General features: G+C 41.1%; 2 protein-coding genes across 9 annotated transcripts; both read left to right on the top strand.

The window, feature by feature from the left end:
- The first annotated feature begins 39,031 nt into the window (after window positions 1-39,031).
- uap1 (UDP-N-acetylglucosamine pyrophosphorylase 1) lies at window positions 39,032-85,043 on the top strand. Of its 4 annotated transcripts, XR_009446052.1 has the most exons (11): window positions 39,032-40,008; window positions 50,641-50,845; window positions 53,065-53,240; window positions 57,805-57,977; window positions 59,986-60,179; window positions 60,292-60,432; window positions 66,083-66,271; window positions 68,533-68,568; window positions 70,291-70,357; window positions 75,312-75,486; window positions 83,770-83,879. XR_009446052.1 is itself a non-coding variant. In XM_048539363.2 (10 exons), the coding sequence occupies exons 1-10, from the start codon at window positions 39,711-39,713 to the stop codon at window positions 83,860-83,862; spliced, it is 1,572 nt and encodes a 523-aa protein (XP_048395320.2). In that variant the 5' UTR covers window positions 39,038-39,710; the 3' UTR covers window positions 83,863-85,043. The 4 variants fall into 4 exon arrangements, 2 of the variants coding, with proteins under 2 accessions (XP_048395320.2, XP_048395321.2); XR_009446053.1 differs by lacking the exon at window positions 68,533-68,568 and having other exon boundaries at window positions 39,035-40,008; XM_048539363.2 differs by lacking the exon at window positions 75,312-75,486 and having other exon boundaries at window positions 39,038-40,008; window positions 83,770-85,043.
- Window positions 85,044-110,605: 25,562 nt separating this feature from the next.
- ddr2a (discoidin domain receptor tyrosine kinase 2a) lies at window positions 110,606-261,199 on the top strand. 5 transcript variants are annotated; one of them, XM_048539734.2, is made up of 19 exons: window positions 110,606-110,792; window positions 172,031-172,214; window positions 189,671-189,793; window positions 198,170-198,277; window positions 220,215-220,317; window positions 223,037-223,265; window positions 224,647-224,794; window positions 228,767-228,872; window positions 231,918-232,104; window positions 237,385-237,628; window positions 241,516-241,587; window positions 243,201-243,337; window positions 246,792-246,999; window positions 248,605-248,828; window positions 249,260-249,387; window positions 254,615-254,812; window positions 255,841-256,075; window positions 257,725-257,874; window positions 260,123-261,199. In XM_048539734.2, the coding sequence occupies exons 4-19, from the start codon at window positions 198,193-198,195 to the stop codon at window positions 260,270-260,272; spliced, it is 2,604 nt and encodes an 867-aa protein (XP_048395691.1). In that variant the 5' UTR covers window positions 110,606-110,792; window positions 172,031-172,214; window positions 189,671-189,793; window positions 198,170-198,192; the 3' UTR covers window positions 260,273-261,199. The 5 variants fall into 5 exon arrangements, with proteins under 5 accessions (XP_048395691.1, XP_048395687.1, XP_059503763.1 ...); XM_048539730.2 differs by lacking the exon at window positions 189,671-189,793; XM_048539732.2 differs by lacking the exons at window positions 110,606-110,792; window positions 189,671-189,793 and adding an exon at window positions 163,871-164,044.
- Window positions 261,200-288,358: the final 27,159 nt, after the last annotated feature.

The raw sequence follows: 288,358 nt of genomic DNA, 5'->3' as shown, positions 1-288,358 counted from the left end.
ATAAGTAATTAAACAAAATTAGACAACATCAAACATAGAAAGAGTCCAAATATTAACATTGCCCTGATTAAAGGCTTGCCATGGCCAGCGACTTTTATTCAGCTCAAATGTGCTGCCATCAGTACTCTCACATTACCCCAGTAGAATATTCAGCTCTATGCAGTTTTCTCGTATATCGTTATTTTATGATTATTAATAATTCCAACAATTATTTAGTCAAAGTCAAGCTCCAGAGAAGCCAAATTCTCCCATGCTCCAATTTCGCAAAGCTGAAAATGTAATTCTTGTCTCTACTTTATATCTACATGTTTTTAACTTCAAATCCACACAATTTCCTGACAATGCACTTAGACTGACTCTGGGAGGGCGCAGCCTTAGCTTTCTAGGTGGTAGGCAATGATGTGGAGATGCTGGTGTTGTACAGGGTTGGGCAAAGTCGAAAGTCACACAACGCCAGATTATAGTCCAATAGGTTTATTTAAAATCACAAGCTTTTTGATCGCTCCTCCTTTGTCAGGGGAAATCCCGGCAAAGGAGCAGCGCTCCAAAAGCATGTGATTTTAAATAAATCCATTGCACTACAACCTGGTGTTGTGTGACCTGTAGCTTTCAGGATGATATCCTTCTACCATGAATCCTTGCCTAACATTCAGCTTTTTGTCAGCAAAACTTTATACCAATCAATTATGATTTATTTTTCTAAAATGTTTTCCTCAATGACGTTCAGCTCACACAACATTAAACCAAGTTAAAACTTTTCTGCACAGATTTTGCTGGTACAAAATTCACAAACCTTTAAACCTCTAGCCTGCTGAATTGATTCCGAGCCAATTGATTTCAGGACCTCATCAATGTTTTCAAAATCACCCTCCCGAACCGATTACAATGTAACTTTAATCAGTTCAAATTTTATGTTCTTCTGATTTTCCGGCTTCATGTTAGTCACTGCTTATGCTATCTAGATTTCTTCCGCTAAACCAATGGGCCTTCCAATCTCTTTCCCTAGCTTGAAATGTTTCACCAGTATCATGTCTACAACCATTTTAATCTAATTCCTCACAAATTCCTCCTTTCCTCTTCTGCTCCCTCCTCTTATCTTGTGCCTTGTGTAGTGTGGTTAAATGTAATTTTGCCTGGGAAGCACCAGATAAATGCAAGTTATTCCTGTCTAATTGAATCCAACAAAACATACAGTACAACAAACATCAAATCTTGTACTTTATCTTCAAACGTAGGAGAAATTATAGCTTGTTGTGATTGCTTAAACGTGACTAAAACTTGAAATTTGTTTGAGTAATCAAGATTGTAAAAGTGATCCTTAATTGCTTTCATGTTGTTGTGTAGTCTGCTATTTCCTGCTACATGCACAGTGAACCTTCTAACACTGCAATCTCTTGTCTTACATCTAACTTACAGTAGACAGTTAAAATACTCAAAACATCATTTTTATAGATTGTTCATTTATGAGAAATGGTCTTCAATACAAAAGAAAGAATTATAAAGAGGTAGCACTCAGAGCAGTTTGTACATTATTATTTAAGACAATTTTATTGAGGAGAGTATGATGACATGAAATAAATTGTTTTGCAGATTTTCTTACCAGTGAAGATGGCAGAGAAAGGGTCCCTCAGGCACACAGGAAGGTCTTTTCAAACAATTGCTATGTCATGAGACAGTGATTTGAAGCCACGTTTGGAATGGAACAGAAGTGAGAAGACTAAAAATAAATTAGATGATTTGTTTCAAGTTTTAAAATTGCCGTAAGGGATTTTTAACTTCTGTACTGTTAAAAATGGAGGGATGCTAGTTTGACGGTTTTGAAGGGTACTTATTGTACATTTGAATGAACTACAAGTACATTGTTCAGTTACTGATTCCATCAGCTGAATTAGAAGCAGAAGTTTCATAGCTGGTCATAAACAGTAGTACATACAGTGAAAATATATCAATCTAGGACAAGTGCATTTCTGCAAATGTTCACCATTATAATGAAAATTGTACTACATTACGGTTAGTGGCATCTGTTTGAGCCCTTTTGCTTGATATGTAAAATAATGAATGTCTTATGTTTTAAAAAGTACACTTTTTTCTCAATTTTGAAATGAATGTGATTTCAACTCAAATCTTGTTATAATCGCGAACAATCATGAGGGCAATTGGCTATTTTAATGGAAAAGATTAAAACACTGGGGGTGTGAGGGATGAATTGATGATAAATAACAACCAAAACAGAATCCCCCTCGTCCTCACACACTACCCCACCAACCTCCGGATCGAACGCATCATCCTCCGACACTTGGGCCATCTGCAATCCGACCCCACCACCAAAGACATTTTTCCCTCCCCACCCTTATCTGCTTTCCGCAGGGACCACACTCTCTATGACTCTTTTGTCCCCTCCAGACTCCCCTCCAGCCCCAGCACACCCGGTGCTTTTCCCTGCAACTGCAGGACGTGCTATACCTGCCCTTACACCTCCTCCCTCACCCCCCATCCCAGGCCCCAAGAAGAATTTCCACATCAAACAGATGTTCGCCTGCAAATCTGCTAATGTGGTATACTGCATCCGCTGTTCCTGTTGTGGCTTCCTCTACATTGGGGAAAACAAGTGGAGGTTTGGGGGCCGTTTTGCAGAACACCTACACTCGGTTTGCACTAAGTAACTGCAACTCCCAGTCATGAACCATCTCAACTCCCCCTCCCATTCCTCAGACGACATGTCCATCCTGGGCCTCCTGCAGTGCCAGAACGATGGCACCCACAGGTTTCAGGAACAGCAACTCATATTCCGCTTGGGAACCCTGCAGCCCAATAATATCAATGCGGTCTTCTCTGGGCCATGAAGTAAGGATCTAAAGTGCTGATGGGTGTTACTGAAAAATGTATTGGTCCCTTAGTTCTTTTAAGTAGAAGCTCTTTATTTGACAGAATAGATGGGTTATTCATGTGTCATTATTTAGGATGTTTGATTGTTCCAATATTTCCTGGAATTCCATGTTTGAATCCCACTCTTCAACTCCTTCCACAGTATTGAAATGTGAATAACAAAGATAAATTTTCTTTGCTTAGCCTTTTTACGCTATATGGTGTGGCTAATTACACCATACTCCTCCTCTTCCAACGCCTTTCCATTGTTGTCCAAACAGCTTGGGTTGCTCTCATCCCATATAATTGGACCAGGAAACCATTAGAACTGGGTTCTCCTCCTGCTGCCAAACTATTAGTTCCGATATGCACCAACGATGTATCCTTCATCTGTTTCTATTTCTGATCTCCATGCACCTCCTTAGTAACATCATCTGAAGACTCAATGTTAGTTTTCAAATGTACACTGATAACTGGCAGCTCAAACTCACCACAACTTCTCCCAACACCACTACTATTGTTATCAGACTGCTTATCCCACATATACTGAACAAGACTGCTTATCCCACATATACTGAACAAGCATAAATTTCCATGAATCAAGTAGTGGGACCAATGAAGTTATTGCTTTAAGTGCCCAGTACAAACTCCATTCCACAGCTAGCAATGCCTGAATATTGCCTTTTGTTCTGGCAAAGTTTTTTCTTAGCAAAATTCACAGCAGCCAGTCCACCTTAGCTCACGTCAACTTTTCTCATGCAGTTCTATGCTCCTCATCTCATTGATTATATAACTGTTCACTTAGGTGAATGTACTTGTGAAATTTTCTGGCAAGGGAAGCAGAAATGATCATAAGGGTAATTACATGGGTATGAAGCTAGAGTTGCCTGGAATGGATTGAGAAAGGAGTTTAAACAAAAAGTTCACTGATGAAAAATGGCAGACATTTTAAAAGAAAGTTTAGAATTCTCATCAAAGGCATATCTCAGTGAGAAAGAAGGAATCTAGGAATGTGATAAACTGACCATGGAAGACCAAGGAATTTAAAGAGAGGGTCACATTGAAAGAAAAAAATACAATGCACCAAGGTTAGTGGTAAGTCAAAGGGTTTAAGAATATTTTTAAAAGTTAACAAAAGATTACCAAAAAATAAAGACGGATGTAAAATGTTTCATGCAGCAAGACTACCAAATGGAAAATTGTGTCTCATGGGAAAGGATGTCATCTTGCTTTGCCTTTTCAAAGCAGATGATGAGTTACATGCTCCTGCTGTTCTTTAAAATTATTTATACATGGATTAGGAGTAAATGAAAGGCTTTGTCCAGTCATTTTTTTTTAATGGCTGTGAATTTGTTCAAATAATGCTTGTGCCAAATGGGATTATGCAGTTGACAATATTAATTTAAGAATAGTTTATGATACTGCTGCTGCAAATAATCTTCATTTTTCAAACAAGGCATGCAGAATCCTTTATAGATTTGTGACATATTTTGATTATATAATGCTTTACATTCATGAAAGTATCCAAATGTCTTTTAAACCTTGCAACACAGTTGCAATGTGCTTCCGCCACTTCCTCTGGCAGTTCGTTTCGCACACAAACCATTCTCTATGTAAAACTGTTCTGTCTCATGTCCTGTTTAAATCTTTCTGCTTACACCTGAAAAATACGCCCTCTCATTTGGAATTCCCCCGTTCAAGAAAAAAGACCCATGTCATTCACCTTATCTACGCCCTTCATGATTTTATAAACCTCTATAAGATCACTCCTCAAACTCCTACACTCCAGTGAAAAAAGTCCCAGCCTTTCCAGTCCATTTTTATATTGCAAACCCTCCATTCCCAGAAACAGCCTGGTAATTCTTTTCTGAGCCTGTTCCAGTTTAATAATATCCTTCCTATAACATGGCAACCAGAACTGGCAACCAGAACTGCACACATTACTCCAGAAGAGGCCTCACCAACATCTTGTACAACTTCAACATACTATCCCAACTCCTATACTCAAAAGGTCTGAGCAAGGAAGGTTAGCAATGCTAAGCAACTTGTTAAACACCCCGTATACCTCTGCCGCAAATTTTATAGAACTATGTGCTTCAAATCCTAGGTGTCTGAGGTTAGAAAATTTTGAAATGGGCAACATGGTGGTTAGCACTGCAACCTCACAGCAGCGCAACCTCATGGCACCAGGGGCCTGGGTTCAATCCCACCCTTGGGTGATGGTCTGTGTGGAGTTTGCACATTCTCCCTGTGTCTGGCAAGAAAAGCAGAAGTGATAATAAGGGTAAATACGTGGGAATGAGGCTAGAGTTGGCTGGAATGGATTGAGAAAGGAGTTTAAACAAAAAGTTTGCTGGTGAAAAATGGCAGACATTTTAAAAGAAAGTTCATGATTCTCAGCAAAGTCATATCCCACTGAGAAAGAAGAAATCTAGGAATGGGATAAATTGGCCATGGAAGACTAAGGAATTTAAAGACAGTGTCAAATTGGATGAAAAAAAATCATACAATTGCAAAGTTTAGTGCTAATTCAAAAGATTTAGAGCATTTTTAAAAGCCATCAAATGATTACCAAAAAATAAAGACAGACATAAAATGTTTTGTGCAGCAGGACTACTGAATGGAAAATTATGTTCCATGGGAAGACCACTTGCACCTGGGTTTCCTCCAGATGCTCTAGTTTCCTGCCACTCTCGTAAAATGTGCAGGTTAGGTGAATTAGCCATGTTAAATTGCCCATAGTTTCCAGGGATGTGCAGACTGGATGGATCAGCCTGGGAATTACATTGATAAGGATAGGGTAGGGGGTGAGTCTGGGTGAGATGTTCTTCAGAAGATCGGTGTGGACTTGTTGGGCCAAAGGGCCTGCTTCCACACTGTAGAAATTCAAAGGAAGAAAGTCTTTCTTTCATACTAAATTATCTCATTTTCAGGAATAATGCTCTTGGGAAAAATAACCTAACATATTTTATCTTAAACATGAGCTTTGAGCTGTGTGACACTTTTGAAGTTTTTGGGGGGATTGACATGATCATTTAAACTGACAATATTTCAAGTGCTCAACCTCATGAAATTCTGAAATATTACGTTCAGAAATCTCATCTGTCTTAACCTCCATGCTTCTGCACATACAGATGGAATTATACAAAACTACATTTTAGTTGAGAAGTGGCTGGACCTCCTCAAGAAAAGTTAGGTATAAAACTCTAATATTCAAAATTTGTACAATTTTGAAGGCTTTCCCCGTAACTTCTAATGTGAAAAGTGACTGACAACTGGGCAGAGTGGAAAGTTTTGGTTGAAATCCTTTCCCTGTCCCAGATTGTTTATTGGAAACCAAGCATTCCATTTGCTGTGATGCTAATTCTGAAGTTCATTTGTGTATTATTTAGCTGTTTTAGAAATAATTTTAGTGAGAGGTCATTGAATTGTTCCTGTTTTATGTGGACTTTGGTTAGAGAATGTTGCACGGATGTGGAAATTTACTACATGCAGTGAGGGAGGCCAGTGTTATAAGTTTTAAATTCTGTGCATGCTTCAGAATCCTTTGGCCATCCAGCTTATGAAGTAAGCAGCTCATACATTATGATGGTGACACCAACCCAATGCTATACCTTTGAAGCGATTCAAACTATGAGGTAAAATTGGACATTTACAACACCAAATCTAAGTATACAAATACTCACTTACAAAATCCATTTAAAAGCTTTTAATTACTTATCCTGTTTTCTCTTTTCCCATATTCTCACCATCCTTTTTTTATTCTCTTCATTTCTAATTAACACTACCAGCTCTTACATTTGTTTTTATACATGTTTTTTAAAGTTATAAAATCTTTTTGCCTAGACCACTGGGGTTCTAGCTTACATTCTGAAAGTGGAACTTGTATTATTCCCAATACAAAATGAGCTCCGAGAGCCTAATGAACAGTCAGTTGGGGTTGAATATTTTCACAGATATTTACTTAGAAAATGTAATGCCAACATTTATTTCTTGCACTAGCCACTTTCTAGCTCCCTTCCTCTAACCGTATCAGCATGTCCTCCTGTCCTTTTATCCTTCATCTTCTTATATAACTTTCCCTAAAACACGTCTGTGCTATTGTCTGTAAGAGTTCCTTTGGTAAGAAATTCTACATTCTAACGATTCCTAGTGGAAAGGGACTTTTCCCCATGTATTTACTCTGGATTTATAACTGGCTATCATGCCGAGTTATAATATGACCAGAACCAAAATGGTACTTATTCACACTTGATGGCCAACGCAGACACACATGCACACACACTTAGAGTTGTAACAAAGATTCAATGGATGCAATACCTCTCACCGTCTTCTGATGCATGGATCTAAATTTTTAAAAACTTGCTTGAAAGGATAGTTGTCAAGTTGCATTGTAGCTATGAAGAGTGTAATGGTAATGGTGTTTTATGCACAGAAGTCGTTTATTGATCCAATCCAGTGATTCCTCAGTCTGATGTCATTTTGGAACCCTTAGTGGAACACATGGTACCCTGACTCATGTGGCCAGATCCTTAACATACATGTGACAATGAAAATGAATGGTTGCCTGATAAAAGGATGTGGGAAGAGAACAATCGTCAATTTTGTTTGACTCAATGCTCTAAATAAACTTTATTAAAATAACATCCACTGTACTCTTGTAAAATGCTGCACAGCTTTTAATTAAATGCTTCACACTAAAGACAATGCTGTTTATGTCTGAATCACACTGTTATGGGCATTACTAAAAACAGTAATGCACAAAGCAGAGAACATGTTGTTCTAGTTGAAGTGCATTGACAATTCTACCACCACGGTGAAGCTGATGAAAATACTAATGCATTCTAATTTGATATTTCCAATTTCTGCAGTACAAAACAAACATTTTGGAGTTGTTTGATTTGAGTTCAAAAGCATTTACTTGATTTAAATTCAACAAAAGGTCACAATTATACAAATAAAAACACATTGTAAAATGAGCAACATATGAGGATGCTGGGGAAGAAAATTTATTCCACTGAGAAACTGTCAAATTGCCTTTTCATGTGGATTATTCCAGAGAAATTCCCTTGAGCTGTGACAAGTGAATGTAACCTAGGTTAAATGTTTAGTGATTGATCAGCAGAACACCTTCTTTGATTCTGCAGATGCTAGCAATTGTTCCATTACATCTCAGAAATACTATAGCCATGGGAATATCGACTGACTGCAATACAGGCAGGTCCTTGGGAAGGGGAAAGAGAGAAGGGGAAATAAAGCAAAGGCCCAGTGAACCCAGAGCAGCAGCAGCCTGCAGTGTTTCTACCAGACAAAGAACAGCACTCCTGTTTCTCCTGGCACCATGACCTTTAGCCCAAACTTACTAGTGAGATCTTCTTTGACTGGATTGTGAGCAGAAATTGGACAGTAGTGTGTCAAAAATAGCATAACACCACTTACAAACAATGACACCTCTCAGACTGGCTACAGAAAGAAAAGGCTGAAAGATCTGTGGATCAAATCTCTAGAAAGTCCCATGTTGCTTTGAAGGTCCTAGTCCAAGCAATGGAAATCCTATGTACCCAGAGATAGAAAGTCCTGCAGAAAATGAAGTTTTAGGCACATTTCGAAGGGTTTGTTGAGAGGGTCAGATGGCAGAGGATATAATGTCACAAATGCCTTCCCACTGCAGTTAAATTGGCTGCGGAGGGCGTAAAGATTGACTTTGACAGCCCAGATAACCAATATAGGCTAACCTATCCCCTCCCTACCGCCCCACCTATACTCTCCTCCCCACCTATCTTCTTTTCTCTCCATCTTCGGTCCGCCTCCCCCTCTCTCCCTATTTATTCCAGAACCCTCACCCCATCCCCCTCTCTGATGAAGGGTCTAGGCCCGAAACGTCAGCTTTTGTGCTCCTGAGATGCTGCTGGGCCTGCTGTGTTCATCCAGCCTCACATTTTATTATCTTGGATTCTCCAGCATCTGCAGTTCCCATTATCACTAGGCTAAAGAGTCATACTTCCAGAAGTCCTGAGTATACTGAGCAGCTTGATAGCAAGCTTGCACACAATACCAGAGAGATTTGAAAGGTCCAGCATTAGTAGGTCAAGCCTGTATGTACAGCAGAGAGATCATCCCAGCTATTATGGGCTAAGGTTTCAGGTTCATAATTACAGTGATTAGGATTCTATGACCAAAACTGAGCAGTAGTAGGGAGGCTTACATGCCTGCCATCATGGCTTTAAGGACCGTTGTTGACAGGTGTTTCCATAGTGTCACAAAACCTCACCGCTCCATCTCACATCGAGTAATAAGATGTTGTCCCAAAGGTGCATTATTAACTCAATCAAACAGACATCTACTAATCCGCTCTGCAGTGCCCAGCATATCTTTTTTTCCAATACCTGTACCATCAGTGTCCTTAGTTTGACCAGACTGAAGCAGCTTGCTGCTAAAAGCAAGTCATGATTTCTGTGCTTGTTTAACTTTTATTGTGCTCCACAGCATTTCTTAATCTATCTTAAATAAGTTTTAACATGGATCTTTTATGATTTTTAAAACCTCATTCAAATCTCTTTCACATATGATTGGGTCACCTCAATGGTTGATTAATTTACAAATAAAGAGAAAATGTTTTCAATGGTTGAAGTATTTATAATGAGCACAAGGTAACTGGCTAAAGAAAAGGGGCAGTGAGGAAAAACTTTTTTAACTCAAACAGTAGTTAGTACATATCAAATACTGCCTTATAAGCTGGTACATTATAAATACTTGAAGGAAAAAGAGTTATTTGGAAAGAGTGGGGAGTGCAACAGCTCTTTGAAAGAGCTAGCGCAGACTAAATGAGCTGAGTGATCCCCTCCTGCCTTGTATTATTTTATGAATCTGATTTGTTGCGAATAAAGGTTGGTGTGGGGATCTTAAACTGGCATTATATTTCTTATAGTTTTACAGCGCATAAGGTCTGCTACAGGTATGGATAGGGGAAACTTTTTGCTTGTCCTTTCTCAGAATGGGCATTTAGCAAGTTCTTCATGCCCACTATTCTGGGGACTAAGTTGCTTGCTTAGTGCTTGAAAGCTGTATCACCATTCATTACAGCTAAATTTGATAAGGTGTGACGTGAAGAATTGCAGGTGTATGCCAACATCTCCATCTGCTTTCACTGTCGAAAATATTCTGAACTATATTGATTCAAATCATTAAAATCAAAGTTAAAAGAGTTTAAAAATGTTGTCTGGTATGTTAGGAAGTTTGGCTGAGAAATGTTTAGTTTTTTTTATTCATTCACAGGAAAGGGGCATTGTTTGTAAGATTAACATTTCATACCCATTTCTGATTGCCTGTGAAAAGATGGTGTTGAACCAGTTCTGTGAGCCACTATAGTTAAGAAATGATAATGCACCCAGAAATCTATTGGGGAGCATTATCCTGCCTGTTGATCCAGTAAGAATGAAGGAACAGTAATATAATTCTAAGTCAGGCTTGTGTGCAACTTGTTTGAATCTTAGGATGTGGAAGCATTGGAAAGGGTGCAGAGGAGATTTACCAGGATGTTACCTGGTATGGAGGGAAGGTCTTTTGAGGAAAGGCTGAGGAACTTGAGGCTGTTTTCGTTAGAGGGAAGAAGGTTAAGAGGTGACTCAATAGAGACATACAAAATAATCAGAGGATTAGACAGTGGGAGCCTTTTCCCTCAGACGGTGATGACTAGCACCAGGGGACATAGCTTTAAATTGAGGGGTGATAGATATCGGACAGATGTCAGAGGTAGGTTCTTTACCCAGAGAGTAGTAACGGTGTGGAATGCCCTGCCTGCAACAGTAGTAGACTTGCCAATTTTAAGGGCATTTAAATGGTCATTGGATAAACAAATGGATGAAGATGGAATAGTGTAGGTTAGATGGGCTTCAGATTGGTTTCACAGGTCGGTGCAACATCGAGGGCCGAAGGGCCTGTACTGCGCTGTAATGTTCTATGTTCTATGTTCTATGGACTAAATGGTGCTCCCATCTCTTTCCTTGGGGAGATATTGTCGAAGACATTTTGGCAAGCTGCAGTGCATCTTGAATTGGTTTACGTTCAATCACGCTGCACTAATGATTGAGTGAGTACATTATTAAGGAACAATTCTGAGTGCCAATCAAATAAGCTGCTTTTTCTTGGATAGCGTAGAATTTCTTCATTGTTCTTGGAGCTATACTCATTCAGAGAAGTGGAGAGTATTCAATCACACTACTGAATTGTGCCTTGTGTTATGTGAAATACATTTTTGATAGAATTACTTTAGTACGATGAAAATTTTATTATCCATTCAGTGACTCCAGATGACTTTACAGCGTATCCTGGGAACATTGGTAAAGGTTACAGGAGATTATAGATTTAATGAGTTTTTCAGTTGATACGCTGTCCCAAAGAGCATGCATTCCCTCCAGTTGTCGTGCACATTTTGTAAACATTATATCCTAAAGAAACATCATACATATGGGTCAATTACTTTTGACCTGATCAACTTGGACTGTTCCTGAGAACATCTGCTTCTACTGACTATGAAATTTTAAAAATATTATGGATAATTGGCCGAAATGCAATTTTTTGGACCATAGGACAGATTACAACTATGACAACTGAATACATTAAGACATTCCCTCTAAGTTTGGAACTTATGTTTGAGTCATTAAATTTCTTTTAGAATATAATGCTAGATAATTTCATTTACGCACGAACATATTCTTTTATTTTCTCAGAGAACTAACTATGACTCAGTGAGTAGCACTCAACTCCGAGTCATAAGATTGTGTGTTCAAGTCCCACAGCTTCAGGACAAAGCTCCACAGCAGTGCTATCAGAGCCAACTGTTGGACAAAATGTCAGACAACAGTCTCTAGTGCCTGATCAGATAAATGTAAAAGATTTCATGGTGCTATCTCAAAGAAGAGTAGTGGAGTTATTCCTGGTCTCACTAACTTGATTGAGTTTTTGAAGAGGTAATGAAGAGGATTGATGAGGGCAGAGTGATGGATGAGATCTATATGGATGTCAGTAAGGCGTTTGACAAGATTCCCCATGGTAGACTGGTCAGCGAGGTTTGATCACACGGATTACAGGGAGAGCTAGCTACTTAGATACAGAACTGGCTCGAAGGTAGAGTGGTAGCAGAAGGTTGCTTTACAGATTGGAGGCCAGTGACCAGCTGTGTGCCACAAGAATCAGTGCTGGGTCCGCTGCCTTTCATCATTTATATGAATGATTTGGATGTGAACATAGATGGTATGATTAATAAGGTTGCAGATGACACCAAAATTGTATGTGTAGTGGACAGCAAAGAAGGTTACCTCAGAGTACAATGGGATCTTGATTAGATAGGCCAATGGTCCAAGATGTGACAGATGGAGTTTAATTTAGATAAATGTGAGGTGCTGCATTTTGGAACGGCAAATCAGCATAGGGCTATACACTTAATGGTAAGGTCCTGGGGAGTGTTGCTGAACAAAGATACCTGGGAGGGCAGGTTCATAGCTCCATGAAACTTGAATACCAGGTAGATAGGATAATGTTATTTTCAGTTAAAATGGATAACTTTGAACAGTTTGAAGATTTTCCAGCACCCGATGGTCCTGCACTAAACAATGGAAAAATGTTATGTGAGATAACAAGGTGTAGAGCTGGATGAACACAGCAGGCCAAGCGCTTGAGATAACTTGCTAGAGCTTCCAGAAAAAAAACCTTCCATGAAACTTCCCAAATTTGGCATTTAGATTTTTGTCAAAACAAACCCTGCATTTCCAAAAGTGCTTTATTGGTCATATTGTACTTTGATTTGTGTAATGCCTATGAAAAGTGCTACATAATTGTAGGCCTTTCTTTTTCATCTTGTTCTAATCAGTCTAATTTGCTTGATCCTTACTCCCTCTATATGCAGAATTAGAGAATTGTCAATCCAAGAACTATGCGTTAAAAACATGGCAATTGCTTGTCCATTATAATTTATTTTGTCCTGAATATCTGAGTCATTGAGCAGATTCAGATTATTCTTGCATTTAATGATTAACTGTTACATTTACTTAGCAATAACAGTTACCTGTAATTCTCAGACTGATGTATCTGCTTACCTGATTTACGGCATGACTTCTATATGAACACCGCAGCATGCTAAACATCCCAACCTGTAATACATAGAACCTCCACAGTGTGGAACAGGCCATTCAGCCCATCGAGTCTAAACCAACCCTTCAAAGAGCATCCCGTTCAGACCCGGCCCCTACCCTCTCCCTGTAACCCTGCACTTCCCATGTCCAATCCACCTAACCTGCATAACTTTGAACAGCGGCAGGAAACTGGAGCACTCAGGGGAAACCCACGCAGACACAGGTAGAATGTGCAAACCACACACAGACAGTTGCCCAAGGCTGGAATTGAATCCAAGTCCCTGACACTGTGAGGCAGCAATGCTAACTTCTGAGCTCTTTCTTCTCAGGCATTTTTCATTAACTGAAGACCAGGCCAAATAGCCCCAATAGCTCATTAACTGAAGACCAGGCCAAATAGCCCCAACATGAGGTCTCGCAGTTATCCCAATTCATGGGATTTCTTCGAAACATTAGTAAAGAAAATGTTCTGATGTCCAGTGACCATTCAGTAACCTCTTTTGAAGAAATCAGGTAGATCCACTAAACTTGAAATGGATTAAGTTTTGAAGGATTATGGAAAAGCTATGTCCTCAAATAAAATATTAAGTATGAAGGGTTTTCCATGATAACATTTTGAAAGAGAGAAATACTAAGTTACAGAAAATCTAACTTATTCATGCACTTTGCGCTTAATTTGTTCTTATTTATGCTTTTCTTTGTCAATCTTTAATGGGAACACACAAAACAAAATGTATTTCTAACAAAATTTGCGTATTAACATGTGGGATGTCTTTTTACACCACTGCTGTCAATTAACGACTAATATAAAATGATTTTACAGTTACATGACTTCTTAGTCCTTTTCGCTCCTTTTCGTACAGTTTACATACCAAGACACTCTCTCCCCACCCTGGTCTTTGTCTTCTTACGGTACTGATTCTGATTAAAATTAAGCTCCGCCTGGGCTAAGGCAATCCTTTCGTAGCTTAGTTGAGCGGGCAATCTTAATGAATGAGCGTCGATGATAGGCGACACTGAGTATGCATCATTACCAGCATCACAGTTGCACCCAATAAATGCTAGCCTTATTAAAACAAATATATTTCAAGAAATTGCAGAACAGACATGCATTCCTAATGTCTATTCCCCATACATCATACAATTTTCTGATATGCTAAATTTTGAATGCTTTGGATCTTATCTCCAGGCATATTTTGGCTCAGGACTTGACTGAGGACTGCTCTTTACTTCCCATATAGATGGAAGCAAGGAAATTTCCATAGATATAAGAACACATGAAGTTCCATAATTATCTCTGCTTTAGATAATTTTCATGATTCTAAATAATTTAATATTGAAAACAATAACAAAAAGTTTAGGTCTCTATTTCAAATTTTAGGGTCAATTTTATTTTTAAAGTTCCTTAAATGCTACGGCTTCATGTTTCCTCAAATTTGCCGACCGATTCAAAAATTAGAGTGTTCAATGATTGTGTCTAACATGCAGTTACACGGATTTCCTGGGTTTGCTTATTTGTCTGCCCATGATTGATGTAAATCCCATGCAAAAATGGGTGAAAGCAGTTGAATTACCCGGAAACTTCTGTGAAAAGAAATAACATAAACATGTTTCTCCCTCTTTAGGTCTCTTACTGTTTCTCACAGTTTCATTTCTTTCTTCAGCCTAGATATACAGTACACTTTCTCATGACTATCTCTGCTGTTCTTCAGCCAACAAAAACGTTCATTCATTAGGTCAGGAAAATCCTAACAGACTCTTCTTCTCTCAGAGAAGAAGCACTTAGCTGTTCCAATGTTTCACATCCTGCAGACCAGTTGAAACTTAACAAAGATCAATTGTTGAAGCCAAGTTCAAGCAGGAGTTAAGGTTAGATAAAACATGAGAATCAAATCTGAGTTCGGCATCCAACTATATCTACAATATTTTCAACATAAAATTAAAGAAAAGGTCACTTTTCATCTTTGACTCAGTTAGAAGTGCACTTACACTGAGCCTAAAGGGAATCAGTTAAAGCTGCATTCCAAGGACGAAATACAAACTAATCTGGAAATGTGAATACTACATTAATTAAAAGTGTACAGGTAAAGACCATTGTTTATTTAAGTACCTGAAGCATTTATAAATAGAGACACAATTCATGAGCTTCCCAGATTATTAGAAAGGTTAACCACAGAAGCTGGAGTTTATAACCATTCACCAAAATCAAATATTAATTTAAACGTTATAGGATTTCCATTGCTACTGAGCCCAATAAAGGGGTGAGGGTTGTCATATGTTTTTGTATGTGGACTTAGTTTAATTGGTTTATTCAAAGTAGCATAAAGATAAACTGATCTGGGTTAATTCATTCATAAAATTCATGTTAGTTTAATTGATTACTTTCAAAATAATACAAAGATAGCGTAATTGCCTTTGGGACTGTCACTTTTTAATTTGGTTTAATTAACTTAATCAGTAATTGAAATGGTATAAAGATAAGTGGAGGGTTTTTGTACTATAGTGCCAGGATGCCTGAGTTTAAGTCCCATATGCCTCAGAGCTGCGTCATTATATGTCTGAACAGGTTATTTAAAAGTACTCCTATAAGAGAGATGGATGCCCTTCTCTTGACAGGGTGAACGTGGAGATATTGTCTCCCATTTTGGGAGAGCCTAGGATTGCAGAGCGTAATCTCAGAGTAAGGGGCCACCCATTTAAGACAGTGATGGGGAGGAATTTCTTCTTTCAAAGTAGTGAATCGAATAAATTCTATACCGCAGAAGGCTATTGAAGCTGGATTGTTGTGTATTTAAGACTGCAATAGGCATATCTTTAATAAGTTGATGAGTTAGGGGTTATGGGGAAAAGGTAGGAAAATAGATTTGATGATCATCAGATCAGCTGTGATCTCATGGAATGGTATAGTAGACTTGTTGGGCTGAATAGCTGACATCTATTCTTATTTCTTATGGTCTTAAGGGGCTGTCAACTTGTTAATTTGCTTTATTAGCTTTTAAAAGAGTGCAAAGAGACTATAAAGTGTGGAGCTGGATATACACAGCAGGCCAAGCAGTATCTTAGGAGCACAAAAGATGATGTTTCGGGCCTAGACCCTTCATCAGAAAAGGTGGATGGGGAGAGGATTCTGAAATAAATAGTGAGAGAGGGGGAGGCAGACCACACTTTTAACCTCACTGCAAAGCCTCTTCCAGGATGTCTAATTTGAAGAAGTTACCCTCCTCCCTCCAGACCAACCCCGGCGGAACTCTCTCCCACTGCAATCCATCTTCGGTCTGCTTCCCCCTCTCTCCCTATTTATTTCAGGATCCTTTCCCCATCCCCGTTTTCTGATGAAGGGTCTAGGCTCGAAACGTCAGCTTTTGTGCTCCTAAGATGCTGCTTGGCCTGCTGTGTTCATCCAGCTCCATACTTTGTCATCTTGGATTCTCTAGCATCTGCAGTTCCCATCATCTCTAAAGAGACTATAGGCTCTTTAATGTCGAGTTCTTAAGTTAATTTAACATTTATCAGCATTTCAAGACAGTAGAAACAGAGGCTATACTCTTTTATTCAAGGCTGGGACAGATATATTTTTAATCAGTAAGGGAATTGAGCGTTATAGGAAAACACAAGAGTATGAGGAGAATCAGATCAGCTGTGGTCTCATTGAATGGCATAGCAGGTTCGGTGGGATGAATGGCCAACTTCCTCCCCTATGTACATGTTTACATTGTTTACATTGTGGCTTGATTTGACTGATGGGTTTCTAATAGAGTGGACATGGAGAAGATATTTCCACTCGTAGGGGAGACCGAGACCAGGGACACAACTTCAAGATGAAGGGACGACCCTTTAACTCTGCTTATTTATTCTTATGGTCTAGATACAAACTTAGGATTTCTGTGAGCAGTGGGCAATATGGAAGTTGGGAGTGCACTATTTCCACCCAAAATTATGTTTTGCTTTATGGAAGTTTCCTTTTACTATTATGATCATTAGAGTGGTCGGTAAATATTGAGGTGTTCTAAAATGAATCTTCCCCTTTTTAGTTGGGGATTTGATATGGAGTGTTTTCCATGTGGTTTGTGAACTTCCAGGCCATTTCCCTTGTTTTTTTTTCTGCAGTCTGCATTCCATGCTTACAAGAGGCTAGAGCCCCTTTCTCACACCTGATGGTGCTGCTCTTCAAATTTATCTTGTACTTTTCTCCCATGCTGTTGACTTTTGAACAACTGGTGTGGGGAGGGGCAGGCAGGTCTGCTCCAGGGTCTGACCAAGATGGCTATTAACAATTCTAGGTAGTGGGCCATTATACCCAACTGACTTCCTCTTTTCTGTGGTTATGTTCACATATGAGTGTCCTTGGCAAGGGAGCATACAGTATCCTCTGGTACAGTGTGGACATTGCACAAATAGTGGGCACTGCGGAGGTTGAACGTATAATCACACCCCAAAAGTTCAGATGACTGGTTTGCAAAGCAGAGTGACACCACCAGCAAGGATCCAATTCCTGCATCAGTGGAGGTTATCATGAAATGTTCTCCTTCTCTACCTGTCCCCTTGCCTGAGATATGTGGTGACCCTAAGATTCAACTATGACCAGCCATCTCACGTTTCATTTCTGAGTTCCTCAGATTCATATTTGCACTTCTGCACCATGCTCCTGCTCAACAGTCACTTGTGCAGAAGAGCTTGGGCAGATTGGAAGACTTCCTCATGGGTCCGCTCCTGGGACTGGCCAACATGTCCATTAACTTGTCTAGGAGTCAAGTTGTGGATGGCATCATTGCACCTGATTGGCTGCCACTCTTAAATGGCTACACCCATGCCCAGATAAACCTGGAGTGGGAGCATGTGGTATTTGAGGCCTCCTGCAACTGGTGGGTTATGCACAGGCTGAAGTGCATTCTCACCCGTGGGAATGCTTCTTCAAATTAAAAGAAACAACTTTTTAAATTTACATTTTGTATGTTTCTTTTGACGATTTGATTTTTGTTACAGCCCTTTAAGGGGCTGTCTCATGTCTAGTTAATTTGAGTGACTGATTTTCAGGAGAGTTTAAAAATAGGCTGAGGTGTCCTATGTTAGAATCCTCCCAAATTCTATCCAGGACTGACTTGGGTGGAGTAGCATGCCAGAGTCAAATGTGACAAAAGATTAGGATGCTTTACAGTTTCCAGGACCACTTGTCTTTTCTGTGAATTTTGTCTGACTTTCTTTTATTCACTTATGGGATGAGGGCATCACCGGCTAGCTCCAGCATTTACTGTCCATCCCTAATTGCAAGAGAGCAGTTAAGAGTCAACCATATTGCTGTGGGTCTGGAGTCACATATAGGCCAGACCAAGTGGAGATGGCAATTTCTTTCCCTAAAGGGCATTCGTGAACCAGATGGGGTTTTCCAATAAGTAACAATGGATTCATGGTCATCACTAGATTCTTAATTTCAGATTTTTGTTGAATTCAAATTCCGCCACCTGCTGTGATGGGATTCGAGCCCAGATCCCCAGAACATTACCTGGTTCTCTGGATTAACAATCCAGCAATAATACCACTCGGCGATCGCCTCCCATAGGCCCATGTGTATATAGCTTGAGTTTGCAGCCCTGTTCCACTATTTGAAGGGACTGATTTTTCAATTTTGGTTGTGCTTTCAGCCCCACTCTCCCGATCTTTAGTCACCTGGTGGAAGGGGGTGGGAAAATTGAAGGATCTCTTCATTAGCCTGCTGCTGGTTCTGGCCAAATCGTTCATCAACAGGTTTAGGCAATGGAATGTTGATATATCATTTATCACTGATAATGTGTGTTATCAGCCCTGGAAACATTTCTTTAGTTTGGTTTCTTCAGATTACTTACAATACACCGTTAGGGACTAATTGATTTTGTTTATATTTGGTGTATCAATAGATGTTGACTGTTGAGGTACCGGGGATGGTTGGTAGAAGTTAGACATTTATAAGGCTGCATTCAGTTAATAAAAATAAACATCATCAAGCTGAGGATTTGTCTCTTTTCTTCCCCATCTGGCTTGGAATTCACTTCAAAAAGCTGTGCAGTACTGAGAGAATGCTGTACTTTTGAAAGTTCTGTCTTTCAGATGAGTTGTTAAACAACAAGCCCGTATTTTTAAAAGTCTCTCATTCGTACGTGATGCTCTTTGTTTTGCCAGAAACCATTGTTAATCTCATTATGTCAGACTATATGTGAAATAATATCAGAGGCATGGAAAGAGACAAGAGGTCTTGCAATTCAGATTTTCAATTAGCTGAACTAGCACTGCACTCAATTCTGATCATGATAAATTTTCTACTAAACTATGCTAGCCAACCAAACAGAAAACAATGGGAAGAGAAAATGCTACTTTGCTGTGATGAATTCAACAAAGTTTGCAATTTAAAGGAGCAGTACTATTACAAACAAGACAAACATGATATGTTACTCCTTGAAATTTTCTTTGACCATCAAAGTAAGAAGACAAAAACTTTAGTGAAGAAGTATTTTGTTTAGTGGTCATATCTTTGAATTGAGATTAAATATCCTGGCAGGGGTCTAGGCCTGAAATGTTAGCTTTCCTGCTCCTATGATGCTACTTGGCCGGCTGTGTTCATCCAGCTCTACACCTTGTTATCTGGCAGGTATTGTGCTTGCTTAGATTCCTGCAATTCCGTACGCAGTAATATTATGCAGCAATGGTCAATTAGTGCAATAACTCTGAAATACATGCAAAAAGCTCATGTAGAAGAGCAATGCAAAAATAATTACAATTTTGGATCCACAATTTTGAATTTGCAACATCAAATGTAATTATGAGTTTAGGGATTACATTGTAAGAGTACAGCCTGATTCCAAGAAAATTTGAATTACTAAAATGCATCTTAACGCACTTCCATTGCCCAACAGCTGAAATGGTAACAAAAATCAATTAAGCTATATAAAATCTCTATATAGTGAGTTCTTTATATTAAATATGTGAAAAGTTTTTACTTAACGTAACTCAATCATTTAAGACTAATTACTGTAAGGAATAAATGTGGCACTAAGTAGCTCAAGCAAAACAAGAACAGCTTCAAGATTCAAAACAGGATTCAAAAACAGCTTCTTCCCTACTGTTATTAGGCTTCTGAATTGACCTCCCAAATTTAAAACTTAATGTTGATCTCACTCTATGTGCACCTTCCCTGCAGCCATATCATTGTATTCCTCACTCTCTATCATTACCCTTATTCACTTTGTATGGCGTGATCTGCCTGTACTGCACACAAAGCAAAACTTTTCACTGTACCTAGGTACATGTGACAATAATAAACAAAATCAAACTGGAGTCGGGGAAAACTCTCCACTGATTGAAGTCAAACCTGGCACAAAGAATGATGATGGTAGTTGTTAGAGGTTAGATATTTCAGCTCCAGAACATCTCTGCTGGAGTTCCTCAGGGTAGGTATTTTCAAAACAATCTATTCAGAGATGTCATACATACCTCTGGAGTTGGTGAGACTTGAACTCAGGCCTCCTGACTGAGAGGTAGAGATGTAACCACTGCACCACAAGAGCCTTGTTCCTCAGGGTAGTGTCCTTGGCACAACCATCTTCAGCTGCTTCATCAATAGCCTTCCTTCCCACATAAGGTCAGAAGTGGGGATGTTCGCTGATGATTGTACAATGTTCAGCATCATTCACGACTCCTCAGATACTAAAGTAGTCCATGCTCATGTGCAGCAAGACCTGGACAATATCTGCAGCAAGACCTGGGCCTGGGCTGAAAAGTAGCCAGTAACATTCACACTGCACAAATAGCAGGCTATAACCATCATCAATAAAAGACAATCTACCCAGCATCCCGTGACATTCAATGGAATATTATCGTCGAATCTCTTGCTAGCAGCATCCTTGGGGCAGTATTCTCTTGAATTTTTTTACACATGGCACAGGCCTCTGATGCCCATGCACTGCAGTGATTCCCAGAACCAGAGGCCAATGTTGCGATTGATGTGCTGATCCTCGAATATTGGAACAGTTGCACACACAACCACACAACTTGGATGAGTGCAGCCCCAACAACACTCAAGAAATTTGACATCATCGAGGACGAAGCATCTCGCTTGACTGCCACCACATCCATAAAACATCAACTCCTTCCACTACTGAAGGTCTGTTGCAGCAGTGTGTACTGTTTACAAGGTGCACTGCAGAAATTCAACAAAGACCTAACACAGTACCTTCCAAATTCATTATCACTGTCATCTAGAAGGACAAGGGCAGCAGATACATGGGAATACCACTCCAAGCCACAAGGTCCCCTCCAAGCCACTCAGCATCCTGACTTGGAAATATATTGCTGCTTCTTCACTGTTGCTGGGTCAACATCCTGGAATTCTCTCTCGAATGCCATTGTGAGTCCACCCACAACACGTGGACCGCAGAGGATCAAGAAGGTACCTCACTACCTCCTTCTCAACGGGAAAGTAATGATTGCCAATAAATGGTGGCCCACCCAGGGACACCCATGCCCCACAGTTGGATAAAGGGTCATGTGGTGTTGGTGTAGTGTCCCTACTTCTGAATTAGGAGGCCCAGGTTCCAGTTCCACTTGCTCCAGCAGGGAGTCATGGTAACATCTCTGAACTGGTTGGTTAAAAACACTCTAGTCTTATGGTAATAATAACACTACTGCCATCAAGTGGTGAGTTTTATATTTTGCCTTCTCATCAATATGTAAATTTAATTGCACAATATTAAGCCACTTCTTAAAATTACCCGTCCAGCAATTGGTGGAATCAAAAAAAAATTACAGTTCATTATTCCAACTAGATTGTTTGGATTCTTTTGTTATACCTTACAACAGAAGATTCAAAAGGTGCATAATGTGAAACAACTTTCAAAATTATTTAGAGAGAATTCTTTCAAAAATTTTCTTTGTGTCAAAAGTTTTTGTTATATGTAGGATAGAAGAGATATTAGTTATCTTAAATATGGGGAGGATGTAAGTTGGGGCCTAGTAAACTCGAGCATGTAAACCATGTAGGATGGAGAATTGGCAGTAGTTGTTTTCCTTATTACATGAAATGTCTTTTTCTTTGCGGTGCATTTTTCTTTAATGTATTACAGTCATGCATTGTCAATTAAAATATTGATTCTTAAATCAGTGATACAATTGGTAGTATTAGATATGCTTTCTGCCTCACAAACCCCAAACAAACAGGCTTTTCATACCACTCTGGGAAAACATAGAGAATCTGCCAAGGAAGTAACTGCAATATAACATCAGAGATAACACACTTTCTGCTACAGATTCGTATCATAATAACTGGTGCCAGCACCCCTGTCACTGCTGTGATGACCAGTGCTATTGGTGCTAGTACTAAAATACTACAGTTTACTAGTCCTGTGCTGATGCAGTGTTCTATCAGGGTGGAAAGGCTATGGAACAATTTATGATATTCCAAATGACTCTTCTCATTAACATAGATAAGAGATAATGGGAACTGCAGATGCTGGAGAATCCAAGATAACAAAATGTGAGGCTGGATGAACACAGCAGGCCAAGCAGCATCTCAGGAGCACCAAAGCTGACGTTTCGGGCCTAGACCCTTCATCAGAGAGGGGGATGGGGTGAGGGTTCTGGAATAAATAGGGAGAGAGGGGGAGGTGGACCGAAGATGGAGAAAAAAGAAGGTTACAAGAGAGTTGCAATGGGAGAGAGATTCCCTGAGGTTGGTCCGGAGGGAGGAGGGTAACTTCTTCAGGTTAGGCATCCCTGGAAGAGGCTTCGCAGTGAGGTTAAAATAGTATCAGAGATAATGGGAACTGCAGATGCTGGAGAATCCAAGATAACAAAATGTGAGGCTGGATGTACACAGCAGGCCAAGCAACATCTCAGGGGCACAAAAGCTGACGTTTCGGGCCTAGACCCTTCATCAGAGAGGGGGATGGGGTGAGGGTTCTGGAATAAATAGGGAGAGAGGGCGAGGCGGACCAAAGATGGAGAGAAAAGAAGATTACAAGAGAGTTGCAATGGGAGAGAGATTCCCTGAGGTTGGTCTGGAGGGAGGAGGGTAACTTCTTCAGGTTAGGCATCCCTGGAAGAGGCTTCGCAGTGAGGTTAAAATAGTATCAGAGATAATGGGAACTGCAGATGCTGGAGAATCCAAGATAACAAAATGTGAGGCTGGATGAACACAGCAGGCCAAGCAGCATCTAGGTATCACAATTCTTGAACACTTTCTAAAAACCAGCTAACAAGTTTTTTACCTTCTGCAAGTTTACCAGGTGATGCATTTCCTGAGATTTAGATTGTTTACTTCAAAAATCAAAATGAATCAATTTGGTCTTGGTCACAAACTTCTCATTTTTCTATTGTGTCTTGAGTCATTGTATCCCCCAACAATGGGTGCCACTACATTTATAAAAGGACTGAATGTAAATGCTTGCCAATTATACAAGGCCACTTCAGCCTTAAGTCATCAGTCAGAAACAATATTGGCAAATGTTGAGTTTGAGGACAGTGATGATACTAGATGAATTAAAATTACATAATTATTATATTGAATGTGATGTGTTAAATTTTTTGCATGTTTAATCAGAGAAGCTTTGTTTTGAAATTTGGGATTCATTTATTACACAGGACAATTTATTTTTACATAGTGTTGGGGTTTTATGACAAAATTTACTAGTCACCTTCATGTATTACTGAAAAGAAATAAGATCCATTCAGGACCACCCCCTTACTCCAACGCCATAATTCACAGGCAGAGGAAGAACTGTCAGAACAACAATATCTGTGGATAAGTTTTTCTTCCATGCTCAATAAGATCTACAACCAAACTCCCCCACAGTCACACTCATCCGGGATTTCAATGCTGCAGGATCATTTATTTGCTTCCACAGAGGAGAATTAATCATATAGACTGACAAGCTATCCGTAGAATTCTCAAAAAAGCTAATATTCTACTCGATAGAATACACTTAATTATCAACAAAGAGCTTTGAGACTTCTGAGATTGTGATAAGAATTGTGTAAATGAAATTTCGTAATTCTTCTTTCCTTCCTAGTAATTTTGGCCCAGATCTTCTGTTAGGAAATGGTTGATGCTGAAGTGCAGACTAGAGTTGTTATTGTGAAGTAAGTGGCATTTCTGATTAAACTGACTTGGTGGGAATCGACCAGGATGTCGAAATCTCGCCTGGTGACTGGAGCTCTTTGTAAACATCCCCAACTCTAAGTTCAATGTAGAGTCTTCAGTGAGTTCCAACATTTTTACCTTGGTGATCAGGAAGTATAAGAAGAATCAAAACCTCCTCCACATCCTTGCAAATTATTAAACTTTTAGTTAATACTGATATCCCTCATGATTCCACATTGACATCTGAAACCTCCAGACATGGCCATCTCCCCCAAACAGCCCAATGCCCAGCCCTCCATTCCCTGATTTCAATAAACACTTACCCCCGAACCCACTGACCCCTTCGCCATGCCATGGGTACCAAACTGCTCCACAAAACTCTGCTCCTGACCCACCCCCGGCCCAGCTTCTACACCACTGATCCTCACACAAACCTGACCACTCCCCCAATGTATCCATCAGAACAATGATGCCAACACCCCAACTGTCCAAACCCGATCTCAGCAACATATTTAACACTATCACCAAACCAGCCCCCACAGCTCCCTGACCTCCAATCACCTTGAACCTTCCAACTCACGTCTAACTTCTTCCCATTCTCTGTCCCTGAAAGAAACGAGCATCTGAAGCGAGTTTGAGGTCCCTCCCACCTTGCCGTTGATACTGAGGATCCATCAGAAGTGATAGTGTGCAGCTCTCTGCACATACCTGCAGACACTGAGTGCTCTAGATCTCCAAGGTGGTAAACTTGCCTTTCCATGGCAGCAGCCCAAAAAGTGTCAAAGTACGATAATAATAATGGATTCCTCCATCCTTCGATCTAATGTACTGACTGTCTCTGTCAAGCCTGTCTAATGTTCCTGAGCCTCTCAATGTAGTTTTGATGATGTCATTCATAGTTGAGATTATGGCATCATCTTCTGCCTGGGGCTGTGCAGGTGAATGGTGTCCGTCAGTTTTCACAGTGACAAGATAAATGGAATGTTTCTTCCTCAGTAACCTACAGAGACATGTCGGTGATGTGCTCAACAGGTTGTGAGCCCAAATCTGATTTGAGAAGTGTGTGTAACGGTAGAAATCACATTACCATAGCAGACATAGGAGGACTTTTGTACATGATTGTTTTTCAATCTAAAATCTTCCTTGTCAGAGGTCAAGGTGCATGTGTAGCTGAGAGTTATCAGTGCAGGCCTTGCAATGGTTCACTGGATCCCAGTAGTGCCTGCATAAGTGGACAATGAGAATTATTTATGTAAAAGGGCTCAAGACAGACACCATAGAGATGAAGAACATAAGTTTACATGAGAAATGTTGGCGTTGGCCAATGTCAATGACTTGCAATGAATCCTAATGGAAAAAGTACAGTGCCAAAAACAGGAAAATTCTGCCATATGTGTTAATGAAGAGTTCAAATTACTTTATTATACCAATAGATAACAGGTCGAATAAGGAGGCATGTTTATTAATCAAACAAGCATTGAGAGGATTGGGACAAGTCAAGCCAAATATATAGCACAGACACGGGATTAGTAGTGGATATCCATTTCATTGCATTCCCTAACAGAACTGTGTAAAAGGAGATTATCCAATGTCTTCTGTGGGTAACAGTAATGCAAAATTGTCAAAGAGCTTTTTTTAACTGGAAAATCTAGATGCCAACAGTATTTTCTGGAAGATATCACTTGATCAAGCATCTAAACCATTAGCCACATTTATCACACCCTTTGATAAATGTTAATTTAATTGACTTCATTTTGGCATTCCCTCGGAAATTTTCTAATGCTCAAAGTCTAACATCCTCAAAGGCAGAGAAGAAGTAATTTGCCATGTGAATGATATGTTTATTCTTTTTGCTACTAAAGATGAAAATGAACAAAAGGTCTTTGAAATTTTAAAGGCATTAGAACAAGTAGGACTTACTCTGAAAGAGGAATATATATTTGGCTTGACTATTATAAGTTTTTTTAGGCACATTATTGGACAAATATGTATAACAATTGACCCCCAGAAATTCATGGCAATCAAGAATTCTCACAACCCAGAAATGTTGGGTTCATACTACGATACCTTGGTGTTGTCAGCCAAGTGTGGAATTTGCCAAATTTATCATTGACCAGTGGAGTCTGTCATATAGTGGCCAACATTGGTATTGGAGCATGGAACAAGCAAAAGTATTCAACAAAGTTAAAAAGATCCTAATTTTCTCAAATCTACAAGACAAATCATCTAAGACTTACAAATATTGAGTAGCAGAAATGTGGATTTGTGAACAATATTGTGATTATCTCATTGGCTTAACACATAAGATCCAGCAGACCTCATGCCTTTGTTCACCTCCCAGAATCTAAAGAAATTGTCAAAGGGATGCTGTGAATAGAGCGAGTGTACCTTGACTCAAAAACTGTATGTTCCAGGGAATATTTTAATAATTGCAAACATTCTGTAAGGAGCTGTAGTTAATGAAACTACAAAGTAAGATGGGCCACTACCGGAATCCCTGTTTTTCATATATAAATGATTTAGGCTGGTGTACACAAGGTGCAATTCCATCTACAGATGACACAAAAGAAGAAAAGTGATAAGAGTCACAGGATATAATGATGGTAGTTGTGCTTTGTACTGGGAACTGGAGCAGACATGGAGTGAGGGGTATACAGTGGGCTCAAAGTTACTGTGCTAATGGCCGTGCTGCCTCAGCTTAACTGAAATGTGGCTGATTCAGTCTGTCATAGGTGTCCCTGGCAGCTCATTGCGTGGCCACAGTTGATATGGGCAATCATGTGTCAAATGAAACAACACAGAGAAATATGCAATCATATGTTTTAATAGGAAGAACAAGAGAAGCAACATCAGTAAACTGTACAATTCTGAAGGGAATTCAAAATTTATTGTGGAAAACAGATCGATTTGGCCTCACCTGGAATATTGTAACTGTTTCTTGAGACCTCGCTTTAGGAGGGATATAAACATTTTATAGACAATGCAGTAAATATGTACAAAAACTAAGGCCCATATTTACATGAATAGATTGGCGAAGATAGGGTTCTTCTCCTTAGGGAAGAGATCAGGATATCAAATTGATAGAGATGTTCTTGATTTACAGGGGGTTTTACAGAATACATAAGAAGAAATTATTTCCACTGCTGGAAGAATCAAGAACCGCAAATAAAAGTAGATAGCAAAAGAATGTAAGGGCATTTTTAAAAAGGCATTTACGCAGTGTGTGGATAAGATCTTAAATGTGCTGCCTGAGACTGTGGGGAAAACAGATACAACTGTGGTTTTCAAAAGGGAATTGGGTAAACAACTGAAGAAATAAAAGGAAAAGGATTGGAGAAGTGAAACTAATTAAATTGTTCTCAAGGAGACTCAGCATGGACTTGATGGGCTGAATGGTCTTCTTCTGTATGGTAACTATTCTACTATTAAGGATTAAAATTTTGTCCCTAGAATAGCTACACGAGGTACATCCAGCAGCTTAAATTGGCACTTAACTTGCCTACTGTCAGCGTCATTACCGTATATACTCAAGTAAATATCAAACTGTTGTAAAAGTCAACACCCTATTTTTGGCCAAAAGATCTGGAATTTTCCACATATCTCTTGTAAACGTCAACCCTATTTCTTCACATGTAACAAATCAACATTTGTGAGTCAAGGTATGATCTTGTACATAAATGTTATGAAGAGGAAATGAAATTTTTTGTGCTATTATTTGTTTTGATGTACATTTCACACCACTGTTAGGTTACGAATTTCTTAAGCTCATTATCGACCAAGTACTTTAATTGGTGTAATTAATATTCACTTTTTGTACAGCCTTCCCACTCTGCTCTGCGTCTCCAGCTGCTGACTGGCCCGCTCCAAATCTCCAGCTTGTTGGCCTCCCCCGTCCACATCTTCAGCCTGCTCAGTTCTGACCCTCAGCTGCACCAGTGATGTCATTGCCCATCCAAGGTAAAGTTTTAATAACAAAGACAGCATGACAAGAGAAAAAAAGACAAAGCAGACTGAATAATTACTAATTGTTTCTATTGTCTTTATCCGGTAATTACCACAATTCATTGTGTTTTTTCGTTATTCATTTAGAGATCAATTGCTTTTCTGCTAATGATATGGTATGAATTTTGAAGGATATGAATTTCAGCTCCTCAAAAGTAGTATCCATGTAATAGTTAACCCCATAAATTCAACCTGAAAAATTGTCTAAAAATGTTGACTTTTATACACGTATATACGGCAAGAAGGTTTATAATGCCTTGGTACCTAACAACTGACTTAATACTCCCTATAACCAGCAACTAGCTCATGTGAATTAAGTTAGTAATTACTAAGGATATGTGTAATAGTTTGAGAACTCATCAGGGATCTTTCTAGGGTTCTTTATCTATGCTTTACCCATACTCAATCAACATTTATTCTCAAATCTCTTTTACTTAAAAAGTGTTATTGTTACTCTGTTCTACATTATTGGACATCATATTGAAGTTAGAAGTCTCTGAAGAAAGAGTGCTTAATTATCAACATCAGGCTTGGAGACCACTCCCCACTCCCCCCCCCCCCCCCCCACCTCCATCCCACCTTTGGTCTACAGTATGAATCATAGTCATACAGCACAGAAACAAACCCTCCCATTCAACTCATCATGCCAACAGAGTTTCCCAAACTAAACTAGTCCCATTTTCCTGCACTTACCCCATATTCTTCTAAGTCTTTCATATTCATGATCTGGTCCAAATGTCCTTTAAATGTTGTAACTTTACCTACATCTACCACCACCTCTGGCACTTCATTCCAAATACAAAACACCTAGTGTTTGATAAAGTTGCCCCTCAGGTCCATTTTAAATCTTTCTCCTCTCACCTCAAAAATATGCCTTCCAGTTTTGAACTCCCTTATGCTTGGGAAAATACCATTGCAATTTACCTTGTCTATGCCCCTCGTGATTTTATAAACATCTATAAGGTCAGCCCTCAACATCATGCACTCCAATGGAGAAGATCCCATTTTATCCAGCTTCTCCCCATAACTCAAACCCTCTGTTCTGGTAATACCTTTGCAAACGTCTTCTGCACTCTCTTCAATTTAATCATATCCTTCCTATAGCAGGGTAACCAGATCTGTACTCAGTACTCCAAAAGTGGCCCAGACAACATCCTGTACAACCGCAATATGAGGTCCCAACTCCTAATGTTCAGAAGTCTCACAGGATGGAGAGAAATAGATATGTTTAGGCAGACCAGCACCGACTGCTGTGGGAGAGATGGACAGGGGAATGCCGGGGACTAAGGATGGCTCCATAATTATGGTGAATTTAAGACCATGAGAGCAAGAGGACCAAAAGGTTGATGAAGAGAGGGGCCTAGGAAGGCAAATGGACTTCTTCCTCCCTCCCCCTCCAAGGACTGGACTTCCCATCCTACGAGGAGCTCCAGTAAGGAATCTCCAAAAATCTGTGGATCCTCTTAATCAGTCCCTGATCCATTTTGAAATATGCCACTGTTTGGCGGTAGTCAAATTTATGCTCTTAGAGGACATGGCCGAATGGTTCCAATATGTGCTGCTGCATGAAAATTGCATCCAATCAGTCCTTGAATACTAAATCCACAGCTGGATCTGTTTTATTACTTCCAGTTAAGTACAAATTATGAGGTCCTTGTGGTGCAGTTGGAGTTTCTCTATCTCTGAGCTGGTGGCCCAGGTCTCGTCTCACCTGTTCCAAAAGTGTGCAATAACATTACTGAACAGGCTGATTAAAAAATGAAGAAAGGGATGAGTTCTTGTATAGTCAGTTGTCATATATTTGGGTATTCATCTTCAATCAAAGTGAGTACTCCAGAGGTCTTGTGGTACAGTGATAGTGTTCCTGGGAGGTCTGGATTCAAGTCCAACCTGCTCCAGAGACCTCTGAACAGGTTGATTAGAAAAATAGGTTAAATAAAAATTCAGTCAAATTAAGCCCCCAGGAGCTCTTGTGGCAATGTGGTGATATCCCTACCTCTTGTCCTGAAAGTACGGGTTCAAGTCCCTCCTGGTCCAGAGGTGTGTAACAACATTTCTGAATGGGTTGATTTGAAAATATCAAATAAATAAGTGTGCTTTTGGTTGCACTTCACTCCATGTTGCTAATCTTCATGCAGCTGGTGCGGAAGAGTGTGGGTAAGTCAGAGGACCTCCTCACGGGTCTGCTCCTGGGCCTTGTCAAGTTGGTTATTTACAGATCCAGGCAGTGGACTGTGGAGATGGCCATTGTTGCAGACTATCTGTCCCTTTTCTAGCTTATGATTGTGCCCAGGTGTCCTTAGAGAGGGGCCACATGGTCTCCATCAATACTCTTGATGCCTTTAGAGAGAGATGGGCACTGTAGGGAGTAGAATGCTTTATTTACCCTTGTAACTCCATTTTGTTTCAGCACATCCCTCACTCCCCATCCTCCCTTACACTTTTTTTCTTTTTTTTAAATATCAACATTATCCTGAGCAGACTATACACTTGGCCAGATGGGTATTTTCTTGGTGGTGGAAAAAAAATGTCATAAAGCCTATTCACAGAGGTGTATTTTTTTCTGTTTCACAAAATATACAAGATGGGCAATTTGGGGGCAAAACTATATACAGGGTACTTTTTGGCCCTGAAAAGAAGGCTGTCACAGCCTACCTCTGGACTGATAGGCCCAAAAATAAGAAATAAGGTTAAATGTGCATAAAAAGAGGGCCCTCTTGTGACAAAAAAAAATCAAAAACAGATCCCTCACTCTTTGGATCCCTCATGAAGAAAAAGCAAACAATGAGTGCAAACTAAGACCAAACTTTCAAGTCCCAGTACTGCAGTGGTAGTGCCCCTAGCTCTGAGCCAGAAAGTTTGGGTTCAAGTTCTATCCGTTCCAGAGGTGTGTCGTAACAGATCTGAACAGACTTATTAAAACAAAATTCAAACAGGAATATCTTATTTATACTGTACCTAATTCCATCCTTTTACCAAAAACAACCTGAGCATACCCCAACAAGGCAGAAACTATCATATTGGAGATCTGGATTAGCTAGTTTCCCCATTTTTTGGAGATTTCTAATTATACTTAAATATTTACCTCCAGCTTCCCTATAAATTATATAGGTATTTGAGTACATTAAATAAACAGTAACATTTTAAATAATTATTTTCACTTTTTAAAAAAATTTTCTCATGGGACATGGGTGTTGTTGTCTATACCAGCATTTGTTGTACTTGAGAAGATTCTTATGAATTGCTTTCTTGAACCAATGCAGTCCTTGGAGTGTAAGTGTGCCGACAATGCTGTTAGGAACAGAATTCCAGGATTTTGACCTTGCTATATGTGTGTTACTGAACATCATTGTCAAATAACCCTCGGTGATCTTAATACTTTATGGGTTTAGCAATGCAAAAGCCACAATCAGAGGCAATCCTAAAAAGTGTAATCACATTGCTTAATGGTTCGTGTCTTGTTACACATTATTATGCAGATTCCTTATTTCCAAGAAGACTTGTGGGTTCTGATGGCATGTTGTTCTGCAGGAATTACAAGTATTTTAACTCAACTTCCCATTCATCAACTTCAGGAACCTTCTTTCTTTTAAATGTTTTGTCTTCAATACTTCGACCTCCAGGCAGTTTCTGTTGGAATTTATGATGAGGCTGTACACATCCTGCTCACACTCATTGTCAACAAATAGTATGTTAACATTGTAGAAACATCATTGTCAAATAACCCTCAGTAATCTTGATTACTTTATGGGTATAGCAATGCAAAAGCCACAATCAGAGACAATCTGAAAAAGCGCAATCACATTGTTTAATGGTTTATGTATTGTTACACATTGTTGTGCAGATTTCTCATTTCCAAGAAAAGATGGTGGGTTCTAATGGCATGGTGTTCTGTAGGAATTACAAGTATTTTAACTCAAATTCCCATTCATCAACTTCAGGAACCTTCATTCTTTTAACTGTTTTATCTTTAATGCTTTGGCCTCCAGGCAGTTTCTGTTGGAATATATGATGAGACTGTATACATTTTGCTCACACTCATTATCAACATACAGTATGTTAATATTTTACATTGATTAAGTGGAAAGCCTGGTTACTTCACTTCACTTGCTGGGCATAGGTCAAGGGACCTCATGATCGACCATACATTGGATAGTGAAAGAATCATGATGTGTGAGTGTAGTTAGGCAAGGGCTGTCGATCTTTTTGCTGTTGAGAGAGGGGGAGGTGGACCACAATTTTAACCTCACTGCGAAGCCTCTTCCAAGATGCCTAAACTGAAGAAGTTACCCTCCTCCCTCCGGACCAACCTCAGGGGATCTCTCTCCCAGTGCAATCCATCTTTGGTCTGCCTCCCCCTCTCTCCCTATTTATTTCAGAATCCTCTCCCCATTCCCCATTTTCTGATGAAGGGTCTAAGCCCGAAACGTCAGCTTTTGTGCTCCTAAGATGCTGCTTGGCCTGCTGTGTTCATCCAGCTCCACACTTCGTTGTCTCAGATTCTCCAGTATCTGCAGTTCCCATTATCTCTGTTGGAGGTCCTTGTGCTGTCTGGCCTTGCTCAATATGTTGTAATTAAGGTATTCTGAGATACTATTGTCACATGTCCAGTTAAACTCACAAGAAAACCTCCAGATGCACCTTCTATCTCAGACATGTGACATTTTAATCTTCAATCTTGCAAAAGTAACTGCCTTTCAATGAAATTCAACTTGATAGTGTGGTGATAACTAGTCATAACTAGATTAATACAATTTCTTCCAGCAGGCCCAAACGTACAAAGAATTGTACTTCACTTCTAAAGAGGGCTTACTCTGCTCAAGTTGCATACGATGGCAATTATATGATTTGTTATTGCAAAGTTGAGTTTGGTGCAAAGATGGCAAGGTTTGAGCTTATTGTCTTTGTTGGTGAGTTGCAGGTTCTGTCTGACATGAAAGATGATCTGGATGTGAGTTTGCTCGCTGCGCTGGAAGGTTAGTTTTCAGACGCTTCGTCACCATTCTAGGTAACATCATCAGTGAGCCTCCGACGAAGTGCTGGTGTTATGTCCCGCTTTCTATTTATCTGGTTGGGTTTCCTTGGGTTGGTGATGTCATTTCCTGTTCTTTTTCTCAGGGGATGGTAGATTGGCTCCAAGTCAATGTGTTTGTTGATGGAGTTCCGATTGGAATGCCATGCTTCTAGGAATTCTCGTGCATGTCTCTGTTTGGCTTGTCCTAGGATGGATGTGTTGTCCCAATCAAAGTGGTGTCCTTCCTTATCTGTATGTAAGGATACGAGTGATAGTGGGTCATGTCGTTTTGTGGCTAGTTGATGTTCATGTATCCTGGCGGCTAGCTTCCACCAGGATACATGAACATCAACTAGCCACAAAACGACATGACCCACTATCACTCGTATCCTTACATACAGATAAGGAAGGACACCACTTTGATTGGGACAACACATCCATCCTAGGACAAGCCAAACAGAGACATGCACGAGAATTCCTAGAAGCATGGCATTCCAACCAGAACTCCATCAACAAACACATTGACTTGGAGCCAATCTACCATCCCCTGAGAAAAAGAACAGGAAATGACATCACCAACCCAAGGAAACCTAACCAGATAAATAGAAAGCGGGACATAACACCAGCGCTTCATCGGAGGCTCACTGATGATGTTACCTAGAATGGTGACGAAGCGTCTGAAAACTAACCTTCCAGCTCAGCGAGCAAACTCACATCCAGAACCTCAACCTGAGCTACAAATCTTCTCAAAACTCGCTATGAAAGATGATTCACACCACACCCGAAACCTTCATGTTCCCACTTTTGGGGTTACCATTTCCACATCCCCAGTGACCTTTCAGCCCCCAGTTGTTTTCTTTTTATTCACTCGTGGGATACCTCCAAACTGGTACGTCCTCAGCACTCTTATTGATAAACCTGTGATATTCAAACTTGCTTTATCAAACCTCCAAGACTTTGGCACAATACCCAAGCTGCAAGGACCCTGATTCCAAACTCTAACCAGACCAAGCACCCAACTAATTGCGACTGCAGCCCTTAACTGACTTTGTTTCCCCCCTACCACCCTTCACTACACCAAGAATTGGTCACTTTTGACTTTCACACATGGCCAATTGATTGAAGCACACACAGTGTGTTTGTTGCGTAAGCTGCTGGTACATGTTTAAAGTGTGATGTTGATGTAGCCTATTGCATAGACATAAGACAGCAACATGTTTGGCTCCTTGACTGTTCAGTGCTCTGAACTGCAACAAGCTGTCCATTTCTCCATATGTACTAAAATGCAATGCAAGCCTGTTGACAGGAGGTTGACAACCTGTAAATTAGGACTGGAGAATCTACGCGCTGAAAAGCAATACAAGCCACACAAAGGCCATTAGCCTTGAGGTAAGCGCAAAGTGAGTGAACACTAAGAAAGTAAGAGCCATAAGAAATAAGAGGCATTGTGTGTAGGTGCATGGGATGAATGTATATCCCTGTGAACAAAATGGCCTGACAGTAGCATGCAGGGAATAAGTGCGCACAAAATTAAAAATGAGATACTGAAGGACTGAAGTGGTATGAGAATTAATCCACAAGCAGCCATGATGATGTGACGAGGCTGGAGGATGGAAGAGATGTCCATGGAGCATGCAAAGAAATTGTTGGATGAAGGTCCAAAGAAGCAAGTGGCAAGCTACTGCTGCCAGGTATCTGTTCATGTTGGGAATTAGCACAGAGATAATAGGAACTGCAGATGCTTGAGAATCTGAGATAACAAGGTGTGGAGCTGGATGAACACAGCAGGCCAAGCAGCATCTTAGGAGCAGGAAAGCAGACGTTTCAGGTCTAGACCCTTCATCAGAAATGGGACCACCCAGTTTCTCTGGGAAGAAACAGAGGATTGGGAGCTGCCCAGAAATAAGGCAGTATGAGTTAACAATGGGGATGCAAATACATGGAAATAAGGTACCATTACTCATTAGCTAGATTCAAAGCTCCCCATTTAAATCTTCAAGAGAAAATTTTATCGTGATATCAGGTATCCGATTTTTCATTCCCATCATATTTTCCCAACTTTCTTGCTTTTATTCATACACATAAGGCAGCAGGAATTTATTCCCCACCACCACTCCTCCAATTATTCTACTGATATTTGAGGGCAGACTGATAGTTGGTGGGGTTGGAATTGTCTTTTTTGTGAACCTGGTATTAACAAGTCAAATTTACTAAAGAAGGGTGCTCTTTTATGAATAAAAATACATATTTAAAACAGGAGTGCTTGTATGGGTGAGAACTTTAGGCACCAGGAAACAAAACAGCAGACTGCAGCCAAACTTGTGAGCAGGATGTGTTATACCAGTTGGAAATGCACATGCAGATGTGACAGTATGCATTGGGAACATGTGGGTATGTGCCTGCAGCAGGAATACACATTTAGGTATTCAGTACTTTTATTCTTTCATGAAATGTGTACATTGCTGCTACAACCTAATTGTCTTGAGAATGTGGTGCTGAATCACTTTCTTGACCATGAAATCAGTTCATCTGGTGTGGGTACACCTGCATTTCTGAAAGGAAGTGAGTTCCAGGATTCATTCAACAGTGAAAGAATAACAATATAGTTCCAAATCAGGACAGCACATGTCTTAAAGGGGTACTTGCATGGTGAAGGATGCATTCCACATGCACCTGCCGATCTTTTCCTCGGAGGTAGAAGAGTTTGCAGGTTTGGAAGATGCTGTTGAAGGAGACTATGTAAATTGTTACAGTACGTCATGTTGATGGAGCGAATTCCAACACACTCCTGACTTGGGCCCTGTAGATGGGACAGACATGGGAGAGTCAGAAAGTGAGTTACTTCCTGCAGATTCCTAACTTGCAATATGCTCTTTGTAACCACAAGTATTCATATGATCACATGAGTAGTCATAGCAATGAGGAGGTTGGTTAGCTCAGTTGGCTGAGAGGACAGGTTTGTTCAATTCTCACACTAGCTCAAGTCATCATGAAAGTTTTGCCTTCTCAATTTTACCTGAGGCTGTGGTAAATCTTAGGTTAAACTCATCACTAATCATCTCTGCCTATGATAAACCCAGTTCAATTTTTAATCAATGATTATACCTTAGATGTCGATAATGAGAGAATGGTAATGCCATTGAAAGTCAAAGGATAATAGAGTCATAGAGTTACACAACAGGAAAACAGTCCTTTCAGTTCAACTCATCCATGCATACCAGATATCCTAAATTAATCTGGTTGCATTTGCCAGCATTTGACCCATATCCCTCTAAACCTTTCCTATTCATATACCCATCCAGATGGCTTTTAAACGTTGTAATCGTACCCATCTTCACCATTTCCCCCTCAGCTCGTTCCATGCATGCACCACCCTTTGTGTGAAAAAGTTGCCCCTCAGGTCTCTTCTAAATCTTTCCCCTCTCACCTTAATCCAATGCTCTTTAGTTTTGGAGTCGCCTACGCTGGGAAGAGACCTTAGCTATTCACCCTATCCATGCTGCCCATAATTTTATGAACCTCTTTCAGGTCACCTCTCATCTCCAACGCTCCAGGGCAAAAAGCACCAGCCTATTCAGCCTCCCCCTATAGCTCAAATCCTCCAATCCCAGCAATATCCTTGTAAATCTTTTCTGCACCCTCTCAAGTTTAACAACATCATTTCTAAAGCAGGGAGACTAGAGCTGAATGCAGTATTCTAAAAGTGGCCTCAGCAATGTCCTGTACAGTTCCAACATGATCTCCCAACTCCTGTACTCAATGTATTGACCAATTAAGGTAAATCTGTCATGTGGGAGGACTGAAAACTATTAAAGTTTGCATGCAGTTTTCCAAGGAGGAAAATGCATTCAAAGACACTTAGTACCTGATCATGTGATTTGGCCTGTGGAGGACTGGGGGTTGATGGGGGGAATGGGTATTGATGGCAAGATCCCTATCACTGACATCAACTTCTTCCCAGTGAAATTTTTTTTAAATTGATTCACGTGAATGGCCGTTGCTGTGTGGACCAACGTATATTGTGCTTTCCAAGGTACCCTTTTCAAGTCTATGCATCTATCTATAATACTTACAATGCTGACTCTCTATGTCTCAATGATAAACCTGCATCTCTGGCTTTTAAATCATGTTTTTTTAAACTCATTAACAGGATGAGGACATTGCTAGTTAGGCAGCATTTATTGCCCTTCCCTAATTGCCCAGAGGGCAGTGAAGAGTCAACCACATTGAGTCTGGAGTCATATGAAGGCCAGACCAGGTGAGGATGTAATTTCCTTCCCTAAAGGACATTAGTGAACCAGATGGGTTTTTCCCAATAATCAGCAATGGATTCATGGACATCATTAGACTCTTAATTCCAGATATTTGTTTAATTCAATTTCACCATCTGCCGTGGCAGGATTCAAACACGGATTCCCTGAATGTTATCTGGGTTTCTAGGTTAACAGTCCAGCAATAATACCACTAGGCCATAGCCTCCCCAAGTTATCTCAGTCATTGATTAAATGGTGAATAGTTGAGAGATTGAAAGAAACCCTCATGGACCACCAGTAGTAGCACTCTGTCCAATGAGAGTATCTGGCTTTTATTCCTACTTCCTTGAGGTGCAAAGTGTTAATGTCAAATATGTAGATAGAGTGTCTAATCAATGATTTTGGTTCACCTGATAACAGCAATGTGAAACCTTGAGCTACAAACAATTAAAACACAATGTTTAATTACAGAAAATCTTTACCAACAATCTAGTCTCAAAAATCAAATTACTATTTGAAAATATGGATGAAAACAGATATTTCTCTGCTGCCACTCAGCCCAATTCTTTTGTTTTCAATTTCATGAACTTTGGCGTCTCTTGACTGTATCTTTGAGAGACTTTATGAAATGACTTCTGAAATATGAGTAATAACCATTGGTTTTTCCCTCTCTGTGACCTTAGTGCCGTCTTCAAAGCACTGAATCAGGACGATGCTGGGGAATGAAAGAAGAAACCACCATAGCCTCTTTTCTGGGTAAGTTGCTTATAATGGGCTTGTCTGCTTCAAGTACTTGTGAATGTGAGGCCAGTTTCCTATTATCGGCAATAAACATCTTAATTCACTCTGTTATTGACCAACAGTACAGCCTGTTGATCTCAAAACAATGCAAACCACCACAAAGAGTCTGGAAGCAGGCCAGTTGGCCTATAAAGTCCACTCCAACCCTCACCCACACCCCTACAAAATTTAGCACAGCTCAGCCACACATTTTTGAGCTGTGGTAAGAAACCAGAGCACCTGCAGTAAACCCATACGTACATGGGGAGAATGTGCAAACTCCACCCAAGGGAGGAAATGAACTCAGTTCTCCAGCACTGTTAACCACTGAGCTACCACACTGCCCCAAATGTGGGAGATCATTAAGATGTTCATTGGAATACACCAGTCTAGAGGTAACAAAGACAGGGATAGTGTTTTAGCAGAATATAAACTAAGACTGGGGTGAACTTTGATTCTTTTTATGTTCATACGGTGTTGGGTATCACTTCCACAATGGAAGGTGGAGTCCAAATTCCATAGACAGCCCCGTGGTGAGCTGGGGTCGGATAAAACTTCTCTTTAGCATTGGTCGTAGTCTTTCCGGCAATGTCACAACACCTGATGCATTTCAGCCTCTTTCTTTCACTTGCTTAAATGAACGGCAGCACAGATTTGAAGTTGGCATCCTGCCTGTATCAGAAGTTAAGGTGTTGTTTAATCGAGTATCCTAACACCTTCCCATTATTTTTCTGGTCTTTTCAAACTTCCCGGCCACAGGATTCCAGTTGAAGAAAGCCAGGGGCGGTTAGACTTGTTGGAGATGGGTCATTGCGCGGTGTGAAAGCCACTCGCCCAGGATCAGCACTGGATGGTTTTCGACTGGCTTTCTAAGGAGGTGGGTGTGAACGTCTTTGCCAGAAACGTACACAACAGTGCTAAGGGACGTAGTAACTCATCCCCGGGCTGTTGGTGATGTGTGAGAGGCGGGTTTTAGCCTGACTGGGGCCTGCGGTACCGCCACGTCAGTGAGAACGTACTGTGGCGAATGAATGAGGGAGGGGACCCTGGTTTCTGTGGCAGCGGCGTGGAGAATCGGAAAGGCGGGACTATTGTCAAGGCAGTCCCCTGTGGGGCCCAGCCCCGTTCCCCTTGTCTACCAACTCCATGTGGCTGCCGGCACCTTTGATGCTGCGTGTTTAAATATGAGCGTGCAGCAACCGGACAGGGAAATGCGCGGCTATTTAACTGTGGCTGAAGAGATTTATCGCAGAACTGAACCGGAAAACGATTCCCCCACCAAACTTCGGGCCTACTCACTGTGTCGGCGTTGAGACGGTTAGAAAGATTGGTAAACTATCATGAAAATTCTACTTGGCGTTTAGTAAAATCCGTTTCCGTTTAACAACCCCTCCCCCCCCCCGAAAAAAATACAAATATTTTGTTTGTTGTAAACCAAACGCTAATAACTCAATCGTTGAACGGAAGGTATTCCGTTGGGCTCGAGCTCCGTTTGAATCGAATCGAACGCGGGGCAGTTAACGCTGGGCGGCACGCGCGGCTCCGGCCGTTTGGGGAAGGCGATGGATCGAGACCAGGACCCGGAGCTGGCCTTGGCCGCCCACCGGGAGCAGCTGGAGCGGTCGGGCCAGGCTCACTTGCTCCGCTTCTGGGACGAGCTGGACCAGGCCGAGCGGGCCGAGCTGCTGGGCGACCTGAACGGCTGCTACTTCCCCGAGATCATGAGCTTCTTCAACCGGGCCGTGTCGGCTCCGGTGCCGATCCAGCAGCAGATGGACGAGCAGATGGAGCCGGTGCCCAGGGAAGTGCAGGGCAGCGTCTCCAGAGACTGGGAGAGACTGCCCGAGTGGAAGGCAGAAGGTAAGAGCTTAGCGAATTCGGTGACTTCTTAAGATGAGATAACAAAGTGTAGAGCTGGATGAACACAGCAGGCCAAGCAGCATCAGAAGAGCAGGAAGGCTGACGTTTCGGGTCTGGACCTACTGCTGCTCTGGTGCTGCGTGCTGCGTTCAGACAGCTCTACACCCTGTTATCTCAGATTCTCCAGCACCTGCAGTTCCTTCAAAATCCGACACGACTTCTTCAGATGCCCGCTTTTGGTTTCGACACTTAAACCTGTTGGATGAGGGAATTGGTGCACCACGAAAGCGCTGCTACAGACCTGAGAGAAGTGGTGTATCGAGTGTTATGATATCATCACTGCCGAAAAGCAGGATCCTGTCAAATCGCTCTCTGGGATGGTTGGGTGGGGGCATCTATGACACCAGCAAAATGTGCAAATCTTCCAAGAAACGAAAGTTATGCGTGCGTATGGTTTTCTATTATAATTATCTGACTGAGTCTAGGGGCCACAGTAAACTTTTGAGTTTTTTTTCGCTGGCATTGTTTTATTGGGCTTCTAATCCCTTTTTTTCTTTAAATAAACCCACTACTTGGGTTTAAAACTGTTGCAGGCTCTCTCTTACCGTCTGTGGTAAAATAGATGCAACAAATGCGTCCTGTTTTTTGCCTTTTGCCAAGCTTTGATTGGTCAGTTTAAGGGGTGTTTTCCTTTACGAATGGCACCTGGTACATATGGGGCATGCGGAGGACCAGAGGGCACAAAGTGCATTTGGGACCCAAATGATTGTTGAAAATGTCAGATGCGAAAGTGGAGGGGGAAAAATAGAAGGTGAAGGTACCCCAATGACCAAGTTACCCTGGTGGACCTGATTATTTCTGTGAGGAATGCGATCGAATAAGAGAGATGGAAGGAATGGGATGGGAATGCCATGAGAGAAATACCTTTGGATGAGAATGGTATGTGGAAGGTGGATACGATGATATAATTAGTTGAGTAACAAAATGGCACAGTCACTTAATGTTTTATTCAAAAGCTAATCACCATGCTAAAATTGAGGTTTTAATAGATTTGAATGAAAAAGTTACAAAGAGGCTGTTATCTTTAAAAGAATACTTCAGTGCTGATTCTATAGATGAAGAACAGAGTAGCAGTCTAGATCCTCCACAGTATTCAAACAATCTGATTCCAGTGGGCATTGGGGGCAGCATGGTTACTCAGTGGTTAGCACCTCACGGCTCCAGAGACCCAGGATCCGATTCCAGCCTTGATGGCTGTATATGTGGAGTTTGCACAAGCTCTCGTGTCTCCGTGGATTCCCTCCCACAGTCCAAAGATGTCCAAATTAGGTGCATAAGCCATGCTAAATTGCCCATTGTGTCTGGGGATGTGAACTCTGTGGATTAGCATTGGGATAGGGTAGGGGAATGGGTATAGGTGGGATGCTCTTCAGAGGTTCAATGTGGACTCAATGGATCAAATGCTTCCACACTGTAAGAGTTCAATGAAGATCTCTCAAACTGTTAAAGCAATACAGTTGCAATAAAGGTACTGATACACCCACAAATGTTTTGTAGGTCTGTACTGATCTTACATAATCTCAAGGTTACTTAGGGTCAAGACAATTTAGTGACATTCACTTCAAAGTAGAATGATCCACCGTTTCAGGTAACGCTTGCTTATAATTTGACTATTTCTAATTTTTTATTTATACTTCTAACAAACATCATTTTGATGTGGAAGTTTCTTTTGATAAAGCCATTCTGTTTCTTGGAAAGCAAAGAAGATAACTCTTAATGTAGAGAATATCATGGATCTTTCAAATTTGTCATATAACTGAAAGCAAATCCTTCAGAATGTAACTGAACTTGGAAGTAATTAATAATTCCAAACTAAGCAGTCAGGTCATGTCTGAGATTGTGATAGACATCAGTGATCAAGATAGTGACAAAAGGTTTTGTGTTTTCAGAAGATTGGTTGTGTTGAGGGTGCGTTAAAACTTTTCAGAATAATTTACAATTTATTGATAAAGCAGGTTATATTTCAACCTTGATAGTGAACAAATTTTCAATTTTATGTTCATAAATACAATGAATTAGATTGAATTGGGAGACAACAGGCAGTGACCTTAACATGTTGGTTAACCCACCACTTTCATACCGAGTTCAAAGTGGAAAAGTAATTACATCGAAACACAGAAAATAGAACAGAAATTACAAAGACCAACAAATGAGAAAATGTACAGCAGAACAATTAAGTGCAGTTTCTAGCAGTTCAGGGGCCAAGTAATTAACTGATCAAGTGAGATTTGAACCGCTGAGTTCATTATGGTTCATGAAACATTTGTGAACTTTGGAAATAACATGCAATGCACCACATTGGATGGGGGAGACCACGAGGCGGTGCAGTGGCATAGTGGTGAGCACTGCTGCCTCACAGCGCAAGGGACTTGGATTTGAATCCAGCCTTCGTGACTGTGTGGAGTTTGCATGTTCTGTGTCTGCATGGGTTTCCTTTGGGTGTTCTGACTTCCTCCCACAATCCAAAGATGTGCAAGTTAGGTGGATTTGCTATGCTAAATTGCCCACACTGTCCTGGGAATGTGTAAACTGGGTGGATTAGCTCTGGTAAATGTGGATTTATGGGGATAGGATTGATGCTGTTTGCAGATGCAGATTAAATGGACCAAATGTCCTCCATCTCTAGGGATTCTATATTGTAGATGTGGAAATGTAAAACAAGAACAGAAAGTGCTGTTAACAAATATGGGTTAGTCAGGATCTATGGCAAGATTGTACTGAGTTAATGTTTTGGTTGCAGGTTTTTCAACTCTGAGCAATAAGAAATATTAAAACCCCCAAAGAGGCAAAGACTGCATAAGAAATCCAGAAGTATGTTTGGGGAAATGAACAATTGGCAAACTTGATTGAAATTTGAAAGTGATGCAGCTAAGCCTGGAGTTATTGATATCAGGGCTGCCTATGTCTAAGTCTTTTTGATCTGTACATCTTTGTCTTACTACGATCTGCTGTACCATGTGTAAACAAAGCTTTTCACTGTATTTCAATAAATGTGACACGAAATAAATAAATCAATTAATTAATCAATCAAATGCCTAGAAGGAAATTAGATATTGGTTTTGAAACGTTGTGAAGAAATTCTTCACATAGTAGAGATCACAGAGGATAGAGTATTAAAGTAGCAATCTACTTGAGAGCAAAATAACAAAGTCGTAACCTAACTTTTATTCTCTCCAATTTATAGAGGCGACTGTACGTTGATAGCACATAGTGGATGCTAGATTAGTTGAAATATACATGAATTATATTTTTGCGTGAAGTTTGTTCGTTGTCCCGAAAAGTGAATGGGCCAGTGATGCAGTTCATACTTTAACATGGGGACTAATTGGTGATGGGTAACTAGAATGTGGGTGGATGAAAATGTAAACCTGTGGTATTGCAAATGGAACAGTCCCTTTGGAAAATGGGAAGGTGAGGAAAAAGAACAAATGTTCTGACTATCAAATTATGTTGTGGATGGTAGAAGAATCAATCTTTTTGTTCTGTGTGAAGCTGAATTATGAAGAACAGTTTAAAATGTCAGTTGTAAGTTTAAAAACAAGTGGTTGAGGTATACATTAGAATGCAGTGAAGAAGGCAAGAGTGAAGGACTAGCTTGAAAGAGAAACCCTTTTTCTGCTTTTGCCAATTATAAGCCCTGTTATAATAATTTAGAATTTGAAAAGTATTAGAAAACATTATTTGGATTTGTTTAAATTTGAATACAGAGCAAATTTCATAATCAAAATTTCATAATCTTGAATTATTTTGTGCATATGGTTTTCAATTAACATCTTGCCAATAGTGTCAATCATGGTATTTCAAATCTCTTGCCACCATTCTGCAAAGGGATTTTATTCATTAGTCTGGAACTCAATCAATATCACTTAATCAGATTATCCAGTCACTGTGTCTCATTATGTTTCGAGGGAGCTTGCTGACTGAAAGTCGTTGTGCCAACTATATTACAACAGTTACTGCTGTAACATGCTTGGGTTTGTGAAAAACAAAAATATAAACACGAGTTATTCCTACAAATTTGATTGGCCATAAACACTATTAGTTTTTCAATAGTCCATTGTTTGTATATTGCAATTCAAGTTACAGTGAAGTACATAACTAATCTGTCTAATAGTAATAACAGTCCAGGCTTAATGACATAGTGTGAGGGAAATTTGGTTTGTTCAACGAGACAGTGCTTGCCTTTTGTTTATTGCCTGTCTTAAATGGATGATCATTGAATGGTAGGTTTTACTTCTAGAATCACGTAATTGATGAATTACTGATATATACTGGCAGTAGGCTGAAAGTATTGTTTAAGAGTTAATATCTATTTAGTGAGGCTAATGAAACGTGCCATTGTGCTACAAATATTGTTGTGCTATATGTTATGTTACACTGATTCCATATGCAATTAAAAACTGAAAGAACCTTGGATGCTGTAAATTCGGAACAAAAACAAAGTTGCTGGAAAATCCCAGCAAGTCTGGCAGCATCTGTGAACAAAAAGTCAGAGTTAATGTTTCGGGTCTGGTGACCCTTCCTCAGAATTAAAATCGCTGTACTGAGTTTCTGTTTCTCCGTTTTCAGTAGCTTTTAAGCTTGTTACTGAAACTGTTTATTCAAGTAGTTCCCCATTCATTTTCTAAATTGTAAGAGCTATTGTGCGCTTGCAGCTGAAAATAAAATTTTAATTAAAACTAAATATCACAATACTCAGTTTTTCAGTTTATAAATACAGAAAGTTCATGCACACTTGTAGTTTTGAGAGAAGTACTGTCAAGCAGGTGAAGCTGAACCTAGTAGAAATGGAAAACTGGCAAAGCAATATAAACTCCAGCATTCCAGGGTGTAGAATAAAGAAAAATCAAAGCTAATAATACAGGTCATGTTGGAGAAGAGGATGTTTCTTTCATAAGCAATAAAAAGCTAGTGTTTCACTTTTTTTAAATTCATATGTACGTTGAACCAAAATTTTACTTCAGGTGTTAATCCCATGTGACCTGAAATGACTCATTGGAAGGACCAGGATAATAAAATGTGAGGCTGGATGAACACAGCAGGCCAAGCAGCATCTCAGGAGCACAAAAGCTGACGTTTCGGGCCTAGACCCTTCATCAGAGAGGAGCCTTCATTTGAAGGACCATTTTTTTCTAGAAAATCTTGGAAACACATCCAAGCCTCCACGAATGTTAACTGAGTTGTAGTATGATCAGGGTTTGTTTTAAACAGAGAAAGGGATCAGATGGGGTAGGTACAGTGTTACCTCTGGTTGGAAGTGGGGTTGTAATCCAGAACAAGAAAGCACAATCTATTTTTATTAGAGCAAAGTGCTTACCACATGAAATCAGGAAACCTTTTTCCCACGTAAACTAAATCTGGAATATTCTTTTTCAAAAGATGTGGGCCAGTTGACATTTTTGAGACAGATTTGGCAACCTAATAAAACTATGAAGCAGTTGCTGAGAAACAAAGGTTAAATGAGTCAATATCTTTGAATGGTAGAACAGATCTGTTGAATCATTTATCCCCTCCCACCTCACTATGTTTTATACTACAGTAACAGTAATGCTGCTATTTTTGTCACATACCAGGCCTCCTTTAATTCAATCATTTATTGATCTAGATTAAAGAATATTGAATATAGTTCATCACATTTTATATAAAACACAATCAATTTTAAGGGAGGGGCAGAGAGAGAAACTATAATCAAATCTAACCGTGATAACAAAGTGTGAAGCTGGATGAACACAGCAGGCCAAGCAGCATCGCAGGAGCACAAAAGCTGATGTTTTGGGCCTAGACCCTTCATCCGAGAGGGGGCTGGACAGAGGGTTCTGGAATAAATAGGGAGAGAGGGGGAGGCGGACCAGAGATGGATTGCACTGGGAGAGAGGATCCCTGAGGTTGGTCCAGAGGGATGAGGGTAACTTCTTCAGATTAGGCATCTTGGAAGAGGCTTCGCAGTGAGGTTGAAATTGTGGTCCGCCTCCCCCTCTCAGGTCAAGGAGGCGGGATGAGGTAGTAGGGAGGAAATGGAGGTGCAGCTTGAGGTGGGAGGAAGGAATGGGTGAGAGGAGGAACAGATTAGGGAAGCGGAGACAGGCTGGGCTGGTTTTGTGATGCAGTGGGGTAAAGGGAGATTTTGAAACTAGTGAAGTCCACATTGATACCATTGGGCTGCAGGGGTCCCAAGCGGAATATGAGTTGCTGTTCCTGCAACCTTCGGGTGGCATCATTGTGGCACTGCAGGAAGCCCATGATGGACATGTCATCTAAAGAATGGGAGGGGGAGTTAAAATGGTTCACGACTGGGAGGTGCAGTTGTTTATTGCGAACCGAGCGGAGGTGTTCTGCAAAGCAGTCCCCAAGCCTCTGCTTGGTTTCCCCAATGTAGAGGAAGCCACACCGGGTACAGTGGATATAGTATACCACATTGGCAGACGTGCAGGTGAACATCTGCTTGATATGGAAGGTCATCTTTGTGCCTGGGATGGGGGTGAGGGAGGAGGTGTGGGGGCAAGTGTAGCACTTCCTGCGGGTGCAGGCGAAGGTGCCGGGTGTTTTGGGGTTGGAGGGGAGTGTGGAGCAAACAAGGGAGTCACGGAGAGAGTGGTCTCTCCAGAAGGCAGACAAGGGTGGGGATGGAAAAATGTCTTGGGTGGTGGGATTGGATTGTAGATGGCGGAAGTGTCGCAGGATGATGCATTGTATCCGGAGGTTGGTGGGGTGGTATGTGAGAACAAGGGGGATCCTCTTGGGGCGGTTGTGGCGGGGGTGGGGTGTGAGGGATGTGTTGCAGGAGATGCGGTCAAGGGCATTCTCGATTCTGCAGTTCCCATTATCACTGATCAAATCTAACCGTGTAAGTTTCCGGACAAATAGGTTATATTAAATTCACCTGATTAAGAAGAGCTGAACTACATGGGTATTCCTCAAGTAACCTTAGCCATTTTAAGCTGCTTTGCTTAGGAGGTACCCAAGCAATGACCAGAAAGGAATGTTATATGACATATTAGTAGTTAAACGTTCTAACTGCTGCAGAAAATAGATTTCCCAAGAGCTGCATAAAATGTAAGATGATGCTATGTCATTTGTGTCTCAGTTGCGAGCAGGGTTGATTTTGCAAGCTTCCAAATGAGGGATTAGTGTATAAATTTTGAAATGATTTTCAAACATGAGTTAAAAATACACAATTAACTACCCTTTGTTTCCAACAATATCTGTGACCACCTTCACAGCATCTCTTCTAAATTAATCTCAAATAATTTATGTGGGTAGATGATTCCAGCTTGCCACGTATTTATTATAGATTAAAGTTAACAGCTTTTTCCTAAAGGGTAGCTATTTGTAAGTAAATTGGAGACTGGCCACGTACTGTTGAGTCATTCATTCATGAAGCAGGTTCTTGGTCAAGATCCAAGCCAGACATCATGGCAAGACTCTCCATTCCCTGTCAGTTAAACTATTTTTTTTCAGTAAATATTCACTCCCAGTGGGTACTTGCATGTGGGACAAAGTTGTCATTCATTTCATCCCTAGCTTAAGAATGTATTCATTATTTTAATGTGCATGTAATAGAAAATATTTATTAAGTTCAAGAAGCTTCCAACAGGCATGCCTTCATGTATTGAGAAGAGATGGTGATGTTGCAGGAGTTCCTTTTAATTTTAAGCTGTAGTTCAGGCTGAAATCTTAGAATAAAATTCTCATTGGAATGTTTGAGGCTTGTGTAAATGGTTATGAATCATTTGAGCTCTTCCTTTACCAGAAGCCTACTATGTTTGAGAAGTGAATGGATGTCATTATTTAAATTTTGGGTGGTGATGGCAAGGGATATTGCCGGGGGATAGAGGAACTCTTAAGTCATTCAGTCTGGCAAGATTTTCAACTGATTCAATGTTAATTTTATTTCTGTCAGAGAAGCATTTAGTGTAAATAACACTTTTTTTTTATAATGAATCAGAATTTGGTATGCCCTACTTATTTCACCCTCCCACCTTCAGTTTTTTTTTCCCCCCTCTAAAAGTTGCTGGGAGTACATCTGTCCCAGTGAAGATTACAAAACATTTAGGGTCTTGGTAAATGAGGGAAGCGGCTAATTGATCAGATTTAAGAATCCAGAAAGAAACGGGAACAACAGAGAAGGAAAATGTGTGAAATAGAGTTTGATCCAACACAGAAGGAGAAATAGTCAGGGAAGACATTGGACTAATGGGAAAAGAAGAGAAAAACTGAAAATGTTTTAAGATTTGGCAATTTTCTGAGGCCCCACAGTTTACAAGAACTTAAATCTCATTTTATAAAAATGTCTTGCATTGCTAAAATTGATCTTAACTTTCTTCAGGGTCTAATTAGCAATTGATGTGCAAATAAACTAATTTATTGAAATCCAAAAGGTGATTTGAGGGTGAACTGTGGTTTCCATGAAGTTCACACTAGATTGACACTAATTGCCCATAAATTTGCAGTTACCCATTAAATTGCTGGCTGTTTTACACAACAATAAGAGATGGCTGTTTTGATATTTAAAAGTTGATATGTAGCTAATTCTTCCATCCATTTGAAAAGTCTAAGATTATGCTGGGGTTAGCATTGCTGTAAATTTTTGACTTAAGTTGGCTGTTAGCTTTAAATAAATTATTTATTATGATTAAAATGAAAGTTTCAGCCAGAAAATCGGATTTAAATCAAAATTCTGTGATACGTTTTATCCACCACAGTTTAATGTAGGGTCACAGTCTTTGCAATGGTTTCTGAAAGAGCTGTATGGAGGGGGACAGCAACTGGAGTGCCTGTACATTTTGGCAACTTGCTGACTTAGGGTCTGTTTATAGGTGTGGAAATTTGTGCAGCAAAACCTTAAAGAAGAAGAATGATTTAGTGTGGCTTATGTTTTCATTCACATTTATTTTAAGTCCTCACAAATATAAGGCAATAAAATTACTAACAGTTGCAAAGTTGTATAGTGATCAAGCTCAATAATTTACACAGGCTTTATTTAGTAGTGATGAAAATTTCTTGCATGTGAATGATAATTTGAAATATATAGCTTTAACACAAGCTAGTGCTATTTTTCCTCCCCTTAAGTTGGAATGTAGCTGCTATTTATGAAATTTTCTTTATTCTTACATGGGATATGGGAATCACTGTTAAAGTCTGCATGTGTTATCCATCTCTAGTTTTCTTCGCCACACCATTTTAGAAGGCAGTTAGGAATCAACCACACTATTGTGTTTAAATGGGTCTAATAAATATAGCAGATTTTCTTTCCTGAAGAACATTAATAAGCCAGATGGGGTTTTTACATCAATTAATGAGTTTTGTGGTGACCATTACCAAGACCAGTTTTCAAATCCAGAGTTGTTGATTGAATTCAAATTCCACCTTGTAGTGAGATTTGAACCTGCATCCCCAGATTACCAGTCCAGTGACATGACCACTACATCACTCCCTACCAGTAAACAGTCCCAATGAAAAAATAAATCCAAAGCAATTGCACTGAAAGAAGGAATGGTCTCTGGAAAAATCTTCACTGGAAACGGCTAATACTGCAACAAGAACTATTTCCTACAAGTCTTGTTTCTTGTTGAAATATGTCTGAATTTGCCAGGAATATTAAATGTGGTAGCTTTGTTCAAATACTAGTGAAGTACAGTGAAGTTTTTCTTTATGTACGAAGTTCAAGCTGGAAAATACTAAATATCTACAACTTTACATTTTTATAATTTTTGTAAGGTGTTTTATTTGCTGGTTAACGTAGCATCTGTTTGCTGTTGGAGTCACTTACGCTACTTTTCTTGATTTGATCAACTGTATACTTTTAGCCTCTGGTCCTATTTAGGTCTTTCAAAATTGGTAACTTTTCTGCTGGGTGAAGAGGATACATTAAATATACCAGGCCAAGCTCTGTTAATCAACCCTGGATTCTTACTCCACAAGTAAATTGACTTTGTGCTGAATGACACTTACGCCCATCACAGAAACCAACACTGAAAACACAGAGCTGGAAATACTCGTCAGGAATGACAGCATCTGTGGAGATAATGATTTAATGTCTTCAGTCAAATTCTTAATTAACTGCAGCTGCTGGTACAAAAAAAGATTAACTGGTTAATGAAGCATATTTGAATTAAAACTGGTTGATCTAATACTTAGAGTGCAGCATAACATTCAATCAGGTTTGTTACCTTATGTAAGGGCTGTTATGACCCCATGTGATGTTATGACTGAATGGGTCAAATCCCAGTCTGAAATCTGGATTGATAGATCTTGAGGTGATCTCTCATTGAAACATAAGCACACACTGTGGCAGTTTTACTTCTAACAATTCAACAGAAATTTAGGGCTTTTGTGGTACAGCGGTGAATCAAAATACCTGAATTCAAATTCCATCTGCTTCAGAAATGTCGTAACATATCTGAACAGGTTGATTAAATAAATTTTTGTTTTATATATTTCAAAAATTGTTCTTTTGCCAGTTGGATGTCCATCTTACGTGTTCTGGGCTATTTTTGTTAAGTATCCGCACTTATTTCTGTAGCGTTTGCTTGAAACAGTCACTGTATTTATTTTCTAATCTCTCTTCCTCAGGTCTTCTTCAAATCTCTAAGAACAAAGTAGCGGTTTTACTTTTAGCTGGTGGACAGGGAACACGTCTTGGAGTGACCTATCCTAAAGGAATGTACAATGTCGGTTTGCTATCAAGGAAAACGCTCTTTCAGATTCAAGCTGAACGTATTCTGAAACTTCAGCATTTGGCATCAGAGCAGTTTGGGCACAAATGCACTATTCCATGGTCAGTGTGTCAACCCACTTTCGAATTTTAACTCCAGTACGTCAGTTTAAGTGCAGAGATGAAATTTTGAACTAATGTTCCTTGCAGCTGCACAGTTAAAATAACCTCTTACAAAGTGGATGTAGATTGAATTGAGTTTGTCATGTCTTAAATTGATCTAGTCAGTATTTTGCTTGTTACAATGTTGCTTTAGCAGTACCTCTCTTGCGTGCTGAATATAGAAACAGCAACTGTATGCCCAAAGTTAGGCAGGGAAAATGAATATGTGGAACCCTTGCAGAGCTTTGAGAAGGTTTACATAAGAATAAGTCTCAACTTCTTGTTTATTTGAAGTGTGAATGATTCAGAATGATCAGTTTAAGAATTATTTCATTGTTTTGATTCTGGATTACGTAGTAAATAGAAATACTGTGGATATTATGGAACAAAAAAAGTGTATGCTAATGTGAGAATGATTCTGGATGAGAAAAAAAATCTAACTCCCATCTTGGGGATTTTTTTTGCTCCAATCCGTTTTTTTTCACTCCAGATATTTTTTGGCTTCTGTTTTTGACTGCACAGTGCTTGTTCCCTGTGTCTCAGAGGGTCATTTAATGTTCACTGTAAATGACTTATTGTAAGATCAAGCAGTGATCCGCCTTCAGTTTTATCGTAGGATATCATCAAAGGCTTGCGTAGCTGACCATCCCCACTATCCACTGCCTAACTAGCAGATGAATTATTGGACATTAACTGACCCACATTACGGCATCCCCAGAATGCAACCACCATTGAACAGCCTTTAAACATTCAAATGGTTAGAAATACAGCCCATCCTGTCATCTGAATCACACTGTGGTATGGACAGTGTAGTGCACAGATCAATTAGCTTGTCAATGCCTGTTATTTGTCTCTTTTGAAATTTTTATTGCACTGAGAAACAAGATGAGTGAGAAATGGTGAGCTAGCCACCCATCTTCTTTCCCATTCCAGCACCACCCCTTTAACCACAAGCATCTGGTTGTAAAATCCAGCCTGTGTTGGAAGTTTCTATTGAAGAAGGTTTGGCAAGTTTTTAAAAATCAATTAATCTTATTCTGAAGCTAAAAATATATTCTAGCAACTTCTGTAGAAACTTTTCTGTCCACATGTGGAAGAGTATGAGGTTATGCACTTTGGGAAGAATAGGGGTGTAGACAATATTCTTCATGGGGAAAGACTTTGGAAATCTGAAGCACAAAGGGACTCAAGCACTAGTTCAGGATTCTCTTAAGGTTAATATGCATATTCATTTGGCAGCCAAATTAGGAAGCCAAATGCAATGATTGTATTCATTTCAAGAGAGCTAGAATGTAAGAGCAGGGATATACTGTTGAGGCTTTATAAGGCGATGGTCAAACTGTATTTGAAATATTGAGAGCAGTTTTGGGCCCCTAATCTAAGGAATGAAATACTGGCCTTGGATGGGGTCCAGAGGAGGTTTACAAGAATGATTCCAGGGATGAAGGGCTTGTCATGAAGAGCAGTTGAGGACTCATGGTGTATACTTGGCATTTAGAAGGATAAGCGGGATCTGATTGAAACTTAGAGAATACTAAGAGACCTGAGAGTGTGGATGTGGACAGAATGTTTCCATTATTGGAAGAGGCTAAGCCCTGATGGCACAACCTCCGTGAAGGGTTGACAGTTGAGAACTGAGATGAGGAATTTCTTCAGCCAGAGAGTGGTGATTTGTGGAATTCAATGACACAGAAGGCTGTAGAGGCCTAGTCATTGAGTGTATTTAAGACAGGTTTTTGATTAGTAAGAGCATCAAACGTTATGGATAGAAGGCCAGAGAATTGGGTTGAGAAATATAGCCATGAATATTGCAGAGCAAACTCAATAGGTCAAATGGCCTGATTCTGATCCTATACCTTATGGTTCAAGTCTCTTTACCGTTCTGTACCAAATTTAAAAACAATGCTTTTGTGAAAGATACCTCAATGTACCACTTTCTTCCTCTCAACTTGAAATGTCATACTTAATGGCATGACTTCATGATTCTGTATAAGAGCATTTTGTGTTTGAATTGTCAAATATTTTTTGATTCCTCTTATTTTCAAATCAATACTGTATTATGCTCCTGCCCTTTGTCATATTTCTGTATAATTTTAAAATTATAAAAATGTTTTTTAACAGCACTAACAGATTAGATGTGGAATTTTAAAAAGTGTAATGTGCCTTTTTTCCAATCACAGGTATATCATGACTAGTAGTCGGACAATGGAATCTACAAAAGAATTTTTCAATCTGAATGGCTACTTTGGTTTACAGGAAGAAAATGTCATATTTTTCCAACAGGGAATGTTGCCAGCTATGACTTTTGATGGGAAAGCTATCCTGGAAGGAAAAAGCAAAATTTCACTGGCACCAGGTTGGTGATAATTTTGGGTAAATTGTGAAAATGTCAGTTTGATATGACAACAAGTAGATTGGATATAGATCATGAAAGAATGCCTTATTATAGTTGTGTTCTCCCCAGTCCAAAGTGAATTCAGATGTTTCCTTGCTAATGTTGTTTGTCTTTAACAATATTGTAATTAGGTGTTGAGCAACTTTATGACAATTCAAAGATCTTACTAATGGCAGTTTTTAACCTGTTTTCTAATAGAAAAACTAATAATTTATCAATAATTTCCACCAAAAACATATTTCTTCTAAAATTGTTCAAGGAAATAAATAGGTACACCAATTAGACTATTCAGTTAGATTGCAGCTAATCTATTCCTCAGACTATTTATCTGCCTTTACTCCATAAGCTTTGATAATCTCACCTAATGCAAATCTTCAAGTTTAAAACTCTGGTGGACTTACCAGCCACAGAGTTTTAGAAGTGCCAGCCTCAAATTTCAATTTTATTTCTGGGGAAATTTTTGTGGGGGTAGTGGTGGAATGCTGATGGTGAAAACGCACTTCCCATTTTGAAATGATAATGGAAAATGCTGAAAACATTTTGCAGGCCTATTTTTGGTCTATGACCTCACATCAGAATTTTTAAAAATTATAAATGTTTTATAGGTTTTTAGCCAGGGAGCCTGGGAAGAGGAACAGCGAGAGGATTGTTATAGAATGAACATTCCTGATTTTGTTTGGTTTAAATTTTAATTTACCGTCGTGCCCACTCATTCTGGATTTCATCACCTGAAAAAAATAGTGCCTGTTCATCTAACCTACTGAATCCATTGTCATTTCAAACCTCAATGTAGGCTTAAATTTGATCCTCCTTATCCTGCAAAGCTCAAAGGAATATGAACCAGGTTTTAGTGAGCTTTCTTCAGTTTAACAATTTTTACCAGGTAGATTTATGCTGTTGCCTTTTGAGGCCAATAAATCCTTTCTTAACATTAGTACCTTTGTTAAATACTTGAAATTTAACCCAGCCTCCATACAGCTGAGACATTTCCTCACTTTGGTATTCCTTTTAATTGTTTTGTACAGTTGCATGAGCTTTTAATGTCTTGTGTGCATGGACAACTAAATCCCTTTACAGATCTATGGATCCTAATTTCTTACTGTTTAAGAAATTATTTTAATTTTGGTTGTCGTAGTTCTGAAGAAAATGACCTCTCATCCCCAAGTTGAAATCCATCTGCTTTAGTTCTGCCTGCTTGCAACTCTGCAAGACAAGTTATGGAAATGCCTTTTTTTAAAAATGCTAGATTATATGATTGCATTTTGAACTTTGTTCAAAATATAGAGAATTACTTTACAACTAATCTCCTTATGGCAATGTTATCTATAGTAAAGATTTGTAAACTTAAATATTTTTGTAACATTTTGAGAAAAAGAACCATATTTTCACAATAATATGAGATGTTGGGAACTTTATTGCAATTGATATTATAATGCTCAGGGCAGTATTTGGCAAATGAGTTTGCTGTCTGTCTGCATTTGACCATCAGTAGACATCATGGAAGGAGTCATCAGTAGTCTCATTGATTAGTTTGGAGTCTGCCAGGGCCAGTTCAATACCTGACTTAAGTCTTGCTCTAAACATGGTTAAAAATGCCGAACTCCAAATGTAAGGTCTCAAGTTACTGCCCTTGACGTCAGGGCAGCGTTGCATCAAGGATCTCTAGCAAAAGTGAATTTGATGGGAATCTGGAAGAAATGCCTCCTCTGGTTGGAGTTAGGCTAAAGAAGATGGTTGTGATGGTCAGGTGTCAAATCGTCTCAGCCCTGGGACATCACTGCAGGAATTCCTCAGGGAAGCATTCTAGTCCCAAATATCTGCTCCTGCATCAATTACTCTCCTTCCATCATTTAGTCAGAAGTGAGGATGTTCACTGATGATTGCACAATGGTAACCACCATTTATGCGATTTGTACATCTAAGGAGTTGTTCAGATCTTGGGGAGCATTCCCAAAATTATGATGGTTTCAGATGGAATACCCCAAATCATTGAGTTCCCGGGTGAAGAGTGGCGAATTGCTCCCTTTCTTTTTTCCTCCACTGCTTCAGTTGGTCACAGGAACATTTAGTTTCAAGATGGATCCCTACCCTTGAGGATGTATTTCTCCTGTACCTATATGAACTAAAAGTTCGAAGGTTTGGGGTTAATGGTAGCGCTGACATTGAAAGTTTTGCAGTTGTTGAGTTTCTGTGGTCTTGAATTCTTTTGACCATAATTAAGTTCCAGCATTCTGGTTACAAGAGAATTATTTTGGTGAGGGATAGTAGGAACTGCCAATGCTGGAGAATCTGAGCTAACAAGGTGTAGAGCTAGATGAGCACAGCAGGCTAGGCAGCATCAGAGGAGCAAGAAAGCTGATGTTTCAGATCTGGCTTTCCTGCTCTTCTGATGCTACCAGGTCTGCTGCGTTCATTCGGTTCCACACCTTGTTACCTCAGAATTATTTTGGTGCTTTGTTTCCTTTTTGGCAGGCTTGCGAGTTGGCTAGCCAGCTTCTAGCACTCAGTCCCTTTAACTGCAATGCAGGGGTTACTGGGGGGTAGACTTCGACCTTCATAGCATGTCATTGCTGAAACTGAAGCAAGTACACACAGGTATCTTAGCCCACTGGCCGCAGAACCTAATTCCCACTATCGCACTCCAGTAGAATTGAAACTGGCTTTTTAAACCCCTGTGTTTGTGTATTCTTCAAAGAGGAAAACGCAAAATGTGTCTGCATCTTGGAACATGATCAACAGGGAGTTGTTGGCCCTTGTTCATTACCTTTGCATTTACAGGCAATCGTAGGCCTGTCTGTTTTTTGACTTGCTTCTTCTCTTACCTGTGGCAACATTTGTACCATATTAGTGGCAAGCAATGAGCATCTTCAACATGAGAGAATGTAACAGTCTACTCTCGGTTCAATAATAATACCATCACTAAATTCCCTAGTACAAACGTTCTGGGGTTTACTACTGAACAGAAGCTCGACTGGACTATCTAGTTAAACAAAGATCACATCAGAGATTGGGAATTTTATAGCATGTAACTTGCCTCCAACTTGCTGAAGTTTATTGACTGTTTCCGAGGCAAAAGTCAGAATTGTAGTAGAATGTTGTCATAGAAGCATTGAAAATAGGAGCAGGAATAAGCCATTTGGACCTTTTTTAAGCCTGCTTTGTTATTCATTAGGATCATGGCTGACCTCTTACCTAGTTGAGCGTGATTCCACCAACACTCGGGAACCGTAAAACTATTCAAGACAAAGCAGCACCCACTTGATTGGCATCTCCATGTCAAACATTCACTCTCCTCCACAGGTGCACACTGGCACCAGCTTGTACCATCTACCAGGATCTTTCCACAGCAGTTTTCAAATCTACAAGTTCTTCTCCAAGTCCCAAACCACCCTGAGCTGGGACTATGAAGGAGACATGAGATAGCTTTGACAAATAGAGTTAAGGAGAATCCAGAGGGTCAGTGAATTAAGTATAGGAGTTGAGAGGTCATGTTGCAGCTGTACTGGACATTGTTAGGCCAGTGTTGGAATACTGCAGCAATTCTGATCGCCCTGAATATAGGAAGGATGTTATGAAACTTGAAAGGGTTCAGAAAAGATTTACAAGGATGTTACCAGGGTTGGAGGGTTTGAGCTAAAGGGAGAGGCTAAATAGATTGGGGCTATTTTCCCTGTAGCTTTGGAGGCTGAGGGGTGACCTTATAGAAGTTTATAAAATCATGAGGGGCATGGATGGGGTAAATAGGCACAGGCTCTCGCTCTCTCGCTTCCCCCGGGGTAGGGGAGTCCAAAACTAGAGGGTGTAGGTTTAAGATAGAGAGGAAGGACTTAAAAGGGACCTGCGTAGCAACTTTTCCATGCAGACAGTATTGCATGAGCTGCTAGAGGAAGTGGTGGAGTCTGGTACAATTACAACATTTAGAAGGCATCAGGATGGGTACATGAATAGGAAGAATTTAGAGAGATAGCAACCAAATGCAGGCAAATGGGTCTAGATTTATTTAGGATATCTGGTTGGCATGGTTGAGTTGAACTAAGGGATCTGTTTCCATGCTGTATACCTCTATGACTCTATACAGAGGTATTGGCATTCCTGGAAATTCCTTCTGAACAGCACTGTGGGTGAACCTACAAGACATGAACCACAGCAGTTCAAGACAGTTGTACTCCATTACTTTGTAAGGGCAATTGAGGATGGACAATAACCAGTGATATCCATATTTGTGGATGAATGAGTATATGAAAAAAAAACTTGTGGTCCTCTTGAATCACTACCTTCAACTCGGCATCCAGAACTGCATGTTCTTGCAACACCACCAGCGGTCATTGAGTGGCAGTGTAGCCTTGCTTGCCAGCCATTCTGCAACAATTTTGTTCTGTTTGTTGATTTTTAAAGTTATTGTTGTCTTTGCCCAGTTTTGGACATTTTACCAGTTTTCAAGTTCAAGATGTATAGAATTTAAAGCTTGCTATCTTACTATGTACATTCCAGGAACTGACATAAATAAAGTATTCTGTTCTTATAGATGGGAATGGAGGCCTTTATCGAGCACTTCGAAATCAGAAGATTGTGGAGGATGTGGAAAAGCGAGGCATTGGTTTTATTCATGTGTACTGTGTGGACAATATTCTTGTTAAAGTTGCTGATCCAACCTTCATTGGTTTCTGTGTTAAGCAGCAAGCTGATTGTGGAGCCAAGGTATGTGTATTATATTAGTATTCTTCTGACACTAAATTACTATTACAATCCAGTTTCTAACTTGCTGAGCTGTGATGTCTGCTGTTTTGGTTAGATATAAAAGATCTCACAGCAGTGAGAGCTGGGAGCTCAAGAGGATGCGGAGGAGATTTATCAGAATGGTATCAAGAATGGAGACTTTATGATGAAAGATTTGAGAACTTGCATTGTTCTCCTTAAGAACAGAGGTTGAGGACGAATTATTTCTACTGACTGTAATCAGAGTGTTAAACTTAAGAAAATTAGCAAAGAACTGGAGCTGGGGGGAGTTTTTAAAAATGGAGATATTATGATAATCTGGGATACGCAGCCTAAAGCTGATGGATGCAGTTTCAACCGTAACTTTCTAACTAAAGAATTGGACATATGCAGAGGAAGTAAAAGTTGCAGGTTTGTGAGGAAAGGAGCAGAACATTGGTACTAATTTGGTAGATCTTTCAAAGAACTGCAATGAATTAATAGGCTGGATGGTGTCCTTTTGTGCTGTGAGATTCTAAACTGTCTTAACTATTAGAAAAAATATGTCAACACCATTTTTCTACAGTAATGCCACAGCCCTTGACATCTTTTTAATATCTAGTAATCTATTGATCACTGTCTTCTCTGTACTTTAATAACTGAGCCTCCATTGGCAGTGCACTCACTTGTGGATGCCACCATTTTTATATTTAAAACAACAATTTCAGAACTGTTCTGAAGAAGGGTCACTGAACCCAAAATGTTAACTGTTTTCAGTCCATAGATGCTGTGCAGCAATTTGTTTTTTGTTTCTGATTTCTAGCATTCACGGTTTTGTTTTCTTGTTTGATATTTAAACATAATCCTCCTGCTTGTTCACCAGATTTTTAAAATGTTTCCTGTTGTGATTTATGATGCTAGTTTGATTTGATTATTTGTAGGCGAGATTTTTTCCCCCTCAATGAAAGGTAAATATTGCTCTCTCTACTGTATTTGCATTGAATAACTGGTCTGATTTTTGATACAGGATGCATCTTTTAAAAATCAAATACTATTAGCTGCACGGCCCTTGTTCTATTAATAAGGCTGGTTTTAATTGCCTGATGAGCATAGTTGTCCATTCATGACTTTGCATTCTTGAGTAAATGGGGATTCTGATGCTTGTTGTTATTCCACTAATGAGCTGTAAGTAGCCTGCTACAGCTACATAGTTCTGGGGGTTGGATAATTAGTTGAACCAACCAACAAATAGTGGATAGATGAAATCTGGGAGACAATCATGTGTAATGGTATAAATCTGGCAGTGGAAGAGACAATTTTATGAACAGGCTGTAGCAATTTGTTCTAAGATTGCTGAAATATATTGCTCACTAATACTTCCTGCTTGTACTGCAAAATTGTATTTGTGATCTTGTGGGCACCGTAGAATCCATACTTAGAGAATTAATGAGCATCCTTTAAGAGAGAAGACAGCAGCATAATGGATAAGGTGGGTACGGAATAGTTTAATAAGTGAAATGCTCCTATTTTAGGTCTTGCAGTTCTCCAATTTCACTGGGTGAATCACTTCTTAGTATGTATTGGGATTGGGAGAAAATTTACAAAAATATTACTCGTCATTATACCCAGAAAGTGGAAGAACTCAAAACATTTCGATCATCCATTTTCTGCTGTGATTGTACAGGTGGCTGTTTTAATTCAGGCAGAGTCCTTTTGTTGGATCCCATTCATTTTGTATCTTTCATCAAAGATTTTTGATGTTTTTGCGGTGTTGCCAAAATAAATACCAACTTATGTAAAGCTTTGAAGCTTTACATAAATCTTTTAACCTGAAAGTAGTGTGGATTTTTAAAAGGGAATGTGCAATTTTTGTAGTTGTGCAACTTTGGCTAAATTTCTGAAGTTTATTAATCCTTTTTCCTGTAACAATGAAATACTGCTGGTGCCTGTTGTTGTAAATAAGTGAAGCAGCATTTAATAATGGATTCTTGTGAAATTGTTTAATTTCCAGGTAGTAGAAAAGACAAATCCAACTGAGGCTGTTGGTGTTGTATGTAAAGTAAATGGCCTGTATCAAGTTGTGGAATACAGTGAAATCACCCTAGTTACTGCACAGAAAAGGAATCCAGATGGACGTCTAACATTCAACGCAGGGAACATATGCAATCATTTCTTTACACTGCAGTTCTTAAAGAACATTGTTAAGTATGTTAATACATTTGGGACTATTCTGTAAAATATATTTGTTTTCAGAAAATATCATGTAAATATTTAACTTAGAGTGACCAAATGAGTTGGTTTCCTTTTCTTCTATCAGAGACTATGAGCCTAAATTGCAACACCATGTTGCCTGGAAGAAAATTCCTTATGTTGATGAAAATGGTCAGCAAATCAAACCAGACAGCCCTAATGGAATCAAGTTGGAGAAATTTGTATTTGACATCTTTCAGTTTTCAAAGTAAGTGTTCTTATAGAAAAAAGTGTTTCAATACATTTTTCTTTTCTTCCTGTCAGCAGGATCTCAAGCTGTGTTATGGTTGATACAATATCTTGGCCAGATTGCCATGCTCTACTTGCAAACTTGAAAAAATTAGTATTGTCAGCTATTGGAATATATGGAGTTATGGACAGTAGAGTCTTGCCCGGTCCTGGTGCTTCCCCTGATTTTGTACAGTGTAACACACCAGTCACCCTTTTAACCTACGCTGTAGAGAGACCCTGTAAGATAACTACCTGACCTCATTGTGTCACTTGCACTCAACATAAATAGAAGTGCCAACTATTCATAAGCATGAATGAAATGTGATTTGTAAGACTGCTATGGATAGGAAAACAACATTAGCATTATCTAGAGACCTGATTGCTGAGTTTTTTTTCTTTCAGGAACTTTGGCCATTTTTGTTTTGTTTCTACAGGGTTGAGCCCTTATTTTTCCTTTGTGCTGAATGGCAAATCGTTTTGAACTGAATGTTTCAAACGTCACAACACTAGATGGTAGTTATTACCAACTTTTGGGGGAAAAAACCTCAAACTTTTGTTTATTTCATGCTTTTTTTTGTTGTCTTTGTAATCACATCTTTTAATAGTTTTGCACCATTCAGTCCTTTTTATTTGTTCTGAAACAAACTTTTTTTTTTACTACTAGTTGCATTGTAGCCGCAAAGGAGCGGTAAGGTACCACTCCATTAGACAAAACACAATGTGGAGTTGGAGGATCGCAGCAGCACAGGCAGCATCAGAGGAGCAGGAAAGTTGATGTTTCGGGCCAGGACCATTCTTCAGAAATAGCGAGGAGGAAGAGAGCTGTGAAATAATTAGAGAAAGGAGTGGTGGGGCTGGGGAAGGTAGGTGGTGTGGTGATAGATGAATGCAGGTAGTGAATGGTGGGGGTTGGTCAGTGGGAAGGATATATGGGAGAGAAGATGGAGAAGTTGTGTCAGGTCAAGGAGGTGGGGGTGGGGGTGTGGGTGTTGGTTGGAAACGAACATCCCCACCACAGCCTACCTGCACTCAAGTATCACCATCCCACCTACCTTCCCAAGCCCCACCCCTCCTCTCTCTATTTTTGAGCTCCCTTCCCCCTCCCCACTTCTGAAGAAGAGTCCCGACCTGAAACATCAACTTTCCTGCTCCTCTGCAACCTGGCCTGCTGTGTTCTTCCAGCTCCAGACTGTATTGTCTCTGGATGTGAGTTTGCTCACTGAGCTGGAAGGTTAGTTTTCAGACGTTTCGTCACCATTCTAGGTAACATCATCAGTGAGCCTCTGGTGAAGCGCTGGGGTTATGTCCTGCTTTCTGTTTCTGTTTAGGTTTCGTTGGGTTGGTGATGTCATTTCCTGTTCTTTTTCTCAGAGGATGGTAGATGGGCATCAAATCAATGTGTTTGTTGATGGAGTTCCGGCTGGAATGCCATGCTTCTAGGAATAGAATTCACCTATACAGCGTATTCGAAAAGAACGGGTTCCCAATGAACACAGTCTGCCGATTTCTCAGCAACAAACCCAAACAAACATACAAAAAATGCCCAGAAACCATAACCACTCTCCCCTACATCAAAGACATTTTGGAAATGACTGCCAGACTACTCAGACCTCTTGGCATCAGGGTAGCCCACAAACCCACCAACACACTAAAACAGCAGCTAATGAACTTAAAAGACCCTATACAGACAACAAGCAAAATGAACGTCATTTACAAAATACCTTGCAAGAACTGTGACAAATAGTACATTGGACAAACAGGCAGAAAGCTAGCCACCAGGATACACGAACATCAACTAGCCACAAAAAGACATGACCCACTATCACTAGTATCCTTACTTACGGATGAGGAAGGACACCACTTTGGGACAACACATCCATCCTTGGACAAGCCAAACAGACACGTATGAGAATAGAAGCATGGCATTCCAACCGGAACTCTATCAACAAACGCATTGATCTGACGCCCATCTACCATCCTCTGAGAAAAAGAACAGGAAATGACATCACCAACCCAAGGAAACCTAAACAGATAAATAGAAAGCGGGACATAACACCAGCGCTTCACCGGAGGCTCACTGATGATGTTACCTAGAACGGTGACGAAACATATGAAAACTAACCTTCCAGCTCAGTGAGCAAACTCACATCCTGAACCTCAACCTGAGCTACAAATCTTCTCAACTCGCTGTATTGTCTCTGACTTCAGCAGCCGCAGTTCTTGCTATCTCTGAGTGATTTGCCACTCCATTTGATTCTTTTTAATGTCAAGAAGTTATGGGGAGCAGTACACTCTCTATAGCAGAATTAAAATAATATAAAACCTAAGTTTTTTTTATGTCTAATCAGATAACAAAGTGTGAAGCTGGCTGAACACAGCAGGCCAAGCAGCATCTCAGGAGCACAAAAGCTGAGGTTTCGGGCCTAGACCCTTCATCAGAGAGGGGGATGGGGAGAGGGTTCTGGAATAAATAGGGAGAGAGGGGGGAGGCGGACCGAAGATAGAGAGAAAAGAAGATGGGTGGAGAGTAGAGTATAGCTGGGGAGGTAGGGAGGGGATCGGTCAGTCAAGGGAAGACGGACAGGTCAAGGAGTTGGGATGAGGTTAGTAGATAAGAAATGGAGGTGCAGCTTGAGATGGGAGGAAGGGATGGGTGAGAGGAAGAACAGGTGAGGGAAGTGGAGACAGGCTGGGCTGGTTTTGGGATGCGGTGGGGGAGGGAAGATTTTGAAGCTTGTGAAGTCCACATTGATACCATTGGGTTGCAGGGTTCCCAAGTGGAATATGAGTTGCTGTTCCTGCAACCTTCGGGTGGCATCATTGTGGCACTGCAGGAGGTCCAGCATCTGCAGTTCCCATTATCTCTTGTGTCTACTTAGAGTTTTATTGTATGCGCAATGAAGACCAAGTTGGAACTTCCAACTTGATGTGGTCTTGGCTTCAGCTTCCTTAGCAGTCAGCTCACCAAACTCGTGAAATACAGTGATAATGGGAACTGCAGATGCTGGAGAATCCAAGATAAAGTGTGAAGCTGGATGAGCACAGCAGGCCAAGCAGCATCTCAGGTGCTCCTGAGATGCTGCTTGGCCTGCTGTGCTCATCCAGCTTCACACTTTATTATCCTGAAATACAGTCTTGTTTTTTGTACTCCTGAGAAGCCAAAACTATTTCTTTAAATTATTGTAGTAAATAAGAGCCTTTTGGCACAAATTTTATGTCAATAAAAATGTCATCATTTTTATTTCCAAAAGAGAAGAAATCATAGAAAACTTAGACTTTGAGTAGGAAAAGAATAGCATTCACTTTCTAGATTCCACTCCTCGACAGTTTTAAGCACTAGGTTGAATAGGTTTTACTTTGTGAGGGGGGCTGTATTGTTCTGCCCATTTAAAAGTTTAGTAATGCCCATGCTTCAGGTGATTTCTTCCTTTTATTGCTTGGGACATATTGCTGAAAGGAATGACTTTTCTATCATCCCTTGGTTAAGCTTAATTCTATTTGTCATGCTGGCTTCTACACTGACTAGTAGAACTTTATTTCTTTATTATGGATAAAGAAAGTTTACTATAAGTATACCACATAATTCAGTTCAATTTCTCACTGCAACCTCTGTTATTTGTAAGTGCACAATGTTTTTCACTCAGCCAGTTTGTTTATCTGATGTTTAAGTATTCCCAATCTTTAAGTACTAGTTCCTTACGGAAAAGGAGGGAAGTACCAAATCAAGAGAGATAGTAAGGACTGCCGATGCTGGAGTCAGCGTTAAGACAGTGTGGAGCAGTTGGAACACAGCAGGCCAGGCAGCATCAGAGGAGCAGGGAAGCTGGCATTTCTCAAGAAGTGTCCCGAGCCGAACCATTTTTTTTCTTAAAACGAAGAAAGTTATAAAGAAAAGTAAGATCAATTATCAGAGTAAACAAGCTCAAAATACAAAAACAGGCAACAAAAGTTTCTATAAATATGTAAATCGCAAAAGTGTGGCAAAGGTAAACATTGGTCCTTTAGAGGATGAGCAGGCTAATTTAATAACTGGGAATGAGGAAATAGCTGAGGCATTAAACAGTTATTTTGTGTCAGTCTTCACAGTGGAAGACGCAAATAACAACATGCCGAAAACTGATGGCCAGAAGGTTAAAGCAGGTGAGGGCCTAGAAACTAACATTATCACTAAGGAGGCAGTGCTGAGCAAACTAATAGTGCTAAAGGTAGACAAGTCTCCTAGCCCTGATGAAATGCATCCCAGGTTACTAAATGCAGTGATGGGGGAAATAGCAAATGCAGTAGTAATTATGACCAAGATTCACTGGACTCTGGGGTGGTTCCCACAGAGACGAAAACAGCCAAAATGATGCCACTGTTCAAAAAAGGAAGTAGACAAAAAGCAGGTAATTGTAGGCCAGTTAGTTTAACTTCAGGAGTGGGGAAAATGCTTCATTCTATCATTAAGGAAGAAATAGCAAGACGTCTGGATATAAATTGTCCCATTGGGAACACCCAGCGTGGGTTCATGAAGAATAGGCCATGTTCAGCTAATTTGGTGGAATTCTTTGAGGACATTACCTGCATGGTAGACAAGGGGGAACCTGTGCATGTGGTGTATCTGGATTTCCAGAAGACATTTGACAAGGTGCCACACCAAAGGCTGCTACACAAGATAAAGTTGCATGGTATTACAGGTAATGTATTGGCATGGTTAGAGGATTGGTTGACTAGTAGAAAGCAAAGAGGTAAGGGTAAATGGGTGTTTTTCTGGTTGGTGGTCAGTAGCTAGTGGTGTGCCACACCTGGAGTACTGTGTGCAGTTTTGGTCTCCTTACTTGAGAAGGGATATACTAGCTCTAGAGGGGGTGCAGAGGAGATTCAGTTGATTCCAGAGTTGAGAAGGTTGGATTATGAGGAGAGGCTGAGTAGGCTGGGATTATACTCTTTGGAATTCATGAGAATGAGGGGAGATCTTAGAAACATTCAAGGTTATGAAGAGAGTAGATAAGATGGAGGCAGGGAGGTTGTTTCCACCAGCAGGTGAAACTAGGACTAGGGGGCATTGCCTCAAAATAAAGGGAAGCAGATGTTGTACTGAGGTCAGGAGGAACTTCTTCACCCAGAGGGTTGTGAATCTGTGGAAATCCCTGCCCAGTGAAACAGTTGAAGCTACCTCGCTGAATGTGTTTAAGGCAAGGCTAGATGAATTTTTGAACAGTAAAGGAATTAAGGGTTATGGTGTGCGGGCGGGTAAGTGGAGCTGAGTCTCAAAAAGGTCAGGCATGATCTTATTGAATGGTGGGGCAGACTCAAGGGGCCGAATGGCCTACTCCTCTTAATTCTTACGTTCTTATGAAACATCAGCTTTCCTTCTCCTCTGCTACCTGGCCTGCTGTGTTCCTCCAGCTCCACACTGTTAAGTACCAAATCAAGTAGTTTCAAATTCCAGAAGAAGGGAACAAAGGTTAGTTTTCCCTATTCTCAGGGACCATTGTTACTATATAATTCTTGTCTATTTTCGTGAGGCATTAACTGTGTTTCGTTTTGTGTATTTAGAATCAACTTTAGTAGTACCACTTTTTTGTGTGAAAGGATAATTTTTCTGTTTTCTGCATCAGGAATGTAATCAAAGTATATTTTTATAGGAAATTTGTAGTGTTTGAAGTCTTGCGAGAAGATGAATTTTCTCCACTGAAGAATGCAGATAGTCAGAATGGGAAAGACACACCCACAACAGCACGCCATGCTCTGATGTCCCTGCACCATCGATGGGTACTAAACGCGGGTGGACACTTTGTTGATGAAAATGGAACGAGGATTCCAGCAATTCCCAGGTATGTAATTTGAGCAAAAGGTCTACGATAAAATACACATTCGTTTGGTAGCATTTCCCAACCTTGTGACTTCTGCCACCTAGTAGGTTAAAGATAACTTACACGTGGAATGGCCATCACCTCCACTTCCATTTTTGAAATCTGGTTTAAATATGGTAAAACAGCTGCTTCTGTAAGTTTCAGAATCCCTTTTAAAAAGTCGTCAAGAACACCTTTGAATTCAGAATAGAATCAGGACGCAACTTGCTACAATTCTTTCTTTGTGCAACTCCCAAACCCACAACCGACTGTACTTGAAAATACCAGGACACATGATCAATATGAGGACAGCCGCCTCCAAGTCAGTATGTCAGTTACTGGGTCAAATTCCTAGAACACACTATCCCTAGGAATACCTTTCTTTACACTTGGTGTTGTGGTCCAAACAAAGTTCACGATCGTGTGTTTTTTTTTTCCAAGGAAGTTGATGAATGAGCAATAGCTGTTGCCATCGTCTACACCCTGTGACTGAATATGTACAAACGTTTGGGTAGAAAGATGGATTACTATCCAGATAAACACTCTCTTTCCCAAGTCTAAAATTCCACCTTTAAAACTTCCAGTACGTGCTATATCATCATCTTTTGAATTTACATCACAATGCAGCTGATGATTATAAATTGAAAGAAAACAACAAAAATTTTCTTGGGCCAATCTGATTGGCTGCTGTAACCGCTCAGCAGAAACACTGTTCACACCCGTTTCAGAAGCTGTCTATTATCATAATCATCATCATCTATTTTGCATTATTTGTTCCTGAATCTTGTTGAGATTTATAAGATTGCTACAGCACAGCAATAGCTTAGTCTGCAAACATCAGCACACAGAATAAAAACTGTTGTATAATATAAGGAAAGACAGATTTTAAGACGTATTATCAGTGTTAAAATATTAGCAAATACATCCAGCTGCAACCAGGTTTTATGTGTATGTGGTCATTCAAAGAATGTCCACTAGATTGATTCCAGAGATGAGGGATTTTTTTTTTCATGGAGAGAGATACTCCCTGGAATTTAGAAAGACAGGAGATCTGATCTAGTTGAGGTATACAAGATGCTAAAGGGGATTGCCAGGATGTTACCTCATGTGACAACTTAGAATGAGACGTCATTGTTTTAGGATGAGGTAGCAGATTTAAAACAGATGAACAGAAATAATTTCTTCCAAATGGTCATGAAACTGGAATTCCGATCTCAGATTGCAAATGGGTGCTGGGGTAGTGAGTAAATTTGAGCAGATCGATGAATCTTTAATAGTTGAAGGGTCATGGAAAATGAGCAGGAAAGTGGAGATGAGGCTGAGGTCAGCAAAACGATACTGAATGGTGGAGTCAGTTTGAAGAGCTGAATTGTCTACACTCGCTCCTAGTTCATATGCTGTTATGTTCTATTGTTTAATTTGTGATTTACATTCGTGTGAAAATAACTGTAGTTGATAATGTAGGCAGAAACAATTACAGCTTAGCTTTTAAAATTTGTACAGCTTCACAATTAAATTTATAATTACAGCTATATATGTGCGTTGCCCAAATCCAGTGAGACTTCTCTCCCACCTCAGTTTAGCAATCCCTATGTATGCAATGTGGTATCAGCCCATGGTAGACTTTCACAGTTTTTGAGCTCTTTTAAATTTTCCTGATTTCTCAAACTAACGGTACCTGCTACAGAATTCTTGGTATTCATTTTTATTTTGAGGTTTCCTTTACCATCTTTTAAGGAAAGTGGCATTCAATTTCATTTATGAGATAAAAATGAGTTGATTCTCCTCAAAAGATATAGATCTGTATTAAAAATGTTGTTTATGATTGCTGATAAATCAGATATATTTCTGGAAATACTTTGCACAAAAGTTTAATGCACATTGAATGGTTACTTATCCCTTTGTGATGTCTGCATTTATTTGAGATGCCTCCTGTATGAAGTGTTTGATTTGAATCAATTTTGGAACTCGTAATTTGAACAGCAGACCAGACAGTCCAGTTTGAACTCTTTTACCACAGAATCGTTTGGGAGATATTGGGGAGAAATTTGATGTCCGAGACAAGCCTCTTATTTATTCCCTTTTACGGTCTTTGAGTTTTATTAAAATTCATTTTCATATAATTTTGTAGAATGTTGTTTTTCATTAAATCAATTTTATTTCATTCCCGTATTTATTTGTAACTTTGTGGTTTTGTTGTATTTTATTTTCCCATTAACTCACTCTTTGTTCCCATGTGGCAGTTCGACAACTGGAATGTCAGAAGCGATCAATAACAAGTAAATATCTTGGGTTTGGTTTAATGCATGGTGATGGGTCATGGCTGCTTTGCTGAAGTAAAGGAAACAATGTAGAGGAAGACTTGCCTTTTTGTACTGCCAGTGTGTAAATGCTTTTAAAGCAAAACAAGATTCTATCAATATGTTTTGTATAATTAATCATGGCTCTCATTATGAACAATAATATTATCCACTGAAAACCTTATTACTATAGTGTTAAAGGGCATAGTTGGATCATGTGTGATCCAATTCATTTTGCAAGTCCAAATTTATTATCTCCATATTAGAAGTGTGCAGAAAAAGCCTTAATTTCCGAAGAACACGTGCTGCCTTATGGCTATCCATTAAATATGTCAGTACTTGACAGTATATGAAGTATCTGATCAAGTTCTATTTGCCTCACTCTAACCCAGACTGACTTTCAAGTTATCAAAAAAACCCAAGAAGACATTATTTTTGTTTGTTCTTAATTTGATCATCCTTTCCATTTTTATTTTGTTGTGCTTGGTGATTCACTATTTGCTATCATTTCATTTAGGGGTGTACCCCTCTTCAAGCCACTGAAACATTGGATTTAATGCATTATTTTTAGCATGCTGTGTTCTTTCTTTTTAAAATTCAATTTTTAAAACAGTCTGTTAATAGAATGTAGATAATACCATTAAAAGAACAGTCCATGGCTATTTTTCTATAATGTAGTTCTTTATGTATTGACTGGGCTTAGACATTGGCAGTTGCAGGTAAATGCTGACCTTATTAGATTGGTGGTGAGAACACACATACTAACACCTAAACAAGGTTTGCATGCCTGAACACTTCTTAGCATGTTAATTTGAGTAATGGTGATTGGTTTGGACTTTTAAATCAGCAGTACTATCTCTTCTAAAGAATCTATCCATAATTACATCAGTCCAAGTTGCCTTTAAAAATTATAGGTCTTTAATTTAATTCCTTTAGTGTTGATGATTACTGAAGAGAAAAGGTAACTGAAAGACACTCGTTCTCCAGAAAGCCAAATTGCACCAAAATTCACTTTGGTTTTCACCTTTCTCTTTAAAACAAAGGTTGATTTTTGAAAGAATCATTATGTCCAAATACTGAAATAAAATTAAATCCCATTGATATACTAAATTATCGCATTTCCTTCAATTGAATGAAGAAACAGTTGGGTTATTAAACAGTTTTTAGAATCCCTACAATGTGGAAATAGGGCATTTGGCCCGTCAGGTTCACATCAACTCACCAGCAGAGGTGAGTCTGCTTCTTTTTTTGCCATTATTTTAATTTAGAATTTGGTTTCGCATTTTAACATGTTCAGCATAAAATGTTCCTTCCACGTACAATTCTGACCTTTTAATCCAACTACCGAAGAGTCCTGGTTACAGACTGGATATGTGATGGTGGTTTTAGAGTGATTGTGATCCATAATGAATAAAAACTGCTTGTTTCTCACCTCATTAGACACCACTATGGGTGATGTAAAGAAACTTTGTAAATAACCAATTAATTCCAGCTACCTCAGAGAGAGTATTTGGTTGTTTACAATTCTAATCCAGTTATCATCATCCCCTTCCATAAAAGTTGAAACGCTAGTGTTAATATTGACTTTGAAGCTTTGTTAAAAAGCGACTATGCAAGAATTGTGGTGATAGATTCTGAGAAGACTTAGTATTTGCTGAGTGAGTTTTAGTAAGTTGCTAAAAATCATATTTTTCTTTTCAGTCTACAGGAGTTAGCCGATGTTCCAATCAAATGTGAAATTTCTCCAGTTGTCTCTTACTCTGGAGAGGTGAGTGTTTACTTAACACGGATTAGAAGTGAAACTTGTATTTATGGACAATTATTGTCTTAATCAGTTATCTAAAACAGTATAAACTCCAACACTAAGTGTACTGATTTAACAAGCTTTGTATAAAGCTGATGGATGAAACCTTCTGTGAATGTAACAAACTTAGCAAGAAAACAGACCAGGATGAGTTCTCACATTTTAAACATTTAGGAGTGGATGTCTCAAGCTGCTGAATTAGTAAAAATAATGAATAATGTTAGGTATACTGGTAGATTAAGTAACTTGCAGGAGGCTAAATAAAGTTGTTCAGAAGGACATGTTACTGGTGTTTCTGGGAAGATTTGTACATAATTCCCTCTGTTAGAATGTTGAATTGCAGAACCCTAGAAGGTGCTGTGGAATATTTAAGTGTTTCTGGGACTTGTTTCTCTGTTCTTTGACCTGCCCAATGAAAACTCCGACCCTTTTTGTGGCTTTCACCCTTCCTAACCACCTCCCATTTCCCTGCTAGTAATAGGAACATTTTTGCAGTCTAACTTCTCGTTAAAACAGGTAAGTGGTTTAACATTCATAAGTTGTACTAACAAATTGCATTCTTTCAGAATAAGTCTAGGAGGAGAGAGATGTACTTCGTGTAAAATAGGGGAAATGTGTTCAACAAGCATCCAGGGAACAATTGAAGACGGAAGGCTCCCAGACCTCTACAAGATAGTTTGAGGTTTTGGCTTGCACTTAAGGACCAAGATCATATCTTTCTGGTACTTGTGAAGTTAATGATTTTATTTTCCAGCCTTTAGCTTCAGGCAGTATGATTTAGTATTTGTACCTAACAAGATGGGGTTATTGAAGATTGAAATTAGCTGAGTATTGGCAACTTTTGATTCTGTGTTAATGTCAAGACAGCCATTCCAATTTTTTTAAACATCCTTTTAGATTAGATTCCCTACAGTGTGGAAATAGGGCCTTCGGCCCAACAAGTCCACACCGCCCTTTGCAGCATCCCATCCCACTATAACCCACACACCTGTGAACACTACAGGCAATTTAGCATGGCCAGTCCACCTAGCCTGCACGTCTTTGAACTGTGGAAGGAAACCGGAGCATCCATAGAAAACCCACGCAGACACGGGGAGAACGTGCAAACTCCACACAGACAGTCACCCGAGGCTGGATTTGAACCTGGGTCCCTGGTGCTGTGAGGCTGCAGTGCTAATCACTGAGCCACCGTGCTGCCCCTTAAGCATCCTTTTGGTAATGAAAAGTTTTTGACAATTTGGTCAAGATAATTTGTAGGATTACCAATTCAAGGGGAGAGTCAGCATTTTTATTATATCCAGAAGTATTGTCACAAACAAATGAATAGCTTTTCCCACCATGAAATCACCTGTGGCAACTTCAACTATTAAGCTCCGTCAGTAAATTATGTGTTTCCAGTTGTTCAGTTTAAGTCAAGCATTAGCAATGGCACCAAAAAATACGGAAGAAGGTTAAATCAAAACTGAGTTGGAAAGGAACCATTTATACTGCATAAAAGGGGAGTGCTGATTACTTGGACTCTGGTAGAGCATTATCATAGAGAATACAGTTAATGATTGTCTGTTAACTGCCAGGCTTGATTTAAATTTTAAAATCAGCCATATTGACTGGTTAAGGTATTAGCCTGAGAAATGACTCAGTGAATGGATCTCACGTATTTTATTACTTTGAATCAGGTACAGTATATGTACATGTTGTTTCTGTCTGCAAAGAATAGGGCACTGTGTATTACTATGTAGATTCCATACACACAAGTGCATCTATGATGAAGAGAAAGAATATCATGGAACGCAGATGCAAAGGTGAATCGCATACCCACTTAAGCCTAAATTCCAAAACTTTGTCTAAGTTAACTGAAAATTAAAATTATAGTTTGGCAAGTATAATTAATTTAAATCTAGAAACCACTGTCCGAATTCTAAAGGTACAAGTTAATATTATGAATAAAAAAGTTATTCAGTTCAAATACTGCAGAATTATGAAATCTGGCACAATAGTATTAAATTTGGCAATATATAAAAGCGAGGAAATTAAGAATTTGCAAAATATTTCTCTTCCTGTTTGAGACACATGGGATTTATTGCAAATCTTTTCCCATTTGTCTCCAAGGCATTTTTTGTTACTGTTGTGTTTAAATTAATTAGCGGCTTTGAACAGTGACTTGGAGTATTAGTATATTATTAGAACAGACTGTAGGTAAAGATTGTTCCTCCCAAATCTTCCTTTCATAACACACTGCCAGCAGTTTCCATGAACAGATCAAGTTTTATATTTAAGCCAAAACTTGAAACAGTATGAGAAGAACAAATAAAATTTGAGGCCTGCATGGGATAGCCTCCATGTTTTCCTGTCTGCTCCAAAAAAGCAACTGTGCCATGTTACCAAGATGTTACTTGAGTTTGAAGTCAGCCTGGTCCAAAGAATGGACTTAACACCCACAACCCAATCAATTCTTTGCCCAAATATCATTACAATGATTCCTCAGCAGCAATCAAATCATCAGTGGCTTTCTCTCCGTTGTTGTCATTTAAATAATTTTGAGAGATGTGGGTGTCACCAGCTAAACCAGTATTTAATCATTCGAGCCTAGTTGCCTTGAAAAGATAATGGTGAGCTGCATTCTTGAACATTTGCAATCTCTCTTGTTAGGTACATCCACAACACTGTTAGGGAGGGAACTCCAGGGTTTTGACCCAACAACACTGAAGTGAAGGTGCTACATTTCCAAGCAGGATGGTAAAAGGCTTGGAGGGAAAGTTGAAATTGCTGGTTGTCCCACATATCTGCCATTCTCCTTTCTAGGAGGTAGTTTAGAGTATGCTGTCAACAAAGACTTGGTGAATTTCTGCAGTGCATCTTGTAGCTGGTTCACATTGTTTCATACTGAGAATCATTGGTGGAGTGAGTGAATTTTTTTTATATAGTGCCAAAGAAATGTGTTTCTTTGTCCTGGATGGTGTTGAGCTTCTTGAGTGCTTTAAAGCTACATTCATCCAAGCAAGTAGGGAATATTCCATAATATTCCTGACATGTGCCATTTGGATGATGGACAAGCTTTGAGGAGTAAGGAGGTGAGAGAAAAATTACAAAGAAGGAGAAAACAAGTTGAGCATAAACTTGCAAGAGCTTCACTAAGTATATTAAAACGAAAAGCAAAGCCAAAGTGAACGTCTCCTTAGAAAATGAGACTGGAGAAGTAATGTGGAAGCAGGAAATGGAAGAGTAGTATAATAAATATTTTACATTAGTTTTCAGTAGAAGACACTAATGATTTTAATATTACTAAATAATTAAGGGACAAAAAGGAGGGGAACTAAATACAATAACCATCAGGAGAGAAAAAGTGATGGAGAAACTGTTGTGGGTTAAAGACCAAGAAGTTATTTGGATCTGAAGGGATGCATCCTAGAATATTAAAAAGAAGCAGCAACAGAAATAGAGGATTTACTTGAAAGATTATTACAAGGATCCTTAAATTCTGAAAAGGTTCCAGAGGATAGGAAAACTTTCACTAAGACTTTTTTAAGGAAGTAGAACCAAAACAAATAACTATAGGCCGGTTAGCTTAACATTTGTTGAGAAGTGTTAAGAGTAAAGGACATTATAGAAACACATAATATGATCAAGCAGAGTCAGTGTGACTTTATAAAGGGGAAATCATGCCTCAGTTGGGCTGAGAAATGGCAGATGGAGTTCAACCTGGATAAACGCGAAGTGATGCATTTTGGAAGGTCGAACTTAAATGCTGAATATAGGATAACAGGCAGGATTCTCGGCAGTATGGAGGAACAGCGGGATCTTGGTGTTCAAGTGCATAGCTCCCTCAAAGTTGCCACCCAGGTGGATAAGGTTGTTAAGAAAGCATATGGTGTTTTGGCTTTCATTAACAGGGGGATCGAGTTCAAGAGCCGCGGGGTTATGCTGCAGCTCTACAAAACCCTGGTGAGACCACACTTGGAATATTGTAGGACCACTCTCTCCATGACTCCCTTGTTCGCTCCACACTGCCCTCCAACCCCCCCACACCCGGCACCTTCTCCTGCAACCGCAGGAAATGCTACACTTGCCCCCACACCTCCTCCCTCACCCCTATCCCAGGCCCCAAGATGACTTTCCACATTAAGCAGAGGTTCACCTGCACATCTGCCAATGTAGTATACTGTATCCACTGTACCCGGTGCGGCTTCCTCTACATTGGGGAAACCAAGCGGAGGCTTGGGGACCGCTTTGCAGAACACCTCCGCTCGGTTCGCAATAAACAACTGCACCTCCCAGTCGCAAACCATTTCCACTCCCCCTCCCATTCTTTAGATGATATGTCCATCATGGGCCTCCTGCAGTGCCACAATGATGCCACCCGAAGGTTGCAGGAACAGCAACTCATATTCCACTTGGGAACCCTGCAGCCCAATGGTATCAATGTGGACTTCACCAGCTTCAAAATCTCCCCTTCCCCCACCGCATCCCAAAACCAGCCCAGTTCGTCCCCTCCCCCCACTGCACCACACAACCAGCCCAGCTCTTCCCCTCCACCCACTGCATCCCAAAACCAGTCCAACCAGTCTCTGCCTCCCTAACCTGTTCTTCCTCTCACCCATCCATTCCTCCCACCCTAAGCCGCACCTCCTACCTACTAACCTCATCCCACCTCCTTGACCTGTCCGTCTTCCCTGGACTGACCTATCCCCTCCCTACCTCCTCACCTATACTCTCCTCTCCACCTATCTTCTTTTCTCTCCATCTTCGGTCCGCCTCCGCCTCCCCCTCTCTCCCTATTTTTTCCAGTTCCCTCTCCCCATCCCCCTTTTCTGATGAAGGGTCTAGGCCCAAAACGTCAGCTTTTGTGCTCCTGAGATGCTGCTTGGCCTGCTGTGTTCATCCAGCCTCACATTTCATTAACTTGGAATATTGTGTCCAGTTCTTGTCGCCCTATTGTAGGAAAGATGTGGAGGCTTTGGAGAGGGTGCAAAAGGAGGCTTACCAGGATGCTGACTGGACTCTAGGGCTTGTCTTACGAAGAGAGGTTGACTGAGCTCAGACTTTTCTCTCTGGAGAGAAGGAGGAAGACAGGTGACCTGATCAAGGTGTACAAGGTAATGAGAGGCACGGATAGAGTTGATAGCCAGAGACTTTTCCCCAGGGCAGGATTGACTGCCACGAGGGGTCATAGTTTTAAGGTGTTAGGAGGAAGGTATAGAGGAGACGTCAGAGGGAGGTTCTTCACCCAGAGTTGAACGCATGGAATAGCTTACCAGTGGTAGTCGTGGAAGCGGAGTCATTAGTGACATTTAAGCGACTGCTGGACATGCACATGGACAGCAGTGAATTGAGGGGAATGTAGGTGAGGTGATTTTTATTTTTGGATTAGGATTATTCCACGGCACAACATCGTGGGCCGAAGGGCCTGTACTATGCTGTACTTTTCTATGTTCTATAATAAGTGGGATAGATAAAGGGGAAGAATTGAATGTTAATATTTGGATTTTCAGAAATCATTTGATAAAGTACCACACATTAGGTTACTTGATAGGAGAAGCCTCCATGGTGTTGGACATTCTATATTGTGTGGATAGAGGATAGTCTAACTAATAGACAGTTGGAATAAGGGAGGCCATTTTCAGGATGGCAACCTGTAACTAGTCAAGTACCACAAAGATCATGGCTAGAACCATAAATTATTTTCAATACATATTTGAATGAGGAAAGTGAATGTGTTATAACCAAGTTTGCAAGTGACACAAAAACAAGTGAAAAGGCAAGTGGTGGGGATGATGGTGATGTGAACAGGATAAGCAAGTAGTAGGAACATGGCTGATGAAATGTAATGTGGGAAAATGTGAGGCTATGCACTTTAGCAGGAACAGTAGAGGAGCTGAATACAATTTAAATGGAGAAAGACTACAGAAAGCTATGGAACAAAGAAATTTAGGGATCCTAGTTCATGAATCCCAAAAATCTGTTGGCATTCAGAGTAATAGGGAAGGCAAATGGAATGTTGATCCTTATTTCAAAGAGAATCGAGTAGAAAAGTAGGGAAATCTTGCTAAAACTATACAAGGCATTTGTCAGACAACACTTGGAATACCATGAACAGTTCAGAGAAGGTGCATAGGCTGAGTCCAGGTTGGAGGGGCTGTCTTTATGGGGCGACAATGAGAAGGTTGAGTCTGTACTTGTGGAAATTTAGAGTGAGATTTGACCATATTGAGACACAGACTCTTGGACTTGACAGTGTAGATGTGAAGAGGTTGTTTCCCATTGTGGTAGTGTCTAAGACCAGAGGGCAGCATCTCAGAATAATGGTTTGCACACTTAAGAAAGAAAAGAGGAGAAATTTCTTCTGTGGGTAGTGAATCTGAGGAATTTTTTACCATAGAAGTAGGTTGACACTGGGTCATAAGTATATTCATAGTTAAGATAGACAGAATTTTAATCATGGAGAATCAAGGATTATGGGGAAAAGGCAAGAAAGTGCAGTTGAAGATGATCAGATCAGCCATAATCTTATCGGATGGTGGAGCAAATACATTGGGCTGTCACATGACCTTACTTGCTGTAGGGTTCCGAGCCTCTGAGCTGCTGTTTTAGATGTAGTATGTGTATGGTAGTCCAGTTCAGCTTCTGGTATATGGTAGCCCTTACAAAGACAGAAGATTCAACAATGTTAAGACATTTGAATGTCAGAGTCATGGAGATGTACAGTATGGAAACATACCTTTTGGTCCAACTCATCTATGTCGACCAGATATCCTAAATTAACCTAGTCCTACTTGCCAGAATTTAGCCTATATCCCTCTCAACCCTTCCTGTTCATAAACCCATACAGGTGCCTTTTAAATATTGAAATTGTACCAGCCTCGACTTTCAGCTCATTCCATAAATGCACCACCCTCTGCATGAAAAAGTTGCCCTTTTTAAATTTTTCCCCTCTCACTTTAAACCTACGCCCTCTAGTTTCAGACTCCCCAAACCCAAAGAGAAGACCTTGCCTATTTACCCTATCCATGCCCATCACTATTTTATAAACCTTTATAAAGGCCACCTGTCAGCTCCCAAAGCTCAAACTCTCCAACCTCGGCAACATCCTCAAATCTTTTCTGAACCCTTTCAAGTTCCACAACATTTCTTCCTATAGCAGAGAGGCCAGAACTGCACGCAGTATTCCAATAGTGCCCTAACCAATGTCCTATACAGCCACAACATGACCTCCCAACTCCTATTCTCAATGCACTGACCAATAAAGGCAAGCATACCAAATGCTGCCTTCGCTATCCTATCTATCTGTGACTCCACTTTCAAGGCGTTATGAACTTGCACTCCAAGGTCTCTTTTTGTTCAGCAACACTCCCTAGGAGTTTACCATTAAGTGTAAGGGCCCTGTCCTGATTTGCCTTTCCAAAATGCAGCAGCTCACATTTATCTAAATTAAACTCCATTCGCCACTTTCAGCTAGTAGGCCGATCTGATCAAGATCTTATTGTATTCTGAGGTGATCATCTTTTCTGTTCACTAAACCTCCAATTTTGGTGTCATCTGCAATCTTATTAACTGTGCCTCCTATGTTCACATCTAAATAATTTATATAAGATGACAAAAGGCAATGGACCCAGCACCAATCTTTGTGGCATACTGCTGGTCCCACAACTCCAGTCTGAAAAACAACCCTCCAACACCACCACCCTCAAATTGCAGTGGTTAGATTCTTTCCTGTTGGAGATGTCCTTGCGCCGTATTTGTGTGGTGTAAATGTTACTTGCCCAAATCTGGTTAAGATTATTATTCGTGTAACATCTGATCACATAATATCTTCAAATTATTGTATTTAGTGTATGAAGACTAGATCCTAGTTCTAGCAGCAACTATACAAGCAGCTATAAGAAAATGAGGACCATTTGCAACAGGGGCAGCCAAAGGTATCTGAGGGATTGGATACGTGGAAGCCAGAGATGAGATGAATTTTAATTCCACAAATACTAACAGCTCACTTTTAATGTTAATTCATAACCAATTGAAATAAACTAATTGATCAATAATCTCTAACTAGTATAGAGTCAGTTGTGCAAATATGAAAACAGACTCTTTGGTCCAACTCACCCATTCCGATCAAGTTTCCCTGAACTAAAGTTGGCATGTATCCCTGTTCAACCTTTCCAATTGATGTATCTATCTACATGTGTTGAAATGTATGTGTACCTGCATCTACCACTTCCTCTGGTAATTCATTCCACAATAGAGGCAATAAAACCTCATCCATGAACTAGATTTTATTCTCCTCCCTGCCAACTGTCTGAAATGAAACCAGAAACTTCACTGCTTTGGTGCCATTTTGATTGCAATTTACAACAACGTAGTCATGCAATAACTAAGGTCAGCTTTCTCCATAAAATCACTGATCTCACTACTGCTTCAGCACATCTGTTTAAACTCTCATTCATGCCTTTGTTTTCTCTAAATTTAAATTTTGCAATGCATTCTGGCTAGTCTCCAACATTCTCCTCTTTCTAATCGTGACATCATTAAACTTACTGCTGCGTTTGTTCTAATTCTCACCAAACCCTTATATCCCTGCATTTAATGACCTAAATTGGCTCCTGGTCAAGCAACACCTTGATTTTTAAAATTCTCATTCTTGTTTTCAAACCCTTTTACACAAGCTCAGCTGTCCCTTTGTCTAGATACGCCAACCCTTCAAGGTACTGGCATTTAGCAGATTCTGGTCTCTTGAGCTGTGTTAATTTTCAATTGCTTTGCCATTAGAAACTACATTTTCAGTTTTCCAAGTTCTAAGCTGTAGAATTCCCTCCCTACCCCCTCACCTCTTCTATGTTTGTCCCTTTTAAGACACTTCTTAAAACCTACCTATCTAACCAAGGATATGGGCTTCTGATATCTCAGGCACAACGCCCTGTTGTTTTACAGATCTGTGAAGTTCCTTGGGATGCTTTATTATGCTGTTGTCATAATGCCTTCATTTTACCTGCAAATATTTATGTAATCGGAGCCACTGCGCAGTCCTTGTGGAGACAAAGTCCCACTTTCACGTTAAGAATACCTAGTACAAAACTGTGTGGCACTATCCCTGTGCTAAATGGGATAAATTTCAAACCGACCTAGAAGCCGAAGTCTGGGCATCCGTGAGACCTCAGCAGCAGCAGCAGCAGCAGCAAAAATTGTACTCCAAAACATTCTACAGCCTTGTGCTCTGACATATCCCCCACACTACCATTACCACATCATGCTAGGGGGATCAATACTACTGAATGAAAAGTGCAGGAGGGCAAGCCAGGAACAGCACAGAAACATACTTAAAGATTTGATGTCGACTCCAGTGACACTACAACTCAGAACTACTCGCATACAAACAGCATAAGCAGCAAGTGATAGACAGAGCTGAGTGATCCCACAACCAATGAATCTGATATAAGCTCTATATATCCAGTCATAAATGGTGATGGACAAGCAAACTATACACTGGAAGATCAGGCTCCACAAATATCCCCATGCTCAATGATGGGGGAGCCGAGCACAACTGAAGGAAGAAGGATAATGTCCTTCCCTACTCCATCATTGTAAGGTCCACTACCTTCTCTGATACCTTACACACTACCTGTGACTGTACCCATCTCCCACTGATTATTGTTTGCAACATTTCCCTAGTCACACTGACCCACCCAAAGTACCAATACTACTAACTCTGCACAGCCTAGTCACTTGCTTGGCACACTTGCTCGACTGAACCAAAAGTAGTAGCCTTGATCCCCGCCCCCTTTTATCTCCCAGAATACTTGTCTCTCTCTGTCTCTTGAAGAGAAATAGACCACAAAAGTGCAGAAAGATTGTGATCTGCCTAGCTGAACTCGTCCTAGCCCTCAACAACTTCTCTTTCGATTCCTCCCACTTCCTGCAGACAAAGGGGGTGGCCATGGGTACCCACATGGGCCCAAGCTATGCCTGCCTCTTTGTAGGTTACGTGGAACAGTCCCTCTTCCGCACCTACACAGGCCCCAAACCCCACCTCTTACTCCGTTACATTGACTGTATCGGTGCCGCTTCTTGCTCCCCAGAGGAGCTCGAACAGTTCATCCACTTCACCAACACCTTCCACCCGAACGTCAAGTTCACCTGGGCCATCTCCAACACATCCCTCACCGTGCTGGACCTCTGTCTCCATTTCAGGTAACCAGCTAGAAACTGATGTCCATTTCAAACCCACTGACTCCCACAGCAAACTCGAATACACCTCCTCCCACCCACCCTCCTGCAGAAATTCCATGTCTTACTCCCAATTGCTCCACCTCCGCCGCATCTGCTCCCAGGATGAGGCATTCCACTCCCGCACATCCCAGATGTCCATGTTCTTCAAGGACCACAACTACCCCCCCCCCCTCTCCGCCGGCCGCAGTGGTCGAGAACGCCCTTGACCATGTTTCCCGCAACACATCCCTCACACCCCGCCCCCACCACAACCGCCCCCAGAGGATCCCCCTCGTTCTCACATACCACCGCACCAACCTCCAGATAAACGTATCATCCTCCGACACTTCCGCCATCTACAATCCGACACAACCACCCAAGCTATTTTTCCATCCCCACCCTTGTCTGCCTTCCGGAGAGACCAGTCTCTCCACGACTCCCTTGTCCGCTCCACACTCCCCTCCAACCCCGGCACCTTCCCCTGCAACCGCAGGAAGTGCCATACTTGCCCCCACACCACCTCACTCACCCCTATCCCAGGCCCTGAGATGATCTTCCATATCAAGCAGGTGTTCACCTGCCAATGTGGTATACTGTATCCATTGTACCCAGTGTGGCTTCCTCTACATTGGGGAAACCAAGCGGAGGCTTGGGGACCGCTTTGCAGAACACCTCCGCTCGGTTCGCAACAAACAACTGCACCTCCCAGTCTCGAACCATTTTAACTCCCCCCTCCCATTCCTCTGACGACATGTCCATCATGGGCCTCCTGCAGTGCCACAATGATGCCACCCGAAAGTTGCAGGAACAGCAACTCCTATTCTGCTTGGGAACCCTGCAGCCCAATGGTATCAATGTGGACTTCACAAGCTTCAAAATCTCCCCTTCCCCCACTGCATCCCAAAACCAGCCCAGCCTGTCTCCCCTTCCCTCACCTGTTCTTCCTCTCACCCATCCCTTCCTCCCACCTCAAGCCACACCTCCATTTCCTACCTACCACCTCATCCCGCCTCCTTAACCTGTCTGTCTTCCCTGAACTGACCTATCCCCTCCCTACCTCCTCACCTATACTCTCCTCTCTACCTATCTTCTTTTCTCTCCTTCTTCGGTCCGCCTCTTCTCTCCCCCCCCCCCCTCCCTATTTATTCCAGTTCCCTCTCACAATCCCCCTCTCTGAAGGGTCTAGGCCCGAAACATCCGCTTTTGTGCTCCTGAGATGCTGCTTGGCCTGCTATGTTCATCCAGCTCCACACTTTGTTATCTTGGATTCTCCAGCATCTGCAGTTCCCATTATCACTGAAAAATTGTGTGGGCTGTTGTCTATCCTTTATTTCTCAGTCCTGAGCAGTGAGTTGACCAAGACCCACAAACAATTAAGACAAGCTTCCTGAATGGCTGCACTAAACAACAAGGCAACAGAGCAATAATGTAAAGGTGGTGTCTCTGGCTGAGTGGGAAAAAAAAATCATGCAAGGCAGGGATGCTGTGACCGACTATGTAGACTCAGTGAGTAATGTCATAACTGTAAGATAAGAGATCAGAAATGTGACTTAGTCCAATCTATTAACTGGGTGCATGTCCCTGAACTGTGTGTCCTGAATGCATTATTACAATGCTAGTTGGCAGTACACCCTGCAATACGGCACTGAAATATAGAAGCGATTGTATATGTATATGCAAAGTGATGTCATGAGATTTCTTAAAGGCTGGCATCAATCTGGTGCCTATATCTGTGGCCATTGAGGCATGTGTGGCAATGCCTTGATGTTGGTGCCTGGTTTCCAACATGGAGAATGCTTGAGCAAACAACGATCTGGATCCTCCAAGAACGCACTTTGGTTTCCTTGTCGGATTTTCTCGTGTTTAGCTTATTGGGAAGCTTGATAATTTGGGAGAGTGTTATTAAATGAGTTGTGGTATTAATAAGGCATTCAACAAGCAATAATGCATGTTATTTGGCATCTCCCCCTGGCCTAGTGAGAATCTTGCCATGACATTTTTTTTAAAAAATTGTGTGATGATTTTATTGGTGAAAGGCCTCGCTCCTTCTGTCACCCAACTCTGACATGTCTCCCCATAAGCCACGTCGTTCAGATCCTGAAAGATTCCGTCCCAAGAATTCAAAGTTTCTCTGAAGGTATAGAAGGTACAAAAAAATTTCTTACCTTGCACAATAATTAATTGGACAGATCTGAAAATCTAACAGAGGTAAGTACCAAGGGCAGAGTAGAGGATATTGTTGAGCAAAGAGACAGTGTCAAAGCTTTTCATCTTGCATTCATTAATACAGGTGCAATAATGCAAATTTCAGAAGAATGCAGCACTTTACACTGTACTATGATGCATGATGAAAAGTTTCAATAGCATGTCCCTCTTCGGTAGTACTCAAGCCTGTGTTACCAAGTGAATATAGAACGCACATGCAATATTTTACATTAAAAAGCACTGAAACTTAATGAAAGAAATATTTTAGTTTGCCTGTATCTGTGTTAGACCATTCCAAATCAACATAATGCTTAGGGGGAAAAAAAAGCCCTGCTTTCTTCAAACTCCTGCATCTAAAAGATAGAAATTACTTTATCTTGTGGCAAAATTATCAACCCTTTGCATTTAAGCCAGTTCTATTAAACATTTAATATTTTTCTTTTACCAAAAAAAGTATGAATGCTGGAAATCTAAATAAAATATTGGAGAAACTTAGCAATTCAGGCAATATCCATGGAGAAAAGAACAAAGTTAGTATTTCAAGTCAAAATACGCCTCTTCAGAACTGAATATAGAGTTCCGAAGAGGTCTTTGAACTTGAAACGTTAACTGTTTCTGCCTCCATTAATGTTGCCAGACCTGGTGATATATCTTTTAACTGCAAAATCAAAAGAATACCCTCTGGTACAATTGTTTACAGCCCAGCTCCTCCTCCTGACCTATTTTAATGAGATTCTAACCTATAGAAGTGCTGTAGGCTCACCTCTGCTAGACCCTTGATCCCAGTAATATTCATTTACATGTGGGATTTTTCTAAATGGTGGATGGAGGGAAGACTTCAACTCAAATAGCAGACAATTCTAACCCACAACACCACCCTGAGAATAATTTTAATTTTATGAATGGCACTATTCTGTTGCTGTTCCCGTAATTACATAGTTCCATTGCTAGAATTGAAATTATAATTTGTGTTGCAGGATCTGGATAAATATGTTGCAGGACGTGAGTTCCGGCCTCCGCTGATTATAGATGAGAATGGGGTCCAAGAATTGACTGCAAATGGGCTCTAAAATGAAAAATGCAGCAGAATGAGAATCCTTTTAGAAGACCATCTTTTTACAGCAATTAAGCTGTGCAACAACATGCATTTAGGACCATTTGTACATTGTTCAACAGTTATACCCAAACTTGTTTTAAATTATAATTTAAAAATTTCTTTCAAAGAAAATATTTTTAAACTATTTTACAGTTTTAGTATTTAAATCATTATTTGCATTATTATAGAAGCTGGTTTATTTTTTCAGTGGAATAGGTTTTGTTCACTGGGTATGGTTGAATTTTTATAGATCTAAATGTTAATATATCACATTAAAATAATTGAACATCATGTTAGGTGATAATGCAGTCAAATTTTTTTAAACCCAGCCTGTATAATAATTAAAATATCATGTTCAATGATCGGTCAAATTAACTGCTTTAATTTGTGGTGAAGGCCTTCATAACTTACAGTAACAGATGTTATGGGTCTTATACTTGTGATTAATAATGAATATGTCACTGCATTTTATATATATATTTATATATGGCCTCTTGTTCTATGAAGGGCTTCAATTGGTACTAGGGTATTTATTACTTAAAACTGAGCCTTTAAAGAATAATCTCCACAGAATAGTCTTGGTCTGCTACAGTTACAGTACCCTCTCAAAGGCTGAATTTGCATTTAGCTTGCAACCTAATTTTGTTATGCCTGTTCCACGTTATGCAGAATCTCCTTCAGCTACCCAGGACCAATAGCCTGGTTTGTAACAAATTAAGCTTCTCTACTGCCGTAGAGAAATCATTAACTTCCTTCAGAAAAAAAGAATACTTTTGAAATCTGACTTAGCTGAATTTTAAGTGGTTTTAGAAACCTCCCTTGAACTGCTCAGCCTGTTCTAGACTCTAAAGGAATGCCTGACAAATGTCTCTGAATTCCTGTTGCTTTGATTATGAAAATGCTTTAATTTTTTTCTATATTGGTATTGATGATACCTTATACTATAAATTGCATCTTGTGAATGTTCAATAATGAAAAAGGTGTCTTGCCAAAGAACTTCAGAATTTGGTTCTTGCACATAAGCAAATTGAGCTACATAGCTCATTCTTTGTCAGCCACTTTTTATAGTGAATGATTATTTTGACAGCCAAATAAAATCTTATCTAATTTTGTTTGCTGCTTAATTTTTTATATGGATGTTAAGTCAATGTCTCCCTTGCCTTATGAATGGTAATAAATGACTATCTTTTTAAGCAAGTTCCAGGTAATAGTTTCTGTCTTGAATGCAACTCTGTAAAAGTATGGTGTTGGAAGATACTTTCTAAATTCTACGTGGAATCTATCAATGTAGGACCATGCTCTACCTTTTGTTATGATTAGACTTCATTGTTCCTCAATTCCTTATGATTCCACTCAGAATCATAGAAGGCGTGATCATAAAACTCCTTACTTCATTCTTCTAGAGTTGCGGCTGGTAAAACTTGCCTAATGTGGACTTTAATTTTGCATATAACAACATGTCCAGCCATTAGAATTTCATTATATGGCTGCAATATTTCCCTATGGTATCCTGACAGCACCACTGCCTGGGGATCACTGCCCGCTCATTTGCAACTCTGAGGTGGGGGGAGTGGTCTTCATTTTTTCCGTCAGTACCTTTGTTTTATTGCAGTAGCATTCACACTGAGCTGCTGTTTTTAAACAGTGGATCAGTTCGTCTTGCTGCTATCAAGAAGTTCTTACTTTCTCCTGCAACTGTTCACTCATTCAGACTTTAACAGGTTTCTCAAAGACCACTGGGGATATGACCTTTGATCCTGCAAAGTCCTTGCTGAGAAGCAGGTCAAAACCTGTTCACAATTGGAACTGCAGCCACGGTCACTAGTTTCAACGCTATCCCAGCACAAGATCACTTTCCAGTTGTACCCAATATCAGGGGAAATAGGCATATAAACTTGTTCAATCCTTGTCTCTTTCCCACTAGAATGCGGTAAGCTATGCCTTTTTTCAGAACTGAAGTCTGTTTAGTCCTGATATCCTTCAGGATCATTAAGTGCCTGCTTCCTCATCCCAGGAACTATGGTCCATCTTCATTTGGACACAGTTTCATAATTCTCATACTTTTTATGACATTTATGACATCTATGCCCTCGGGAGTTTGGTTAAACATTGAAGCACAATATATGAACATTCTATACACTTCCTTTGAGCAATTCTGGATAGTGATCTTAGATGCTATAAAAGCTGTAACTTATGAAACTCACCTTCGAACCAATGTCCTACCTGCTGTATTGAAGATTTCCAGGTACTAGAAGAGCTGACTGTAAGGTGAGAAGATGTCTTTGCTCTGCCACATGATAATATTATGGACATAATGGTCATGATTTATATTTTTTAAAAACACGTTGTTGTCCAAATTGTATTTTTAGAACAATTCTGTTTGTGTTAACACTCACATTCCTAGAAGAAAATAGATTATATTTTTTAAGTTGTATCCTTATAGTTTTCTTTTCCCAAAGTATGTCACAAACCATAAATTTTGTGACATAATTTTCATTACATTAAAGGTGCCAGAATTGGGCTATAGACTAAGAATAGAACATGAATAGGTTATAGAGCAGTTTTCTCAGGTGCTTTGCTATCGCTAGTGTGTGTATTATGCTGATTTATATTTCTAAAGCATATGTAAGCAGCAAGCTGTGCACTAATGACGAGTTGGCACAAACTGGTTTCAATGTTCTCAACATAATTTGGCATATTTTTATTTAATAGAGTTAATGGATTCATTTGTTAAAGTACACTAACCAAAGTTGATGTTAGGTAAAGGAGCAGCTTAAATGTAACTAAAGTGGAGATCTTCCAACAAAATCTTTGGGTAGAAAATTCTGGGGAGAGCAGATGCTCAACTGTCAAAAGTCAGGAAGTCAGCCATACTGACAATTTGTTGCAGTTGAATGAACTAAATTTATAGATACTGGGAGCTGTACTCCTCACTGAGATAAAGGTTTCTCACTCTCTGGAGCTCTGGGTGTTCTGACTGGGGACTGACAAGACTATGGGCAGGCCTAGAAAATATGTTTGGATAGTTTCCAGAGTGAGGGTCAGTCAAGGGATCTCTTTGGAACCTTTTATGGAGGGTACAAAGTTTGTAGGGGTGTGGGTTTTGAATGGGAGAGCAGAAGGGAAAGGGCGTACTATCTTCTGGTGAGGTGCCACCAATAAGCAAAAGAACCCCCCCTCCCCCACCAACTGCACAAAGGTAGTTTACCCTTCTTTGCTATTTTTAAAACTTTTGATTAAAACAGAATGCCCATCCCAAACATTCTATGGTGTGTGCTGTCTAGTATTGAGACCGAGTTTTATATCACGCACAATTGAACCTTATTTACATATGGTGGGTGAATTGCCAATTTTGGCACCTACTCCTAATCTTATGGGGATGGGTAAGACTACGTGGACTAATATCCCAGTCTATTTTACATGCTTCTCCTGCCAAAAATAAGTCAGTGAGTGTATATAATATCCAGTCCCATGTCAGCTTTAACAAAAACATTTTGCCATCCGAGATATTTTATAAATCAACTTAATTACTAAGGTAAATTCTTTAGTAAGAAAGAAAAAAGTACAAGCATTGATCACGTAACAAATATCATCAATAGCAATAACTTCTGTCATATCTGTTGATTTTACAAGAAGGAATACATAGTTCATTTTTAATCACTCATTGTGAACTGAAAAACTTCTTGTAAAGCCCTAAATCATAATTGGAATGTCGGAGCCAAGGACTGATTACAATTATGTTGCATTCCCCTATGTATAACACAGTCTCTAATGTAGAAGTACGAAGGTTCCCAAATAATGTGTTGCAAATCAAGTTCCCAAAGTGCTCACTGTAAACTCTTTCACAGACCTGGTGCTTTGCCAGACAAACTACAGCCAAAATTTACTTAGGTTGTCTAATCTGAAAGGTTAGACTTTCAAAGCCAAGTAAATCAATCATTGAATTCTTCCAAGGTAGAATTGTACAAAGCTGTAATACAGTGCTTGGTTTGAAAAGGTAAAGCAGAGTGGTAGCTGAAGAAGCATGTTCATTTCCTGAAACCTGTTTCTGGTTATAAAAATGTTTGTCTAGCTAAGATCTTCAAAAATTTAATTACCAAATCAATAACAGAGTCTCACTTAAATAAACCATGACTTATTGACGATAACTAGTCAATAACTACCACCTGGTGGCTCTGACATCCATCATTATGAAGTGCTTTAAGAGGTTAGTAATGGTACATGCCAACACCAGCCTCCAGGATTGCCTTGATCCATTACAATTCAGTTACCACCACAATAAGCCCGCAGCAGATGCCATCGCCCTGGCCCCACACTCGTCCCTAGAACATTGGGACAGCAAGGACACCTCGGTCAGAGTCCTATTTATTGACTTTAACTTTGCCTTCAACACCATAATTCTAACAAAACGCTTCCAAATTCCAAGAACCAGGACTCTGCCTCCTCCCCCTGACTTACTATTACACAGATACAAACAAACTGTAGCCAAATTCTGCTCTAATTCATTTAGAAATTTGTGATGACACCAGTCGAGTGGGTCAAATCACAGACAATGAGAGTATAGGAAAAAGAGCACTGAGTGGCAAGGTGTAAAGAAAACAATCTCCTTCCCCCCCCCACCCCACCCCACCTACAAATGTAGCAAAATGAAGGCGCTCATCATCAGTGGCCCTGAGGTGGAGATGGTCAAGAGGTTCAAGTTCCTAACAGTAGATATCATCAACAATCTATCCCAGTCTGGCCCCTTCAATACGACAGACAAGAAACCCTCAACTTCTTCAGAAGGCTAAGGAAATTCAGCGTGCCCACAATGACTCTTTTATAGATGCACTATAGAAAGCATTCTATCTTGATGCATCACAGCTGCACTGCCCAAGACTGCAAAAAATTACAGAGTTGTGAATGCATCCCAGTCCATCATGAAAGCCAGCCTTCCATCCGTTGACTCAGTCTACACTTTCCACTGCCTCGGGAAAGTAGCCAATATAATCAAAGATCCTCCCAGCTTATACCCCTTCCATCAGCCAGAATATAAGAGTCTGAAAATACATACCAACAAATTTAAAAACAACACCTTCTCCAGTGTTATCAGACTTATGAACAGACCCCTCATATTAGAATTCATCTTTCCCTGCAATTTCTCTGTAGCTGTAACATTATATTCTGCATTCTGTTCTGTTACTCTGATGTAGTTGTATGAGGTATGATTTGTCTGGTTAGCACGCAAAACAATACTTTTCACTATCTCAGTACATGTGACAATAATAAATTATTATTTTACTCCTGCTTTCAGGAAGTTGTCCATTAAAAGTCTCAACCTCCTTTCTGTCGCTGAGTGCCAAACAGACTTCCGTTTCAGCTACCTAAATTTTTTTCTAGAATTATGTTGAGAGTGAAGATAATGTCTCAATAACAGTCAATGCATTTGCCAGATATAGGGGTACAATATCTCAGGCTGTTTCAGCTACAAGCATTTTTTGAGTCACTGAAACAGTGACGGTGTCATTTGTTGTGGGAGTGCATGCCTTCTGCAGTGTCTAATATAGCAGTGTGGGCTGGAACTTTCTACTTACACCAAAACATGGGTAACCTAAGAATCTCTCAAAAACACAACTTTAATGATTGCAGAAATCTAGGGCATAAGAGCATTGTCTTTATTTACTATATATTGTTAAAATCAACCTGTTCAAAGATGTTATTACACATCTCTGGAGCAGGTGGGACTTTAACCTGAGTCTCCTGGCTCAGAGGTAGAGATACTGCCACCGTACCACAGGAGACCCAAGTTTAGCTTTTTTTTAAAATCTGTTGCCTTTTTTCTTGTGATATTTAATGATGAAACTGTTGGAATATGTTATGACATACCTTTGAAACAGGTGGGATTTGAACCAGGCCTTGTGGTTCAGAAGTAGGGACACTACCAAATGTGCCAGAAGATCACCTAAACCCTATATTTATGTACAGCATAGATATTTTCTAATTAACCTGTTCAGAGATGTTTTTAAGATATCCCCTGGAGCAGGTGGGACCTGAAGCCAGGTCTCATGACTCAAAGGTAGCGACAACAGCACTTAAGCCCTAAATATCATCACCTTAATCTTTTTCCAACTGTCTTTCAATCAATAGCAAAACTGGACACAACTCCAGAACACAAGACTGACTCCATCTCCAACTAACTGAGACATGCAGACAAATTTCCTACAATTTAATTTGTTCAGAGAAGCTCTGCTAATCCTGACTAAATTTTCATCAGCAGCAGGAAACTGTCATTTTTTTAGCTACATCACTACAGGTATCTTCAATGTGATATTCTCGGTAACTTCATTTCTTTGAAGACATTTTATGGTATCTTTAGCTAATAGTAAGAAGTCAAAAGGTCCTCTGAATTCCAGTTCTCAGAAGATTTTATCTGTGTATGACGGATAGTTTGTACTTAAGCAAAATACATCAAACTATTCATGCTTGTAATCAAATTGCTTACACTGATTTATACCATTTTACATTCAGACAAGATTGCCTTGAGATTTGAGCATAATTGGTGTGAGAAAGTGTTAAATTTGAATCCTAAGTCATTCTCACAGTGGAAATTACAGGCCGGAAAACATGGAATATCCTTATAGCAATGTTTAATATAGGTAGGCCATTCAGATTCTTGAACCAGTCAATGAGAATGTGGCTGATTTGTATCTTAAACTCATTCACCTGAGTTGGCTCCATGATAATTAACACAGTCATCTAGGAAAAATCTTATCAATTTCAGTTTTACATTTATTATTACTTGCACAGCGTATGAGAGAGGGGGTTCCACACATCTTTTCTGATGAAGGGTCTCGACCCGAAATGTCAGCTTTTGTGCTCCTAAGATGCTGCTTGGCCTTCTGTGTTCATCCAGCCCCACACTTTGTTATCTGGGGTTCCACACATCTACCATTTTTACACGTAGAAGTATTACCCTGAATGGCTGGACTTGGATTTTATGGCTATGTTCTTTTGCCCTAGGTAACCTCACCAGTGGAAAAACTATACTCTTTTCCTACCCTGTTACTATTTGGAAGCCTCACCTAAAATATATAGAGAATAGTCCCAAGAAAACCACAGAATCCCTCACTATCATGCAATTCAACTAGTAGAACAGCCACTCTGGTATGATACTTGTTGCCACAGGCTCACATTCGCTGTGAACTCTTGTTCTCCAGGCAGCTATTGTCACTCTAGTGTATTTGGAGACTAAAGTTATCTGATGAAACCAAGCATCCCTCATTAACCATGCCAAAGTGCATGAGCTCGTAATTCTTTAGCAAGCTCAGTATTAATTGAGTAACAGTAATTCATGCAGCATACAAAGATTCAATTTCTACATTTTGCCGAGTTTGTTTCAGTAATGATGGCATTAGGGGAAATATAAACCTGGAAGCCCATTCCCAAACCCATGGCAGACAGCAGGGAACCAGTCACTTGAAATGAGTGACGGAAGCTAGTTCCATCTGAATTCTGCCCCATGTTTTCAGTTATCATTTTGATAAACAGGTGTGGCACCAAACAGTTATTCTTATTGACATCTCAAGCTTCTCACGACATGTCTTGCTCCAAGTAATTCCTGAATGCTTATTTTGCTTAAATGAAAGGAGGCAGAGACCTCTTTGACACTTAATACTATAATGAAGGCTAGCTGCATATCTGACCTGAAATCACAGAACTGTTCTTCTTTATTTGCCAGTTGTACCTAGGGCTGTGAATATGGTTAATGCATAATGGTGGGTGTAGTAAAATCAGATTTTACATACTCTGATCTCCTTCTATCCTCTTTTTCTGAAACAAGGTGATAGAGGAGCAACCCTTGATACTCACAATGGATAAAAAGACAATGTTAGCTTTAAAGAATTCATTCCATGAAGATGGTATCCGCACTGCTGTACAACATCTATTTTAAAATGGACAAGCCTATTTCTGGTAGGAATAGGGTTAGAGGAGAGATAGATAACTACACATGACGTTTTTGCTGGGATTTCCCAGTTTTGTATCAAATGTCCTGACAATTTCCAAGAAATAGTTCAAATGTCCCAGTTTTTACATTTGACTCAAAGAAGGAAAATGTAAGATGGGATAGGGCAGGGAGAAAGTTTCTTCGACCGGTAAACACCCATCATATTGAATTGCATTTTATGTAATGGATCTTACAACTCATCCCCCTTGGCATCTCCAAAGATGTTACCATTACCTTCTTGGTGTTGACAGCTCCAATGCCGATGATACCTTTTAAGTGATCAACAGAACAGGGTTGCCAATGCTGGCTGGATATATTCCAAAAGATGCCTTTAGATACTGGGTTCACCTTCCCCAAGACTCCTGCCACTGATGAACCGTCACATCAATCATTAGAGTCCTACCTTCTCAATGCAATTCAGCAAGTCTTGACTTAAACATTTGAAAATCTGGTCATCCTAAGAATTCCAAAGAGGATACTTTGATTTGAATTACATCTGGCTGTTCTTCTAAGCAAAAACAGAAATTGATGGAAAATCTCAGCAGGGCTGACAGCATCTGTTGAGAGCAAGTAGAATTAATATTTCAAGTCCAGTGACCCCTTTTTTAGAACTCTGAAGAACGGTCATTGCTAACTTGACAGCCAAATAGGGAATTGTACACGTACAGAAAAAGAGCTGCTAAGTCCCATTACTTAACATAACTTGAGCTCCTTCTCCCCTTTTCCTATTAGCAAAAGCCATTTTTGCCAGAAAAAGCTGTCCACTTCACAGAAGTTGCAAAGGATATGATTGCCTTTAGAGCCTAGAACTGTTCAACAAAAATGAGTGGCAGCATACAAAATAAAAGAGAAAAAAAATATAATAGTGTACTTTTGCTATAAAATTGTCAAGAAGCTGGCAAGATGTAGAGAATTATTTTCCCTTTTTTAAAAGAAAAATGTACATATCACTGAGTGTAATGAGATCTCAGGTCCCGGTAAAAATCCACTCCACAGGATTATAATTTTATTTCAGTCACTGTGTGCACTATTCTTAAAATCAAAATAATCAGCTCTGTTTCCAAGAGAAGTAATTCTAAGTAATCAGATGAGAAGCTGAGCATTTCTTATTCCACAGATTGTATTTACGATAGCAAAAGACAATAAACAGCCACAAAGCTAACGATTACATAATTACAATGATTAACGCAATACTCAGTTGTAATTTTGCTAAGGAAGATTTACTTGCCATTTTCTGCATGGTAAAAGTGTATATTAGCCTGTCTTACTCTACAGCCACAGCCAATTCCACATTTCAATGAAATAGTTGTTTGAATGAAAGTATTATCTTTGACATGAGGGATAGTGACGTTAAGATGTATATGCCTTGAATCATATAGAACTGAAGAGTACCATTAATCCCTGCACCAAAAGACCTCTCCCTCTTTGAAATAGTGAGCTACCTAGTTGGTATCTTACCCCAATTCTTACCCCACGGTCCAGAAATTTTTACGTCTTTCAATTAGAAAGCCAATTGAAGTTTGAAAGCTGTTAATGATTCTGCTTCCAACACTTTTCTCAGTGTATTCAAGACCTACTGATGCTATTAAAGCTGCCACTAATTTCTGTAAACATAGAATAATAGTTCAGAGAATAATACAGTACAGAAGTGGCCTTTCAGCCCATCAAGTCTGTACCACCAAAAATATACTACTAACTGAACGAGCCCCAGCCTTGATTGTTTTGACACTTTGAGTGCTCATTCAAGTTATTTTTAAAAGGTTTGAGGTTTTGCCTTAACTACTCTTTCAGACAGTGCACTTCGGACTCCTCCCATCCTCTGGATGAAACGTTTTTTCTCAAATCTCCTCCTGCCTTTTGCATTAAAATTATGCTGCCTTGTTATTGACCCTTCAACTGAAAGGAACAGCTGCTTTCTAGCAACCTGTCCATGCCCCTCAATCTTATACACCTCTCAAGTCCCCGCTCTACCTTCTCTGTTCCAAGGAAAATAACGTGAACTATCCAGCTTTTCTTCATATCTAAAGTGTTCCATCCTATGCAACATCCTAGAGTGCCTCCTTTGCAGCCCCTCCAATGCAAACACATCCTTAGCGTGATCAGAACCCCAGTGCCGAGCCAAAATTCTATAAGCTCCAGCATGATCTCCCTGTTCTTATAATCTATATTATAACTGATAAAGGCAAGCATTCCCTATGCCTTCTTAAGTACCCTATTAACCTGTCCTGCCACCTTCATGGATATTTGAACCAGCACCCTTAGATTTCTTGGTTCCTCTGAGCTTCCTCATGTGTTGCCGTTCATCGAGTACACCTTTGTCTTGTTCCTTCTTCCAATGTGAATCACCTGATACATATCTGGGTTAAATTTCCTCTGTCACTGATTTGCCCAATCCGTTAATATCCTGTAGCCTAAGGCCTTCTGCCTAACTGTCAACCACCTGGCCAATCTTTATCATCTGCAAATTTATTTATTCTCTCCATCTCCCACCACCTCCTCTCCATTCCCACTGCCCCTCGTGGCACTCATTTATGAACATCATAAATAGGTACCCAGCACAGACCCCTGTAGTACGTCACTGCACGCTGGCCTCCAGTCTCCTGTCGTCCTCTGTCAGTTTTGGATCCAACTGGTCAGGTTACCCTGGATCCTGTGAGCTATTACATTCTTTCAATTTCCCATGTGTGAGCTTGACAAACTCCTTGCTGAAATCCATATAAACTGCATTAACTGTCCTACACTATCCAAACACTAGGTCACCTCAAAAAGTTCCACGAGATATGTTAGGCATGACCTTCCTATGACAAAGCCATGCTAACTATCACTGATCAAACCTTGCCTCTCTAAATGCGGACAAACTTTATCTTTTACACTTTTCTCCAATAGTTTCCCTACCACTGATGTTCCCCAATTTATCACTACTACTTCTTATGAAGTGGGATTATATTAGCTATCCTCCAGTCCTCTGGCACCTCTCATAGCCAGAGACAATTTAAAAATGTGGGCCAAGGCTCCTTTAATTTCCTCCCTCATCTAGAGCAGACAGGAACAGTTCATTCAGACCTGGGATTTATTCACTTTTAAATCCACCAAAAACTCCAATACTGCCTCGCTTCTTTTATTCATCTGTTTAAGAGCTTCACAGTCCATCTTCTCAAATTCTGTACTTCCATCTTCTTTCCCCCCACTAAAGACAGATGTGAAGTATTCATGTAACGCTAACAAAATCCTCCTGCTTCACGCACTGATTACCCTCTTGGTCCCCCATAGGCTCTACTCTTTCCTAGTGGATTTTTCTCCCCCTGAAATACTTGTAGAATATTTTGGGATTCCCCCTAATCTTGTCTGTCAATGTCTTCTGACGTCCTCTCTTTTGCTCTCCTAATTGCTTTCTTGGGTTCTCCCTGAACTTCCTATACTCCACTATAGCCTCCATTGCTTTGTTCCTTTGCACCTGTTACACTTCTCTTTTTCCTTTTCATCTGTCCTAAATATTCGTAGATGTCCATGTTTCTCTGGTCTTGTTGCTCCTACATCCCACCCTAAAAGAGAACATGTCAGGTCTGCTCTCCCCCGACGCATTTTTGAAAGCCTCCCACCATTCTGCTGTAGATTTACCCTCAGGTAGCTATTCCCATGCTATTTTGACCAGATCCTTCTTATTTTAATAAAATCTGTCTTGTCCCAATCCACACCCCCACACCCCTTTTTGCAGACCATCTTTCTCCTTTTCCATGAAAAACTGAAAACGGATGGTGTCATCATTGTATTAAAATGCTCTCCCACTGTCACCTTTAACACTTGTCTCGTTTCATTCTCCAGAATTGAGTCCAGTTTTGCGCCATCACATTTTGACATAAAAAACTCTCCTGCGTATGTTTCAAGAAACTTGTCCCCTCTGAACATTTATCCTATAATTATCCCCAATTAACATTTGGGTAGTTGAAATCCCCTAATATAATTACTGTTTTTTTAAAACGAACACCCCTAAGTGAAATGACTAAGTATCTGCTCAATTTGTCCACTGTTTGGGTGCCTATAATACACTCCTAACAGTGCGACTGCCTCCATTTTGTTCCCAAGTTCTGCCCACAATGGCTCATTTGATTGACCTTCAAGATATCATCGCTTCTTATTACAATAACTGACTACCTAACTAAAAATGCAAACACACCTACATGTGTGCACGTTCCCCTGCCCTGCCTGAAGAGCCTATACCCATTCTGTGAAATTATCAGTCTTATCTCTTCCTCAACCATGTCTCTGTGATGGCAACACAGTTCCCATGTGTCAATCCACACCCTTAACTCACCCTTTCATTCTCCTGGCATTAGAGGCCATCCAACCTTGCCTTATTCTCTTGAGACATCACATGGCTGAGCTCACTCTACCTTGGCTCCTTTTCTACATTATGCTGAGTTGCTCAACAAAAGTTTCTAAGATAACCCTACAAGAATTGTAGACTCAAGAATCACACCTGTAACTTGCCATACATCATTGGAAATTGACCACTACCTTTGAATTTTTCATGACGTTTCTTAAACCTCATTCTGTTGCTATAAGTATGCATGACTCTGGCCATACAACTGAGAACTTATGAGTGGTCTTCTCCTCAGCCTTTGGGAAGATGGTAGCTTTTCCTCATTCTCATCCATTCATCCAGACCACTCTTGATTTGTAAGTCACAAAAATGCTTCAGCGTAATATATAATTGACCTCGGGTGAAAGTATCTGAGCTATTGCCTGGAAGCAAAGATACAAATGACACAGATGATGAGTTGCAGGAGATTGAAACAGGACAGAGCAGGTCAGATAAGCTGCAATTCAACATTTTCTCATTCTACTTCATCATCACCATTCTCTCCTCTGCACTGCTGTGCCACCAGATTTACAGGGGAGAAAGCAAGAAACAGTCAGACATGCACCCTTTGCCTTTTTGACAGTAAGCAGGCAGAAAATCACGTGGAAAATCTTTCTGTCGTGGTAATAATAGGGCAAGAGAAGCAAATTAAAAAATAAGATGGCAAAAAGGTAACAATCTCGGGAATCCTATCAGTGTCACGTGCTAATTAGAATTCAAAGAGAAGGATCCATCAGATGAACTCAGGGCTGGAGAGATGGTGCAAGCCAAAGGGTTTTTCATATTTCTGAGATGTGGAGACTGGCTTTTGGGGAGTTGGGACCGCTGCAAGTTGAACAGATTGTACCTGATGTTTTGATTTGATTTGATTTTATTGTCACGTATACTCAAGTGCAAGAGTACAGGAGTACAGTGGAAAGTGAATAATGTCACCACACAAGGCACCATGTTAGGTACAAATACCTAGGTACAGAATCTTAACAAGTTAGAAAGAAAGAACAAAGTTAAAAGTTAAACACTGCAGGGATTATAGCTCAGCAACACGTTCTTAGTTTTAAGTAGAAAGTAAAGAAATAAAGCTGAAAGCTCATATATTACAGCCTTTAAGTGCTTAGCCACAGTGGGACAACTCTTCGAGGAATCACTGAGACCAGATATCTACACCGAGGCCAGGTCTGCGCTGAGTTCAAGGCCAAGAGAAGAAAGAAGCGCAAAGTGGCGAGGAAAAGAATCAACACGAGGCTTAAAAAAAAATCCAAAAGATGAAAGAAAAAGGGAACAGACAGAGCGGGTGAGCTCTGTCTACCCTGCCACCATCTGGCTGAGACCAGATCTGATGTCCTCAGGGAAGTATTAGCTAGCCTGGTTGGCGACAATTTATACTAAAATAGCAGGGGGATGGAAACCTGAACAGAAAGGCAGAAGAGAGGGAAATAAGGGGGAAAAATGCAATGGGAAATGAGAAGCGATAGGCAAAGAATTCAAAGGCAAGAATCAAAAAAGCCACAGCAAACATTATTGCTAACAAAGACTAAGAATGTTAAAAAGATAGCCCTTAAGGTCTTGTGGCTTCAAGCCTGGAGCATCCCCAATAAAATGGATAAGTAAATCATGAAAATTTACATCAGTGGATATGATATGGTTGAGATTATGGAGACATGACAGCAAGGTGACCAGGGAATTCCAGAAACACCAAAGGAGCAGTTATCAATAGTGGGTATTGTATTCAGACCCCCAAAACATAGTAGTATTGTTGGGGAAGGCATTAATGCGGAAATCAGAGACGCAAGCAATAAAGCTCCAGCTGTAATTATGAATGACTTTAATTTGCATATAGATTGTTATTGAATTGATTTGCCCAATGACGTGGAGGAGAGACTTCTGAAGCATAAGAGATGGTTTTCGTGTTGAGGAACCCACTAGAGAACAGGCCATTCCAAGATTAGGTATTATATAATCAGAAATGAATAATAGCCAATCTAGCTATGAGAGGCCCCTTGGGGAAGACTAAGCACAATGTAATAGAATTATCATTAAGGTGGAGAGTGATGGAATTAATTGAGACTAGGGTCCTGAATATAAATAAAAGAAACTGCAATAGTTTGTGGTCAGAGCTGACTATGATAAGTTGGGGAAATCTACTTAAGACAATTGATGGTGGATAGCTGATAGCAAACATTTAAAGAATTATTCATTCCTATCTGGCACAAAAAACAAAGCAGGAGAGATGGCCTGACCATACCTAACAAGGAAAATTAGAGATAGTCTTAGACCCAAGGAAGGGGCATCCAAATTGACAGTAAATAAAGGCAAAGCTGTAGACTGGAGGATTGGGAGCATTCAGATTTCAGCAAGGGAAGTATAAACTGTTTGTTAAAGCTTCTATAGGGATATGAGGAGAAAAAGTTTAGTGAAGACAAATGTAGGTCTGTCAGGCAGGGATATGGGAATTTATACTGGGGAGCAAAGATTGCAGACTGGTTAAATATATATTTTGGTCCAGTTTTCACAAAGAAGGATACAAATAATGGCCCAAAAATGTTGGGGAACGCAGGGTCACAGAGGATAGACTGGAGGAAATGAGCACCAGGAGGAAAACTGTGTTGGGAAATTATTGAGAATAAAGGCTGAAAAATCCCAGGGTCTGACAATCTACAGAGTACTTAAGTGGCTCTAGAAATAGTGGGTGCATTGATGGTCATCTTTCAAGACTCAATAGCCTCTTGAATAGTTCCCATGGATTGAAAGGTAACTAACATAACCCCAATATTTTAATAAACCAATCATAGCCTGACACCTTGAGAGGGAATACTACTGGGAGCTCATTATAATGGATTTAATAGCAGAACACTTGGAAAACAGTGACTGGATTAGACAGAGTCAGCGTTGATTATCAAAGTGAATATTCAAATAACTCTAACTCTTCATTGGCTGAACAACACACAATTAGCCACATGGAAATTCTGGGCCAGTGTTTAAAATAGCAGTGACAACAACAGATTGCATTTATATTGTACCTTCACTGTAGTAAAGCATCTCAAGATATTTGACAAAAACAAAGTCTGACACCAAGCCACATGATGTATTAGGGCAGGCGACCTAAGGCTTCATAAAGCTAATGTCCTTTAGGGAAGGAAACTGCCATCCTTACCTGATTGCAACCTACATGTGACAACAAATCCACAGCAATGTGATTGATTCATAACTGCCTTCTGGGCAATTAGAGATGGGCAATAAATGCTGGCCGAGGCAGTGTCACCCTTATTCCATGAACGAATAACAAAAAAATAAAGTGGGAAGGTTTAGAAAGGGAGTTCCAGAGTCTTGGCCAATAAAAGCACAGTCGCCAATGTTGGAATAATTGCCATTGGAGCTGCTCAAGAAAGCAGAGTTTTCTGATGGGACAATTCCATAATGAGGCTAGGGAAGCTATAATTCAAGGAAAATTACATATATATTTGCCTAAACAAAAGATCACTGTTGAGCAAATGTCCTTGGCATTTGGAATGGAGCTTAAATGCTCCCTCTGCAAATATTTCAGCCAAAAAAGATCAATGTGTGCTTGTGGCAGTCAGTTGTAATCAACACATCATCTCAGTTAACTTTCAAACTTCATTTTGAATGGGAGGGGAAGGATCAGAAAAAATTTGTTGGCATATTAAATTCTGCTCTTTTTAATCCTCAAAAGATAATTCTAAAGGGACTGGGTGGTACCATGAGTACACTCTACTTTGATCTCCGGCACTTGGGTGTGAATTGAGTCTAATCTGACAGGGATAAAACCATATTTATGTACTATAAAGTCTCTGGTGCAGTTGAGTTCTTGTGCGAAACTGACCACAATTGGGTCCTAATTGCCAGCTTTATTTAGAGAAGCCACAAAGTTTCTAGTTCCCACACCAAGAAATGTTACATTGATACAATGGGGAGAATGGGTAACATTTTGATGGTGGATATTAAAACAGATTTCAGATTCTGCCACTTCAAGCATTTTCTCTCCATGCGAGAATTAATGTCAAGCCTATGGGACACAGGTAGAGCACTGTATCATTTCATAGAATAGGATCATTGAATCCCGACAGTGTGGAAATGGGCAATTCAGCCCAACAAGTCCACGCGACTCTCTGATGAGCATCCCACCCAGACTCACTCCCCTGCCCTGTCCCTGTAGCCCTGCATTTCCCATGGCTAATCCGCCCAGCCTGCCCATCCCTGGGCACTATGGGACAATTTAGCGTGGCCAATTCACTTAATCTGCGCATCTTTGGACTGTGGTGAGGAGACCCACGCAAACACGGGGAGAATGTGCAAACTCCACACAGTCGCACGAGGGTGGAATTGGACACAGGTCTTTGGCACTGTGAGGCAACAGTGTTACTACTGAACCACTGTGCCACCCTGTTGCTCCAGTCTTTCAGAACCTGAACAAGATATGAAGGGGAAAGCATTTTTTTAGATATTTTAGCACTCGTCCTCCTACATCAATCTCAAATCCCATTTGATAATTTTGAAAAGAACAATCGATCTACCCATTGTTCTGGTTAATTTATTTCATGGTCTTAAAAAGAAACAAATGAGTAACTTGGGTCATACCATGTTGCTGGTTGTGGGATATATGGTTGGATATGAATTGGCTTCTGTATTTTCCACATTATGACAGGGACTTCGAAAACCTTAACAGCTAGGAAGCACTTGAGAATTTTCTGCAGTCATGAGAAGTGACAGTTTTCTCCCTCTCCTTCAAGTCCAAGATTGCGTGATAAGGAGTGGGGAAAGGCCTCCAGCAGCCTTCACCTTGCCCTTCCACTGGCTTACACCACACCCCCTCCACCAACATCCCCCCCCACACCCAAACAACACCCCACCACCCCAACCAGATCAGACATCTCAGCTCCAGGGCATCTCTGCAAGAGTTCCTCAGGGTAGTGTCCTAGGCCTAACCATCTTCAGCTGTGTCAACGACCTTCCTCTCCACCATAAGGTCAGAAATGAGGAGATTAACTGATGATTGCACATTATTCAGCGTCATTTGTGAGGATTCTGACACTGAAGCAGTCCATGTACACATGAATTAAGACCTGGAAAAGGCTGACAAATGATGAATAACATTTGCACAAGTACAAAGGTAACGACCATCTCAAAGAAAAGAAAACAAAAGAAGAGGGAATCTGACCACCTCTCCTTGACAATCAAAGGCTCTACCAACACTGTCAACACTGACCAGAAACGGAACTGGGCCACTCATATAAACAGTGGTTACAACAGCAGGTCAGAGGTGAGAAAGCTTTTGACGATTAGCTCACTTGCTGTCCTCCTTGTGCTGGTCCACTATCAATAAGGCACAATGGAGGTGCCAGTGTTGGACTGGGGGTGGACAAGGTCAGAAATCAGACGACACCAGATTACAGTCCAACAGGTTTATTTGAAATCACAAGCTTTTGCAGCGCAGCCTCTTTGTCAGTTGAAGTTAGAGTGAGAAGCATTTATAGGCAGACATCAAAAGATCATGCCAATGGTACGAGTAGAGTGACAAATAATAAGTCTCTGCAGATGATCAAAAACGTGTCAGACGGCGTGAGTAAGGTATCAGCAGCTGAATAATAAGCAAAGTGATCACTTAAGATCTGATTAAGTGAGGCAGAGAGCTAATTACAAAAAAACGTTTAAAATAAAGGTAGCACTGGAGGCAACCCAAGTAATTGGAAAAAACATGATAGGTATTAGAGTCACATGCCAAGGGTCGAATCAAAGTAACAAGTAATCCAAAACGAGACAATAAGGAAGGTGTTACAGATAGAGAACAGTGTGGTGGGGGTCACACGTGGTGCGACATGAACCCAAGATCACCATTGAGGCCATCTTCATAGGTACGGAACTTGGCTATTAGCCTCTGCTTGGCGATTCTGCGTCATGTATCTTTAAGGCTGCCTTAGAGGATGCTAACCTGAAGATCAGAGGCTAAGTGTCCTTGACCGCTAAAGAGCTCATATCACATATCACCCACTAACCTCCGTATTCAACATATCACTCTCCGCCACGTCTACAACCTGCAATCCGACCCCACCAACACAGAGATATTTCCCTCCCCACCCTTATCTGCCTTTCATAGGGACCGCTCACTCTGTGACTCCCTCGCCCGCTCCACACACCTCATTAGCCCCACCACCCCCGGCACCTTTCCCTGCAACCTCAGGAAGTGCTACACCCACCCCTACAGCTCCCCCGTCACTTCCATCCATGGCACTAAACAAACCTGTCACATCAGACAGAGGTTCACTTGCACATCTGTCAATGTGGTCTGTTGCACCCCCTGTTCCAAATGTGACTTCTCTACATCGGTGAGACTAAACGAAGGCTCAGAGACCGCTTTGTCAAGTGCCTGTGCTCTGTTCGTGACAAACAACAACAGCTTCCAGTAGCGAACCATTTCAGCTGCCCCGCCCACTCCCTGGTCCATCCTGGGCCTTCTCCAGTGTCACAATGACACCACCTGCAAACTGGAGGAGCAGCACCTCATATTCCGCCTCAGGAGCCTACAGCCCAAAGGCCTAACTGTGGAATTTACCAGTTGCAAAATCTCCCCAACCCCAGCCTCATCCGAGGACCAACCCTTCCTCTCATCCCTGCCTCATTGACCTGACACAACGTTCTCTCCCACCCATCCACCCCGCTGACCAATCCCCATCTCTCCTACCTGCACTCACCACTGGCTCAGTGGTTAGCACTGCTGCCTCACGGTGCCAGGGACCCGGGTTCAATTCCACCCTCGGGCGACTGTCTATGTGGAGTTTGCACATTCTCCCCATGTCTGCGTGGGTTTCCTCTGGGTGCTCTGGGTGCTTCCTCCCACAGTCCAAAGATGTGCAGGCTACGTGGATTGGCCATGTTAAATTGCCCGTGGTGTTCAGGGATGTATAGATTAGGGTGATGGTCTGAATGGGATGCTTTGTGGGTCAGTGTGGACTTGTTGAGCTGAAAGGCCTGTTTTCACACTGTAGGGATTCTATGAAAGAGTCCCGATCCGAAACGTCAACTTTCCTGATCCTCTGATGCTGCCTGGCCTGCTGTGTTCCTCCAGCTCTTATTTATGATCTTTTGATGTCTCAGCCGATAAATTCTGTGTCAGTTTGCTTCTCTCTCACTTCACCTGACAAAGAGGCTGTGCTCCAAACGCTTGCGATTTCAAATAAAGCCATTGGCCCTGGTGCTTGTCTGATTTCTGAACCTGAACAAGGCACAAGTCAGGAGTGTGGTGGAATACTCTCTGTTTTCGTGGATGAGTGTAGCTCCAACGACACTCAATACCAGGATAAGTAAACCATTTGATTGGCATCCAACCCAATACCCTCGACAGTCAGTCCCTTCACCACTATCAACAATGGCAGCAGTGTGCACCATCTATAGGAAACGCTACAGCAATTCACTCAGGTTCTTTCGACAGCACCTTCCAATCTGTGACCTCCACCCCCTGGAAGGTGAAGGTCGGCTGACGAATGAGAACACCACCATCTCCTAAGTCTCTCTCTCAGCCCCATCCCATCATAAATGGGGGCACTTTTAAAGAAAATCGTTCCCTTATTGTCGCTGGGTCAAAGTGTTGATTTCACAGTCTAATAGCATTGTGGGTGTAGCTCTAGCCCCAGGATTGTAATGGTTTAAGAAAGCAGCTTACTATCTCTTTCTGAAGGACAAATACAGATACACAATAAATGCTGGCGAACTAGCGACACCCACAAAGAAAGAAAAAAAATCATCCTGTTAGTGTTGTCCCTCCCTCCAATCTTTCACTTTTTTCAAATTCACAGGGGCATTTTCATAACATCAATGCAAGCTGAGGTGCTATGACAAGTATCAAATTGGGCCCACTGACATGTGCAGTGAAGTTTAGTTTTCCAACTTCTCTTAAAGACTGTGTAGCGAAGTTAAAAAAAATGAGTGAGAGATAATGGGAACCGCAGAGTAAGTTAATTTTATCGACTTGCTTAAATTTAGTTGTCATTAAGTGCATTAATTCAATTTGTATTCCATATGCTACATAATTGCAAAGAATAACCAATACTCTTAACTGAAATGTTAGCTAACATTCCATACATGTCATGACATGTTGAGGGCCAGATGGAAAGGACTAATTGAGGGCATACAAAAGATCTTTTCTGTAAAGACAGATTATGTTGTAGATAACCACAGGAAGACTGTTAATCGTTAATCTAATAAAGACTGTAAACATACTCAGACAGGGCTCCAAAATGGGATAAGCATGCATGAATCATGAATGCATCAAGCAGTCATTATTGATGAACAAACAGCAGAGCAGTTTCAAATCAAGGTTTAACATTTAGTTTTAGGTTTTACAAAGGACTTATGGAGGCATGAATCCGGAGGACACCAGCAAGTGATAACAACATTGTCTTAAGCCATCAAAAAGGCAGTTAGGAAATTAATGGCTAGATGATCAGAAAGGGGTTTTATCTAATGTGGCAGTGACAAGCTGAGAACAGTGTGCAAAATAAGGGCTGGTAAGGTATTAAACTTGTAACATTAAGCTGACGATGAAGATACAAGTAAATCAAAAATTAAACTACTTCAGTCAACTAGAGACTCTTCCACCACAAGCTCAATTGTATATCACTACCCTTTAATAAGCATCGTGATTTTGTGCTCATTTTGCAGGATGAAAAGACCGTCAAGTCAATGCTAACACCTTCACACCTTTGTAGTTTTGTAGCTAGCCTCAGCTGGAAGTCCCTTTTAGATAAATTCTCCCAAGTTAGCCTGTAATTGTGACTGACCGATCTTGCAATTGAATTAAAGCAAATCCCAGATCTCGCCACCTGGACTGGGAGACAGGAGGCTGAGAAGATCAATAAATTCTCAAAACCACAGCAGGGTGAAGCCCGGTCAAGTTATTTGTCAAACCTCAACTTTATGAATTCGCTCTGTTGCAAACTTCCAGTGAGTGGAAATACAGTGAATACTGTATTCAAAACATTTTGAATTCACCTATCGACAATAAAAAACAAACAAATCAACATCTATGGACAAAAAAAATGTGCACATCTGCAATTTTTAAATGAACTCTGTGCTCGTGAATTTCAATATTTGCAGGGATTCTCAGGAACAGAACCCTCACAGATATGGAGGAATGATTGTATAATGGCAGCAAGCAGCAGTTCACTGGCCTAGACTGAAGGAACATTGGCCAGCCCCCCAGGGAGGGAACTTTTGGTATAGTCTTGTATTTGGGAAAGTGATTGTTTCTAAAGAAGAGAAGACCTGAGTGTTCCTTATGTAGCCTCATGCTCCTTCTCATAGCAGAAAAAAAAAGCAAAGTTTTAAATTAAGAAAAATCATTTGATTAGGTCACTGGAATCTACTGGTGGCTGTATACAGGTTAGGTAGGTGAGCAAAAATTTAGCAGATGGAATGTAATGTAGGAACATGTGAGGTTAAGTACTTTTGGCAAGAAGAAGAGCTGAATATTAAATGGAGAAACACTGCAGAAAGCTGCAGCACTGGAGGGATTTTGGGCTTCCATGCATGAATCACAAAACTAGCATCCAAGATAATAAAATGTGAGGCTGGATGAACACAGCAGGCCAAGCAGCATCTCAGGAGCACAAAAGCTGACGTTTCGGGCCTAGAACCTTCATCAGAGAGGGGGATGGGGAGAGGGAACTGGAATAAATAGGGAGAGAGGGGGAGGCGGACCGAAGATGGAGAGTAAAGAAGATAGGTGGAGAGAGTATAGGTGGGGAGGTAGGGAGGGGATAGGTCAGTCCAGGGAAGACAGACAGGTCAAGGAGGTGGGATGAGGTTAGTGGGCAGATGGGGGTGCGGCTTGGGGTGGGAGGAAGGGATGGGTGAGAGGAAGAACCGGTTAGGGAGGCAGAGACAGGTTGGACTGGTTTTGGGATGCAGTGGGTGGGGGGGGAAGAGCTGGGCTGGTTGTGTGGTGCAGTTGGGGGAGGGGACGAACTGGGCTGGTTTAGGGATGCAGTTGGGGAAGGGGAGATTTTGAAACTGGTGAAGTCCACATTGATACCATTAGGCTGCAGGGTTCCCAGGCGGAATATGAGTTGCTGTTCCTGCAACCTTCGGGTGGCATCATTGTGGCAGTGCAGGAGGCCCATGATGGACATGTCATCTAGAGAATGGGAGGGGGAGTGGAAATGGTTTGCGACTGGGAGGTGCAGTTGTTTGTTGCGAACTGAGCGGAGGTGTTCTGCAAAGCGGTCCCCAAGCCTCCGCTTGGTTTCCCCAATGTAGAGGAAGCCGCACCGGGTACCCCTCCTCCTGGACACCACCCCCAGGCCTCCTACCCTCCCTCGACCTCTTCATCTCCAACTGCCGTCGAGACATTAACCGCCTCAACCTCTCCACCCCTCTCACCCACTCCAACCTCTCCCCCGCAGAACGGGCAGCCCTCCGCTCCCTCCGCTCCAAACCCAACCTCACCGTCAAACCCGCAGACAAGGGTGGCGCAGTGGTAGTATGGCGCACTGACCTCTACATCGCCGAGGCCAGTCGCCAACTCTCCGACACCACCTCCTACCGCCCCCTCGATCATGACCCCACACCCGAGCACCAAACCATCATCTCCAACACCATTCACGACCTCATCACCTCACAGGGGACCTCCAACCCACAGCCTCCAACCTCATTGTTCCCCAACCCCGCACGGCCCGTTTCTATCTCCTTCCCAAAATCCACAAACCTGCCTGCCCTGGTCGACCCATCGTCTCAGCCTGCTCCTGCCCCACCGAACTCATCTCCACCTATCTGGACTCCATTTTCCCCCCTTTGGTCCAGGAACTCCCCACCTACATCCGTGACACCACCCACGCCCTCCACCTCCTCCAGGACTTCCAATTCCCTGGTCCCCAACACCTCATATTCACCATGGACATCCAGTCCCTATACACCTGCATTCCGCATGCAGATGGCCTCAAGGCCCTCCGCTTCTTCCTGTCCCGCAGGCCCGACCAGTCCCCCTCCACCGACACTCTCATCCGCCTAGCTGAACTCGTCCTCACCCTCAACAACTTCTCTTTTGACTCCTCCCACTTCCTACAGACTAAGTGGGTGGCCATGGGCACGCGCATGGGCCCCAGCTATGCCTGCCTCTTTGTAGGTTACGTGGAACAGTCCCTCTTCCGCACCTACACAGACCCCAAACCCCACCTCTTCCTCCGGTACATTGATGACTGTATCGGCGCCACCTCTTGCTCCCCAGAGGAGCTCAAACAGTTCATCCACTTCACCAACACCTTCCACCCCAACCTTCAGTTCACCTGGGCCATCTCCAGCACATCCCTCACCTTCCTGGACCTCTCAGTCTCCATCTCAGGCAACCAGCTTGTAACTGATGTCCATTTCAAGCCCACCGACTCCCACAGCTACCTAGAATACACCTCCTCCCACCCACCCTCCTACAAAAATTCCATCCCCTATTCCCAATTCCTCCGCCTCCGCCGCATCTGCTCCCACGATAAGACATTCCACTCCCGCACATCCCAGATGTCCAAGTTCTTTAAGGACCGCAACTTTCCCCCCACAGTGATCGAGAACGCCCTTGACCGCGTCTCCCGTATTTCCCGCAACACATCCCTCACACCCTGCCCCCGCCACAACCGCCCTAAGAGGATCCCCCTCGTTCTCACACACCACCCTACCAACCTCCGGATACAACGCATCATCCTCCGACACTTCCGCCATTTACAATCCGACCCCACCACCCAAGACATTTTTCCATCCCCACCCCTGTCTGCTTTCCGGAGAGACCACTCTCTCCATGACTCCCTTGTTCGATCCACACTGCCCTCCAACCCCACCACACCTGGCACCTTCCCCTGCAACCGCAGGAAATGCTACACTTGCCCCCACACCTCCTCCCTCACCCCTATCCCAGGCCCCAAGATGACATTCCACATTAAGCAGAGGTTCACCTGCACATCTGCCAATGTGGTATACTGCATCCACTGTACCCGGTGCGGCTTCCTCTACATTGGGGAAACCAAGCGGAGGCTTGGGGACCGCTTTGAAGAACACCTCCGCTCAGTTCGCAACAAACAACTGCACCTCCCAGTCGCAAACCATTTCCACTCCCCCTCCCATTCTCTAGATGACATGTCCATCATGGGCCTCCTGCACTGCCACAATGATGCCACCCGAAGGTTGCAGGAACGGCAACTCATATTCCGCCTGGGAACCCTGCAGCCTAATGGTATCAATGTGGACTTCACCAGTTTCAAAATCTCCCCTTCCCCAACTGCATCCCTAAACCAGCCCAGTTCGTCCCCTCCCCCCACTGCACCACACAACCAGCCCAGCTCTTCCCCCCCCACCCACTGCATCCCAAAACCAGTCCAACCTGTCTCTGCCTCCCTAACCGGTTCTTCCTCTCACCCATCCCTTCCTCCCACCCCAAGCTGCACCCCCATCTACCTACTAACCTCATCCCACCTCCTTGACCTGTCCGTCTTCCCTGGACTGACCTATCCCCTCCCTACCTCCCCACCTATACTCTCTCCACCTATCTTCTTTACTCTCCATCTTCGGTCCGCCTCCCCCTCTCTCCCTATTTATTCCAGTTCCCTCTCCCCATCCCCCTCTCTGATGAAGGGTCTAGGCCCGAAACGTCAGCTTTTGTGCTCCTGAGATGCTGCTTGGCCTGCTGTGTTCATCCAGCCTCACATTTTATTATCTTGGAATTCTCCAGCATCTGCAGTTCCCATTATCTCTTATAGCATCCAAGTTAAGCAGGTAATAGAGAAGGCAAATGTACTTTTAGCCTTCATTTCAAGGGGAATGGAATATAAAAACAGGGAGGTTTTGCTAAAACTGTGCAGGGTACTAGCCAGTCCACAGCTGGAACACTGAACAGTTTTGGTGCCCTTATCTAAGGAAAGATATGGACACTGGAACAGTCCAGAAAAAGGTTCACTAGGCTGAAGCAGGGTATGGAGGGATTTTGTTATGAAGGGAGGTTAAGCAAGTTGAAGGTTAAAATAAGATAGCAGACTTTCTTGAAACAAAGTGTCATGAAGCAGAGCAGATCTGGCAGCATCTGTGAAGGAAAATACAGAGTTAATGATTCGGGACCATGCACTCTTCCCCACTGACATTTTACAAACATCACATTTTACCGTCCTGCATTCCAATCCACTAATGCTCTAACCAACTTCACAACATAAGATTATTAGGTAGTTTGACAGGGTAAATGCAAAGTCAATGCTTTTCCTTGTGGAAGAAACTAGGAACAAAGAGCATAATGTTGTAGTAAGAAAGAGGTTGCCTATTTAAAGATGAAGAGGATTTATTTCTCCCCCTCAGAGGGTAGTGAATCTTTGAAATTCTTTACCAAAGAGGGTTGTTGACATTACATCATCAAATATATTCAAGACTAAGATAAACAGATTTTTAAATCTTAAGGGAATCAAGCGTTACAGTGATAAGGCAGGAAAGCAGAGTTAAAGATTCAGATCAGTCACGAACTCAATTGGCAGAACAGACATGATGGGCCAAATTCTGCTCTTACATCTTATGGTTGTTGTGAAAGCCGCAACAATTTAACTCAGTCCACAACTTACAATAGCGTCTCGGTCTGATGGAGTCATCAGATCCAGACCCGAAAACCAAACTAAAAAGCTTGCTGGTTTCAGACAGATGGCCTTGCTTCTATTCAGATTAGAAATAAAAGACCATAGCATCAGATTAGGTTTAGGTAAACTTGCTGGATAAATTTAACTGCCTCCTCATCTACCCCCTTCCTCAGTTTCCTTGATGTGGCAGAGTATAAAGAACAACGGTTTCTGTTACAATCTGTTCTCCCAGAAGCTTCAACATAAAATTGGTCAGCTTTAAAGATGACATTATAATTGAAATAATTCATGATACTTCAATATTGCAACTATCTACACATTGGAGTAGGGCAAAAATACACACTTCAGTTGGACAAACAGAGTTTTGTTCCCAAAATACAAGATCTCATGAGGGTTAAAGTACAGGATTGTTAATTTAAACCACATTGTACTTGCTTCCAGCAGATATATTCTAGAAGTGGGAGAAAGTCAAATAACATAATTAAAACTTGGAACGGCAATGCTGAGGTCATAGTTTCAGTTCCTTTCCCATTTGCTGTCGTTTTTGTTTTAAATTTAGTTTGGGAAGTTATAGCCATTTAATAGAAAGAAGGCCCACTCCGTGTGTGAGCTGACAGTACTGTTTCATACACTGCTTGTTGTCAGTAACGGGCAGAGTCCCTCAGGCCAGGAAAAATGGGTCCAAACTGCCGTGATTGGTTATAATCAGCACCTCTAATTGAAACAGCCTGTGTTACTGGGGGAATTCTGGGATCCCTGGCTGGCTCCCAAGAATGTCCAGAATGTTAGCTTTTTTTTCTCCCCTGCACATCTTACATCAGCTTAGTTCATGTGACAGAGAAAGTACGGGATTCTAAGAAACATCAGGCTAAAGACAGATCGGTGTACTACATTCAGACAGACTATTAAACAACATATTCTGGACACCCACGTTGAGGCAAGCGGTCTTTGTCTGAAAGGTAAGTTCTCTTTGTAAATCCTTTGTGACAGCGCTGTACTGGATGTCTAGCCTTTTTGTTTAAACCAGGAAAAATCTTAATGATTTTGAGAGAAGTGAAGATAAATCATGACTAATTCAAACCTAACAAAAGCCAAAGAGCAAGCACACCATCTGTAGTTCTTCCTTTCAAGGCTACTATAGTATTGTAAACTGATGTAGCGCGGAAAATAAAAATAAAAGTTTGTGGTCAAACTACAGCTTTTTTTTTGCTGTCTGCATGGCAGGCATAACCAGATGATCATCGAGAGTACCAGAACACCAGTGCTTGATATGTGTCCAGATGCAGGTCTCACAGGTTCTTAAGATTCAGGCATCATGAATCTTTTCGAATTATTGTCCATCCCCATTTGCAAACGTTGTATGTGCAACCCTCTCCGAGGATTATTAGTGTTCGAAATTTTCTCCCTCAAAAAAGTGGATGCAAAGTCTTTTAATTTTTTTTGGAAGACAGCGGTAGATAGGTTTTTAAACTGTCACTCCCTTTGGTAATCTATCAAGGATATGCAGGAATGTAGAGTTGAGGTTAAAATCAAGATCAGCCATGATCTTATTGAATTGAGGAGCAGACCCGAAGCGCCAAGTGGCCTCCTCTTGTTTCTTATTTGAATGTTCGTAACTTTTTTTCCAACCCATATCCACCTTTTCTTCAAATTGTATTCTTGTGCTTACAGTATCGGCTTTATTTTCCTCACCAGTTATTTGTACAGCTGTTTAATAATGATGCATGGACTTGTGTAATAGCATTTCTGCATACATAGAATTACTTCTACAAGATGTATTTTAATTTCCCTATCTCAGGCTTGCTAAGTGTCTTAGTAACTTTGGGCCAAAAACCTGTACTTCCAGATCCAGGTCCAGAATTGTTCCAAAATATAGATCCACATAATAGCTGGCGTTGGATTGGTGAGGGCCTGGGAAACTCCACAAGCATATGACTGCCTTACTTAACTGGTTAATGACCCCACAGATTCAGGCTAGGAGCAGTGCTAGATTAAAGCCAGTATCTCTCAAGAAAGATGGAAGTGAAATGATTTTGCACTCTATCCAAGCCCAAAGTTACCTGCATTATTAATCGGAGGATCCTTACCTCATGGCAGATGGCCATTCAAACCAAAGTGTTTGTGCTGGCTCTCGGAAGGGGCAATTTATGTAGCGCCACATCTTCACCCTCTTCCCATATTCCTCATCTTCTGATGTTCAGAAAACAAATACTTATTGCCCCAAAGGGTGCCATTATGCTCCATTGTACGCCTACTGAAAAACAAACACCCACTTTTTTTGAGCACTTGGGCCATACCCATGGAGATAATGTGACTTGGATGCATGTCCAGGCACTTTTTAAGTGACTGGAGGGTTTCTGCTTCGATCACCCTTTCAGCCAATTATTTCAAGACCCTGACCAGACTTTGGGTGAAAAGAATTTTCTTCATGTCCTCTCTAATCCTTTTTACTAGTCATTTTCCGGATCTATATTTCCAGCCATTGACCCTTCTGCTAAAGGATATAGCTCATTTCACTCTTTCCTGACTCCTCGCAACTTTGTAATGATCAAACTTTTCCTCAGTTTCTTCTTCTGTTTACTCGTCAATTTAAAAAGTACCTGGAAATACCCAACCAAGCAGGAAGTGTCTGTGGAAGGCAGAATGACGCATTCAACCCGAAAAGTTATTTATCAGTTTTGATCACACTTTTTTTTAACTTTTCTGTTACCAGCTGACTCTGAAAGCGCGCAGTGCATTGAAGTTCAAAGGACAAATTGCTATATGAAGGTTAAAAAAAATTGGTCAAAGCAGAGGGGAAAAGACATAGGAGAGTAAAGTAGCCAGGAATATAAAGCATATTGAACAGGATTTAATGAACACTCAAGGAAGAGAGTAGCTAAAGTAATCGGTGACCCCTTCAGACAGAGGAGAACTTATCAGAGGGAATGGGAAATGGCAGAGATTTCAAAGGAATAATTTGTTTGTCTTCACAGGCAAAGATGCAAGTTAAATGCTAAAAAAAATGCCCAGGGACAAATGAGTGAAGAACTTAGTTAATATCAGTAGAATTAGAAAATCTTAAAGGATTAAAAGCCAATAAAATCCCTGGGCTGAATAATCTATGACATAGGATTTTTAAAAAAGAGAACTACAGATACAGCAGATTCATGGATTTACTGTTTTCCTTCCTAAGACCCCTGTCTGTTTGGTTTGTGATTCCTCTCTAGCAGAGGCAGCGTGAGTGTCTCACTGGCTCGCCATCCGGGGGCCAGGCCTCCACTGCCTCAGGAAGTTTCTGGCCATTAACATTATTTTTTCTACACACAATGCTGCCAGGCATGCAGAGTCATGTTTTACCTCACTTAAGAGCCTCAAAGGGCAGTAGGGTGGCCTTGAGCCTTGCTGTCCAGACACTAACTCTGATTAGGCAGATTAGGTATATTACACACTGCCTAATTAAGTGTCAAGATAATAAAATGTGAGGCTGGATGAACACAGCAGGCCAAGCAGCATCTCAGGAGCACATGTGCACATGTGCTCCTGAGATGCTGCTTGGCCTGCTGTGTTCATCCAGCCTCACATTTTATTAAGCTTTTGTGCTCCTGAGATGCTGCTTGGCCTGCTGTGTTCATCCAGCCTCACATTTTATTATCTTGGAATTCTCCAGCATCTGCAGTTCCCATTATCTCTAATTAAGTGTCATCTCACCCGAGCCCCACCCAACAATTTCATCATGGCATTGAAATTGAAGCATTTAATTCTGTTTCTCTACCCATGAAGGCCACCTGACCTGCTCAATCTTTCCAGCACTTTAAACATTCCTTAGCAAGGAGTATCATCTTTCCTACTCCTTAGGCCAGACTAGCAACTTATTCATTCTCTTGCCATGCATTGATACGAATATTGATGTAAATATTTTCCAATCAGCCTGTTTAAGAGATGTTAATACACGTCTCGAGGGCAGTTGCACTTGAAGGTGGACCTCCTAACCCAGAGGAAGGGACACTACCACTTGCCAGATGAGCCTTTGCTCAGTATTGGTATAAAAATATACCCCACCCTCAATTTCTTTCCCCAGTGGGTACATTTCAATTTTTAGTCCATTGATGCAATAACAAGTCATTGAAAATGTTTATATTGCGTCTACTTGTTACTCGTTCCTCATCAACTCCATAGGCAAGGAATTATATTGAAGGACAATTTTAATCTACTCTGTCACTCAGGAGGCTGAGGAGATCAGATGCAATGCTGGTCGAGGATTAGTGGAGGGTAATATTAGAGAGTGATAATGTCAGAGGTCTACAGAACAGAAGAAGGCCCTCCAGACCACTGAGTCTGTGCCAGTCAAAACAAGCACCCAACCATTTAATTGACATTGGTATGCATGTAAAATCGGTATCCCACCTATGCTATGGGCTTCATGCACACTGAGTCAAGTTAGAAGTACCTCACACTAAGTCAGTGGCAAGGGAGCAGAATGTATCATGCATGTCTCCCTTCATCATTTGCAATTTTGAAATAGAGGAAGTTGTTATCATCCTTGATGTGAAAACATATGGTCTGACAAGATTAAGGCTGACAAAAGTTCAAAGTAATTTCTTTTGAGATTAGCAGTGCCATGAAGAAAGCAAAAACCCGGCTGGATAGAATCAAACAGGAGCCTCAGGAGACAAACTGATTAAAGTCTATTCATAGGAACTATGGACATAGAGTGGGCTGCACTGGATTGAGTAATATGCAGCTTACCCACATGGTAAATAGTGGCCTATCACAAATCTGTTTCCAAACTCCAGCTGAACTGTTTCTAACTGTACACCTTTTCCAGGGGAACAACCAGAATAGTTATCTTTCACAATTTTATAGTTTGAGCATGAGAATATTATTCACTTGGAGATTTAAACCTGAACTTGACTCTTGTTAAATCAATCTTTCAAAGAGTACTTTAGCTCCAAGTGCATTTCAAAATTCATTCCAGATGCATTCATTTTGAAATGGTATAGTGATTTGTGAAAAAAGAATTTCAAACCAAATGGTGGATTAATCTTCACATGAAATCTATTTTTTTTAATAACCATGAGGTTTATTTCTGTAACTTTCATAACTGTTTGGACAGGATGCTTTCAATTTACCTTTTTTGTTTGAATGCCTTGGCCTTAAGCTATCAATCACAGCAATCAATTAGATTACCACAACTGCTGTACTGGAACAACTGGGATTTCCTGATCCAGATATGGAGTGATTGTTCGGAGAACTGGCAATGTTTTTTGTTAATCACTATAGCCTGGGTAACTAGAATAGGAAATGCTGGTTGATCCAAAACAGATAAAATAATCTGATCAGTTTGCACTAACTGTGCATGATATCTTAATAGAAAATAAAGTTGAAAGCGTAGTCTGATTTCATTCAGGCCAATCACATGAATTAGACAGCACTGCCAGCAGGGCACCCTGGTAGCACTTCTGTCACTGAATGAGACAGTTGTCACACTGCCATCTTTGGCTATACTTTTGGAGATGCTGTGTTGAGACATTAAAACATCTGCCTTCTCTGGTCCATGTGAAAGATTCGGTATCACTATTCAAAGAAAAAGGGAGCCCTCCAATAGACCTAGCCAGCATTTATCCTGCTTACAACTTTGTAAAACAATCTTGCCAGTTATTTAATTGCTGTTTGTAGGGCTTTGCTGTCTGCAATTGGCTGCCGCATTGCAAACATTTCAGCTGTGGCCATCCTCCTAGAATACTGCTTTGACTTTGAAGCACTTTGGGACACTTAGAAACAAAAAACTGTCATTTCTTTTCAATCTCAGACCTCATTATCTTCAGACAGAGTCAAATTTTATCCGATTCATCTCCTGTGGTGGACATTGTGATATTTTGGTTCTGTAAAGATGTCTTATAAAAGGGTTTTTGCTGCCTCATCAATATTCACTCAAGTTAATTTTATGTTATCAGTGTAGGAATCTTATTTTCTGCCTTACTTGAAAAGAGACTGAAGTGATCTAAACACAGCAACTTGGGAATACTATTTCCACTTTCCTTGGTATGGAAAGATGCTCACTCCCCAGCCTCTCCACGCTCTCCCAGAGATTGGAAACTCAGTGGAATGAGGGATCGCTGTGTGGAACGCCACATTAGCCCAGTATAAAGCTCCCTTCTCAATATTATTAAGGCTGTAAAAATTAATTTGTAAGTCTGAACCTATTTGAAAGTGATTCTGAAACATTTTAAAGTTTGTTAAAATGCGTCATTTCATTGAGCCCAATTAAATTTGAATCACAAAAACTGCCAACATAATTTCATTGTTATGAATTAAAGCAGATAATTATTTAATTCATCCCTTTAGCATGATATTTTTCACTTTTAAGTATAAAATGGTCAATTCTATTGTCCATTGAAACAACGTACATTTATAAAGTAGAGTGCTAAAATTAGATTCTCCCAATACGCTTCACAACAAATATGGTAACATTTGGACTGCTAAAGCTACTATTTTTAAATAAAAGTAGAATCTAACATGCACAATGTGATCCCACAAAAAGCAAGTGTCAATCCGTTGTGGTAAGGAAAATATTTTGACCAGCACATCAGGAGCACCATGTTCTTCGACCAGTGGTAGAGGAGATATCTTCAATAAAACACAGCTGCAGATGCTGTAAATCAGGAACAAAAACAGATGTTGCTGGAAAAGCTCAGCAGGTCTGGCTGCATCTGTGAAGAAAAGGTCAGAGTTAATGTTTCAGATCTGGCGGCCCTTCCTCAGAACCTGAAGGGCCACCGAACCCGAAACGTTAACTCTGATTTTTTTTTTCTTCTTCACAGATGCTGCCAGACCTGCTGAGCTGTTCCAGCAATTTCTGTTTTTGTAGGAGATATCTTACCTTGACCTGAGTCAGTTGATATTAGTTTGGTTAGATGTCTTACAGTAAAGCTATTTCCAACTTTGCACCACTCTCTCAAAACTGCACTGAAGTGCTGAAATGGCTTATGTGAACTATTGCTTGTAATTTAATATCCGGGAGGCTTTCTAGCCCCTGCTAACTTAACTTTTGTCTAGGGACATGAATTTGCATGTAAGATTCATTACTGAAGCCTGTAAACAATACAAGGCCAAAGGGGCTCTGGTAACATCACCTTACATCCACTTTATAGATGTTTAAAATCTGGCAGTTAATTCAACAGCCAGACATTCTTAAAGACCTTCATCTTTAAAGCATATGTGTAAAAAGGTAATACAGCTATTCAGCTGGAAAGTAATAGGTAACAGCGTGCAAACTGTGTAACATTCAGATTTAAGGGGACAATGGATATTTGATTTGATAAAAGGCTGGTGATTAACTTGGTACAGCATCTCTTTAGCAACAAAATAATGTTATCCAGTTAATTGCTTCCTGTAATAATGGTTCACTGCAAATTCTGAAATTGGGCAAGTAGAGCCAAACAATTATACACTTGGCATATTGCAACAGCATCAGTAATAGAAGTGTTACCTGAATTGCAATCCAGAGATTTAGGAGATGGAGACCTGTGTCCAAACCCCACCTGGAAGACTGGCAATGTAAATGCAATCCACTCTGGAGATTTTTTAAAAATCAGCAGTAGTAACCAAGAAGCTAGTGAGTTGTTGTAAAAAGCCATTCTGGTTGAATCAGCAACTTACAGACATTGCAAACAGAATATACCTGGTTTAAAAAGTTAGAGACTATAGATAAAGTGAGCATGCAGAGATGAGACAAATGGAGTATTAAGGGAAAATGTGAAAGAGTCCTTTTGGAAGGAAGTATGAAAAGGAAGCATACTGCCTAAAATGGTGAAGGACAAGAAAGACTCCATTGAGATGCAGAGGGATCTGGGTGACCTGATGCATGAATCCATAAAAGGTTAGTATGCAGGTTAAACAGGTGACATGGGAAACTAACCAAATGTTATCGTTTGTCACAAAGGGGAAATGATTGCAAAAGTAGGGAGATTATGTTTCAGTACACTGGTGTGACTCCAAGAGTGTTGCGTATTGATCAACATATTTAAGGAAGGATGTCAATGTATTGAAGGTAGTTCAGAGAAGGTTTACCAGCCTACTAACTGGAATGGGCAGATTGTGTTATGAGGAAAGGTCGGACAGGCTAGGCTTGAACCTACCAGAGTTCAGAAGTGTAATTGGTGATTTGATTGAAAAGGTATAAACTCCCAAGAAACTTTTACAGGGTAGTCATGAAGATGTTTCCTCATGATTTGGTGGGAATGAGGATTTGTGGTCACAATCTGGTGAGCCTAATTCACCCTTCAACAAGATCTTGGCTAAAGGGGCTGAATGGCCTACTCCTGCTGCTGGTTTGCATGTTTGTACATAATTCTGTTGCCCTTACAAATCAGAGCTGTGTGACTGTACACCTTCCAAGCTATGCCGTTGCATTGCAACTCCACTTTTGTACAAGATAGCACCATTAAGTGGTCACTCAGCAAACTTAGAGTCAGGACACTTAAACACATGAAATCACAGGTACAAAGCAAAACCTGCAGATCCACAGTAAATTTGTTTCTCTGAAATATTTCCTAAAATGGCTTTGCAAACCAGTTCTAATAAATGACCTACCACAGCCACTTAGGGGCAATTTGGGATGGCCATTAATTATTAGCCTCATTGACAATAAGACATTAGTAGAAGAGTGAGACCACTTGGCCCATCAAATCAACTCCACCATTTCATCATGGCTGATAAAGTTTCTCAACTCCATGGTCCTGCCTTCTATCTGTAACCTTTTGATGTCCTTACCAATCAACAACCTATTTATCTATCTATTTTAAGTACATTCAATGACTTTGTCTCCACAACCCTCTACAGAGGTGAGTTCCACACGTTAACCACCCTCTGGCAAAACAATTTCCTCTCCATCTCAGTCCTAATGGGTCATCCCTTCACTCTGGCGCTGAGTCACAGCATCCTAGTCTCTCCTATTCATGGAAACACCTTCACCATGCCCATTCTATCCAGGCATTTTAGTATTTAAGTTTCTATCGGATTCCCTCTCACCCTTCTAAACTCTGTCCTTGGCCTGTGATCTTGCACTTCAATTTACCATGTGTGTTTTTTTCTTAAAAAAGAAAATTTCACAAACCACAAACCCAAAAAAAAAGCACCTCTTCCACTCTGTACAGAATTCCCACACTGCCTCTGAATTCAGCAAACTACAAATTCACTCAAACTGCATCTCTCTTTGAATGCGATCTCCCTTTCCTGACAGCGTGAACCATACTTATCATATACTTTCAATAGGCCGTGTCTAAAAAGAGAGCACAAGCGAGTTTTCTGAAAAAGGGTCTAAGCCCGAAACGTCAGCTTTTGTGCTCCTAAGATGCTGCTTGGCCTGTTGTGTTCATCCAGCTCTACACCTTGTTATCTCCACAAGTGATTTGAGATGATTCTTGCAAGTTGAGCTTCAATAGCAATTAACACCTTTTAAAGTCCTATTCAGGCTTCAGGTGGTTGACTGATCACTGTTTCTCAGTCAGCTACCTTTTTTAACCTAATTATTAAGTAGACTACAGAAGTGTAAACTTTTAAAATGGAGTAAGAAAAGATTTACCAATTCTATTCCCAAGTACCCTGACTGTGCAAAGTTTACAGAATCCACATCCCTTTGATGAATTTTTTAAAAATCAACATTAGTTAGGTAATGTTGTGGAACTGTCAGGATTTCAGGCATTTGTTTATTTGCAAAGATTTGGCTCATTTCAAAACTGAAGCTTGCAACTCATTTAAATTTACACAGGATTGAAGATGTCAAGAACCCAAAGTCCTGTCAAAATGTTGTTTGATTGTTCTGCATTTTTGGATGCCTCATGGGCTCAATTATGCTCGAAGCTCAAACTCTGACGAGATATGCAATTTGAATGACAAAGTATTGATACACAATTATCACTAATGCACAAAGCATTGCATGCCATTGTAATGTAAAAATATAACAACATAAAAATTCATCTCCGCTTATTAATGTGGCACTCCAATGTTCAAACAGCTTGTTTGTTGAGATGGGATTTAGTTTCCAAATTGTGAGTTTGAGAAGAAGCCAGCTAAAAAGAGAAATAAAACTGTTTCACTCAGTTGCTGGCACATTTCCTATTGAAATAGCTATTTGAAAACTTAATTTAACATGTAAACTATTCAGATCTCTTGAAAAACAAACTTTCCTACAGTCATATTTAATGTTCAATGAACTCCTCATGATTTTGCCCTTGTGAGTATCTTGTCAAAATTGCACTCTTGCTGCAGTGGCTCACAACACACATCATGTTGAAGAGATAAGAACTGCAGATGCTGGAGAATCTGAGATAACGAGGTATGGAGCTGGATGAACGCAGCAGACCAAGCAGCATCTTAGGAGCAGGAACGCTGACATTTCAGGCCGAGACCCTTCTGATGAGTTCTGTGTTCATCCAGCTCCACACCTTGTTATCATACATCATGTTGAAACTTGGTTATACAATAAATTTAAGAAGTTCCTTTTCTTCTTATTATTATGTTTTATTTGGCTTGCTTTCCTCTTCCCTCTCTCCTCTCTCCTTCCACTCGGAGAATGGAGCACTATCCTTCATGTCATTTTCACCCTTGATAAAAATGCAGTTGAGTTTCTCTCTGCCCATTTCTATCTCACTAACCCTAGCACTTTCACATGTCAAAACAATGCTTCAACCAGCAAAATGAATTAAAATGCCCTGTACTTATTTATGATTCCTAATTAGACGCTTATTGTAAAATTGGCTATCTGGAGGTTGATGAGTGTAGACCCACATACTAATGAGGTGTGGCATTGTGTCATTACCAAGGGCCAATAACTTTTGGTGGAATTTGTATTTATGTCTCTATATAGGGTTTTCATCTGATTCTAGTTAAAATATTACTGAGGAGTCAATGCTCTTTGATATTAAAATGCAGTTTGAATATTCCAGCATTGTTGATGATCTGGCCCATTTTGGTGTTTACTACATTTGTTTCATGATGCCTGTAACAAATCCATACCACATTGGAACTGCATTGAACCTGGCCCATGATGGCACATGTTGCTCCTTGTGACCTTTTAAGTGTAATCAGCTGCTACAGCATATGAACTCCTTGGCAAATAGAGATTAAAATGTTGTTTTTAATGTGCTTTGCAATCATTTGATAAAGCCAACAGAACAGCATATGTTTCAATTATAAAATAGACAACATGCTATGATGCAAGAGTCTTGTTTGTGAACATGCAGTGTCTACCTTTCTGAAATGGAATACTGATTTGAATATTTTCACAATGAACTGAATCAGAAGTGCCTTTAGGAAGCAAGTTTACTTGAATATGAAGCTCCATAACCCCCAAAATGCACATGGAGCTTACAATGTGCATTTCAACTGTGTCTATTGCTTCTGCTATAGTCAGCATGAAAACTTTGTGTTTCTTGCATATTGGTTGTATTGTCCACTCAGTGAGTTGTTGTGTGGTTTCATGACTCAAAATAAAATCATGAGTGGTTCACTTATGCTGCTTAAATCTATTCAGCTGTTCATTAAAGGAGAGATGTGTTATAGCTGCAGTAGATGTTGGAAGATGCTCTAAAAATTATTCCTTCTTGGCAATGTCATAAGAGTGTCACAGAATTGGTTACCTCAAAGATTATCAGTTGCTTCTGTGCAGCTGTTGGGTGTAAGAGGTGGAGAGCAGAAGATAGCTGCTGGAGGTGAGGAGAACTTCCTGTTAAGTGCTGAGTTGATAAGAGACCCACGAAAGCCATGACAACTAATGCCAGGAATCAAGACCCAAATGCCTAGGCATGATGCTGAAAGACATTCAGTAATCACATGCTAATGGTCAAGGTCAGTGAACCCATCTTCACATATTCAAACAAGTGTACCGCTAGCTTCAGATACAGCTCAATGTTTACCACTCAAGTATCCAAATGTTGAATTAGGCTGCAAAAGACTGAGATTTAGAAAGATTTGTTTGTACATCTACAGTTCAGTACAAACACTAGTGTCCACCCTTTCCTTGTCCAAAAGCCATCTCCCCAGTGAGGAAGAATCAAGCTCTTTTGCTTTCCTTTTCAATTATCTGAATGAATGTGTTCAGTACAGATTTTTGAATGGAAAAGTGTTTGATGAATCTGCTGGAGTTTTCTGAGGAGGTCTCTAACAATTGATAAAAGGGTGCCAAGAGACATTGTTGACATTTTAAATCAACTTGTTCAGAGATATTCTGGGGCAGATAGGATTTGAACCTGAACCTCCCAGCACAGAGGTAGGGATGTGACCATCATGCCACAAGAACACAGCTCTCTCTTTTTGTAAGGCAGATTCCCCACACAATTAACAAAATATATAGACTGAAGAATCTTTCAGAAAATGTCTTTAATCTACCTATTGAGATACGTTTTTACACCCTTGTGGAACAAGGGGATCTTGAACTCCAGTTTGTCTCCCTCTTGCAGAGCAAGTCAGCACAAGATTGGAAGCAGCAGCACTTATGGACTAAGGATAACCATGAGTGCATGTCTTCATTCCCATGGTCGTCACAGTGCTTGTTATCACTGGAGCAGTCACAAACAGTGTGGGCTTTGAAACTATTGAGGATGATGGTGTATTCATTCCTGACCCACTTTGTCGCATCCCATTTCCCTCTTATCCCACAATCTCTTATGGTTTACAGACAGCAGACATTGTAAGAATGCACCTCTTGCTTTCTCACCCTGACCCTATCCTCATTCATGTTTCCTCTTCGAACTGCAAACTGGCCAGGCTGTGGTGAAAGAAGCAGCGCAGGAAGACAATAATGAAAAAGAATCATCTGCACTAACTCTCACACTACAATTCAGATACTATCGCTCTTTGTACTTTATGGGATTGTTCAGACATAGGATCTGCATAAGGCATGAAAGTCTTGCAGCCATGGCAGGCACCAATTACATGTCATGTGTCAACTTAGCATAGTGTGAACTCAAATAAGGTAAGGTAGGTTATGAAAGAGAGGCAACGAGTGTACACAATGGCTCATTCTCAACCCAGCCAGCAAGCCTCCTGGTCTTGGCAATAAATGTGGAGATGCCCGTCACCATATTTGTATTAGACTTTTGAAGAGTTTGAAGCCCATTCCTTTTGATACTGAAATGGTGGCCAACTCCATGGGCCGACTTGCTGACCCAACTCTGTAGTGTCTGCTGGCTGAAGTCTCAGCTTTAACCTCTGAAGCAGAAGGACTCCAATGTCTAAGTGCTGCAGTGGCATCTTGGATCAAGATCGTTTAAGCTGGCTTTACAACCAAACAAGCTCAGGCTGCTTTGGAAACCACCAAAACATCTAAATCACAACAAAAGATAATCAGCAACTAACCTGAAAATGGTTTATCATGCCTTTTTAAAATAAGGCCTTGTCAGTCCTTCCTGCAGATGACCGCGTGTTCAGCAATGTGGAGTCAAGAGAAGGAATTAGTTTGAACACTAGGATTTAAACTGGTATCACTGATATCAAATTGACAGTGAGGATGCGAAGTGTGCATGCATGCTATGGATACCATTTTGGAGGCCAAACAGCACTTAGATTGCCAAAGAAGCGGCCTCTTTAAATCTTCGTGATACAGCTTTTGATTCCAATATGTAGAACTAAAGAGGCAGAAGTCGATTATAACTTTAACAACTGAACAGTGCACTGAGTAGAACACACACTTCTGTCAGGCCATTTAGATTCAGTATTACTAAACTTGAATTTATTCATTGCCTGGCTTAACTATAGAACTGAAACAGAAAAAAAAAATTTTAAGAGCTTCCATCTCACTGAAGAGGCTTGAGGCCAATCCATATCCAACGTTCTGCACTGAAAACTCTGCTCATGTTTTGATAACTGTGACAACTTCTAGTACAGCCCTTAAAACAATTTTCAACCTTTTTATCTTCCTTCAAAAAAAAGCAAATTTTGTTTTTCAATATTAACAGATCCTTTAAAACAAAGATCTAGATTCTGGAACTAGATCCACATCGTTGCCAAAATTAATCAGTTTGTCCTATCTGTATATCATGTTTTGTTGAAATCTCTACAAAGTTTTGAATCGTATTGTTTATAGACAAACAGACTAACAAAACAGAAGCTAAAACATTATCCCCATGCTTCTTCGTGCTGGAGGTAATAAGTGGACAAAGGGTTGTTTATGGAACTAACCTAAGATGGAAAACAGTTCAATATCTGTTATTCCAAGTCAATTGCAGCAGTTGTCATTCCCAAACAACATTTTGTGTCAATCCCATCTGTTAGCAATTTTCTTCAGTTGTTAATTAGCCCTTCATGATATTTATCATTTTGGGAGATTACACAATGTCTGTTTTCTAAATTATAGAACAAATAATAGTAAGGACAGAAAGCTGAGTTTACTGATGCCAGCATTTGATGGATAATCAGACAGCAGGCAAGGCGCCCAGATAAGATTGGCACAGACAAAGGTCGAAGTAAATATGCACCACAGGAACGTAGAGTTTGATATAAGGCACATGATAATGGTGAATCACTCCATTAAAAAATATGTGGATGTTGTGACTTGCTATTCATAATAATCTCATAGTTACGTGCTGCCAAAATGAGTGAATTTGCAAAGTAAATGTATTCGATTCTGAAGGTCACATGGATGAAGACAACATTAGTTTTTCTTGTTTGCTACTCAGATTGTACGATTCCCATTCTATTATCAGTGTTAAAATTCTTGAAAATTTCACTGTTCAGCAACTAGAAGATTTAGCACAACAACTCATTATCATATTCGTATTACCGATGCCAAGGCAGATTTGAAGCAGAGCTAATAAGCCCAGGATTGTGGGAGACAGTCAGAGGGTGGTGGAGGGTAAATACAAGAAATCTATTTTGTTGAATAATACTCCTCAAGAGCTCAGAGTAGGAAAGGAAACTAGAACACAAAGTGAAAGTTGTGCACCAGAACAAAAGCTGTGACTAATCTGAAACAATCATCTTGGTAGTACATGATTAAAAATCCTGAACAGATTGTAACAGTTTCTTGTTTCGAGAATCATCATGTGTGTCTTTCACTGAGTGTAAAGTGATCAGAATCGAGGTCTTCCTTAGTCAGAGAATTGCATCAATACATTGCTTTATCAGGGCAATATCATGTAAAGGATATACTGCCAGAAGACTGACATTTTGAAAGAGCTGAACACTTGTGTGAACATGTTTTTATTGACACTGAGAGTTGATTTCTTTCTTTATAAAATATTGAAGCAGCTCCTGAGAGTGACAGCTCTTGTTAAGCAGATTAAACAGATTAAAACCATTTTGAATTGCTCAACGTAGGAGATGACTTATTTCTCGACTTCAACAGCACTTTCAAGATTTTAAGTGCGTTCGTGTATCCTTTTCTGACGAATATGGATCTACAAATTCATGATAAACCATAGACTAATAATCTGTGTGTGGTCTCTATCCAATATAGCGTTACTTACATACCTCAACTTTTTCATTAAAATTATAATGTCAAGGAAAATGTAACCAAGGTATGCCTTAAAATCCTGCCAAGTCATGGAATGGTAACAGCACAGAAGAGGTCCATTCAGTGGCTGGCATCCATATATTGGCTCACTGCAAGAGGATTTTAGCTTCTCTCAACCTCCTATTCTTCCCCTGTAGCCCTGCACTTTATTTCCATCAGTTGCTTATCCAAATTGCTTTTGTAGGCAGCAACTGAATCTATTTCTTCTTCTCCAAGTAGGACATAATCTCTTCTTATATTTAAAACAAAATACGTCCTTGTGTTACTTTTGTTTCTTTTGACAATCACTTAAAATCTGATTCTTAACCCTTCTGCCAATGCATATGGTTTCTCTCCAACTACTCCAACCAGACCTTTCGTGATTTTAAATGCTATTTATCGACTACCCTCCGAACCTTCTCCCCTCTAAGAAGAACAAACCCAACATCTCCATGTTACCCAAGTAAAAGAATCCTTCAGCCCTGGAACCATTCTCATGAATCTCTTCAAGTACCCTTTCTCAAAGATTCACAACTTTCCTAAAGTGCAGCGTCCAGAGCTGAAACAATATTCCTGTTAAGGTTGAACCAGAGTTTTATAATCAAAGTAAAATAGTTTTATTTTAAATGAATCAGTGACTCCTCTACAGTAAGGCACCAAAATTGTTTGATTTAGACACTATATAAAAGGACACTTCTGGTTTGCGTGGTGGTAGGGAATTTAAATTGAAAACTATTCTGTTAATCAAGGGCTCTACCAAAATTGCCCTTTCATTTTCCATAGAAAATCATCTACTGGCCATCTTTTAATGCTTAGGGCTATCATTGCTGGTTGCCAGGTTCTGCAGGGAAATTCCAACTATATGATGGATAAAAGCTGACATCAGCTCCCTGATGCCACTGAGGCTCTACTGCTGTTTTGAAGGAAAATAACCAAACCAGTCGTCTTATTTTCGCTGGAGCTTGATTGTCTCAAAGGAAGCATAGGAGGTAAAGAAGGAACATTTTTGTTGTGTATTTCCAAACTTCAAATTTTTTGGACTGGGCCAGAAACTACAGATACAGCCTGAAAGGCACAATAATCTTGCCTCAGGATAGCAAATCTCACCAATTCTGCAAAACCTAAAAGACATGTCAGGCAGCTGTATGTTCCCTATTTTCTTTTCACAAGTCACCCACAGTGTCTGTGTTTTGTTTTTAACTCTACACTGTACAGATCGCTGCCAGAATGATAAATCTTTGTTTGCACAGCATAACACGTCATTCAACAGACCAACTAAAACTGATTTTAAAGTAATGTCAGATGTTCCTTTCAACAGTGATCACTAGAATGAGAACATCAATGTTACTAACTTTGTATATCTCTATTGTACCATTTAGTTTTTATTTGTATCAGCTCAAGTTCACCAATTTTAATGCAGTTTTTACAAAATGTATGTGTACTGTTGTTGTGCATGATGCACATGTACCTTTTTAAGGGGGTGTATTTGAAGCTGCTATTGATCATTATCCACTTCTAGGCAAGATATGCGCAGTTGTCCCTTGATTCTTTACGCAGGATACATTAACAAATCTCCAAGGCAAGTGTGCCTAGTAAGCCTCAGCGATAACACTGTATCTATGCATTCTTATCTTCTTATTAAGAACCCACATTATTATTTTAACCTTCCTTGAGTTCTGATTGGTATTTTTACCATAAATAGACAAACGTAACATCTATGCTATAGTATTCGAACTCAATGTCACCATGTCAACTCTATTACATAGTTAACCCTTCTGAAGTCACCACCAGTTCCTTCTTGAAAGCTAGCCTTGTACAAAGAAAGCTCATTCAAATGCAATGAGTATCAAAAGTTGCTGTAAGAATTCCTGGGAGAAAGAAAGTAAGTAAGGAAGAGAAAAACTCATTTCAAAATTATCAGCAGTGTATTCGGCCACACATCAAAGGGAAGTGAGTAATTCATCTGAGCAAAAAGCAAAGTTGGTATTCTTAGTATTTCCATTTGTTTTGACCTCTACCACAGGTAGCTAAAGTAGTCAGACCCAAACTGAGCTGGTATTGCCTTGTTCTTTGTATCAAATATTTTCCACAAAGTCTGTGACCTGCCCCTCCACCCTCCTAAAAGTTCAATGTAATTTTAACAGACCGCCCATCAAAACCTACAAGTCCTTATCAGGGAAATAAGTTTCTTGGTGAATCATTTCTTACAGGATTTAATTGTGAACAATGTGAGAGCATCAGTAAAATTGTCATGTTTGGCTTATCTCTTCCATGGAGTTCATGATGCACAAAATCATTTGGCATTAAAATTGCCCAATCTTTTGCCATTTTGACATCTTTCAATAAAATCTTTACAATTCTTCACAAAGTAGGAATTTAAGTCCCAATGAAAGCTGAAACAGTTCTAGAATAGAGATAATGGGAACTGCAGATGCTGGAGAATCCAAGATAATAAAGTGTGAAGCTAGATGAACACAGCAGGCCAAGCAGCATCTCAGGAGCACAAAAGCTGACGTTTTGGGCCTAGACCCTTCATCAGAGAGATGAAGGGTCTAGCCTGAAACGTCAGCTTTTGTGCTCCTGAGATGCTGCTTGGCCTGCTGTGTTCGTTCAGCTTCACACTTTGTTATCTACGGTTCATGAATAGATACCTTTGAGTTCATTAGAGTACTGCAGAAGATGAACCTAGCCAATGTTAACAAGAAGACAAGATGTGATTTGATGGAGGCATCATAACCTGGTCATTAATTTCTCCTTTGGGCACATTTGATTGCCCAGCCAATACAAGTCATGGCTTTCTTGTGTTTGAACTGAGAGGGAAATATTGACTGCTGTTCCTCGTTGAATTAATTGATAAATTAGATTCTAATTTTAATTAGAATAAACAAGCCAGGTCCGGTAACTGAACACTTGGAATGACATGCTGTTATTTGATTTCGTTCTCGTATTAATTTGCTGCATTAATTTACTGAAGGATTTCCTCGGGATGAGCAGTGCAAGGAATTACTTAAGAAGTGTCGAATAGAATGGTGCTTGGTTCACATCATCTGCCTCTGAATGTGTCTAAAAAAAGGCCAGCAATTTGTGGTGAAGGCAATATGTTCATGAGTGGTGAATTCTCACACATTGTTCGAAACTTTGTGATGGTCTGCTATTGCCCTTTCAAAAATAGGGGCCTCAATTTTTTACGGTCAGCAGTGAAACAAAAACTTTTTGCTATTGACCTCAAGGAAAGATGCCCTTTAGGATCTAGCAATTTCTGTGGTGCAGGATTCCCCTTTTTAATGGCAAATCTGATGCCAAGTCAAATGGATCTTTAGGCATGCAGCAGCAGTGACGTCAGCAATTAGGGTAAGCAGCCGGTTACGTTGAACCATTCTCATGGGCAACAAATCTGGAAGTTACAGCATTAAATCGGTTCACTCTTAATTTATTTCTATGTTTTAAACCATATGGCATGGTGGCTCAGTGGTTAGCACTGCAACCTCACAGCGCCAGGGACCCAGGTTTGATTCCAGCCTCGGGTGACTGTCTGTGTGGAGTTTGCACGTTCTCCCCGTGTCTGTGTGGGTTTCCTCTGGGTGCTCCGGTTTCCTCCCACTGTCCAAAGATGTGCAGGTTAGGTGGATTGGCCATGCTAAATTGCTCATAGTGTTCAGGGGTGTGTGGGTTATAGGGCGATGGGTCTGGGTGGGATGCTTCAGGGGTGTTGTGGACTTGTTGGCCTGAAGGGCCTGTTTCCACACTGTAGGGAATCTAATCTAATCCAGTCTAATTTTCTCTTTGGGACAAGATGGAACCTACAGTGAAGACAAGCAAAGTTCAAGAGAAACGAAAATGTGGATTTATCAATATTTTTCAAAAAATGATATTGCACAAATGTAACACTGCCTCTTGCTCCTTAACCTTCAGTTGCACTTCAGCCCTATAATCCTATGGCCAACCAGTGCAAAAGGGAGCTCGCAGGACAAACGGCTTCTATGTTAGCCTGGGAATAGCCAAAGTGACTGTATCAAGTCCAGCGACAGTAGAGGGGACCATTCAGGCAGGCAGGCAGGCTGGAAGCCTCTCTTCCATTGTTCGGTTGACATTTGAGTGTCCCTGGAGAGAAGCATGCAGTGTCCACTAAGCACACTTCTAGTCTTGTGTGACCAATGTGTACTACGAGGGCCGGGGTGTATCATATCTTATCCATTTGCTACTTTAAGCTAGATTTTTAAGTTTCCCTTAAAGTTTAGTTTTGGTTGTAGTGCTCCTTGAGGGCCGGTCAATTACTTGATTTTTTTTTAGTTGATTTAATCAAAAATTTATAAAATCAGTATTTCAGACAAGGGTAGTTAACAGTAATTGTGTTAAAATGCTGTTTTAAAACAAAGTTACTCATTTAACAAGGTTTTTGGAGGGAGAATAGTCACAAAAGAGAGTGTAAGTTCAGGTCTATTCATACATTTTTCCATTGATTGCAGTCTGATGGAACCTCAGCAAAGAAATGTACAATCACTGTTAATAACTACTCATGAACATCTCTTCTTCACCACAATTTGCTGACCCTTTTTATTCACAATCAGTAGCAGATGCCAATGAACTGAGCACTATTCAAGAGTTTTAAAGTCAATTCTTTGTGATGCTGATTCCAAAGAAATGAGTGGGAAATCATTCAATAAGTTAATACTGGGGTTATCATGTTATTCTGCAAATATGTGGACTCCAAAAATACTATCAATTTCAGTAAAGCAAGCAATGAAATCAAATTCTGATAATTTGTCAAGCACATCTTTAACCTCTCTGAGCTTCATCAAATTGCTAAATTTTTCCTGTATGTACAATTTAATCCCAACATGGATAATCAAATGTGTTTGTCATGTTCAACTTCTCTTGCTGAGAAAGCTAACAATTCACATCGTACCATTTTATTTCTGCAGGTAAAACGTTGTTCTAGAATTATCATAAACTACATGTTTTTAAACCTTTTTCTTTGTTTCCTTTTCTGTCTTTGAAATCAACCCTTTCTCCTCAAGACTGTAATTCTCCTCCTTCCTTCTATACAATGTGTTAGTCTGATATATCCTGATCTTTACATTTTGTTTACTTTCTTTCCTTATCTATCCTTAGGGGCTAAGGGGTCAGATCAAAAGAACCATTCCTTATGTTGGTCCTTAAAATTTACTTTGCTTGTCTGTCCTCATACTTCTTCATCGTTATTTCCCTAATTATTCTCCTGTGAAACACCTTCAATCATTAGAATATGCTAAAGGTGCTAAATCAAACAATAAACAAGTTGCTGTCAATTTGCTTCATTATCAGACAGCCTGTCTTTCAGATGAGATGTTAAACCAGGGCCCTAAGGATAAGAATATGCTAGTAATTTTGTAGCATCACTAGTCTCCACTCCTCAGATTAGATGATCATTTAATTCACTGCAATTTGTGGGAACCTGCTCCATGCCAATTGGCTAATGAGTTTCCCTACAGTGGAGAAGAGGCTTTGCTTCAAAACTAGTTCATTATACTCCACAGTTCTTTCTGCAGCGATGAATCAGACTAAATTCCGACAAAATTTAAGGCCTGCATCAGAGTGGTTAAATTTGATGAGGTAATATTTATGCTATCCCCCATTGTGTAAGAAACTGGTTGTGGATATTCTGGTCTTGAAGAATCCAGCAGACATTTATTGCATCTACCTATTATGGACAAACATTACATTCAACAGGCACATAAGTGTGTGGACTATTATTAAGCTACCAAGTTACAACTTGGTAGGAGCATACTTCCCATAGCGTGTCATGCTTCAGGTGATCAAGATGAGATGGAGATTGTGAACTTTAAACTCACGGTCGCATGCTATGATGTAGTGATAATATCAGGAGAAACAACACACTAAAGATGACATGTCAAAGTCACTAATGCACAGAACTAACAGAATGTGCCATCCAGTGTAATGTGTGAAGCACTGCAATAACAAAACACACCTCCCAAAACCACAACCTCTACCATGTGGAAAGACAATGACAGCAGGCATGAGGAACAGCAGCAACTCCAAGCTCCTGTCCATGTCCCTGTCCTTCTGGATTTGAAAGGTTATTATCATTGCTGGCTAAAGTCCTGGAACTCCGTCTCTAATAGAATTGTGGGTGAGCCTGATAAGAAGGCAGGTCTCGATCAAGAATATATTCTGAAGGGTAATTTGAGATGGACAATAAATATTGACTTTGTCAGTCACCACCACATCCAATGAAAGAATACAAAAAATTAAATTTTGTTCACTGTTTTTACACTTTAAAGCTGCTGTTTATTTAACATAACTGAGACTATATCCATGTGCATTTTTTAATAGTTTGGCTTCTCTACCTGGTCTCAACTAAATCCCTATCCAGAATGCTGCATTCAATAATCAAATACAACATTAACCCACATAAAGCCTATTAACTGAAACAGAATTAGAGTGGGGCTCTACAATTTCTGCTGATGCTATAGTGGCTGGAAGCTTTAAGTGAGATGTTGACTGGTAAATTTAGGCCAGAGTTCAGCACCCAAGGAAAGATGCCACAACACCGCTCCAATGTTAAATGTTTTATTTTAAACCGCAAAAGGGAAGAATGTCCAAGCTAAACTGAATGGTTTGGATATATGGAAAACAAAAGCCTCTGCAAAGATTGTGTCAACAAGTCTGGTTTCTGTTCTGTGAGGTGCCATCGGCTTTCTTTAAAGCTTCTTAAAGGCACATTTTGAAATAACTTGGCTCCTTGTCCACTGCAGATTAATTTCCATCAGATCAGCTGCCTTGTGGATCATGAAGGTCAGTGACTCATTTCTGTTCCCAGAACAGTTGACCTCCCCTGTTATATTCCATTTTATAAATTTGAACAATATCTTTTTGATCCATTCTCCAAACACAGTATGTTACGTAAAAATATAAGCATAATAATAATTTAACACAAGCTGTTGGTGAAATCAGACCTGGACAGAGAAACCAGATAAGCGGAGCCATTTTCACCAATTGTGATACTCGGGAAACACTGAGGGTATATAATAGCTGAATGATGTAAATCTGACAGGATAGTCTGATGAAGGGTCTAGGCCTGAAACATCAGCTTTTGTGCTCCTGAGACCCGCCTAATATCTGATATCTGTATAATTATCCTTCCCTGGAGAACCTTGAGATACTTTTCTACATTAAAAATACCATATCAAAGCTAGTTGCTATTCTCATAATAACTATACAGACTATAATTTTGCATTTTTAAATGACTAAGGCAAAATGCCAGTACTCCCAGATATATAGTGAATCATCTAATGTAAAGCAATTTAAATAATTGTACAGGTTGAAGTAATATTTCAAGCTAGTGTGGAACCCTTGAAGCAGTTTTTATGAAAAAGAAAAGCCACATAGTAATTTGCCAGCAATTTCCAATGGCTTTTTAATAATCCATTTGGTTAAAACCCCAGTCCGGATACAGATTTTAAAGAAATCGATTGGGGTCAAGACAAAAATTCTTCTTTAGGCAGTCTCCAAATGTTTTGTTGCAAACAGGTGAGGAAGAGTGAATCAGCTCTCGTCTTTTCAACAAAGTTTTTTTTATCTCTTTTCACATCCCATATTATTTTGCAATTAAAACATGATTCACTAGTTCAAAACTAAATAGCCAATTATCATACTTCCTTGATTTTCTTTATTACTTACCAACCCTGAAAGAAAAGACTCAACATTAATCAAAGGCATGCAAACACAGGTATAAAGTTTAAAAAAGAGTGTTTAGTACAAAAGGGAAAGTAAAAGAATATGTGGTTTTTAACTTTTTAGAGTCCTTGAGGAATTAACTTTTAACCTGAGATCATGGTTGTGTCACTGAGGTTTTGTATGCCTAGCAGTTGCAAAATTTGTCAATACATTTGAGTTTTTGGTGATTTAGAAATTTTTCCAATTTGCCTTATCAGCAGGCATTGTCTTTTAAGACGGAGAGAAAGAGTTTAAGTTCCGCTGTTTCTGTCAGTTTAAAGTATAGGTCAAAGATATACTGGCGTCACTGCTTTTCCCAAGCTGGATAATTTGCAGCTGAGTCATTCATCCCCCAGTTTGTGAAATTTATCCCTAAAGGTGTAAACCAAATGGGAGCTGAGGATTTCAATGCCTTTTGACAAAGAATAATTTTGGTTTCAGCTGGTTCTTGTTTATTGACGGTTAGATGAGCAGGCTCAACCTATGGTGAAGAGATTTCTGCAGCCATTTTCAGACGGTTTCTTAAAAAAGTTTTTAGAGACATTTTTAGTCCACAAAGATTCCGGTTATTGAAAATGGGCGAGGGAAGTTTAAATATCGATAGTTCATATTTTAGCACTCATAACAAAATTGAGAGCTATATCATTCTCGAGATGTACTCATCACTTCCTCACTGAGTTTTGCCACGACTATAAACTTTGGCAGGAATGATTATGGAAGAAAGTTAGGTGTAGACTCATTGATGGCAGTGGTACACCAGAATGGTGACACCAAAGGACTAACCAAAATTTATATTCACACCTTATTCATAATTCAGGTGAGTTGCACTGGAGCTTAACTAATTTCCACCAGCAGTAAGCCTTACGGAGAACTCCAGAGAAAAAGATGATTCCCAAGATATTTTGACGGGCTACTGTTCAGTGCCTGTTGTTGTGAAACTAGAAGGATCTTCTTTTCAATTTTGAACCTTTTTTTTCGAATGGTCTCCTTTTTAGGAGCACTAGTTTGGTAGCTGAAGTTCTGGGAATACTGATCAGTGTTTGTACATTCAGTATAAAGAAGCCTTAGAAGTAAGAATTCTGCTCACTTCAGGCAGCTTGCTAGCACAACTGAAGAATGAACATAACCAATTTCTCAGTAGCCTGAATACCTATGCAGACTGTGCACTGGCCTGTGTGCCCAGTTCAACATGGCAGATGCAGTGTATTGTGGATAAAATGTGAGGTTAGCAACAATGGAAACAAAAACAGGAAGGTGGATTATTATTAGATGGCTATAAGTTGAAACAGGGGACTGTACAGTGAGACCTGGGTGTCCTCATACATCAGGACACCATTTGCTGAAAGCAAGCATGTAAGTGAAGAAGATAAGTAGTATGCTGGGCTTCATAATGAGAGGATCCAAGTACAGGAGAAGGGTTATCTTGCTACAGTTGTACAGGGGCTTGGTGAGACCACCACTTGGAGTAGTCTGTGCAGTTTCGATCTCCTTATTTGAGGAAGGATGTTCTTGTTATGGGGGAGTGTAGTGAAGGCTTACCAAATTCATTTCTGTGATGGAAGGATAGACGTAGAGTCATACAGCATGAAAACAGGCCCTTCAGTCCAACCAGCCTATGTTGAACTTAATCCCAACTGAATTAGTCCCACCTTGCCTGTTCCTAGCCCATGTCCGTCCAAATGTTTTCCATTCATGTTCTCCTCCAATATGTGAGGACAGGTTGAATTAGTCAGGATTATAGTCACTGTTCAGAGACTGGCGTTGTGGGGGAGGAGGTGAGGTGGGTGGTGAGTCTCATAGAAACCTACCGTGTCTAGTCCCATTAGAATTTTATAGATGCAGGAAGGATAATGGGGAGTCCAGAACTAGGAGGTCACAGTCTAAGGCTATGGGATAAACAATTTAGGACTGACATGAGGAGAAATTTCTTCACCTACAAAGTGATGAGCCTGTGGAATTCGTTACCTCCTGAAAGCATTCAAAACAACGTACAATTTCAAGAATGAGTTGGACAGCACTTGAGGGTAAAGGGATCAATGGACATGGAGGAAAAGAGGGATGAGGCTGTTGAGCTGGATGGTCAGCCATGATCACACTGAATGGTAAAGCAGACTTGAAGGGCTGAATAGTCTACTCAGTTTCCTACTTGTGCTTTTTCAAAAATGCATTCACTGGATGTGGGTAAGATTGGCCAGGCAAGTATTTATTGCCCATCCCTAATTGCCCAGAGGGCAGTTGAATGTAAACCACATTGCTGTGGGTCTGGAGTCACATGTATGCCAAACCAAGTGAAGATGACACATGTCCTTTTCTAAAGGACAGGAGTAAACCAGGATGGATTTTTTTTCAAACAATGGGTAATAGTTTCATTGTGATCATGAGACTCTTACTCCCAGATTTTGTTTGGTCCTGAATTCATAATATTACTTGGGTCTCTGGATTAATCAGTCTAGTGATATTGATATCACAATCAATATCACAATGGTATCTTTGTTCTTGTTTTAAGTCCTACAATGATGTTCAGGCTTAATCTCAGTCAGTTTTAGAGGAGCAATGCAGATAATCTGACAACTTGCAGCCTTTTCCCTCAAAATATATAATGAAGTTGCTGTCTTTCTTATCTTTACTCCTGAACCCCATGAACAACATTATTTTTGATCACAGGAGTAAAGGCATTGTGATTCCTATGACAGCTCATGTATGTTCACGCGCTTTCAAAGTCAACTAATCAAATTTTGGTGTTGTCTTCTAGCTTATGCCTGTAGAAGGAATATCATTATTTGTTGGAGGCGAGATAAACGATCATTGTATAGCTTCTCTTCCCTTGCTCGTGCTACATTTACTAAACAATGAATTTCTCAATGTGATTTTAGCATTTACACTCAGTCCCCAAGCATTTGTGGCTCGTTAAGGATTGAGTATGAATACCCGACAGATAATGCTAAAAGAAAAATATAAATATTTCAATATTAATAACAAATATGTCTTTTTTTAAAGTAATGTTTATTATTACCAATAAGGTATATTAAGCCTTAATAGGGTTTATTGCTATTGATGCGGTTTATTGATGAGTAAGGTTTAATAGTATTTATTAGTATTTGTTAAATTAGGTAAGATTTGATGGCAGTAGTAAGATGTACCATGGTTGAAAGGTCATTAACTGATAGATGAATGAAGGGGAGTGCTGCTGTAGCCTGAGTGCATGTCTTTTGCTGTGTAGAAACTCCAGAAAACTTCCAATGTCCTGGATTATCATTTGAGCAGGAAACAAAATTAGTTGTGGCAGCTTGAGCTCTAAGTTTTGAAACTTGAACAGCAATTGGCGTCTTTGCAATGCATCCAGGCTGAGAACTTTATATATAGCATGTTTATGGTTGTATTGATGACACAGCTTAACAGGCTGCAGGGATAGAACAATGAATGACCAGCAAGCAGTCCAAAAGACATGGTAAAAGTAAATTTTCACCGTAGTGCTACTGGACCATAAGGGTACTCTCTCATTTGAGAGGGAGAGAGATGACTGGTGGTGGGTTAAGCTGACGAACATCATGCCTCAGGCAAGGGAAGAGATTGAGAGGGAATGTCCTTCAGGGTAACTGCAGCCTTTTGGAATAATTGAATCCACACTGTTGGCATCACTTTGAATCACAAATTAGGCCTCCAGCCAACTGAACTGACTGACCCCCTAAAAGAAATGGGCAAGTTTTATAGTAGTCCCTTTAGGTATGTAGGTTCTAGTGATTAATTAGGATAGATGCAGACAGGAGAATTTATAGTGCTGAACAAGCAAAGAAACTAAACAGAGATAATGGGAACTGCAGATGCTGGAGATTCCAAGATAATAAAATGTGAGGCTGGATGAACACAGCAGGCCAAGCAGCATCTCAGGAGCACAAAAGCTGACGTTTCGGGCCTAGACCCTTCATCAGAGAGGGGGATGGGGGGAGGGAACTGGAATAAATAGGGAGAGAGGGGGAGGCGGACCGAAGATGGAGAGTAAAGAAGATAGGTGGAGAGGGTGTAGGTGGGGAGGTAGGGAGGGGATAGGTCAGTCCGGGGAAGACGGACAGGTCAAGGAGGTGGGATGAGGTTAGTAGGTAGCTGGGGGTGCGGCTTGGGGTGGGAGGAAGGGATGGGTGAGAGGAAGAACCGGTTAGGGAGGCAGAGACAGGTTGGACTGGTTTTGGGATGCAGTGGGTGGGGGGGAAGAGCTGGGCTGGTTGTGTGGTGCAGTGGGGGGAGGGGATGAACTGGACTGGTTTAGGGATGCAGTGGGGGAAGGGGAGATTTTGAAACTGGTGAAGTCCACATTGATACCATATGGCTGCAGGGTTCCCAGGCGGAATATGAGTTGCTGTTCCTGCAACCTTCGGGTGGCATCATTGTGGCAGTGCAGGAGGCCCATGATGGACATGTCATCAAGAGAATGGGAGGGGGAGTGGAAATGGTTTGCGACTGGGAGGTGCAGTTGTTTGTTGCGAACTGAGCGGAGGTGTTCTGCAAAGCGGTCCCCAAGAAACTAAACAGTTGCTTTAAATCTTTCTTCACGGAAGAAAATACAGAAAATTTCTTTGAAATACTAGGTGGTCAAAGGATGTGTGAAACTGGGGGACAAGAATAACTTAATAGCAATGCAGCAGTAGTACTTGAAGAGTTATTTAAATTGAAGATTGGTAATTCTTCTGGACCAGATGATCCTCAGCCCCAAGCACTTAAGAGGTAAGAGAATGAATGATTCATGTCATCTTTCAAAATTGTACAGGAAAGGTTCCTGCAGACTGGAAAGTAGTAAATATAAATGAAGGGAGAGGGGTTATGGAGAAATAATGACCTGTTAGTTTGATATCAGTAGTGAGACAATGTTAGAATCTATTACAAAGGATGTGTTAACTGTACATTTAGAAAATAGTGATGATAGAATCCCTACAGCATGAGGCAGGTCATTTGGCCCATTAAGACCACATCAACCCTCCAAAGAGCAGCCCACCCCTGTAACCCTGCATTCCCCATAGCTAATCCACCTAGCCAGCACACACCTACACACTATGGCAATTTAGCCTAGCCAATCCACATAACTTGCACATCCTTAGACTGTGGGAGGAAACCCACACAGACACAGGGCGAACATGCAAATCCTACTCAGCCACCAAAGGGTGGGATTGAACCCCGGCACTGTGAGGGAACAGTGCTAACCACTGAGCCACCATGCCACCCTACAATGAAGTAGATTAATGAAAAGGAAATAATGTTTTACAAGCTTGTTTGCAGTATTTTGAGGATATTACTCATAGCAATGGTAAAGGAGAACCAGTGATGCCATGATTTTAGATTTTCGAAAGGCTTCGTAGAAGGTCTCTCACACATGAGGGATGCGGGCAGAGCCCTGACAAACCTGACTCTGTGGAAACTGCCCCAGTAATTGAAATCTCTATGGGAAATTCCCTGATGTTTTATACCCTCAGGAAAAAATCCACTGAAGCTAAAGAATTTGGAGTTTCCATTTAAATGAGCTTAATTGTTATCCATAAAACATTAAAGGATTAAGAGCCAGTCTAAGTCCATGGCTTGTATTAAACTGAGCCCCTGATTTGCTTCTGATTTCTCCCAACTAAACCTTTTTGTCAATCCTTGATGCCCCAATCTCCAAAGCGCCACCCCCTCAGCTCACCCTGGCCTATTCCTGTCAGACACACTAACCTCTCACATATCTCACACACACTTTATTCAGCCACTGTCAAAGAGAACCAAAACAGAAATTGCTGGGAAAGATCAGTAGGTCTGGCAAGATCTGTGAAGAAAAAAATCAGTTAACGCTTCGGGTCCGGTGACACTTCCTCGTCCAGTGACCCTTCCTCAGAACTCTCTTTTGGTTTTTATTTCACTGTCAAAGAGACTTTGGGATTTTCAACTTCTGAACTACAACAGCAAGTGTTGTAAAGAAGGTGTGTCTTTGCCTGCAAAATTAATCTTGAATTGAAGGGATTTGTCCCTGGTTTTCTCTGATTAGATACAGTTGGGCCAAGCCAGAATCAGGAATCTTGGACAGGAAATCGCTAATTGCTGTGTTAGTAATTTTAAAGAGGATCATCCTCAGTTAATTCCTCTCTGGCAGTAATTTTCAATTAATACTGCCAGTTGAAAAGATGAATAACTGCAAAGCAAACGTCTAAAAGCAACTCTAACCTTGCGTCGACTGACACACAAACATATGCACAATGCCTGGCCACAACATGCGCTTTGACGTGAAGTTATTAACTGAAACCCAGACTTCTATACTCATAATTTAAATGAACCAGCACACTCAGAATTATAGAAACAATGAATGGTTAAAACACAGAAAGATTCTGTTCGACTCATTGTGTCCGTGGCTGACGTTCTTCAGAAATTCACCTAGTATTTCCTATAGGTCTGCAACTCTTTCCTTTTGGATACTCAACCAATTACCTTTAAAATACCTCAATTGTACCATATTCTCTGGCAGTAGCATTCTCAATCCTAACTACCAACTTACATCAAAGCACTGTTTCCTTGTGCCGTCATTGCTTCTTTTGCCAGTTTTCTTAAATCAGTGTACTCTGACTTTCAATTCTGTCACCAACAGGAAAGGTTTCTCTCTATCTATTAAATTCAGGGCCCCTCATGATTTTGAATAGCTCTATCAAATCCTCTGTCAATTTTCTTTTGTCCACACGGAACAGTCCCAACATCCCTAATCTCTTTTTAGATAAATTCTTCATGCTTAGAACCATCCTGTTTATAGTTTTCCTTTCTCGTTATCAAACACATGGCCAATTCCTAGATAACCCGCAAACGTAATTGTGTTCTCTATATTGCTGTTGAAATCACTGATACTTTCCATAAAAAGCAAGGGATCTGATAGTGAGCCCTGCTGAACTCCTTTGGAAACAACATTCCATTCTTAAACACATCTCATCTGTCAATTTTCACCCTTTGCTTCCTGCTGCTGAATCAATCCAATTTCAGACCCATTCTCATCATATTCCCTTAAGTCTCAAGAGCTTTTACCTTTCTGACCAGCCTGCCATGTAGTACCTTGTCAAAATCCTTGTTAAAACTCATGCAGAATATCTGAAATTTCGACTTTTCCCCTTGTCTCTCCTTGTTATCTCTTCAAAAAATTCAAGCACGTTAGTGAGACATGACTCATGACATCTCATGCAGAAGGTAAGGAGGTCTGGGATGGGGGAAATATGGCAGATTGGATTCAGAATTGGCTGACCCTTCGAATACTAAGAGTGGTTGAGGACAGAAAATATTCAACATGGTGCTCAGTTATGAGTGGTGTACCACAAGGATCTGTTCTGGGTCCTCTTCTATTTGTGGTTTTCATAAATGATTTGGATGGAGGAGTGGAAGGGTGGATTAGCAAGGTCACGGACGATGCGAAGGTGGGTCGCATTGTGCATAGTGCAGAGGGGCTGTTCTAGGTTACAAAGAGACATTGATAAGATGCAGAGCTGGGCTGATGAGTGGCAGATGGAGTTTAACCCTGAAAAGTGTGAGGTGATTCATTTTGGAAGGACAAAACTGAAAGCAGAATACAGGGTTGATGGAAAGATTCTTGGCAGTGTGAAGGAGCAAAGGGATCTTGGGGTTCATGTACACAGTTCCCTGAAAGCTGCCACCCAGGTGGATAGGGTTGTCAAGAAGACGTATGGTGTGTTAGCTTTCAATAATAGAGGGAATGAGTTCAAGAGCCATGAAGTTATGCTCCACCCATACAAAACCCTGGTTCGGCCACATCTGGAGTATTGTGTCCAGTTCTGGTTGGGTCATTACAGGAAAGGTGTGGAGGCATTGGAAAAGGTGCAGAGGAGATTTTCCAGGATGTTGCCTGGAATAGAGGAAAGGTCTTACGAGGAAAGTTTGAGAGAGCTAGGACTCTTCTCTTTAGAATAACGAAGGATGAGAGGTGACTTGATGAAGGTGTACAAAATGATCAGAGGTATAGAAAGAGTAGATAGCCAGAGGCTTTTTCCTAGGGTGGAGGTAGCTATTATGAGGGGGCATAGTTTTAAAGTGAGTGGAGGTAGATATAGGGGAGACGTCAGAGGTAGATTCTTTACTCGGAGAGTGGTAGGGGCGAGGAATGTATTGCCGGAGAGGGTATTGGAGTCAGCCTCATTAGGGGGATTTGAGAAGCTATTAGACCAGCATATGGATGATAGTATAAGGTAGGGGTGGGGGTTAGATAGACCTTAGGATTTAGGCCGAAGGGCCTGCACTGTGCTGTACTGTTCTATGTTCTATGACCTTTTTTTTAACAATTCCATTAACAGCAGAAAGAGATAAAGAGCAAGGTAATAGTTGTCCCAGAAGTGAGGTGCTGCCATGTTTAGGCTTTGCAATAATTGTCTTTTCTGTTCTGGTTGTAAGTGGTTAGACAGCATGGTGAGTTAAAAGTTTTTTCAGCAGCCTGCTGTAAAAATGCATCTTAATCCTATCCCCAGTTCTGGAAAGATAACATTTCCTTCTGGGTGTTGTGAGTTTAAATCTGATATTGGACGTGTTTGAACTTGTATTAGAAGATTTTTATACTGCAGCTAGAAGTTGTATAATACAGTATTTTAATGTTTTTATTTTTACTCCTACATATAGGCTTTTGTTTGACATTTACATCTGCAGGTTCATGAGTCTGTGTATCTAATCATTTGATTAAAAGGCCATTCAACTATGTTGACCAGATGTGGACCAGATCTCCATAGAGTGTTGACAGTAATGATTGAGAATAACCAGTTGTGATGCAAAGCTATGCGGAAGCGTTAGGTTCTTTGGTCTCCCGCCCTGTATGAACAAAGTACTAACCTCTCTAAAGATCACACAGCAGAACTTCACATCTCATTCACATTCTTGTTGCCACAATATGGAATTCCTCAGAAAAGGCCTCCAAGCAGCTCCAGAAGCAAGCCAACAATGAAGTGAAGTATTTAAATTTGGTTGCGAAGCACCAGCAAGAACTTGCTGCTAATTCAAGATTCAGCTGGCTGGAGTCTCCAGTTATACTCTGCACCCAGTTTCAGTTGATCATTTTCGAGTTCTGTGGTAGGGGACTCAGGTGAGGACTTCAAAGGACAGGCTACAGATAAAGACTATGATTGCACACAACAAGATGTTTCATTAATTAGGAAGTCTGCTGGGAAGCTTGCATTTCACGTGGAGGAACCTGGCACCAACTTGGCACTTGTTTTCTTATGTGCAGAGCGTAGAACTGATCTATGGCAGCACCGAAATAGGGGCCAACTCCAATAACACGTTTGTGACCCAGCCACGATGAAACATAACGTTGTTAATGTCTCTCTTACTTTTAAAATATGCAGCAGCTACCCAATGGTACAATGGAAACTCAAACTAAAGCAAGCTCAGATTGCTACGGAGTTCTGTGTTCAAACAGTCCTGCAGGGTGGCACAGCAAATTTCCATCCAGCAAATTACTAGGATTGCTGCAGTGCCTTGCAGCATCTTCCAAGCAGCGGAATCATTACTGTAGCACGCTGATAGTTTGCTTTATCACATTCCGAATGGCAACTTGGTTCTCATTGAGCAACAGCAGTTTGTGCGGTGGTTTGCAGATCAAAGATACCAGCTACGTCATTTGGACATTCTCTGTTGTTCATTTAATCACTCTTTGATATGCCTTTGGTTAAAACAGCTGGCATGAACAAGCTGCACTAGGTATTATGACTGCTACCAGAATATCTGGTACTGATCTGCATGATTTACTGTAGCGGTATACCATCTGGATTGATGGGGAAGGGGCGTGTTCCAGTAAAGAGCAAAGTTGCTATGTGGCACCCACCAAGTGATGTCTATTCAGCCATCATGGCCTTTCTACTCCTGTGTGGGCACCCTGGTGCTTATGGACCCCTTTACTCTTCCAGCATTTTGTCCAATTCTGTGTGTCCCCCTATCATTCTCCAAGTCAGAATGTATTCTAGAGAGAAGGCAAACTGCTGCACCATATCAGAGTGACTGCTTTGAGCAGAATGTTAAATTCAGCAAAACATGTTTCAGTGCCTGCCAAACAACTCCATGTAGACATTCCAACTTGAAAAAGCTGAAAGAAATCAACCAGCAACTAATCTGTATATGGTTCTTGATTCCTGTGAATAGAATAGGTGAGGCAGCCCTATTGCATTTTAACACCAGTTGGCTCTGCTCGGTTAAGGAAGCTGGAGTCTTGCATGTTAATGGACATCATGGTTGGAAGATGGCTCTGGTTGTTGGGGGTCAGTCATCTCAGCTCCAGGGCATCTCTGCCGGAGTTACTCAGGGTAGAGTCCTAGGCCCAACAATCTTCAGCTGTTTCATCAATGACCTTCCCTCCATCATAAGGTCAGACGTGGGGATGTTCACTGACTATCGCGCAATGCTCAGCACCATTTACAAATCCTCAGACACTGACGCAGTCTGTGTCCAAATGCAACACGATTTGGACAATTTCCAGGCTTGAGCTGACAAGTGGCAAGTGGCATTCACGCCACACAAATGCCAGGCTATGACCATCACCAATAAGAAGCAATCTAACTCTCACCCCTTGACATTGAATGGTGTTACCATCAATGATTCCTCCACTATCAACATGCTAGGAGTCATCATTGACCAGAAACTTAACTGGATTCACCACATTAACAGAGTGGCAACAAGCGCAGGTCACAGCTAGGAATATTGCAGCCAGTAACTCATCTCTTGACTCACAAAACTTATCCACCATCTACAAGGCACAAGTCAGGAGTGTGAACAAGTCAGGACGAGTGCAGCCCCAACAACTCTTAAGAAGCTTGATACCATCCAGGACATAGCAACCCGGTTGATTGGCACTACATCCACTCGCTCTACCACCGACGCTCAGTAGCAGCAGTGTGTACTATCTACAAGATGCACTGCAGAAATTTACCAAAGATCCTCAGATAACACCTTCCAAACCCATGACCAATTCCATCTGGAAGGACAAGGGCACCCGATATATGGGAACACCACCACCTTCAAGTTCCCCACCAAGCCACTCACCAACCTGAGTTGGAAATATAATGCCATTCCTTCACTGTCACTGGGTCAAAATCCTGGATGGCATTGTGGCTCAACCCACTGCAAGTGAACTGCAACAGTTCGAGAAAACAACTCACCACCACCTTCTCAAGGGCAACTAGGGATGGGCAAAAAGTGCCAGCCACCCAGTGATGCCCACATCCCACGAAATGAATAAGTTAAAAAAAAGTCTATCTGCTCCAGAAACCAGTGGCTTACAATCACCTTTAACAAGGTGTATCAAAACAGTCATGTCCAATTTATGTACGCACTGTGTACACAATTTTGGGACTAGAGAAGCGTTATTAATATCTTAAAGATTCTACCCAGACTAATTTCTGGCTCTTTCCACACTGCACACCTGAGCTGTTACAATACTCCTTATCTGGCAACTTATTCAGGACTGTCTGTTATTCCAAGACCAACTAATCCTCCAAACTAAAAGAAAAGACAGTTAAATCCAATAGGTTTACCCACTGGATGTTGTGGCTCACAGTGACATCAAATCTCAAGAATCCCAGCTGTGATATGTAGCCAGTCTCTACGAGGACAAGATATGGGGAGGGAAGGATTTTGAACTTTGTTCCACCTCTGTGTTTTCTAGACAGGGAGGAAAGAAGTATTTCTTTCTAACAAACAGCGCCAAATTTTGCTGAACAGCATGTTTGTGGATGATGAGTGGGAACTGTAGCACAAACTGAATCATGCCTTTGCTCTGGAAATAGTACTAAGCATGTTCAAAAGGAGCTATGCAACCATGACATCAAATCATATGAAACTGGAACCCAGGACTGTAAGATGTCCCCTCTTACCATCCTTTCTACACGGTTATCTCCAATAAAACCTGTTGATGTTCACTCTTGTTATTACATGGTGGCAGCAGTGATCAGTCTCATGGTACTGGAGCCAAGGTTGGACAGTTGGTGCCTGAAGTAAAGACCATTGACAGTAAGCCATGAGGTTGGTCCAGCAATCCCAACCCAGGGATGGGGAAAGATACCCAACGTGAAAATCAGTGGTAGTGGCAGCCAGCAAGGGACTTTGTGTAATTCTTAGGCACTAAACTACAAAACAGGAAAGCCTCTCAACAAAACTGAAAAACACTGGTGAAGCAGGCTACGCAGTTAGCAATAGGAAGCAAAATATTGCAAAAACAAAAGCACTTATGAAGGTGACAAGAAACCAACATTTAGAAAATATATTGATTGCAAGCGCGTGAATAAACAGGCAACTGTTTAAGCCTTAAAGCACCTCCATTTGAGGTGGGGACCCAATCCAGCTAGTTTTAGAAATTCACAATTGCTGAGAGATACACCAGGGTGAGGCTGCAGTGGTAGCTGAGAAAATTAAACATAAACTACAGCAGCCTGCAATTTTGTATCCTGGAGGGTCTGACAGGCTTAAAGCAAGAATTATGTCTTGTTGTGGATACAGATCTGGAAGATTTTTTTTTCATTACTGCATTCAGAAGATGTGGATTTTATTGATCAGCAAGCATGAGGCATGCATGGAACTTCTGAAGAGCGTCACAGCTTAGAGGGACTTCTGAGAATTGTTTTCTCAATGTCTCGAATGAAGTTGGCACACTGCCTCAGAAGATGACTGAGGGAGTGTCGTTGAATATTTTTTAATGCAAAGATAGTTATGTTTTCATTAGGCAAGGCACTTGAAGGTTATGAAGAGTAGGCAGGAATGCGGATTTCATAACCATCACCTTATTGAATCAAGGAGCAGATTCAAGGGGATCAAATGGTCTACTTCAGTTCCTTAATCATAAAAAACCAGTGTTAAATTGACTACCAAGGCAAGTGTAAAATCCTTTCAGTTGCATCGCCAAGCTTGAGCCCAAGAGCCCCTTGGCAATCCTCCATTAATTTTTAGGGCTGAAGAAACACAAGAATTTAGAGTAGGAGACTATATATCTGTGTTGCAATGCAGAAGAGATTACAGAAAACTAGTATTCAATTTGTAATCATTATGATATTTATTTAGCAGAGCTGCCTGTCTACTCTTATACATTTTTTTTCAGTCAGTAGACATCCAAAAAGCACCCTAATCCTAGCATGTCAATAGATGGTGTGGATCTTCTCTTTCTCTCAAAATTGTACAATAATAAGGCAGTTCCCTGTCACCAGGCAGTGAAAATAGTCAAAGAGAAGGCAGCCAGTAGACAAGTTGCTCATTTACTTCAATCTAAAATTTCCGGCACACTCCAGCTCTTTTGGATTCAGGAAACGCTGCTCCTGAAAACACAGCTTTCGAATAGAATCAGTCTACTCTTGGGAAATATAGGGCGGAAATAAGCTTGTCTATTTATTGCACAAAAGCTGCCCAGGAGGTCCAGCAACAGCAACTGCTGTCATGGGTAGATCAGAATTTCAACCCTATCTCCATCCTGATGACTACTGGGAAGCAGAAAGGTGACCTTGTATTACTACAATCACTTATGAAGCCAAGTTTTGTTTTTTAACAAAAAACATCGACATCTAGTGAAGTAACTATAAAATCTGTGACATCAAGAATTACGAAGGTAGAAAGAGATCTTCAGTCATCAAGGAAGACATCTTGGAGCTTCATTTGAAGACCACTGAAGTTTCATTCAGGGTGAGTGGTGACATACCTACAAAGGCAGAAGCAAAGAATACATAACAAATGTTTGCAATCACGTATAAAGAACACCTATACGAGCTTTATGTTTCAAAACAATTTCATCCAGCGAAGATTCACCAAGAAGCCTGACTACTTCAGGTAAATAACATGAAGTTAGTTGGGGAGTGGGGGGAACCCCTCAAGTCTAAAGTTAATAATTAACGTGTAAACTCGATGTACAAGAGAAACCCATTGGCCATGAAGGTATTGAATAGATTTTCTCAGCTAAAGCTTAGAAGATCAGATTATTTGAGCATCATAGATGCATGGAGTGAGCTTGTACAGCTCAGAACGCAACCATAATTGGCATTGTCTACCCGCCTCAGTGAGATAACTGAGCTAAACATCCAAGAGTTAGCAATCAAATAGACCAATCAATTCTTGGAGTGTGAAAACAAGAAGCTTGTACAAGATTTGCCAACTCAGGCAACAAGTATTCCCACCCAAGTGACTCAACAGAAAGATATTTTGAGGAGCAAGGAAGTCCCTTTGTTACAGAAATATTCAGAACTGAGGATCAAGGTGAATGAGTAGCTGAAGAAAATTCTCTGCGACCGTTAGTGACCTGGTCTTTCAAGAAGAAGTACAGGACACTGGAAGATCAAGAGTCTCTTAAGTTCTACTTAATGACAGAGATTGCCTGAAGAAAGTAGCTTGTCTTGCATGTCAGAATGTCTCACAAGTTTTCTGTCAGTCCTGTTTTGGCAGCTTATTCTGCTGTCTGGTTCGTTACAGACCTAGTGTCTAAGATGCACTTGCTTAAACTTAACTGCATTACAGTGTTGAGTGATAATTGTTGGATGTTTAAATGATACCACGAACCACAAGAAGGAAATTTATTTGTCTCCAGATTAGAGCACAAGGCATTTAAAGGAGAGTTGTGCTTATTCACTCATGGAGCCTTTTGCTGCAAATCAGATTTTTCTCGATTTGTCTGCACTGCTGCTATATTTAGTGGAAGCATATCTGAACAAACAGTTTTTGAGGTACTTTTTACAGTACAGGAGGAAAATGATAATGTAGTCACAACTCATGGGAGAGATGCTCTTAACTGAATGCAGTGGTAAATACCATCATGAATGTCATTACCTAGCAGCTATAATTACAGGGAAACAGATACGTAATTTAGAAAGTTATAATGTAGATTTATTCTAGAAAAAGACAAAGTTAACACCCCTGCCCCTCCCACCCTATTGCCCCTCTCAGAACAAGTGGGAGAATGTTTGGGGAGGCTTCAAATTCCAAATATTAAAAAATCTAATTTCCAACATATCCCCTCAACTTTAATGCAGGCTTTTGGATGGGATGAGATGCTGTTGAGAAACAGGCTAGGTATTTAAAAATGTTAATAGGACCATACATCTTAAATTCTCCCTGGGGTTCAATTGACCTCATCCTATCCTCTAATATCAGTCCTGACATCTGACCTCTCCACTAATCTACAGTCCCCTCCTTCATCTGTTCTGCACTGCCAAACCCTGCCTGCCTGCATCCAGCTCAGTCCAGTTAGTCCCCTGGAGGATTTAGCAAATGGAGCAAGGTGCCCAATAAATGGACAAAGTGGTGAAAGTCCATTGCAAACTCTGTTTCTAATCAGATTTCACAAGGTCATAGAATTGTTTTATGGTGCAGAAGGAAGCCATTCAGCTCACTGGGTCTGCACCGTTTCCACTAGTGCCATTCTCCAGCTTTCTCCCCATATCCCTGAACACATCAGTACTCTCAGTACTTCATGTAAATCGTTGAAGATGGCCTGTCAGCTAAGCCATAATCAATTACCACAGGAAATAAAGGAAACGCACCATGGTCACACAATTAAATAAAGCAAATGTTATCTTTTTCGGTGTTGGATACGAAATCTGACCCTCATATCTGTGGACAAAGAACATTTCAGCTGTCACACAGGGGATGTTTCAAATTATCAATAGAAAGGGCTCAGAAGGTAGCACACGAATGAATCCTCTTGCAGCTAGATAGTCCTGTTGTCATTGAAGAATCTTCCCTTTAATTCTTTGAAATGAATATCTTGTCTGTATTCTGTTTAGAATTGTCAACCAACTTAGCACAAGCCTGAACCTTTCATGAAAAATACATTTGAAAAATAACCTCTATTCTAATCTCTTTCAAGTGAAGTTCCTCTGAAGATTGGGTTTAGCTTCATGCTACACAGATTTGTCAGCTGCTCACAACGTTTAGCTTTGCTTATTATCTCTGTGTGTTTAGAAACCATTTTAAGGTTCATATTCTGTTGCACATCCTGCATCTGAATTACATTTTTAAATCAATTCTTATGATTTTTTTCACAAAAAAAACATAAAGTAATTGAATGTTTAAAAGAAATGCGCATTGATTTTCTGCAATTTGCCTTCGCAACATTGTCCACTCCTGAGGTCCATAGAGTCCTCAAGATTGACTCCAGTTCCCATGACGTTTCATTGCTTCGAGTCAAACATGGGCAAGGAAACCCTTCTGCTGATTTGCCACCCATTACCCGCCATCCGCAGATAAATCAGTCCTCCCCCATTTTAAACACCACCTTGAAGAAGCACTGTAGGTGGCAATGGCACACAATGCACCCTGGATGCAGGGTTGCTAACTGAAGAGACATGCAGACCCTGGAAGTCTACAGCAAATGAAGAGAAAAATCATCGAACGTTGAAATAAATGGATTTATTTGAAATATCTTTTCAAGCATTTGCTAGTTACAAAGATACAAGCGATGGGGGACTGAAGGCCATGAAAAGGACTGGCAGTCAGATGCCGTGTGATGAAACCACCAGAGTTGGCGCCTCTGGGTGGAGGTGGTGTCAATGCCCATCATTGAGTGGCTCAGTGGCCACCAACATAGGTAATTGAGGCCTGGAGTTGGCTTGCAGCAAATGATGAGAGAACTGACAAGAGGGAAAAATCCCTGTTAGCGGTGACAAGTACACAGTCATTCTCAAAATGTGTTGTGTTTCATAATTACTGAACTGAATGAGATCAATTATGATTTAGTCTATCAACTTAAAACTGGGCGTCCATGAAGTGCTGTTGGCAGTCCACAGCAGCAGAACAGTAAACCAACACAACTTGGAAACAAAGAAAAAATTTGAACAACAACACCTGATCTTCTGCTTGGGCATCCTACAGCCTGGAGGACTCAACATTGAATTCGTCAGTTTCAGATAACCTTCCCACCCAACCCTGACTCCCCTTCCATTCCACCCTACTCTCCCTTCCAGCCACCAACTGGATTCATCCCTCCCATCGATCAGCCAGATCATACCTGCTACTAGGATCCACCTATCACCACCCTTCCACCTCCATCCTATGCCCTCACCACCCTGCCTTCACCTGCAGCTCCCCCCATCCCCACATTCAGCCCTGAAAAAGGGTAATACCCAAAAGGCTGACTGCTTCTTTCTTCCAGGTGCTGCCTGATCTCCAGATTGTCAACAACTTGGAAACACACAGCCTGGTTGTTAGAAGTTAGAAGTGGTGTGGTGGTTGGGTTCATGCACACAGTTACCTATCAAAGATAGTCAACCATTTGTAAGGGATTTTTAGATAGTTGATTAGGCTTGTTAAGAAGCAACAGTTTGTATATAAAACATGAGTTAATTTAAGTTATACCACCCATAGTAGATTGAAATGGTGGAGGCAGCACCCTTTCCTGTGGCTGAAGTATTATTTGGGTCTTCTTGCTCCTCTCCTGACCTATTTTCCATCTGAAGGAAGCAACTATCTGGCAAGGATTGCAATCTGAATCAAAGGATTTGCTGATATACCTTTATAGTCAATCACTTCTGCCAATCCTTTTTTTAGTCAAGACTACAGGACAACTATTCTCAACATCAGAATAACCATGGCTCTCTTTGCCCTGACAATTCTAGGTTTATTTTTCATTTTTCTTAGGAACAAAACTTTCATTTTGCTAAACATCACATAGATAATATGGTTCATACCTTCCTTCTGTCCCTCTTTATTAGCTTGTCAAGGGCAGTAATTGCTGTACAAGTCATTTCATGAGACCTAATGCTGCACAGGGAATACAAGCCAAAATTCAATTTAAAGGAACCCCAATTTGCCACATGGTTTCTCCCTCGTTCTATCGTTACCATCAAGAAAATTCAACCCGATGAGGTATGTAGGCCAGCATGGCAAGATCAGCACCAGGCATATGTAGAAATGAGGCATCAAACTGTTGAAGGTACATGCTAAACAGCAGAAGCAGCAGACTTAGATGAAGCCAACAAATGGGTCAAATCAAACTTCCTTAGTCTTAGCAAGTCTGATGGGAATGTGATGATCAATCAAGCAAATAATGAGAGGAAGAAACTCCATGAATATCCTCATCCATGATGATGACAGAGCTTGCAAATGAGTGCAAATTACGAGGCTGAAGCACTTGCACTTATCTTCGGTGTAGATGATTAATCTTGGCATCCTTCTGAGGTCCCCAGTGCTCACAAATTTCAATCTTCCGCCAACCAAATGTCCTCCACATGAACACAGCAAAGGCAACAAGACATTGGATGACCATAGCTGTAGTGGCAAAGACACACACTCACAAACTAGCTTTACACTTAGAAAAAATACATGAAAATGAGTGTAAAAAATACTCATTTAACGTGTATGGTACTGCCTTTTATTCATTGATGACTTGTTGTCTTCATCCGCCTTTTCCTTTATATCAAATATCCTCGGCCAATTCATGTAATAAGACCACAGCCTGGTGAATAGATGTTGAGTTGAGTGGATGTCTGAGAATGATGGATTTTTCTTTTAATATAGAATGCTCTTTATCCAAAAAAGCATATCCTCTTTTGTTGCATCTTAGTCACTGCTCACTGCCATGTAGTAACCTGTCAAGGAATTGCTGCATTCCAAGTACAATTTTGTGCATTCAAAAGTTTACCTTTTAAGCCTCATTATACTGGATAACTATCCTAAGTTACACTGACACAAGGCGTTCTGCAGTAGGTAAACTTTTGATGAACACTCTGGGACATATTTGAAATTGTGAAAGATACTTTATATGTACACTTTCTTCTTTTCTGTTATGAGAACATAATTTATCTTGAAATTCATGTTCCCAGCTCCTCTGATTCCCCAACTAAAGAGGCTTGACAAAATTCCTTCTTGGAGTGCTCCTTTTGATAAGAAAAGTCCTTCAAGCCCCAGGAACCATTGAAGAAGGCATTTGGCACACTTGCCTTCATTGGCCAGTGCACTGACCATAAGAATTCGGACATCACGTTGCAGCTGTATAGGACACTGGAGAGGTCACTTTCAGAATACTGTGTTCAACTCTGGTCTCCCTCCTACAGGAAAAACGTTGTTAAAGTTGAAAAGGTTCTGAAACAATTTGCAAGGATGTTGCCAGGATTATAGAGTTTTTGCTCAAGGAAGAGGCGGAATAGGCTGGAACTATTTACTCTTGAGGGGTGACCTTTGTGGAAGTTTATAAAATCATGACAGTCATAGATAGGGTGAATAGCCAAGGTCTTTTTCCAAGGGTAGAGAAGTCCAAGGCTTGAGGGCATACATTTAAGATAAGAAGGGAAGAATTTAAAAGGAGCCTGAGGGGTAATTTTTCACCTCGTGGTGGGGCATGTATGGAATAGCTGCCAGAGGAGATGGCGGGGGTGGGGGCAGGTGGTTACAATTACAAAATTTAAAGGGTGTCTGAATGGGTAAATGAATAGGAAGGGTTTTGAGGGATTATGGGCCAAATACTGGCAAATAGGACTAGATCAGGTTAGGAAGTCTGGTCAGTGTGGTCTATTGGACCAAGGGTCTGTTTCTGTGCTGTACTGCTCTGTGACTCTGATAAAGGCCTTCATGTTGACAGGGTATTGTCACGTGTTGGCAAGATGCACATGTCTCCTTGGTGCACTTAGCAGGAGTGATCTGAAGTGATTTCTCGTGCACATTATGGAGGTTTCCAGGTAGTTGTTCAGTGGGTAATCTCCATTAAAGAGCTAAGTATTGTGAAGGACATTAAGAGTCTGGAAAAATAAAGAAATTGGAAACCACTGTGAACCACACAAATTGTGAACTCTCTTCACAGACTTGTTTTTGGACTGAGACTAATTTTCAAATCCTGGAAGAGGAAAAGGCTGAAAGATTTTCAGAATCTGGGAAGGAATATGGAAACACAAAACCATGTGAGCTGCACAGCACTAAACCTTACAATATACCAGCCCTGTAAAAACTGTTATTTCAATTTTTGTTTCTGACAATGTTCATATTTTTAGTGGGGTTTGGCATGTTGCATGGAAGTCAGGTTCAGATTAAAATGTACTGTGTGCATTGTATTAAAAATCAGGATCAACTTTGTTGGGAGCCCCTGCTGGCCAGTTGCCTTTGTCCTAAATTGCCAGTCTGGTTGCTGCTTTTCAATTACACAAGTTGAACATTGGCACGTCGGGACCTCTGGATCTTGTCAGACTTTTCCATTTTCCTTTCCATCACAGTCATTCTGCGGCGATATTTTCAAAAAATAAAAAGTCACGAGGTGGCCCTTTCAGAACATCATACGCACTTTACAAAATATTTTCCCTGCCAGACAAGTATAGGTTCCATGTGAGCAGTCATACAAAGCTTGCAATGAGATGCATTTTTAATTTTTAAAAATAAAAGATAATCTGTGCGATTGCATTGCAGTTTAAAAACAGACATGCATTTAAATTGTTAATGTAAGTTAATCTACAGTGGACTTACCAAATTACATTTTTACACTATGGGAGTAATTTTGTGGGGTCTTCTAAGAACAGAGATAGGCTTATAACATGATGTATTCTCCAAGCCTTGCTGGGTACTGGCAACATTACAAGACTTTCTGTCATTAAACATTGACAACATTGATTTCATGTTTCCCAACTAGAAATTTTCTCCCATCTTCCAATTCCACTTCATAGCCCTAAGTGGATGGCAGCACCACAGTCACTCGATACCAACAAAAGATAGGGTTACATTCATCCCACAATCAGTTCTAACAATACCACTGCTCAAAACTAAAGTTGTAGAGTGGTTAGGGGATTGATATCGGTCACCACCAACATTTGGAAGAATAAATTGGTTATTATTGGTGAACAAGTGAATTTAAAGAGACAACCTACGGTGTGTTTTTGATTTAATCTAACATAGAAATGGAGAAGAGGAAACATGTCCATCAGCGCCTACACAAACAGGCAGATCAGTTGGGCTTTTATTCAGGCTGCATTAGAACGTTTACCCTCCATGGTTTCACTTCATGACATGTTTATAATAGAAAATGGTGGTGGATTTGACCTTGACGCTCTGGGAGATTTTCCCTTAACCTGATGACACTCTTATCCATCACAAAGAAGCACAGGAAACATCAGTGAATGCTTCTCATCCGATACATTGTGATGTTTGCAGTCAGCCTGGTGAACATAAGAAAGTAGGAACACTTGAAGAGCAGGAGTCGGCTATTTTGCTCTTCAAGCCTGCTCTGCCATTCAATAAGATCATGACTGATCCTTTCATGGCCTCAATTCCAGTTATCCACCTCCTCACCATAACCCTTAATTCCTTTACTGTTCAAAAAATAATCTCTCTTAGCTTTAAAAACGTTCAATGAGGAATCTTGACTACTTCACTGGACAGGAAATTCCACAGACACACAACCGTTTGGGTGAAGAAGTTCCTCCTCAATTCAGTCCTAAATTTGGTCCCCCCCACCCTATTTAGAAGCTATGCCCTTTCATTTTAGTTTCACCTGCCAGTGGAAACAACATCCCTGCTTCTACCTTGCTTATTCACTTCATAATTTTATACGTTTCTGCAAGATCCCCTTTCATTCTTCTATAATCCCAGTCAATTTAGCTTCTCCTAATAAGCCAACCCTCCTAACTCTGGAATCAATCTAGTGAACCTCCTCTGCACCCCCTCCAGTGCCAGTACAACTTTTCTCAATTAAGGAGACCAAAACTGCACACAGTGCTCCAAGTGTGGCCTCACCAGCACCTTATACATCTGTAAAACAACCTCCCTGCTTTTAAACTCATTCGCTCTAGCAATTAAGGACAAAATCCCATTTGCCTTTTTAATTACCGGTTGTACCTGCAAACCAACCTTCAGCAATTCATACACAAGGTCACCCAGGTCCCTCTGCACAGCAGCGTGCTGCAATTTTTTTTCAAGTAATCATCCCTTTTACTGTTATTTCTACCAAAATGGATGACTTCACATTTATCAACATTGAATTTCATCTGCCAGACCTTTGCCACTCACTTAAACTATCTATCTTCTTCAGCAAACTTTCAGAGTCCTCTGCACACTTTGTTCTACCACCTATCTTTGCATCATCTGCAAACTTTGACACACTACATGTGGTCCCTGACTCCAAATTATCTGTGTAAATTACTCACAATTACAGACCCAGCACTGATCCCTGAGGCACACCACGAGTCACTGTTCAGCAACCAGAAAAACACTCATTTATCCCCATTCTTTGCTTCCTGTTAGTTAACCAATCCTCTGTCTGTGGTAATACATAGTAGCACTGCTCATCTTTATCTTAACGTAGCAGCCTTTTGTGTGGCACCTTGTCAAATGCCTTCTGGAAATCCAGATACACCACATCTACTGAGTCCCCATTGTCCACTGAGCTTGTCACATCTTCATAGAATTTCAGCAAATTAGTCAAACAAGGCCTGTCTTTCATGAACCAATGCTATGTCTGCCCAATGGGGCAATTTCTAACTATGTGTCTTGCTATTACTTCCTCCCTCGTTGGTTCTATTACATACTGTTCAAGAAAGCTATCGCAGATACAATCAATGAACTCCTCCTTGAGGCTGTCTTGACTGACATGGTTCAACCATTCAACATTTCAATTAAAATCCTCCACAATAATTGCCCTACCATTTTTACAGGCATTTGTTATTTCTTTGTTTATTGCCTGTCCCCATTGCGATGTTATTACGTGGTGGGCTATAGACTATGTCTATAAGTGACTTTTTCTTCTTCGAATTTCTAATTTTCACCCAAATGGATTCAACCTTCTTCTCCGTAGAACTTGTATCATCTCTCACTACCGCCCTGATGACGTCTTTAAATATCAGACAACACCACCATTACCTTCCTGTCTGTCCTTCCAAACAGTCTGATACCCATGGATATTTAATTTCCAGTCACGACCATCCTGCAACCATGTTTCCGTAATGGCTACTAAATCACACTCATTTGCGATAATTTGTGCCGTTAACTCATCTACCTTGGCTCAGATGCAACGAGCATTCAGGTAAGGTGCCTTTATGCTAGTCTTTATATCATCTTTTTGAATTTTAACATCTCCATTAATAGTATCTCCTGGTTTGCCTCCCCCTTAACTTCCTTCATAGTCCGTGGTGTAGATAAACCCTTCTGCACACAGGTTAACCTGCTGTTTCCTTGTCTATTTACTACTATATTTCCTGTCATTTTCTCCTTCCTTTCCCCACATTTCACTCGTTTAAAGTCTTAGTGACCACCCCGTATATACTTTTCACTAGAACACTGGTTCCAGATCAGTTCAGGTAGAGACAGTCCCAATGGTTTAGATCCCTCCTGTTCCAAAACTGATGGCAATACTCCATAAAATGGAACCCTTCTTTCCCACACTACTCCTTTAGCCACTTCCCTAATTTTCTTATACTGATGCCAATTTGGACATGACTTGGGTAATGATCAGGAAATTATAACCCTTGAGATCCTATCCTTTTTGTTCCTAGTGCTTGATAACCCCCAAACAGGTCCTCCTTCCTAGCCTTGCCTATGTTGTTTGTCCCGACATGGGCCACAACAACTGGATGTTTGCCCTCCCACTCCTGTACCCTTTCAAGCTGGTCAGAGATATCCCCCACCCTGACACCGGACCGGCAGCACACCAAGCGTGACCTTCGATCCTGCCTGCAAAGGTTGCTATCAATCCCCCTAATTATAGAGTCCCCTACAACTACCTTGTCTTTGTGCTTCCCCCTCTTGAATTGCTTCCTGTACTACAGAGCAGTCGTCAGTTGGCTCATACTGCCCTACAGCCGTTTCCCTCATCCTTATAGGGAGCAAGTATCTCATGTTGGACAAGATCATGAGCTGAAGCTCCTCTGTTCCTGGATTCAGGATCCCTCTACCTGCCTCATTTGCAATCATACCCTGCTGTCCCTGATCATTGATTGAATTTGAAGCGTTTAGTCTACCGGGTGTGACCATTTCCTGAGACAAAGTGTCCAGGTACTTCTCCCCCTTCCAGATGTACTGCAGTGTTTGAAGCTCAGGTTCCAGCTCACCAAAGGTCTTCCAGCAACCAACACTTGCTGCAGATGCAGCCACTGCAGCTCACAATGGGATCAGCCAGCTCCCACATTATATAGCTACAGCACATCACCTGCCCAGCCATCTCTACTTGGTTAATTAAGTTATTAGTTAGTTAATCCCAGTTAGTTAATAAGTAGTTAATCTATCAGTCCTGGAGTGAGCATTCTAAATTTAGGCCTGATTTCCTACCCACCAATCAGGCCACAGCTTTCCTGCGATGTTTCCTTTCCAGTTAGGCTTCAATTACTCTGGCTGCTCTTCCCTCTGACTCCACACCCTGGAAACAAGGCCATGAATCCCTGAGGGAAGTTAGATTTTTAGTAACCGTGCTCCATGTGCTCCTCCTTCCAACCCCCGCTCCTGGAAACGAATTGAATCACTGAAATTTTGTTCAGAATATAATCTGCTTCTTTATAACATATCACTGGTTGGGTGGCACGGTGGCTCAGTGGTTAGCACCGCTGCCTCACTGCGCCAGGGAGCCGGTCGACTGTCTGTGTGGAGTTTGTACATTCTCCCGGTGTCATCGTGGGTTTCCTCCGGGTGCTCTGGTTTCTTCCCACAGTCCAAAGATGTGCAGGCTAGGTGGATTGGCTATGCTAAATTGCCCGTAGTCTTTAGGGATGTGTAGATTAGGTGCGATGGAGGGGGATGGGTCTGGGTGGGATTCTGTGTGGACTTGTTGGGCTGAAGGGCCTGTTCCCACACAGTAGGGATTCTGTGATCAAATTTCCCCTCTCCACGTCAACATTGTACTCATCCTCTTGACAATGAATTTCCTTCATTGATATTTCCTTTGACCTTTGTGGAGATGCCTGACTTGCTAAACACAGATTAGCAGCAGGGGCATTGAACAAAAGGAAGGATTTTATTCAGGCCTCGCTGGGACAAATATAGGTGGGTAGTAAAAATGCCACTGGAGGTGTGAGTGTGGCAGAGCTATGCCCTCAGAGCTACCCCCTGGCAAACAGTAAGCTTGCCAAAATGCAATCAAGGCCTACGGGCTTGGAGGTTGGCGGGGATGTTCCAAGTGGCAGTTTGGAGTGGAGGGGAGGGTTTAAGGAAGGGCAGTACTTCTGCCAGGTTTACAGGTTCCCCCTCCCCCACTACTGCCTGCCTAAATTCAGCAACAGTAGCAGGTTATGCCCTTTAAGCCCAATGGTAGGATTCAAACTCCTACATGAAAAATCCAGCCCCAGCAGACTCCATTTCCACGTCTGCCTCTGTGAGAATGTGAGGTACTTCAATGCACTTTGTATACAGAGTTGTGTTGCAAACTCAATAGAGATAAATACCTTCCGATTGCTTTCGCTATAGTCGATGTTTGTTGTAATAAAGTTGACTATTATTATAATCTGCCCATCAACGGTTCACCATCGATAAGATAGGTGGTTGAATTAAAGTAGGATTTGGCAATAAGATCAAGTCTGCTCCATATTTGGGGGTTAAATAGCGAGACACAATCTTTGAACTGCACAGCCTGTTACTTCGTCAAAACCGCAAAGAACTCAAGTGAAATCCAAGTTCCTTATTTTGCTGGTGCTGGCTAACATCATAATCCACTCTGGAGTAGTGCCACCACAATAAGATGGACTTTATCACAGTCCTCAAGTCCTCCCAACCCTTCACATGTAAGAAACACACGATCGAATCCCACGGTCATCCAGATGCAACTGTTTTGGCTTCCAGGATACGTCTAGGCCAGTGATACTTCCAACAAGGGGAATATATGTGGAAAAGACAGTGAAACAACAGATTTTCATAAAAACGAATTCAGGAAGATAGAAATTAGAGCAACAGAAGACCCCGCCCCCACCGCTTGACCATCATTTTACACTTTCTACTGCAATTTTTACACACCTTGGACTCAGCTGCTGGTAAGAGTAATGAGACCAACATTTCGGCAAAACACCTTGAAAGGAATTGTTCCTTTCAAGCATACACACTGCTTATTTCATCTGAATGGTGAATGTTTCTGAATCAAACAGGTCCAAGATGTGCCAGCCTTACAACATTTCGAGATCAATATGATTTAGCCTACTTTAACCCTGTTCAGCCTCAGACCAGTGAACTGCTCATCTCCTAAATCAATGGCCTAAAAATGACCTTCTGTGACACCAAACTGTGAATACGTAATATACTTACACAACATTCTTTTCTCCTTGTTTTCAGTGGAGGTTTTAACCTAGTTTAGTAGGCATTAATGCTTCCCTCAAAATATTAGTTAGAAGAATATGTGAAGATACTCTTGAACAAACAATGGTTCGAAGGCTTATAGTTAACAATTTAATAGAATCCAATCTCATGTCATTCATTGGAATAATCAGTATTAATTACAAAAAGAAATTCAATTACATAAAGTTTGGCAATATTGGTCGAAGGATAGCTATCAGTAAGGGCACCAGAGAGAATTCCCCTGCCCTGCTCTTCAAAATAGTGACATGTAATGTATTATGTTCACCTGACAGGGTCTCTATTTAATCTGGCATCTGAAATATCACTCTTCCAACAGAGTACCACTCTCTCAGTACAATCAGTGCAGATTTTGCGCCAACAGTCTTCTGACACAGAGGCAGATGTATGACCAACCACACTATGACTGACACTCAATTGTGACCTGTGCACTGAACTTAACAACCTATTTGCACATTAAGACGCTTAAATAAGTACATGAATAGGAAAGGTTTGGAGGGATGTGGGCCTGGAACAGACAGGTGGGATTAGAATAGTTTGAAATTATGTTTGGCCTGGACTGGTTGGACCGAAGGTTTCCATGTTGTACGACTCTATGGCTCTAAGTCAAATGTATCAGGTCAAATCAGTAACATCTCAAACCAGATTTACTTCAATGTTATTAAGATTTACATTATAAATTTCTCCAGGGATTGAAGTTCTCTTTTGGTGGATCCAACACTCGATGGAATGCCCTAGAGCTGGCTGCTACCTGTCTCAGTGATTACTTTCTAATTAGTTTACCTGAAGATATGTCACAACATTATCACAGTATCATTAGGATCGTACAGCATAGAAGACACCATTTGACTCGTTGCACTCTTGCTCTGTAACTGTGCAGTTTCTATTTCCATGAAGCATATCAGGGGTGGCAGGGTGGCTCAGTGGTTAGCACTGCTGCCTCATAGTGCACGGGACCTGGGTTCAAATCCACCTTCGGGTGACTGTCTGTGTGGAGTTTGCATATTCTCACTGTGTCTGTGTGGGTTTCCTCTGGGTGCTACAATTTCCTCCCACAGTTCAAAAATGTGCAGGCTAGGTGGATTGGCGATGCCAAATTGCCCATAGTGTTCAGGGGTGTGTAGATTAGGTGGTTTATAGGGGGATGGGTCTGGGTGGGATGCTCTGAGGGTCGGCATGGACCTGTTGTGCTGAAGGGCCTGTTTAGACATAGTAGGGATTCTATGATTTCCTCTTGAAAGTTCCTGTTGAATCTGCTTCCACCAGCCTTTCAGGCAGTGCATCTAAGATCATAGCTGTTGCATTGTTGCACAGATTTAAAAAAGCTACTTATAACTTTAAGAAAGTCAGATAACATTGTGACATGTGACACATAGATAAATGTATGTATATATACATGTAACCAGTGAGTCTATGTCTGTTTAGCAAGTGATCAGTTGATCAACTATATATGTGTCTAAGAGTAATAGGGAAGCATATAACCCAAGTTTATTTGGAACTCAGACATCATATTAATGTGCATAGATACTTGTTAACAAACTCCAAACACTTGTTTCACCAAAAACCCAGGTCTACACAGTAACTGTTCTATGGGCTAACGCGTAGGAAGACGCATCTCATCATGGTGACATCAAGTGGACAGTAGAAATTGATAACAGTGAGTGAGTACTAGAATCTAGACTCAGTAAAATTGCTTCTCAAAGCTAAAAAAAGGTGATAACAGCAGTGCCAGTCATGTCTTTTTTTTCTCTCTTAACTGTCATCCATCATCTGTCTGAGTTCAGAGCTGAAGTTCCCTCTGACAACCAATACCGAAGGCAACAACCTGCACTGAATCACAGCAAAACAGAGTAACAGTCATGAGTACACACTTTCTCCCCCAAAAGAAGAGAAAGGCAGGTCACTGTGTCTCATTTTTAAAAGAAAAACAGCAGTTAGCAAGTGGCCCAGGACAGCTCTGATTTCATACAGCAACCCTAGGAGGAGGTATATCCCAAAACGCTATGAAAAAGTATTAGCTATATAATAAAGGCCTTGCCCATGCACAGTAATCAGCTGATTCTGTCATTTTCTTCCTCAGGGTTGAGATGGCTTGTATGATGTCACTCCAACATTTATTCAACATGTGCACCACAGACAGGCGCAAAGTCAAAAGCAAAAAAACACCAATCTTCCGTTTCTTCAACCTTTTATTCCCATATATTCCAATTTTGTGACTAAAGGGTCTCATAGTTAGTAGGGTCCACCTGGCCCTGGTTCCAGTCATTACACAAAGCATCCCAGAAATGCCTCAGACCCTGTCTATTGTGGGATAACAAGCCGATTGTGTTTGGTTCCAAAGTCCTGATGACAACTCAGGAAAACTACTCCAGCATAAAAAAAATCTCTCACTCTCATTTACAGAAAATAAATGTTCCATACTTTGCCATTCAGCAGTCGTTTCATTGTTCATTACAACCAAGAGACTAGCACAGGAATACGTAGAGTCATAGATTAATACAGCACGGAAACAGACCCTTCGGTCCAACTTGTCCATACTGACCAGGTGTCCTAAACTGATCTTGTCCGTTTGGGCCATATCCCTCTAAACCTTTCCTATTCATGCACATGCCCAAATGTCTTTTATGTGGTGTGATAGTACCCAGCTCCTATCACTTCCCGTGGCAGCTCATTCCATACATGCGCCACTCTGTGTGTGAAAAACTCCCTCCCCCACCCCGATCCCTTTTAAATCTTTTTTCCTCTCACCTTAAACCTATACCTTTAGTTTTGGATCCCTATCCCTGGGGAAAATACCTCGGCTCTTCACCTTACCTATGCCGCTCATGATTATATAAATCTCTACAAGGTCATCCCTCAGCCTCCGGTGCTCCAAGGAGAAAAGTCTCAGCCCATTCAGCCTCTCCCTATAACTCAAAACCTTCAGTCCTGGCAATACTGTTGTAAATCTTTTCTGTATCCTTTCTAATTTAACAACATCCTTCCAGAATTGTTCATAATATTCTAAAAGGGGTCTTTTGTCCAGTCGCAACATAATGTCCCAACTCCTATACTCAATGCTCCGACCACAATAAGGACATTGATCCATTGATCAAGTTGTGTTGAAATGTCAATTCCATCAATCTCAACAATTGATAGAGTTGTCAGGGATGTACTACTGAGGATTTATAAGGCCCTGGTCAGGCCACATTTTGAGTATTGTGTGCAGTTTTGGGCCCCATATCTCAGGAAAGATGTACTGGCCCTGAAGCGGGTTTAGAGGAGGTTCACGAGAATGGTCCCAGGAATGATAAGCTTAACATATAAGGAACGTTTGAGGACTCTGGGACTATACTAGTTGCAGCTTAGAAGAATGAGGGGGGATCTACTTGAAACTTACAGAATACTGAATGGCTTGAACAGAGTGAATGTTGGGAAGATGCTTCTATTGATGGGGGAGACTAGGACTCGAGGGCACAGCCTTAGAGTAAAAGGAAGACCTTTTAGAATGGAGATAAGAAGAAACTTCTTCAGCCAGAGAGTAGTGAATCTATGGAATTCACTCCACAGAAGGCTGTGGAGGCCAGGTTATTGGGTATATTTAAGCCTTGGATAGATAGGTTCTTGATTATCAAGGGGATCAAGGGTTACGGGGAGAAAGCAGGAGAATGGGGTTGAGGAACTTATCAGCCATGATTGAATGATGGAGCAGACTCGATGGACCAAATGGCCTAATTTCTGCTCCTATATCTTATGGTCTTATCTGGACTTCGGAACCAAACACAATGTAGACACTGGAGACAGCTAGAACTGCACATGCTAGAGTCAGAATCAATACAGTGTGGAGCTGGAGGAACACAGCAGGCCATGCACTATCAGAGCCGCAGGAGAGACGGTGTTTCTGGTCTGGACCCTTCTTCAGGACCAGTTTAAATATGAATTATCCTCTTCCCCACAATAACCAACTCTACCATAGTGGTTAGTTCTGTGAGATACCAAGTAGAAAGGAATGAGCCTCTCTTTTATTTTTGATATGCACAAGCAAAGAAGTTTGAGTCCGAACACAAAATTAGCAGAGGCCCTGGCACTGGCTTCTCCCTGCTGCTTTGCATTGCAATGGCTCTGGTGGGAAGATCCAAGAACTGGAGCAATCAGAAAGGAGAAATGCTTTTCCTCCCATTAAAAAGAGATTCTGTACATCTCCATCCTTCGCTGTTTTGTTGCAATCCTCAATGTGTCTTTTATTCGCAGGCAGTCCTTTTGTAAATAACCGCCGTTTCAACCAGCATGGGGTATGTCGTGCAGAAATGACTAAACATTATTAACAACATCTGGAACTGCTGGCAGCCCTATGACTGAGGGCGGAAAGCCGAGTTTCTCTTGGATTGCTCTCCTGGTGGAAGAATGCCTCAGAGACACATTCTGAATTAAAGAGATGGGCTAAAGTCATAGAAAGAGGTACCTGGGGAGAGCGAACGTAAACAAGCCCAGCAGAGTATGAGAATTCAGAGTCTCTTTACTCGTCACAATATTGAGAATGACTCAAAACCACTGCATTGATCGCTTGCCTGGCGTGCTTTGGTTTATATAATACGAGCTTAAAAAGCTTGTTTCGTGAATTTTTTGAGCACTCTCATTGTCAGCAAGTCCTCCGTTCAAGCCCGATAATCCTGAACCGCAGACTTCATTTACTCGAGGCCAGGAAAAGTGCTCCAGCTTTTCATGCCTGTGAGCATGACCTGATTGCACGATTCTCTGACCGCCCTTTCCCTCCCACCGTTTCATTGGATGAGTCGGGCAGATGGAAAAATGAATTATGTTAATGTGGCGTTTTGTGTAAAAACGAAGGTAATGACCTGCCTTTCCCCAGAGCTGGACTCTCTGCTTTTAAGATCGGTCGACTAGGGCCAGGAGCTGGTCTCTGGATGCCATGTGAAACAGTGTGTGTTAGGAAATTGGTAAATGATTTGGATTTGGAAGTGATTTGAAAGCCTTGTGGAGGAAAGTTAGAACTATGAGAAGATCCTTTGTGTGATCAGCTAAGGTAGGTGAACGGTGCAGCACAGAACTTGTCTCGCAATTTAGTTTTCATCGCCTCGCGTCTGCTCAGTCTTGCAGCTATCTCTTTTTGTTGTCTTTTGTTCGGTTTTCGTAATTGCAGTGGATCGTTCCAGCGCTGGTACTGTTTTGTGTGAGTGGGCGATCAGTGTGCTTCAGATTGTCCCTTATGACGCTGCATAACTTTTAATATTTACAAATACTATCTGGTGGAGGAAGGGGGTTGGTCTCCGACTGAAAGTAGATCTGAGGCACGGAGTCTGCAGAAGTGAGATTCTTTCTGATTTCTGTTGCAAATGTTTCTCGTGGTATTCTCCGGCTACTTGTCATTGCTTAAGAAAGAAAGAAATCTTCGGATGCTGTAAATCAGGATCAAAAGCACAGAAGTTGCTGAAAAAGCTCAGCGGGTCTGGCAGCATCTCGGTTCTGAGGAAGGGTCTCCGGACTCGAAGTGTTAACTCTGATTTGCTTTCTTCCCGGATGCTGCCAGACCCGCTGAGCTTTTCCAGCAACTTCTGTTTTTGTACTTGACATTGTTGTTGGATTGAAATTTGTTTCGTCTGCTCTCCTTCCATCTGTGCAAAGTCTCATATCCCAGTGATATGACATTTAAGCTCAGCAGGTATGGCAACATCCGTGGAGAGAGAGAAACAGTTGATAGGCAAATTTTCCTGCAATCAGAGAAATTTCCCAGGAACAGGCAGGAATGCAGATCCGCTCTCCACAGCAGCAGGAGGGCTGTTGCAGTGCAGCGGTAATGTCCTCTGAGCCAAAACGTCTGGGCCTGTCATGCTATCCCTCAACAAGTTGATTATTTTTCTTTAAAAAAATCCCACATACCGTGAAGACGGGCAGGCAATTTACATAAGTATTCCTGAGGTCTCCTACCTCCATCAGCAGTGCCCACCTCATCCCAGTGTTGCCAGCTCTCTGATTGACCCATCATCATCGAGTGCCCACCCTTCATTTTTAACAGAACGGTAAGAACAGAAGGAGTCATTAAGGGGACTGCCTTCAATAACCTCGCTGAATTCTTCTCACTCTTAGAAAGTGTCTGTTCCAGATATTCATTTGGTTCTAACACTGGGCCCCTGAAGCAAGTGGGATATTTCAAGTTGATGACCAGTTGTCAGGAATCCAGTCTGAAGCGTTGACCTCGCTCTCCGTAGATGCTGCTCAAGCCTCCTCAGTATTTCCAAAAATGAAATCCAACTTGGTCCTACCCTTGCACCTCCCAACTCAAGTATTGACAGTGAAGAGGTTAAGGCAAGAGGCTTCATAGGGCAAGTCTGTCATATTTGCTTGAGAGTTAACTTTGTTAGAATGAATGCACACGTCTGTAAGCACTTAGAGTCCAATCCGAGATTTCCAGGGTAATGCCTCCTTAAAGTCACATTTGCATTGTGCTGAAATACTTGCTTTAGGAAGCCGATGGTTTGTTTTATTGCATTTAGTGTGGCAATTTGGCTCTTACTTGTATGTGTGTCTATAAAGGTGTACACCTTTGTTCTGCTACAGTGATTTAGGTATAGCTGGCACCACAGCAATAACATACTATGACTCTGCCAGGATATTGGGCATTGAACTACATGTTTATCTGCCAATGGGTCCATCTGTAAGTCCATCACGTAGTTTAGAACTCTCAAGCGTTGTTCACTGCCAAAGTTTAGGAAGAAGAATAGCTGCTTAAACGCCTTGGAGGAAATGGCATGACGCTGAGACCCCTTATCCCCTTCTCCTCCCACTTCCAGTGGCTTCTCCAGCTCTGTATAGCCTCAGGTTATTTTCCCAGTCATTCTTAATTCCAACAGGAAGGCCAAACCACGCACCCGTGTGCACCCTACGAAAAAGTCTTTATTCCCCTAGGAGGAATGAAACCTTAAACTTTTATGGAGAATTATAGGACCAGCCAGGAGGGGTCGAACAGAAACGAATCTCGAAGTAGTTGACCATCCCTTCAAATAGTACTATTGGGGGCCCTCCTGCTTTAGTACATGTTTATCTGTGCCAGGTAAAGAGAGGTAAAGGCTGGAGTAATAAGCTCCATGGTGGCAGTGCTCACCTGAATCCTGAACAGTTTCATGAGCTGTGATAATGGGAACTGCAGATGCTGGAGAATCCAAGATAATAAAATGTGAGGCTGGATGAACACAGCAGGCCCAGCAGCATCCCAGGAGCACAAAAGCTGACGTTTCGGGCCTAGACCCTTCATGAGCTGTCTGCTTAACCTGTTTCCAGTGATGTTACTTGTACATCACTGATACAGCTTTCAAGTACTTTACATTACAGTGTGCAACATCAATTTGGAACCTTAAGGAACCTCAGAATACCCCAATAATGATCTCCATTGGGTCTAGTGTTACCACCAGCAACTGAAACAAATTCAATTTTTACTGTACTGTAAGTTATTCCTTGGAATCTGAAGACTTGCGCCTTGGCTTTTTAGAGCAGCATTGCAGTTCCGTGGTTAGCACTCTGCTTCACATCACCAGAGACCTGGGTTCGACTCTACCCTTGAGCAACTGTCTGTGTGGAGTTTGCACATTCTCCCCACATCTGCATGGGCTTCCTCCAGGTCCTCCAGTTTCCTCCCACAGTCCAGAGATGAGTGGGTTAGGTGGATCAGCCATGCTAAATTGACCATAGTGTCCAGAGATATGCAAGCTAGGTGGTTTAGCCATGGGAAATGCAGGGTTACAGGGGTAAGGTAGAGGGGTAGGTCTAAGTGGGCTGCTGTTCGGAGGGTCAGTGTGGACTCAATGGGCTGAATGGCCCACTTCCACACTGTAGGGATTCTGTGATTCTATAACTATAGATTTTTCTTAGTTTACAGTTGGTTGTAATAACATGGGGCCCACTAGAGAGGTTTTTGTGGTGTGTAAAGAATGAATCACCTTGCTATTTCAAATGCCAGCTCGAAGGCTTTGTCTTGAAGGAAGTGGAAGAACACACTGTAGGGATATAATGCCATGGGGTTTCTAATGGGTTATTCTTTGGAATGGTTGGCTACCAATTTTACATGAATCTTACCCTTGTTGTCAAGGGAAAGGTGCACAGCAATTACTCAGCGTTTTAATTCCAGAACAGAAGGAAGAACTGGCACTGCCCACACACCCAACATTGGCCAGCTCAAGAGAACCATTGGCAGAAGGAATTCTGCTTTTGCTGGCAGTTAGTCAGTGGGGTCTGGCATGATAAGATTCAAGAGCAAAAACTTTGTCACTGCTATAGCTGGCTGGGGCTTTAAATCATATTATAACACAGTCACAGTTTAATATATATTATTCTTCATGGTATTCTTTGTATGTCTGTCTTTTTTTTTAAATTTCCTGTAGCAGTCTGTGTATAAAGGCAGCTGTTGTTTGTGCAACATGAGGGGACCTGTGCCAAGCTAAAAACAGAGTATAATGCTTTCTTAAAGGGATATTTCCTTCTTGCAGAAATGTTTGCTGCCGAAATAGCGGCTATATCCCACAAGCTTTCACATTTTGCATACTTAAGCTGGGTTTTCAAACAAATGACTTTGTTTTACAAAGACAGTCGCCTTTAATAATTAGTAACAGAAGTGTAAGCTCTGACAAACACAGCGAGTTGCTTTTAAAACAAACAACCAGCAAACAACTAAGATTGAGTCAATTTGCAAGACTTGAAAGATTCCTCAGAATGTGGCTGATACGTATTGCAAGAATTTGAAAGAGCTTGTCATCTTGGATTCTTTCAAAGACTTCCCATTGTAACAGCTGTAAATTGGAAAACTAGAATTGCTCCTCATGTAAAAAAAAGAAATTTGCCCAGACTAGAATCAGAATGAATTTTGACTGAAGATGAGTAGGAATCAACTCTTCGTGTCTCATATTAAGCACCTCAAAATTCTTAATTTCAAGTTATTACCTAATGAATATTGGTGCTGAAATCTTATTTAATTTTAATACCTGGCAACAATAAAAACAATTCATCAAGTATAGTGGATTGTAAGTGAACTTCATCCATCAAATATACATAGGGCAGCATGATAGCTCAGTGGTTAGCACTGCTGGCTCACAGCGCCAGGGACGCAGGTTTGAATCAAGCCTTGGAGGACTGTCTGTGTGGAGTTTGCACATTCTTCCTGTGTCTGCATGGGTTTCCACTGGGTGCCCTGATTTCCTCCCACAGTCCAAAGATGTACAGGTTAGGTGGATGAGCCATGCTAAATTGCCCATAGTCTCCAGAGATGTGTAGGCTAGTTGAATTAACCCTGGTAAATGCAAGGTTGTGGGGACAGGATGGATGCTCAATGGGCCACATACATTGTAGGCATCCCTCATTTCATATTAAGAGTTCAGTAATTCAGTTATCACTGACTGTTACCCTTCAAGTTTTGTATTTTATTAACCTATGATCTAGAACAGAAATTCAGGACATTGGCTAAGAGTGGTCTCAAACACATTTGTGTTTTGCCTATCCTTGCTCACAGATCCCAGTTACCTGGAGCCAACACTGAATATGTACCTAATCAATTTAAGGAGTCATCACAGTCTTACCAGATCATAAGGCTGCTGTCTCATTAGAGACAGACAACTGGTGGCAGTTTAACCTGAGGATCATCATGCCTCAAGTGCAGTGAGAGGCTGAGAATGAGGAATTGAACCACACATTGTTGGTGTCATAGTACATTACAAATCAGTCGTGCAATCAACTGAGCTAAACTGACTGTATTGTACAAACAATATGAAACGTTGAGAGATTTCCCATTGTATGCAGAATGAGCACTAGTTCCATCACAGTAACAGCAACTTGCAATTATCGAGTGCCATTAACAAAGTAAAGATTTCCAAGATGGTTCACAGTAATGTAAAAAAAAATTTATGTCAAGTCGATGCAGTTGATATTCAGACATATATGCTTTTCCAAAGATGTAGGTTTTAAGATGCTTATTAAAGAGAAAAGACTAGTTCGCGAGATGGAGAACAGAATTCCAGAACAGACAGAATTCCAGAGCAGCATCAAGACTCAGTCACCAACAGTGAAACAAAGCAAGTGGGGAACACAATTGAAAGATTGCAGTATGAGAGGAAGTTAGAGTAGGGAAGGGTGAAGCAATGGAGGGATTTGAGTAAAAGACCAAGAATAGCAAAAATCAAGGCTTTGCAGAACTGGTACCCATTGTAGAAGAGGGGTGATGAGAGAATGAACCAAGTGTGAGTTGGAATTTGGCAACAAGATCAGCTCAAGTTTACAAAGGACGTAAAGTGGAAGGTTAATGAGAGCAGAACTGGAATAAGTATGTTTTGAGGTAAGAAAATCGTGTCCTGTTTGATAAACATCGCAATGTGTTCTTGTGTTAAAGTTTGTGGAATTCTGAAAGGCAGAACCAAATTTAAAATTGAACTTGTTACAATCAAACCACTCGAAAGTAGTCATTCAATTTTTTTTCATAGAATGCTCTTAGCTTTTTGATATGGTTCAATTGTTGGTGCTGAGTTATTCACACCCTAACTCCTAGTGTAAATAAACTACAAGCTATTTGCTGACAATGATGCCGACTGTAACATTGCCCTCTGTGAAAGAGGGAGGGCAATTGTGAGAGTAATGGTCAATAAAAGATCATGCTGTTTTTGTTTCTTCTACAGAACATCAGCCACAACATTATAGTTGGCCATAGCTTGCCCAAATCCTGTTTAGCAAGCACCAACATGTGAGACAAGTCAGACAAGGATAATTCCCTCGGTTAGCATCAAAGTTCTAAAACTATTAGAGATGTGTAAGAACATAGCATTTGCTTTGGGTTTTTCTAAAAGCAATATTGCAAATACTAAAGGGACATTGTTTAAACAATTTTCGCAATGTTTTAGTAACTAAATATACAATGTCATTCTCTGCATGTCACTTACACAAAGGCACAGACTTTTCAATACTTGAGCCTTGCTGAGTAAAGACATATTTTGCCGCAGCTTTTCGTCTTGTGGCTACAATGTGGTTGACTCTTATCTGCCCTCTGGGCAATTAGGGTTGGGCAATAAATGCTGCCTTGTCACCCATGCCCACATCCCGTGAATGAATAAAGAATAAAGAATTACAAGTATAGTTCACAAAACTATCAAGGCAAAGGAAATGAGTATTTATACTGTCTGACAGGAGACTACTGATAGGTTCCATTTTTTAAAAAAAATTCATGTATGGGATGCGAACATTGCTGGCTGTACCAGCATTTGTTGTCCATCCATGGTTGCTCCTGATAAGATAGTGGTGTGCTGGCTTCTTAAAATGCTGTAGTCCAGCAGTCCAATATTAGATGTAACTGTGTTTAGATAGCATTTCCTGGATAATCCTAAAAAGTGCACAAAAAAACTACATAATCGATTTAGGGTTAGCAGTCAGGCTATCAGTGCAGCACACTTACATGCATTGGAAGTTACATACATTTATTCACAGGACCCTGTTCTTTACAGACAGAATTGTCAAGTAGATGCACTGCTCCTGGTTCAACTCAACAAGGTGCATGACAGCCATTCACTGGTTCATTTCTCAGGAGTCAACTGGTTTAAAATTTAAACTAAGTTTGGCAATTAACTGCCAGTCATCACTTGTTGAAAAATTTTCCATAGCAACACATCAATCAATCAGAGTCCATTTGCCAACAAATCAACACTATCCTCTCATTCAGTACTAATGTTACTTTTCCTTTCTATTGTTATTTCTTGCAAATTGTCCTGATAAGTGCAAGACAAAAAGCTTCAATGAAAGGTCTTTGTTTTTCAGCAATATCTACATTCTGATGACTTTATACTGCTTCACAACTTTGTGCTGGTTTTCACATGAGATTTTGTGCATTTCTTTTGTTCACTTAACTCTGTAGAATTACTTTTGCTAATGCCTCAAAAGAAGACAATTTCAAAATGTAAGCTGTCAGCTTATTTGGATGAATGCTACAAACTGTTAACAAGATATGATACTTTTTTGGTTCTACCCTACATGAATCTGACCAGACGTTGTGAGGTACTTGAGGGATTTTTGCTCCTCTGTCCTGCATATAAACTGGGGGGAGATTCAGGGCAAGAATCACTCAAGGGCTGTAAAAGTTGGGAATTCTTGCAATTGCAATTCAATTGGTCATGACAAACCACTGCTCAAGGCATTTCATAGAGGTTTAATTGAGAGAAGAATTGTACAAACATTTATCAGTATGCCTTCAAGCAACTAATCACATCTTAACATGTCCCTGTAAATTTACTCACAGATTTTAATTATTACTGTAGAAATGTCCTCCTCTTCCACTCTACATAGAAAAATGTGCTTCAGTATAAAATACTGGCCTATACGGCCTACCGATACCACTGCGTGGATGTGACTTGTCTCAGATTTACAGATAGCTTCATTACACCCAGGTCAAAATCATTGGACCAGGAGGTGAAAAAATATCAGATGGAAATTCCAGCTTTTAATTGCAATCACAGATCTCTGCTAGAGAGCATACCTATGAATGAGAAAAAAACTTGTATTTATATAGCACCTCTGAAAACTCAGGATCCCACAAAGCCATTCAGAGCTAATGAATACTTTGTGAAGTGTGGTCAGATTAAAAGATAAACATTAGCCAGGACATTGGGAAATGATGACCATTTCTTGCGCAAAGAAAATGAACCTGTAGCGCGCTTTGCCATTAACCTGAGAGAGCAATCCTGGTTTGAAATCTGTCTTAAAGCTAGTGCGTTGCCTCAGTACTGTATTGAGGTGTCAACCTGGATTCTGTGCTCAAGCCTTGTATGATGGGAATTGAACTGATTAATCTTCCAGATTCAACAGACTGAAGTGCTGCTACTGTATTACCACTGACAGGATGGGATTGGATGTGGCTGTGATTTTCCTGCAGTCAAACAGCCTCTGATATTAAACACGTCGACCTCCACAGCAACATTTTTGTGAAGATATTGGAGATTACAGATGAAACCAGAAGCCCTGAGTGCACTGTCTTTGCGAGGTAAGGCACAACAGCAAAGAGGAATTGTAGTAAAGGAAATGTTAGGATGATTTGTTCGCAGACAAAAATGGTCATGAGGCTAAAAAAGGAGCATTCCATTGGGGTGCAGGAGTCTTTCTGCATGTTTCACCTGCAAACAAAGCTGTATGCAACAGCATCAAAACTTAATCATGTTAGCTTGAGGTTTTCCTTCAAATGATGGAATGATAAATTTTTCTGTATTGCTTTTATAGACACAATCATATTTATTTTAACTCTCTGAAAATGCAATAGTAAAATGCTCAAACTGTTTCTGACACCCAGCTCGTCATTTTGAAATACTTTCCGCATTCCCCTAATGCTGCAGTGAATTCACGAGCCCTCGCTGATGTGCCACTTAACTGTGCCATTCAGTCTCAGTCTAATGCTTTGAAACTTTCTGCTCCAGGCTCCTCTGTTTCCACTGAAATCTGCTTTTCATTACTGCTTGGAGAATGTATATAAGGCATGAATTGAAGTCCAGACTGTAAATACTTCTGCTGCAGGTTCTATCTTTTGACTTTTGGTGCACTTTGGAAATCAAATGATTTACTCGGTATTTTTCTCTGTGGGCCTTTCATTAATGAATGAAGAATTTAAAGGTCTTAGCTTTCTATTCTTGTGTATTTCAAAGACTTTTCAGCTTGATGAAATTCTAGAAGCTTTCTATGATGTGCCTGTTTAGCACGTGGAAGAGATCTGCTGAGTGAAAGGCAAGCTAGATTCCTTTCACAATCTCAAAGTATATATTAATAGTTTAAGTGGACCTAGTAGCACCAAGAATCTAATTGATTGAGGTGTTCACCAGTTGAAAAGATTAATCTTTTCTGGATTATATCATTTATGCACCATAAAATACATCAACTGAGCCTTGGAAATGATTGGGACAGGTTGTTTGCACTTTGCTTGTGGAATATTCAGAGATTCTAAAGGAACAGAGTATATATTAAGGCTGCCATCCTTTTATTTAGCCATGGAATTGATTTGCCTTTGGGATATGGATGATACTGCCATGTTGATTCACTACCCCTAGTCTTTTTCCACTTGGCAACCCTGCAGACTCAATATTGAGTCCAGCAAATTTAGATCCTGGATACCTTCTTCTGTGTCTTTTACCCACTCCCACACCCCAGGCCTTATCATCATATGGGCTGTTTTCAGCACAGCCAATCTATTTTCCCCTTTTTATGGTCCCCATTATCAGCTTTAATTTCTCCCTGGCTAATCATCCCTTTCTCTGCATAACTGTTTCTCTCTAGGTTTCGTCTCTACCTATTTGCTTATTCATGTCCCCATCCCTTACGTCCTACACATTTTCCTAGCTACTAAGAGTTCTGAAGAAGGGTCACCAGATCTGAAACATTAACTCTGCTTTCTCTTCACAGATGCTGACTTTCTCTAGCAATTTCTGGTTTTTTGTTTGTTTCAGGTTTACAGCATCTGCCTTTCTTTGTTTTATATGATTGCATTGAGATGGCTATGATGAATCACCTTGAACTGCTGCAGTCCTTCTTTTCCTTTATTCATTTCCAGACGCTGGTATAGCTGGCAATTTGTGCATTTATTCCTAATCCCTAAAAAGGTGATGATGAACATGCAGCCTGCATGGAGTAGCTACTCCCCTATTGATGAGAGCTTGGATGGTATAAAGTTTTGAGCCAGTGATGAAGGAATGATGATATATTTTTAATCAGGACAGCCTGTAGCTTGGAGGGGCACTTGCAGATGGCGGTGTTACCCTGTAGTGATGGGCTATCTAGCTAGTAGAGGCCACAATCTTGTAGTGTAACCTAATGCTAATCCACACTACAGTTACTGTATGATGTCTAGGAGGTATTCCAGTCATCTCCCATCCCTTGCATGCTGCCCAAGAGCAGAACTGAACTCAATTCTTACATGGGAGAGAGATAATGGGAACTGCAGATGCTGGAGAATTACAAGATAATAAAATGTGAGGCTGGATGAACACAGCAGGCCAAGCAGCATCTCAGGAGCACAAAAGCTGACGTTTCGGGCCTAGACCCTTCATCAGAGAGGGGGATGGGGAGAGGGAACTGGAATAAATAGGGAGAGAGGGGGAGGCGGACCGAAGATGGAGAGTAAAGAAGATAGGTGGAGAGAGTGTAGGTGGGGAGGTAGGGAGGGGATAGGTCGGTCCAGGGAAGACGGACAGGTCAAGGAGGTGGGATGAGGTTAGTAGGTAATGTGGACTTCACCAGTTTCAAAATCTCCCCTTCCCCTACTGCATCCCTAAACCAGCCCAGTTCATCCCCTCCCCCCACTGCACCACACAACCAGCCCAGCTCTTCCCCCCCACCCACTGCATCCCAAAACCAGTCCAACCTGTCTCTGCCTCCCTAACCGGTTCTTCCTCTCACCCATCCCTTTCTCCCACCCCAAGCCGCACCCCCAGCTACCTACTAACCTCATCCCACCTCCTTGACCTGTCCGTCTTCCCTGGACCGACCTATCCCCTCCCTACCTCCCCACCTACACTCTCTCCACCTATCTTCTTTACTCTCCATCTTCGGTCCGCCTCCCCCTCTCTCCCTATTTATTCCAGTTCCCTCTCCCCATCCCCCTCTCTGATGAAGGGCCTAGGCCCGAAACGTCAGCTTTTGTGCTCCTGAGATGCTGCTTGGCCTGCTGTGTTCATCCAGCCTCACATTCAATTCTTACATGGTGGTTTCTTGGGTTATTTGCTAAGAAGGAGCCAACTGAGATTTTCATCTTTGAAATGCCTTGGGCTGCAGCCAAGATCCCCAGTTTCCCTTACAATGAGGGACCTACACAGACATTCCATCTAAAGGTAAATCCAGTTTCCAGAACTGATGCTCTTGTCTCCGCTTGCTGTAACTGTCTGGAAATTGGTCTGAGTCCAGCCTTTCTGCACCTGAGACATGAATACGAACGCCAAGTCTGTAATCACTGTGGCCCTGTTGAAGGAATACGGGCCCACGTTGGTGATAATGGGAACCGCAGATGCTGGAGAATCCAAGATAACAAAGTGTGGAGCTGGGTGAACACAGCAGGCCAAGCAGCATCTCAGGAGCACAAAAGCTGACGTTTCGGGTCTCAACCCTTCATCACCCCTCTCTGATGAAGGGTCTCGGCCCGAAACGTCAGCTTTTGTACTCCTGAGGTGCTGCTTGGCCTGCTGTGTCCATCCAGTTCCACACTTTGTTATCACGGGTCCATGTTGGGTTTCTTTATGACTGAGAGGAGATGGTGATCACTTCGAAATGCCTGAATTAATGAATTGATCTGAGTATGGCCCTTCTCATTTGTGGATTCATCAAAGAGTTAAAGGACTGAAACACAATTAGAATTAGCCTGCTATGTCATTAAAGTCGGTTCTATCTTACTTCTGTTCAGAGTTTGGGTACAGTGCCACATCAAATATGATCTGAAAGGAAGCAAATACAAATTTCAGCATGAAATTTTTGATGTTATTAATAGTGCTGAATATGTGTAACTTAAGTATGACTTATTAAGTGAGGAGTACATGTGAACAAGTAGGTTTAAGGTTTAAGATACCTTCATTTATTGAAATTACAACAGTTCATAGGGGCATAGTGCAGCTGTGTTTCCTTTGATGGCTGTCTCATTTTCTGATGCAGAATGTTAAGGGTGAAGATTGTTGTCTTGTAACTTGAGTATGACTGCTAAGCAGATATTTCAGTCCACTAGCAAGGGAGTGTTGCATTATCTTTAAAATGAGACATTACACTCATCGGGTAAACGTAAAAGACCCAGGAGCATAATTTTGAAGAAGAGAGGATTTTCCCTGTTGCTGGGGCCAACATTCATACTTCAACTGATGTCACAAACCAGTTTATCTGCTCATTACCATGTTGCTGCTTGTAGAATCTTTCTGTTATTCAGATTTGTATTCCTGCTCTTATAGGAATGATTTCACGGTGTATCAGAACGTTTTTACAAACACTACTTTCTAACTTAAATAGTTTAGCAATGTGAAAAACTATTCAAGTCATTCACCTCATCAAGAAACTTTAAATTATTTTTTAGGATCTGGTTTGGTCAATTTTACAGCTTTCCTCCTTTGACCCAAATTAGCGCAGTGTTAACAAAAAAGAAACAAAAGGATGCCAGAAATCAGAAATATAGCTGGAAATAGTCAACACGTCTGGCAACATCTGTGGAAAGTAAGCAGAGTTAATATTTTGGGTCCAGTGACCCTTCTTCAGAACAGTGTTAACAAACACTGGTACTTATGCAATTTTGAGATGCTTTGCATCAATGTGGTTTACACAAGCAGAAATTCATCTAGTGTGGGCAATTCCTTTTGGGCAGTTATAATTAGTTTTATGTGAATACGAACTGGCAATTGTAGACCTGCAAGGCTGACACAGGGCTTGGGCAACCTGTTAGTAAATAAAATGAATGAACATTTAGAAATACTTGATCAAAGACAGAAAGCACAGATTTATGAAAGCTAAAGGTAATAATAGTATTTTTGAGTGACCAATTAGATAGATAAAAGTAAATCATCTGATGAACGCAGCATACATTAATTTCAAGTTATTCCACAAGGAAATGTGGCGGTGTGGATAGAAAGTTGGATAAATATTCCAATGTAAAGCATATACAGCTCAGTTTGGAGAAGGGTTAGAAAGGATGTTGTTGGACCACTTTTGATTATATCACTGATTATCATTCATCTCCAAATTTTCTGAAATCACAAGAATACAAAGCTTGACAAATAGAAGGCAGCAGAACTTCAGGAAGATGAGGGATGTTAGCAATATGACAGATGATTAGAAAATGCATTTTATTGTAATAGGTTTTGGGATAATACATTTTGAGATGTCAGTGAAAGAAAATCAGTGATATACTCAAAACAAAAGTGGTCCAACAACATTCTTTCTAACTCTTCTTCAAACTGGGCTGTATATGTTTTACACTGGAACATTTATCCAACTTTCCATCCACACTGCCACATTTCCTTGCAGACTGGTGGGAATGAACAGAGACACCAAATGACCCAAACATGCAATTCAGTGATAGTAGGAACTGCTGATGTTGGAGAATCTGAGATAACAAGGCGTACAGCTGGATGAACACAGCAGGCCAAGCAGCAGGAGAGCTGACGTGTCGGGTCTGGACCCTTCGTCAGAAATAGGTCATTTCTGAAGAAGGGTCCAGACCCAAAACGTCAGCTTTCCTGCTCTTCTGATGCTGCTTGGCCTGTTGCGTGAATCCAGCTCTACACCTTGTTATCTCATCATGCAATTCAGTGAGTGTGCAATTACAAGTCACCAAAACCAAAGGCTATTTTGGTGTAATAAATGCGCTGAATGCATGACTAAAGAAATAATAATTTTGCACAAAGTAAAAGTTAGTCAGTATTCTGCGAGGAGCAATTATGTTGTTTGCAGAGTTTACAGCACAGAATGTCTACACGATAGACTTGCACTGCAGTAAAGAATGCTAAGAAAATCTTTCGCACATGTTTTGACAGAATATGAAGGAAAAAGAGGAGTTTTAGGAACGAGAGATAATAATTTGGTCACCCAACAGAGCAAAGGAGAACATCGATGGAATTCCTTCCACAATGGATTGTGGAACAGTAAATGCTTTGCCACTGGGCAGGACTCAGTTATAAATCATGGAGAGAGAACAATTGAGAGCAGTGAGCTTCGTTTTGTTTCTCTTATTTGAAGAACTAGCACAGATATAAAGATTCAAAAGACCTCCATCTGTAGTGTAAATTGTTGTGGTTCGTAAATACCACACACTTAAGAGAAAGCTGGAGACAAAATAGCTTAAAATGTTCATGGAAGATTGGCAAGAAGAGCAAATAAATGAAAAAAATCATTGAACCTTTTATATAAAGAGGAGACCATATGACCCAGCATGTCTGTGCAGCTAATAAGCTGACCCAATTAGTCTCGTCACCCTAGTAAAATGTCTTTTTTTTTGTAAATTGGATTGTAAAATGATCCAAGGAGTCATACAATGGGATCTCTGGGTAGGGGAGTGGTGAAAAATCAGCTCAGACCATAAACTCATTCATAATCACACTAATTCCGATAGTCTACATTTAATAGAGGCTTTTAGCAAATGTGGCCTTACCCTCCAGGCAGATCGCCTTCTTTTTCTCACCCCACTTCCACTTTCTCTGTTTCTTCTTAAATGCTGTTCTTCTGCAATATTTTTCAGTTCTGAAGAGTGGTTTGTGACTAACAGTTGCACAACATCACAACATGTGACATTCCATTCTAAAGTACCCACTTCAATGTCAGGCAGTCACTCTCTAATGGAATCAATGTAGTCAGTCAGAGGTATGTTTTTTGTGCATGTAGAGAGAGAGAGAGAGTGAGCACAAAGCCTTGTAAATAGTTGGTGTTGTAAATTAACTTTAGATATCTACCTCAAGAATAACCAAACTGTCTGTGGTACACATTGTGTGGGCTAACACAGATTAGTATGTCATAACATGGTGACAGCACCTGGGCAGTAGAAGATGGGGACATGGAGCATAGGTTGAAAGCTAGTGTTGACATCTAGTTAGTGGGCAGTCGTGGACATTAAAGTTTTGGGAAATGATAGCAATGGTGCAGACCTCCCCACCATCATTTTGTTCCATTAAAGGAGCTACATCAATGCAATTTGTTATTGTTGCCTTTGAACAGCGCTCCACAGCACAATATCATTTTCAGCCAGTGATGCATATATATTTTACAGTTCACTGTCACAATGTGTCACCATCCGTAACTCTCAAGTCTGGGTGGTAGTCAGAAAGAGCTATTGCATAATTAACTTTGAAATAAGCTGTACAAATGTTCATTTTCACGTTCTTACAATGTAATGACAGGCATCAGTTTTTTTAAAGAGCTTCACTTAGAGGGGTATGGGCATTCAAAAATAACTAACTTCTAAAACGCTCAACCCAAGTGTATGCATCTTGCTACACTAAATTTCAACTCCTACATTTCACAGCCCATCAACTCCCAGAAAACCACTGAAAAGCTCCTGTGTGGTCAGAGGCTGTGAAAAGCTGTATACAAATATATGTTCTTTCTTCCTTCCATGAGTGCACGCAAATTGCGAAGAACGGCTTAATGGCAAATGTGTTGAAAAGAAAGAATTAGCTGTTTAGTTTTTGGACTGAGTCCTAAGATATTCTTTCAGAGTTCCTGAAAGGAGGCTCCAGCACTAAAGCTGACTATCTCTGCCACTCTCAGTGATTGCAATAGACTGACTTAGCACTGCACATCTTCATAGGCCAGCCCTGTGCATGAGCCTGTGTTGTACTTTTGGACTGTTTCTCTGCCACACCAATTCTTGCACATTTTTATACTAGATGCTCTGTCTAAGATTGTGAATTATTGGCTGCCTGAGAGCACAAGAAATCCTCCCCATTTCCTCATTTGGCCCACCCTACCCACCTCCCTCTTTACCTCCACCAAGCTTCTTGCCTCCACCTTCAGTAGCAATTATCATCATGGTTTCTGACCAAGTTAGCGTCTCTGTAGTCTTCACATCTCACACATTGAACATTCCCTTCCTTGAACTCACCTCACCATTTAAACTAACTTCTAGAGACGGAAGTGAGTGAATCTCACCGGACCAAAAGTTCAGAAAAGGCCCTTTGACCTATCAAGTCTGCATCAACATAACTAACACTAAAAGTACACGAATTCCAATCTCCTGCACTTCTCCCATATCCTTGAATGCAATGATATTTGAAATATAGGTATTCTGCTACAACATGTATTTTGTTAACACAAATTGGCCGTACCATGAATGATGAATAGTGGATGCCGTTTGGATAATGCGACTTTTCTGCAGTACAGTTTATAGTGATTTCCAGATTGGTGCGATTTTGTATGGTGATTTTCTATCATACAAGAAAACAACTATCATTTTATAGGAGAACTACTTGTACTCTTCCAAATATTTTTTAAAGGCTGAAAGATTTCCAGCCTCCACTATCTTCCCAGGCAGTGGAGATTACAGATTCCCACCAATTGCTGAGTGAAAAAGGTTTTCCCCGAATCCCCTTTGAATCTCCTGCCCCTTACCCTAAAATATGCCCTCTTGTGAGTAACCCCTCAACCAAGGAGAAGAGCTGCTCTCTCTGCAGCCTGTCCATACCTCTCATAGTCTTATACACCTCAGTCACGTCCCCCACTCAGTCCTTCAAACTCTTAAAAAATATCCAAGCTGACCTGGTTTTTCCTTGTAGCTCAATTTGTGCGTCCCAGGCAACATCTTGGTGAACCTCCTTTGTACCCCCTCTTGTGCTATCACATCCCTCCTGTAGTAAGGTGACCAGAGCTGTACACAGTACTCCAACTGTGGCCTGACCACCGTCTCTGCAACTACAACGTTAGTTGTAGTCTGATGAAGGGCCACTCGACCCAAGATGTTAACTCTGATTTCTCTCCACGGATGCTGCTGGACCTGCTGAGCTTTTCCAGCAATATCTATTTTTGTGTACAACATTATCTCCTTGCTTTTTTACTCCATGCCACAACGGATGAAAGCAAGCATCCCATATGCCTTCTTAGATGGGGTAGGAAGACAAATTTCCACCCTATCCTTTGCCGTTCCCTGCACTCCCACCTCCCAAACTCCTTGCATTGGCTTTTTAAATGCACACATGGCCAGAAAAGCTGAGTGTGAATACACTTTCACTTTCTTTCTTTCTTCCATGAAATACACACAAATTGCAAAGAACTGCATAATACATTAGCAGCAATCCCAATGGTCTGCTTTTGTTTCTGTCAATATTTAGCAATGTCCAGTAATGATTTTCTGATTGTCAGAGTTACGCTAGACATGGTCGCATCTTCTTGAATGTTTTCGATTGACAGTACAACTCATTTCTACTCTGGCATCCAATCAACAAACAGTTTCAAATACTCTCAGCTTTTGTTTTTTTTTCGGAGACAGCATCCCAGAAATACAAAGTATTCTTCTGAGATCGGTTGTGTGTCCAAGGTGGACGACATCGTATGGCAAATCCCCTGCTATAATCCAGTAATGGGAAACACATTGTTCTGTTCACCCATGTGTAAAAAAATAGTTTGATTCACAGAGCACTGAAGCCACCAACAGACAGAAATTAATAACAGAGAATGCTTGGAAACACAATAAGCTTGCTGGTCAGTTCTGAAAATGAGTCCACATTTTAATCATTAATCGGTTTCCTTTTTTTTCCAGATGTTGATTGACTAGTTGCCTGTTGCCATTGCTTTTTTGTTTGGTTCAGATTTTCAACATCTGCAGTTTTTACGTACGTATTTCAGGAATATGTATAGATTCATATCACAGAAGTCTTATGGTACAGAAGGAAGTTATTATCGTGTTTGCACAGGTTTTCCAAATGGGCATCATGACTTAGTGCCATCCTCTGTCTTGACCCCATTTCCTTGCACATGAGTTGAATAGGAACAATCAACCTATTCCCTTTTGAATGCTTTTCCAATTGAATGCAATTAAACCTGCCTCCACCACACTTCCAGACAGTTCATTCCAAACCAAAACCACTTGTTCTGGACAAACTTTCTTTCTCACGTCACTGTTGTTTCTTTTGCAAAGCACGTTAAACCTGTGCTCACTTGCTCCTTGATCCTTTTATAATTGAAAACAGTTTCTCTCTATCTATTCTGTCTGGTCACCTCAGGATTTTGAAAACTTTTATCAGGTCTCCTCTTAACTTTCTTGTCTCCAAGAAGAACAGTCCAACTTCCCTAACCTATCCTCAAACTGAAGCTTCTCATCCTTGGAATTGTTCTTGTAAATCTCTTCTGCATGTTTTCCACTGCATTCACATCCTTCCTGGTGTGGTGCCTGGAACTGTACACAATACCCCAGATGAGGTCGAAGAAGTGTCTTGTGCATGTTCAGCCATAACCTTCTTGCTCAATGCCCTTTCAAGAAAATCCATGATAATATACATTTTATTAGTTCCTCTCCCTACCTCCACTACTACCTTCTGTGATTTGTGCACACGGGTCAACAGCACTCCCTTTAAAATTGTGCCTCTTACATTATCTATCCGTGGTCTTCCCACCAAATGTATCGTCTCACACTTCTCTGCAATGAACTTTATTTGCCGCCTACCCACATACTCCACCAATTTCCCTATGTCCTTCTGAAGTTCCACACTGTTCCTTCTCACAATTTCATACCATCTACTCTGTGTGTGTGTGTGTGTGTGTGTGTGTGTGTGTGTGTGTGTGTGTGTATTGATTTGGTCCAAGTGAAGATTCTGTAACTGTGTGTATGCGTCTATCCACGCATATTTGTAAGAGAGTTTCTATGCATGTCTGTGTCTGTGTATTTGTTCTGCAAGTGTGATTATATGTGCAGGAAGTAGACCAGCAGCATTTAAATGACACCTGGGAATTATAATAGTCAAAAATTGAAACAAGTACCGGCAATTGCCTTTTGTTCCGGCTTTGCCCCACACACATTCAAAATCTATTCCATCTGTTTCATGGTTCATTTACCCTGTGAACTACTGGGCACTCGGTCGGTTTTTCTTCGCTACCGGCTGTAAAGATGAAACAGTGGATCATAGCATCAGAGGTGGATTTGTCATTCTTTGAGATTTCTTTTATTGATCATATATAACCGGGCACTGCCACTTCTCCAATATTGACTATTTATATTTTGTCCATGTAATGCTCAATAAACACTTAAAATAGTTAGAATAACAGCTCGACGGAGCAGTTTTATCAACATGAATCAGCTATCACACTGTAACACTGCAGCCTTGACTGCAGTCTTTGCCAAGTCTACATATTCTGCAACAACAAATTATCTCACAGAATTTTCCCAGATTCGCCTTTGCCTTTAAGTTCTCAAAACTGCTAAGGAAGAGATAAAGACGTTCGTTCTTCAGGGCACAAAAATAGTTAGTCATTTTCCTTTCGAAAAAGTATATCAAGATGCACAACAAGTATTCCAAGGAAGGTTTGTAAATATTCAGCAATACTCCGTAATTCTCTCTTGCAAGAAGATAAATTTGGGCACTTGACATAAAGAAATGAGGCCTCAAGAGTTTAAATCGTGCACTAGATTAATATATAGCTCGAATCCAGCTTAACATGTTGAGACTGAACTTCCCTCTCTCCCAGGTGAAATCAGTTTGACAGCCCAGTTTCAAGTTTAGAACTAATTCTGCAATGAATGGTATAACATTTGCAGCATCAATCAGAGGACTAAACCATATATCTTTCGTAGGAAATTAAACTATATCCCACTAGGGAAGTTCTTCAAAAATTTGGGCCAGAAAATGAGAGTTTTGGTCTAGAGAATCTTCGGCTTTGCCACGGTTGACCTAAGTTACAGATATTAAATGTGAAAATATTCTTTTGTCCAACACCAACATCTTTCATGAAGTGTTGGACTTAAACACTCCAAGAGCAGGTAGTTTATTCCAGATGGTTGGATTCTTTAATTTTGCAGTAAACCCAGGATTTGAATTTGTTAAAATATAAGCCAATACATAAACAATGCTGCAGTTTAAAATCAAAGGTATTTTAATCAAGCATGGTACTTGCAGTTCTTTTGCTCGGCCACTTTTTCTCAGAGAAAGAAACTAGACTAATGCTTTTCATGCTTCTCATCCAAATCTATTACCATTTTAGAGCAACTGATGGAATTTCCAGTTATCAAGCCAAGGGAAAAAAAGAAATGGTTGCTATGCGAACTGAAGTGTTTTGGGAAAACAACATTTCTTTTGCCCATATGTTGTTCTCGTGACTAGTATAACTCTGACACTATATGACTGGCAAACAACACTGCATTTGTTTCACTTCAGCCTGCATTTGAAATAACTTTAAACTATTATTCAGAGCAGAGACTTGTGGATTTTTGTTTGTCCAGTCAAAGGAGAGAAATGAAAAATGCCATCTCTGCTTATCAATCAAAATACTTATAGGCCTTAAACATACTAAACAAATTTCGTATTTATTCAAAAGAAAATTGAATCATTCAGGCACCATCTGACGTGAAAGGCATGTGGATACAGGCCATTCAGCCCAGCAAGTCCAACCCAACTCTCTAAAGAGCATCACACCCAGACTCAGCCCCCACAGCCCCCACACTTAACCTACACATCCCTGGACATTGTGGTTAACTGACATATCTTTGGACTGTGGGAGGAAACTGGAGCACCTGGAGTGTACCTATGCAGACACAGGGACAGCATGAAAATCTCCACACAGGCAGTTGCCCATAGCTGGAAGTGAACCTGGATCCTTAGTGGTATGACGCAGCACTGCTAACCACTCAGCCGCTGTGCCGCCTAATGGTTCATGTTGACGGTCTTCTGTCAGATCTGGAGGATTTTCAGAGATCAAAGCTGTTCATTGCTAAGGTTTTCCAGTTCAGACGAAAGTCAGTTGACTTAAAGCATTATCATTGTTTTCTTCACTCTAGATACTGTGTGTTCTGTTGAATACTTACCACTATTTTCTGTTTTTGATTCAGATTACGAGTGTTTTCGGTATTCAGTCCAATCTATTACCCAAATTTATCTTAATTTTATGATGTTAATGAGGGGGAGCAATTTGAAACAAAGCATGAAGCAATATTAAGATTTCATGACTCTTCTCGTAATAAAGCTGCTTTAACAGAGGAAGTAATGATGTATTATTTGGCATGTGTCCATAACTGTGCACAGCAGTCGGCAAAATAACAAGACAGAATGACCCCAGTTTCTCTTGTCAGCAATAATGAAGATAATGTTTATTTTAAGATTAAAAATAAATACAGCTGTTAAATAAACAAGATGATACTCAATAAAATATTAAGCTGAATAAGACAGTACACAGGCGCCAGTTGCACCCAAAAGGCTGGAGCTAGTTTCTGCACTTAGTACATCTGCACAGATGCATGAGCCATTAATCATCTTGATGGAAGATGTGATGTTGAAAGAACATCACAAGAGTACATCCACAAGATGTACTGCAGCAGCTCACCATGGCTCCTTCAGGTGACCATTGCAAACTGGGAGCCCAGCTACTTGCAACTTCCCCTCTAAGCCATATGCCAGTGTTTTGGAACTATATCATCATTCCTTCACTGTCACCGGATCAAAATTCCTGGAACTGTCTCCTTAACAGCACAGTGGGTGTACCTACATTACACAGACTGCAGTGGTTCAAGAAGATGTCTCACTGCTACCTTCTCAAGGCTAATTATAGATTGAGGAAGGGTCACTGGACCCAAAACATTAACTCTCCATAAGTGTTGCCAGACCCACTGTGATTTTCAAGCAACTTCTGTTTTTGTTTCTGATTTCCAGCATTCACAATCCTCTTGGTTTTTATAATTGTGAATGGATTTCCTTGCCAATGATAAACAACCACATCCTGCAAAAGACTGAAAAAAGGCCAAAGCGGGATTTCTTGCCAATTATCAGATGACATCAACTTCTCATTTGCCTATCTTCACATCATTCGGAAGTTGAAACATCAGCTTTGAAGCTGCGATAGCAGTGTACAAAAGTCTTCATGGGTGAGGTGAAGAGTTCCCTCTGATCTTCACTTTTGCTCCCGGGTCAGGAGCTCAGTATCAGACCATTTTCCCAGCTCCACAACCTGACCTGGGAAGGAGTGCTGTAGCAGGTGGCTTTGTTGTTCTGAGGTGGGGTGGGGGGGGGGAAGGTGCAAAATGGGGCTTCAGGATCCATAGTACATGAACCAAGAAACTATCTGGAGGCTGATTGTGGAAGACAGGTTGCTGAGATGGGCTAGGTAAAAGGCCTGCATTCATGAACCAGCAATTTATCCAACATCTTCGAAAAAAAATGCGCTACAAAAACAAACAGCCCTTTAGCCATCATCCCTTCATAATCCCCTCAACACCACCACACACACCCCCCCCCATTAATGCCACCTCATACCACTTACCCAACACCCCATTGTCCCTCATAGCTCCATGACAACCTATGCCTCTTCACTCAACCACGATAACCCTTGTACCCTCCATGCCAAGCCATGGCTAGCACACACCACCCTTTTCCCTTGCACTTACCAGGCCAATTTACCTGACATCCACCCTGGGCAAACATCTGGAACCATGCTAAAACAACATTCTCAAGTATCTAATGAAGGATTCACTATTTCCAGAAAGCTGTCATTGATTAAAAATTTATTCATTACGTTGACCTTCCTTCAGTCTCTTACAAACACAAGCAGTGGAATTGGTAAACCCACTTCAAAGAGTCTAGAACAGTATGGAGCTCTCAAACTATGAAATGGCTGGCACCCCAATGGCTATGCAGTCAGTCAATGAGTGCCCTTCCAGTGATTATCACGCTAATGCTTTTGCCAACAGGATGAAATAGCAAAAAAAATGTCTAGTCAGTGTGTTTTTCAACTATTTCAAGGGCAGGGGTTTTAAATGCTTTAGACAGTTGCTCTTGATAGTTGCAATGATGTTTAAAGTTTGAATTAGTCCATTTGCTTTGTATATTCATTCACGTCTACTTTTAATTATTTCAAAGGACACCTTTCATCTCCCAAAGGTTCCCGAAGCTCTCCTAAAGGGTATCTCAAAATTACACCAAAGAAGTATCTCACCATTCCAAAAGGATACCCAACCTAGCCAAGCAAATTGCTCTTAAAAAGTCTAATCTGCCTGACATGTTGTCGCACTCCTGGCAGAGAAAAATCAGAGATGACTGCTGTATTGGCAGCAGCCATATTGGCAGCTGCCTCCATGAACCACAGAAGTAAAATTTGGAAGCTGTTGCCAACCCTGTCTGCACAAAAATAGGCTTTACCACAATCGGGGACAGCTAGCCAGATTCAGGCTCCCGGAACTAATAATGTAACAAGGATGAGGTTTCCCATTAAAGCAAAACCTCTGGCCTTTCTGTCTCTCTTTCTCTGGAAAGAGCCTAGCATCATAACATATGTGTCTTGACATTCCAAACCCAATCACTCGCATTCAAAAGTGAAAGGAGTAAAGCTCAGATGGATATTAACAATTAAGATGGTTATTGAAATTTGAATTCTTGCACAGTTGCCAGAAATAGATATTATTCTCAGGGGAGCCATGATTGTAATGAAGACCAGTGATTGATCATGATTGGTAAAGAGCAGAAATCAGTGCCACAGGTATAGAAATGCCAAGCTAGTTGCAATAATGAGGGATGTCTTCAACATCTTTTAAACGCTACTAGGAAGACATTTTTGCTAAGACATAGATTCTTTGATGTATGATTATGGATTAGTAGCAAATTGTTCCTTGACTATCACTAAACAGAAAATCCAGCTGAAGGAATATCTGCATGATGCCAGTTATTTCAGCAGTTCAGAGGAATTGTGTGCTTCCAGCCATCATCACCCATCAATCACAATTGGGGCATGTGTCTGGGCAAATGGAAGAAACAGGAAGAGATCCTGTACAGTTTACCTTTGTGTTTGAGTAGGTTAGAGCCTACTAGATAGTGTCAGCTCGTACCCTACCCTTTGGCAATGATTGGTAAGACTGATGGGGAGTAGGGGGCTGCCAAATAAATCCTGTGACTAGTTTCAGAGGTTGGGGTAATGCTTTTGAATTCCACAGAGTAGTCAAGCAAGCTTCTGGAAGTCATGGTTATACCAGTTTAAACTCAAAATACAAAAAGCACCTTAATACAGGCCTGATCCACTGTGATCCCTTCTTAAGTTATTCAATATTTAATGTACAAATATTCAGTTCCATGAAAAATGCAATGTTGATTTTCCATTTAGTATGTGAAGATCAAGAAATTCACTGATAAAAATAGAAATTGCTGGAAAAGCTCAGCAGGTCTGGCAGCGTCTGTGGAGAGAAATCACAGTTAATGTTTCAGGTCAAGTGACCCTTCCTCGGAACTGTTGTAGATGGTGGACCAAAAATTGAATTATTCACTTCAAGATTCCTAGCCTGTAACCTGTTCTTGTAGTCAAAATATTTATATGGTAGTCCAGTTCAGTTTCTGGACAACAGTAACCACCACGATGTTAATTGTGGGAAATTCAACAGCGATAACACCATTGAATGTTACAGGTGAATCTCCTGTTTGCGATGGTAATTGTCTGGAACATGTGGGGCACAGATGTAACTTACAAAATGTCAGTTCAAGATAACAAAGTGTGAAGCTGGATGAACACAGCAGGCCAAGCAGCATCTCAGGAGCACGAAACATGACGTTTTGGGCCTAGACCCTTCATCAGAAAAGGGGGATGGGGAGACGATTCTGAAATAAATAGGGAGAGAGGGGGAGGTGGACCGAAGATGGATATAGGAGAAGATAGGTGGAGAGGAGAGTATAGGTGGGGAGGTAGGGAGGAAATAGGTTAGTCTGGGGAGGACGGACAGGTCAAGGGGGCGGGATGAGGTTAGTAGGTAGGAAATGGAGGTGCAGTTTGAGGTGGGAGGAGGGGATAGGTAAGAGGAAGAACAGGTTAGGGAGGCAGGGACGAGCTGGGCTATCCCCTCCCTACCTCCCTACCTATACTCTCCTCTCCACCTATCTTCTCCTCTATCCATCTTCAGTCCGCCTTCCCCTCTCTCCCTATTTATTTCAGAATCTTCTCCCCATCCCCATTTTCTGATGAATGGTCTAGGCCCGAAACGTCAGCTTTTGTGCTCCCGAGATGCTGCTTGGCCTGCTGTGTTCATCCAGCTTCACACTTTGTTATCTCGGATTCTCCAGCATCTGCAGTTCCCATTATCTCTGATCACTTGTCAGTTCAAGCCTGGATATGGTTCAGTGCTTGCTGTATTTGGACATGGACTACTTCAACCGTAAACAGTATTGTAGATTGTCCCATCATAAATGAACATTTCAATATCTAACCTGATGGTGGAGAGAAAGTCATTGACTAAGCAACTGAAAGTGGTTGGGGCAAGGACACTACCCCGAGAGACTCCTGCAGAGATGTCTTGGAGCAGATATGACTGACATCCAGCAACCACAAATATCTTCCTTTGTGTAAACCATGATTTCAACCAACTGATTCCTAATGATTCCAGTTTTGCTAGGTCTTCTTGATGCCACAGTCTATTGAATACGGCCTTGATGTCAAGAGCACTCTCTCTCACCTCAGCTATGGAATTCAACTCTTTGGCCCACATTTGAACCAATGTTTTTAATGAGTGACTTTGCTGGAAACCAAACTGATTTAGACAAAAGGTTACAGCACAGTTCCATTATTATATCAAGAAAAGCGGTAGATTCATTTAGGAAGGTACCAAAAACGGAATGTTAAAGTAATAGTGATGTGAGGTGTCAAAGCATGACCTGATTCAGGATGTTGAAGGCTCATACTAAGGTACTTCATGATAAATCACTTCACTTCATTTGGTGGAACTCTAACAGGACGTCACAAATTTAAAATGCTCACAAGGAGAATTGAAGGCAAAGTTTTGAAAATGTCTTTGCGTACAAAATAGTTAAACTTTGGCATTCTCTGTCACAGGCTGCTGTCAATGCAACAAACTTCCTTTAAGAAAAATGTTGCTCGGAAAAAGCAATGCTCAAGGGTACAGGAAACCATTCTAAGAGTTGGATTACATTAGATGACTCGTAAAGAACAACATTGGCAAGTTTTAAGAACCAAATATTTTTGTTGCGTAATGTTTTGTGAGTCTTCAATGGACTGTCTTTGAGGTTAGATTCATTTAGTCCTTAAATTTGATTGTTGTTTAAATAAATTCACCACTGCTTTATTTTGATTGTCTTTCTTCATTCTCATTAGCTTTGTTTCTCAGCCGTCATTTGAGTAAACTCCTTTCGCCCTGTTTGATGCATCCAAAAACTGAAGTACTCTATGTTGTAACTTGTAGTTAATGATTATTTAACATCCCTGCAGTTTTTGTTTTACGCTGTTATTTTTGTTTAAGTTGTAACACCAGAAAGTCAGAAAATTATCAAGTTTAAAAGAGTGTATTTTCCAATGGGCATATTATTTAATGACTTGCTTGCTCACTGGGCCAGATTCTGATAAGCAGGAGCGTACTTAGTGTCCAGACTGCCTAGTATGCGGGGTATGCCAGAGAGGCATTGGCAAAGTGACATGGAGTTACTAAGCATCTTAGATTAATTCAGAGATAACCCACTTCCTACAGACAGAGGGGGTGGCCATGGGTACCCGCATGGGCCCATGATATGCCTGCGTCTTTGTAGGTTACATGGAATAATGCCTCTTCCGTACCTACACTGGCCATAAACCCCACCTCTTCCTCCGTTACATTGACAACTGTATCGGCGCCGCCTCGTGTTCCCATGAGGAGCTTGAACAGTTCATCCACTTCACCAACACCTTCCACCTCAACCTCAAGTTCACCTGGACCATTTCCAACACATCCCTCACCTTCCTGGACCTCTCTGTCTCCATCTCAGGCAACCACCCACAAACCGATGTCCATTTCAAGCCCACCAACTCCCACAGCTACGTAGAGTACACCTTCACCCACCCACCTTCCTGCAAAAATTCCATCCCCATTCCCAATTCCTTTGCCTCTGCCACATCTGCTCCCAGGATGAGGCATTCCACTCCCGTACATCTTGGATGTCCTCGTTTTACAAGGACCACAACATCCCCCCCGCAGTGGTCGAGAACACCCTTGACCATGTCTCCCACATTTCCCGCAACTCATCCCTCACATCCTGTCCCCGCACTAACCACCAAAAGAGAATCCCCCTCGTCCTCACGTACCACCCCACCAACCTCCGGATACAACGCATCATCCTCCGACACTTCCGCCATCTACAATCCGACCCCGCCACCAAAGACATTTTTCCATCCCCACCCTTGTCTGCTTTCAGAGGGACCACTGTCTCCATGACTCCCTTGTCCGCTCCACACTCCCCTCCAACCCCACCACACCCGGCACCTTCCACTGCAACCGAAGGAGGTGCTACACTTGCCCCCGCACCTCCTCCCTCACCCCCATCCCAGGCCCCAAGATGACTTTTCACATCAAGCAGATGTTCACCTGCACATCTGCCAATGTGGTATATTGCATCCGCTGTACCCCTTGTGGCTCCCTCTACAGCGGGGAAACCAAGCGGAGGCTTGGGGACCGCTTTGCAGAACACCTACACTCGGTCCGCAATAAACTGTACCTCCCAGTCGCAAACCATTTCAACTCCCCCTCCCATTCCTCAGACGATATGCCCATCCTGGGCCTTCTGCAGTGCCACAATGATGGCATCCGAAGGTTGCAGGAACAGCAACTCATATTCCGCTTGGGAACCCTGCAGCCCAATGGTATCAATGTGGATTTCACAAGCTTCAAAATCTCCCCTCCCACTACTGCATCCCAAAATCAGCCCAGCTCGTCCCCGCCTCCCTAACCTGTTCTTCTTCTCACCTATCCCCTCCTCCCACCTCAAGTCGCACCACCATTTCCTACCTACTAGCCGCATCCCGCCCCCCCGGACCTGTCCGTCCTCCCCGAACTGACCTATCCCCTCCCTACCTCCCTCTACTGGCTCCATCCCCGCCTCTTTAACTTGACTGCCTCCTCTCCACCTATCTTCTCCTCTATCCATCGTTGATCCGCCTCCCCCCATCCCTATTTATTTCAGCACCGTCTTCCCCATCCCCCTTTTTTGATGAAAGGTCTAGGCCTGAAACGTCAGCTTTTGTGCTCCTAAGATACTGCTTGGCCTGCTGTGTTCATCCAGCTCTACACTTTGTTATCTCGGATTCTCCAGCATCTGCAGTTCCCATTATCTCTAAAACACAGTGTGGAGCTGGAGGAACACATCAGGCCAGGCAGCATCAGAGGAGGAGGAAAGGTGACATTTCAGGTCGTGACCCTTCTTCAAAAAATTCAGAAATTTTTTTCTGACCCAAAACGTCCTGCACCTGTAATGCTGCCTGGCCTGCTGTGTTCCTCCAGCTCCACACCTTGTTGTCTCTGACTCCGCCATCTGCAGTTCTTACTGCCTCTTAGAGAAATTCATCTCTGTTTGTACCAGCAAATGTGTCTATCAGATGGTCCTGTATGTTTACAGTATTTTCTATATTGTCAAGGCTTCAAGCATTGTTGGTAACTGCAGTCCATCTTCATGAAGTTGGAGCTGGAATGTTTGGATTTGGAAGGTCAGATACTGTAATGGAACATGAGAGATTCCCAATGCCCACCTTTATAGCTGAAATTGTTGTCAAACTAATGACCTGAAAACAAAACAATGACAATTTATCGAATTCCCATTCTCCACTTTGAAGGGCCCCATCATAAGATATAGGGGAGCTGTGGTGGGTTAGGGAGAACTCGTAGTAGAACTTCACTTAAGATGTCCACCAATTTAAAAGCTCAGATAATCTTTTCTTGTAGATCCTTCTGGAAATTTCCAAATAGATACTTAATTTGCACAAACAAGGAGCATGGGGATATGCACAAAATGTAAAGCAGTGAGAAATGTAGAGGAACAAAGAAAATATTCATAGATTGATGGCTACAGGTGGTTAAGAGGAGATACAGGATACACTTTCTTTTATTAGCTAAGCCACAGAAGAGCAGAAGGGTTGTAGAGGAAATGTGTAAAATGCTACTTAGGCCACAGCTGGAATACTGCAAACAGTTCTCATCACCACATCACAGGAAGGATTTGATCACACAAGAAGATTCAAGAACATTTCCAGGAATGGTGAGTTTTAGCCATGGCACAAATAATAAAGGTTGGGCTTGTTTTCTTTGGAACAGGGAGGGCTTGGGAGATTTATTTGAGGGTGGGAAAGACCTATTTCTTTAAGCAATAACCTGGGATCACAGATGTAAAATAATTAGCAGAGGATTGAATAAAAGTAAAGAAGTAAAACTCACCAAGTGGGGGCTCGTACTCACTGCCAGAAAGCTTGGTAGAGGCAGAAAGTAACACTCCGAACATTTAAAAAAGAAGCATTTGCAGTGCATTTGAAGTGCCGTAACCTGGATAGCCTATGGACAAGAGCTGGCAAGTGTTATTAAACTGTCTCCTCTATTTCAGTTGCCACAAACATAAAGATCTGAATGGCCCCCTTCTCTCTTTTAAACTTCTTTGAATCTCTGCCTTTAGTTTAAATGGGATTTTGAGGGGGCCAGCACTAAAGAAAACTTGTCCTTTGGTTGGTGAAAGCTTCTAATTTGACCATCAATTATAGCTTATTTTCAGACCGAAGTTAAAAAGGAGAAATGTGTACAGGTTACAGGCTAAACAAATACTGTATAAAAATTGTAGGCACCAATTGTAAAAGGAAGAGGTCTGCAGCAAAACAGAATTCTGTTGCTGTGACATGGGAGGCATTGATGTTCTACCAAATGTAGCAGCGGATAAGGCTCCCAATACTCTGAATTGTGTTCCACTGCCATTAAAACAAAACTTCTCCACGTCTCGTCATGATCAAATGCCATGACCATATCAAAAGGTACTGTCACTGTAATCTTCCAGACTGTCTACTGTGAGATTTTCTGGTTTTCTTTGCAGCATGTTTCTTTTTCTGCATTAAAGGACCTCCGAAGGCAGTGGAAAATTTTTATTTCAGCCACTACCTCTCTCGGCTTTGCAAACTTCTTCTTCCCTCGTTCGGTGGCATTGCCACCATTCCCAGGGAGTGTCGGCCACGGCAGGGAGCGGTCAGCTTCCCCAGGGGCTTGGCAGCGGCGGCTTCCTTTGTTGAAATGGCAGCCAAGGAGGCAGCGGCAACAGCAGCAGGAATGAGGCACCGAGTGCTTGGTGCGGGGCGGGGGGTGCCCAGCGTTGAGTTCGCGGCCAGTTTGGGACCCGGCAGCTTCAGCGGTGGCGCAGGTCCACGACGTGGCTGTACTCGGGGTACCCGATGGCAGAGGCGGTGGCATTCCAGCTACGATGGCATGCGGGGACAAGGGGCACCCAAGTGTTTGCAGACTGAGGGGTGGACTTTCTGACTTTGTTTTATCTGGTGGCGAGGACTCATGGCAGAGGCAGGGGAGTCGTCTGGATGTTTCTTTTCCTTTTGGCTCTTCCTTTTATTTCTGCTGCTGCTTTTGATCCTGCCTTTTGTATACTCCACTGGCACCAGAGAATGGTGATTTTTGTACACTTTTCGCTATATTCTTGTACCGATTACATGTGACAATAAATTTAAATCAAATCAAATCTGACTGAAATGCGATTGAGAGCAGAATGGAGTTGAGAGTTCTTCCCGAAGCTCTGTTACAGTATCTGCTGAAATATTTTCTCACACGTTTCAGACATTGAATAGCAGTAACAGTGTGAGAATGGCAATGATGGAATTTTGTTAATACTACACAAGGTCTTGTGACAAACCAGGGAGACTTCTTGCTCAGTTCAGTAGCACCAATGTGACTGGAATATATTGCTCAATAGGTCTGCTTTGCATTAGAAAAACTGGACAGATTCAGAATAATATTTTCTGCTTTGTTCATCCTCACACCAACAGAATCATTTTGGCTTTGCTTGTGATGAGTTAAAGCAGGATAACAGACAATCATGTGAAATACTAAGGGTTGGAACAGTAGCACCAGTAGTAGGTTGGGAACCCCAGAGATCTGTGCAAGTTTTGTAGTGACTTTATAACTGAAGCAAGAAATAGCAAAGAAACAGAAGATAGGCTATTCGGTCCTTCATAGCAATAAATGATTTATTTGCATATGACAAATACTCAGGAGACTTGTGACGTGCTTGGTTCAGGCATGGGAAGATGCAAAAACTTCAAGAAAATTAAACTGTCTACCACTGTGATGTAGTTTTGCCCCAACCATAGCACTACCACAAAACTATCCACATGAACCAAAACAATGTAAATCTATTTGTCTACTTTCAGCTGTGGCTCAGTGACGGCATTATCACCTCCGAGTCAGAAAGCTGTGGGTTCAAGTTCCGCTTCAGAGATTTAAGCACCCAATTGAAGCTAAGCCCTGATGCAGTATTGAGGGAGTGCTGCACTGCCAGAGGTGCTTTAATTTAGACGAGACAGTAAAACAGAGGCTACTCCTACATGCACGTCACTGGGCATAAAACACTTCATGACACTATTTGAACAAGAATAAGAGTGTTTTCCTGTGTAATTTTAATCATTAATACGGAGATAGGTTGGCCATTGTATTTCACTGCGTTGCAGAGTGCTTTGAGATGTTGTTAGGTTGTTAAAGGTATCACATAAATGTAGGCTCTTTCTTTCAATGCCTGGTACTCTTGTGACCTCATAATAAAGAACTGCAAATATTGCAAAATTTGGCTTAAATCACGAAAGGAACAAGCAGCAAATTGTATCAGTGTGAATACAGTGCAGAGCTGGAGGAACGCATCAGGTCAGGCAGCATCAGAGGAGTAGGAAAGTCAACATTTCAGGCATGGACCGTTCATCAGGAGCAAATTGTGTCATGCTGTTAATTTTTCAAAAGGAATTATTTATTAACAGTTGATATTTTTAAGTAATTGTGATGTATTGCACAATCAAATTATGTGTATAATATTGCAGTTATCATACTGAGGAAGTTAGCATCGCAGAGATGTACAGCACAGAAACAGACCCCTTGGTCCAAATCATCCATGTCAACAAGATACTCTAAATTACTGTAGTCTCATTTGCAAGCATTTGGCTCATATCCCTCCAAATCCTTCTTATTCATATACCCATTCTGATGCCTTTGAAATATTTTAATTGTACCAGCCTCAACCATTTCCTTTGGCAGTTAATTCCACCACCCTCTGCATGAAAAAGTTGGCCCTTAGGTGCCGTTTATATCTATCCCCCTCAACTTAAACCCTCTAGTTTTGGACTTGTCCAACTCAGGGAAAATACCTTGTCTATATACCCTATCCATGCCCCTCATAATTTTATAAACCTCTATAAGGTCACCCCTCAGCCTCTGATGCTCCAGGGAAAATAGCCCCAGCCTATTCAGCCTCTCTCTATCGCTCAAAAACCCTCCGGCCCTGGCAACATCCTCATAAATCTTTTCTGAACCCTTTCAAGATTCACAACATCCTTCCTATAGCAGGCAAACCATGACTATATGCGATATTCCAAAAGTGGCCAAACCGATGTCTTGTACAGCTGCAACGTGACCTCCTAACTCCTATACTCTGACAATGCACTGACCAACAAAGGCAAGCACACCAAATGCCATCTTCAGGGTCTGTTTGTTCAGCAACACTTCCTAGGACCTTACCATTAAGTGTATGAGTCTTGCCCTAATTTGCCTTTCCAAAATGCTGCACCTCATATTTATCTAAATTAAACTCCATCTGCCACTCCTTGGACCGTTGGCCCATCTGATCAAGATCCTGTTGTATTCTGAGTTAACCTTCCTTGCTGTCCACTACATCTCCAATTTTGGTGTACCTGCAAACTTACAAACCATACTTCCTGTGTGCACAGCCAAATTGTTTATATAAATGGCGACCCCGCGCCAATCCTTGTCTGTCTTCAACCTTCGAGCCAGTTCTGTATCCAAATGCCCAGTTCTCCCTGTATTCCATGTGATCCAACATTGCTAACCAGTCTACCATGCAGAATCTTGTTGAAAGCCTTGTTGTAGTCCAAATAGATCATGTCCATCGCTCTGACCTCAACAATCCTCTTCGTTACTTCTTCAAAAACCTCAATCAAGTTAGTGAGACACAATTTCCTACGCACAAAGCCATACTGACTATCCCTAATTAGTCCTTGCCTTTCCAAAGACATGTAAGCCCTGTCCCTCAGGAATCCCTCCAACATTTTGCCCACCACTGGTGTTAGGCTCATCGCACTATAGTTCCCTGGCTTTTCCTTATCACCTTTTTTTAAATAGTGGAATCACGTTAGCCAATCTCCAGGCTTCCAACACCTCAGCTGTGGCTATCACTGATACAAATATCTCAGCAAAAGCCCAACAATGACTTCTCTAGCTTCCTACAGAACTCTAGGGTACTCCTGATCAGGCCCCCGGGATTTTATCCACCTTATTGCATTTTAAGCATCCAATACCTCCTCTGTAATATGGACATCTTTCAAGATGTCGCTATTTATTTCCCCACGTTCTGTAGCTTCCATATCCTGCACCACAGTAAACAGTGATGCAAAATACCTGTTTACTATCTTCCCCCATCTCCTGCAGTTCCACACAAAGGCAACCTCACTGATCTTTTAGGGGCCGTGTTCTCTCCCTAGTTACCCTTTTGTCCTTAATGTATTTGTGGAATCCCTTGGATTCTTCTTAACCCTATTTGCCAAAGCTATTTGATGAGCCCTTTCTGCCCTCCTGATTTCACTCTTAAGTGTACACCTACTGCCTTTATACTCTTCTAAGGATTCACTCGATCTTTGCTGTCTGTATCTGACATATGTTTCCTCCTTTTTCTTGGCCAAAATTTTAATTTCTCTAGTCATCCAGCATTCCCTACATCTACTAACCTTGCCCTTTATCCTAACAGGAGCATACTGCTACGGGATTCTCGTGATCTCATTTTTGAAGGCTTCCCATTTTCCAGATGCCCCTTTACCTGCAAACATCCGTCCCCAGTCACTTTCAATTGTTCCTGCCTAATACTGTCAAAATTGGCCTTCTTCCAATTCGGAACTGTGACTTTTGGAACCGGTCTATCCTTTTCCGTCACTATTTTAAAACTAATAGAATTATGGTCACTGGCCCCAAAGTGCTCCCCCACTGTCACCTCAGCCACCTGTCCTGCCTTATTTCCCAAGATTAGGTCAGGTTTTCCACCTTCTCCAGCAGGTACATCCGCATAGTGAATCAGTTGCAGCAATAAGGTGATTAGCCGTAACTCTGAAGCACAATGTAAATACACGGCTCATAATATACATCAGAGAAGGCGAGGTTTGACATTTCTGTTTGTTCTGTTTTGAAAAGTACGCAGCAATAAGATGAATGTGATTGCAGGCATGCTAAAGAAATGAGGCAAATTCAAAGAGCCAGAATATAATTTAGAAAGGGTTATGCTATTATTTGAAGCTCAGCACTTACTCTGGTTCTCTTTTCAGATCAGAAAATCTACTTACCTAAGATGGTCGTGACTTCATTTCCCATCATACACCTGCTATTGATGTTGTTACACTGTCTCGATCTTGCAAGTGCTCAGGTGAATCCAGGTAATGTGCCAACTAGCAATACGATTGATGCAGTGCTTCTGGACATGAAACATCATGGAATTAGATACATGTACATGATTTCAAAATTTGTTAATTTAAAAATAAATCTGCAAACAAACACACCGTCTTTTTCTCTCCAAAGCCTGTTTTGCTACATTTTACATGGAAGACTTGAAATATGTCTTTTAATCATAGAGGCATACAGCACAAAAACAGACCCTTTAGTCCAAATCATCCGCGTTGACCAGGCCTCCCATATTAAACCAGTCCTATTTGGCCCATATCCCTTTGTACCCTCATCAAAATCACTAATATATGTTGTGAATGGCTTAGATCCAAGCACTGATCCCTGCAGTATCATGATAGTCACCACCTGCTACTCAGAAGAAGATCCATTTAATCATACTCTTTGGTTCAAGTCTGCCAACCAATTTTCTATCCATGTTTTTACATTACCCCAAGCCTACTCACTTTAATAGTACGAGCTAATCTCTTACGTGTGACCTAATCAAAAGCATTCTAAAATTCACTGGTTCCCCCTTATCAACTTCACTTGTTGCACACTCAAAAAATTCCATTAGATTTGTCAAGTGTGATTTCCCTTTCAATAGTCCATGCTGATTCTGCCCAATCCTGTCACTATTTTCCAAATGCTCTGCTACTAAATCCTTTATCACAGACTGCAGCATGTCCCACTGTGGATGTCCTTGTTTCCAGTCTATCTCCGTTTCTTAAATAGCGGGGTTACATTAGCAATCCATGAATCCATCGGAACTGTTCCACAGTCTCTAGATCATGGAAGATGGCCACCAGTTCATCTATTATTTCTAGGGCCACTTTCTTGAATATTCCAGGATGTAGATTTATTGGCCTTTATTCCCATTAAAGTCCCCAGTATTATTTCCCTACTAATACTGATTTCCTTCTGTTCAACCCTCTCATTAGACTTTGTGTTCCCCAATATTTTTGGAACATTGCTTGTGTCTTCCGTTGTGAAGACTAATACAAGTGTATATTTAAGTGATCTTTTTCCCTCTTTATCAAACCTTTTGTCCCTTTTTGAAATCTAAACTGCTTCCAATCCTCAGGTCTGCTGCTTTATTTTTATCAATTTGTATGTCTCTTCCTTTGATCTAATACTATCCAAAATTTCCCTTGTTAGCCATGGTTGGGCCACCGTTTCAGTTTTGATTTTGTATCAGACGGAAATGACCAGATCTTCTAGTTGTTCGATGTGCTCGTTAAATGTTTGCAATCATGTATCCACTGTCATCCCTTTTAGCAACATTTCAATTAATCATAGCCAGGCACCTTATGCCATTGTGGTTTCCTTTACTTAGATTCAAGATCCTAGCCTCAGAATCAACTACATCACATTCTATCTTGAATCCTATCATATTATGACAATCCTTCTGCAAGGGCTGTTTTAGAGCTAGACTGTTCGTTTCTCATTACACAGTTTGGAATGGCCTGTTCTCTAGACGTTTCATCAACCTTGATCTAGAAAACCATAAGTTACACACACCAGGAGTTCCGACTCTGTAGTATTGTTTCTAATTTGATTTGACCAAACTATGTGCAGATTAAAGTCATTGATAATTGCAGCTGCACCTTTATTGCTTAAATCTCTAACTTCCTGTTTAATGCCTTCCCCAACATTAACAGTGCAGTTTAGGGATCTATATGTACAACCCCCACTATAATTCAACAGGTAAAACCTTCAATTAGCATTATAGCTTTCTTGTAGTTCATGCTCCATGAGCTGAATTAGTTCCTTGTGACCTGGTTCTGCACCATGGACAAGTCAGCTTTACAAATCACTCCACCCTGTTGAATCTGCACAGATGCACTTAAAATTGCATCTTTTTTGATTTCCCAGGGTGAAGTAGCATTATAGGAAGAAACACTACTGAAATCCTGATTGATTAATGCCCCATTTCTATTTAGTACAGTATCTTTTAGACTGTATTGTTCTCAATGTAGTCTGTTCGGTTTAAAATGACTGTCAAGCGTCCTTTGTCTTTTAGACTATTGTACAAAGTCAAGAGCAACTCCAGTTGACAGAGATTGATTGTTATTGTTATGGACCAGACCAAACCCCCTCAAAATATATTAAGAAGGTAGCCTAGACCCTAACTTCTCCTTATCTTAAAGGCAAATGTAACATTAGTATGTTCCAGATGCAACTTAACTGGTCAAACTACTCAAAATAAGCAAAACACAATTTATTCAAACACTATAGTTAAAATACAATAAAAGAAAAAATACTTAGAGTGACAACTCTATAAGAAATTTTAATAGAATAATAGGTACAGTAACTATTACTTATTAACTGTTCTAATATAGTAAAATCCCATAAACACACCCCTTGGCAAAAAGGCAAATTCAGAAACAGATTGTCCGATATGCAATCTAGCAGCAGAGAGAAAAAACATATTAATCAAGCACTCAGAGAGAGTAGTAGCTTCCAACCCTGTTGAGACTCCAACAGGAATTGATGCTGAACCTCAAAGCTGAAAAACTAAAATCTAGAAATTCTGGTCTGTGAGAGCTGGCCACACCCATCCAGGCTGCTTTTATTGTTCCAACTTTAAAAAAAAACCCAAGGCCTCACATGCTGTTTATTTTATGGGTCCTTACTAGCCAGCTCAGCAACCCAGCCTTAAAGCCTCTCTTAAAAGACATTTACACATTACATTGACTCTAAGTATGCAAACATTCACTGCTACAGTCTGTTTCAGTCTGGTTTCTCCTCCCCCAGAATTCCTCCATTTCCTTCATCAAAGTCTCGACCACATACATTCTCTCATCTTGCCATGTGTATATTTTTACAATGAATGACTGCAATAAAAAGCTGTATCTAAACAGTCTGAAATTTTTGACCCTGAATTTCTCCACAAACTTTAGGGGGTTATTATCAGTATATACAATTGTCTCAGACACATTACAGGCAATATAATTGTTGAAATCTTGTAACGTCAACACCATGCTCAGGTTTCCTTCTCAATTGTGTAATATTCTTGTTGATGTTTATTCAGTTTTCTGGGAAAATACCCAGTAGGTCTTTCTGTCTTCTCCTTGTCTTCTTGCAAGAGCGTAGCACTAAGACCCACATCATTCACATTGATAGTTATCTTGAATGGCTTTGAATCATTAACTATGGCTAAACGCAGCTTCCAGGCTGTCAAAATGCCTTCTGACAGTTTACTGTTCACTGAAGGTTTTTGCAATTCTTCAATAGATCAGTGAGTTGAGCAACTACACTGCTAAAATTCAGTACGAACTTTTGATTTAAAAAAAGCACTCAATCCCAGGAACAAAAACAAAGTTGCTGGAGAAGCTTACCAGGTCTGGCAGCATCTGTGGAGGAGAAAACAGAGTTAACGTCTCGAGTCTGGTGACCCTTCCTCTGCAGTTCGTTTGGTTTTTACTCAATTCCAGGAATTGTATTACTGCCTTCTCTGTTGAGGCAAAAGTTGCTTCCATGTGTGACCAAAAATCATTAGATCATTGATGTATACAACACAATTGGGTAATCCAGAAATGACTTTATTGTGTATAGTGAAATGTGGCTGGTGCATTTTTCGTACCAAATGGCATGACTTTAAATTGATGCAGTCCATTTGGTGTCATGAAAGCCAAAATGTCTTTGCTGTTTTGGATAAAGGTACCTTCTGAGCATGTCCAACTTAGAAATATAATTTGTTTGTCCCAACCTCTCAATAGTCTTTCCAAATGTGGAATAGAATATGAATTGGACTTTGTAACTGCATTGACTTTGTGGTAGTCCACACATAATCTTTGGGTACCATTTAGTTTTGGCACTGTTATCATATGGACGAGTTCCAGTTGCTACAATTCAATTTGACTTTGTTGTCATTGAGTATGTTTTCAATGTCTTTTTGAAGCTGTGCCAACTTTACAGGGTTAAGCCTTTTACGATATTACTTATTTGGAACAGCACTTCCTATATCTATATCATGCATAAATAGGTTAGTATTTTCGAGCTTATTCCCACAAATCTCCCCATGTCATTGTAATAATTCTTTTGATTTTCCTCTGGATGGTAACTCAATAATGTATCCCAATTTTTGAGAACTTCCTTCATTGTCTAATTTAATTTGAGGAATGTCCAATTCATAATAATCTGAAATTGGTTCTTTACTCTGTATCGTAACCAGCAACACTTTCTCCTTTTGCTTACCTTCATTAACAAAATACCCTTTGAGCATATTGACATGACACAATCTGTGAGACTTCTTTCTATCCGTGTTCTTATCAAATAATTCACCTCATTTGGTTTCCTTTCTGATTTGATAAGACCCACTAAACCTTGCTTTTAAAGATTCACCTACCACTGGAAATAATGATAACACTTTATCTCCACTCGCAAAATTCAAAATTTTTGATTTCTTGTCTGCTTTCTGTTTCATCACATGTTGTACCACTTTTAAATGCTGTCTAGCCAACTTACCTAATCTATTTAAACTCTTCCTAAAGTTTGATGCATAGTCTAAGTATGTGGTATGTGAACTCTGACTCACCAATTTCTCCTTATTTAATTTCAGTGGTCTTCTCACCTTATGCCCAAAAATTAATTCAAATGGATTGGATTTGGTGGATTAATTTGGTACATCCCTAATTGCAAAAAGTACAAATTGAATTCTTTAATTGCAATCCTCTGTATAATGTCTGTAAACCCTCAACATGGACTTTAAAGTTTGATGCTACCGTTCTAATGTTCCTTGTGATTCTGAATAGTGTGCAGTGGATTTGAATTGTTTTATTCCTAAGTTATGCATAACTTTCTTAAATAATTTTAATGTGAAGTTTGACCCTTGATCTGATTGTATTTCTGTGGGTCACCCATATCTGGTGGAAAAGTTGAATAATTCTTGTACAGTCCTTTTAGCAGTGATACAACATAATGGAATAGCCTTGGCAATCTAGTAGACATTATGGTCAGCAAATACTGATTCCCACTTTTTATTTTAGACAGGTGTCTTATTCAATCAGTTAAGACTCTTGTAGAAGATTCCTCAGATGCGGGAGTGGGTATTATGGGTGCTGATTTTATCACTGCTTGCTGTTTTCTAATCACCTGACATGTATGACATGTCGAGCAAAATTCAGTCACATCCTTATGCAGTCCAGGCCAATAAAAATGCTTTTATATTTTGGCTTGAGTTTTCCTTATTCCCAAATGACCCCCTACTGGTAATTTATGCACTACCCACAACACTTCCATTCTTTAGCCCCTGGCCAGTACAACTTGATGAACCTCTGCCTGTTTTTCATCTGCCTGAATATGTGATGGTTTCCATTTCCTCCTCAAGACTTTGTTTTTAAGATGGTAACGTTCTGGATATGCTCAGATTCTTCTTCGGTGTACATTTTTTTTTGTTACCACTGCTTCAGTTTTTCATCTTTCTGTTGTAATCCAGTTAATTTCTCTGAACTAAAAATATCCACTTTGTCTTCCACCTGTTCTTGTTTTTTTCTCAACCATTTGATCAAGTGTAGTCTCTCACAATGGAACTTCAGTTTCCCGGTCTTCATTCTTTGATTTCTCCTCCTGCTTTTTGACCTTGTTACCAGACAGTCAGGAAGAATCTCAGCAGATACTTCCTGTAACAGTTGCCTGATTTTCCTTTGGCTTTTCAGCCACAGTAGGCATCACTCCCACCTGTGATCCAGCTATATCATTACCAAAGATAACAAAGTGTGAAGCTGGATGAACACAGCAGGCCAAGCAGCATCTCAGGTGCACAAAAGCTGACATTTCGGGCCTAGACCCTTCAGGTCAGCTTTTATGCTCCTGAGATGCTGCTTGGCCTGCTGTGTTCAACCAGCTTCACACTTTGTTATCTTGGATTCTCCAGCATCTGCAGTTCCCAATATCACCATTACCAAGGATAACCTGTATTTCTGGAACTGAGAGTTCCTCTAGTGCTCCTACCATCGCTTCTCCACTTTTCACAAGCTATTCCAACCTCACTTTACATAATGGAGCACTTCTTGTCTCACTATGAATTCTATGTGTTACCTCCTTTTCTGGTACTAGTCCTTCTAAATTACATATCTTTTCATCTCTTACCATCCAAGATTGACAGGCTCCCATATCTCTTAAAATTTTAATTTCTTTATCTGCTCCTGTTGATATATACGAGTGAACCTTACTCTCGCACATAAATTCTTTAAGGAGATCTGACACTTCCTTTCTTCATCAACCCCTGATCAGATCATACATTCTGTCGCAGCTTTTTAGCTTCCAATGTGATTTCCTTTACCACTTTAGCGAAACTCAATGGCTTATCCTGTTTTTCCACATCTGTCTTCCCAGTGCTTTTTCTAAACTACCAACACTGTGACTTCACGTGGCCTAGTTTATTGCACTGAAAACACCTGAGTATTTTTACTTTGTATTCCCCCTCGAGTTTCTTTTTACCCTGCAGTGAACTGCCTTTGCTCCTTCAATAAGATTTCATTCTCCCTTGCTTCCTGAGGATTTCTGTTTTCCCTAATTTCTATCCCTCACAGATTGAAATTGATGACAGAAGCCAAAATTTGATTTATGAACTAGCTCGTAATCATTGGCCATTTCCACTGCTGATCTCGCAGTTTTAACTCTCTGCTCTTCCACACCAGTTCGCATTAGTTCAGGAAGCGAAATTTTAAACTCTTGCAAAATAATGGTCTCTCTATGATGCTTAAGGCCTCCCAAGCTGTTAACTTTACAGGCCTTCACTAGCCAGCTCGGTATACCTGCCTTAAAATCTCTCTTAAAAGATACCAGGATAAAATACACCCCTTAAAGCCACAGCATCATCACATTATGATGGTAATTGACATGCCATATGTATCATTCAGCTATGAATGTGGTTTAGTGAGTGTGAGAGGTAGTACAGTGGCAATCTACCACACAGGACTAACAATCCAGAGGTGCAGGCTGATACTGTGGGACATAGTTTCAAATCCCACTGGTAATATTTAAATTTGATTAATCAAATCTGAAATTGATATCTAGTTTCAGCAATCGGTGACGGTGACTGTCCTTCATAGTCGGAAAAACCCACCTGAGTCACTTGTGTCTTTGAAGATGAGACATGTTCATCAACCCATTCTGACCTACATGTGACTCCAGCTCCCGAGCAACGTGATTGACTCTAAACTGCTCTCCGAAATGGTCTGGCAAGCAACCCTCATAGATCAAGGGCAAATAGAAAGGGGTAATAAATGCCAGCTTTGACAGCAACATCCATGTCCCATGAATGAATATGTTTCAAAATTGGCTAAATTTAACAAGACAAACTAAATATAAAGCAAAAGATGTCACAGCAACAACTTTTTTTCTCTCTTTATTGTCCCAATCACATCTATTCATTTTAACTATTTGCCTGTTCATATTTAGAATCATTTATATTGTACTTCATAAAAACATCATTTACTTTTCTCAGAGATTTAATATATTTGCCTCTTCGGTCAAAGGTAAGAAATATATAGGATACATAACCTGAATAAAAATGAGCTCCACACCCCTCTCTCTTCAAGATGAGCCTTGAAAGAGGGGAATGTGGGCCCAACTTCAACTCAACGCAAGGCAAATTTGGGATTAATTTAGGATGTAGCTTTTCACAAAATTGATGCTCAGTGCTTTAACAGAGGCTGATTTTGGAGCTTTTAATGATAGCTAAATGCAATGCTTGAGGAGGTTGATGGGTGTTTCCAGATGAATGGAACATGACAGATGTGAATAGTCCTATTGTGCAATGTACCTTGAATGTAATCTGCAGGAAGTCCCTAATAATTGGCCAATGGGCTGGTTCAGCATTGAAATATTTTGTTTAATCAGTTGTTTGATCTTAGTATTCAATACATTTAACGTATTTATAACGTGAGCAGTTTTTCATTAACTTAATACAGCAAGATTAACTGCAAATGCTAATAGTGTCATTTTGTCACCGCAGTGTTAAGCAGTGACAATGTCGTTCCTTCTTCCACTGGTATTTCTTCATGCAGGTGTGAGAGACTGAGCTTCAAAACACATGAAACAGCAGCACATGCAACAGCTAAATTTCTGCTCCACTTTCAGGCCCTTCAGATTACCTGCTACTTTCAGCACTCCATAAGGAGTGGAATTTTTCATAGTGGTGTTTTAATACTTGAGATTCTTGTTAAACCGCAGTCTGGGCAATTCAGACCAGATGCATGCTTTCCGAATATGTACCTCGATGATGCTGCATAAATTCCGAATCATAATCTTACGCAGGGCCAGTTAAATTAAAACCGATCACCAAAACAACAAGTGCATATCATTGTCATTAGTGATGATCAAGTGCTCAAATACTGGTCCTGTTTGAAACAGATTACCCACTTTTTGATAGCTTGTCTCAGTCATACTCTGTTTATATGTGAAGTTGAACAATAAATATCAGTGGACTGTTTAATCTACTGAGAAGGGACATTGAACTCAATGACACATCTCTGTTCTCTCTCAGTGAACTTTCAAAGAACCACTGTATTGTCACACTCCAAATATGTGAGAATAAATGGTCTGGTGGTATTGGTGGTATACAGTTATTGGTGGTATGCCAATAATCACATGGAGATGTGGAAGAATGAAGCCTGCATTGATTAACAATGACTCCCCCTTCCTCCATATAAAGATATAACTCTCCTCCTCTTATTAAACAGCTAACCTAAGATTAAGTACTATGAACAGATGAGACATCCCACAGGCAAACACGTGCTCTATAACCGTGGCTCAGTATGGGGGTACACCAGTGTATTAACCTGTAAAGTTGCAATTTCTGAAATCAACTCAAACTAATTCTGAAGACAGATTAGGGAGGCACTGATTTTAATGATAATAGGGGCCCAGAATAGGGTGGTTTTATACTAATTGTAACACAAAATCAAATTACTGGAAATCTCAAATAAAGACAGAAAATGATGCCAGTACTCAGGCATCTGTGTCAGGGAGGAGAAAGAGGGAGAGAGTTGAATATCATCATTTCCCAAGGAAAACCTGATGCTGCCACCAAAAATGGGAGCCAACTGCCAGTAGGTACTGGGATGCTGGGATGGCATTCTGCTACACAGATAATTCAGAACAGTGTTCTGGATTCCAGAAATGCCAGCCCAATCAGAGAACAGCTAGTTAATTAAGTTGGTGCCTTATCAGTGGGGATAGCCATATAGATTCCCCCCAGACCGCCCCCTTACTGAGGACGAATGGTCAGTCCTCATTAAAGGGATCACCTTTGTCCCCCTCCACCCAATCACATTTGGACATTTGGCAGTTTTTCCGTCGCCTCCGCCGCCACGCTTACTTCTTTAATCGTAAGCCTAACCCTCCCCCTACTGACCCTCTCTCCCACCTGCAATACACCCCCTCCTTCTGGGCACCACCCCAAGGCCTCCTAACCTCCCCGGAACTCTTCATCTCCAACGACCGTGGAGACATCAATCGCCTCAACCTCTCCACCCCTCTCACCCATTCCAACCTCACCCCACAGAACGTGCAGCCCTCCGCTCCAACCCCAACCTCACCATAAAACCCTCGGACAAGAGAGGCCCAGTTGTAGTATGGCACACTGACCTCTACATCGCGGAGGCCAGGTGCCAACTCTCTGACACCTCCTCCTACCGCCCCTTGATCATGACCCGACCCCCGACCATCAAACCGTCATCTCCCAAACCATCCATAATCTCATCACCTCAGGTGACCCCCCCCCCCCCCCCCCCCCACAATAGCCTCCAACCTTATCGTTCCCCAACCCCACACTGCCCGCTTCTATCTCCTTTCCAAAATCCACAAACCTGACTGCCCTGGTTGACCCATTGTCTCTGCCTGCTCCTGCCCCACTGGACTTATCTCCACCTATCTCGACTCCATTTTCTCCCCCTTGGCCCAGGAACTCCCTTCCTATGTCAGTGACACCAGCCATGCCCTCCACCTCCTCCAAAACTTCCAATTTCCCAGTCCGCAACACCGCATTTTTACCACTGACATCCAGTCTCTATACACCTGCATTCCCCATACAGATGCCCTGCAGGCATGACCAGTCCCTCTCCACTGACACCCTCATCCACTTATCCAAACTTGTCCTCACCCTTAACAACTTCCCTTTCAATTCCTCCCACTTCCTGCAAACAAAGGGGATTGCCATGGGTACCCGCATGGGCCCAAGCTATGCCTGCCTCTTTGTAGGTTACGTGGAACAATCCCTCTTCCATAACTACACTGGCCCGTACACCACCTCTTCCTCCGTTATATTGATGACTGTATCGGCGCCGCTTCGTGCTCCAATGAGGAGCTTGAACAGTTCATCCACTTCACCAACACCTTCCACCCCAACCTCAAGTTCAGCTGGACCATCTCCAACACATCCGTCACCTTCCTGGACCTCTCTGTCTCCATCTCAGGCAACCACCTACAAACCAATGTCCATTCCAAGCCCACTGACTCCCACAGCTACCTAGAAAACACCTCCTCCCACCCAAGTTCCTGCAAAAATACCATCCCCTATTCCCAATTCCTTCGCCTACACCGCGTCTGCTCCCAGGATGAGGCATTCCACTCCCGTACATCTCAGATGTCCTTGTTTTTCAAGGACCGCAACTTCTCCCCGACAGTGGCCGAGAACACCCTCAATCGTGCCTCCAGCATTTCCTGCAACTCATCCCTCACACCCCCTCCTCGCAATAACAACCAAAAGAGAATCCCCCTCATCCTCACATACCACCCCACCAACCTCCGGATCCAAGGCAGCATCCTCCGCCATGTGCAATCCAACCCCACCACCAAAGACATTTTTCCCTTCCCTCCCTTATCTGCTTTGCAGGGGGACCACTCTGTCCGTGACTCCCTTCTCCGCTCCACACTCCCCTCCAGTCCCACCACATACGGCACTTTTCCCTGCAACCGCAGGAAGTGCTACACCTGTCCCCACACCTCCTCCCTCATCCCCATCCCAGCCCCCAAGATGATTTTCCATATTAAGCAGAGGTTCACCTGCACATCTGCCAATGTGGTATACTGCATCCGCTGTACCCGGTGTGGCTCCCTCTACATTGGGGAAACCAAGCGGAGGCTTGGGGACCGCTTTGCCAAACACCTGCGCTCGGTTCGCAATAAACAACTGCACCTCCCAGTCGTGAACCATTTCAACTCGCCTTCCCATTCCTCAGACGACATGTCCATCCTGGGCCTCCTTCAGTGCCACAACGATGCCATGTGAAGGTTGCAGGAACAGCCATTCATATTCCACTTGGGAACCCTGCAGCCCAATGGTATCAATCTGGATTTCACAAGCTTCAAAATCTCCCTTCTCCTCCCGCATCCCAAAACCAGCCCAGCTCGTCCACGCCTCCCTAACCTGTTCTTCCTCTCACCTATCCCCTCCTCCCACCTCAAGCTGCACCTCCATTTCCTACCTGCTAACCTCATCCCGCTTCCTTGACCTGTTTGTACTCCCTGGACTGACCTATTCCCTCCCTACCTCCCCACCTACACTCACCTCTAATGGCTCCATCCCCGCCCCTTTGACTTGTCTGAAGCCTCTCCACCTATCTTCTCTTCTATCCACCTCCTCCTCCCTCCCTGTTTATTTCAGAACCCCCTTCCCCTCCCCCATTTCTGAAGAAGGGCCTAGACCCGAAACATCAGTCTTCCTGCTCCTCCGATGCTGCTTGGCCTGCTGTGTGCATCCAGCTCTACACCTTGTAATTTCTTGATTCAGGTAGGCTCTTCCAGTGGCTTTAAGAAGAGCCCCACCACCTTGCTAGCCAGATTTTACCTCATGGTCTGTCCATTGGAAGCCCCTCCCCATGTTGGTACAATGCCCACTGCAGCAGAAGGTGGACCCTGATTGAGAACATCCTTGGCAGTTCCACCATTTCTGCTCTGCTAATGGTAACGTGCCTTTGTACAGGAAAGGCTTGGTTTCCCCTCCCAATACCATCTCCTGTCACATTACCAGCCCTCCCACCTCCATGTCTATCTCTATAGGGCTTCAGGTCAATAGCTTTCCATCAGTGCTCGAAAATGTTAGAGATGTGACAGGGCAAAAAAAGTGACGGGTGGAGAAATAGGAGAGTGGATGAATGAAAGAAAGTGTGGGTTTGTAGTAGGCTATAAGGGAGAGGAGCACATTTGATAATGATTCTGCTATTGCCATTCACACTGTTTCTTAACTCACCTTTTCTTCTTTTTATTGTGCCGTTATCATCATGGCTTGCTTTGCACTATCATACCTTGCGTCAGCTAATCTTTCCTGCTTCCAGCGTTATTGCTCCTTGTTCATTCCTCCACTTCCTTCTTTTACTGTCTATACACATGCTGTAACCTTGTTACAACTCAGGCTAGTTCCAGTGAAAGGGCAGAAAGCTGAAATCTTCATTTTGTTTCTCTTTTCACAGAAAGAATTCTGAGGGATAGGATTTATGACTATTTGGAAAAGCATAGCGTGATTAAAGGGAGTCAGCATGGCTTTGTGAGGGGCAGGTCATGCCTTACAAATCTTATTGAGTTCTTTGAGGAGGTCACGAGACAGGTTGATGAGGGTCGAGCAGTGGATGTGGTGTACATGGACTTCAGCAAGGCATTTGATAAGGTTCCCCATGGCAGGCTCGTTCATGAAGTCAGGAGGTATGGGATACAGGGTGCTTTGGCTGTCTGGATTCAGAATTGGTTGGCTGACAGGAGGCAGAGAGTGGTTATAGATGGTAAGTATTCTGCCTGGAGGTCAGTGCTGAGTGGTGTCCCGCAGGGCTCTGTTCTTGGGCCTCTACTCTTTGTAGTTTTTATAAATGACTTGGATGAGGAGGTTGAGAGGTGGGTTAGCACATTTGCTGAAGACACAAAGGTTGGAGGTGCCATTGATGGTATCGAGGGCTATTGCAGGCTTCAGCGAGACATTGACAGTATGCAGAGCTGGGCTGAGAAAAATGGCAGATCGAGTTCAACCTGGATAAATGCGAGTGATGCATTTTGGAAGGTCGAACTTAATTGCTGAATATAGGATTAAAGGCAGGATTCTCGGCAGTGTGGAGGAACAGTGGGATCTTGATTTTCAAGTGCGTAGCTCCCTCAAAGTTGCCACCCAAGTGGATAAGGTTGTTAAGAAAACATATGGTGTTTTGGCTTTCATTAACAGGGGGATCGAGTTTAAGAGCCGCGAGGTTTTGCTGCAGCTCTACAAAACCCTGGTGAGACCACACTTGTGTCCAGTTCTGGTCACCCTATTATAGGAAAGATGTGGAGGCTTTGGAGAGGGTGCAAAGGAGGTTTACTAGAATGCTGCCTGGACTGGAAGGCTTATCTTATGAGGAGAGGTTGACTGAGCTCAGACTTTTCTCTCTGGAGAGAAGGAGGAAGAGAGGTGACCTGATCGAGGTGTACGAGGTAATGAGAGGCATAGATAGAGTCGATAGCAGAGACTTTTCTCCAGGGCAGGATTGAATGCCACGAGGGGTCATAGTTTTAAGGTGTTAGGAGGAAGGTATAGAGGAGACGTCAGAGGGAGATTCTTCACCCAGAGTTGAGCGCATGGAATACTTTGCCAGTGGTAGTCGTGGAAGCGGAGTCATTAGTGACATTTAAGCAACTGCTGGACATGCACATGGACAGCAGTGACTTGAGGGGAATGTAGGTTAGGTTATTTTATTTTTGGATTAGGATTAATCCACAGCACAACATCGTGGGCCGAAGGGCCTGTACTGTGCTGTACTTTTCTATGTTCTATGTTCTATGATATCTGATCATCTGAATGTTTCCAGCATTTTCTGATTCAATGTTTAATAATTCTACTTAACCTGATAATTTTTTCAAATTAAAGATTGTTGTTTACCTGAATAATTACCAAATCTAGGGAACATTGAACTTTGATGAGTGAATCTTGGAATTCTTACAGTGTGGAAGCAGGCCATTCAGCCCATCGAGTCCACACAAACCCTCCAAAGAGCATCCCACCCAGACCCAACCCCTGTCCTATCCCTACATGTACCGTGGTTAATCCACCCAGCCTACACATCCCTGGACCCTATGGGCAAGTTAGCATGGCCAATCTACCTAACTATAGTCACTCAAGGCTGGAATCAAACCTGGGTCCTTGGTAATGTGAGGCAGCAGTGCTAACCACTGAGCCAGTGTGTTGAAGGTAGTTCTGTAAGAATGCCACTGTTCCCACATACATTCCCATGGCAGCAACTCGACCAATCAGATTGGACTTTTTTAAAATTTAAGCAAAACCTAGCGGATAACTTTTCCCTGGTGCTTTCTCCATGACAATATATTATTCAGTTAGAATCTACCAATGTGCATCCTTTCATGCAGTATAAATTGTTGTTCCCTTTGAGAATTGGTATTCTCACATTTATCCTAAAAAGTGCAAGATACGAGGTTTGAGAGTAAGTTTCATTTCTCAGCGCTGTAACTTTCCTAGACCCTTAATTCTGGCGCAAAAACAGAATTCTCCCTTTTCTATTTGAAATCAACTAATTGCTTTCTGAAGCTTCCACAGCAAATGGATTAATCTCATATGTCATGTGTTACTCAAAGCTTTGCAGTTTCTGGAATAAATAAGTGGAATCAGGCTTTCTAGCCCTTACCAGCAAATACTATATTTATGTCCTTCACAATATATGAGTGTTGCTTTCACTTATGTTTATAAAAGTGGTTTTGCACACACATAAAATTACAAGGAAGGGTCACTCGACCTGAAACGTAAACTCTGATTTCTCCCCACAGATGCTGCCAGACCTGCTGAACTTTTCCAGTAATTTCTATTTTTGTCTTTGATTTACAGCATCCGCTGTTCTTCGGTTTTTTATAAAGTTTGAATGCTGCTGAAATTGCTGAAGCTTTTCATGTTGCAGTCATCAGGACTTTCACAAGAAAACAAATTTAAAGGGAAAACCATCATTTGTACTGCAGAAGAGAATTAAATGGTTGGCAAACTGAGTCTCATTGGTAGAGGCTTTGCCATGGAAGATGCATCTGTTAATTTTGATCGACAGTTAATTGCCATGCTTTGTTTCGACAGGACTGCAAAAAGTGTTGTTTTTTCAGCAGTACTTGAATTCTGTACTACCAAATGACAAAAACTAAAATTCCGTAATTTAGTGGGTCAGAGTGCCATCCATCAAATGTTTTATATAAAATGAAACCTCAGTACAATTGAAGCCAATGATCAAGTAACTGCAGTACCCAAAGCACAGCAATATTTTAATTATAATACTTTTATGCTTCCACCCAATATGTCAGCCACCAATTCCAGCCAAAGAGGATGAGCAGGGCATCATTAGACATCTTCCAACACATTTCCAACTCCATAGGCAGGGTTTTCTTTGAGTTTTAGAACTTGAATGTCAGAATTGAGTGTAGGTTTGTTGCTCACAGTTGTCAGGTGCCAGACTAGGAGAGCTCTTTCCACACAAAGTGTTAGGAGGAGTCCCAGTGCAGCCAGTTAAATCAGAGGTTTTGCAGCTTAAGAGGCTTAGCAGCCCACTAGGAGAATTAAGCATTGCTGAAGCCTCAAAATAGAGGATTGTCAATTTTCAGCCCCATTAATTTCTCCAGTATAATTTTCTTACTAATGCTAATTTCCTACAACTTTGCATTCTCCCGAACGAGTAGGATCTGTAATTTTGTAATTCCTTGTATCTTCCAGAGTGAAAACAGTCCGTTAGTTTCCGTTAGGTGGGGAGACTAGGACCCGTGGGCACAGCCTTAAAATTAGAGGGGGTAAATTTAAAACGGAAATAAGACGACATTTCTTCAGCCAGAGAGTGGTGGGCTTGTGGAATTCATTGCCACGGAGTGCAGTGGAGGCCAGAACATTAGATGCCTTCAAGGCAGAGATGGACAAATTCTTGATCTCACAAGGAACCAAGGTCTACGGGGAGAGTGCAGGGAAGTGGAGTTGAAATGCCAGTCAGCCATGATTTAAATGGCAGAGTGGACTTGATGGGCCGAATGGCCTTACTTCCACTCCTATGTCTTATGGTCTTATGGTCTAAAACAAACATTTAGCTTCTCTGCCAGTTCTCTATTCCCCAATGTAAATTCTCCTGACTCTGCTTATAATGGACACACATTTGTTTCAGTCAAACATTTCCATCTAATGAACCTAAAGCTTTTAAAGTCTGTTTTTACATATTTTCCAAAATTGCATGCATTTTCTGTCATCAGCTTCATTATCAGTTTCTTGGTCCTGCTTTGTTGTATTCTTAAACAGCTCCCAAGCCTCAGATTTGCTGCTATTACTAGTAACTTTATAGGCCTTTTTGTTTAATCTTATACAATCCTGAACTTGCTTTGTTCACCATAGTTGACTGACCTGTAAAGAGGTACTCAATGTTTTTTAGCCGTGGAGATTCAAAAGTAAGAAAACAACACTAATGCAACATTCCCAAAAGCTTTACAGCCAATAAATACTTCCTGAAGGCTATCTATAATTGTAGTGCAGGAAACATCACAGTTAATTTATGCACAAGATCCCACAAAAGGCAACATGACAATAACTAGATAATTCTTTCTTATAGAGATGTTAGTTGAGAGATAAGTTTTGGCAGGGAACCTGGAAGAACTCGTCTTCTTCATACTCTGCCATACCCTGTGTTACATCTACTAGAGAAGGTAGAACGTAGAAACAGGAATACATCATATATCACCTAGAGCCATTCAATGAGATGTTGGACAATCTACGACCTAACTGTATAGTCAACATTTTCCTGTATCCTTTTGTACTTTTAGAAAACAGAAATCAATCAATCCCAATCTTAAAATTGGCAATTGATCTCATATCAATTGCCATTTGCAGGTAAGATTTCTAAGCTTATCACCCTTTGTAGAAGTGATCCCCCACTTCATTCCCTAAAGGCTGGCTGCATTTTTTTGGGCTATAATCTCTCATCCTACACTCCTAAACCAATATAAATAGCTTATCTTAATCTGTCCCCTTAACAGTTGGAAAACTTTGATCAAATCAGCCTGCAATTTTCTTAATTACAGAGAATAGTTTGCCTTGCAACTTTTCCCTCGAAATCCAGGTACCATTTTACTAAGTCTACACTGATTACCTCCAAGGCTGATATATCCTGGTCCCTAGAGCTGTTGTGATGTTGGTATAGTTGGTCCAGTAAACAGCTATGTAACTGAAGCACAACTTCCAGCCCCTTGTATTCTCTTAACCCCCAGTATAAAGTTCATCGTTGCATCAGCCTTTTTGATTATTTTCTGTACTTGCTCATGACACCCTGAATGACACCTGAAGGGTATCTGACCCATGGGTTTGTTTGGAACCTTGGATTTCTGACATTCTACCATTTCGAAATTGCCTTAGCTCCACCAATTCATTCAGTGTAACAGGGATTTTACCAAACATAGTTAATTGCAAATAACAAGCATAGACATTTTCCTGTGCACGATCTATGTACGTGAAGGGAGGATGAGTCACTTATTTAACATCTCATGCATAAACAGCACTTCCAATAGTTCAAAACTCCATCCATACTGGGCTTGGAATGTCTGCCCAAATTCTGTGCTCAAATATCGGAAGCGGGACTTGAAGCCACAGCCTTCTTTTGTAGTTTGAGCCATTCAAGTTTGAGCCAGATACCAAGCTGGTTGTGCAGCTCTGCAGAAGATGGCTACACCCTGCTTTGGGCAGCATTTTCTGTAATGCTGCTCAGAGGCTGTTGGGTGTCTCAAAAAATGTGAAATTTGTTAGATTTGTTATCAGATTCATTTGCTGATAAAGACATTTGCTGAAGCCTTAAACACCTCCAAGCATCGATGTTTATTAACAAAATCTTTGTATCAGCTGAAGAGAAAAGTTATTTTGTTTAATCAGAAAGAAATTTAAGGGTTTCTTTTCTCAAACCTTCATACCATTTTTCTCATTACTTGCTCTGTTTTGCTTCTTGAAAAGTCCAGCTGTAATATCTGTCATGAACTGACTGTCTGCTCAAATTGTATGATACACATGACCAGAGTCTAATGATAATGTATGTATGTTGGAGCCAGTGGTAAGACGGTAAATATTGGGGAAACAATTAGACCATTCATTTTGTTTTTTTTTTCCCGTCTTGCTGCCAAGGTCTACAGTGCTGGTTTAGGACTGTACCAAACAGCTGTAAAATCAGGGTGGAATCGAAGCCAGTACTTTTCCATTCTTTGTGGTCAAAGCTGAAAGTCTTCTTTCATCATCCTGTAGCCTATATACATGCTTGCAATCCGTGGGTCTGCAGCTAAGACACAGGAAGTGAGCATAGGGCTTGATATTGCCAACACAGGAAAGGCCAGGGAGGTGACAATTTGGAATGGACTCCAGATTAAAGCTCATGAGTTTGACAACTTAAGGAAAATGAACTCAAAACACTATGCAAGCATAATGATTGTGTAATGTCTGTGTAGATTTGACCCAGCTTGCTTTGTCCGATGCCAAGCCAAGGTCACTATTTTTCCAAAATATTTCATAAAACAGTACTCACTGCCCGCACACCCACCTCCATCCTATTGCACTTAGCTCATCAGTGGGGAGATTGAATATCTAGATGTCCTTGAACTTCTCTCCATTTTCTTATGATCACTGCATCTTACTTCACACAAACAAAACTTCATGAACACTCAAAGAAACTGACTTATTTTGTTTGGAGACATTATCAAACAGTACAAATGACTCTCCTGTGGGTTACCACTCTGTGGAAGGTGCTTTCTTACACTGAGCTTTTGAAGTTTGTCTTTTCAGTAATGTGCAGCCAGTCCTGAAACCATTTATTGTCCTCGTTTGTTTTAAAAAAGCAACATTAGTCACGCATTTGATAAGTCTGACTTATTCGAGTAAAAGTGGAGTGCACTTCAAATGATTTTACTGTAGAGCAGCTAATGCTGCTCCAAGAAATTCATTGAGTTTTGAAATAATGTTGCACTGAGCACAAAATGATGATTTGGCACTGAGAGTAGTATTTAAAGATAAATGCTGTGCAGAGTTGGGCATATGCAGTAATGAATACCAAATGTCCTGGATGAGTAGAATACCTTCATCCTATGATAGTGCAATAAACTTTACTGCTTAGCGCGAAGGAGGGGTGATGTAACACTGGCTGTGTTACAGGATAAAATAGCTAATGCCAATTTGATAACCCATTTCATATCTCTCCCCCATCTCTGTTCCTATGAATCACAATTGACATTATTCCACAATCAATTTCTACCTCCATAATTCCTTTCCTATCACATAAAAGACGTATAGATAACAAAAACCCATGTATAGATCTTTTCAAATAACTTCCAGTCAGAAGATTGGCATTTGATTACAGCGTGCTTCGTTCCCTTTCTTGAATTAAAATCATGCAACAACCAAATATCTCATCTTTTTTTCCACTTTTTGAAACTTAACAAGGCACAATCTGTAGATGTTGTGATCCTGGTGAGGTCCATTAAGGCTTAAAGAAGAACTCTGAACAATCAAACATTTAACTGACAGACCAATGCTGCAAGACTTACATTTTTAGAAACATTGTATGTATAAAAAGAAATTGAACAAAGTGAGTGCTGCTAATTTAACACAATCCTTTAAGGACTTGTGTTATAAAGTCAGTTCTACTTTTCCTCGCGCTGCCCACGAGATTTTTTTATCTAATGGAATGTTGAAGGTTTGTTCTGGAAGCAATCCAAACGGTATGCCACAGCTCTCCACAATTTAGTTTAATTGACCTTAGCATTCCACTTATTCCTTGAGGTATCAATTGCATGGGGCACCTTCCATTAGCTTTTAGCTGAACAATCCTCCATTTTCTTTCAAGAACTCATAACTCTGAACTCTTCAGCTGCTTGCCCTAGCTTTGAATGTTCATAGGCTGTTTGCTTTTCCTAGACTTCTCTGATATCCTCTGTGTAACTCTTCCTCTACTAATTGCTTTCTGCCAAAAGACTTTCAGGATCACTGTTGATTTCTACCATCAGCCACAAACTAGAGCAAATCTTCCAGCTGCCTTTCCCTGGGGGAAACTAAGCGAAACTAAACTGAACTGAACTGCCTGCTTCTGTAGCCAAATGCACAGATAGTTTAAACAAAGGAAACTTCCACTCCCACATTCCACCGACATGACTTTAGCATGTCGAACAGAAATGAAAAGGAATGGCCTTATTCCCCATGCTAACGTTTGAATCTGTAATCCATTTGAATAATTTATATTGCTAATGGTGTTTTACCACTCTTTGTCCAAATTCCCAGGTTCCATTATAATAGAGAAAGGTTATTCATTGTTCAAGCTCATTCCCACGATCAGAAATCTCTAACCTTGCAATACAAACTTAAATGTAAACTTGTAAGTAAAATAAACTGAGGCTTGGTTGCTTATCACTTTTTTTTCAATCAGATGTCCTCACATCTAGAGTTAGAACTTTAAATTTTATAACTTTTATATTTTAAAACGTACGAGTCGTGATCTAGATATTTGCATGGTCTGTTTGACGCAGAAGTGAACTTCTGATTGAAAATGAAGGGCTCACACAAAGGAAGTCAAAGAAAGCCTCACTCAAAAATCTAGTGGTTGTTGTGGTATGAATTATACTTCACTGTCGATGTTGTAGTTTGTAGCATTCTTTATTTTACTTCCCATCGTGGCGCTGTAGCGATGTCATCAAGCTGGCCAGGCTACCAATCGTATTTCTTAGAGACAGCCAGCCATGAAACAAAAAGCACTAATCATCAGAGATAGTAGGAACTGCAGATGCTGTAGAATCTGACATAACAAGGTGTAGAGCTGGAGGAACACAGCAGGCCAAGCAGCATCAGAGGAGCAGGAAAGCTGACGTTTCGGGTCAGGACCCTTCTTCAGAAATGTCAATTTTCTGACTCCTCTGATGCTGCCTGGCCTGCTGTGTTCCACCAACTCCAAACTGTGACATCACTGAATTGCCCTGTTAGCTGTGGGGTGAAATAAAGAGTGCACACATTTGCTTGGTTCCTGTGCATATATGTACTTCAGCCCAAACTAGCATCGTATCTACTATACCATTGCACAGTTCCAAGTTGACATTCTAAACATTTTCCAGCTTTGTGAGAAATAAATTCATTGCATTCTTTTATTTTACATGCTGGAATGTTCTGAATTGTATGTCCCAAATGAAACAATCAACAGCCACAGCCAGCTTTTAATCTGTAAAGATAATAAAATGTGAGGCTGGATGAACACAGCAGGCCAAGCAGCATCTCAGGAGTACAGCACTCCTGAGATGCTGCTTGGCCTGCTGTGTTCATCCAGCCTCACATTTTATTATCTTGGAATTCTCCAGCATCTGCAGTTCCCATTATCTCTGATACTATTTTAATCTGTAAACTAGCTTTCCATTTTTGCAAGTTGAACTTAAAAGTCTCAATGACAGTGCGGCTAGAATATGGTCAATTGTCTGATTTCCAGCCTCCATCAAAACTGGAAGGGCGTAGAATTTGATCAGGTTTGGGTTGCAAATTTGATTTCCAAGACTTCAAGCCTCCACTGAGCTGGTTCAGTTTTTTTTAAAAGGTCCCATGCCTACCTGGAAAGCATCTCAAATGCAGCAAAGCTGCAGGGTACTAACACATGTCAACAGATTGCCCTGCACAGCTTAATAAATTCGTAAATGGGGCTTATAAGCAGAGCGTTTATGAATTTACTGAAGCTAATACACAAATGGAAAAGTCAATGGCGAACCTTCTGTAGGTATTGCTTACACAAAGTTTCTGGACATAATTTCCAGAAACAACAGGGCAGCTTTACTCTGATGGAATTAATGCATGCATTTACCTAATTCATCTAGGTTAATTTTACTCTCCATTGAAACCAGTGGATGTGGGGCAGAATAGAAACTCAGAATGATGAGAGAGAGAGTGTGCTGTGGATTAACTCATGCATGTCAAACTGCTGACCTCTTCATCTTCTACAGCTGTGTGCCGCTATCCACTTGGAATGTCGGGTCGGAAAATCCCAGATGAAGACATCACAGCTTCCAGCCAGTGGTATGATTCCACTGCAGCCAAACACGGAAGGTGGGTACACATGTTGCCTGTGGTTTCGACTCATCAGACAGTGGGATGGGATTAACGCAGTGGCTATGCAGTAGGGTACCTACTGGGACAATGTCAGGACATGTTTTTAAGCTCTCAGGATTTGCTTGTGTTACACGGTAGGAAAATCAGAGGGGAAATTCAAGGTTGATGATGCCTGAACAAAATGCAGCAGATCGGTAAGCAGAAGTTAAAAGAAACAGCAGTTCATTGCTTTGCGAAAACAGAAATAACTGTGCAGACACCAGGGACAGAAAAGAATACAGTGATTAAAAGTGGACAGAAACTACAAGACGAAGACAGATAGTATAAAATAAAGGATACAACTGTCAATGATTAGATTCCCTACGGTGTGGAAACAGGCCCTTCGGCCCAACAAGTCCACACTGCTCCTTGAAACATCCCACCCAGACTCAGACCCATTCCCCTATAACCCACATACCCCTGAACACTATGGGCAATTTAGCATGGCCGATCCACCTAGCCTGCACATCTTTGGACTGTGGGAGGAAACCGGAGCACCTGGAGGAAACCCACGCAGACACGGGGAGAAACTCCACACAGACAGTCACCCGAGGCTGGAATCGAACCTGGGTCCTTGGTTCTGTGAGGCTGCAGTACTAACCACTGAGCCACAGTGCCATCCCGAGTGCAGCAGGATCTGGGTCTACACGTGGGCCAATCATTTAAAGTGCCAGGGTCAGTTCAGAAGGTGGTTAATAAAACATGTGGGATTCCTAGTTTTACAAATAAAGGCATGAGCCAGGATTCGGGCACAGGACTCAGTTTTCATGTTGAGGGGAGGGGCAGTGAATGATCAGGTGGTGGGTTCTCAAGACTGGACAGCCAATCAGCAGCCTTTCATCTTGAAAAGAGCAACAGACTGGATTAGCACATACATAATGGAGAGATTTCTTCAAAGTGGCAATGCCCACTCTCCCACCTTTTCAAATTTAAGTTTCAAAACTGAGTCTTGGAGTGGGGCTACAACAGTGATGGGTGAGCCTCTCTACAGAATGGGCCACGTCTGCCTCGGCTTTCAAGTAGGCGGGGGTGGGGAGTGCTCTAGGACTGCTTGGAACATTGCCCCCCCACTTACCCCTTCCTCCAACCACCCATCCTGCACTAGTCTGCTGCTGGGAGGCCACCGTCAGCTAGCTAAACTGCCCCTGACTCCATTCTCTCTGTCGATGCAATCTAGAGGCCAAGTGTAAATTTCTCTGATAATTGGCTCGATAAGCTTGATCTTAATGAGCTGTGTCAGCTGCATGCAGCACACAGGTGGGTAGTCTGCTTATATCCCCCCTCCTCAAAAGTGGCCTGGAGCAGGATTGAGCTGTGGAATTGGCACATGAGGACGTGGGGTAATTTTAGCACCCTGTCTGCCTTCAATCCTGGTCCCTGCGTGAGGCTGATCACAGAATCCCTGTAGTGTGGAAGCAGGCCATTTGGCCCACTGAATGCACAACGACCCGCCAAACAGCTTCCCCCCGCCCACCCCCCTATCTCTGCAATTCCACATTAACCGTGGATAGTCCACCCAGCCTACACATCCCTGGACACTATAGGCAACTTAGCTTGGCTCGCCCACCTAACCTGCACATTGTTGGACTGCGGGAGGAAACCGGAGCAGTTGGAGAACATGCAAATTCCACACTGACAGTCGCCCAAGTCTGGAGTTGAACCCGGGTCCCTGGTGTGGTGAGGCAGCATTGCTAACTGCTGAGTCACCATGCTGACTAGAAATCAAGCTACAGTGTGAAAGCCTGGAAATGATGATATAAGCCTTTTAAAATATATATTATTTTGGTCTCAGCTGGAGAATTACTTGGGCAATTTTGGGCACATTATTTGAGGAAGGACATAACAGAAAGAATACTGAAGGAAATCATAAGAATCGCTCCAAGGATAAGGGACTTCAATTACGTGGATACATTGAGGAGCGGGAGTTGATGAGAAGTTCAAGAGAAAAATTGATGGAGATATTCAAAATCTTGAGGAACCTAAATGGAATAAGTAGTGAGAAAGTATTCCCATTGTTAGAGTAGTCGCAAGTGAGAAGGCCCTGCTTAAAGTTGATTGGTGAAAGAACAAAGACACTGAGGCAAAATGTTTTTTTATGCAGCATGGAGTTAACATCTGGAATGCACTATCTGAAAGCACAACAAGGCAGACTCGAAAGTAAACAAAGAGAATGCTGGAGAAACTCAGCCGATTTGGCAGCATCTAGGCTGAGAGAAACACAGTGAATGCTCAAAGTCTGATGTGACTTTTCTTCAATGCTCTTCCAGTTCCGAAGAAGAGTTGTGTCAGAGTCAAAGCATTAACTCCATTTCTCTTGCCACAGATGCTCCCAGACCTGCTGAGTTTCTAGAGTATTCTCTCGTTAATTTCACATTTCCGGTATCCACAATATTTTGGTTTCATTAAAGCTACGCTGGCTTTCAAAAGGGAATTAGATAATTATCAGAAGAGAAATAAAATGTAAGCATGCATGGTTAGGGCAGGGGAATAGCTGAGTGGCTTTTGTAGAAAGCACAATGTGTTAGATTCTATGATTCCACTTTTCCCATTTCCACCTTACTGTTTATTTACACTAGCCCTGACGTCAGCACTATTTAAAGCTATGCAATTTGAACGCTACCCATATTCTGCTACCCATGACCCAAAGACTGACAAATGCTCTTTTGACAACCCGTAGACTGGATTTTGAAGAAGGGGACGGAGCCTGGTGCCCAGATGGTCCTGTAGATCCTGAGGACATGGAATTCCTTCAGGTTGACCTGCGAACTCTGCACTTTATTACCCTAGTGGGCACTCAGGGACGCCACGCAGGGGGTCATGGCAATGAGTTTGCTCAGATGTATCGGCTTGACTACAGTCGAGATGGAAACCGCTGGAATTCGTGGAAAAACCGACATGGGAAACAGGTAAATACAGCAACAAAGGCACGCCCAATATGTTACCTCAGCAGGCAATGGGAGCAGGTGAAATATTGTCCAATTCTGCTTAGTAACATCTAATTCTTTCCGCTACAGCACAAATGGTAAGTAAAAATATTATAGTTATATTTAACTCTTTCAAGCTTCAGTATTCTTCTTTCAACTAAGTGTGTCTGAAATAAATTAGGTTGAATAAATGTATTTTATTTCAGGTAATTTTGACTTTGGGTAAATTGAGATTGAGAAATTGTATCAGGCAGGCTTGATCATCTAGAGTCAAATAACCCCGATGTGTCTGAGTTAATCTTTCAGTCACATTTCCTATGAAAAGAAGGCACAACTTCTGTCTTTTACTAGGCTATCTTCTTCCCTACCTCTGGCTTTATTCCTTACAAGCCAATTCTAGGCCCTGTCCATTTTTTTTCCCCCCTTCTCCTCTCTCCCTCTGTAGTAATTCTATCACCAGCCCCGATCCCCTTTAACTACCTACCTAAAGAGTTAGGAAGGAGCCGGGTCATGACCAGGAACCACGTTGTGGGAGCTGAACGCGCGGGTTGTGTCCTGCAGCAACAGCGGATCGAGCGTGGGCAGGAGCAATGCTGGTGGATCAAGGGTGGGCCAGCAAAAGCGGGCCGGTGAGGCAGCGGTGGCGAGATTGGCCTGGTGAGGCAGCTGAGAGTGGGACGCTGGTGGCAGCAAAACATGGGCTGGAAAGCCTGGAGCGGGACTCTGGTGGAGGCAGGGCGAGAGCTGGAAAGCCTGGAGCGGGACTCTGCTGGAGGCTGGGGGGGAGCTGGAAAGCCTGGAGCAGGATTCCAGTGACCTGGAGTAGGACTTTAGTGGAGGCTTGACAAAGGCTGGAGAGCCCTGAGTGGGACTGCAGCAGTGGAAAGGAAAGTCAGACTGTCTTAAGTTATCTTTTTTTTTCTTGTCTTATTCTCAGTAAATGTGAATGTTGCCATGTATTTACAGCGAAGGTACCCACTTTTCACTCTATTTTTACACTGAATACATGTGACAATAAATGATCCAATTCAATTTTGAGGCTGAGATTTGAGGTAGGCAGTTCACTCCCATGCTTTAGCAATGCTGCTGTATAGCAACAGTAAGAGGAACTGTGATTTCTCATATCTGTAAAATATAGAGTACAGCATTGGGAGGGGTGGTCCATGTTAGCACACCTTCCATCCTCCTCACCTCCACACTACCCCACAGCTCTAAAGTTGGAGCCGAAAACTCTCTTATAGAACTCTCTCAAATGTCTAACTCAGAGGCGAGAGTCTTTGCCCAAACACTTGAAGTGAGTCGCTGAAAGTCTTTCCCTGTTGACATAGGCTTTGTTTCATTTTTGTGCTTTCTTTGTCTTTAGGTAATTGAAGGAAATGTAAACCCATACGATGCTGTATTGAGAGATCTGGAGCCACCAATGATAGCCAGATTCGTCAGGTTCATACCAATTACTGATCATTCCATGAGTGTGTGTATGAGAGTGGAGCTCTATGGATGTGAATGGCTAGGTAAGTGCATACGCAGTTTCAAAAAATAAGACTGTATGTAGAAGGTGGACTTTGATCAAAGGTTTTCAGGATCTTTACATATATTCCACTTCCTTCTAAGCAGCCATTGTTGGATTATTACACCCATGGTGCACCAATGCACTGTAATATGTTCAATATACTTGTCCTTTATATGAGTATCTTTATGTATTTGTGTCTGGGTTTGCAATATCATCAAACATTTATAAAGCACAATTAATGTAACAAGGCACTTCACAGGAGAATTAAATCTGACAACAAATCACTTCAAGTGATATAAGGGCAGAAGGCCCAAAGTTTGGTAAAATAAGTCAGTTTTAAACAATGTCTTAAAGGAGGAATGGGGGTTGAGAGACAGAGAGGCTAAAGGAGAGAATTAAGTTCCAGGCAGTGGAGACCCAAATGCCAATGATGGAGCGATTAAGACTAAGGCTGCTCATAAGGTCAGTTTCTAAGGAGCACAAATAACTTTGAGGGTTGTATAGAAATAGAGCTTGTCACATGAGGAGCAGTTGAGGACTCAGGGTCTGTACTCGGTGGAGTTCAGAAGGATTGGGGGAGGCGGCGTGGAATAAAATTGAAACTTACAGAATACTGAGAGACCTGGCTAGACTGGACGTGGGGAAGACGTTTCCACTTATAGGAGAACTTAGGATCTGAGGGTACAAACTCAAAGTGAACGCACGACACTTTAGAACTGAGATGAGAAGGAATTTCTTCAGCCAGAGGGTGGTTAGTCTGTGGCGCTCATTGCCATAGAGGGCTATGGAGGCCAAATCATTAAGTGTATTTAAGACAGAGATAGGATCTTGTTTAGTCAGGGGATCAAAGTTTATGGGGAGAAGGCAGGAAATTTAGTTTGGGAAATATATTAGCTATGATCAAATGGCAGAGCAGACCCGTTAGGCCCAATGACCTAATTCTGCTCAGTTACCTTATGGTCTTATGGTCATGAGTGAAGTTGAAAACAAGAATTTTTAAATCAGTTTGCATGTATGTGGGTTTATGTTTAAGTGTAAAAGTGTGATTAGATATGTGTATACCCTAACATCAGTTTGTCAGGGGATATAACAAGAAAAAAGGATGCAAATACTAGTTTCTTCCAAGATGACCCATCTTTAGACTGGTACAAAATGAGTTTTACCTACTTGTTGGATGATAAATCCAAAGCAATTCTGCCAACATTTTGTTACTTTTGTAGTGTTTCACACTTATAGGTGCTTCCTTGGAGTGTTTTGCAGCATGCAGGGGGAAAAATTGGTGTATAATAAGGGGAAAGAAATTCATAAAACATGTTTGTGGCAGAGCAAAAAAATGCACATTGGAAGAGAAAGGTTTGCAAGGAGCTTCTGAAAACACAGAGGTGGGATTTTAAAGCTGGGGATTGAGAGAGTTGAGGGATCTGCAGCTTAAATAAAAATTCTCCTCCAACCGTTTACTCTGTCTATGAATTCCCCACGGATGAAAAGTAAAAGTGCAACATCTTTGCAAAAAAGGTATTTGAGAAAGAATTGTAATATGTCCTGATGTCAGTGTAGATTGAAATGATTCATTAAGTTACGGATTATGTTACATTTGTGGCAGAAATGATGGAAATTCTTCTGGTTTTGCATACAGAAAGCAAAAATTCTTGAATAACTTTACATCAAATGCTGTGTCTTTAATTGAGATTCACACCCACATTTCTATTAGGGAGGGAATTCCAGAATTTTAACCAGCAATGATGATATACTTGCAAGTCCAGACAGTGTGAGACACAAAAAGTAACTTGAAGGTGAAGCCGTTCCTCATGCTTGCTGTCATTGTCTAATTGAGACACAATCTTAAACAAATCCAGAACTCTTCTCCTGACCTTGGTTGCCAGTGAATCACTTTCAGAACAATTCCTCATTGTGGTCCTGGGAAATCTGCATCATATGACAGCAAAAATTTGGTTTTGCTGAACTGCAAAGTCGACACTCAATTATTGATTACTATCAATAATTTTTGTGTGACTGGGGATTGAACCCGCATTTTGGACATTCTTCCAGGCACAAGCCTCAAAACTTCTGTAATGCTACTGATTGGCAGTTCAAAGGGTGATCTTGAGGCTCATAGTCTTAAAAGCAATAGATTTGTTTTCCATAAATTAACATGGGAGCTTTTAGTCCCTACATTCTAACATTGTGAATAATTAAAGCAAATAGTTGCATTCACATGACACCTTTTTATATGGTCAGGACACCCCAGAGTCACTGTGACCTGAACTTACGTGGGACAATACCGAAGTTGAGAAGATATAATTGTCAGGAAAGTGACAGCAGGCTGCTACTCAGCCTTTAGAAGAGAATGCTTAGAGGGTTGACCTGCTAAGGGTCTTTAAAATTATGGAGGGGTTAAATGTAGAAAGATGTTTCTCTTAATGGGGGATTTCATACCAGATTTCATAGGCATAAGAAAGATACTAATAAATTCAGTAGGAATTTGAGGAACAAATTCTTTACAGAGAGAGTAGGTAAAATGTATAATTTCTTACAACATGGAGTAATGATGGTGACTAACATAAATATCTTTAAGGGGATGCTAAATAAGCCAGCAAAGGAGAAAGGAGCAGGAATTCTGGTCACATTAGGCAAAATAAGGCAAAATGAGGAGCATGAGCAAAGGCAAAAACTCATTGGGCCAATTGGCTTGTGTTTTTTTAATGAGCTTCAGTCATTATTATTGAACAAACACGATAACCGTTTTGCAAAAAGGTGAGCTCCCGCATATAGTCGGTTGAATGTTGATGGTGGTTGAAGAAAAGGGGTTTACAAGGATTTGGGAGTGGATGTGCATAAAATTCCTCCTATTGATGACAATGTGGTAAAGTGTACACAGATATAAAATGGAGCATTGCCATTATTTTTAAATTAAATTTAGACTAAAGGAATTCTATTGGCATTGCTTCATTAAGCTAAGGATACAATTGAATAGGATGTGTTTTAACTCCTGAGCCTAGCTGAACACCTGGGGAGGCACTCCAGGCTGTACATCTGCAGTGTCCAGTCTGCTTTTAATACCTGGATCTCACTGCAATACAAACCCTTACCAACTGGGGCAGTTGGCTGCAATTAAACCTGTTCATTACAGGGGTGATGATAGCTTAGTGATATTATTAGTGGTATTATAGTGGTATTAATATAGAAACCCAGACAGTGTTTTGGGGAGCTGGGTTTGAGTCCTGCCATTGGCACATGGTAGGATTTGAATTCAATAAAAAGAATCTGGAATTAATATTCTAATGATAACCCATTGTTGATTGTCGGTAAAACCCATCTGGCTCATTAGTTCCCTTTAGGGAAGGAAACTGCCATCCTTACCTGGTCTGACTCCAGACCCACAGCAATGTGATTGAGTCTTAACTGCCCTCTGGGCAATTAGGGATAGGCAATTACTGCGCTGCATAGCCAGTGATACCCTCATCCCATGAACGAATGAAAAATAAGTTGGGAAGCCTAGCAAGGTTTCTTTGTGTGGGAGAACGGTAGAAGTTTCATGAACACGGGATTGGAGGAGTCACGGGCATCAGTTGCCCAAGCTATTTGTTGTGGTGTCTTGAGGCGGGGGGGCATCCTATGCTCTTCCTGGCCCCTCAAAGACCATTTGGTTTCTACTTACCTAAGGAGGGCCTGCTCTTCTGCTCTAACCACTTCCAGTCAGCAGAGTTTCTATCGCAAATGGCTCACTCACTTAGCCATGCAAATAGCTTTGTAATCTTTAATGATGTGATGGATAAACATCAATTCCTGAGATTTAAGGAGACCTTGCAGTGGAGTTAAATTAGTAAGCAGACCCCCTTTGACTTTAATTACCATGCCATACAATTTGCTATAAGTGAAATGAGCTAAAATGCACACCAAATTGTGCATCATAGTAAAAGCTCAGTGAGCAGTAGTTGTATCTTTGATTTCTCCTGGTTATGTTTTTGTACAGATGGTCTGGTGAGTTACAGTAGTCCGGTTGGTCACCAGATTTTCTCACCCAGGAGCCCCACAGTTTATTTGAATGATTCAGTCTATGATGGTGCAATCAGTTCAAGGTAAGATGACCTACGTTTCATTTACTCTACTGTCCAAGCATGTTGTTTTTAAGCCCTGTCTATCAGAATTGGTCTCACTGATGTCAGGAATATGTACATTAGCATGAGTCGAAAGGATTTGTGGAGGTCCTAAGGACAGAACTCATATTAAAAATCAGTCCGTTCTAAAGAAAGTTGCTTGTTGTACAGTTTTATTTTTCTCAAATTCTCTGAGAAATTTAAGATCCTTATTAAATCAAATACTCAGTATCCCGAACGATGGTATGTTCTGACCTGGAGGTGGTGCTGATCACAGTCCATAAGTTAAAATCACTCGAGAATTTAATTCTTATTTTGAAACAGTTCTATTTGTCTGACAACAGGATGTGATGTAGAATAAAGAATTTTTTTTTGAGGATTGGAACCTAGAATTGGAACCTCACTGAACAGGCTTTTCACAAGAAGCGCAAATACCATAAAATAGTTTGTTGTACTTCACAGCTGTTGTTGTGTATTCTGACTCAATTCTTTAGTCAGTCATTCTGTTTTATTGAATGGCAATGATAACTCCTCCCTACCTCTGTAACCTATTCTTGCCCTACCATCCCGTGAAAACTGTGAAAAAGAGATTTAACTTTTTATTCATTTCCATATGACCATAAGATGTAGGAGCAGAATTAGACCATTTGGCCCATCGAGTCTGCTCCACCATTGGAACATGGCTGATATGTTTCTCAACCTTGTTTTCCTAACTTCTCTCCATAACCCTTGATCCCCTTAATAATCAATAACCTATGTATCTCTGTCTTAAATACATTCAATGACTTGGCCTGTACAGCCCTCTGCTGCAATGAGTTCCACAGATTAACCACCCTCTGGCTGAAGAAATTCCTCTTCGTCTCAATTCTAAAGGGCCATCCCCTCACTCAGGGGCTGTGCCGTTGGTTCTTCATCTCTCCTGTTAGTGAAAACATCTTCTCCATGACCACTCTATGCAGGCTTCTCAGTATTCTGCAAGTTTCAATCAGATCCCCCCCGCATCCTTCTAACCTCCATCAAGTACATATCCATAGTCCTCAACAGCTCATCATGTGACAAGCCATTCTTCCCTGGGATCATTCTAGTAAAACTTCGCTGGAGTCCCTTCACATCCTTCCTTAGATATGGGGCCCAAAACTGCTCAAAATATTCCAAATACAGTCTGACCCTTATACAACCTCTGCAGTAGATTTCTGCTGTTGTATTCTAGCTGTCTTGAAATGAGTGCTAGCATTGCATTTGCCTTCCTAACAGCCAACTGAACCTGCATATTAAGCTGAAGAGAATTCTGACCTAAGACTCCCACGCCCCTTTGTGCTTCAGATTTCCAAAGCCTCTCCCCATTTAGAAAATAGTCTACGCCACAATTTTTCCTGCCAAAGTGCATAACCTCTTTCCCACATTGTATTCCATTTGCTACTTCTTTGCCCACTCTTCTGCAGTCTCCTTGGTTCCTGAACACTACCTGCCCCTCTACCCATCTTTGTGTCTTCTAGTGACAATGCCCTCAATTACTATGTCCTGATCATTAATGTAGAATGTGAATAGTCGTGGTCCCAACACAGACCTTTGCAGAACTCCACTTGTCACTGGCAGCCATCCTGAAAAAGACACCTTTATCCTCACTCACGGCCTTCTGGCAGTCAGCCAATCCTCTATCCATGCCAGTACCTTGCCCCTAACACCATGGGCTCATCTTATTCAGCAGCCTCCTGTGCGGCACCTTGTCAAAGGTCTTCTTGAAATCCAAATAGATCATGTCCACTGGCTGTCCTTTGCCTAATTTGCTCATTAACTCCTCAAAGAATTCCAACAAATTTGTCAGGAATGACCGCCCCTTGACAGAGCTGTGCTAACTAGTGATTGTTGACTCTTAAAGGTATTAGAAAATTGGATGTAAATTTGTCTAAAAATTAAATTCATGAACCAAAGAATGACTACAGCACAGAATCAGGTCATTCGTTGCATCAAACTTGTGCCAGCCCTCTGCAAAAGAGATTTAGTTTGCTTCACACACTTGTTCTTTCTCCCGTCCCTGCAATAATTTTCCCTTCAGGTGCTTGTCCAATTCCCTTCTGAAAGCCAGGATTGAATCTGTTTCTATCAACCTCTCAGGCAGTGTGTCCCTGATCCTAACTACTCGTTATCTAAGATAACAATGTAGAGCTGGATGAACACAGCAGGCCAAGCAGCATCAGAGGAGCAGGAAAGCTGACTTTTCGGGTCTGGACCCTTCTTCAGAAATTAAGAAAAGTCTTGGACCTGCTCTCCAATCCCTAAATCTGAATGCAATGTTCAGTCATATTAGTGTTACAGTTTCAGCATCAGTGCTGCACACAAAGTTACAGAAAAAGCTCAGTAGAACTACAGTAATAGTGTGAACCAACTACACAAAGCTTAATTATGATGTAATGATATTGGGATATCATGATGTACTCCAGATCTTGTTAACGGCAAGTTACAACACTGCCATGCAGTGGCAACACAGCCAGTTTTCAAAATGTTTAGCACAGTGCTAACTTAAAGCGTATTAAACACTGGACCACTTTATTGCAGTGTTATCTTCAGGGTTTTTTTGAAACAGCAACTGCTCAATTAAAGAATTGAAAATAGAACACAAATACCATTAACCCTTAATGTTTCTGTTTCTTTTTGAGGGAAGTTTATAGTGAGATATTATTAGAAAAATAATTTCAAAGATGGATTATGGCATAAAAATATAAAATACTGGAAGTATGCAGCATGTCAGGCAATATCTGTAAAGTGATAAACTGCGCTTCCATTTCAGGTCAAGAGTGTGTCGTTAAAACAGCACAATTGCTGCATTTGTAACTGTTCTGTGTACTTGTTTTCTTAATCATCTGCCTCTTGGTAAAATAAATAAATGCCTGTGATGGATGCAAAAAAATTTGGTATCTTCACATTGAATCCCATAAACGATATAATGATACTAACATTATTTTAACCCCAAGTATATTCTACTCTTCTGTTTTTGTAAAAGCTTCATCATTGCCTCCTTGTTCCTAGGATGGTTTCAGAAGGACTTGGTCAGATGACAGATGGCGTCTGGGGTTTGGATGATTTCACACAGAGTCACGTATACAATGTGTGGCCAGGGTATGACTATGTGGGATGGAGGAATGACAGCTTTGAAAATGGCTATGTACAAATTCTCTTCGAGTTTGATCGGATCCGAAATTTCACGGCAATGAAGGTACCATCTGCTCTCTACTTCTTTTTAAATGTCATTCTTTCAACAACCGTTCGATGGTCAGAGGTGTTCATGCATCTTATTGGACCAACAATAACATGCATTTATTCAAACTTTTACCATAATGGAACTTTCCAAGTTGCTTTACAGGAGCATTATTAAAGAAAATTGGACATTGAGCCAATTAAGGAGATATTAGGACAGATGTGCAAGAACTTTGGTTAAGAGGTAGGCTTAAAGCTGTGTTTTAATGAAAGAGAGTGAGGTAGAGGGCTTGAGATTTAGGAATTCCAGAATTTCAAGCCTAAGGATCAAAAGGTATAGTCACTCATGGCAACGAAATCATAAGTAATTGGTACACAAGTGGCCAAAACTGAGAAGATTATAGAGCTAGGGAAGTGTGAGAACATGGTGGGATTTGAAAACAATGATGATTTTGTTTTAAATCAAGGTGTTTTCAGTCTGGGAGACCAAGAATCAGGAGGAAAAGGATTGCCTTTGTCCCAGCCCAGCATCATTAAAGAACATGGACTCCCAATGGATCTCAGCTGTAATAATAGCTGGGGCTTGACGAGCCCACCTGAAATGGACCTCCTGCTCAGCCATATTGACCTTCACATTCCCTTTAGCGATACTGTCAGCGGCAGCTCGTAGAATCCCTACAGTGTGGAAGCAGGCTATTCAGCCCATCGAGTCCACACCGAGCCTCTGAAGACCTTCCCACTCAGACCCGTCCCTAAATTTCCCACCCTAGACACTATGGGCTATTTAGCATAGCCAATCCACCTAACATGCAAATCTTTGGACTGGGAGGAAACGACAGCATCTGGAGGAAACCCAAGCAGACATAGGGAGAATGTGCAAACTCCACACAGACAGTCACTCAAGGCTGGAATCCCTGGCACTGTGAGGCAGCAGTGCTAACCACTGAGCCACCATGCTTCCCATGTCAAAACCACAATGCCACTCAATTTCAAACGCAGTCATTGATACTCCCACTGATTGCATGAACTCAACAGGAAAAGATGGTTAAAAAAAAGCAGTAGCAAAGGGAAATAATTAAAAATGCCAGTGCCCTTCTCCCCCATCCCCTTGCCAGCTCAGTGAGTTTATCCAGTGAACTTAAACGTGTTCCAAGCTCTATTCCCAGTCTGTGTTCAGTTTACCATATTTTATCAAGGGTCCCAAGAGGGTCTTTCCCTACTTCTTGCTGTGTTAGGAAGGACCAGCCTGAATTCCTGATCCTTATGGCTATTCAGTATTCAGTACCCTATGGGTGTTCACCAATAAGGACCTTAGGAGCAACATCACTTTAGTTGAATAGTATCTCTGTGGGCCACCGTCTTTGATAAGATCTAGCAGAGCAGTTATTCCCTGTTAGTTGTGGCTCACTTCTCAGGTCAAAAGGTTCTGGGTTCCTATCCCATTCAAGATACTTGAGGACAAAACCTACCCTAACACTTCAAGATGGTGCTGACTGTCTTTCAGATAAGGTACCATTTTGAGATGATCTTTTGGTGGGGCTGGAGGGTGAAGGGTCTGAAATGATTCACTGAAACTGTTGAGAAAAGAACAGGTCAGATATCCCTCAGCCAGTATCAAAAATAGCTTCATCATCTTAATTACTTGATTTCTGTTTGTGGGATCTTGCTGTGCACAAACTGGTTTCCACAATTCCCTACATTACAACAGTGATTGCACTTTAAAAAAAAAGTACTTTATTGCCTGAAAAGTCCTTTGCGACATCCTGGGGTTGTGAAAGATGTTGTATAAACATTCCTTTCTTGTACAATTGTAACTCACATAAGGTTTCCTGCTTTCAGAAGAGGAGAAGATGGACTGAAATTGGCAAGTTAATTTTTTTTCTCAACTAAATTCCAACATCTCTTAATTATTTTTAACAATACACAGATGGGAAAATTTCTTGCTTCTAAATATATCTTATCCCCTTTTTTCCTTCTCCTTTAAGTATGGCTTGACATTTGCTGAGAAAGTTATAAATTGTTATTGTGAACTTCCATAGCAGCTAGAATTAGAAAACCAAGTGCCCATATAATAATAGTTCTTTAAGGGACTTCACAATGTCATGATTCAGATATTACCGTGAGTAATTCCACAGCTTCCAGCATTCAAAGTTAACAAAAGGATACTTGTACAAAACAGACTTGAAACTTGTGCGCATATGATCGTATAGCAAGGAAATTATTGTTAAAGGACTTTAACAGCAGAGGCTGCTTGAAACATGAAGCTCCCACCCTTTTATTCATTTCCCCTGTCTTCCTTTTGGGAACCAACACTAGCTCCCAATACCTTGATTTGACAATCCTCATACTTGTTTTCAAATCTCTCCGTAGCCTCTCCTCTCCTGTTTCCTCCAGCTGTATAGTCTTGAGATCTTTGCACTCTGCTGATTCTGGTCCCTCGAGCATCCCCAGTTTTAATCACTCCACCATTGGTAGGCAAGCCTTCAGATCTCTGTGGCCTCGCCTCTGGATGACTCCCCCTACACTTCTCTACCTAACTTTTTTTCCTTTGAGGCATTCCATATAACCTACCTCACTGGCCAAGCTTTAAATCATCAGGCCTTTTTTCAAAAATTCATTCGCTCGATGAGAGCATTCCTGGTTAGGCCGACATTTATTGCCCACCTCTAATTGTTCAGAGGATAGTTAAGAGTCAATCACATTGCTGTGGGTCTGAAGTCACACCTAGTGCAGACCAGGTAAAGATGGCAGTTTCCCTACCTAAACAACATTAGTAAATCAGATGATGGGTTTTTCCCCAACAGTCAGAAATGATCATGGTTATCATTAGATTCTTAATTCCAGATATTTATTGAATTCAGATTCCGTCATTTGCCCTGGCAGGTTTTGAACACAGGTTCCCAGAACATTACCTGAGCCTCTTGATTACCAGTACATGGATGATAAGACTAGGCCATTGCCTACCCAATATCACCTTCATGGCGCCTTGTCAGGTTTTGTTTGGTTGCACCTTATAGGGTGTTAAAGGCAGTATACAGATGCAAACTGTTCTTGTTGTTCAATCACCATTTTTTCTATTCACGGCATGCAAACATGAACGTGGACTGGTTAATTTGTTCAGTTGATTCTCATTTGAATATATTTTAGAAGCTGTACAAAATTGTGCAAGAGTAAATTCTTCAATTAAATGTCAGGTTGGCACAACAATGTCTTATTAACACTCAGTGTCACTAAACCCCAATCTACAAAAATTGAAACACATGAAAAATTTGGTAAAGATAGTGTCATCATTACCAGCGTTAACTGCTTAATAGCCTATCAGTTACAAACAGGTGAGAGTTTTGTCCTCATTTGCAGAGATTCTCCATCATTTACCTTATTAAAATTAACCAGGTTTGAGTGAATGAAGTCAAGTCCTGTAGTAGTTAAGCTCTCCAAAGCTCCAGAACATAGACACAGCTCATAACTAAACATAAACCCAAATGGCTGAAATGTTGACCTCAACTAATATGCAAAAGTTGCAACTACAGAGGTGCAAGGGAAACTTCAGCACATTAGTTTTAAAGTTGCCATGAGTAGGCAGATACCAACGCACTCAAGCTTTTCCCCATAACAACACAGGTAATTTTCCAGTAACGTGATAGTTGCATTCTTGTGTGACCTTGTGCTATAGAAAATCATGTTTTAGGGAAATTGCTATACCTATGTAGCAGAAAGTTTGCGTTATCCAAACAGAGTCCACTATTCATCAAGCGCATAATAGCCAATTTGCGTTAATGAAACACAGATTATAGCAGAGCTACCTGAAGGTATGAGCTTTTATTAAATCCACACCAAACAGGCAGCGCAATGGAGAAGTTAATAGGAGAACTGAGCTTTGAGTTCTTCTTCTCAAATAATGAGAATTTGAATAGCTCATGCGTTCCAAACCATGAGACACCAAAGTAAAAAAAGGATTTTTAAAATGTAATAGTTTTAAATATGGCGGAGAGATTACTGCAGTGAATGTTCCACCTAGTAAGTTAAATTGACACACACCAGCTCAAAGATGAATCTTTACATCCAAAAACTGGAACAAATTTACTGTTATTGTATTGTATCAACACTGATTTATTGCATTTAACCAAGTATGGCATTAAGGAGCCCCAGGAAAATTGGAATCAATGAGAATCCGGAAAAGTTCTGTGCTAGTTGCAGTCATACCTGGCATAAAGGAAGACAGTTGTGATTGTTGGAGATCAATCATGCCAGCCCTCGGACATCACTGCAGAGGTTGTTTAGGGTAGTGTCCAAGACCCAATCACCTTCAATTACTTCATCAATGACCTTCCCTCCAACATAAAGTTAGAAGTGGAATGTTCACTGATAATTGCATAATGGTCAGCACCAGTCATGAGTCCTCAGACACTGAAAGCAGTCATGTCCGTATGCCACAAAACCAGGCCAATATCCATACTTCGGGCTGACAATTAGCGAATAATATTTACACCACACAAATGCCAGGTAATGACCATTCCAACAACAGAGAATCTAACTATCATCCATTGACATTCAAAGGCACAGTGGCTGCAGAGTGTACAGTCTATGGTATGCACTGTAAGCTCACCAAGGCTCCTTCAACAGCACTTTCATATTATGGGAGAATCTAGTAATAGGGTGCAGAGTTTCAGAATAAGAGTTTCCCATTTAAGAGGTGTGATGACAATTTTCTTCTCTGAAGGATTTTAATATTTGGAACCCTCTACCACAGAGAACAGTGGATGCCTGGTATTTGAACATATTCAAGGCTACATTAGAGTCTTATTGTCAGAGAATCATATAGCACAGAAACAGACCTTTTGTCCAACTTGACAGACTTTTAGTTGAGTAAAGGGTTATGAAGACAGGCAAAAAAGTAGAGCTAAGGCCACAATTTGATCAGCCTTGATTTTACTGATTGACAGACCAGGTTCAATGTGCTGAATAACCTACTTTAGCTACCATTTCTTATGTACTGATATTCACTCTTTATAATAGTGTGGTTCAAAAAGCAATGTGCAATTGAGTGATTTGTGTCTATGTAACTCAGTTGTATTTGAAAATAATTGAGGCAGTTCATGTTGTTTTAGAAAATGTTATTTACAGTATATACTGAATGAGTAAATGGCAATGGTTGAATTTCTGGTTATATATTAGAAGTGAGAATATGGCTTGCTTTAGACAACAGGTAAATTAGTTTGGTAGTCTATTAAATGTAATGTACAATACTCACATGTTTGACAGTGTACAATTCTAACATGTAAATCTTTCTTCACTATAGGTCCATTGCAATAACATGTTCGCAAAGGCAGTGAAGATATTCAGGGAAGTGCAATGTTTTTTCGGCTCAGAACCAGGTAAATGGGAACCGAACCCAGTTACATCTGTTCTGGTTCTAGATGATGTCAATCCGAGTGCTCGCTTTGTCACCGTTCCACTACAACACCGTATGGCAAATGCCATCAAGTGCCAATTCTACTTTGCGGATATATGGATGATGTTCAGTGAAATTTCCTTTCAGTCAGGTATTTGCACACTATATCAATGTTTGAAATGTCCTCATGTTCTATTCACAAAATATCCTCATATTTCTTCCCAAGTGAGTGCTACTTGTCGTTATGGATTGCACTTCCAACAGATTAGTGATCCCAATTGGTCTTGTAAAATAGCTGCCATCATTCTTCCTAACCTGATGTTGAAATAAAGTAACTTTTGAATTAGGCAGATGAACTTAGAGCTTGGATTAATACACATACCTATGATGTAACTTATACAGAGACTTGTTAGAGAGGGGGACAAGACTGGCAGCTTAACATTCCACTAGCGAAGTATTGTCAGGCAAGATAGAGAGGGATGTAAAAGAGCTGGGGGAGTTGCATTACTGATGAGGGAAAATATCACAGCTATACTGAGGGAATAAACATTGGAGGGTTCATCCAGTGAGGCCATATGGGTAAAGCTCAGGAATAGGAAAGGTGCAATTAGTTTGATGGGATTGGACAACAGGCCTCCCAACGGGCAGTGGGGTGGACAGCTTATGGAAAAAGATAAAAGCAACAGTGTTGTTGTGGTTATGATTAATTCCCCTATAATGAATGGGACTTGTTTAGGCCAGGGGTTTGGGTGAGAAGGAGATTAGTTTGATGAGTCCATGTTTTGAAACAGTATGTAAGTAGCCCAACTAGGGAATAATTATTTAGACCATGTATTGGAGAATGAGCCGAACCAGGTGATCGAAGTTTCAGTGGGGGAGCATTTTGGGAGAGGTGACCACAATTCTGTAAATTTTTCGATTACTTATGGGATAAGGATAAAGGAAGGCCTTAGGTGAATGTGCTAAACTGGGGAAGGCTAACTGCCGCAATGTTAGGCATGAACTGGGGAATGTAGATTTGGAGCAATTGTTTGAGGGTAAAACCACATCTGGCATGTGGGAGTATTTTAAAGGCCAGTTAAATAGAGTTCAGAACCAGCATGTCCCTGTGAAAATGAAGGATAAGGATGATGACAAGAAATGGAAAGTTTGATCAAAAAAAGGAGGCATACATAGGGTTTAGGAATCTGAAGACAGACAGAAACTTTGATGAATACCAAGATAGCAGGAAAGAACTCAAACAAGGTCTTAGGAGGGCTATAAGACACCACGAAATGTATTTAGCACACAGAATTAAGGAAAATCCCAAAGCATTTTCTACAAATATAAAGAGCAAGAGGATAGCTAGGACAGGTTAGGTCCAGTCAGATACAAAGGAGGGAATTTAAGCTTGAGCCAGAGGAAATGGGTGAGTTGCTTAAAAAAAAACTTTGCATTGGTACTCACAAAGGAGAGGGATATGGTGAATGATGAGTCTTGGGAGAGGTATGTGGATACAATAGGGAATGTCAATATAGAAAAGGAAGGGGTGTTGGCTGCTTTGAAAAGCATTAAGGTAGACAAGTCTCTACGTCCTAATGGAATCTATCCCAGATGCTGAGGGAGACACGTGAGGAAATTGCTGGGGCCTTGTATGAAACTTTCATATCCTCCTTACTCGGAGGAGAAGTTCCACAGAACTGGAGAAGAGCTGATGTTGTTTCTTTGTCTAAATGATTTGGAGGAGAAAGAAGATAACCTGGTTAGTAAGTTTGCAGATGATGCACAGATTGGGGGAACTGCAGATAGTGAGGAGAATTGCCAGTGAACAGTAAAAAGATTTAGACAGGCTGGTGACCTGGGCTGCGACAGGGTTAGGGTTAGGGAGAAATGGCACATGGAGTTTAATCCAGGTAAGTGTGAACTGATGCATTTTAGAAGATCCATTGCAGGAAGGAAGTATCCAGTCAATGGGAGAATCCTCAGTAGCATCAAGATAGAGGGGTTTAGGCATACAGCTTCACAGTTCCCCAAAGGTGGCAACATGAGTGGATAACGTGATCAAGAAGGCATATGGTATGCTTGCCTTCATCAGTTGGGGCATAGAGCATAAAATTTGGCAAGCCAGTTGCAGCTGTATGGAACATTAGTTAGGCCACGTTTAGAACACTGTGTATAGTTGTGGTCACCACTCTACCAGGAGGATTTGGAGGCTTTGGAGAGGGTACAAAAATGGTTTGCCAGGATGTTGCCTGGTTTGGAGGCTATTAGCGATGTGGAGAGATTGGACAAACTTGGTTTGTTTTCACTTTTGAACATCAAAGAATGGGGGCTGACTTGACAGAAGTTCACAAAATTATGACGGTCATGGATAGAATAGGGAGTCGGAGCCTTATTCCCAGGATATAAATGTCAATTACCTAGGGAAATAGGTTTCAGGTAAAAGGGGCTAAGTTTAAAGGAGATGTGGCAGGCCAGTTTGTTTTTACAGCAAAGTGGTGTAAGTGGCTGGAATGCCAGAGGATGTGCTAAGGGTTGGTGCAAAGTAATATTTAAGAGGCATCTTGACAGATATAGGCAGGGAATAGAGGGATATGGACAGCATAGAGGCAAAAGTTTTTAGTGTAGAAAAGCATCATGTGTCAGCACAAGCTTGATGGGCTGAAGGGCCTGTTCCTGGGCAGTACTGTCCTTTGTTCTTTTTAGCTCCCACTTCTCTTTAGGCATTTCGTGTGCTGTACTTTCAGGACTTTAATACAGAAGCAAGGTAATTTTGTTTCAATGGCACTTACTTCTAGATTTAGAAACTAGCAACCTACTATGGACTCAACACTTGACTTCTTGAAAGAGCGAACACCCCTTTTCACTGTCCCCATCAGAGGATCTTTGTTCCATTCACGTGTATCTTTCCACAGTTTAGTTGGCAGGAAACAAACTCCCTTCTGCATTTCTTGAAATCTGACAAATATTTGATCAGATCAATAGTTGGTAAAGGGGAACAAGTAGTGAAATCAAGAAAAAGTGTGCTGAAACTGTAAGCCAGAAACAGAATTTGTTTTACTGTAAGTCTGACACTACACCTTCAGAGAGAAAGAAAGATAAACTTCAGTTGAACAAAGTGGCTTAAAGAGGTAACAGATTTTTACAGAAAATTGTGGGCAGTTTTGCTTTTAGTTCCTTGCCTGAAAACCGACCATTGCATAAGGTTAGTGCTCACCAGCATTAAACAGTCACAGGACTGGAATTGCTAACTCTGTTTTTCTCCACTGATGTTGCCAGGCTCGCTGAGTTTGTCCAACAATTTTTGTTTTTGTTGGAATCTGACTCAATTTATGGGAACATTGGCATCATTTGCATGTCCTATTAGGAATTTGAAGGTCATACCACTGTAAAGAAGTAATTACAGATGGACCCCTAATACCCCACTTCGATCCTTGCAACACAATATTTGCTCAGAATTTAAACGGTGTGTCAGTGAGAAAATAAAGACTCTGAATTTGTCTTTGCTGTCAGCTAAGGGTTAATTAACAATTGTCAGATCTGTTTTTTAAATTTCCTGACAAATCACAGATTAGTGCAGAACAATGGAAGCCATTCAGCCCCTCACCTTCTCTCTGCTTCCTTCAAAGACACCTGATGCTAGGTACAGTCAAGATGTGGAGGTGCCGGTGTTGGAAAGCTTGTTTTTTCAAACGGACCTGTTGGACTTCAACCTGGTGTTGAGTGATTTCTGACCTAGGTCCAGTCAAGACAGTCGGTTATTATTTCACACCTCCTCAAAACTAACAGTGCAACTACTTCACCATTAACTGAGACATTGGCTGACAAGTTATTTGGCAGAACTGTATGGATAAGGGTTTCTCTGTAAACTAAGCTGATACCTAACCACCAAAGTGTTTCATCAATGATATCCAATCTTGCATTTTCTGCATAATTACGACTGTCTGACTATAGCAGATATTGTTTCATCATCATTTCTAAAGCTTATGCAATTTGTTTTCATCTACTTGTTGGCTCATGCGTAGGTTTTCATGATGGTACCATTGTTTCTTGCTACAGACACGGCAATGTACAACACTTCTGGGGTTTATCCAACTATGAAAGTGGACAGCACCACCCACAGTGAAATAGGTAAGAGGCAATCAATTCACCCAGTACTTCAGTATACATTTGAATAGGGCTTGTGGTTAACACTGTCCAGTTAATTTTCCAAAAGAATTCTTCCTTTAGAAAAGATTAGTTTTTGTTAACATTGTTATGCTGTAGCTTTTTCAACATTATTGCGGGACAGGTCAGATCCCATATTGAATTAATACATTACATTTTGTTTGGTTTTGCTGTAATGATGTTGCCTTTCACTGAAACACAAGCACATATTGCAGCTGGTTTGGTTGTATTAGTAAAATAGAAGTTTATTATATAAGAAATTGAAGCTAGAATAAACCGAACTATTTACACAAAAGTTTAAAAATTACAAAACACATGGTAAGCTACAATCCCATCAATACCAACAGCACTTCATTACAGTATTCAGAGACAAAAGAGAATTCCCTTCTCTGTCGCATAAACTGTTCAGCATTGTGGCTTTAATTCCATGTTTTGAGAATCTGATCTTAGAAGCTCATTCAAGTGAGCCTTGACTTTCTCAGCTTCAAATAACCTGTTAAGAGTTTTAACTAAACATTTCTGGTCTGGAACTTATAACCAAACCCTTGCACTGAGATAATCTAATAGTTCTAACACACTTTGTTTTCACTGGAACAACAGTTTTACATACCCAGCATCAGCTAAAACTCTGGAAATCTGCTAAACTGAAACCCAAAAGCTTTTTTTAAGATGTTGGTGTTTCCTCTAATGAAAAGATCAATCTCTAACCTTCTGAGAGCATAATGCGTAACTGTTTATTTTGTTTGCACGTAAAAGCTCTCCATTTTGAAGAAATTCCAGTCAGCCTCCAACAGCTATCTCTCTCAGAATGTTTTTATAAAGAAATCACCATGACAACAGAAATATCCACAAGTTAATCATTAATCCCTTTAGACACACAGACCAAAACCACGTGGCACAAATTCAAATGTAAACTTCAAACCTAAAATGTAAAATAAATTGTATTGAAATATCAATAAATCACACCTCACAGCAGAACACGTAATGCAGAATCTGCATTTGGTACCACCATATAATGACTACTGTTGGATAGCCTTTCATTGTTTCTTTCTGATTTCATCCAATAATGTCAGCACTTTGAGAAATGTCCCAAGTGTCAGGATCTTCCATTGCCAACTGTATTAGGCGCTCATGTCTAGCATATTGTCATGTCAAAGTGATTTGGCTATAGGGGTACTCCTCCTCACTTTACTGCACCTTTGTAACAATGGTTCTTGCACTCTAAGAGGTAAAGACACCATGGTCCCAGAGGACTATCGGACTATTCTCCCATTAAAGAATATCACCTGAAGGTCACCACACCTCAGGCGAGGGGTGAGGTTGAGAAGGTAGGACTGTCTTGGCTACCCCAGTCAGTATGGGAATTGAACCCGTACTGTTGCCATCACACTGTGTCACAAACAGTCTGGCTAACTGAGCTATCTGGCTCTATATTTATGTGAAATTGGTGTCTATTTGCTTCAGAGATGCATGCATATTGTTTAAGCATGATCAGATGTAGTTTGAAAATATACATACCCTCATTCCATTTTGTGGAACCTAATGTTACAATTCCCATTTTCCCCTTGTATTCTCAGACATCAACCCAACGCACAAAGTGGATGACAGCAACACGAGAATCCTCATTGGCTGCTTGGTGGCTATTATCTTTATCCTGGTTGCCATCATTGTTATCATCCTTTGGCGGCAGTTCTGGCAGAAGATGTTGGAAAAGGTTTTAATATCTCTACTGAAGTTTGTTTTCCCCCCAGCTCTACTTTAGGAGCAGTTAATGGCACCTTATGACCTTTCTACCTGAAATGATGCAAACAGAAAGGCAGGAGTCCCTTTTGTCAACACAGTAATGAGAAAACAGGAACACGTGCAGTGGGCAATTGAAAAATTCTTGAAACGAACAGTAGCTCAGCAAACATGTGAGAAAAATAGGCAAATATTTCTGCTGGAACACTCACCAGAACCTACTATTCTAACCAAGACGTCGACCCGTGTGTGGATCCACTTTCCTTGCCCGCTGATGCACTGTGCATTTCCAACATTTTCCAGCTTCCCCACCACCATCCAATGTCAGATAAAAGCTGGGCCCTAGAATTTGTGATGACAGTTGATTCACATATTTAGCTCCATTCCACTTGACAGGAGTTCAAGGAACAAGCAAGCCCTTTTATTGTAAAGATAATCAGTGCCTTCTTGTGACTCGGGTTTCAACAATGGTAGGACCTATATGTCCACTGCTCTTCCAGAGATTCACAATTCAGACAGAAGCTTGTTCCCAAGTTTCGGCAAGCCTTTTGACTACTGGAGACACCATGCCATACCAGTCTTCACTGAACTTCCACAACAAGTTGTTATTTATTTTTTAGTGGCAACACCACCAAGAGTTAAGCAAAACCTCCTCATTTGCTGAATTTAAGGGTGTTGTGTATGCCACTTAGTATGTAGGGTGTTTGTGCTTCAACAGTGTGCAGTATCGCTTGTGATTCTCCTTAAGTGCACAAAGGGTTTGTACTGAGGCCGCAGTCACGGAGAATGGTTTTGCAGGGGCCCTGGCTCATTCAAAGCTGTTAGCAACTCACAACAGAAGTTTCAAAGGCAGGATTTGTCACAAGAAACTCATTAGTGACTCCCTGTGTTTTCTATTCCCCGATCCAAAGGACTATCTCTGGTGGATCTTGTTTACGGAGGTGCTCCATAAGCTGGGGAATAGGTTAGTGAACAGGTCATTGTGGAGTGTAAATGAACTATAGCACAGATTCTTTCAACCAGTTTTTATCAGTCTGCAGTCTGTCTATTTTGAACAACTGAGGACTGGGAACCTTGGATGATTAGAGCTCACAGTTTTAGGGGTAATGCATTATCATCATCTGAGGATTGGTTACAACATAGAAGACAGGGAGTCGGGATTAATGGATCTTTTTCAGTTTGGAAACAGAACTGATGGAATGTCACCAGGATCCATCCTTAGGCCCGTGTTACTTACTGCCTATATCAATGACTTGGAGGTGGGGTAATGCATCCAAATTTGCTGATGATAAAAATGATTGTGATGAGGATAAAGGAATCTGCAAAGAGATGTAGACAGGTTCAGTGAATGGACAAAACCTTGGCAGATGGATTTAATGTTGGAATGTGTGAGTCATGCAGTTTAGGAGAAAACATCAAAGGGCAGATAATTATTTAAATGAAGAGAGACTCCAAAAAAGAATCAAAAAGTAAGGTCAGGTGCAGCAAGTTATTAAGAAGGAAAGTAGAAATTTGACCTTTATTGTAAGGCTTTTGAGTTTAAAAATAGAGAAGTCTTAATATAACTATGCAGGGTGTTGGTGAGGCCGTACCTGCAGTTCTCTATACAGGTTTGGTCCCTGTATTAACAATAGAAGATATTCAAAAAGATTCATTATGCTAATTCCTGAAATCTTGGGGGTGATTTATCAAGAACAGCTAAACAGATTAAGTTTCTATTCATAGGGGTTCAGAAGAAGTATTTTAGAAAAACTCCTTATTGAAATGTAGAAGATTCTGAGGGTGCTTAACAGAGTAGATGTTTAAATATCTCCACTAGTGGGGGAGTCTGAAACCACGGGTCACTGTTACAGAATAAAGGGGCACTCATTTAAGTCTGGGATGCAAAGGAATTTCTTCTCCCGGATGATGGTGAAAATCTGGAATTCTCTACCCTTGAGAGCTGTGGAGGCCTGATCATAAAGTATTTAAAGAGGAAGTAGATAGATATTTGAAACATCGGGGAGTTGTGAACTATGCTGAGCTGGCAGGAAAGAAGAATTGAGGCCTGGGGAAAATGAGCATTGCCCTAACCCACCATCACCTATCTCAACTCTTTCACTATTGCCAGATTATTGAACTACATATCTGACATCCGGTGCAAGAGGGGCAAAAAATTCCACAAAATACTGGGAAGACTGAAGCCAGTGACTCTGCTCACCGACTGCAAACTCTGTTCCCTCGTCACTGATTCTCTTTCCCTGATGCTGAACTCGACAATCCACAATCTCTGCACTATATTTGACCTGGACATGAGTTTTCAAGCACATAGTCACTTTATCAAAATTTTAATCATTTCCAGCTCTGTGACACACCCTCTGCTGCATTGCATCAACTGTTAACATAGAACATTACAGCACAGTACAGGCCCTTCAGCCCTCGATGTTGTGCCAACCTGTCATGTTTTCCTGCTGAGACCCTTATTCATTTCCTTGTTACCTCCAGACCTGATAGCTCTAATCCACTGGCCTCCCTGTTTCTGCTCTCCATAAAATTCCAGTCATACAAAACTCTGCATCCCTGCCTTAAGTTGCACTCAAATGCCAATCATACATTGCGCTTGTTTCCCAGAAAAAGAACAATTTGATACTAAAATGCTTACCCACCCATGACCTTGCTCATCCCATGCTCTGTGATTTCCTCCAGCTCCCAATCTACTTAAGTATCTGTGCTTTTCCTGATTGGCCTCTTAACCATGCACAATTTTAATCATGCCACCATTGATCCACCCATTCCTTTAGTTGCCAGGGCCCCAAATTCTGGAATACCCTCGCTGTACTTCTCTGCCACTCCATCTCACTTTCCTCCTTTGATGCTCAGTAAATTTATTTCTTTAACCAAGCGTGTGGTCTTTTTACCTAATATCTCCTCATATGGCTTGGTGGCTTATTTTGTTTTATTAAGGTCCAGAAACATAGTTTGGAACATTTAATGTTGTGAAGGGTGCTGCATAAAATACAAATTGTTGTTAGTTCCACATTCCTCAAATATTCATGTCTGACAAAAGCCTATCAATCTTAATCTTACAACTTTCAGTTGACTTATCCCCATTAGCTGTATGCTGCAAATCCAAATTTCTACTTCTTTTTGTGTGAAGAAATCCCCGGAGCAACCTCACTCTAATGTGAAGGATTTTGCTCCCTCGTTCTGGACAGCTCCATCGGAGGAAATGTTGATTGGAGGATATTGGTGATATCTACACTATCGACTCCTATAATTATCTCAAGTACTTCATAATAAAATCCCTTTAGTTGCTTAAAGTCAAGAACACACAGGCATCAGTGATAGCTTCCACACCAATTCACAGAATATATGGACTGTTCGTTCAGATAAGATGTGGAGACAGTTAGTATTTACACACATTTCATGGACAACGGCTTCTGTTTTAGGCTTCACGTCGAATTCTGGATGATGAGCTCACAGTGAGCCTCTCACTGCAGAGTGAGACGATCATGATAAACAACAAGTCCTCTCCGCCCAGCGAACAAGAATCCAATTCCACATACGACCGGATATTTCCACTCGGACCTGATTACCAGGAGCCATCTAAGCTCCTCCGCAAGCTGCCAGAATTTTCCCTGAGTTGGGACGAGCCAGGTGAGGATATTGAAAGTGACATAAGCTGTTCGACTCATTCATAGTTTAAGCAAATTGTTTGATATTAAGATAATAGTTTGAGATTTTGTTCTGGTGTGCAAGGTTTTCTCTGGATTATCCAGCCAGGTTTCTCCTTTACATGTTCCTATGATGGTATGCCTGAGGTCTGGAACTCAGCAAAAGAAAGCCGTCACTGTCATGGTTTGAGGGCATTCCCCCAATATCTGGTATTTATTTCTGTCAGTATTTTTCCCAGTGATTTATGATCCAGACAAGACAAAAATGTATTCACCATTGAAATAAGAACAGTGCTAGTGATCTGGAACAAAATATGATGTTGGGACTACACAACAGCCCTGACAAGTGAAAGAAGAGTTAAATAGCTGTGAATACCATAACATAGTGAATCTATTATTAGATGACTCGTCAAGCGATGAGTTAAAATCCCATCTCTGGAGTGAATATTTTCTAATCAACCTGTACAGGGCTGTTATTACATACCTCTGAGGCAGGTGGGACTTTGACCCAGCCCTCCCAGCTCAGAAATCGGAATACTACCACTGTGACACAACAATTCTAATTGGGGTATTTAAGTTCAGTTAATTAAATGAACCTGGAATGAAAAGCTGATATCAATGTAACTAAGGGCAGTCATTAAAACCCAATTAATTCTTTAATGTGCTTTAGGGAAGGAAATCTGCCATCCTTCCCTGGTCTGGTTTACATGATCCTCCAGATCCATAGCAGTGTGATTGTTTCCTTGACTGCTATCCACCCAGTTGTCATTACTACTTTCTCAAGAGCAATTACAGATAAGCAATAAACCCGGGCCTAGCAACTTCCATACCTTATGATTGAATCAAAAAGAAACTTGAGAAAAAGACTCTCCACTTCGTTATTGATGAACAAGTTTTTTCAGTGAAAAACTTCATTTCATTTGCAGATCTTTCTGGTGTGCATCGGTTTATAAAGAAGGGACACAAGCTTCTGGAGAATGGGGTTAACAATTTTTCCGTTATTTTTAATCAAAAGTGCTGTGTAGCATTTTCATGATGAAGATGCCACACCACCCCCCACCAACCCAGTGATATGGTGTTTTGTCTCAATAACAAGAAGTTATATTAATTTAGCACTTCTGATGTCATTAAACATTATGAAACAGGGCCACAGAAAGAGATATAAAGTTCCTTAAAGGAGGGGAGTGAGGTGGAGAGGAGGGAAGGTTTACAGGGGGAATTCCAGAAGGTATGGCCACCAGTAGTAGGGTGATTAAACTTGGGGATGCCCAAGAGGCCAGAATTAGAAAAGTGAAGATATCTTAGAGGGCTGTGGAGCTGGAGGAGATTACAGAGATAGGGGAGGGTTGAGGCTCTGGAGGGATTTGAAAACAGGGATAAGTATTTTAAAACCAAGACTGAGATTAGGTGCGAACCAGTGTGTTACCAAGCAATCAGAAAATAGTTGGCATGTACATGTACAGTGTAAGCTGTCTCTCCAAGGGACCTATTTCAAGTCAGACTTTCTTTTCATTATTTCTTACCTTAAGCATTGAAATGAAATCTGTATCGCAGAGGGGTTGAATAAAATGTATTTTTACCTCCTCAGGGTGCAGCAGTGACTATGCAAAACCACTTGGAGCACCGCAAGATAATGTGCCACACTATGCAGAGGCTGATATTGTGAACCTGCAGGGTGTCACTGGAAGTAACACTTATTCTGTACCTGCCGTCACCATGGACTTACTGTCTGGTAAAGATGTAGCGGTGGAGGAGTTCCCACGCAAACTGCTGACACTTAAAGAGAAGCTCGGAGAGGGACAGTTTGGGGAGGTTAGTACCACATTTAAGCTAGTGTTCACCATTGAACTGGAGCATAAAGAAGCAGGACATTTAGCCCCTCGGACCTGCTCAAATGGATCCCAGTTTCTCTGTACTTTGACTCAGATATCCTGCGGATACTTTATTTCCCTGATACCCACTGTCAAACGAACAATCCACCAGTCACAGTTTCAAGAGTTTCACGATCTCACAAAACAATCTAATTTAGTGCTATCCCTGAGGCACACTCAGCGGCAGGGTGGGGCGGGAACAATTATAATGATACTGGTACTGTGGATATCAACAAGGACATAATGTGTGATACCGATATTTTTATAGTGTGTTTGTTGGCAATAGTTTGGATACCACAGCATGAACCATACTCTCAATGTCAAAAGCTGTCTTGGTGTAAATTTATAAGCTTCAAATTCGGATCTGTTTAGGTTCATCTTTGCGAAGCAGAAGGGATGCAAGAATTCATGGACAAGGAGTTTCCGTTTGATATTTGTGTCAATCAGCCAGTGTTGGTTGCAGTAAAAATGCTACGTTCTGATGCTAACAAAAATGCTAGGTGAGTGCTGCTTCACTCCAAAATCTTTTCCAGGGACCCTGCTGGGATTTCACCACTACCGCCAAAATTATAACCGTATTGTTTTTTTGTGTCAATTTGCAAACATTTTTCTTCAGGTCACAAATGAAATTCTTCGCTATGCTTGACTAAGAATGAGGATCTTTTGGAAAAGATTCACTTTAAAAATTGTTTTCCTACTGCCCTAACTATTTTGTATCCAAAAGATGTTGGTAAATACTGTAGGAACCTTCCCATGCCAGCAAACATTACCTTTTATTTAGAATAGCTGCCCTGCAAAGCGGCCATCTCATTTTGCTTTGAGGGCCCCAGTTGAATTAAATCCATCTGTGCAGCCCAAGAGATTCAATTTGTCAGGACACTGGTTGCCAGCTTGGTTTAAGTGAAGCCATTCCCACCGGAATAGCTGCCTTCTACCCCTGTACTGGTTACACTGCCCGCTGAACTGAAACCCATTTCACCCAACCCAACCTTCGAGCTGTGTATTTACTTCCTTCACTTTGTTTACACCATTGCCAGTTTGTCCGTGGCTTAGGTCCAGAGATTATTATGTCAAAGTTCCTACCTTTTAATTTAGCTCCTGACTGTTTGAATTCTTTGTAAATTGTAACTTATTTTAAAATGAAGCACTAGAATCGATCTTAAACTAGACAAGATGAGCACTTTTGTTTGAAGAAAAGAGTCCAGAAATGTCTAGAGACCTAAATACAAGCTGACAACCTTACTTTTACCTCAAGACTAGAAATATTCATCAATCCTACTCACCAATCATCTGCTATTCCTGCACAGCCATCACATTGTGGTTTGTGATGCTGATCTCACTGCAGGTCAGCCTCTCAATCCACATCTTTCATTACCCTCCTGCTCTCCTCTCACTTTGGAGTCATTACTTCTCACAATAAACCTTGCTTAGAATACCTCTTGACCCCTCTGCACCGAATTCCCACCATCAGCTAAATTCTTACATGTTGAAACACAGAAAATGGGAGCACGAATGGGCCATTTTGCCCTCTGAGTCCACTCTACCATTAAATCTGATCATGGCTTGTCATCCAATTCAGTGGCCTCGTCCCACTTTCCCCCTGTACCTTTTGGTCACTTTAGCCCCCACATGTTATATCAAACTACTTCTTGAACTTGTACACTGTTTGGTCCTCGAATGCTTCCTGTGGTCGTGAATTCCACAGGCTTATTTCTCTCTGTGTGAAGAGGTCACTTAACCTTTGTCTCACTCAGTGGAAGTCTCCATTCAAACTTGCCAATTGGTCTCGCTGACCGTACAGTGAATTAAGTCTAAGTATGCCAAGATTTATGACAACAACCAATTTAGACCCCTTCTGAAAAAGAGTCACTTGACCTGAAAGGTTAACTCGGATTTTGCTCCACAGATGCTACCAGACATGCTGAGCTTTAAGGTTTTGGAGCAGATTTGCAGCTTGGGTTGTGGGTGTTGTGGTTGGTTGGCTCGCCCAGATGGTTTGTTGTTCTGCAGACATTTCATTATCCTGCTGGTTAACATCATCAGTGCAGCCTCCACAGACGTTTCATTACCATACACTAACAGAACACAGAACATAGAACATGGAACATAGAACATAGAACAATACAGCGCAGAACAGGCCCTTCGGCCCTCGAAGTTGCGCCGACCTGTGAACTAATCTAAGCCCATCCCCCTACACTATCCCATCATTATCCATATGCTTATCTAAGGACTGTTTAAATGCGCCTAGTGTGGCTGAGTTAACTACATTTGCAGGCAGGGCGTTCCACGCCCTTACCACTCTCTGAGTAAAGAACCTGCCTCTGACATCTGTCTTAAATCTATCACCCCTCAATTTGTAGCTGTGCCCCCTTGTACAAGCTGAAGTCATCATCCTGGGAAAAAGACTCTCACTGTCCACCCTATAATGATGTTACCCAGCATGGTAATGAAACGTCTCTGGAGCAACAAACCAGCTCGGCGAGCCAACCAACCTCAATGCTGACCTTTTCCAGCAATTTCAATTTTTGTCTCTGATTCACAGCATCCGCGGTTCTTTTAACCAATTTAGATTGTCACTCAGACTCGCACTTGCACTTACCTATAGTTACAGAAGTTAATATACAGGGCCCTGATCTTTAAATTAGAGAAAGTATGTGTACATATACCATATCTAATTTAACTGAATAAAACAGGTGATAACTGTTGTTTGGTTCATTTTTCAGGCATCAAAGCCTTGGCCAATCAAAGTTAACCTGCCTTGTTTAAACTTAAATAAAGCTTGATAGTTAACTGTCAGTTGTAATCAAACTGGTACACTTTCCATGCCAATTCCTCCACCAATCACAGTCCACTTGCCAAATTATATCTTGGAAAATATATTAAACAATGAGTATTGTTTCTGTACGATATAAAATACTATTCCACTTGACATTGGAATTCTTACAAATATCCAGTCGAGTTCAAATTGAAAACTGTATCCTTTTACAAGAATATTCAGAATCTGTGTTATGAAGCAACTAAGCAACAGTGAATACCTTCTCATCAATTGTACATCATTAATGTAGAGAAAACCTCTGATGCACTTCACAAAGACATGATGGGAAATAGGAGAAAAAGTTGTGAGGCAAGACCAAATGTTTGGTGGAAGTGATGGGTTTTAAGAAGCATCTTAAGGAAGGAGAGTTGATGGTGTGAGCGAATTCAGGAGGGAACTTTAAACCGTGGCACGTGGTGGCCAAAAATAATTGACCACCAATAAGAGGAAAGAAAAGAGGAGCAAGGATGTGATGCAGAATGTTGAGAAAGTAAAAGCTGGGAATTGAGTGGGAGTTGACAAGGATTGCAAAGACTAAATGAGATTAACTAGAGGAAAAATCATGAAGTAATATTATCAGTAACTAAAAATAGTTCAATGTTGTACGTTCATTTGACCACATCTCAAAGTAAAAAGGGAATAATCTGTATTTTCCCTTAGAAGAATTAAATTACCAAGAATGTTTTTGTAACTTCTATCTACTGGCTTTAAAAATTAACTCAGATAAAACATTACTTTTGCAAACGTGAAATTCAATTCATGACTTGTTCTCTGGGTTATTAGCTGTGAATTTTCCATTCCAATATTCAAATAATTTTGAGGTTTCATTCTGTTGCAGCTTTCTGCAGTTCCTGCATTCAAGGCCTTAGGAGTAATTTTCAACCTCTGCTAACCAGTCAGAGCTGATCATTCTCCCAGGCTAAAATCCAATAGTATGATAATTAGTTATGTTTCTGGAAAAGATGAGTGATCAGGTTATCCACAAAATTAACATCCAGGTAGCAAAATTGACAATGACTCTCAGTGAAGCCCTAGCTAATGTCTAGTACCATTGGCAGAAACTATCTGCTACATCAACAGCAACAACCTTTAACTGGTAGAATGTCCCAGGCAACTTCCAACAACTTTATTAAAGAAAATGTGACGCTAAACAGTATAAGGAGTTATTAGAACTGGTAACAAAAAAAATTCAGTTCAGAATGTGGATTTTAGGAAGCATCTTTAAAAAATATGAGAGAGAGGCACTCAATTTAATGGAGAGAATTGCACACATTAGAAGTACCTTAAACGACTGTTATTCCTGGACAGCCTGAACAATGAGCTGTCAACATGTTGTACAACAGTGGAACCATCACAAGCAAGGATATACAATACAAGACAACACAGGAACAGGCCCTTCAGCCCACCAAGTTAGCACCAATTCCTAATCCTTATTTAGACTCGCTGCTTATTGCCCACATGCAGTATCTATCCCTCCATTCATCTCACATTCATGTGTCTGTCAACATATGCCTTAATTATTGCTAATGTGCTTACTTCCACCACCTCCACCAGCAGTGCATTTCAGGCACCCACCGCATCCTGTGTGAAAAATTTTCCTTGCACTTTGTGTGCCCTCTTGTAGTTGATCTTTCCACCCTGGGAAAAAGCCTCTGCTATCCACAATATCTATGCCTGTCATAATTTTGTAGACCTCTATCGGGTCACTCCCCAGCCTCCATCTTTCCAGTGAAAACAATCTGAGTTTATCCAACCTCTCCATATAACTAAAACCCTCCAGACTGTACAGTGTCCTAGTAAAACTTCTGTGCACCCTCTCCAAATCATCTATGTCTTCTGGTATAACAAGGTGTAGAGCTGGACGAACACAGCAGCCCAGGCAGCATCAGTGGAGCAGGAAGGCTGACGTTTCAGGCCTAGACCCTTCTTCAGAAATGGGGGAGGGGAAGGAGGTTCTGAAATAAATAGGGAAAGAGGGGGAGGCGGATAGAAGATGGATAGAGGAGAAAACAGGTGGAGAGGAGACAGACAGGTCCAAGAGGCGGGGATGGAGCCAGTAAAGGTGAGTGTAGATTGGGAGGTAGGGAGGAGTTAGGTCAGTCCAGGGAAGACGGACAGGTCAAGGGGGTGGGATGAGGTTGATAGGTAGGAGATGGGTGTGGGGCTTGAGGTGGGAGGAGGGGATAGGTGGGAGGAAGGACAGGTTAAGGAGGCGGGGACGAGCTGGGCTGGTTTTGGGCTGCGGTTGGGGGAGGGGTGGGGGTGGGGGTATGGTCTTCTGGTAGTGTGGCAACCAGAACTGCCTGCAGAATTCCATATAGCCTAACTAAAGTTTTGTACAGCTGTAACATAACTTGAGAACTTTTATATTCAATGCCTTGGCCAATGAAGACAAGTGTGTTGTGAAATAACTCCACAGAAGCTGGTATCCCATCAGCAAGTTCCCCTTTATTTACATGTGGAGAGTCCTTGACGCAGATCCAGCTTCCTCAGAGCCAGCTATCAGAATGAACAGAACCTATGATGCTCCTGTTTATATCTGTCAGCCAGGGCTCCCTGAATGGACCAGAATAACCACCCCAAGCAGGGAACTCCCTAACTGACCTGGCTGACAATCTCAATATGATGTATGCCTTCTTCTTCAGCTGTTGGTATCATATGTTCACCTTACAAGAATTATCGGGTCTTCCCTCCCCAAACTGTTCAGACACTACTGCGAAGTGAACAACCTCTTCTGATATCCTGACCAAAGTCAGCTAATTCAGCACACTTCAGGTGTTGAATATTCCTATTCTGTATAATTGAGAGGTGGTGACTCAGCCAGAGGCCAATAAGTCCTTCTCTGCGTGTCATTTGTCATCCAGTATAAAAGATGCTTTATTAAATTTCCTATCATATTTAACCTTCCATAGAAATGACTTCCTGAAAGAAATCAAGATCATGTCACGGCTGAAAGATCCAAACATTATCCGGTTGTTGGCAGTCTGTATCAGAGATGACCCCCTCTGTATGATCACAGAATACATGGAAAATGGGGATCTTAATCAGTTCTTAACACGCCATGAACCAGAAAGTGCAGAGCCTATGGCAAGCAATGCACCCATTGTAAGGTGAGGCACCTATAGCAGTTGTTCATTGTCACTTGCATGCTAGCCTTGTGATGTTGTAGCAACAGTGTGACTAATATATCTGAACAGCACAGGTAGGTCTTAAAGTTAAAACTGGGCTCATTCAAACGTGAGTAGTTCAAGTGACAGAAACCTTTTCTACATAAGGACATATATAGAGTTAATATGTTCTTATTAATATCAAAGTATATCCTCAAAGCTCGGATTGCTTCATTGAGCTGAAAAAGGGGGCTAATAATATTAACAAATTAAATTTGATTCTATCTCAGTGGGGGACAATGCATAAAAGCCATTACATGACATGTTTACCAGAATATTCAGCAGCTGGTTGTGTTGTTTTTTCTTTTGTCAAACTTATTGAGTAGCAGTAACTAATTTCCTGGGCCTCTGAACTCACATTCTGCAGGCTTCTTTTTACATTTTTATACTTCCTTTGTTCTGAAAATTTAATTTCGAAAGTAGTCTGTCAGTCTTGGCTTGGCTGGTAGCTGTCTTGCCTCCAAGTCACAAATTTGGGCTCAAATCCCAGTCCAGGATTTTGAGTACAATAGTGAAGGCTGATACTCCAATGCAATGCTGAGAGAGTGAGACATCTTTCAGATGAGATGCTAAACTAAGATCCTGTACGCTCTGTCAGGTAAACATACAAGATCCTGTATTAAACGAACAAAAACAGGGTTGTTCTCGTCAGTTCGCCAGTCAACATATCTCGCAATTGACGTCATAAAGACAAATAATATATTCATTATCACCTTGCTGTTTGTAGGAACTTGCGGTGTGCAAATTGCATATTGTGTTTCCTACATTAAAACAATTACTCCACTTCAAAAGTACTCCATTGGCTGTGAAGTGCTTTGGAACATCAGTGGTCATGAAAGGCGTTATATAAATGCAAGTCTTTCTTTTCTATTTTTACATCTGCTTTTCATATCCGTTCTTGACATATGAAATTTTCAAAGGCCTTGAAAACATAATCTCTTTTTACTTACCTCTTCTTTTTTAAATCTCAGCTATGCCAATCTCATATTGATGGCCATGCAAATAGCTTCTGGCATGAAATACCTTTCCTCCCTCAAATTTGTTCACCGTGACCTTGCCACTCGGAACTGTCTAGTGGGTAAGAATTACACAATCAAGATTGCAGACTTTGGTATGAGCCGGAACCTGTACAGTGGAGATTACTATCGGATCCAGGGTCGAGCTGTACTTCCAATTCGTTGGATGTCCTGGGAGAGCATTCTATTGGTGAGCATCTCAAGCTGCAGTCCAACTCACAGGCAGAAAATTGTAGTCCTTTGTTGTGCATTTATGTCAAATTCAGCAGTGTGCCAGTGTCTTGCACTAGGACTTCTGAACCTGTTTCATTACACAGAATACATACCATTCACAGCACCCAAAGAAGACTAATACCTAGAATGAGCAGATTGCGTTGTCAAGAAAGGCTGGAGGCTAGGCCTGTATCCTGTAGAGCTTTAGAGTCAGAAGTAATTTAATTGAAACATATAAGATCGGTGAGGGGACTTGACAGGGTGGATGTTGAAAGGATGTTTCCTGTTGTGAAAGAATCTAGAATTACAGGTCATAGTTTAAAAAATAAGAGGGTTGCCCATTTAAGGTAGAGATAAAGAAACAGTTTTTCTTCTCAGAGGGTTGTGAGTTTTTTGAGTTCCTTTCCTCAGAAAGAAGTGAACACAGAATCTCTAACTATTTTTAAGGCAAAGATAGATAGATTTTGATAACCAAGGGTATGAAAGGTTATTGGGGACATGCGGGAATGTGAGTTGAGGTTAAAATAGATCTTATTGAATGGCAGAGCAGGCTGAAAGAGCCCAACGGCCTACCTCTGTTACTTATTCACATGTTCACCCCAACAAGGGATTCGGAACAATAGGTTCATGCCAGCGTTTATGCTTCCCATGAGCCTCCTATATTATCTGAGCCCATCAGCTCTAGAGGAATAGGTTAAATTGAAATGAAAGCAAAAGGAATAGACTATTCAGCAAATGGGTGAGAAATGGGGAAATGAAGAGGTGCCAAAGAAGTTAAGAAAAAGCAGTTAGGAAAACTACAGTTTAAACAATTTAAACAAAGATGTATTCTATAGCTGCGTAAATAACAAAACAAAAACCAAAGTAGGATAGGGCCAATACAGGGTACACATAACTAACTCAAAAGATCATGCAATGGCTGAAATAGCAAATTAATACTTTGCCTTTGTATTTACCTGGATACTAACAAGGGCCTGATTTTTTAAAAATTTGTTCATGGGATGTGAGTGTTCCTGGCAAAGCCAGCATTTATTGTCTATCATAAATTATACGTGAGAACGTGATAATGAACTGCTTTCTTGAACTAATGAATATAGAGTGTAGGTACACTCTTGATGTTATTAGGAAGGATGTTCCAGGATTTTGATCCAGTGGTTGTAAAGGACTGGCAATTTTATTTCAAATTATTTGAAGCAGGAGAGGCAAGAAAGATATTTCTAAAAATGTAAGAAAGAAAATGGGAGGCAAATAGATAAGTTAATGAAACTTAGACAGGATAAAAGCCATTAGCAGTAAATGATAGGCTGGTATAGAGTCATATAACAAGGAAACAGACCCTTCAGTCCAACTAGTCCATGCCAAATATAATCTCAAACCAAACTAGTTGCAGCTACCTGCTCATGGCCCATATCCTTCCAAACCTTGTGATTGAATGCAACTTACAAAAGCAGAAACATGATCAATAATGCCTGATGGAATATTTGGTCATTAATCCGATTACTGCAACTCACAATCAAATCTCAGACCATTTACCAAATTGCTTTTATTTTTATCCTCAGTCACTGTTTCTCTTTCAGCCTGCTCAATGTTGCTGATGCAGTTTTCTTTTGCTTGTTTCCCATTTAGGGCAAGTTTACTACAGCAAGCGATGTATGGGCTTTTGGAGTGACCTTATGGGAATCCTTGACCTTCTGCCGAGAACAGCCCTACTCCCAACTGTCAGATGAGCAAGTCATTGAAAATACTGGCGAATTTTTCAGAGATCAGGGCCGACAAGTAAGCTTGGAAGAATCTTTCAAAACCAACCATGTTCAAATATGTTTTATTTCCTCTTATTTAGTATATCTGAATATAGTATATCTGTGACTGCTTTGATGACAATCATGCCAAATGACTGGATATGCAGATTTCAACTTTATGCTCAGCCCTTTACATTCCTACTCAATAATGTACCCACAAAGATACTAACTTGAAACTGAAGCTTCATATGAGATATGGAATGTCTAGTGATGCAGTTGTCTAGAGAGTCATGGCTGAGTAGTCAGTTTGATTTATGTATTAATGTTCTCAAATGAGACTCATAATCATACTATGGTTACAGCACTAAAGAAGACCATTTGGCCCAATGTATCCATGCTGACTTATAGCAAGAGCAACGTTTCAGCTGAGCTAAGTAGACACTCAAACAGAAAAACATTACAGGTGTGATCACGATCAAACAAGTCATTGCAAACCCATTTAAATGAATAAAACTATTTGTTTCTGGGATAGGGTGACATACTTCTAAGCTGTTTTGTTGTTACATCAAAATGAGTGAGCGGCATGTTCCTGTCACTCACACTTGCTCACTTTCTCATACTCATGTACACACACACACAAACACACACAGACACACACACACACATACACATACACACACACAGTCACACACACACAGACATACACACACACACACACACACACACTCACACACACACACTCACACACACACACACACACACACACACACACACACACACACACACACACACACACACACACACACACAAACCTAACTATATACCAATTTGCCCAGCTCTGCTCAAATTAAAGACTTCTGGAACACTTGCAATGCAATTGGATTTATTTTAGCACAAGAGGTCAAAAGACAAAGTTGTAGCTCCATCTCAGTGGCAAAATTACAACCTCTAGAATCCAGAATGCCAAAGACCATTGCAATTTTGAATAAAACACTAAAGTGGCAATCTTTTGCTATATATATCCCATTAACTTTATCGTGAAAAACAGACCTACAATAGCCAAACCAAATTAGGTATTGAAAAGCTAATTGTGAATGTCTGATCTGGAGGAACAAGTCATGACTGCAACAAAGAACTGAACACTTTGGAAAATAAAGAGCCTTTCAACACTTTATTAAGTCTTTCAAGGAGTACATATTCCGGTAAATTTTCAAATTTATTTCCTGTAGCCTCTTTCATATCCTAGTTTATTGACATCTTTACTTTTGATAAATATATTTCCTAACTCCAAAACGTGTGATGTTGATCGCAAAAGATTGCTGGAAATATATTCCATATCAGTCAGAATCTGAAAGAGAGTCTGTTTCAATGTAACAATCTAGTTTCCAATTGTCAAAGGCCGGTTGTGTATTTTCAGCATTTTCTGGATTGAATTTTCATGCACTCTCACTACTTAGTTAGAAGTTTGTGGAATCAAGCCCACTGTGGAGACTTGAGTATAAAATCTATGCAGACATTCCAGTACATTACTGAGAAAATGCTTTCTGGGGAGATGTTAAACCAAAGGCTGCCTTTGCTGATACCAAGGAGCATGCACCATATGTTCTAGGGAGACAATTGTGCATGCCTAGTGAATGAAATTTATTGAAGTGTCTACAGGCACGTCTTTGTCACTGGGCTGTCGAGATCAGTATGCGACTGGGGTTGGGGAGGATGTGAATAAATCCAGAGAAGGGAGCGATATGGGGATTGGGGGATGCCCATACATCCTGAGTGATTCTGAAGATCTTTTCTTTTGCTGACCCCCAATTCAATGTTGCACTTGCTGTGCACTTTGCATGCGATTAACAATGTAGAATATCTGAAATTGTACACGTACATATTTCTGAATAAGCACACATGCACCTAAACCATTGGCTCATTTGCCCTAAAATGAATGAAAAAGATCCATCACAATATTTTGTAGAAGTGCAATGGAGTTCTCCCCAGCATCCTGATCAATATTTGTCCCTGAATCAATAGGTGAAAATATCTAGTTGTTATTACATTGCTACTTCTGAGAGTTTGCTGAGCACAAATTGGTTCCACCTTATTCCTGCAACACTCACGATATTTCAAAGAATACTACATTGGATGTAATGCACCTTGAGACATTCACAGTCATGAAAGACATGATGTAAATACATGTTTCTGCATTTCTTGTGACATTACCCTTTTTTTTGGTATCTAATCAATGCCATTTGATTTCTTACATTGGTTATCCATCTCTGTTTTGTTGTATGTAGGTTTTTCTCTCTCAGCCAGCAATCTGTCCAGATGGTGTCTATAAGCTGATGCTCAGCTGTTGGCAGCGTGAACCCAAAACCCGTCCCACGTTCCAGGATATCCATCGCATTTTGCAGGAATCTGCCTTTGCATCTGGGTTGGAGGAATGAGAACAATGTGAGAGGGATGTCAGAACAGTTGTGACTTTAAATACAGCTTTTCATGTCTGATTACTATTGCGCATTTTGGCGTGTTTAAACTGTGGAGGGTGTGGAATGAAAGCCACAGTTTCCAGTGCTGCAAGATGGAAGCATGTTTGAAAGAGGAAGAAATGAGGAGAATAAATGCAAGGGGAAAGTCTTACCTTCGCCATAAAAAGCGGAAAGTAGAACTTAATGATACGGCGCTGGACAAACATCCTTACATTCTTGTTCATTTGGACTTCCCATAATTAGGTGAACAAGATAGTGAAAGCAGAGCCATATCAGTGTAGAAGGTTTCTTGGTAAGGTGCAAGGACATGTAGAAAATGAAAGAATAAAAGCAATACCTGTACAGTAGTATATAAGCAGTAGAAATTACTTCCTATGGACATCTTTATTCTAAATCTTCTATTCCCATTTTTTAGTTAATAATTCGAGAGAATTTGTAAATGCTGTTTGGAATAAGAGGGCACAAAATGTTTGGTAAAGTGTTTTGTCTATGAATTTTCTTTAGTATATGGTTCACAGCAAAGAATATCATGTAGGAACATGGAAAAACTGTTTTTAGACTTTTTTTAAAAAAGAAGCACTTTTGCTATTAATGTCTAGAAAAAGGCACAATCACGAGTCCTTTCAAAGTGCAATTTATATCCAAGAATAAGATTGCTTTTGGCTTAATGACAGATATTGCAGCATCAAATTAAGTCTACTAATGCATGTTGTTCTTTGAGTTATGACCAAGCAATAAAGATGCTGGTTTAATTTAGATATCAAAATGTCTATTGGCAGATTTGTGTCATTGCTTTATTACTTGGTTTTGGATATCTGTACATTGTCTATATGTTTTCATTTTGAGCACAGTCATCCAACTGTATTTAGATATTTATGCAAATTTTATTAAATATACCTGCAAATATCAATCTTCTCAGTACCATATGTAACGCCTTCCTTAGTCTGAACTAAGAATAGGAATATGTCCCATGTTTTAGAGTTCTGATCCAAGAATTGCAAGAATGAGATCCCATTCAAAAGATTCAGTTAACCATCAAAGATTATTCTTCTTTTTCAAAATATAATGCATTCAATACATTAGTCACCAATCAAATGGGTGCACAGAAATATTGAGTTTGTATATACAAATTACTTATTAGTTGTCCATTCACCATTGATTATAGTCTACAGTGATTGACCAAATCGCTTTTCTATGTTGACTGCAATCCGCAATGCAAAAATCAGTGTTTTATATCATTTAAGCTCCATAAGCACATGCTTTGTTGTGGATCAGTCTTTAATTTCTGATGGTCTTCAGCTAAGTACAGTTAAGGTTGATAAACTTGGCAGTTTTGCAGATATAAAGCCTGACTGCTTTGTTTCTCAGCTAGTTGTGCTTATCAAGTCCCTGGACGTTGACAAAAATCCGGTATTAAAAACCATCAAGAAGTCCTCGCCTCTTTTCAAGATAACACAAAATGTGACTCCCATGTGAGAAAATTACTCCAACAGACATTGTATAGTCCAACATGTTTAGGCAAAACAAATTGGCTTGCCTACGCAAGTCTCAACCATTAGCCGTGGTTCTTTCTACAGTTTCTACATCTTACTCCAGCAGAAAGATAGCTCCACACACATACAAGTACTCCGATGCAATTTCTTGCAGGAGGACATATGCATGCACGTATAAGTACACAATTGAACATACACGTGCAAAACATATTTGAGCGCAGATTAAAAAGGACAACTTACTGGAGATTTTGTTGTCATCTGATGCCTGGTGAGGAGCAAAAACCTGCGAGGGTTGAAATGGCTAGGCATCTAAGGCTAAAAGACTAAGGAGTGAGTAGTTAGACCAGGTGGCTCTGGGGTGTGGAACATACTGGCGTAACATTTTCATTTTTTAAGATTGTTTAAGCCATTAGAAAAGTTCATTTTTGTTTTCTAAATTCATCAAACATTCTAAACCTATGCATTATTTATATAAAGGACACCAAATTAATCAGAATGCAAGCCTTTATGCAAGCATGGCACTGATTGCATGAGACTGTGCTTCTGCCTCTAGCAAGGCTTCTTCCGCATTTTAATTCAATCTCCTTCTGAAAGATCATGGGGACTGTCAAGGTCATAGTTTGATCACACTGCTAAAGGAAAAAAAAAATCTGCTGAACAGAAGCACCATGAATAAAATGAGAGGATGGATAGCAAGAGGCGCCATGTGGAATTCTTCCCAAATTGTAGTATATCCAATATCTGCACTCCTGGTTTTCCTAGCAACTGTTCAGCAATGCATTTTATTCCATCAAAATTCCAACTGGCCAGTGTATCTTTTGCTGTGTTCATTCTGTGAACCACATCTCTGTTGCTCACCAACACATAAACGTTTGGCATGCAAGCTAGAAATTCCTGACAAATGTAATACTTTGCTCATCAGAGACAAGAATATGCTTTATTTATGCCTTATTCCCAAAACTGAATTAAAACCTAGTGAAAAGAAAATGCACATTATCCATAAAACAAAGAGAGCTGGGTAGACCTCTTGACCTAGTGAGTCTGCACCAGCTTTCAATAAGATCATGGCTGATCTTCTATCTCAAATACGCCTTGCCTCACTAGCTGTGTATCTTTTGATTCCCTAAGTGTATGAAAGTCAATGATCTCTGTTTTAAATATACTCACCTTGCATTAACATGGGGTAAAGACATCCAAAAGTTCACAATCCTTGAAGTGACAAACTATTTCCTCATTTCACTTCTGAATGAGTCAATTTCCACCCATTCTGAGAGTGACCTAGTGTTTTAAATTCCCAGCCCAGAGAAACCTCCAGTCTCTACCCTGTCAAATTCTATAAGAATTTTGTGTTTCAAGTGAGATGACCACTCATTCTTCTAAACCACTAGGAATATAGGCTCAAAGTCCATTTTTACAATACATTGTGTGAAGTGTTCTCCAATTTCAAATCCATGATTTTTAACGTATAATTGCAGTTGACATGATCAGTTTCTGATGATGTTATCTGTCCACACTTCATGGATTGTATTATTTATTAATTATGTACCAATTCTGGTCACAAATGATTTTGTTACAGAATTCAGTGGTATCAGTTACCTGAATTAAGATACCTTGGAGTAAACTTAGCAAAGTGCGGCACAGAATGCCAGATTCCTGTTTGATAGGAATTGCTTGGATGATCTACATATTTAATTCTTTGAGTAAGGCTCTGTATCAAGAATCCTGTCCTGTAAAATTGAGCTGCTGTTAGGTTTGTAAATAGCATTCTCAGATGCATTTGTTAAGCCAACTAGAGGCTAATACACAACGTCCATGATGTTGGCAGGGCATTTTCAGGCAAGCAGACTTTAATTTATAGAGTGCCTCTCAGCCAATTATAATCTCTATTAATGACTTAAAAAGAAAATATAATGTATTAAATCTTGACGATGCAAATCTAGATGAGTATGTAATTGTGAGAAATACAAAAAGCACTGCATTCATAAATATAAGAGAGTGGACAGCAAGGCAGTAAATGGAGTATAACGTGGGGGCATATGAGCTTATTCATGTTGGTAATATGAAAAGAAAAACTTTTTTAAGGCGTGGAATTTTCAATGTTAATATTTATTGGGACTTCAGTGTGTTTGTATGAAGGGACACATAAATTAGCATGTAGATAGGACAAGTTATGAGTAAAGTAAAATGACATGTTAGTCTTTCTTGTAAGGGTGTTATGAATGGGCTTAATAGAGTAACCACAAAGAACTTGTTTCACCTGGCAGGGAAATCTAAAACGTGGATGGAATTTCAAGATCGGGGCAGATCATTTAGATCAGAGATGAGAAATATTTCTTCACACAAAGTGCTACAAGTCATTGGAATTCTCTACGCTGGCAAGAGACGGGAGGCTGTGGATGCTTCATCATTGAATATAATTAAAGCTCAAAAAAGCTGATTTTTTTTTATCACTATGGAATTGGGGCTGTGGGAGCAGACAGGAATATGGAGTTGAAACTGAAGACACATAAAGATTGTATTGAATGATGGAAAAGGTTTGACAGGCTGTCTCACAGTAAGCAGCCTCAATTTCATCCCAGCCTGTAGTTGCCGCAGTGGGTAGTCTCAATTAATTTAAACAGAATACTTTTCTCTGTATTCTGTGCAATAGCCAAGAACAGAAATTCCCTTTTCTGCAGACTTCTTTTTTTCAGTCTACAATGTTTGTGCCATTTCCCTAAAAGAAACCATCTCTTTTATCCTCCCTCTTACATGCAAAAAAAAATGGGCACAAATCTGGATTAATGCAAAACAAAGGAGATCAAGTCAAAGTATGTGTTACATCCCTCCAGATTCTGAATTAAAGGTGCGTGTCAATGGAAGTAATATTGAGGGAAAATATGAAATGAGCTGCAACTCCCTAGCATCCATTTCACATGAACAGCTAAAGTCAAGAGCTGTTACACTATTAAAAAAAACGTATTTTCAGTTATCTAGCAAGCTACAGATCACTCAACATTCAACTCTTGGAAAAACCAGCTTTAATTAAGGAGGTTAATTTCTTTTCATCTTGCTGTCCACTCGTAAATTTCAACATACTGTTGGGGAAAAAAAAAGCATGAAAAGTAACTCAACGATTCCAGTAGAAAAAAAATTCAAAGCAACTGCAAATAGGGAGAGAAGGAAAAAAGTATACTGCGCCAGATAACAGGAATTTTATTTCTTATTTTTAAATATTATTTTTATTTTTTAATTTGTCATTTTGAAGAAGAGTCATATCAGACTCAAAGCATTAACTCTGTTTCTCTCTTCACAGATGCTGCCAGAAATGCTGAGTTTCTCCAGCATTTTATGTTTTATTTCAAATTTCCAATATCTTTTTATTCAAAAAGCAACTGTCTGGCCCAGAAATCTAGGTATACATCAAGAAAGAAAATACTTGATTTAAAGAGCAATTGCCTTCCATGATGGACAATCCTGAGATTAATGATTCCCCAAGCATTTACCTGTGAAAGAAACTCAAGTGGTTGACAGTCCTCCAGATTAGGTAATGGACCAACTAACTACCTGCTTCAATCTGATGTCCTCCTTTAAAGATATCCAGGACATTCATGATTCTTCTGCACTGAAATGGTTTACAGAAAATCAGAACCAAAGTCCAGAGACCTCATGTCAAAAATGTACCAATCTTCTAAGTTACAAAGGTCTGTATTCTAGAAGAATAGTGTAAATTCCAAATTGCCGACATTCCTGAAGACAGAGGGTAGGTCTATGCAAAGGTCATTACATACACATAAATGTAAAATTATTAACTGAAAGGAAAAAGGCCTGTGGGGGAGATGTTTAAATAGTTACTGAGAAGCTGGCCGGCTGATCTTTGTAGAGGCTCAACGACAGCTCTCGGACCCTTCTTCCTACTACCCCCAGGCCATGACCCCTCACCCGAACATCAATCCATTGTTGCCAGGATTGTCACCGACCTCACTGTTCTTCCCCTACTGTTTCCAACCTAGTAGCCTCGCAACCCCAGACAGCCCGTTTCTACCTCCTTCTCAAAATCCACAAGCCAGACTGCCCGAATAGGCGCATTGTATCAGCCTGTTCCTGTTCCACTGAGCTAATTTTCTCCTACCTTGACTTCACTCTCTCTGTACTTGTCCATATCCTGCCGAGCTACATCTGATGCCCTCCACCATATTGACAATTTCCAGTTCCCTGGCCCTAACTGCCTGTTAGTCACCGTGGATGTCCAATCCCTCTATACCTCCATTCCCCACCAGGATGATCTGATGTCTACTTCAGTGCTGCTTCATGCTCCTGCCAGGACCTTGAAAACTTCATGCATTTTGCTTCCAATTTCTACCCCTCTATAACTTACACATCATCCATTTCTGACATTACCCTTGCTTTCCTCTGTCTCCATTTTGAGGAATAAACTGTCCACTGCCACCCACAACAAAGCCACTGATTCCCATAGCTACCTTCACTACAGCTCATTACACCCCACATCCTGCAAGGACTCCATCCCATTCTCCCAGTTCCCACACCTACATCTCACCTGTTCGGATGATGCCACCTTCCCAAACAGCACTGCTGACATGGTTTCCTTCTTCCGTGACTGTAGTTTCCCACCCAGTCTGGTTGACAGGGCTGTCACCACATCTGACCTATCACCTGTCCTTCTGCCCTCGCCCCTTACCGTCACTCACAACAGCATGGTCGGATTCCCTCTGTCCTCACCTTTCATCCCACCAACCTCTGCATTCAAAGGATCATTCTCTGACCAGTTCAGACAACTCCAACAGGACACCACCACCAAATACATCTTCCCCTCACCACCCTGTCTGCATTTCACAGGGATCATTCCCTACAGGATACCCTAGTCCACTCCACAACCACCAACACTGTTCTCCACCCCCGACACATGACACCTTCTCACGTAGCCACAGAAGGTGCAATGCCTGCCCCTTCACCTCCTTCCTGCTCACCATCCAAGAGCCTAAACAGTCCTTCCAAGTGAAGTAGCATCTCACCTGTATCTCCTCCAACCTTATGTAGTGTATTTGCTGCACCCAATATGGCCTACTCTACATTGGAGAAACCAAACGCAGACTAGGTGACCATTTTGTGGAACACCTCTGGTCTGTGCGCAAGCAGGACCCCGACCTTCCTGTAGCCAGTTTTTTTAACACAGCATCCTGCTCACATGTCCACATGTATGTCCTCGGCATGCTGCACTGTTCCAGTGAATCACAGCACAAACTGGAGGAACAACTTCTCATCTTTCGGACTAATCACATTAAGTCTTCTGAACTTAATATTGGGTTCAATGCCTTTAAATTGTGAACGAACTCCTATTTCTTTCCTTTCTTTTAGCTTGTTATCATGTCCTCTCTCACGTCCCAGCGGGGAATGTCTGTCCTTTCAGGTCTGGCAGGAGCCACGCCATTGTTCTGCCAATCACACATTCTGATCATTTAATCTGAACTATCAACATCTTTTCTCCATCAGTACCCTGCACACAATACCCACCACCCTGCCCACACTGTAGCGTAAATGTTGTCCCTCCCACACTTCGCTTCCTCTCTGATGAAGAGTCATCTAGACTGGAAACGTTAGTTTGCTTTCTCTGCATGGATGCTGTCTGACCCGGTGTGATCTCCAGCATTTGTTGTTTTCAGTACAGATTCCAACATCTGCAGTATGTTGTTCCTGGATTTGCTCAAACCTGGTGAACACAGACATGATATAACTGACTCCTGCTTGTTGTAATTATGGCAACTAGTTAATGTTAACTGTCCCTATAATTATCTTTCAATCAACCAAAACATCTTGTGTACGATAAGTGGATCTTCTTTTGCGGACTCTAGTAACCTATTCTCTACCATTTATTATTAGACAGACACTTAAATTTGATTCACTTAGATTGAAAGTAGGATTTAAGGCAGTGAACAATCCCAATCTCAAGCCGCCAGTGGTGCTGACCAGAAAATATGACAATAATCACTTCTGTGAAAAACATTGGGATGATTTAAAATGTTAAAGATGTTGATAAATAAATGTAAATTGCTGTTGTATTTTTCTCCAGGTGCCTTTGAATGTATGAAAACAGTGGGCAAACGGGTAAGAGAGTATAAAAGCCTGCTCGGTTCTTTTTATGGAAATAAAAAGTCTTTTGAAACAAAGGCAGCAGATGAGGGGAACACTACCACTTACAAGTGCTTCTCCAACACACTCACATCCAAATTTGAAAATATATCACCATTTCTTCATTGTTGTTGAGTCAAAATCTTTGAAATCCGTCGCTAGTAGAAAAGTGGGTCTGCCTACACAGAATGAATTGTGGCAGTTCAAGAAGGAAGCTCATCATCACCTTCTCAAGGGCACTAGGCACAAACAATACCCACATCCCATGAATAAAATAAAATATCCATTGGTTCTACAGAGTTATTGGACTGATTTGTAAATAATTCACTGGCATATTCAGATGAAATTGATTAAACATAAAACGTACAGCAAGCAGCAGAAAGACAAATAGCAGTGTGCAAATAGGAATGTTATTTGGAATGTGTGTATTTCTGGATCAAATCTATAACAATTTCTACAAGTTGCAAAAGTAAAGTCAGAATTATGCTCAATGGCTGAATTTTGTGCATTTTCATCCCAAGGGGCATGATGACTGATAGGGGATGAGGGATGGAGTGGGGAATTGTGGGCATACAAATGGCATTAATTTGAGGGCAAGCACACCAAACTTGCTGCCCGCCTGTCAGAAATCTCAGGCAGCTCACTCATCTGTCACTCAGTTGAGCCTTTTAAGTGTTATGATCCCAGTTGATGGTCATATTGGAAAAGTCAGATCTCAGAGTAAAACCTGACCAAATAGACCATGAGTTTCCTTTTCTATTTATTTACTGTGGAAGTTGAAGTAACTCTTCAGAGGTCAACATCCCATCATCGATCAATCTTCATTTACAAATCCATAGCCTTTGACAATAGCACTGCCTCTCACAGAGTCAGGATTCAGGGAATTGACTATCCCTGATATTCAACCCTTTATATCAGCCAGGACCAAATTAACAGACCCAATCAGAGAATTCACGTTCAACGAGGTCCCGCTGGCTGACCTCATCACAATCACTATACAGGTGGTCTGACTCCCATGAGAGCCTCCTAGGGCATTTTAATACTGAATCAGGCTGAGCTCACCTCTTGCACCCGGAGTACCTCAATAGACTTTTAATCCCTTCTTCTGGAGGCAGAAATGTCGAGGTGGCTACTTCTGTCGTATCCATCACTGATTCAGGGGAATCCACAATGTTTGGTACAAAGGTTTAATCATTAGTTCCCAAAAATATTTGAGAAGACTCCGAAGGGCAAGACAAGTTTTGCTCCCACACAGTCTGCAAACTTGCTATCTAGTGAGGCTAAATGCTGTTCCTTCAGTCCAGCCTTCAAATGTTGGACCACTACTTCTGCCAGGCTTTTAGATGATGGGTGCTTTGGAACTGTCGTAATATGTCAAATCTTAATTGACTTTAAGAAGTAACTAAAGTCCCTGGTGGTAAACTTTTGCTCATGATGTGCCCAATACCTCTAGGACTCCTTGTGTCACAAAAGGCATGCACAATTTTATATCATCTGTCAAACGTTTGATAAATGGATTTAATGCATGTCCAACCACTTTGCTTGGATGCCTACAATGACTAAAAGTATTGGACCCATGAAAGGACCTGCACAGTCGACACGCAACCAAGTTGAAAGTCCAAACATTCTCACAGATGTGGGGAAACTACAGGCAGTAACTTTTCTATTTGCTGACACTCTGGACACATTCCTACTAATGCAGCTGTGACTGCACCCAAGCCTGCCACCAGACATAGCCTGTCCCCGATATCTTCATTTGGAGACCACTGAAAGCTTCGGTAGATTTCAGCCACATTTTGACAGCAGCCTTTGCTCAGGACAATCACTCCCAATCCCCATGATTTACTGTCCCATACCATGAGTTGGTCTTTCAGGGCCCAAAAAGGTTCTAATTAAAGTTTTCGAGAAGATTTGTAGCTCAGGTTATGAATGAGGATGCAGGCATGCTCACTGTGCCAGTGGGTTAGGTTGCAAACATTTCATCACCCTGCTAGGTAATATCGTTAATGTGCCTCTGGTGAAGTGTTGGTGTTCTGTCCCGTTTGTTATTTATGTGCCTCAGTTTGCTGGGGTGGACGGTATTACTTCCAGTTTTGTTTTTCAGTGGTTTGTACACAGGGTCTAATTCAATGAGTTTGTTGATGGAGTTCCAGTTGGAGTACCAGGCCTCCAGGAATTCCCTGCTGTGTTTCTGTTTGGCTTGAATGATTACTGATGTGTTGTCCCAGTCGAATCTGTGTTCCTTGTTGTCCGTGGCTAGCCCTCAAACCGACAACCACCCTATGACAGCTACTGACGAACATAAAGGATCCCATACCCAAAACAGGGGTCATATACAAAATACCATGCCAGCACTGTGAAGAACACCACATAGGACAAAGTGGAAGAAAATTGACTATACTAATACATGAACACCAACTAGCCACCAAGAGACACCAACAATTCTCACTTGTCTCGCTACACACAGACAAGGGGCGTAGTTGAGCGATCTGCCAGCTATTTTGATGACCAGGCGCTCTCTGCAATGGGACTTCCTGCTAGAAGGTGATAGATGTCCCTTCTTGAGACAAATAAATATCGAATGAGTTCAACTCCATTGTCCCACCTGATCTCCACACTTCTTCATTCATGGCAATTCAATACCTGTAGCTGGTGTGTCACCAGTGCAAGTGCTTCCTTCAGGAGAGTACAATGTTTCCCGATGCCATCTTTATTCCCTCACTCTGAGGGAATCGCTAATGCCACAGCTTTTCATTCCACTGCACACCATCCAGGAATGCCTCCTGGTGGGCAGAAAGCACACAGAAAATAAACAGCTGACCCCAACGTGAAACCCACAACCGAGGCACAGGAAGGATGCATTGGTCAACATCATAGCATGATTGAACAGTCCATCAAACTCATGAAGATGCAGTTTGGGTGCTTTGAGACATCAGTGGCTTCTTTCTCCAATGATCCATCCAATGGTTTCCCACACATTCTTGTCTCCCCACTACAGATTACAACGCCATCCACAGAGGAGTGGAAGTGAAAGAGATCATGCAGGATAAGGATCTGAAGCCGGATTGAACAGAGGTGAATTAAGACAACTCAAAGTCATGCAGAGACACACTAACCTTAGTGGGATTGCAGAACACATGACTCAGACACGCTATTCCTCTGCGCAGCAGATCCCCTGATTGGAAGTCTCCAGATTAACAGCTCAGTTTGTACATAGTGTCCCCTCTCAGGAGAGCAACAAATCCGCTTCTCATTGAGTTTAACACAAGTGACACGGCAAGTCTTCTGTGAACATACAAGGCCACATCACGCTGACAGACATCCGACACAAGCAGCATCCAGTGACAATATCAGTAATTTTCCAAATGACAAAAGCCATGTTTTAAATACAGCCAGTAACCCACATTAAATTCCATTGATTTAACAATGGCTTTATGATCTACAACTAGGTAAAAGCTAAATTAACGTAACTACTGCTTCTCTGCCTTCTTGAGATAGATCAGAGACCTACATTTACCAACACAGGAAAGTGCCTCATCGAGTGCACATTAATCCACGCACCAACAAGGCAACAGTCCAGAATACAGGACAACAAAGTGTGGAGCTGGATGAACACAGCAGGCCAAGCAGCATCTCAGGAGCACAAAAGCTGACGTTTTGGGCTTAGACCCTTCTGTGACTCTGGTAGATGCTGCACTTGACTCTTCATGAGGTTGGCCGTCTTTCAGCAAAGGAGCTCATGTCCTTAGATGTCTGATTACAGCGCCCACCTGGTCAATGGCCTCTTCCATTTTCACTCCCTTAAGGTTTCTGACATTTCCTATTGCTACTCCTGTGACACCCACTTTGTCCACAACCACCAAGGCTCAACATCTCTGGCTGGGTAGGTATGTTTGAAACTATCCTCGATCTCCAATGGACAGTACCCACATTTCCCAATTATATGATACTTACCCGTGCCTGCCATTCCACAGTTGCCTGAGGTCCCCTGAGATACTATAATCTGGGCTGGTGAAAGGTACAACCAGCTCTTGCACCAAGAAACTGCAGAAAGTTGTGAACAGAGCCCAGGCCATCATGCAAGACAACTTCCCATCCATTGACTCCATCTACACTTGCTGTTGTCATGGAAGTCAACATCATCAAAGACCCCTCCCACCCCAGTTGTAATCCTTTCCAACGTCGTCCATCAGGCAGAAGATACAAAAGCTTACATACACATACCAGCAGGTTCAAGAACAGCTTCTTCCCTATGGTTATTAGACTGCTGAATAGACTTCTCAAATTTCAAACCTAATGTTGATCTTGCTTTTACACACCTCCTGTGCAGCTGTATGCTTCACTCTGTTCAAATCACCTTGTGAGATGAATATCCTTTGATATTATGATCTGCCTGTGCTGCACGCAAAATAAAACTTTTCACTGTACTTAGGTACATGTGGCAACAATAAATCAAATCAAATCAAACAAAATCACTAGTGATTCCTCATGGAGCAAATCACCCCCTGTTAGGTAACTGCAGTCTTCACATTCAGCTGCTGTTGATGCTCCAAAATCAGCTCCTATATAAGACAGAAACTATAGTTACCCAAAATCATTCATCTTAACCAATGCTTCATCTTATGCAGAGAGAGCAAATGGAAATAAGTTCACAATTTCAGAAACTGCTCCAAGGTGTATTCAGCCATCTGGAGTTTAAACCATCCTGTAAAAATACTGAAACTCGCACCATTACTAATCAGAAATAATAATATTCTAAGTGGTATTTCCCACTTTCAAGGCAGACAGCAAAACTATGAGATGGTTCATTATGCAAGCACATTACATCGTAACATCCATTATTTTTAATGGTATTTTAAGTTGCAGTTCTTGGAAGTGGGCATTCTTGTGTGGCACACCCACGCTATCACTCAACTTGAACAAAGAATTTACACAATATCTGACCATCAGCATCAGGCTATTAATCTGCTGTTATGTTTTCCATTCTATGCTAGGCTATCAATAATAAAATCCTTCCATGAACTACAGTTGAGTACCACATGTCAGAAAATAAGTTAGTTACAATTCCTTAAGTATCAAAATAAGCAATATGGTTTGTACCGTCACCTTTCGAGATATATTAAATTGAAAATTCAGGCCATGGCAGGCTTCAATTCCACATTATTCAAGGAGCAACTTACAAGTGGAAGCTTGTGGGTTCTTGTGGCACAGTGGTGGTGTCCCTTTTAAAAGGTCTGAGTTCAATTCCTACGCGGTCCAGAAGTGTATCATGTCATGACAGATTGAGTTATGATAGAATACAAGTGAAAATTTAAGTTTGTTAACCTTTGTAAAGAGCTTCACCCATAGAATCATTGTGATGCTAGAATTTGCATGAAATCTGATCGCTCTTTGATGCACATCTGATAAGAATTTGCTTTTCTGTGTTATCATGTCTCAAAGCATCTTAAACTATGAATTATCTGAAGTGTGGAACAGATTTGACACAAACAGAGAAACTCCTCAGCACTGACTTCTCTAGTTTGTGAAAAGTATGTTTTGTGTAATCATTTTTTGTGTTTAGAAATCGGTGTTATTTTTAGAAAGCCTGTTTGTTACTCTCTTATGCCTATTATTGTGTCAAATTAAATAATGTTGAACCCCAAAAATTGATGTATTCCTTGCGTGTTGTTGCTTTAAATTTAATGTAGCAGTGATGATTATTGGGACAATTATTCTAATTGAATGATGAATTCTTCTAATTATAACATACACACAGAATCCCTACAATGTGGAAACAGGCCCTTCGGCCCAACAAGTCCACACGGACCCTCGGAGAATCCCACCCAGACCCATCCCCCCAAATCTACACATCCCTGAGCACTATGGGCAATTTAGCATGGCCAATCCACCTAACCTGCACATCTTTGAACCATGGGAAGAAACGGGAGCATGCGGAGTAAACCCACGCAGACACGGGGAGAACTTGCAAACTCCACACAGCCAGTCACCCAAGGTTGGAATCAAACTCTGGTCCCTGGAACTGTGAGGCATTAGTACTAACTACTGAGGTGCCGTGCTGTCCCGTGCTTCTGTTGAGTCCAATTTGCCCATTAATCAACTCAAATACAAAGGTATTATTACGAACTGACTGCATAACCTCATGGAAGAGTGATTGAAAATGAAAAAGAAGCCCCAAAAGTCAAATAGAAGCCCTCAAGAAACCTCAAGGACCATCTAAAAAACACTACCAATATAAACTTCTGATTGATTTTGCAAACCATGGATTGGTATCCACATTGTGCACTTTGTTTAATGAAGGATTGGATTTAAACACTTGGAATTATACAAGCACCTTTCAGTATCTCAATATGTTCCAAAACTCTTTAATATCATTCAAATACTTCTCAACTCCACATGCCATTGTACTGGAAATGTATCTCTGATTCATTGGAATCCAATGTTAGATGGAGAGGGTGAATCATCAGTTTCCTGAAGTATTTCTGAAGGTTCTGAGGGACAGGGGACAGGGCATGTTTTATTCCCACACAGTCTGCCAATTTGCAGCTTTCGAATGGCCCACATGTTTATTTGCACCTACTCGAACTTTATAAGTCACTGATCCTGATCTTGCCTCGTTTATGCCTTTTACCCATGTAGGGCCATTTCTCTGATTCTCGCACCCAGCTTAGTCCCCTGTTTTAAACAGCCTGTCTCATTTGGCAGAGTCTTAGATTCAGCATGGGAGTTCCTGACGCTGTTTCACACTTCTCCCCAGGTCCAGGATGATCAGACTTAGCCTGGTGCAGAGTCGTCAGCCCATCAGCAAGTCTGCTGGTTCTATCCCAGTAGTTGCATAAGGGGCAGTTCTATAATCAAAGAAGAAACACAACAACTTTCGTTTCTAGCAAGGCTAAGGGCTGTTTCTTCAGTTCAGCCTTCAAAGTTTGGACCACACTTTATGCCAGGCAATTAGATATTGGGTAGTGTGGAACTGTCCTCATATGTTGAATCCCATTCAATTTTAAGAAGTAACTAAAGTTTCTGCTGGTAAACAGTGGCCCGTTATCTGTGACCAACATCTATGGGACTCCCATGTGTCATGAAAGATCTATGTCATGTTTCTATCATCACTCCAGGGTTTGACAAATGGGCATCTACAATGACTAAAAACATTGAACCTATGAAAGGACCTGCATAGTTGACATGAAATTCAGCCAAAGTTTACCTGGTCATTCCAACAGACATGGGTAATTTTTATCCTTGCTCACACTCTGGACACAATCCTACCAACACAGCTATGACTGTGTCCAAGCCTGGCTACCAGATATATCTACACCCCAACATCTTCATTTGGAGACCCATGGATAGCCCTAATGGAGTTCAGCCAGTATTTGATGGTTAGCTTGGCTCAGTACAGTCACTCTAGCTCCCCCTAACAATATGCTATTCTCTACTGTGAGCTCGTCTCTCCAGGTCCGAAGAGGTTTTAATTCGAGCTGCAGCAGCCCTTTGTTTACCACCACTAATACCAATTGTTTCCATTTGGAAATGATTGGATCTTTCCATGTCCAAAATCTGACATTGTTAGCTGTCCATTGACAACTGATAGTTGTACAGAAAAAATTCAGTGTTACTCCAACTCTTCTATTCGAGTACCAGAGATGGTATATCTGCTAATGTAAGGCACCTCAATGCGTCCACATTTGCTACTCAACCTCTCAGACGGTATTCTAATTTGTAATTATAAACACTTAGTGTTGTGTCCACTGCTGAATGCAGTCAGAGGGTGTGGCTTGTACGGCCTTATCCTCTTTCAGTGGACGAAGTAGAGGTACGTGGTTCAGTATTCTCACTCATTTTTGCCAATAATAGTACAGTTACTGGGGGAGGCAATAGCCTAGTGGTATTATTGCTGAACTGTAAATCCAGAGACCTGGACAACATTCCAGGGACCCGGGGTTCAAATCCCACCATGACAGATGGTGGAATTTGAATTCAATAAAATACCTGCAAGTAAGAAACTAATGATGGCCATGAATCCGATGTGAATTGTCTGAAAAACCCACCTGGTTCACTAAAGTCTTTTAGGGAAGGAAACTGCCATCCTTACCCGGTCTGATGCACATGTGATTCCTGACTCACAGCAATGTGGTTGACTCTGAACTGTCCTCTGGGCAATTAGGGATGGACAATAATTGCTGCCTAGCTAACGATGTCCTCATCACTTTAATGAATAAAAAAAAATACTGGAACTTTCTGACTCAAAATATGACCACTAATCATTTTTCTAGTTGGGCACGTTTACTTTCTGCATTAGTCAAAGTCCTGGATGCATAGCTATTGAGCATTCCTCTCCAGTGGGCCACTTATGAATTAATACCACACTGATGCCATATAGGGACCCATCACATGACCAGATCTTTCTTGGATTTATAGTGTGCTCACATTAGACGATGATAGTTGCCTCCTTACTCCACTGGAAGATAGGGCCAGACTATGAGATCATTTCCAAGGCTGAATGTTTTTTAGGAGTTGATGGAATGGCTTTGAAATGGGTGCCAGGTTGAGTAAGAACTTTATGGAATAATTTACCAAACCAGAAACTGACCTCATGTGGGGGCTGGGGCACCTTTGATCACCCTCACCTTATCTTCCAACTGATCTTGTTGACACTGTACCCCAAGTAGGTAACTTGGGGGACCCGGAAAAACATTTTTCCCTTCTTAGGCATACATCTGCCTCAAAAATTGCCTTTATCCAAGTTCTCCAAATGCTCCTTATTAGATTTCCCTGTTATCTAGACATCATCCAGGATAATGGTGATCTGAGGTAGACTTTGTAAAATGCTCTCAATTGTCCACTAAAAGATTAACAGGCTGACAATATGCCAAAAGGCAGTCTCGTATATTAGTACATCCTTTATGGGTATCAATTGTAGTATACTTCTGGATACAATTGTAATAAGTGTGGCTCGTATCAAGCTTTGGAAAAGATAACTTATCATACAAATCTTCTATCCAAGGATTGGATATTTATTGGGTATTTAACAGAAAAACATCCCCACAAAGGTGAAATGGCCCATTGGGCTCCAAAATTGGTACAATTAGCACCATGCATTTTGTGAATTGGACTGGTGTGATGATTCCTTCACTTGCCAGCCTTCTGAGTTCTGCTTTTACTTTTGCCTGTAAAGCAAATGACACTGGACAGGCCTTGCAGAATCGTGGAATTGCTTCCTGGTTAACATGCAAAGTCACTTTGCCTCCTCTGAGAGTTCCTAGGCCATCACGGGAAATGTCCAGGTATTAGGACTTCACTCAAGCTGGCATTTTTGAATGGTAAAATGTTGAGCTAATATAGGTGAATCTCTTGCAATCAATTTTGTCCCATCAAGCTTGGTCCCAAGTCTTCTACTATTATCTGAACCAGTGGCCTTCATAACAGACTGGAACAGACATTGTATCCTTAACCTGCAATGATTCCCTGGTATAGGGTCTCAGCCTAGCTGAAGTCTTGCACAAATTTAAGGGCTAAGTACAGAACAAACTTTTTTTAAAAATTGGTTGTGTGATCACTGATATGGCCGCACCTGTATTGAACTCTATCTGAATTGAACGGCCATTTAACCAGATGTTTATCTCCATTGGTTCAGATTTGGATTTGACAATTGCAAATAAGATACAGGTTGGATTTCCAGAGAATGAACTCTCCTGGATACTCTCCTGGACACTGGCCTATGAGTTAACTTACTCCATTTAATTCTTGAAGGGCTCTGCTGCTGTCCCAAATCCATATATCGATAATTACAATGCCTTAACTGGCAGTGTCCTAAGGAAAATTATAACTGTTTGGCTGAGAGTTGGCTTTGTTTTGGGATTTTGCTGTGGATCATCTGAGAGTTAGTTTTATCAGGGTAGAGACTATGCTGTTGCCAACATGGAAGTGGTGTTCCCAAAGCTCAGGCGGACTGGTGAAGGTGTCCACTTCCATTGGAATACCTTGCAACTCACCTGCTCCATTTGCCAGTAAAGCCTGACTGAAGTCTAGTTCAGCTTCAGTCAGTAGCATTCTTGCATAATCACATCATTAATCCTGCATAAAGGACCGTGTCTAAGCAGTTCATTAAAGTGTTAAACCAAATTCACAGGCTTCTGCTAGTCATCTTAAGCTAGTCAAAAACTTTGATGCGGAATCCCCTGGTTCTCAAATTGCTGAGTAAAAGTGATAGCATCTCAGAATCAAAGGAGGCTTGGAGTCGTAATATTTCTTAATTATGTCAAGCAATGTTTGAAACATTTTAGTATCTGGTGCCTCAGGAAATGTCAGAGAAATTCACAGAAAAGCCCCAGCTCCACAGGCTGTCCGGAGAATTGCTCATGGCTTTTAATCTGTTACAATGTTGTTTGCCGAGAAAAAAATAACACTTCCTTTCCACATACTGATCCTCAATGGCAGGGTCAAACAAGTCAAGCTTCCCAAACAGAGACGTGACATAAGAAAATGTTCACCCCCAACTTCAAAACAACAGCTGCGAGCGTGTTTCTTCAGGATTATGTTTTATCCTTGTCACTACTGAAATAATTCTTCAGAGGCCAGCATCACATCACCAATCACCTTTTATTTACAAATACATAGCCTCTGACAATAGCACTATCTCTGAATCAGGCATTCAGGGGCCCAATATCTGTGACATTTATCTTTTTATGTCAGATAGGTCTTGCTGATTGGACAAGATTACTAGCCCGAAGCAGGGAACTTGTATTCCATGTTGTCTGGCTGGCTGACAGAACAATCATGCTGGAAATCAGTCACTGAATCTATATATTTGTAACAATGCACTTTTAACAAGGACATGAACATTTCCGGCATATTGTAGATGGTGACAGATTATAAACAGTATTATGTTAGTGCTTCATTTGGAATCCATATATCTACAATTGCTTCCGCCAATACCAATATCATGATTGCCATCTCGGACCACAAGGATTGAGGCATTCATGCCCACTAGAAACATCAATCTGTCTATTGGTACCTCAAAATCAACGTGAATTCACTGTCATGGTGTTGGAGGTCATTCCCAAGAGTGAAGGGGCAATAGCAGTGGGGCATTTCTTACTAATGTGAAGGATTTATATGATCCCACTTTGTCTTCAATCTGGATGTCCACATTCAACCATTAAAATAGCTCCTGGCTATGCCATTTGAGGTTGGTTGGCTCGCCAAGCTGGTTTGTTGTTCCACAGACATTTCGTGACTGTGCTTGGTAACATCCTCAGTGCAGCCTCTGATGAAGCGTTGGTGTGTTTTCCCTGGCTGGTTTTTAAACTCTGGGGTTCATTGCGATGGACTACCTCACTTCCAGGTTTCCTCCGTAGTGCTATATACAAGGGGTCGAGCTCAATGTGTTAATAGCATGCTTCATGGAGCGCCATGCTACCACGCATTCTCATGCTTGTCTCTGCCTAGCCTGTCCCAGGATCTTGGGGTTGTCCCAGTCGAAGTGGTAAGATGTGAGACAGTGCTTCATCGATCCCACAAGTGAGGCTTCCTATGCTATCTATAGTGACAACTTCGGGTTGAAATGCATGAACACTTCCCACCTGTTTAAAGGGTTGCTTCATCTCCCTGTAAACCATCTCACATTTGTGGGACCATTTCCACAGCCTCCCTTTACCCAAGGTGGCAACGCAGGGGATGTAGCGTAATTGCCAGATCAGGTACATGCTTGCCATAATAACATACAAGTCCCAAGAACAATCTCAGTTGAGACTCATTTTCTCTTCTAGGAGTCTTCATGTTAGCCTCCATCCTCTTGGGCACCTTGTGTCATTCATTGCCATCAATAACATGGAGTCTTTAAAAAATCTTGCTTTTCTCTCTTTTTACTTGTAGTCCATTCTCCTGAAGACTCTTTAGGGTTCCTTCTAGATTTTTCTACTGTTTCTTTTTGGAGGATCCAGTAATCAAGATATTATCCAAGTAACACTGTACTTTTACCAACCCACTTAATATTGGATCCATGTCTGTCTGGAATAGAAATGACACTGATACCACAAGGAGGTCACTAGTAGTGTAAAATTCCCCTGTATGTTTAGGAAAAGACAGTAAATATGGAAATGGATATGGGCACATTGGTATTCCTGATTCCAGAATCAGTCTACAGGAAGAATTTGAGGGCACTACTATTAAATGATGGGAGCGGCTCATTCACTGGTGGTTACCGGTTCCAACACTCCTAAATTCCCTGCTATTCCACTTCCGCCTACGGTAACGGGTGCGCCTTCAGTCTCCTGGGATTGGCCTCTAGTTTCAGCTGTCATTTAATTCAGACTTCTTCCATTTCACCCAAATTTCCTTTGAAGACATCTTTGTACTTGTCCAGGATGTCTTGCAAACTCATGTTTGATTCTGCCAGTTTATTAACCATGCTACAGAGTTCAACCTTAATTTTTGTAATCAAAGGCATCCAAATAATACAAGGTATTCACCTTTTACTACGTAAAGTAGCAATTCTGCACAAAGGTTCTTTAACTGTGCTTTCACTAGTATGTAGCCCTTCAGTGGCATCAATGTTCTGTATATGTTCGTAGTATAATTCTGGCTGGCTTCAACGGTAGTGCCATCAACATCTCCCTCTAGACTGATTCAGGACACCACTTCGCCTGTATCGACTTCCCTTTTTATTGTCTTGTCCTCAACTTTGAGAAGAACTCAGAAACATTCAGTTTCACCCTGTACCACAGGCAAGTTTAACTGAAAAACTGTTGACTCTAGGCCTTCTGCTTCTTCCACAGACCTAGCTGACTTCTTGTGTACTCCCTGGCTGGTAACATGTTCTCTTGTTTGGTTTGCACCCGGCAATTTTGGGCAACATGATCTAGCCATGAAACCTGCAGACTGGGCTTCTTGAGTCCAACATGTTGACTCCTTACAGTCACTCTAACCACACTGACAGCATTCTATGGTTGGTACCACACTCAGTCGAGTTTCCACTGCCTAATATACACAGGTGTTGTCAGCCAACTGGGTAGTTTTGCTGGTGGCCAACTCCATCCAGGTTGCAATTTCAAAAGGAGCCTTGAACTCCAGGGCTCTCCTTGTTAGTAGCTACCGTTGGATGGCCTCATGTCAAGAGGCCACAAACCAAATGATCCCACAATGCATCTTGGAGGAAGCCTCCAAATTCACAATGCTCAACTTACCTCTTTAAGGCCACCATGAATTGGGCAGTCAACATTCTGTAGTTTGTAAAAATAGAAATGTTTTGCAACCATCGGCAACATGTGAGTGACATAATTTCCTAATACTTAGCACAACTGTTAGCACATCTTCTCCACAGGTTTCTCTGGTTGCAACAGGCTCACAATGGTTCTTAAGAAAACCAGTACCAGGATGTCCTCAGCCATGTTGTTTGCCTTTCACAATGAATTAAAGTGTTCCATGTATCAAATGTTCCCATCACCCAAAATTGGCCTGCCATTTTGTCATGTCAAAGTAAAATTCCAAAGATTAAGAGTTCAGATTTCACAGATGGGTTAAATTGTCTCACATAGACCCTCTTGAGATTTAACACTGATGGCATTCTACTGTCTGTAAAGCAATGGCCATTCCTCACCAATAGTTGATCTGATGAACCAAGGTCATTTTTTGTTAAAATTCTTTTGTTTATGCTTTTTTGATTTTTCTGCTTCTTTCCCTGCATGAAGAGAGAAGTTTTCAGGTGTCTCTGGCTGTCCTTGCACTCAGCTTTGCAACAAACTACACTTCAACAAATCTGAGGCCTGTCATCCATCAGAATTACCCTAACCCAAAGTCTCTTAGTGCAATTTTGTCTCAAGGTATTCCTCATCACTGCTTGAAAAAGCAAAATTATTTTGCACAGCTAAAAATATGCACTGCTTGATTTTACAAGTTGCAAATACCTCCTGGTACTTCAATTGTATAATATTCCAAAACCATTTCAGCTTATGGTCCCAAAAAGAAACAAAATGTGGTCCTTTACACTATCTCTACCTCAAAGCTTTTTCCTCAGTTCACATAATTGTAATAGACTTCCTTCTAGCCAATTGATTTGCATTACTTATTATCTTCAATTCATGCCTCCACTATGGCCCTTCAAACAAACTGATTACTGTAGATCACTATCGTTTAACAAGGGTTCCCTAAACATGTCTTCAACAGCCTTGTACAAAGTCTTTCTCAATGACACCTCCACAGCTTTCTGCTTTCACATACATCAAGATAGCTTTGGGCATTGTGTTGGGCCATCACATGGAAGTATTTTCCTGGGTAGGTGATCAGGCGGGCTGGTGGAGGATACAATTGGCTCTTACAGTCATGATTCCTGATGGAGCAAGTCATCCTCTGAGGTAACTGCAGTCTTCACATTCAGCAGCAGTTGATCCTACAGAATCAGCTCCTTTGTAAGAGACAAACTGTAGTTATTCGATGTCCTTCATCTCAGCCAAAGTTTCGCCAGATATCTTATGAACAAGTATCAAATGGAATTGACTTCACAACATTGAAAACTGCTCCAAGGTTGTATTCAGGCTTCAGGAATTTAAACCATCCTATAAAAATAGTGAAAGACAGACCGGTACCAATCTCAAATAACAAAATCCTAGACTGTATTTCCCACTTTTAAGACATATATCAAAACCATAAGATGGTTACTTGATTTAGTTTAACTGCGTCACATTTATTTTCAATGACTTTACCAGACATTTCCCTTTTAAATGAAGTATCTGTATTTGCACATTTGATGTTGCAACCTTATTATTTTTTCTGCAAGTTATTAGATTGTTTAACAAACAATGAAGTGTGATTGAAGTGACTTTTCAGAGGCCAGTGCTGACCATCTCTAAGAAGACAGAACCTAACAATCGCCCCTTGACATTCAACAGCAATAAAATCACTGAAATATTCGTTATCAAGATCTACTGGGTTACTCGTATCAACAAGCTGATTAGCAACATAAATACTGTGACTACAAGAGCAGATCAGAGGCAGGGAATCTTACAGTTCGTAACACATCCACTGATTCCCCAAAGCATGTCCATATTCTACAAGGCACAAGTCAGGAGTGTAATGGAATACTTCCCACTTGCCTGGATGAGTACAGCTCCAAGAACACACAAGAAACTTGACATCATCCAAGACAAAGCAGCCTGCTTGATTAGCATCACACACAAACATCTGTTACCTCCACCACTGACATTCAGTAGCAGCAGTGTGTACCATTGATAAGATACTCCGCAGAAATTCACCAAGATTCCTCAGACAACAGTTTTCAAAGCCATGACCATTAAAGCTTGAAGTACAAAAGCAACAGATACATGGAAACATCACATCTGCAAGTGATTCACCAAGCCACTTGTCACCCAAACTTGGAAATATATTGCCATTCCTTCTCTGTTGCTGGATAAAATTCTTTGAAATCCCTCTCCAGTGGCCATTAAGGGTCTACCTATACAGGAAGGACAGTGGCGCTTCAATAGGGAAGCTCATGACCACTTTCTCAAGGGAAACAGGTAATACCACGTCCCATGAATGAACAAAATAAAATATCCATTAGTTCTACAGAATAATATTCTACAGACAGAGTTCTACAGACCTTTAAATAACACTTTAAACATTGATAGTACAACAAACAACAGAAAGACAGGCGTGCACAAATAGAAATGTATTTTGGAATGTGAGCCTCTCTGTGTCAAATCTATAACAATTTTGTCAAGTTACAAAAGTAAAGTCAGGATTATGCTCAAAGTCTGAATTTATGCGATTCCCCCCAAGGCACATGATGACTGACAGGGGATGGAAGGTGAGATAGGGTATTGGAGGGATGCAGTAGCAATAATTTGAATGCCATGTCAGGGGCAGCAGACTTTATTTATTCACAGGATGAGGGTGTCGCTAGTTAGGCAGCATTTATTGCCCATTCCTAATTGCCCAGAGGGCAGTTAAGAGTCAACCACATTGCTGTGGGTCTGGAGTCACATTTAGGCCAGACCAAGGATCTAGGCCTGAAACGTCAGCTTTTGTGCTCCTGAGATGCTGCTTGGCCTGCTGTGTTCATCCAGCTTCACACTTTATTATCTTGGATTCTCCAGCATCTGCAGTTCCCATTATCTCAGCTCAGGATTCCAGTTTCCTTCTCTAAAGGACATTAGTGAACCAGACGCGTTTTTCCCAACAATCGACAATGGATTCACAGTCATCATTAGATTCTTAATTCCAGCTATTTATTGAATTCAAATTCCATCACCTACTGTGGTGGGATTCAAACTGGGTTTCCAGAACGTCTTCTGGGTCTCTGGGTTAACAGTCCAGCAATAATGCCACGAGGCCGTCACCTCCCCAATACTTGCCTGCCTGTTAGAATTCTCAGGTCGCTCACTCATCTGGTCCCAACCCGAAATGTCAACTTTCTTGCTCCTCTGATGCCGCCTGACCTGCTTTATTCCTCCAGGTCCACACTGTATTATCTCTGATTCCAGCATCTGTAGTTCATGCCATCTCACTCGTCTGTCACTGAGTTGTGTTGTTATGACCCTAGCAGATCGTCATACAGGACAAGTCAGATCCCAGAATGAATCCTGACCAGATTGACTGTAAGTTTCTTTATTTATTTACTGTTGAAGTTGAAAATAACTCTTCACAGGTTAACATCCATTAGCAATAACCCTTTATTCACAAATGCATTGCCTTTGATAGTAACACTGTCTCTCATTGAGTCAGGCATACAGGTGGCCCGATATCCCTGACATTCATCTTTTTATGTCAGCTAGGTCTCCCTGCTTGGAACAGATTAACAGCCTCATTAACGGGGAACTCATATTCTAGGAGGGTTAAGCAGTCTGACTCTGTTACAATTACTACATCCCTCCCTCTCTGAAACTATGGACACATGGCAGTCTGATTCCTCTGAGAGCCTGAGGTGTTTAAACACTGGGTCAAGTTCCCCTAATTTGGAATTTGACACAGGAGGCATACAATGAATGGGAGCTCGCCTGTTGCATCTGGAGCGCCTCGGTAGATATTCACTCCCTTCTTCTGGAGGCAGAAGCATCGAGGTGGCAAGTTCCATGATGTCCTTCTCTGATTCAGAGGACACAATAACGTTTGGTGGAGTGGTTGAATCAAAGGGTCCCAAAATAATTTCTGAAGCCTCTGAGGGGCAGGGCAAGTTTTGCATTCTCACAGTCTACAAATGAATAGCTTCCAAACGGTCCACATGTTTATTCAGGGCTGTCACACATACTCAAAATTTATAAATCACTGGTCTTGAGCTCACATCGATCATTCCTCTTAGCAGTTCCATAATATTTGCACCAAACTTTGCCCACGTATCAAACTGTCTGTCTAGGTTGGTGGAGTCTTGGGTTCAGATTTGAAATTCCTCATGATATTTCACCCCAAGTGTAGTCCCAGTGTTTAACAAATAGACTCTATGCATGTCCAACCACTTTGAGTGGGCATCTATAATGACTAAAAACATGAACACGTGAAAGGTCTTGCTCCCCATTCCATAAATTGGTCTGGTTTGATGATTCCTTCACTTTTCAGTATTCTGAACTGCGTTTTAAATTTTGCCCATCAGGCAAATGGCTCTGGAAGGGTCTTGCAGAATTGTGGAATTGCTCCCTGAACAATATGCAACATGGCTCCTCCTCCCCTAGGTCGTCCAGTAAGATGTTGGGATATAGAATTTGGACATCAATCAAACAGCTATTTTCTTATTGAAAAATGTTAGCCAAGCTTGTTGAATCTCTCGCAACCAAATTTCAACCATCAAGCTTGGTCCAGAGTCTTCTACAACAATCACTGGTAACTGAGCCTGTTGCCTTTCATAAGAGACCAGAACAGAGTTGTAACCTTAATCGGCAATGATTTCATGATATAGGTTCTCAGGGTAGTTGAAGTCTTGAGTGAAATTAAGGACTAAATTTTATTAGTCCATACTAAATTTTATTAAAACCTGGTTCTGTGATCATTGATATGGCTGCACAAATATTGACCTCCATTTGAACGAGATGGCCATTTAATTAGATGTTTACATCGATTGGTTCTGGTCAGGATGTTGCAAAGCAATTTAACTGCTCCAAGCCAAATGCAGGTGGAGTTTCCAGAGTAGGAGCTCCCCTGGATACTGGCCTACAAAGTAACTGTACACCACCATCAGTACTAGGCTATTAATTTACCAAAATATTTTCCGTACCATGCTAGGCTATCAATAATAAAATCGTCCCCATGAACTACAGTTGAGTATCACATGTCAGAAAATAAATTAGGTACAATTCCTTAAGTATCAAAATAAGCAACATGGTTTCCACTGTCACTTTAGGAGCTGGATTAAATTGAAGAATAAGGTCATGACTGGTTTGGATTCCATGTTATTCAAGGAGCAGCTTACAAGTGGAAGCTTGCAGCTTGTAGGTCTCAGTTCAATTCTTACTTGCACCAGAAGTATATCATGTCATAACAGTTTGTGTTAAAATAGAATGCAAGTGAAACTTAAGGTTGTTGACCTTTGTAAAGAACTTCACTCATAGAATCATTGTGATGCTTGAAGTTGCATGAAGCCAAGCACCTACTGATGCACATCTGATAAGAATTTGCTTTTGTGTTACCATGTCTCAAAGAATCATAGAACTACTAATTATCTGTGATTTTGAATTGTATTTAACACAAAATAGCACTTGAGCTGTGACGTCTCCAGTCTGCAGAAGCTTTGCTTTGGGTGAGGCAGAGACAGGCTGAACTGGTTTTGAGATGCAGTGGGTTGAGGGGAAGAGCTGGGCTGGTTGTGTGGTGCAGTGGGGGGAGGGGACGAACTGGGCTGGTTTTGGGATGCGGTGGGGGAAGGGGAGATTTTGAAGCTGGTGAAGTCCACATTGGGCTGCAGGGTTCCCAAGCGGAATATGAGTTGCTGTTCCTGCAACCTTCGGGTGGCATCATTGTGGCACTGCAGGAGGCCCATGATGGACATGTCATTTAAAGAATGGGAGGGGGAGTGGAAATGGTTTACGACTGGGAGGTGCAGTTGTTTATTGCGAACCGAGCGGAGGTGTTCTGCAAAGCGGTCTCCAAGCCTCCGCTTGGTTTCCCCAATGTAGAGGAAGCCACACCGGGTACAGTGGATGCAGTATACCACATTGGCAGATGCGCAGGTGAACCTCTGCTTAATGTGGAAAGTCATCTTGGGGCCTGGGATGGGGGTGAGGGAGGAGGTGTGGGGGCAAGTGTAGCATTTCCTGCGGTTGCAGGGGAAGGTGTCGGGTGTGGTGGAGTTGGAGGGCAGTGTGGAGCGAACAAGGGAGTCATGGAGAGAGTGGTCTCTCCGGAAAGCAGGCAGGGGTGGGGATGGAAAAATGTCTTGGGTGGTGGGGTCGGATTGTAGATGGCGGAAGTGTCGGAGGATGATGCGTTGTCTCTGGAGGTTGATGGGGTGGTGTGTGAGAACGAGGGGGATCCTCTTAGGGCGGTTGTGGCGGGGGCAGGGTGTGAGGGATGTGTTGCGGGAAATGCGGGAGATGCGGTCATGGGCGTTCTCGACCACTGTGGGGGGAAAGTTGCGGTCCTTGAAGAACTTGGACATCTGGGATGTGCGGCAGTGGAATGCCTCATCGTGGGAGCAGATGCGGCGGAGGCGGAGGAATTGGGAATAGGAGATGGAATTTTTGCAGGAGGGTGGGTGGGAGGAGGTGTATTCTAGGTAGCTGTGGGAGTCGCTGGGCTTGAAATGGACATCAGTTACAAGCTGGTTGCCTGAGATGGAGACTGAGAGGTCCAGGAAGGTGAGGGATGTGCTGGAGATGGCCCAGGTGAACTGAACGTTGGGGTGGAAGGTGTTGGTGAAGTGGATGAACTGTTCGAGCTCCTCTGGCGAGCAAGAGGCGGCGCCGATACAGTCATCAATGTAACGGAGGAAGAGGTGGGGTTTGGGGCCTGTGTAGGTGCGGAAGAGGGACAGTTCCACGTAACCTACAAAGAAGCAGGCACAGCTGGGACCCATGCGGGTGCCCATGGCCACCCCCTTAGTCTGTAGAAAGTGGGAGGAATCGAAAGAGAAGTTGTTGAGGGTGAGGACGAGTTCAGCTAGGCGGATGAGGGTGTCGGTGGAGGGGGACTGGTCCAGTCCCTGTACACCTGTATTCCGCATGCAGATAGCCTCAAGTCCCTCCGCTTCTTCCTGACCCGCAGGCCCAACCAGTCCCCCTCCACCGACACCCTCATCCGCCTAGCTGAACTCGTCCTCACCCTCAACAACTTCCCTTTCGATTCCTCCCACTTTCTACAGACTAAGGGGGTGGCCATGGGCACCCGCATGGGCCCCAGCTGTGCCAGCTTCTTTGTAGGTTACGTGGAACTGTCCCTCTTCCGCACCTACACAGGTGGAAGGTTTGTTTTCAGACGTTTCGTCACCTTTTTTTATTTGAAAAAA

Source organism: Stegostoma tigrinum, chromosome 8, assembly GCF_030684315.1.
Source record: "Stegostoma tigrinum isolate sSteTig4 chromosome 8, sSteTig4.hap1, whole genome shotgun sequence".
Classification (NCBI taxonomy): domain Eukaryota; kingdom Metazoa; phylum Chordata; class Chondrichthyes; order Orectolobiformes; family Stegostomatidae; genus Stegostoma; species Stegostoma tigrinum.
Note: the sequence above shows the minus strand (reverse complement) of the source record. Positions and strands in the feature narration are given on the sequence as shown.

Bases quoted from the DNA above. Each gene is read 5' to 3' on its own strand.
- uap1 (XM_048539363.2), top strand. From the start codon at position 39,711: ATGGATCGAGACCAGGACCCGGAGCTGGCCTTGGCCGCCCACCGGGAG. The intron at 57,978-59,985 runs GTATGTGTATTA...TTTAATTTCCAG, and splicing joins AAGCTGATTGTGGAGCCAAG to GTAGTAGAAAAGACAAATCC. The intron at 60,433-66,082 runs GTAAGTGTTCTT...ATATTTTTATAG, and splicing joins GACATCTTTCAGTTTTCAAA to GAAATTTGTAGTGTTTGAAG.
- ddr2a (XM_048539730.2), top strand. From the start codon at position 172,178: ATGAAACCAGAAGCCCTGAGTGCACTGTCTTTGCGAG. The intron at 172,215-198,169 runs GTAAGGCACAAC...TTCTCTTTTCAG, and splicing joins GAGTGCACTGTCTTTGCGAG to ATCAGAAAATCTACTTACCT. The intron at 247,000-248,604 runs GTGAGGATATTG...TTACCTCCTCAG, and splicing joins CCTGAGTTGGGACGAGCCAG to GGTGCAGCAGTGACTATGCA.